Here is a 238240-nt window from a genome sequence, read left to right on the forward strand (position 1 = left end):
ATACCATATTGGCCACAGTGTGCTGTGCTGCAGTGGACTCAGGCCTGTCACTGACTCACCCAGTCATGCCACTGACCACCAGCACCTGGCAGTTGTCCAACAGGTCCAGGATGTTCTCCTTCTCATTCCAAGCAGGCAGCTTCTGTCTCTGCTGCAACATGGAGGTGAAGCGCCTGGATGACTGGCAGAGAAAGGAACAGTAAGAGGGGATTAGATGGAGAAAAAAGAACAGACATTCACATATCATCCTTAGGGAGTGAGCTTTTTCATGACTATGGATATGGCCTTGACTAGTAATGGACAGGACTGATGAGTCGCAAGTCTCCCATACCACCAATAGATGGAGCTAAATAGCATAAGACAGGCTGTTTACATGTCCCTCTTGTACTGTAGTAACAGCCCAGAATGAACTACGTTCTCTACTCTACCTGTTTTGTCCTGAACTCTCGACACAGTTTGGCGTTCTCCTTTTGCTGGCTCCCTGTCCTCTCTTCATGTCTCTTCACCATCTTCTTCCTCAGGTTGACATAGCTCTCGGTCTGAGGAACCACCACTCCTTCCTCATCCTCCTCCTCCTCCAAGTCTTCTGTGGCCTGCTGTATCCTGTGGCTGCTTGTTCTGTTAGTTGGGGCAGTGCTGCTGTTGGCGGTGCTGTTAGTTGGGGTAGTTCTGTTGATGTTCGTACTACTCTTGCTCTCCACATGTGATGCCGTGTTGCTCCTCCCACTCTTGCTCTTCGTCATGGCAACAGCAGCAGGGGGTGGAGCCACTACCACAGGGGGCAGGGAGCTGTATTTATGATGCGTGACTGACAGCAGCCCCTTCATGGTGGCCTCGTCCTCGCAGCAAGTGATCAGGGTGTAGACCACGGGCTCCCCCTCCTTCGCTGCAGCCAAGGCCTCCCCGAACAGATGCTCTGTGACACTCAGCCTGGCTGCGGCCCCTATGGTCTCATCGTTAGTGCTGAAGGCCACAACAGGGGCCTGGAAGGGGTAGCGGTTCCCTTTAGGGAAGCGGACCTCCAGCACGTACTCTGGAGAGGAGTAGCTGCTGAACCCAGGTTGGCTGGCTCCCACGGGGTCTTGAGGGCCCGAAGATGTTCCCTTGGTGGGCATCTGGTGCTTATACTTGCACTTAGCTCCAAACCTGCAGCCGGCACCCTTTAGGTAGAAGCTGCAGACGTCCCTAATTTGAACGGAGTTGTCGGTACGAGCAGACGCGTTCTGTTTTCCTCCTGCAATGTCAGCCAGGAAGTCGGGGTCCAAAGTGACAGTCCAAACGCTGTTGGCAATGCGCTCAGTGAAGCGGTCGCCGTAGATGGCGGTGAGGGCCAAGGCCTCCTCCTGTCTCTGGGTGAGGCACTCGTCCATGGGCGCCCCTTGGAGGCCATCGGGGGAGACAGCTTTGGGGCCGTAGCGCTCGGAGAAGACCTGGAGGAGCAGCTGTTCCATGGTGGCTCCCACCTCCCCAACACCTGCCTCCAGGGCCTGCTTGCTGCGCTCCCGGTCGAAACCATACCTACACACAACGCCGAGGGAGGGATGTTAGAAACGACACATCAAGACATGACACATTCATCAAAATGACTGGAAGCAACCCCCTTCCTAAACAATTTAAAAAGTGTCACTAAATATCCCACCCTGACATATCATTACAGCTGAGATGGGTACAGAAGGTTAAGTCTGAATCTAAGTGGTGTTGATACCTGCAGAGCTTTCCTATGGCAAACAGTCCTATGATTGGCTCGGGAGTGGGCCGCCGTTCATCCTCAGAGTCAGGATCAAAGACGGGGCTCTCTGCACTCTCAACAGGCTCATCATGGGTGTTCCAGAACTGCCCTTCCTCCCGGTAGTCCAGCTCATCATACTCCTCCTCTTCCTCATACTCCTCTTCTTCACTGAGAAAGGAAATTTGGGATAAGATCACGTGATGTTATTAGTCTATTCGGGTCAACAAGATGACACCTGATACATCCCAGTGCAACTAAACAAATCTCTACCGAGAAGAAAACACCATCCCTGAACACAAACCAATGACTCTAATATTATACAGTCCCCCAGTGTTCTAAAGGCACCCCAGTGTCCTAAAGGAGTGTTCTAAAGGCACCCCAGTGTTCTAAAGGAGTGTTCTAAAGGCACCCCAGTGTTCTGAAGGAGTGTTCTAAAGGCACCCCAGTGTTCTAAAGGCGCCCCAGTGTTCTAAAGGCACCCCAGTGTTCTAAAGGAGTGTTCTAAAGGAGTGTTCTAAAGGCACTCCAGTGGACAGTCTCTCACAGTATGTTTTGAGAACACTCACTCATATGGCTCGTCGTCGTAGTCCTGGGTCTGCAGCTCTCTCAGCAGCTCTTTCACCTGCTCCTGGTTCTCATTGGTCATGAAGATCTTCTGCATGGGCATGTTGCCCATCATCTCAGGCCTGAGGCGAGGCCTGTCTTCATCCAGCAGCCTAGGCCGAGGTCTCTCGCTAATTAGGGATTTGGGTAAACCCCTACCATTAACCTTTCCCCTACCCCTATCTCCGCCACCTCTACCCCTCCCTCCACCAGTGCTCCTTCCCCTTCCTCCTCTACCTCTGCTGCTACCCCCGCTGCCCCGGCTGCCCCCACCCCTTCCTCTGCCCGAGGTGGGCCTGTGGATAGAGAAAGAGAGATGAGAGAAATAAGTTAATTATTCAGGCTTATTCCACATTTCAAAGGATCAGAGCAAGCATGACTACTCTAGTAGCTAACTAATTATCTTAAGACAAATGCTCAGGATAAGAGCGTTGGCTAAATTACTCAAATGTAAATGTAATTACACTGTACCTGTTTGAGCGACTGGGTCCAAAATCAAGACTGAAATCATCACCGTCATCCCAGCCACCACTAGCTGCCTTTCCACCTCCTCCCCCACCTCCTCCTCCTCCCCCCCTCCCTCTTCCTCCTCCACCTCCTCTGGGCTTGTTAAATCGCCCTCCACCTCTGTTGGGCTGCCCCCTCCTTCTTCCACTCATTTCAAGTCTCTTTATGTAATCCAAAGTACAATCACACCTGAAGAGAACAAAAGCAGATAAATCAAGAGGTACATTATTAGTGCTGTGGTGTCAACCCTGCTCAGGGTTGGAAAGCATCTAGAGTTAAAATGTGTGTCTATTTCATGAATAAGGTCTACACAAAACTAAGTGCATAGTCACCACACATACCTTCAATGCAATGGCATTTGACACCTGCTTCTGACCTGTGCTGAATGAGAGGATGAGAGGAAGATACAGTTGTCGACAACTGTAGAGAGAGAGATGCAGTCTAATACCAGATGTAGTTTGCAACGAACCTTTGACTATTCAATAGCATAACACATTGCCAGATAACTATGTTATTATGCGCCGGACATACTTCTTGCATTACTGTAGCACTCGGTTGTTTTGCAGTTGTTGACTTCACTTCCTACTCTGGGCTTCAGTTTTTAGTTCAATGACACATACGGCGCCGGTGGCCATAATTATACAAGGCACGGTGACGGTGCCTTAAACGGGAGAACTGGGTAGCTAAAGTTGTACTTTCTGGCTGACAAAACACGTTTACATCGTGTTTAGTTCATAAACCGCAATGGGTTGTGGGCAAACGAGATAATTGAATAGAATGAATCAACAATACACTTAAGTCAGCTTGTACTGAAGATGGCTAGTCAGTAGCCATGCTAGCTACCGTTAACGTTAGCTAGCTAAATAGTTAGCCTAGCTACCGGCAGGTTGGTAGAAAACATTGTTTATTTCTTTATGGGCAAGAGGACATTTAGTGAAAGCTTTTGCTTAAAAAAAGGTACAATCTACGAACGGTCGAGGAAAAAAAACACATAAGAGAGACAAATAACAGTTTATTTAGCCAGAGACCGAAGAACATGTACAAACCTGACACAAAGCTGATCGGTCCACCGGCAAATTCAGCTTCTCTCTCATTGGTTAATGAATCAGAGGTCAAAGTTTCTTTTCCGTTGAAAGTTGTATAACTTTAGAGTTGCCATGGTAACATAACGTTTAGGGAAGTGCAGAGTGTAACAAAATCAGCTGGACCAGCACGAAAAAAAGAGTGTAAGATATAGTCATGTTTGAACGAGCAACACATCCCAAATGTGTAGACTGTCTTGACAGCCAGCTAAAGTTAGCAAGCCAGCTAATGACTCAACATTAAGTAAATTGTCAAAGCATCACAAAAATGTCAGGTAAGTTGCTAGCCAAGTAAAACTCCACGGTGTACTTGGCGGTCAGTTGATGTGAAGTACATCGTGGAGTTAGGTTTTACTGGCTAGTTAGCTATCTAGCTACCACAGGAGGTTGGTAGCACCTTAATCGGGGAGGATGGGATCGTGGTAATGGCTGTAGCAGAATAAGTGGAATGGTATCAAATACATCAACCACATGGTTTGATGCCATTCCATTCACTCTGTTCCTTATAATGTCATTATTAATTAATTAAGAGAAGAAATGAAAGGCCACAGAAAGCAAAGGTACAGACCAGACTTCACAGACCATCCTATGTATATCCTAAATATTGTACATTTTTGTGCTTTAGGCTAACTATTATCCTGTGTATCAGCTTATGTTTTGAACTACACTCATATATTTCATTTCAGAGGAACGCAGTTTGAAAGTATCCTATATTTTCCAGAATGGTGACAGATATGGGAAATCCTCATATCATATTGACAGAGTAACATTATATTTTTGATTTGAACTGTTAGAACCACATGTTATAACCAGCTACATTGTGGGATGTCATCACCAGAAGGTTAGTGCTGCAGGTCCACAGAGGAATTTGTGGTGAGGAGTGGCATAGGCAAACATGATTTCAGGGTGGGTACTCTGCTGTGAGTGGACAGTGCTCCCTCTATTCCATATGGAAGGCAGAGGGACTCTGGAGCATCCCTCTGGGGCAATGTATGAAGGGGACTTTAAAGACAACATGTACCACGGCACTGGGACATACAGATTCCCTGATGGGACCAAATATTGCAACAGCAAGAACAGGTAAACCCATGACTTTAGCATGTTCACTTTTTCCTGTCATATGTAGATATAGGCTAGTAGTGAATGTTAGGCTAGGCCTATGGCTAACTATAGCTCTATTTGTTGTTTTTGACTAGGTTGGAGGGTGATGGGAAGTTCACCGATTCTCTGGGACTTGTTTGGACTGGAGGCATTCACAACAAGGCAGCTCCTGGCTTGAAACTTAAACTCCACATGTACCCATGACATGATGTGAGATAACATAACTCTAATTCGTCATTTATTTCTTACATTTTATGAGCATTTATTGAATATACAGTTAGTCGGAAGTTTACATACACTTAGGTTGGAGTCATTAAACCTTGTTTTTCAACCACTCCACAAATTTCTTGTTAACAAACTATAGTTTTGTCAAGTCGGTTGGGACATCTACTTTGTGCATGACACCATACATTTTTCCAACAATTGTTAACAGACAGATTATTTCACTTAAAATTCACTGTATCACAATTTCAGTGGGTCAGATGTTTACATGCACTAAGTTGACTGTGCCTTTAAACAGCTTGGAAAATTCCAGAAACATGTCATGGCTTTAGAAGCTTTTGATATGCTAATTGACATCATTTGAGTCTATTGGAGGTGTACCTGTGGATGTATTTCAAGGCCTAGCTCCAATCTCAGTGCCTCTTTGCTTGACATCATGGGAAAATCAAAAGAAATCAGCCAAGACCTCAGGAAAACAAACAATATAAAGGCAATGCTTCCGAATACTAATTGAGTGTATGTAAACTTCTGACCCACTGAGAATGTGATGAAAGAAATAAAGCTGAAATAAATGATTCTCTCTACTATTATTCTGACATTTCACATTCTTAAAATAAAGTGGTGATCCTAACTGACTTAAGACAGGGAATTTTTACTAGGATTAAATGTCAGGAATTGTGAAAAACTGAGTTTAAATGTATTTGGCTAAGGTGTATATAAACTTCCAACTTCAACTGTACATAACACATATTCAAAATAACAAAGTTAGACTCCAGTGAGAGGGAGATTTTAAAGGCACCTAATAAAACGGCACATACAATGTCCTTGTTCTTTCCATAAAACTCCTGCAATGAGTCTCTTCATGGTCTCTTCAAGATTTCTGCCTGTAGCAAAGACTGAAGTAGTCAGTGAGTATATGACAGTGTGGTAAACTCCTCATGGTACCATGCAATGAATGAGATATTTCTCTTACTTTGAGTCACTCAGACAAAAGTCCTCAGTAGAGGTGATGAAACACAGTCAGTGTGTATGTGTAAGCCTCAGTTAACCAATGCTACAGTATATAGAACTTTTTCCACTACTGCAATCTTTTAATGATGCACTATGCATACATCTCTCCTCCATTTCCTGGTTGCTAAAATTCTAATAGATCGCCTAGTTTCAGTTTATGTGACAAAACAAGCAGTCATTGTGTGAAGAATCATTGTGCCTTCTAAACCGCTGTGAAATAACTTTTCCATAACCAAAAATATTGTATTTTCAGATGTTTGAAACTGGTGTACGAAACCAAAAGTAAAAGAAGCAAATACTAAACTTAAGAACGGGAAGCTTAGAAATAGTGCACACAGATCAGATCTACCACTTCTCAGACTTGCTTTCAGTGCGAATGACAGATCTATAACTCACATTTCTATGTGGATTTGGTCAGGTCGCCCAAAAAGTTATATATTGCAGCTTTAACTGTTTATAATCAGCATAGTAATCTACATCAGTGGAGGAATCCATCAATGAATGTTCTGTTTCTGGAATGCCAACAAGAATGTATTTTTACTCCCACCATTTACCATGACACAGTATAGTGTGTGGTAGAATGTATACCAGGGTACACAGTGTCTATGCTTAATGTCTGCATCTGGTGTTAACTTTGTTCGCCTAATTCAGTTATGTGACGAATTTCTCAATAACACATGTTTTGGTTATTTTTTATTTATTTATCCGTTATTTTACCAGGTAAGTTGACTGAGAACACATTCTCATTTACAGCAACGACCTGGGGAATAGTTACAGGGGAGAGGAGGGGGATGAATGAGCCAATTGTAAACTGGGGATTATTAGGTGACCGTGATGGTTTGAGGGCCAGATTGGGAATTTAGCCAGGACACCGGGGTTAACACCACTACTCTTACGATATGTGCCATGGGATCTTTTATTTCACCTTTATTTAACCAGGTAGGCAAGTTGAGAACAAGTTCTCATTTACAATTGCGACCTGGCCAAGATAAAGCAAAGCAGTTCGACACATATAACAACACAGAGTTACACATGGAGTAAAACAAACATACAGTCAATAATACAGTAGAAAAATAAGTCTATATACAATGTGAGCAAATGAGGTGAGATAAGCGAAGTATAGACAATAAATAGGCCATGGTGGCGAAGTAAATACAATATAGCAATTAAAACACTGGAATGGTAGATTTGACAGTAGATGAGTGTGCAAAGTAGAAATACTGGGGTGCAAAGGAGTGAAATAAATAAATACAGTAGGGGAAGAGGTAGTTGTTTGGGCTATTTATAGATGGGCTATGTACAGGTGCAGTGATCTGTGAGCTGCTCTGACAGCTGGTGCTTAAAGCTAGTGAGGGAGATAAGTGTTTCCAGTTTCAGAGATTTTTGTAGTTCGTTCCAGTCATTGGCAGCAGAGAAGTGGAAGGAGAGGTGGCCAAAGGGGGAATTGGCTTTGGGGGTGACAAGTGAGATATACTGTACCTGCTGGAGTGCGTGCTACGGGTGGGTGCTGCTATGGTGACCAGCGAGCAGAGATAAGGCGGGACATTACCTAGCAGGGTCTTGTAGATGACCTGGAGCCAGTGGATTTGGCGACGAGTATGAAGCGAGGGCCAGCCAATGAGAGCATACAGGTCGCAGTGGTGGGTAGTATATGGGGCTTTGGTGACAAAATGGATGGCAATGTGATAGACTGCATCCAATTTGTTGAGTACGGTGTTGGAGGCTATTTTGTAAATTACATCTCCGAAGTCAAGGATCGGTAAGATTAAGGTTATGTAAGTAAGTAAGGTTATGCCTATAAGTGTCTTCAGTAAATCATCAAACATCTGCTGAGAGAGCATAGATAACTTTGTTTCCTTTTATTTTGGAGTTTGGAGTTAAATTGTTTACCCCTCTGACAAAGCAAGCATAGGTCAGAGCAGCACTGCCCCTTGTCAATTTGCTGTTCCAGGCTATAGCCTAATGATATAAGGCAGGCTGGGCCTTTCTCAGAGAAAGAGGACTGGACATGACTTTGCCTACGCTTTAGTTCACGGATGTTGGTCCTTCCCCCTTTCAGCTAGCTTGGAGTGCCCGGGACTGTTAATATGGGTGTGGAGGGGAGGGCCGGGGGTGGTTTGTGTGGTTTGTGGTTGGAGGGGTGGGAGGTAGCATGGCACATGTACTGCATCACCCATCCATCGTATCAGATCGGAAGAGAACATACCCATACCTCCATACGCTTATCAGGGTGAGCGAGAACAGCACTCCACAAACACACAAAGAATGAGAACATTGTTCACAGGAAGGCCTTGATTTGTGGGAACAGTGTGACCTTCATTGAAACACGCATCTCTTGTTGAGTGTCTGAACTAGCTTTTCATCCCCAGTGGTCCTGTGCTGCAGCCTTCCAAGCACAAGGCAAGAACTTGTGACACTGGTAACAAGGCTATGTTACATAAGGAGGGGCAACACACACAACTCCCTGATTTCTTGGAAAACAACCAGCTAGCACATTTGATTCCTTGGAAGTTGTGGGAACGTATGTTTTTGGTTTCACACAATTGCATTTTATTGATATCCTGGAAATTGTAAATATCCCAGATCTTCCACGGCCTGCATACTCACCAGACATGTCACCCATAGAGCGTGTTTTGGATGCTCTGGATCGACGTGGACAACAGCATTTTCCAGTTCCTGCCAATATCCAGCAACTACGCACAGCCATTGAAGATGAGTGGGACAACATTCCACAGGCCACAATCAACAGCCTGATCAACTCCATGCGAAGGAGATGTGTCGCGTTGCATAATGCAAATGGTGGTCACACCAGATACTGACTGGTTGTCTAATCCATGCCTTTAACTTTTTTTTAAGGTACACTACATGACCAAAAGTATGTGGACACCACCTTGTCGAACATCTCATTCCAAAATCATGGGCATTAATATAGAGATGTTTCCCCTCTTTGCTGCTACAACAGCCTCCACTCTTCTGGGAAGGCTTTCCACTAGATGTTGGAAGATCTGCATTCCAATTCATCCCAAAGGTGTTCGATGGGGTTGAGGTCAGGGCTCTGTGCAAGCCAGTCAAGTTCTTCCACACCAATCTCGACAAACCATTTCTGTATGGACCTCGCTTTGTGCACGGGGGCATTGTCATGCTGAAACAGGAAAGGGCCTTTCCCAGACTTTTGCCACAAAGTTGGAAGCACAAGATTGTCTAGAATGTCATTGTATGCTGTAGCGTTAAGATTTCCCTTCACTGGAACTAAGGGGCCTAGCTCCAGGCCATTATTCCTACCTCCACCAAACTTTACAGTGGGCACTATGCATTTGGGCAGGTAGCGTTCTCCTGGCATCCGCCAAACCCAGATTCGTCTGTTGGACTGCCAGATGGGGAAGTGCGATTCATCACTGCAGAGAATGCGTTTCCACTGTTCCAGAGTCCAGCTTTACACCACTTCAGCCGATACTTGGCATTGAGCATGGCGATCTTAGGTTTGTGTGCGGCAGCTTGGCAATGGAAACCCATTTCATGAAGCTCCCGAACAGTTCTTGTGCTAACGTTGCTTCCAGTGCTTCCAGAGGCAATTTGGAACTTGGTAGTGTAGCAAACGTTTTCAGACGGTTATACACTTCAGCACTCGGCGGTTCTGTTTTGTGAACTTGTGTGGCCTACCCAGTGGCGATTTTTGCATGTAAGTCTTGGTGTGGCAAACAAACAAAAACAATTGGGGGATGCATGCCAGCAAAGCCACTACACAACACTAAACAATACATTAATTGCACTATAACGGTGACAAACGGTGCCCACAAACTGTTAGGGCCTACATAAGGCTGTCCCAACAGCAGATTACCACTGCTACACCTGGCGGAGCCTTGTCAGCGGAGCCTTGTCTTCCAGCATAACGGTTCATTCAGCCTCATTTACTGCCTTTAAAAAAAACATAGCTGATTTGGCTGACTTGCTTAAACCAATGTGGTTTCTACTGACAATTGAGATGTAGTTATGACATAAGGAGACGACAAGCGGATAAGAGGCAATCCGTAATTTTGATTAGGACATTAATGAGAGAGCTAGGACGGACGTAGTCAATATAACTATTTGTTCAGCACTTTTGAAATGTACAGCGACAGAATTCAGAACATGGGCCGTTCTTACAGTGTTCTCCCTGTACACCAAGTCAGAACCGCAGGATAAATAAAGGGGGCATATAAGTAGACAATGAAAGCTTTTTCAATATTTGATTATTACATTTTTCTTAAACAGGTTATAGGCTACATGTAAGAGGGGAAATATACCAAATTATTAGGGTGAGGCAGCTTCCTACACAACATACATACACTTAGTATTACTTTCTTAGCTACAGTATACACATCTCCCTGGCATATTACATCATTTATGCAGCAGTATACAATACATTTATGGTCTCACCTTGTGCTGTGCTCACTTGAACAGGAAGGTGGCGCGGCGATCCTTCGTGGGCAAATTTTGTCATCAAATTCTGGTATTCTCTGGATTTATGGTGCTTTCAAGACAACTGGAAACTAAGAAAAAAACGAGGTTGAATCATGATGACGTCAGTGATCTTCAGGTCGTAGCTCTAGAAAGAGGCCCGAGTTCCTGGCCTACAATTCTGAGTTTGATGACCGTTCAAAACGTATTTTCCCAGTTGGAGCTAGTTTTTTCCCAGAGTTCCCAGTTGTCTTGAAATCACTGAAGTCAGATATCCCAGTTCCGAGTTAACAGTTGTTTTGAGCTCAGCAGAAATCATGCAGGCTCGATTGACAGCGTGGCCAATGTTTATCATTTTAAGCTTGGAAAAGAGACCTTTAAACCCATAATAGAGACCACACACCCACTCCACGGAATAGCAGGCTATTCATGATGGCTTTGCAATGCTTACAGTTACCCACTGATTCCTTCCAAACCACTCATTGTTGAATTTGCGATTTCTAACTTGTTGTGTAATGTTTATATCCAATGGCCGATGAGCACCGATACGTTTTATCTATAATTTCTCTTCATTATTTCTCTTCATATGACAAGGATTAAAAAGAATTTGCCAGTAGATTGTCAACTTGATTCATGATGATGACTGATTTTGAAAGTATGATGTTGACATGATCAGTCCATGGATGGGTACTTCTAATGTAACTCTATGGAGCTCTACCCTTAGATTTGGAGGTGACGAAGTGTCCCCATGAGTGAAAGAACACTGAGCCAATCACGGTGCAACTAGAGAACATTACCAACCCCTGCGTATTTTTTGCCGGCTGCCCCACCACCACAGAAAGCACTGAGCTAGGCTGAAACACTTGTATTTTGGAGCTGCCTTACTCAAGAAAGCAAAAAAGAGACAATGTTTGTATGCAGCTTTATTAACTCAAAAATATTTATTTTTTACATTGTTTGCAAACTGATATGTGACACGTATTAATGCCAAAATAACATGCAATACAGGCAATTGATGTGTATTTTCTTGCTAAAAATGTTGGACTCAAAACAGGTGGCCGGGAAAGCTCTAGCAGGGCAGAAATGTTATGAACTGTCATGTTGGAAAGGTGGCATCCTATGACGGTGCCACATTGAGAGGCATTGAGCTCTTCAGTAAGGCCATTCTACTGCAAATGTTTGTCTATGGAGATTGCATGGCTTGGTGCTCGATTGTATAGACCTGTCAGCAACTGGTGTGGCTGAAATAGCCGAATCCACTATTTTGAAAGGGTGTCCACATACTTTTGTATATATAGTGTATCTGTGACCAACAGATGCATATCTGTTTTCCCAGTGATGTGACATCCATAGATCAGGGCAGCGTTTCTCAAACTCGGTCCTTGGGACCCTAAGGGGTGCACTTTTTGGTTTTTGTCCTACCACTACACAGCTGATTCAAATGATCAAAGCTTGATGATTAGTTGATTATTTGAATCAGCTGTGTAGTGCTAGGGCAAAAACCAAAACGTTCACCCCTTGGGGTCCCAAGGACCAAGTTTGGTAAACCCTGGATTAGGGCCTAATTAATTTATTTCAATTGACTGATTTTCCTATATGAACTGTAAACTCAGTAAAATCTTTGAAATTGTTTCATGTTGCATTTATATTTTTGTTCAACGTATATGCTTTTAAATAATATTCGTAAAACGTTCTCTGAACATTATTAAAAATGTATTGTGGTTTTTATGGAACGTTTTCTTAAAAACTTCTTATGGATAGGGGGCAGTATTCGGACGTTTGGATGAATGAGGTGCCCAAAGTAAACTGCCTGTTACTCAGGCCCAGAAGCTAAGATATGCATATAATTGGTAGTATTGGATAGAAAACACTCTAGTTTCCAAAACTGTTAAAATAATGTCTGTGAGTACAACAGAGCTGATATAGCAGGCGAAAACCCGAGGAGAATCCATCCGGGAATTTTTTTGTTGTTGAGCTCACCACTCATTATAATGGCTGTCTATGGGAATATCAATGGAATACCTCCCAGATTGCAGTTCCTAGGGCTTCCGGTAAATGTCAACAGTCTTTAGAAAGAGTTTCAGGCTTGTTTTTCTGAAAAATTAGCTAGAATTTGTAGTTTTACTAGGTGGCTCCCATTTTGGCTGTAGTGTTGTGGCGCGCGTCAGTGAGGGCGTGCACTTCGTTATTTATCTCCGGTAATGAACATACTATTCTCCGTCTTAAATTTGATCGTTTATTTAAATATTAGGGTACCTGAGGATTGATTAGAAACGTTGTTTGTGTAGGGGGTGCATACTGGTGGCAGAGAAGTCAGGCGCAGGAGAGCAAAAACTGACCACCGTACACAGAACAATAAATCAATGGGTAAACAAAACCCGGTACACACCAACATAACGTGTACAAGCACTACAATAAACAATTCCGGACAAGGACATGGGGGGAAACAGAGGGTTAAATGCACAACATGTAATGATGGAATTGAAACCGGATGTGTGGGAAGACAAGACAAAACAAATGGAAAATTAAAGGTGGATCAGCGATGGTTAGAAAACCGGTGACGTCGACCGCCAAACGCCGCCCGAACAAGGAGAGGGACTGACTTCGGCAGAAGTCGTGACAGTTTGACTTGTTTGGACAAAGTTTATTGGTAACTTTCGGGATTCATTTGTATGCATTTTGAACGAGGGAAACCGGTGGATTACTGAGTCAAGCGCGCCAACCAAACAGACTTTTTTGGGATGTAAAGAGGGACTTTATCGAACAAAAGGACCATTTGTTATGTAGCTGGGACCCTTGTGAGTGCAACCAGAGGAAGATCTTCAAAGGTAAGTGATTTATTTTATCGCTATTTCTGACTTTCGTGACGCCTCTGCTTGGTTGGAAAATGTTTTATGCTTTTGTATGCGGGGTGCTGTCCTCAGATAATCGCATGGTGTGCTTTCGCCGTAAAGCCTTTTTGAAATCTCACAAAGTGGCTGCTGCTAACAAGAAGTTAAGCTTTTAAACAATGTAAGACACTTGTGTTTTCATGAATGTTTAATATTACGAATTTTGTATTTAGAATTTCGCGCTCGACAATTTCACCAGATGTTGTCGTGGTGGGGCACTAGCGGCACACCTATCCCAAAGATTAACGTTCTCTGAACAATTTGAGAACATGACTTTAAATAAAACCATGAGGAAACCTGTAGGAAACGTTCTCAAATCAAATCAAACCTTATTTGCCACATGCACCGAATACAACTGTAACGGCTCTTGTTGGGAGAAGGAGACCTAGGCACAGCGTGGTAGGCGTACATCGATTTTTTATTGACGACACCAAGCAAAATAACAAAGACAAAAAACAAAAGTGCACAGTTATGTCAGGCAGAAACACTAAACAGAAAACAAGATCCCACAAAACCCAAAAGGAAAATGGCAACTTATATATGATCCCCAATCAGAGACAACGATAGACAGCTGCCTCTGATTGGGAACCACACTGGCCAAAAAAAAAAGGAATAGAAAACATAGACTTTCCCACCCATGTCACACCCTGACCTACCCAAACATAGAGAATAATAAGGATCTCTAAGGTCAGGGCGTGACAGCAACAAGTGTAGACTTTACCGTGAAACGCTTACTTACAATCCCTTAACCAACAGTGCAGTTATCTTGAAGTACTGAAATTCCCACAGAAGATAGGTGTTTCTTAACGTTCTCTGAACTATTTGAGAACATTCCCAATGTCAAACCAGTTGAAGAATGTTCCTAGAACATTACTAAAATAAAATTTGGGGGTAAAGTTTTTGGAAAACATTCTGTTAAAGTAATGAAATACCAAGCATTTTTTTGTTGTTGTCAAGTTCCTTAAATGTGCTGAGAATGTGCGAAAGCCACGCAACTATCCTGCATTCACTGAAAGTTGTGGGAAGGTTGTATGCACGACCTCACCAAGCTCTAAGAAACATATGGTTCTCAGAACGTTATGTGCTAGCTGGGCAGATTGGAATATTGGTGTCAACTCCTGGACAGTAGCACAGGAGCCATATTAATGTACTTGTATATCTGAAAGGACAGCTAAAGGATACATGTACTGTAAGAGACCAAATATGGATGTAAATGTATTCGTCCAAGATCACCCCTCATGTGGGCCTCCAACAAGTCACAGGCTCACTTGAATATGACCGAATGTGGAATGCATTGTTGCAATGGCCAAGAGTGGCATGTGCTCCTACCTTGGCATGGTGTTCTCTTCAGAGTAAGATAACATCAGCCAAGCGTGACCCACCATGAATTCAACATTCAGAGAAATGGGAGTGTGAGATCTGAGAAACTGTGCCCGCTGGCATCACATAGTCACAGTGACTCACATAACACTGACGAATAATAACCTTACCAGCTACAGTAGAAACGTTCACCCAACTAGCAAGACTGACACCAATGACACACTCATGATTTACACAACGTTGGGGAAATGGGAATCCTTGTGTGTGGGTATGAGTGACTCATAAACACATACACACAAACAAATATATGTGCAAATACACTACAACATCACATGCAGTAGGCCTACTCAATTGCAAGCATAACACACAACACACATTGAAGCACATCATGCATCATTGTTTCAAACAACAACATATACACAGTCTTTAAATAAACTTGGCCAAATAATTGTATGGAATTACAGAGCCATATCCTGACTACCTATTGCATGTCACTGTCCTGAGCAAACCAAATCTTGTCACAGCTCTGTTTTAGTTATCTTTCCTACAAAATGTGACTTTCAGGGTAAGAGGAAATCGAATCAGCTGTCCAATTTTCTCCTCATGAAGGACTGTCAAAAGCCCTCTAGCTCTATCCCTCTCTTTCTTCTCTCTCTCTCTCTCTCTCTCTCTCTCTCTCTCTGTTGGACCTCTCCCGCCATCATTCCACAAGGGCCCTTTTTGTGTGGAGGATCATCAGACTCATGGTTTAGAGCGACGGATCGCAGGCCAGTGTTCAGGAGGAGGACAGAAAATACTACACAACCCTGTTTGTTGACTAGGCAAGTGGGCACAGGAACCATGGAAAACGGCAAGTCAGATGGTAAATTCTGCTTCTATAACCAAGATGTCACCTACGTTACAGGTATCACCAATATGGTTGACGGTTCTGTTTTTCTGATTTGGCGGTAGTCACAAAGTTCAGAGAGAGGCTACAGTAAAACACTTGTTGATAAATATCTTTGGTGTGCTGTGAGTAACAATTATTGTTGTATGTCTTTTGAACTAGTTACTTGGCCAACTTAACAGTTTTTATGAAGCAAGTTGTTGATGGACAGTTATTGCAACAGTTGGTACCATATGGTTCTCAGAACATGCTATCTGGGTACTGACTCTTAAGTATGATACAACCATTGGAAAGACTTACATTTTACTTGTACATTGGTTGTCGTGAATTTTTATCACAGTGTTCTTCTTTCAGGAGCTTTGCAGTATTACTGCTCAGAATATGTCATTCCAGCACAAGCTCAAATGCATAATGCATGACAAGCAGACATTTAAAATGACCTTCGCGATGCTGCTCGTAGTTTGGACATTTGGTATTTGAACAGAAACAGACTCTTAATACAGTAGGGTATTTCCATTATGGCACAACTGTTTTATTGTCTTATTACACAGAGCCTTTTCTACCTTACCAATTTATGTAGAATTTCAGTGTTTGGGTAACTTGTAGTGGTTTTACTGGAACATGATTTACTGTGCATAGGCTGAATAGAGAGACGTTGTGTTGAACATCCCACATGACTACATTATTTGCCTTTGTCACAGTCTATTCTCATATGCATCCCCAAAGAATGGTTTGTGTCTGAGTAACTGAGGATGATCTCCATAGTGATGTGTGAGTGACAGGGAGCTACTGTAAGTCCATAATGATGTGTGATTAACTGATGTTCTTGACTCCTAGAACAAGACCAGGAAATGGAGGAGGCCAACCTGGAGATTGCTCAGGTAACCCGCTCTATAGTCACCCCCCTTGCAAGAGACACTGCTGCCTATGAGGAGTATGTAGGATCAACACTACATTGTATTGTTTGTATATGGGTGTATTTAATATTTGTGTGACTGCCCTTGTCTATCAGTATTGTGTTACTTGTTATGTTTTGTGTTTTCTGTGGACCCCAGGAAGAGTAGCTGCTGCTTCTGCAAAAGCTGATGGGGATCTGAATAAACACTGCCAGAGAAACAGAAATAGCTTTGACTATGGCCTGTCTCTAATCTTTATATGTACAGTACCAGTCAAAAGTTTGGACACACCTACTCATTCAAGAGTTTTTCTTTATTTTTACTATTTTCTATATGGTAGAATAATAGTGAAGACATCAAAACTATGAAATAACACATGTGGAATCATGTAGTAACCAAAGAAGTGTTATTTTATATTTGAGATTCATCAAATAGGCACCTTTTGCCTTGATGACAGCTTGCGCACTCTTGGCATTCTCTCAACCAGATTAATGAGGTAGTCACCTGGAATGCATTTTAATTAACAAGTGAACCTTGTTAAAAGTTAATTTGTGAAATGTCTTTCCTTTTTAATGTGTTTCAGCCAATCAGTTGTGTTGTGACAAGGTAGTGGTGGTATACAGAAGATAGCCCTAATTGGTAATAGACCAAGTCCATATTATGGCAATAACAGCTCAAATAAGCAAAGAGAAATGACAGTCCATCATTACTTTAACACGTGAAGGTCAGTCAATCTGGAAAATGACTTTAAGACATGAAGGTCTTAATTCCTCATAAAGCTGGTTGAGAGAATGCCAAGAGTGTACAAAGCTGACATCAAGGCAAAGGGTGTCTACTTTGAAGAACCTAAAATATATTTGGATTTGTTTAACACTTTTTTGGTTACTACATGATTCCATATGTGTCCTTTCATAGTTTTGATGTCTACACTATTATTCTACAATGTAGAAAATAGTAAAAATAAAGAAAAACCCTTGAATGAGTAGGTGAGTCCAAAATGTTGACTTGTACTATATATCAATGGACTAGTATACAGTATGTTCTAACACCGTGCTACATAGATATCAAATATCGTAACAGTACGGGAAAGCTGTAAAGTACAATACAATACACTGACAGTGTTGCATTGCTATTAGGTACAGTTGAAGTCGGAAGTTTACAAACACTTTATCTAAATACATTTAAACTCAGTTTTTCACAATTCCTGACATTTAATCCCAGTAAAGATTCCCTGTCTTAGGTCAGTTAGGATCACCACTTTATTTTAAGAATGTGAAATATTAGAATAATAGTAGAGAGAATGATTTATTTCAGGATTTATTTATTTCATCACGTTCAGCGTGGGTCATAAGTTTACATACACCCAATTAGTATTTGGTAGCATTGCCTTTAAATTGTTTAACTTGGGTCAAATGTTTCAGGTAGCCTTCCACAAGCTTCCCACAATAAGTTGGGGGAATTTTGGCCCATTCCTCCTGACAGAGCTTGCACACACTTTTTCAGTTCTGCCCACAAATTTTCTAAAGGATTGAGGTCAGGGCATTGTGATGGCCACTCCAATACCTTGACTTTGTTGTCCTTAAGCCATTTTGCCACAACTTTGGAAGTGTGCTTGGGGTCATTGTCCATTTGGAAGACCCATTTGCGACCAATCTTTAACTTCCTAACTGAGGTCTTGAGATGTTGCTTCGATATATCCACATAATTTTCATGCCTCATGATACCATCTTTTTTGTGAAGTGGACCAGACCCTCCTGCAGCAAAGCACCCTCACAACATGATGCTGCCACCCCCGTGCTTCACGGTTGGGATGGTGTTCTTCGGCTTGCAAGCCTCCACATTTTTCCTCCAAACATAACGATGGTCATTATGGCCAAACAGTTCTATTTTTGTTTCATCAGACCAGAGGACATTTCTCCAAAATGTATGATCTTTGTCCTCATGTGCAGCTACAAACCGTAGTCTGGCTTTTTTTATGGCAGTTTTGGGCTTCTTCCTTGCCTTTCAGGTTATGTCAATATAGGACTCGTTTTACTGTGGATATAGACACTTTTGTACCTGTTTCCTCCAGCATCTTCACAAGGTCCTTTGCTGTTGTTTTGGGATTGATTTGTACTTTTCGTACCAAAGTACATTCATCTCTAAGACACAGAACACGTCTCCTTCCTGAGCGGTATGACGGCTGCGTGGTCCCATGGTGTTTATGCTTGCGTACTATTGTTTGTACAGATGAACGTGGTACCTTCAGGCATTTGTAAATTGCTGTCAAGGATGAACCAGACTTGTGGAGGTCTACAATTTCTTTCCTGAGGTCTTGGCTGATTTCTTTTGATTTTTTCCCATGATGTCAAGCAAAGATGCACTGAGTTTGAAAGTAGGCCTTGAAATACATCCACATGTACACCTCCAATTGACTCAAATTATGTCAATTAGCCTATCAGAAGCTTCTAAAGCAATGACATCATTTTCTGGCATTTTCCAAGCAGTTTAAAGTCTTAGTGTATGTAAACTTCTGACCCACTGGAATTGTGATACAGTGAATAATAAGTGAAGTAATCTGTCTATAAACAATTGTTGGAAAAATTACTTGTGTCATGCACAAAGTAGATGTCCTAACCGACTTGCCAAAACTATAGTTTGTTAACAAGAACTTTGTGGAGTGGTTGAAAAACAAGTTTTAATGACTCCACCCTAAGTGTAAACTTCCGACTTCAACTGTATGTGTTATGTATGTACTGCTACGCAGTCTAAAGTAGTGAGCAGAGACAAGGTACTGTACACTTATAAGATCTGTACATCTGTAAAGAAGGGTAGCAGCCGTATTGAATCTGCAGCCTGATGACTTTCACATGATTGATCCACAGACTAGAAGAGAGGAGAGGAGAGTACATGAGAGGGGTGAAGGAGAGAGGAGGAGAGGAGTGAAGAGGAGATGAGAGGAGAGTAGATGAGTGGAAAGGAGAGGAGTGAAGAGGAGAGGAAAGGAGAGTAGAGGAGAGGCGCAAAGGGGGAGGAGTGAAGAGGACTAAAGTGGAGAGGAGAGAAGAGGAGAGAGGACGGAAGGAGAGGAACTGAGAGGGGCAGGCAGCAGCCTGAATCCCTGTCTGTTCACATGAGCTGATTCACTTATCTCTGCAGACTAAATTCAATAAATCTCCACATCCTAAGAACGGCCGCTACACTAGAGACAGAAAAAAGCTTGCCTCTAACGGGAGGTCAAAAAGGAGAAATTGGGACACTCTCCAAACAACAGCCCAATAATGAAGATAAAGAGAATAATGTGACTCAGTGGAGAGCCTTGTTGGAAACAAACCCTGTGCCAAAATTAGCTGTGACCTCGTTGACCTCTGAAAGGGTAACTGCTGGGCCACACATGGCTGCAGTGAGAGATTCACAGACACTACACTACAGGACAGGAAGCTGCTGCTGACGACTGCATGGGGAGAGCAGCGATCTCCAAGATGTTCAAATGACACAGAAATGTTCAAATAGGCTCACCGTCAGTCTCCGTTAACTCTCAACTCCCGTTTCTATTCTCCTTTTCTGTCCTGGTTCTCTGACATCTTATACCCCAGCACTCTCACCTTCACCCATCTTTTTTTCTCTCCTTTCCCCATCTTCCTTCTCTTAACCTTCCTTTTCCCCTCTATCTTTTCCTTGTCAAAACAGCTGCTCATTTCTCCAAGTAATTTATTCACCCCCACATACAGAACCAATGTAGTTACAGTGTGTTCTGAACATTCTGGAGACATTAGTAAGGTCACAAACAACCATCGATGTAGTAACTGTTGTTACATCCTAACCTCTGACCCCTAACCTCTGGTGTTCCAGCTGCAGGCCTTGGTGGTGGAGCTGCGTACGGGGCTGCAGGGAGTGTTACAGGATGTGTCTGTGCTGCAGCAGAGGGGCAGAGGTCTGGAGGAGAGGGCTCAGGGCCAGCAGAGCGAAGTGGATGACAGGATCATGGGAATCAGGAACTCCCTCAACACATTTAAGGTATCTGATATCTGATACGAAATATGTGGCTGTTTGTCATTCTTCTCATACTATCGAATCAAATGTTATTGGTCACACACATATTTAGCATATTTTATTGCGGGTGTGGCGAAACGCTTGTGAAGTCGTCTACAGTGGACTACAGTCAAACCAGTAACCGTCTCTAGCAATTCTAGCAGGATGCCTAAGTATTACAGTATGTTACTCTGTGGCACATGTATTGTGAACGTAGCTAGATATTGTAGTGATGGGATTGTGCTGTGTGTCGTGGTTGTGTTCAGGAGGACCTGAGCGGTGCTTTATCCCAGATCAAAGAGGTTACCAGCAGACAGAAAGAGCTACAGAAAGGCCTGGAGCTCCTCCAATCAGAGACCGGCAGAGAGATCCTGTCCGTTCAACAGAGGTACGTGACACTGACACACGTTACATTCATGAACATTCACAGACACACATTGCATCATCACCTGACGAGAACTCACCACTCTCTGTTACTTCCCCTTGGTTTTGTCAGGAAAAGCTCCAAAGGGGACTGCATTGGGGAGGGCCATGGGTGTCTCTCCAACCAGACAGAGCTCAATGTCATCCAGCATTACTTTGCCAGCCTGCCCAGCTGCTCTCCACAGATGAGCACAGCCTCCACACAGAGTGAGTTATGCCTCTGAGGGACAGACATTCATAACCGGTCCTGTATTTGTCAATGATTATACTGACTAGCTGGTCCTGTTCATTAAAGTCATTGAACGTACTTGCCTCAACTGACTCAAATACCTGGGGGCTGTATAGGGATGTTTACAGCACATGAAAGACAGTGGAATCGACTGGCAAATGCTTGTGTTTGCTCCATGTGTGTACTGTGTGGTGCAGCCTCTAACTCAGAGCAGGACGCAGCCAGTGGCCAGCCCCAGAGAGCTCAGTCTAAGTCTCCAGTGTGGAGAGAAAGGAAAGAGAGCCGAGACGATACGGATGCACAGAGCGTCCCAGAGAACGGTGAGTGACATCACCGATGACGTTACACACGTCAGTGACTTATTCCCTTGTTATTTTAGGGAGCCCTACGTTAAATTATTTAGCAGTCAATAGACAAATTCCCATTTAATACTGTAGGTCACAGCGGTGTAAAAAGTATGTGAGTGTGGTGCTTCTTTTTCACTTTGTGTGTGTGTGTTTGTGTGTGTTTGTGCGTCAGGTAAGAGGCAGGTTGCTGCCCTGGAGCTGTTGGAGTCAGAAAGGGTCTATGTGTCATACCTGTCTCTGCTGCTGAAAGCCAACATCACCTTCAACAGCTCAGAGGCCCTCCACACCAAAGACAAACGGTACTGTACCACTGATGGGTATTATTTACACATTTTACATAAGATCAGGTAGCAACACTGTCTGAACTGTTTTATTCAAGTTCAAAACAGCAGAGCCACCAGACCGGTTTTTCATATGTTCGAGCTTCATAAGAGCCAATTAACCTCTACGGGATCGCCACCCCCCCACGCGACGGTTGAGCTAACGTGCGCTAATGTAATTAGCATGAGTTTGTAAGTAACAAGAACATTTCCCAGGACATAGACATATCTGATATGGGCAGAAAGCTTAACTTCTTGTTAATCTAACTGCACCAATCTAACTGTCCAATTTACAGTAGCTATTACAGTGAAAGAATACCATGCTATTGTTTGAGGAGAGTGCACAGATATGAACTTGAAAATGTATCAATAAACCAATCAGGCACATTTGGGCAGACTTGATACAACATTTTGAATGGTTCATTGCAATGGTTCATTGGATCAGTCTAAATCTAATTTGTGTCTAAACTGGAATAATATATTGTGGCCATTCTCTTGCATTTCAAAGAAATCAGTATCTTTGTATTGTCTTTTACCAGATCTTATGTGTTATATTCTCCTACATTAATTTCACATTTCCACAAACTTCAAAATGTTTCCTTTCAAATGGTATCAAGAATATGCATATCCTCACTTCAGGTCCTGAGCTACAGGCAGTGCGATTTGGGTGTCATTTTAGGTGAAAATGGAAAAAAGCATTCGATCCTTAAGAGGTTTTAATAGTGCACTATGAATTCAGATTTGGGGGTTAGGGTTTAATAGTTCACTATGACTCATGAAAGCAGAGGAAGTTATAACTGTGTTCTCAACATTGACCTTGGTTCGGTTCATAAATATAACAAAGATTACCCTCGTCTTTGGCACACAGACAAGCACTCATTGACACAGGGGCTTAAACAGGAGATACCGATCTAATTACAGTCAGAAGGAGGACATTATAAAAGCGAGGAAAGGAAATTAATCTATTGAATAACACAGCCATTCAGGCAAGCAGAGGCTTTTTAAAGGACTCCACAGAGATCTGACTTAATGTAATCCCTGTTTATCTGGAGTTCACAGAGACATCTGAGCACTACATTTTCAACTTTCAGAGAGCTCTCCCCTAGTTACTGTATACTCAACCTTTTCCCTTTCCCTCATTAATAACCTCTGACCTTTGGAGTGTGTCTCTTCATCTGGTTAATCTCAATTAATACCAGTAAGAGCAATGAGTCATAACGTTTTTTTGGTGAAACTGTTGTCTTTCTGCTCACATACACTGAGGTGTGTGAGTTCATGTATTTGTTTGTAAGTATTGGGGGAGTGCCCGGTGGCAGGGAGTCTGTCACTCACAGTTCAACCATGAATACAACAAAAGATAAATTACTGCTACTATTAGCATGCTATGACTGTTACTAACACTGCTATTACAACAAAAACATTGGTCCATTTACCTCAGTAATCTGTCTACTAACACCATAATATTTGAATGCATCTTTCAATTCCATAATTTCAACTCTGTCCTCTCCTTTGTCTCTTTGTGTAGTAATCCATATCTTTTCCCCTCTCTTTCATCCATCCATTCTCATTCCCCACTTCTTTTTGTGCCTTTGTCAACCACCACCACTTCCTGGACTGTGTGTATTTCCACTCTGTTTTCCCACATCAATGTTGGCCTCTCTCCTTCTCAACACTCTCCGTTACCATAGAATATAACTGGCCTCCTGTCTTTTAAACTGCTCCCTAGATAGCTATATATTGCTCTGTTCTGTACCGCTCTCCTTGCAGTGTAATGTGATGTGTGTTATATCGATCTCCTCTTTCTCTCTCCAGGCCGTTCCCCAGTTCTCTACGCTTCCTCATCCAGCAACACCTGGAGCTTCTCCACACCCTGCAGGAGAGGGTCCTCAAGTGCCAGTGGCAGGGCATCATGGGAGATGTATTCATGAGGCTCACCAGCAAAGAGGTACAAACCTTTCATAGACACATATGACCCATGAAGTCATGGCTAGGGGCCCTGAGTTTTCCTAACCTGACCCGGAGAAACTCAGGGCTATAGTTATGGTGTCACAGGCTGCCTGCCAACTACACAACCCCTCACATAACTACATAACCCCTAACATACAGTATCCAGCCTATTAGGTGATAATTGTATTAGGACCAATGTGTGTTTAAGTGGGTGGGACTGATTGAAAGAGGGAAATTAGTTAAATGGTTGGATTAGGGGTTAGGGGCCCCAGATGAGACTCTCCAGGGGGAAGGCTGTGACTCAGTGCCTCTTCTCACCAGTCACATGTGGAGCACTTCAAATTTATCACAAGACCACATGTGATACTCGGGAGAGATGTGGGGATTTGGGGTGGGATATATTGTACTGCTCTGTTTATGTTCCTGGTCATTTCTCTGCCTGTCTAGACTCTAGACGGTAACACTATCTACTGAGTTTCAATGACTGACTGTCTGTTTGACTGTCTGTCTGTCTCTAATTCTCCATCTTGCCGGTCTTCTAGAGTGATTTCCTGGATTTCTACGTGTCGTATCTTAAGGAGCTGCCTGAATGTCTGTCTGTGGTCAGCATGTTGACCACCACCTCACTAAAAGCTGCCGGCCTGTTTGAGGTAAATTAGGAACACTGAACAACCAGGCAGTGTTGACCACAACCACCGCAGAGAGCTACCCGCACAGAGCTACCCGCAGAGTAGTCTCAATAGTGCAGTTATCCAGAAGGAAAGGGTTACTTCAGGAAATTGTTGAGTAAATCTCTTTCAATTAACAAAGAGCACATGACAAGTAGACCGGAGTGAAGTTTATTATGACTTAGTTTTATGACATTATACTCACACAGCCTTTATTACAGGATAACCTTTCTGGACAATTGATTTCACATGATTTCTGTGGCGACTTAAGTCAACTGACTGTCTCCTCTCTGATTGACTGTCTGATGTTCCAGGGTGACATCATGGGGGACGAGATACACCCCTCTCTCCACACTCTGCTCCTCCAGCCAGTACAGAGGATCCCTGAGTACCTTCTGCTGCTGCAGGTTAGGCTCTTTCCCCTCCATGACACTCTGATACATACATCCAGTACACCACCAACCCAACATAGGTATTTATAAAAGAGCGGACTTCACCATTAGAGTATCTTAAATCAGAGTGGTGATAATGTCTTGTGGGCAGACTACGTAAACTTAAATGGTACCGTAGATCTGTCTTTATACTATTGGGCACCGATAGCTAACGAGCAGCAACAGTTCTGGTGCTTAGGTTTTTCGTCACTGGTTATTTAGACAAATCACGATTTTACAGGAGTTAGCATTCAGCCCATAGACTTGCAAAGAGAGAGGGTGGTGGTCCTTGTTCCAGTTCTACTTCTCATTCTAGCAGCTCTTCATCTGTTATCTTAACATGCATGGACCCAGAACTTCATCAAACATCTCACCAATTACGCAAGACTTTAGTTCTGTGTTAACTGAGATTAGAGCGGTGACTGTATGAACTGGTTAGTGCTTGGTTCACATGAGTCCGTAGCGTCCCTGTGTGGTCTGGTTTGGTTTCAGACCCTGTTGAAGCAGACGGATGCAGAGCACCCTGACTACTACCTGCTGCTGCTGTGCATCCAGCAGTTCAGTGCCTTCACTGCCCAGTACGCCCACCTACTGCAGCACAACCAAGAGCTGCTCCTGCACAACCGCAAGGAGCTCAAGAGGTCAGCATCTGATCCAGGCTCAGATTTGGTGTTTTGGTAAGCGTGTGCACATGGGGAACAGGGTACAGATTAACGGGTCTGAGGACAGTGAACTGTGATGGTATATTTCAGACATTATGCTGTGAATGTGAACATGTAAAGAAGAAGCTCCTTACGGGGCTAAATATAGTTATTTTCTTGTTACAGGTCAACTATGAAGCAGTTCTTCAAAAACGTGGACTGTGGTAACGTTATGCAAGCCAATGAGATGGGTTCTCCTTACCCCAGCAGCAATGCAATACTGTAAGTTCGTTCTGACTACACTCAGACATTCATATTATCAGTCAGTCCTTCATGCACTAACTCCGTCTGTCCCACTGACAGCCTCCCCCTCTCCCCTCACAGAGAGCATGCCAACCAGGTGAAACGCAGCAAGCAGAGGCTCCTGGAGCAGATCCAGTCTAGACGCTTTCAAGACTGGGAGAGCGAGGCCCACCACTCTGACTCGGCCATCCCGTTTTTCTCCCCTGACACCGACCCTCGCCTCAAACCCCCATGCCTGCAGAGCATTCCTGAGATCGGGTCATCAGAGCGGCTGCCCAGCAAACGGCTGCCCCCAGGCTCAGCCATGGCCGATGCCCTGGGGGAGTTCCTTCTCCCTGGGGATGCCCCGGGCTTGGAGGGGCTGTATGAGGACACAAACTCATCTCTTCACAACATGTCCATGTTTGACCAATGCTCCAGCGCTTCCTCTGACTCTAGCATCGACATTGCCTTTGTGCGCTACCCCAAGAGCCACCAGGCCATCCGTGAGGTCTACAACAGGGGCAGCCGGGAGAGTGGGTACAAGCAGCTGCCTGGTCGGGGGTGCGTGTCTCCAGACGAGGCCGGAATGATGCGAGTTCACCACCACCGCCCCCTGCAGGCCGATCAGCGTAAGAGCAAGTCCCTGAACGGGTTGCAGCTGGACAGCACTGTGAGTGGGGATAGTGGCCCCGGACATCTCTCTGACCACCTCAGGGGGCACGGGGCCCACCAACACACCAAGCTGGAGAGGCAGTCCAGTAATAAATATCACCCACGCAGCAGTAAGAGCCAGAGCAGCAACAACAGCCCCATCAGCCCCCCGCAGCAAAAGGCAGAGCCAGAGAGACAGATAGGAGTCACTGAAGAGGATCTACATAACCACCACAACAAGGTGCGCATCAGGGAGTGGATGGATGAAGGCCACAGTTTTCAAGCAATGAGGTTGAGTTTATGAGGCCCCCTAAGGTTATTGTTTATTTTTTTTAGATGGAATTGAGGGCTGATCAGCCATAGACTAGAATGTGAGAGTACCTTGGCCTGCTGGGATGTTTGAGTGTTTCAGTTTGGGGGCCATTTGTGACTATGTAGTATATGTGTGATATTATTACAGACCACTGAGTGTATTTACAATTTACGTAGGACTCTGGGAGCCTACCCTGGGGGGAGGAGCCAAGATGGAAGGCTGAGAGGAATAACCACACCCCCTTCAGTGAGAGGAGCAGGAAACAGGAGAAGGGAGGATTCAGGAGCTCCTTCAAGAAGCTCTTCAAGAAAAAGTAATATATGCTGGAAATGCTGGCCAAAAACAGAACATTATTGGCAGTATCAAATTCAGAAAGCCAACATCCTACACTTTATTTGACAATGTCAGTAAAAAAAAAAAAAAGACTAACAAATCGTCCACTCACCACTAAACCAATTTCCATTTGGTGTTTACGTAGAAAAATGTATTTGCATGCCACAAATAAGGTTTGAAAGCTTTAATAGAATTTTTTGAAGTTTCGATAGAGACAATGTTCGTCTGACAGGTCGTGCTGTGAACATCTCTCCTCTTGTATCAAGGGCACTTTACAGCACCATTCATTTACAGGAGCTAGGAAGAAATAATACTTGTCAAATACATGCTGGAATTACTCCAGTAATGCTGTACAGTGTATCCAGTAGCAGTGCAGTAACCTCATATATATACTGTGTCCTCTAGGTCGGGGGGAGGAGAGAAAGACAAGGACAAAGAAAAGCCAGAAAGCCAGAACTCCAGTGAGGCAGGCAATACCCCAGGAGTCGTCCACCTAGGCATCGACCGTGGGACTGCTGTGTGAAGTGTGACTAGAACCGCACTACAAATTAAGTGGTCTGAGAAAGGCTTCAAATAGGTGCCTTGATAACGCACACACACTTCTAAGCAAAATGATAGGCTATATAGACACACATACACTGCAATGCAATATGAAACATGCTGGAAGAGCAAATCAGACTGACATACTCCTTTCCTATATAACTACTGTAAAAATACTGTATAGGTTAAGTATTTGTTTTTGAATTAGTATTAGTTTTTCCATTTTAGAGGTCTCCTCAATATCCATGGAGATAATATATTTTGTATAATACTGTATACTCATGAACTGCAATAATGTAGGTAAAGATCTATAATTTGCCATCAAGATGATTGGAATAAATATCTCCCCCTCAAACCAAAATAAAATGTTGATTTTTAATGTGAAGTTATTTTTTTAATTTTTATAAATGAAATTGTGACAAGACAATTAAACAACATAAGAAAAGTCCACGTTGTAATCAAGTCGCTATACCACATGTTAACCAACCAATAACGTATTTCTGAGAAACTCACAAATCATATTGCCTGCTTAGCAATTACTTCCCTTTGAAAAATATAGGTACTTATCTACAATGCTTGCAAACCATAAAATATGAAACAGATTCAACATTTCCATCATATTTCTGTATGACAGACAACAGCCTTCAGTTCCTTCTTTTAATGTGTTAACCAGTTTCATAAATCTGTTACACATTTGAAACAAAATATAGGCAATTATACAGTATGTAAAACCAACCGATTTTATTTTACAGTATATACATGTAATAATGTGCATTGCAATATGAAAATGATAATGCAGCATAAAGGAAGTTAGTTTGTCCATAATCATTACACATGTTTACTGTGTAAATTAAAACCAACATGAATTTTGTAGTGTTTTAACTCGTTTCCTTTTGTTCTAACACGAGGTAGAGACACCCAACAAATTTTGGCCATAAATTGAGAACACATTTTGGCATTACATAAAAACATGTAACATTCATATTTTTTTTAAACATCTTCACTGAGCCCTACAGTAAGGAATGTTTAGTTCTGGCCATTTGACTATAGTGTATATGATCGATATTGACATTGAGAATTACAACATGATGAAACCCTGGTGATTAAAACAACAGCATCACTGGAGCCTGTTTTGGTATTTCACCTTTGACATTTCACCCTCCACGATCTCAAAGTATTTCAAAACAAGTTCAGTGAGTGTTCAAGAATAACTTGACTTATCTAATGTAACCCCTGTGTCACAGCTTGTGAGAACATATGCATGTTTAAGTTTACACACACACATACAGTTACATACAACGTCACATTTCTTTTTTTAAATATCTTTTTGTGCAGATTTTAACACCAGTGATTCCACAGTATTAAAAAAAGCATACAACTAAGCTTAGAAGTAAGCCTGCAATTAAAACCATTTGAAATGAATGTTCACCTCATAGAGTTACAAGTGGAAGCTAAGAATGAAACTGTAGATCTCCCATTAGACATTTCTCAAAGCAAACCAGAAAGGAAGTTTCCACAAATTTGGCTGACGATGCGTGCAGAATGACATTACCAGTATAGTGGTACTTCCTTGCTGCTCAGACTTAGCCAAACCTCAGAGAGGGGGCTTCAAATCCTGTCCCTGATCACATGATCAAAAAACAGGAAGTCCTTTTTAGTGCTCAAACTGTCCCCCCCACCCCCGCACCACCCCTTAAAATCTTTATAACTGTACAGAATACCTATGCACACGTATCTACATGACCAGTCTTTAGTGTACAACCCCAGAGTAGCCAGGGTACCTTTCTGCAAAAAAATACTACATTTATATTTACAACAATTAAATACAGGTCAATTAAGCACTTGTGTGGTGTGAGCTGAGATGCTAGCAGTGGTTGAAATCATATAGAAGTCATCCAGGTGTTTGTTACCTGCCACAATAAATAAAGGTGTTAAAGGAAGTAAAAGGCCATTTGGAAGCGGACGCTTGAAGGATCTGTCTTCTGTGAAGCTAAAGCAGTAGTGTCTATAGTCTGTCTATAGTGTGTCTATAGTCTGTCTGTCTATAGTGTATCTATAGTCTGTCTGTCTATAGTCTGTCTGTCTATCTATATTGTGTCTGTCTGTGTCTATAGTGTCTGTCTGTTTATAGTCTGTATGTCTATAGTGTGTCTGTCTGTCTATAGTGTGTATGTGTGTCTGTCTGTCTATAGTATAGTGTGTCTGTCTGTCTATAGTATAGTGTGTCTGTCTGTCTATAGTAGTGTGTGTGTGTGTCTGTCTGTCTATAGTAGTGTGTGTGTATCTGTCTGTCTATAGTAGTGTGTGTGTGTATCTGTCTGTCTATAGTAGTGTGTGTGTGACTGTCTATAGTAGTGTGTGTGTGTCTGCTGATAGTGGGTGTGTGTGTCTGTCTATAGTGGGTGTGTCTGTCTGTCTCTAGCGCCTGTCTGTCTGTCTCTAGTGTCTGTCTGTCTGTCTGTCTCTAGTGTCTTTCTGTCTGACTCTAGTGTCTGTCTGTCTCTAGTGTCTGTCTGTCTCTAGTGTCTGTCTGTCTGTCTCTAGTGTCTGTCTGTCTGTCTGTCTGTATGTCTCTAGCGTCTGTCTGTCTGTCTCTAGTGTCTGTCTGTCTGTCTGTCTGCTCTGTCTGTCTCTAGCGTCTGTCTGTCTCTAGTGTCTGTCTGTCTCTAGTGTCTGTCTGTCTGTGTCTGTCTCTAGCGTCTGTCTGTTGTCTGTCTGTCTGTCTCTAGTGTCTGTCTGTATGTCTCTAGTGTCTGTCTGTCTGTCTCTAGTGTCTGTCTGTATGTCTCTAGTGTCTGTCTGTATGTCGTATGTCTCTAGTGTCTGTCTGTATGTCTCTAGTGTCTGTCTGTCTGTCTCTAGTGTCTGTCTGTCTGTCTAGTGTCTGTCTGTATGTCTCTAGTGTCTGTCTGTATGTCTCTAGTGTCTGTCTGTATGTCTCTAGTGTCTGTCTGTATGTCGTATGTCTCTAGTGTCTGTCTGTATGTCTCTAGTGTCTTTCTGTATGTCTCTAGTGTCTGTCTGTGTCTCTAGTGTCTGTCTGTGTCTCTAGTGTCTGTGTGTGTGTCTCTAGTGTCGGTGTCTCTAGTGTCGGTGTCTCTAGTGTCTGTGTCTCTAGTGTCGGTGTCTCTAGTGTCGGTGTCTCTAGTGTCGGTGTCTCTAGTGTCTGTGTCTGTAGTGTCTGTGTCTGTAGTGTCTGTGTCTCTAGCGTCGGTGTCTGTAGTGACTTGTGTTCCCAGGAGGCTGTGCGGTTTGATCAGTAGCTGTTCTCGTGTCCAGCCAGGATGTAGAGGTTGCTCGGTGCTGTGGGGTTGTCTGTCGGCCTGCTTTCCAGCACCACCACTCTGAAACACAGTGGGGGCAAGTTCAGCTCAGACTCACACTGTGGAAGTATATGGTCCTAGAGGGGACCAGGGGGTTAAGGATGTAAGCCTCACACACAGAAAATAAACATTTCACACCAACAGACCCCACACCCCCCAACACACACCAGATCCTACTTATAGCATACTCAAGCCCCATAGATTCCATCATGTGAATAGGGTCAACGTGCTGTAACAAAGTAGTTACTGACCCAAGAAAACAGAAAACCAACCCACACACTCATACAGGCAGAATGAAAACAAGGGTCCCCACAGGGGACATCCATAGATCAGAGAGTCTGTAGGCTAGACGAGACCTGGTGTGACCCAGTGAGAAGTGAGTATACCTGGGCAGACTGGCGGCTCCCTCCTGCCCTGAACTGTCGTGCTGAGAGTTTCTTCATTCACAAAATCAAACAAGCAATTAAGAGACAAGCAAGCATGCATACAACCAACAACTAACACAACCAACACCAAAGACTTCAGGCGATCAGGGTTCTATACTACTGAAGCAGGTCATTTGAAAACAAACTGGGCATCATGACGACATCCATGTTAATGTTATCGCCAATGTAAAAGTGAAATATCTAAAAGAGAAAAATGTCTAAAAAATATCATTGCGAGTGTAAAAGTGAAAGGGGTCAAAGTATGTAAGTCTATGTGTGTGTGTGTGTGTGTGTGTATGTGTGTGTGTCAGGTAAGGTGACCTTGAGCATCTTGGACCCTCTTACAGTACTCACCTGTCAGATCCCAGCAGTCTGAAGATCCGTGTGTTATCAGAGATCTCCTGGGTGATCTGGGGTGCCGACAGACAAAGTATCATTTAAGATCATATTGAAACACATACAACAGGATCATTGTTGTTATAAACAGGACCGGGACATGACAGAGGAAAGTCACCCTCTAGTGTACACAAACAAACCACTCCTCTCAGACAGCCACCCACCTACACGTCCTCCACTTACCTCATTGGTCTTGAAACTCCGCCCTTGCATACCATGCCTCCAAAACGCCAGAACGCTATCTTGGAGACACACTGCAAAGATGCGTGGATGTTACACTGACCACAAAAAGCACAGATACAAGCTGAGAAATGCTTCACATAAAAACATTCTTAGGACATCGAATTATCTTTCTGCGTAGAGACGTACACACAGATGGAAAAATATGTCTTCAGCACCACAGGACCCAGTCTTTGGTGTCTTTGGGTATAGTGCAGTCTATAGTACAGTGTGTGTCTATAGTATAGTGTGTCTGTCTATAGTATAGTGCAGTCTATAGTACAGTGTGTGTCTATAGTATAGTGTGTCTGCCTGTGTCTATAGTGTGTCTGCCTGTGTCTATAGTGTGTCTGCCTGTGTCTATAGTGTGTCTGCCTGTGTCTATAGTGTGTCTGCCTGTGTCTATAGTGTGTCTGCCTGTGTCTATAGTGTGTCTGCCTGTGTCTATAGTGTGTCTGCCTGTGTCTATAGTGTGTCTGCCTGTGTCTATAGTGTGTCTGCCTGTGTCTATAGTGTGTCTGCCTGTGTCTATAGTGTGTCTGCCTGTGTCTATAGTGTGTCTGCCTGTGTCTATAGTGTGTCTGCCTGTGTCTATAGTGTGTCTGCCTGTGTCTGTCTCTAGCGTCTGTCTGTCTGTCTGTCTGTCTCTAGCGTCTGTCTGTCTGTCTGTCTGTCTGTCTGTCTCTAGCGTCTGTCTGTCTGTCTGTCTGTAGCGTCTGTCTGTGTCTGTCTGTCTGTCTCTAGCGTCTGTCTGTCTGTCTCTAGCGTCTGTCTGTCTGTCTGTCTCTAGCGTCTGTCTGTCTGTCTGTCTGTCTGTCTCTAGCGTCTGTCTGTCTGTCTGTCTGTCGTCTGTCTGTCTGTCTGTCTGTCTCTAGCGTCTGTCTGTCTGTCTGTCTGTCTCTAGCGTCTGTCTGTCTGTCTGTCTCTAGCGTCTGTCTGTCTGTCTGTCTCTAGCGTCTAGAGAAGTGTGAATGCCGTGGTTATGGAAACGTACCTATCGCCTCGATCTGGAAGTTAAACGTCAGCTCAGCAGATAACTTCCTGCTGGACTTCAACCGTCCCTGGAGGTTCACGATCTTTATACACCCTGAGCAGAGAAAGTAGTTAATGGATTCATTTACTTATGCAGAAGCTGGAATTTCTCATTTGAGAATAAAATGATTATTTGGGTTAGTCAAGTTGTTGCCGGGAGGTAAAACTTACTGTCGAGACAAACTAATATGGTGTCCCTCTCCAACTGGGTGACGTGGATGACACACGTCTGGGGCGTATCTGAGGGGACAGAAAAACAACTCATTAGAAACAATCATCGCTCTAATGAAGACCATCATCGTCATTGCTGCGACGACCACCTTCCACTGACCAGCCTCTGTGAACCAGGAGGATGTTGAGTTGGGGTTGACCGTTCCGAAGCGGACCACTTGGCTGAGCTCGGTGCCCTTGCTGACGGCCACACAGATGAGCGGGTACTGCTGCTCTGGTACCACCAGCATCTCAAACACCTCCAGAGGACAGGGCAGGGGGAAGTCGATGTTCTACAGGAGAGACCAAAGGAGATAGATTTAGCATGCCGTTACACACCAGAAAGACAAGCAATGTTGGCACGCTACTTTAGCCAATCTAATAAGCTGCCTGAACAGGACTGCATTTGGTTATCCAAGCCAGATAGGGTCCATTATATCCCATTAGTCATCCTCAGTCAATCTGCCCCAGAATGACCTGAACTGACCCAAACACTGACTGACCTTGATGAGCATGAACTTCTGCATGGGCTCCACCCACTCCAGCAGAACCACACTGGACTGGAACGCTCCACACAGGTACTTGTGACCGCTGTATGGGTTCCTCACTGCACACAAACAAACACATTCAAGGTCTCTCACAATCGGTCTTTGAACTCCGAGCTATACTCTATCAATATGTCTTGTCCATTATTCTGAACTATCCTCAACTTCTCTTATTTAATTGTACCTGCAAGTCAAGAATGTTGATAATATATGCCATTTAGCAGACGCGTTTATCCAAAGCGACTTCTGGTAGTGTGTGCACAGATTCGTAAGGGTGATCCACCTTCCTGAGCACTCACCTACACAGCACTTTTGGCAACCTTTTGTGTCTGGAATCTTATTAGATACGGCAAACTTCCTACAAGGATCATAAGGGACAGAGCTCAGTTTTATATGTATCCCGATAAACACCCCAAGTTCAAACCCAAATGAATGAAAATACTTCACATATCCTACCGTGGAATCATCTTGTCCGGGAGTTTGTGTGTAGGAATGGCCATGGGTAACTTCTGCATTTGCCGGGCATGCTCGAACAGACCAGCTACGTTATGAGAGTAGAGCTGGGAGGCTTTTCCTGAAGCAATAACAAAAAATGATTTTCAACTGGAGTTCTAAAACCTTTAAAAAGGCAATTTATGACCCCAAAATAAAATGAAAGGTCTGCTTCCAAAACACATCTTACAGGGAAAGATGATATTTTTGGGGAAAGGGCAGACACCATTTAAACAGAGAAATCCCTGCCTCAATTTTCCAGAGTAAAAGTTTTATGGCAGAGAAATGTCAAAATGTCAGAGCAGCACATTACCCCTACTACTGCAAAACCATTCATAAATACAGAACAAACATCAAAGTAAGACACTATAGGTCCAAGATAGTCTTACCAGATATAGAGAGCAAGCAGTTGTTCATAACATAAAGCCAAGTGCACCGCCGGGGAAAGAGCTGGGGACAGAAGGAGATTGAGAGAGCCAATGAAGATTTGAATACAACATTCAGAATCCTCCATTGAGGAAAAAAAAGCATTGTGGGCAAGATGTTTCTTCAACCAGAAGAGAAGAGAAAAGAACAAACCTGCTCCATTGACGTCTCGTGCAGTTCATTCAGGTTCAAAGTGTAGATCCCCTCCTCAGCACCAAATATCAAATATTGGTCTGAAACAAAAGAGCCAATTAGTCGTGTTAACGGGATACTTCAGGATTTTGACAATGAAGCCCTTTATCTACTTTCCCAGACATAGATGAACTCGTGGATAAAAACATGTCTCTGCGTGCAGCTTAAAGGAAGTTCATGACGAGCATCAGCACAATTGCTAACTAGCGTTAGCGCAATGACTGGAAGCCCATGGTAACTACTAGCATGCTAGTAGATACTAGAGACTTCCAGTCATTGTGCTAATGTTACTTAGCATTGACTCGCAAAAGTACCTCTAACTTACTTCATACTGGATGCAGAAATAAAAACAGTCTCCATGAGTTGGTACCCATCTGACTCTGGGGAAGTAGATAAAGTACTTTGCCAAAATCCTGAAGTATCCCTTTAATCAAAATCATCATCATGGCAATGATTCATCCAATAAGTCATAACAATAAAGCTGTAAAAAGTGACACCCAAGTCACTGATAGGCTACGTTGTTTTCCCAGTGTCCTACCTCTGGTGTCTGGGTTGATCCAGGATGTGGCACAGTGGATTTTCAACGGGCAGCCGTTGAACACCTTGGAGAAACAGGCCCCCATCTGAGGAACAAGAACGATGGCGGTTGGATAGTTAGAGGGAAGCCAAACACAATAGTAATCTTTTCTTGAAATGTCTTGTTTTGAAATCTCCATTTTAGAGGTCAACACCATAGTTGACTTGGATTCATAATGTTTCAGTAAGTAGGCGTGTCTGTAAAGGCGGCATCATACTCACATGGACCTTGGGTGTGGGTGGGAGACCATTACTGATAGGCTTCTGAAAAGAGGGGGAGGAGATGCACAAAGAGAGACACAGATAAGGTCAATGATCACTGGTCCACATTCGATTTAGATAAATGGTTTACTGGCTTTAATAATAATCAGTATGGTGATGCCCGAGTGTGAAAGGAATGTATTGAAATGTCAGTGTTAATAAGGAGAGTGTGCGGGATCTGGTGGCATTACGGGAATGTCCTTCTTGTCTTTCCGTATGGGGACACAAGGGGGCATGGTGGACTGCCTCTCTGCAGCACTGTCCTTTTCTCCATTCTGGTGAGAGCTCAATCCATTACCTGCAGCAGGAGACATGAATATTACACTTACCTCGGTGAGTGTGTGCATGCCTCTGTGTGTGTGTGTGTGGTATTTCACACGCATGGGATTAAAGCGGCATTTACACAGGCAGTCTAATTCGGATCTTTAGCCCAATTATATGCAAAAGAGCAGTCTGAGGTCAAAAGACAAATGAGTGGAAAAAGCTCAGAATTGGGCTGCCTGAAGACAGTAGCTCAATGGTGTGAGTGTTCTACTGAGACGTATACACATATGCTAAAATCGAATTACTACTAGTCAGTATTAATGGAATATATTTGGTTAGGATTACAAGAGTAGGACATCTCTCAAACTAAATGATTCGATCATGCTAACACACTGAGCTGAGAGTTCCATTACATTTGGATTGATCATGGACAACATGTGATATCAACAATGGGAGAGAGGAGGCAGGAGATTGGTTACAGACAAAGTCACATGACTGCAGCAACACAACACTGCACTCAGAAAGTATTCAGAGCTCTTGACTTTTTCCACATTTTGTTACGTTACAGCCATATTCTAAAATGTATATAAAATTTTTAAAAATTCCCCTCATCAATCTACACAGAATACCCTATAATGACAAAGCAAAAACTCTATTTTTGTATTTTTTTTGTGCAAATTTGTAAAAATAAACGGAAAAATCACATTTACAGAAGTATTCAGACCCTTACTCAGTACTTTGTTGAAGCACGTTTGGCAGCGATTACAGCCTCGAGTCTTCTTGGGTATGACGCTACAAACTTGGCACACCTATATTTGGGGAGGTCTGTCAGGTTGGATGGAGAGTGTTGCTGCACAGATAATTTCAGGTCTCGCCAGAGATGTTCGATCGAGTTCAAGTCTGGGCTCTGGCTGGGCCACTCAAGGACATTCAGAGACTTGTCCCGAAGCCACTCCTGCGTTGTCTTGGCTGTGTGCTTTGGGTCGTTGTCCTGTTGGAAGGTGAATCTTCACCCGTCTGATGTCCTGAGCGCTCTGGAGCAGGTTTTCTTCAAGGATCTCTCTGTACTTTGCTCCGTTCATCTTTGCCTCGATCGTTATTAGTTTCCCAGTCCCTGCCACGGAAAAACATCCCCACAGCATGATGCTGCCACCACCATACTTCACCGTAGGGATGGTGCCAGGTTTCCTCCAGACGTGACGCTTGGCATTCAGGCTAAAGAGTTCAATCTTGCTTTCATGAGACCAGAGAATCTTGTTTCTCGTGGTCTGAAGCCTTTAGGTGCTTTTAGGCAAACTCGAAGCGGGCTGTTGTGTGCCTTTTACTGAGGAGTGGCTTCCGTCTGGCCACTCTGCCACAAAGGCCTGATTGGTGAACTGCTGCAGAAATTTAAGAACCTTCCAGAATGACAACCATCTCTACAGAGAAACTCTGGAGCTCTGTCAGAGTGACCATCGGGTTCTTGGTCACCACTCTGACCAAGGCCCTTCTCCCTTGATTGCTCAGTTTGACCGGTGGCCAGCTCTAGGTAGAGTCTTGGTGGTTCCACACTTCTTCCATTTAAGAATGATGGAGGCCACTGTGTCCTTGGGGTCCTTCAATGGTGCAGACATTTTTTGGTACCCTTCCCCAGATATGTGCCTCGACACAATCCTGTCTAGGAGCTCTATGGACATGGCTTGGTTTCTGCTCTGACATGCACTGTCAACTATGGGGCCTTTATATAGACAGGTGTGTGCCTTTACAAATCATGTCCAATCAATTGAATTTACCACAGGTGGACTCCAATCAAGTTGTAGAAACATCAAGGATGATCAATGTAAACAGGATGCAGCTGAGCTAAATTTCGAGTCTCATAGCAAAGGGTCTGAATACTTAAATAAGGTATATTTTTAACAAATTTGCAAACATTTCTAAAAACCTGTTTTCACTTTGTCATTATGGGGTATTGTGTGTAGCCTGCTGAGGATTTTTATTTAATTTAATACATTTAATACAGTCTGTAACGTAACAAAATGTGGAAAAGGACAAGGGGTCTGAATACTTTCCGAAGGAACTGTATACATCCACAGACAGAGAGACAGACAGACAGAGGAAAGGGGGAGGGAGGGAGAGAGAGAAGGTGCGAGACACTACAGACGCTGATTGATGGGACTAACAACCAATCAGGGAGGAGTGACGTCTACGGGGCTACCAATCGGCCGGCCTTACTCTCTTCTCCCTCCTCCTCCTCCTCCAACACATCTTCCAACTCCTCTTCCGTGTGTGGGGCATGAAGCCACTCCCAGAAATGCCTAAAGCTCCCAGCATCATTCCCCTCGGGCTCTGAGCCAGCCTGGCTCTGTGTACTCTCGTTACCTAGGCTACTGCGTCTGTGGGGGGGCAGGCGTGGGGGTGGAGGGCGGGGGGGTACATTTGAGGCGGGTCGGGCGGGGCTCTCGGGTACGGGGCAGCGCTTGATGGTCCCCCTCCGCCTACATCATCCTCTCCCTGGGACAGGCTCTCCTGGGGCGGACAGATAGATTTGGGCTGGAGGGAGAGTGGGAGAAAATGGAGAGAGGAGACACAGAGACAGAGTAAGAGAGACAAAGACAGCAGAAAGGTAGACAATCTCTAGAGGTTGATTAATGCTTGCCCTTTTATTCCTAATTTGTCAAGCTCTGCTGCCCATCTTACAAATGTAATGTCAATAGTTTGAATTAGCTTTGAGAGAAAATATTGATGTATGCAACACTGATTTTTGCTCGCGGGTCCTTTCCACTAAATAGTAGTCTTGGTTGTTTGATCGTGCTACCAAATGCTGCATGCTGTATGATATATGCTGGTGGTCCTACCTTGGGGGGAAGTGGGGGTGGGACTTTCGGCCTCATGATGGTACTGTGTTTGCTAGAGGGAAAGAGATTGAGGTAGGGTTAGTTTTGTAAGACAGTGACAAAATTCAGAAGGTTCCACATATTGACAGTTATAAAACAATGTTGTCACAATAAGTGTTAACACAGAATGACAGACTATCACTAACAACATGGTCTCCTATCACAACACAGTGTTAGACAACTAAGTAACACAACGTAGTTTTAGACAACAGGGCAGTTGTGGGTAAAGACAACAAAGGTCCGAAAACACCATAAGACAACTGACACACAAGATGTTAGCATTCCCTTGAACAGCAGATCCCAAAAGCCCAGTCAATGTAATGTGTATGTACAGTATGATCCAATCAGATACCACTCAATCATGACGGACATAGACATGGCATCAATCAGAGAACACTATCAGCCCCTCAATCACGACAGACACAGACAGGGCACCAATCAAAATGAGTCACAAGATCAACGTCACCGCGAGAGAACACGAACCAAGTAGCACTGGGTTAAACCAGAGGGTTGGGGATTGGATGGACCCCAAGACAACCATGTCAACAGTAAGGATACAAGCAGCGAGAACCCACATTGGATACAGACGGCAAACAGACGGTATGAACACACACTGAGATCAGCAAGCATGGAAGCAGGTGTCACAGAATGATGAACACACACAAAGAAACAGATAAGGAACGGCAGGGGTCAGGGGTTACGGCAAAGCACAGTCTGACCATAGAACCCAAACATGACAACAATCACATTCATTATCTCACAGATGGAAGACGATGCACAGTCAGCTAGACTGCTTAGAGGAAACAACATGAAACGTGTCAGAAACTTTTAGATAGTTCTGCTCTACTGCGTTAATGAACAAGACCCAAGTCTGAGTCCGAAGATCAAACTCCACTGTGGGAGGAAACAGGGATACTGGAGGCGCAGAGATGGACGGAGAGGTGTTTTTGGCCAGGCAGGGAGCACAGGAGGGCACTAAAGGCACAGCACGGGCGTGTAGTGGAATGCAGCATGAAGATGTGTGAATGAAACTGGAAGAGGTAGCCTCCTTCCTCCTCAGAGAGGGCGGATGGACTAAAACACGAGAAGGACTTACAGTTGAGTTTCATCATAATCAGTCTCTAAATGTGACCTGTGGAGATTGGGGGGACTCACAGCAAGGCAAAGAGTCCATATGACCCCTGAGGAGATGTAGATAGATTGGGGGGGGGCGATTCACTACAAGGCACAGAGGCCAAATGAAGCTGCTCTCCTCTTTCACCCACTGGGAGGAGACACTGAGACAAGGGGAAATTAACTCAACTACACGACTAGGGTAACATAATGACACTTAAACTACATAAAGGTACAGCATAACTAAAGAACTACATTGCTATATAATTAAACCAAATAGGAATATATGTCTTACTAAACCGTAATACTATATTTTGCTAATTTTACATGTAGGGCTGGGGGATTTCAATATAGACTATGTAACTAGATAAGGCTTATACTAAGTATTTAAGTCAGTGTATAAGTCATGCTTTGTTGAAGCTCACGGTGTCAGGTGATCTCACAGGGCAGCCTGCACTGACTAAGCATTGAACAACAATGGACACAACATAATCAAGCCATAACGCAGCAGTCAGAGCAGATACATTTAGCTTTACACTGATTGGCTGGATTAGTCCTGCGTTAACACTGATTGGCTGCTGGGGTGGGCGCGGTTAGGGCGCGTCAGCAAATCAAAAACCAGAGCAGTTGCAGGTGGAGCCCTGTGGGGCGTGGCCTAACTCACCTCTGCTTAAGCTCCTCCTCCACTGATTTGAGAAGACTCCTGTCAAGTAACGAGTGAAACGAACGAAGGAGAAGTTAAAAACTGCTACAGGGCAAAAACCCATGGAAACCGCAGAGAAGATTAATTCAGCGTACTTGAGTGTGATAGTGTGTAAGTTTCATCCCAGCTGAGATGACGTCATAACCCATTGAATATTTACCTTAGCCACTCAAAGTTGTACACTCACCTTGGATGTGTGAAGCTGCCAGGTCAGCTATGTGTAAGCAACAGTGTGTTTGTGTATGCACGTGGGTGTGCATGAGAGAAAATTTGAATATGAATCCTATGAGGCTGACCAGTGGGAGAAGGAATGTGGACATCAATTGTTCAGTAATCAGATAACAGAATAAGATTCAGAGTGCCTCAGATCTGGAAGGAGTGGCTTTTTCAAAACACACCATCTATCAATCCATCCCATCCTGCTATGGAGCAGATCATTCTAGGTTTAAGCAGCAGTGAGTCTGTCTATGTTATTACACCCCCCCTTACAGGGCACTTCTTCTGAGCTGAGTTCCAGGAAAGGTGTCATGAATAAATGATCAGACGCATCAGATGCCTTCCTCTCTACAGGAAGTCACCTCTCAGTACCACACCACCATCTGCTCGGGCTAATCTCTACACAGATAAAACAGGAGGACAGGAGCGGGGGAGGAAGGGAGAGCGGGGGAGGTGAGGACAAGAGAAGGTGAAGAAGAGAGGAGAGCTGGAGAGGCAAGGAGAAGAGATAAAGGAGAGATAGGGAGGAAAGACGATCAAGCTTAGGGAAGGGACAGGAAGAACAGAGGATGAAAGGTGGAGGAAGAGGAGTAGAGACCCAGAAAGAGTGACTTACTTGTTCCCTCCCACCAGGCTTGGAGATTCCTGTCCATAGTCCCGTTGAAGATCCTAAAAGGAGGCATATCACAATTACAGGACTGTTTCTGAAACACGACGACACAGAGTCAATGTGGAAAGGCACCATGGCTGAGGTTACCTACTTTACAGCATCAACTATATTAAGAGCTGAGACACATGCGTACACACAACACCTACAACCACTTAGAGATCGTGTGGAGAGAGACGAGGCTGAGTGTGGTGTAACCTCAATGACTCCCTGGTCACACTGGTGACACTAATGAACAGGCCATCCAGGACGTTACAGGACCTTGACTCCGTGAGAATAGCCTCAGGGGCTGGCAAGGCTGATGACACTATAGGTCAGAGGTCACCACTGCAGTGGTGCTTAGAGAAAAAACACTGAAATATGATAGTTTCTAATTATGAAAGATGTTTCTAATGTGCATGTGCGATATAAGTAAAGGGATATGTCAGCATTTTGCACTATGGAACACACACACACAGATGAGTATGTTATGTGAGTGATATGAATGGAAAATATACTGTATAGAGGTATCTCAGCAGAATTAGCTGCAACGGTATGGGCGAAGGGTGATGTGTGTGTGTGTGTGTTGCATCAATGTGATTGACTTTACTGAACAGTATAATTACGGGTAGGGTTGCACATTTTGGGACATATTCAGAGGTGGAAACTTTCCATGGGAATTAATGGGAATATATGGGAATTAACGCAAATGAATATTAATATTATTTAAATGTAGATGTTTTTTGCATTGGATATATTTACCATATCATATGGAGACAGAAACATAAATATTTTACCTTATAATAAGTAGACATAATTGCAAATGATTAAATCCTTCCAATAGAAATTTAAAAAACGAATTGACCATTAAATGAGTTGACTCTTCACATGGGATGATTTCACTGAACGACAAAAGAAAGGGAATATTGGATGATCCCCAATGATCCATCGCATCTCCCAAAAACGTTTTCGACATACATCTGTAAAATGATAGTATAGAAACTAAAGCTTTGGTTGTCTTCCTCTCAGACTTCCATGTCTTCTCCCTGGACCTCCTCAATGTCCACCTCTTGAACATCAGACTCTGAGGCCTCATCTTCACGCTCACTTTCCAATCTTGTTGAGGATGGCTTGTTGTCAGGCTCAAAAAGTCTCAAATTTGCCCGGATGGCCAACCAATATTTCAACCCTTGTATTAGTCAGCCTGTTGTGTGCTTCGGTGTGTGTGTGTTTCCAAACAAGGACCAGAGGTGGCTGATGTTGGTGGGATTTGGAGGATGATGGAGGCAATAGGGGAAAGAGCCTCAGATCCACAAAGTCCCTTCCACCAGGTGGCTGATATGTTGGCATGACTGCCATATTGCATCTCCATCCCAAAGCCCTTGCTTGGAAGTGTACTGTGCCAGACTGCCAAGAACCTTGCCCTCATCCAGGCCAAGGTGGCGAGACACGGTAGTGATGACACCATAGGCCTTGTTGATTTCTGCACCAGACAGGATGCTCTTGCCAGCATACTCGGGGTCCAACATGTACACTGCGGCGTGTGTGTGCATCAGGCAGAAGTCTTCATGCTTTTTGATGTATTTCAGAACTGCAGTTTCCTCTGCATGGAGCAACAGTGAGGTGGGCAGGGCAGTACGGATTTCTTCTCTTACATCTGCAAGCAGAGTCTGAACATCAGACAGGATGGCATTGTCTCCCTCAATCTGTGTAATGGCTACTGCTATAGGTTTCAGGAGTTTTAGGCTTACCACTCTCTCCCAAAATACATCATCCAGGAGAACCCTCTTGATGAAGCTGTCCATATCGGCAGACTGTGATATGGCCATTGCTTGGAGAGACACCTTCCCACCCCTGATGACACCACCCCAACGGGTATTGCTGGGTAGCTTCAATGTGGTGCTCTTATTCTTCTCACTTTGCTTGGTGAGGTAGATTGCTGCTATAACTTCATGACCCTTCACATACCTAACCATTTCCTTGGCTCTCTTGTAGATCGTATCCATTGTTTTCAGTGCCATAATGTCCTTGATGAGCAGATTCAATGCATGAGCAGCACAGCCAATGGGTGTGATGTAAAGGTAGGACTCCTCCACAGACCAAGCAGCCTTCATGTTTGCAGCATTGTCTGTCACCATTGCAAATACCTCCTGTGGTCCAAGGTCATTGATGACATCCTTCAGCTCATCTGCAATGCAGAGACCGGTGTGTCTGTTGTCCCTTGTATCTGTGCTCTTGTAGAATACTGGTTGAGAGGTGGAGATGATGTAGTTAATTATTCCTTGCCCACGAATATTCGACCACCCATCAGAGATGATTGCAATACAGTCTTCTTTCTTTATAATTTGCTTGACCTTCACTTGAACTCTGTTGAACTCTGCCTCCAGCAAAAGAGTAGATAAAGCATGTCTGGTTGGAGGGGTGTATGCTGGGCAAAGAACATTCAGAAATCTCTTCCAATACACATTGCCTGTGAGCATCAGAGGTGAACCAGTTGCATAAACAGCTCAAGCAAGACATTCATCAGCATTTCTCTGACTACGTTCCTCCATTGAGTCAAAAAAACATCTGATTCCAGGAGGACCATGAGCTGTTGCTATCGATAAGGTGTCGGATTCATCATTTTCACCTCAAATAGAAGTAGAGGGACTTTTGTCAGAGATTGCTTGTTGTGTGCGCTGAGGGAACTTTATGAACTTGGCCAGATGATTCTGCATCTTTGTTGCATTCTTCACATATGATTTGGCACAATATTTGCAAACGTACACAGCTTTTCCTTCTACATTAGCTGCAGTGAAATGTCTCCACACATCAGATAGTGCCGTGGCATTTTCCTGTAAAGATTATTTTAAAAATGAGTCAATAAAAACCAAAGACAATTCCATGTACAGATTAATAGTTAAGCAGTTAGATTAAACAACTCCTTTGTAAGATAAAAAAAATGATGTAATTAAACATATATGGAAACAGGTGAATCAACACTCCTCAGTTAGCAGGCTCAAGCAAGCTAAAACCCACATGGCAGCAAAAACTAACTAGCAGAAATTGTTAATAAGTTAGAAATGATTTAAAACACACTTTGCTGTAGGCTACTATTTACTAGTTAACAAAAAAATCATGTAATATATGTCATATAAAATATTTTCACCCCACCCAGTATTGTAATCCAAATTGACCAGAAAGCATGTAGTCATTGGCTCAGACAGTGTAGTAGTGGGCTCAATAGCATCTCATTAGTGTGCAAGATCTTGAGAATCAGATGTACATGTGATGGAAGAATGCACTGTTCATGCAGAGGGTTACAATTCTATTGAATTGGGGATAGTTTAACCAAAATATGCCACAAGACCTAGAATTGCCTTATGTGATTCCCACAAAAAGGTTCACTGTTATAACATAACGTTTTAGATGAATTTAAGCAAAATTTCCCAAATTCCAGGGCTCAACTTCCCATGGAAAATGTCCGGAAGAAATCTGGAAGTTTACCAGAAAGTTTCAGACCCTTTGCAACCCTAAATGCGGGTCCCTCAGATCAGAGGACATATCAATGTTGCCAGTATTCCCCCTTTCACAGCTAAGTGACAGACTGTGACTCCTACGGACCAACACACCGCAAACTGACAGCCATACTACATTAAGCCAAAGAGAGCTCAGCTAACATATTCTTACTGATGCTAACAAACTGACAGCCATACTACATTAAGCCAAAGAGAGCTCAGCTAACATATTCTTACTTATGCTAACAAACTGCCATATCCTGCTGCCTCAGTCACATCAACAAATCCCCCAGTATTCATATGAGGGAAAGAAATGAGGTCTAACGGGTTAAACCAGGGGTGTCAAACTCAAATACCCAGTGGGCCAAAATGTAAAACCTGAACAAAGTCACGGGCCAACATTGAACAAATTAACCTTTTAATATTGACCCAAACAAGTTTTGCTTTAACATTGAATATGGAACAAGCATCGCTTATTACCATACAATATATAATTTAATAGTGGAGACATGCAAAATCGAATTTCAAATGAAAAAACACATCAATGGCATTCATTTATTAAATAAATAAAATTTAAATAAAAATTGTATGCCTCTTTTCTATTTGCAGCCTTCTGATTTAAATACCAAAATAAACTTTTTCCACTGGCTAATAATTTTACAAATAAAATGATAATAAATCAATCAACCATTCAAGCCCATGCCTTGTAGCAAGAAAAAGTGCATAAAGAAAACGTTAATTATTGCACACTGGTCTAATCTGATGTGCCCAAGCCAGATACCTGGCATCTCTTCTTGGATGCTAGTTCATCAATGTCTGGGCTCAAGCTCTGAGCTGAAGAAATCCTCAGTATCGAGCGAAGATGTTCATCAGTCAGACGTCTCCTGTGAGTTGTTTTGGTCATCTTCATCGAGGAGAAAAGTTGCTCGCATAGATAAGTGCTGCCGAACATGGAGAGCATCTGAGCAGCTTGGGTGCGGAGCTGAGGCATTGTGTCAGGGATGAACCGTGGAAACTGTGCGGCGCCCACAGCATCATACTTTGACTTCAGCGTGTCGTTGCACTGGAGTTCAATCAGCTCCATTTGGATGTTGGTTGGTGCATTTTCCACATCAACTGCGAAGGGATTACTAAGCAGTTCAAACTTGCATTTCTGGGCATCGAAGTCGGCAAATCGCCGGCTAAACTCAGCGGCGAGAACACTGAGTTTTTCAGCAAACTGTGCGCATGGGAACACGGCGGTAGAGATCTGCGCTTTTATGGATTGGCAGCAGGGAAAATGGCAAGGGTTTCCTTGCAGCATCTGATTCTCCCACAGGCACAGTTTAGTTTTGAAGGCCCTCACTGCAGCGTACATGTCTGTGATGATGCGCCCCCGCCCCTGAAGCTGCAGGTTCAGCGCATCGAGATGGCTCGAGATGTCACAGAGAAAGGCCAGCTCACACAGGAACTTTTGCTCCCGGAGCTCTGCTGTATCCTTCCCTTTGGTTTCCAGGAATTGACATATTTCCTCACGCAGCTCGAAACATCTGTTCAGTACTTTTCCTCTGCTTAGCCATCTCACCTCTGTGTGATACGGCACGTCTGCGTATTCCGAACCACACTCCTCCAGAAAAGATTTAAACTGCCGGTGATTTAGACCTTTGGCTCTTATAAAGTTAACTACCTGTGTTACTGTGGTCATAACATGTTCCATCTTTAGGGCTTTGGCACACAGTGCTTCCTGATGTATGATGCAGTGGTAAACAGTTAGCTCACCTGCACAGTTCTCTTCCCGCATCTTCTCCCGAACCATGCCCACCAGTCCACTCTTTTTACCGCACATCGCTGGCGCACCATCTGTCGTTAATCCAACGAGTTTATCCCACGGCAGCTTTATTTCAGTTACACATTTGGAAACCTCCTCAAAGATTTCCTTTCCTGTGGTTGTGCCATGCATTGATTTGAATCCTAATAGCTCCTCCGTAACACACAGATTTGAGTCCACTCCACGGATGAAGACTGACAGCTGAGCAGTATCAGATGCGTCGCAGCTCTCATCCACAGCGAGGGAGAACGCAACAAAATCTTTTCCCTTTTCCATCAGCTGGTCATACAGATTGGTGGCAAGATCACATGTGCGATCAGCTACTGTGTTCCTGCTCAGGCTCACGTTTGAAAATGCTTGTTTTTTCTCTGGGCATACGAGGTCACAAACCTTCATCATGCACTTTTTCATGAACTCTCCCTCATTAAAGGGCCGGGCTGATTTTGCGATCTCTGCTGCCACTATATAACTAGCCTTTACAGCAGCCTCGCTTTGTGATGTGGCTTTTTTAAACATATTCTGTTGTGAAACCAAACTTCTTTTCATCTCCTCTACTTTCTGGCTCCTTTGAGTCATGTCCAGGTCCTTGTATTTGTCATGGTGTTTCGTTTCATAGTGTCGTCTAATGTTGTACTCCTTACTTACAGCCACGTTGACTCCACAAACAAGACAAACAGGTTTGTCTTTTACATATGTAAATAGATATTCTGCCTCCCACTTGTCCAGAAAGCTCCTGTTTTCTGCCTTTCTTTTCGCCATTTTTGGGAAGGGTTAGCTCGCTGACAGTTGTAGGGTCTATGTTGCTATGACTACTGTCACAGAGGAGAGAGCGTTTCTGGGTCCTGTCCTGATTGGCGCGCGAAAACAGCAGAGCATTATGGGATTCGTAGTATTAGTGGTGAATGCGCTGTATAATACCGGCGGGCCAGCTCTAGTAGTAATTTGGTATTGTCTCGCGGGCCAGAGTTTGACACCCATGAGTTAAACTGTGACTGTGGAGTCCGTGGTCTGAGTCAGCAGTAATATTTGGCAGAAGGAGACAGGGGGGACTGGTAATGGAAACGTAGGGCTTGATCTGTTCCTGCTCTAATAGGCCATGGCCTCAGGGGTCCAAGTCAGTCACACAGGTTTTCCCTATGAGGAGGTTCATCCATCTCTCTGCTGTACAGAGACATCCCTCTCCCTACAGTACAGTTGTGGCCAAAAGTTGAGAATGACACAAATATTAATTTCCACAACGTTTGCTGCTTCAGTGTCTTTAGATATTTTTGTCAGATGTTACTATGGAATACTGAAGTATAATAACAAGCATTTCATAAGTGTCAAAGGCTTTTATTGACAATTACATGAAGTTGATACAAAGAGTCAATATTTGCAGTGTTGACCCTTCTTTTTCAAGACCTCTGCAATCTGCCCTGGCATGCTGTCAGTTAACTTCTGGGCCACATCCTGACTGATGGCAGCCCATTCTTGCATAATTATTGCTTGGAGTTTGTGGGTTTTTGTTTGTCCACCGCCTCTTGAGGATTGACCACAAATTCTCAATGGGATTAAGGTCTGGGGAGTTTCCTGGTCAGGGACCAAAATATCAATGTTTTCTTCCCCGAGCCACTTAGTTATCACTTTTGCCTTATGGCAAGGTGCTCCATCATGCTGGAAAAAGCATTGTTCGTCACCAAACTGTTCCTGGATGGTTGGGAGAATTTGCTCTCGGAGGATGTGTTGGTACCATTCTTTATTCATGGTTGTGTTCTTTGGCAAAATTGTGAGTGAGCCCACTCCCTTGGCTGAGAAGCAACCCCACACATGAATGGTCTCAGGATACTTTACTGTTGGCATGGCACAGGACTGATGGTAGCGCTCACCTTGTCTTCTCCGGACAAGCTATTTTCCGGATGCCCCAAACAATCGGAAAGGAGATTCATCAGAGAAAAAGACTTTACCCCAGTTCTTAGCAGTCTAATCCCTGTACCTTTTGCAGAATATCAGTCTGTCCCTGATGTTTTTCGTGGAGAGAAGTGGCTTCTTTGCTGCCCTTCTTGACACCAGACCATCCTCCAAAAGTCTTCACCTCACTGTGCGTGCAGATGCACTCACACCTGCCTGCTGCCATTCCTGAGCAAGCTCTGTACTGGTGTTGCCCCGATCCCGCAGCTGAATCAACTGTAAGTAACAGTCCAGCAAGCACCAGCACCATCTTGGGCGCCCCGAAGCCTTCTTCACAACAATTGAACCGCTCTCCTTGAAGTTCTTGATGATCCGATAAATGGTTGATTTAGGTGCAATATCTGGCAGCAATATCCTTGCCTGTGAAGCCCTTTTTGTGCAAAGCAATGATGACGGCACGTGTTTCCTTGCAGGTAACCAAGGATGACAGAGGAAGAGCAATGATGCCTCTCTCTCTATACAGTTTTTCCTCCATCCGACTCCCTCTATACAGTTTTCCCCCATCCCTCCATTCCTCTCTCCATACAGTTTTCCCCATCCCTCCATTCCTCTCTCCATACAGTTTTCCCCATCCCTCCATTCCTCTCCCTCTATGCAGTTTTCCCCATCCCTCCATTCCTCTCCCTCCATACAGTTTTCCCCATCCCTCTATTCCTCTCCCTCCATACAGTTTTCCCCATCCCTCCATTCCTCTCCCTCCATACAGTTTTCCCCCATCCCTCCATTCCTCTCCCTCTATGCAGTTTTCCCCATTCCTCTCCCTCTATACAGTTTTCCCCATCCCTCCATTCCTCTCCCTCTATACAGTTTTCCCCATCCCTCCATTCCTCTCCCTCTATGCAGTTTTCCCCATTCCTCTCCCTCTATACAGTTTTCCCCATCCCTCCATTCCTCTCCCTCTATACAGTTTTCCCCATCCCTCCATTCCTCTCCCTCTATACAGTTTTCCCCATCCCTCCATTCCTCTCCCTCCATACAGTTTTCCCCATCCCTCCATTCCTCTCCCTCTATACAGTTTTCCCCATCCCTCCATTCCTCTCCCTCCATACAGTTTTCCCCCATCCCTCCATTCCTCTCCCTCTATGCAGTTTTCCCCATTCCTCTCCCTCTATACAGTTTTCCCCATCCCTCCATTCCTCTCCCTCTATACAGTTTTCCCCATCCCTCCATTCCTCTCCCTCTATACAGTTTTCCCCATCCCTCCATTCCTCTCCCTCTATACAGTTTTCCCCATCCCTCCATTCCTCTCCCTCCATACAGTTTTCCCCATCCCTCCATTCCTCTCCCTCCATACAGTTTTCCCCCATCCCTCCATTCCTCTCCCTCTATGCAGTTTCCCCCATTCCTCTCCCTCTATACAGTTTTCCCCATCCCTCCATTCCTCTCCCTCTATACAGTTTTCCCCATCCCTCCATTCCTCTCCCTCTATACAGTTTTCCCCATCCCTCCATTCCTCTCCCTCTATACAGTTTTCCCCATCCCTCCACTTCTCTCCCTCTATACAGTTTTTCCCCGATCCCTCCATTCCTCCCTCATTAGTTTTTCCCCATCCCTCTACAGTTTTTCCCCTATCCATCTATACAGTTTTTCCCCATCCCTCTCCCTCTATACATTTTTCCTCCATCCCTCTCCCTCTATACATTTTTCCTCCATCCCTCTCCCTCTATACAGTTTTCCCCATCCCTCCATCCCTCTCCCTCTATACAGTTTTTCCCCCATCCCTCCATTCCTCTCCCTCTATACAGTTTTTCCCTCATCCCTCCATTCCTCTCCCTCTATACAGTTTTTCCCTCATCCCTCCCCCTCTATACAGTTTTTCCCTCATCCCCCATCCCTCTCCCTCTATACATTTTTCCTCCATCCCTCTCCCTCTATACAGTTTTCCCCATCCCTCCATTCCTCTCCCTCTATACAGTTTTTCCCTCATCCCTCCATTCCTCTCCCTCTATACAGTTTTTCCCTCATCCCTCCCCCTCTATAGTTTTTCCCTCATCCCCCATCCCTCTCCCTCTATACATTTTTCCTCCATCCCTCTCCCTCTATACAGTTTTCCCCATCCCTCCATTCCTCTCCCTCTATACAGTTTTTCCCCCATCCCTCCATTCCTCTCCCTCTATACAGTTTTTCCCTCATCCCTCCCCCTCTATACAGTTTTTCCCCCTTCCCTCCATCCCCCTATACAGTTTTTCCCCATCCCTCTATACAGTTTTCCCCATCCCTCCATACAGTTTTTCCCCCATCCCTCCATACAGTTTTTCCCCCATCCCTCCATACAGTTTTTCCCCCATCCCTCCATTCCTCCCTCATTAGTTTTTCCCCCATCCCTCCATACACTTTTTCCCCCATCCCTCCATTCCTCTCCCTCTATACAGTTTTTCCCCCATCCCTCCATTCCTCTCCCTCTATACAGTTTTTCCCCCTTCCCTCCATCCCCCTATACAGTTTTTCCCCATCCCTCTATACAGTTTTTCCCCCATCCCTCCATACAGTTTTTCCCCCATCCCTCCATACAGTTTTTCCCCATCCCTCCATACAGTTTTTCCCCCATCCCTCCATTCCTCCCTCATTAGTTTTTCCCCATCCCTCCATACACTTTTTCCCCCATCCCTCCATTCCTCTTCCTCTATACACTTTTTCCACCATCCCTCCATTCCTCTTCCTCTATACAGTTTTTCCCCCATCCCCCATTCCTCTCTCTCTATAAATGTTTTCCTCCATCCCCCCATTCCTCTCCCTCTAAACAATTTCCCCCATCCCTCTCTCTCAAGAGCCTTAGATATGCTGGTGAGGTCTAACAGGTTGTGTGGTTGAAGACCATCCAGTTCAAATAACAACCAACATAAGACCAGAATAACAACAGAAACAACAAATGAGGTGAAGACAGCTTCACAGACACAAATTAACAAACAGTTACTGACATCCATCAAACTTAGACACTCAAAAGAACCACGAAAGAGACAAGGCAAACTGAAAGAGGACATTTAAGCGTTAAGAAGAAGAGAGACGACCCAGAAGAAGAAATGGAGAGATGCGGGAAAATACCAGATTAGATCTCGCCGTGTAGTACAGCTCTTCTGCACAGTCCAAAAAAGGGTCAGAGTCGGGCTGTTCAACAGGCAGAGTGAGAAAGACCCGTTAATTCAAAGTTAATGCCATCCAATCAGAGAAAGGGATTAAAGCAGGGGAGAGGATGGATAAGAGAGGTAGGGAGTGAGGGATGAGAGTGAGGGGAGAGAAGAGGGCTGGCCATGCATGCCATATGAACCCTGCACTGAAACCTCAGCCAGGGGCGCATTCAGACAAATTTAGGAGAAAAAAGGACAGGGAATATGATACACTGGGACATTTATAATATGGAAGACTTGAGATCAGAAATGCATTAATTGGGATTTAAACTTCAGCAGAGTCTCAGCTAATGGGGCCTATCTATGTTTCTTTTTCCTATTACGGCACCGACACACAGGGTTCAGCCACAGTTGTATCAGGGGGACACTGTAGGACCAGGCTACTCACCAGCTCATGATGGGGCTCTGTCTCCTTCCTCAACGGGGGGTCAAACTTCACCTGGCCAACTAGGGAGAGAAAGAGTGAGCAATAGAGAGAGAGAGCGAAAGCAATAGAGAGAGAGAAAGCAATAGAGAAGAGAGCGAAAGCAAGAGAGAGAGAGAGAAAGCAAGAGAGAGAGAGAAAGCAAGAGAGAGAGAGTGAGAGAAGTTTAACTGTACAGCTGCAGGTAGAGATAGATGAGTGAGTGTGTTGAGGTACTTTAACAGAGGAGTGTGTGTGTGTGTGTGTGTGTGTGTGTGTGTGTGTGCTCCTTCACTGCATGGTTTGAGGAGCCGTTCATCTGTGGAAGCTGAAAAGAGTAGATTATACTCATGCCAACGTTAATCCTGACAGACAGAGGTTCACTAAACTGTGATTACCATGAACTCACAAAGAAATGAATGTGTCAGTCACTCCACACCACAGATTAAGCACACTGCCAATAACCACAGACTGATAAAACTGAATCCACCACAGCCACACAGAGTCAGCCTAGTCCTGGACTAAAAAGCACATTCAACGGTGATTCTCCACTAAGCATGCTTTGTAGTCCAGGAGTCGGCTCAATCTGGGTCCGGGAAACTGGTCCAGTCACACAGACACTTACAGGTGATCTCAGACAGCGTCTTCCCTTCCCTGGTGCTCCTGCTGGTGGAGCGAATCCGATGGGGAACAGACACAGGAGACTGTCAGGAAGAAAACAGAATAGAAGACCTAAATATCCAAGACACATACATTACATACAGTTGAAGTCGGAAGTTTATATACACTTAGGTTGGAGTCATTAAAACGCGTTCTTCAACCACTCCACAAATTTCTTGTCAAAAACTGTAGTTTTGACAAGTTGGTTAGGACATCTACTTTGTGCATGACACAAGTAATTTTTCCAACAATTGTCTACAGATATATTATTTCACTTATAATTCACTGTATTACAATTCCAGTAGGTCAGACGTTTACATACACTAAGTTGACTGTGCCTTTAAACAGCTTGGAAAATTCCAGAAAATGATGACATGGCTTTAGTAGCTTCTGATAGGCTAATTGACATCATTTGAGTCAATTGGAGGTGTACTTGTGGATGCATTTCAAGGCCTACCTTCAAACGCAGTGCCTCTTTGCTTGACATCATTTGAGTCAATTGGAGGTGTACCTGTGGATGTATTTCAAGGCCTAACTTCAAACTCAGTGCCTCTTTGCTTGACATCATGGGAAAATCAAAAGAAATCAGCCAAGACCACAGGGAAAAAATTGTAGACCTCCACAAGTCTGGCTCAAGTCTGTGAGCAATTTCCAAACACCTGAAGTTACCACATTCATCTGTACAAACAAAGGTACACAAGTATTAACACCATGGGACCACGCAGCCGTCATACCTCTCAGGAAGGAGACGCGTTCTGTCTCCTAGAGATGAACGTACTTTGGTGCGAAAAGTTCAAATCAATCCCAGAACAACAGCAAAGGACCTTGTGAAGATGCTGGAGGAAACATTTTCAAAAGTATCTATATCCACAGTAAAACAAGTCCTATATCAACAACCTGAAAGGCCGCTCAGCAAGGAAGAAGCCACGGCTCCAAAACTGCCATAAAAAAGCCAGACTACAGTTTGTAGCTGCACATGGGGACAAAGATCGTACATTTTGAGGAAATGTCCTCTGGTCTGATGAAACAAAAATAGAACTGTTTGGCAATAATGACCATCGTTATGTTTAGAGGAAACAAGGGGAGGCTTGCAAGCCGAAGAAAACCATCCCAACCGTGAAGCAACCAGGTGTGCTTTGCTGCAGGAGGGACTGGTGCACTTCAAAATAAATGGCATCATGAGGAGGAAAATGATGTGGATATATTGAAGCAACATCTCAAGACATCAGTCAGAAAGTTAAAGCTTGGTCGCAAATGGGTCTTCCAAATGGACAATGACCCCAAGCATACTTCCAAAGTTGTGGCAAAATGGCTTTAAGGACAACAAAATCAAGGTACTGGAGTGGCCATCACAACGCCCTGACCTCAATCCAATAGAAAATGTGTGGGCAGAACTGAAAGAGTGTGTGCGAGCAAGGAGGCCTACAAACCTGACTCAGTTACACCAGCTCTGTCAGGAGGAATGGGCCAAAATTCACCCAACTTACTGTGGGAAGCTTGTGGAAGGCTACCTGAAACGTTTGACCCAAGTTAAACAATTTAAAGGCAATGCTACCAAATACTAATTGAGTGTATGTAAACTTCTGACCCACTGGGAATGTGATGACAGAAATCAAATCTGAAAGAAATCATTCTCTCTACTATTATTCTGACAATTCACATTCTAAAAAATAAAGTGGTGATCCTAACTGACCTTAGACAGGGAATTTTTACTCTGATTAAATATCAGGAATTGTGAAAAACTGAGTTTGAATATATTTGGCTACGGTATATGTAAACTTCCAACTTCAACTGTACATATACACACATCATCATCACGCACACATAACCCAACTCATAATGCTTAAAATTACAATAATGCTTAAATTAGTGTCATTCCTCAGTCCAATAACTGTACAGTAGTACTCTTAAATCCTGTGCAAACTTCATCATCTAACAAAAACATAATTCAACCTCTCTCTGAGGGAAAAGGATAGTGCTGAGCATCCAAGAGAATCTCCTGTCACTAAGATGTGTATATTTGAAGGGACTGATACTGTTCTGATCTCTGACCCATGAGTCAGAGAAAATTAGAACAATGGCCCAGTCAGTCACAACAACCTCTCCGCCTCCACGGCAGCAACAGAACACAGCAAAGACAGACCACACTGCAAACAGGCAATTAAACCATGGCAACGCAAGGCAGCAGGAGATGTCTCAACAAAAACAAAAGATGCAGATCAAGGAGCTCAAATTCACACATCATCCATTGACTTTGGTGGAAGTTTCCTTTACCAGTCTTCTTGTGAGATCAAACGCATACTGATATATGCACACTACATATAGATAGAACCCCGCAGCTCAACCTCACCTCAGCATACCTAACAAGTTCTAATTACTATATGCATGTTCATGCACTACACCCACCTTTGGCCTAGCACATAGCCAGACAAATCACACGCCTGTTAAGATTAGCTTTAACAAACCAATGTACAAAAACAATAGAAGGAATGTTTGAGCTGGGAGTAACTTATTCTCATTTTAACTGCATGTAGCCAGCAGCATACCACCCTGCGCCAGCAGTAGCATACCACCCTGCGCCAGCAGCAGCATGCCACCCTGCGCCAGCAGCATACCACCCTGCGCCAGTAGCATACCACCCTGCGCCAGCAGCATACCACCCTGCGCCAGCAGCATACCACCCTGCGCCAGCAGTAGCATACCACCCTGCGCCAGCAGCAGCATACCACCCTGCGCCAGCAGCAGCATACCACCCTGCGCCAGCAGCAGCATGCCACCCTGCGCCAGCAGCATGCCACCCTCCGCCAGCAGCATACCACCCTGCGCCAGCAGCATGCCACCCTGCGCCAGCAGCATGCCACCCTGCACCAGCAGGAGCATACCACCCTGCACCAGCAGCATACCACCATGCGCCTGCAGCAGCATACCACCCTGCGCCAGCAGCAGCATACCACCCTGCGCCAGCAGGAGCATACCACCCTGCACCAGCAGCATACCACCCTGCACCAGCAGGTGTATACCACCCTGCGCCAGCAGGAGCATACCACCCTGCGCCAGCAGGAGCATACCACCCTGCGCCAGCAGCATGCCACCCTGCGCCAGCAGCATACCACCCTGCGCCAGCAGGAGCATGCCCAGCAGCTACCACCCTGCCAGCAGCAGCATACCACCCTGCGCCAGCAGCAGCATGCCACCCTGCGCCAGCAGCATGCCACCCTCCGCCAGCAGCATACCACCCTGCGCCAGCCAGCCAGCGCCAGCAGCATGCCACCCTGCACCAGCAGGAGCATACCACCCTGCACCAGCAGCATACCACCCTGCACCAGCAGGTGCATACCACCCTGCGCCAGCAGGAGCATACCACCCTGCGCCAGCAGGAGCATACCACCCTGCGCCAGCAGCATGCCACCCTGCGCCAGCAGCATACCACCCCCTGCGCCAGCAGGAGCATACCATCCTGCGCCAGCAGCATACCACCCTGCGCCAGCAGCATACCACCCTGCGCCAGCAGCATGCCACCTTGCGCCAGCAGCATGCCACCCTGCGCCAGCAGAATACCACCCTGCGCCAGCAGCAGCAGCATACCACCCTGCGCCACCCCTGCGCCCAGCAGCAGCATACCACCATGCGCCAGCAGCACCACCCTGCGCCGCCAGCAGCATACCACCCTGCGCCAGCAGCAGCATACCACCCTGCGCCAGCAGCATACCACCCTGCGCCAGCAGCAGCAAACCACCCTGCGCCAGCAGCATACCACCCTGCGCCAGCAGCATACCACCCTGCGCCAGCAGTAGCATTCCACCCTGTGCCAGCAGCAGCATACCACCCTGCGCCAGCAGCAGCATACCACCCTGCGCCAGCAGCAGCATACCACCCTGCGCCAGCAGCAGCATACCACCCTGCGCCAGCAGCAGCATGCCACCCTGCGCCAGCAGCATGCCACCCTCCGCCAGCAGCATGCCACCCTGCGCCAGCAGCATGCCACCCTGCACCAGCAGGAGCATACCACCCTGCACCAGCAGCATACCACCCTGCACCAGCAGGTGCATACCACCCTGCGCCAGCAGGAGCATACCACCCTGCGCCAGCAGGAGCATACCACCCTGCGCCAGCAGCATGCCACCCTGCGCCAGCAGCATACCACCCTGCGCCAGCAGGAGCATACCACCCTGCGCCAGCAGCATACCACCCTGCGCCAGCAGCATACCACCTTGCGCCAGCAGCATGCCACCTTGCGCCAGCAGCATGCCACCCTGCGCCAGCAGCATGCCACCCTGCGCCAGCAGAATACCTTCCTGCGCCAGCAGCAGCAGCATACCACCCTGCGCCAGCAGCAGCAGCATACCACCATGCGCCAGCAGCATACCACCCTGCGCCGCCAGCAGCATACCACCCTGCGCCAGCAGCAGCAAACCACCCTGCGCCAGCAGCATACCACCCTGCGCCAGCAGCAGCATACCACCTTGCGCCAGCACCCTGCAGCATACCACCCTGCCCAGCAGCATACCACAGCAGCATACCACCCTGCGCCAGCAGCAGCATACCACCATGCGCCTGCAGCAGCATACCACCCTGCGCCAGCAGCAGCATGCCACCCTGCACCAGCAGGAGCATACCACCCTGCACCAGCAGCATACCACCCTGCACCAGCAGGTGCATACCACCCTGCGCCAGCAGGAGCATACCACCCTGCGCCAGCAGCATGCCACCCTGCGCCAGCAGCATACCACCCTGCGCCAGCAGGAGCATACCACCCTGCGCCAGCAGCATACCACCCTGCGCCAGCAGCAGCATACCACCCTGCGCCAGCAGCAGCATGCCACCCTGCGCCAGCAGCATGCCACCCTCCGCCAGCAGCATACCACCCTGCGCCAGCAGCATGCCACCCTGCGCCAGCAGCATGCCACCCTGCACCAGCAGGAGCATACCACCCTGCACCAGCAGCATACCACCCTGCACCAGCAGGTGCATACCACCCTGCGCCAGCAGGAGCATACCACCCTGCGCCAGCAGGAGCATACCACCCTGCGCCAGCAGCATGCCACCCTGCGCCAGCAGCATACCACCCTGCGCCAGCAGGAGCATACCATCCTGCGCCAGCAGCATACCACCCTGCGCCAGCAGCATACCACCCTGCGCCAGCAGCATACCACCATGCGCCAGCAGCATGCCACCCTGCGCCAGCAGAATACCACCCTGCGCCAGCAGCAGCAGCATACCACCCTGCGCCAGCAGCATACCACCCTGCGCCAGCAGCAGCATACCACCATGCGCCAGCAGCATACCACCCTGCGCCCGCCAGCAGCATACCACCCTGCGCCAGCAGCAGCATACCACCCTGCGCCGCCAGCAGCATACCACCCTGCGCCAGCAGCAGCAAACCACCCTGCGCCAGCAACATACCACCCTGCGCCAGCAGCATACCACCCTGCGCCAGCAGTAGCATTCCACCCTGTGCCAGCAGCAGCATACCACCCTGCGCCAGCAGCAGCATACCACCCTGCGCCAGCAGCAGCATACCACCCTGCGCCAGCAGCAGCATGCCACCCTGCGCCAGCAGCATGCAGCCAGCAGCCACCCTGCGCCAGCAGCATGCCACCCTGCACCAGCAGGAGCATACCACCCTGCACCAGCAGCATACCACCCTGCACCAGCAGGTGCATACCACCCTGCGCCAGCAGGAGCATACCACCCTGCGCCAGCAGGAGCATACCACCCTGCGCCAGCAGCATGCCACCCTGCGCCAGCAGCATACCAGCCACCCTGCGCCAGCAGGAGCATACCACCCTGCGCCAGCAGCATACCACCCTGCGCCAGCAGCATACCACCTTGCGCCAGCAGCATGCCACCTTGCGCCAGCAGCATGCCACCCTGCGCCAGCAGCATGCCACCCTGCGCCAGCAGAATACCTTCCTGCGCCAGCAGCAGCAGCATACCACCCTGCGCCAGCAGCAGCAGCATACCACCATGCGCCAGCAGCATACCACCCTGCCACAGCATACCACCCTGCGCCAGCAGCAGCAAACCACCCTGCGCCAGCAGCATACCACCCTGCGCCAGCAGCAGCATACCACCTTGCGCCAGCAGCATACCACAGCAGCATACCACCCTGTGCCAGCAGCATACCACAGCAGCATACCACCCTGCGCCAGCAGCAGCATACCACCATGCGCCTGCAGCAGCATACCACCCTGCGCCAGCAGCAGCATACCACCCTGCGCCAGCAGCAGCATACCACCGTGCGCCAGCAGCATACCACAGCAGCATACCACCCTGCGCCAGCAGCATACCACAGCAGCATACCACCCTGTGCCAGCAGCATACCACAGCAGCATACCACCCTGCGCCAGCAGCATACCACAGCAGCATACCACCCTGCGCCAGCAGCATACCACAGCATCATACCACCCTGCGCCAGCAGCAGCATACCACCCTGCGCCAGCAGCATACCACAGCAGCATACCACCCTGCGCCAGCAGCAGCATACCACCCTGCGCCATCAGCAGCATACCACACTGCGCCAGCAGCAGCATACCACACTGCGCCAGCAGCAGCATACCACTGTTGGCTTGCTTCTGAAGCCAAGCAGAGTTAGTCCCTGGATGGGAGACCAGACGCTGCTGGAAGTGGTGTTGGAGGGCCAGAAGGAGGCACTCTTTCCCCAGTGCAGTGATTGGGGACATTTCCCCTGTGTAGGGTGCTATATTTTGGATGGGACGTTAAATGGGTGTCCTGACTCTCTGTGTTCACTAAAGATCTCATGGCACTTATTGTAAGAGTAGGTGTGTTAACCCTGGTGTCCTGGCTAAATTCCCCAATCTAGCCCTCATACTGTCTCCAGTTTACAATCGGCTCATTCCTCTCCCCTGTAACTATTTCCCAGGTCGTTGCTGTAAATGAGAATGTGTTCTCAGTCAACTTACCTGGTAAAATAAAAAAAATTGCCTATTCACGCCTCTAAAACACAATCTTCAAAATCCCACATGCAGATAGATTGAACAAAGTAAGTAACACCAACTCCATGAGCAGGGTTCATTGACAAGGTCCAGTCTACCTGAGCACACACAGATTGGTGTTAGTTAGTGCTCTGTTACTACAGGTACTGATCACCAAGGTACTGGTGCAGTTCTAATGCAGGCCACACTGGTACCTTCTTGCGGATGGCAAAGCGAGGAGCTCGCCGAGCACCAGGGGTGATGGGAAGGAAGTGGCCCCTATACTTAAACTGAGGAAGGAGCAGAGAGAGGGATAATGGAAGAGAGAGAAAATATGTAGAACTCGGACAGTAAAGAGATCAGAACGATGGTAAGACCAATGAGGAGAGGTGACAGTCTTCATCCTGCCATTTGATTGGATAAACCTGGAGCTGTAAAGGTTGGGGTGGTGACTGTACCTCTGGTTCAGGGTCGTCATCATCAAAGTCATTGTATGTGGTGTGGTCTGGGTTGTTGGCTTTGTCCAGCAGCTCGATGGCCAGGGTTCGACTGAGAGGCTGTGACACAAATGGGTGCTGTGGACACAGGAAGAGGATGTGAGGTCACAGCCTACAGGATGGCCATTGCATTTCCACTTCTCTAAACTGGTAATCAATGATTGTCTGGTTAACATGTTTTCTTGACAGACACTGAAATCTAGTGTTTCCATTTAGACTGGGGGTACCTGTAATAGTTTCTCTGCTGTTGGCCTCTTCTTGGGATTTTTCGTCAGGGACAATTTGACAAAATGATGGAAATTATTTCCCCTTTCATAGGAGGAGACAGAACAAACAGATACATGTTAGAGCATTTATGATTGTAATATGAATTGAAAAATCAGGGGTTGGAACCTAAATTATTTTCTAATTGTTTCATTCTGAACAGAATCACAATTTTTGGGGGTTCCGTTCCACTGTTCCGACCAGCAAAATAAAGTTGGAACCCCCAAAAAGTTAGGGTTTATATTGTTCCTTTCTGGTCCTTTTGTAACCTGTGAAATCCAACAGTTTACATTTAGCTCATTAAATGACTTCACCAATCAGCGCACATAGAGCAGGCAAGCTGGTTGTTAACATGCGTTATGGACAGACAAGTGTAGTCTTTGGCGCAAGAAGTGGCTAAAATTTAGCAGGTGGGGAGAGAGCGAGAGGTTTGAGGAGGAGGCTTGAAGCACTGGGAATTAGAGATTGATATGGGAGTGAAAATGTATTAATATGTGGGCAATGCTTGTCCCGACTGTAGGTCTAAGCCTCTCTGGATAAGAGCATATTCTAAATGACCTAAATGTATATCGATTAAGGCTGGAGGATGAGGACAGAGACCCCAGCAGGATGGTCTGCACATAACAGCATCAGCATAAATCTGTAGCCTCCAGCTGAGCACTGCCCATATATGAACAGTGGCAGTACTGCATAAATCTGTAGCCTCCAGCTGAGCACTGCCCATATATTAACAGTGGCAGTACTGCATAAATCTGTAGCCTCCAGCTGAGCACTGCCCATATATGAACAGTGGCAGTACTGCATAAATCTGTAGCCTCAAGCTGAGCACTGCCCATATATGAACAGCGGCAGTACTGCATAAGTCAGATTAGGGAGGGGCTACAGTAGCCTATGCTTCAGAGAGGGGAGGGGCTACAGTAGCCTATGCTTCAGAGTGGGGAGGGGCTACAGTAGCCTATGCTTCAGAGAGGGTAGGGGCTACAGTAGCCTATGCTTCAGATTGGGGAGGGGCTACAGTAGCCTATGCTTCAGAGAGGGTAGGGGCTACAGTAGCCTATGCTTCAGAGAGGGTAGGGGCTACAGTAGCCTATGCTTCAGAGAGGGGAGGGGCTACAGTAGCCTATGCTTCAGAGAGGGGAGGGGCTACAGTAGCCTATGCTTCAGATTGGGGAGGGGCTACAGTAGCCTATGCTTCAGTGAGAGAAGGGGCTACAGTAGCCTATGCTTCAGAGAGGGGAAGGGCTACAGTAGCCTATGCTTCAGAGAGGGTAGGGGCTACAGTAGCCTATGCTTCAGAGAGGGGAGGGGCTACAGTAGCCTATGCTTCAGAGAGGGAAGGGGCTACAGTAGCCTATGCTTCAGAGAGGGGAGGGGCTACAGTAGCCTATGCTTCAGAGAGGGTAGGGGCTACAGTATCCTATGCTTCAGAGAGGGGAGGGGCTACAGTAGCCTATGCTTCAGAGAGGGGAGGGGCTACAGTAGCCTATGCTTCAGAGAGGGTAGGGGCTACAGTAGCCTATGCTTCAGAGAGGGGAGGGGCTACAGTAGCCTATGCTTCAGAGAGGGGAGGGGCTACAGTAACCTATGCTTCAGAGAGGGGAGGGGCTACAGTAGCCTATGCTTCAGAGAGGGTAGGGGCTACAGTAGCCTATGCTTCAGAGAGGGTAGGGGCTACAGTAGCCTAAACATGCACATACACTGACAAAAATAGATTTTTTATTTCCCTCTTCACAGCAGAAGGATTGGGCTTGACGGTAAAGTGAGTAGAGCAGGTATACTGCTTGAGGCTGCTTGTCCCACTCTCCAGTTGATAGCCTATTTGTTTAAACAGCAGCATTTCTTACAAGACATGTATTACTGGATCAAGGTGCGAGATTGAGCCGACAGAAGGGGGAAATCTACAATTTATTTTGTATTTATTTTTATTAAGTAAACTATATTTGGCCAAGCCAACAGAGTTGGTGTTTTTACAAAATGCTCCACAAATGACATATTTATACCCAAAAAACTATTCCTGTACTGCCCGTTCCTGTAGGCTGTTGATCCTGTCCTGTCCTGAACTTCACAGAACTTCACTCCTGACAGAATCCCGCAAGACCCTCCGGAGTCTTGTTCCTGTGTCAAACTCTACTTGGCATCTTCAGACATGCATTATCTGAATTAGAGTCACAGATTTATACATGTGGCTTCTATGGAGGAACTTTGAATGTCCTTTGAGCTAGCTAGCTAACAAGATTGTGTGTGCAGAGTGGCACCAGAATTAATAAAACATCTTGCCTTCTTGAAGTTTATAAATCCAATGTGAACCGTGATAACTAGGCCTATAGCAGGAACCCAGTTCCTGAAGAGCTACCCTGTAGGTTTTCAATCCAGCCCCAGTTGTAACTAACCTGGTTCAGCTTATCAACCAGCTAATTATTAGAATCAGGTGTGATAGATTAGGGTTGGAGTGAAAACCTACAGGACAGTAGCTCTCCTGGAACAGGGTTGGAGAGCCCAGGCCTATAATATCCTTAATATCTAGCATTGAAAAAGTTCATTCATTCTTCTCTAGTTAATAAAGAAAATCTCTCTCCCTATCTTCTGAGTTGCGATTGGAATGTCAGTACAGTAGCCTATGCTTCAGAGGGGGGGGCTAGGGGCCTACACATCAGAGGGGGGCCTAGCACATCAGAGGGGGGGGGCTACAGTAGCCTAAACATGCACATACACTGACAAACATTTTCAGCTTGCAGGCAGACACTGGAATATGTTTCTGAGTGACAGAGTGAGGACTTTGCATAGGCGCTTTGTTGCATTTTTTTGTGGGACTAGAAAAATGCCTGGAACGTAAAAGAACGTTCCCATGTGTCTCAGTTGGTAGAGCATGGAGTTGTGGGTTCGATTCCCACGGGGGACCAGTACGGGGGGGGAAGCATGAAAATGTATGCATGCACTACGATAAGTTGCTATGGATAAGAGCTTCTGCTAAATGACTAAAATGTAAATTAACCAGTTCCCAGCATTTGAAATAATGGTTCCATTCCAGTACTGATCACTTTCGTTCCGTTCCTTGAAAATGTTTGTTCTTTTCCGGTTTTCGGTTCTGTTCCCTGAACAGTTTCCAATCCCTGCTATTCACAGAGTAGAACATGAACCCTTACCACTTCCCTTTGTCTTTCAATTTGGGCGGCTGGAAATTACTCTTTGTCATCAAGAAAAGGGCCCTGGAAAGTATGAAAATAGACTTGGTTGGTAGAACAAAAAGTACAAGAAATATCCAGCATCACATCACATTGTCAAGGCTTCATTCACACATCCCCCAGCACACATACTACCTCATGGGGTGCAGGTCAAACATAGGAGGCTGCAGCTCGGCCAGCTCAATGGCAGTGATGCCCACGGCCCAGATATCACACAGCTGGTTGTAGCCTCCCTTCCTCTCCACTGCTGCCACCTCTGGAGCCATCCTGAAAGGAGGGAGAGGAAAAAAAAATAGGGATCAAAAAATAAAAGAGTACTTAACATCAGTCATGTTAAGTGGAGTCATGTTAAATGATTGTGAGTCAATAATTCCAGCCATAACACTAATCATAACACTGTCCAGAGCAATATGAATGGCCTGTCACATCCTAAGATCAATAAGTCAATTAACCACACCATCATGTCAGAGCCCACCCAGTGTGACACCAAAGGGAGGGACCAGGGGTGAAGCTCACCAGTATGGAGTTCCAATGAAGGACTTCCTCTTAGCCAGCGTGGCAGTGATCTGTGCTGATACACCAAAGTCAGCTAAGGAGAAAGAGGGGAAATTGAGAGAAAATTAGCAAAAGATAAGAGGTATTGTGAGATCTTATTATAATACAGTAGGTAACTTAGGCTGTGTTTAGACAGGCTCTAGCCAGATCTGATTTGAAAAGATCTGATGTGATTGGCCAAAAGACCAATTAGTGGCAAAAAAATATCTGAATTGGGCTGCCTGTGTGAACGCAGCCTAAGTAGTCAAGGTGAGGCTTTGGGAACTGATATCTGGTTGAAGGGAAAGCAATGGTTTTCAAAGACCTTACCTAATTTCACATAGCCGTTGTCTGTCAATAGAATATTTGCTCCCTATGAGAAAAAGTTATAGGGTCAGGCAAAAAATAACCACACCAAACAAGGTTTGAAAGTCAATCGTCTCTACTTGAAAGCACGCTTATTGCCATCATTGACATGGCATTACCTTAATGTCTCTGTGCATTTTGCCTTTGTTGTGGAGATAGTACAAACCCTGTAAGGAAGGGAGAAAACAACATATCACTAATTCTTAGTCAATCTGACCCGTAGATTCACACGTCAGCAGGGAAACAAAAAGGTACCTGGAGGGTTTCCCGTGACATATACGCAATCTGAGACTCGGACAGAGGCCCAGTCACTGGACAGGAGGGAGGAAGAGGGCAGAGTTTAAGAGCAAGGCAAAGTATCTGAAGCATTTCATACACACGTTTGAGATCAACACCAGATGTTTGACTTACGAGTGCTATTTACTGTGCTGGCTGGCTGGCTATGACAGCTTAAGTGGGAGAGTGGAAAGAGTGTGGATATTGATTGTAACAAGCTTTCATCTATTGTGCTTTATGGTCTGTTTTTAGATGAAAACACAGCTATTCTATTAGGGTGACTGTGAGCATGGGTGAATGCATAGGTCACCACAGTGTGAGTGACTTTGTGAATGTGGGAACGGGTGTGTGCTTGAAGAGACTATGTGCGCACGTGTGTGTGTGTGTGTGTGTGTGTACTACCATGATAAATATCCTGCAGAGATCCTCCTCCGCAGTACTCCATGCTGATCCATAATTTATCTCTCCTGAAGGAGAAGGGACAGACCACAAGATAGCAAGACTGATGCTGTGAGTCGTGCTGTCCCAATCAGACAAGTCTCGATTAGACCAAAGACGGACATTTTAGCTGTACTTTAAATTTTGCCCCATCCAAAACGACAACATAGTCAATATCATGCCTGAAATAGCTGTATCATTTGAGTCCAACTTCAGAGAGTTGTAATACTGTCTATCCATACCGGATCTATCAGTATGCCAGTCTTACCGGAGATAGCTGCCGAAGTAGGCCACGATGTTGGAGTGTTTGCAGTCCTTCATCACAATGATCTCCTGCTGCACCACCTCAAAGTCCTCACCTGTTAATCAAACAGTCAGTCATCCGATCAGTTACATGTTCAGGCCACAAAGCACTAGCCTGGTGGCTAGATCATGTTCAGGCCATAAAGCACTAGCCTGGTAGCTAGATCATGTTTAGGCCATAAAGCACTAGCCTGGTGGCTAGATCATGTTCAGGCCATAAAGCACTAGCCCGGTAGCTAGATCATGTTCAGGCCATAAAGCACTAGCCCGGTAGCTAGATCATGTTTAGGCCATAAAGCACTAGCCCAGTGGCTAGATCATGTTTAGGCCATAAAGCACTAGCCTGGTGGCTAGATCATGTTCAGGCCATAAAGCACTAGCCCGGTGGCTAGATCATGTTCAGGCCATAAAGCACTAGCCCGGTAGCTAGATCATGTTTAGGCCATAAAGCACTAGCCCGGTAGCTAGATCATGTTTAGGCCATAAAGCACTAGCCCGGTAGCTAGATCATGTTTAGGCCATAAAGCACTAGCCCAGTGGCTAGATCATGGTTTAGGCCATAAAGCACTAGCCCGGTGTCTAGATCATGTTTAGGCCATAAAGCACTAGCCCGGTGTCTAGATCATGTTTAGGCCATAAAGCACTAGCCCGGTGTCCTAGATCATGTTTAGGCCATAAAGCACTAGCCCGGTGTCCTAGATCATGTTTCGGCCATAAAGCACTAGCCCGGTGTCCTAGATCATGGTTAGGCCATAAAGCACTAGCCCGGTGGCTAGATCATGGTTTGCCATAAAGCACTAGCCCGGTGGCTAGATCTGTTTGTGCTTTAGCCACATCCACGTGACATGTTGTTGTCATGCCATACAACGATAGAGAAGTTAGCTTAAGCATAAACAGACACGGCTACCAGGCCAATACAGCAATGCATTTGTCGCAAGACACAGACACCAAGACATCTTTTCAAATTCAAGCAGATGGTAACCATGATAGAACTTGTTTTGATCATCATTAGGCTGTGCGCAAGTGGAGGCTGTACAGGAAATATATTGATGCAGAAATTGAAAGCAGCGCTAACTGCATCAAATCCAGCTATTTTAGAACACCTTCAAACACTGGGATGTGTCTGAAAGAGCCCAGGCTTATATGAAATGACAGCACACCTCAGCATGGATAAAATAGCTAAAAAGACAATAATTTCAGTGGCGTGCCAGCTTAAAAATATATCTTATTCAAATGTAAAAGTGACTGTTTCAGTTGCTTCATCTATACTGTAAAAGTGAAATCAGTGAGACACTTGCATCCATCCACACAGAACAATCTCTGACAGATTGCTTTTGACAACATTAAGAATGGCTGTGGGTGAATATTGTAGGCTTAGCATACATAGGCTTACATAGTCCATGGATCAAGATGACCTTTGCACCCTTCGAGCTCTGACACCGAGGTGAAGGTCTACCGTCTGATGGATACCCTGGCTGTGGCTTTCAGGTTTTATCTGGGTGTCGAGCCCCTCAGATATATGACTGTCGAAGCAAATTAGTGCCCTTCCTGACCCATACCGCGAAAGCAAATCTCTGTTACTATGGTAATGAGTCTGACCCAAGGCCCCGGCAGCTATATTGACAGGAAGTGTAGAAACACAGTGGACAAAAAGCATACAGCTGCAATCGTTCACGTAAGCCTTAAAAACAAGTTATGCATAAAGGTTCATCCCTTTCCAGTCACTAAAACCTGCTATGAATTCATGTGGGTCAATGGCCAAATGATTCATCCTTGCACAACTACCTATATCCTGCTAGCGCCCTGAGCAGGGATAGAGCCACACAGCTTGCTAAGTGCTATCACTGTCACTGGGACATGGTAGGCTAGGCTATATCATCCAGCTACACCGGTGTTTACACCTGGACGCTGCAGCATGACAGCTTGATTCTGCGTCAAAGATGGCCCTGATGGGTGACTGTTCTCCTCACGCAGTGGCGTGTATTCATGGATGCCAAGGGAAGTCAGGGTTCCCCCCCATAAAATAGACCAGAAAGAAATAACCAAAAATTAATCTCGTCTCAGTGTTTCATAATTTTCCTTCAATTCGCAAGAGGCTGAATTGTATCTCACAGGAGAAAGCATCCGAACGGGCGAAACCGCACTAGTCTCCTTACGTGTAGACCATCTACATCTGCATTCGGAAAGTATTCAGACCCCTACACTTTTTCCACATTGTGTTACGTTACAGGCTTATTCTAAAATATATAAAATTGTGTTTTTTCCTCATAAATCTAGACAATAACCCACAAAGAAATAAAAAATGTTTTTATTTTGTGCAAATTTATAAAGAATACAAAACTGAAATATTACATTTACTTAAGTATTCAGAACCTTTACCCAGTACTTCTTTGAAGCACGTTTGGCAGCGATTACAGCCTCGAGTCTTCTTGGGTATGACGCTACAAGCTTGACACACCTGTATTTGGAGAGTTTCTCCCATTCTTCTCTGCAGATCCTCTCCAGCTCTGTCAGCTTGGATGGGGAGTGTCGCAGCACAGCTATTGTCAGGTCTCTCCAGAGATGTTCGATCGGGTTCAAGTCCTGGCTCTGGCAGGGCCACTCAAGTACATTGAAACTTATCCCGAAGCCACGCCTGCATTGTCTTGGCTGTGTGCTTAAGGTCATTGCCCAGTCTGAATCTTGGTTTCATGAGACCAGAGAATCTTGTTTCTCATGGTCTGAGAGTCATTTAGGTGCCTTTTAGCAAACTCATGTGCCTTTTACGGAGTGGCTTCTGTCTGGCCACTCTACCATAAAGGCCTGATTGGTGGAGTGCTGCAGGGAAGGTTCTCCCATAACCACAGAGGAACTCTGACCAAGGCCCTTCTCCCTCGATTGCTTAGTTTGGCCGATTGGCCAGCTCTAGGAATTTAAGAATGATGGAGGCCACTGTATTCTTGCAGACCTGTGTTCCCACTGTGTTCCCACTGGCCACTGTGTTCTTCCCTTCCCCAGAAGGGTACCAAAACATAATCCTGACTCGGAGGTCTACGGACAATTCCTTCAACCTCATGGATTGGTTTTTGCTCTGACATGCACAGTCAACTGTGGGACCTTATAAAGACAGGTGTGTGTCTCTTCAAATCATGTTCAATCATTTGAATTTACCACAGGTAGAGGATCAATGGAAACAGGGTGCACCTGGGCTCAACTTCGAGTCTCATAGCAACGGGTCTGAAAACTTATGTAAATAAGTTATGTAACTTATGTAAATCTGTTTTTTATACATTGGCAAACATTTCTAAAAACCTGTTAATGCTTTGTCATTATGGGGTAGTGTGTGTAGATTGATCAATTCAATACATTTTAGAATAAGGCTGTAACGTAATAAAATGTGGAAAAAGTGAAGGGGTCTGAATACTTTCCGAATGCACTGTGTCTGTATGACACTGACCTCCCTTGACAAAAAAAAGTATTAACTTCTTCCGGATCAGTGGGACGCTACCGTTTCGACAATTTCCGGTGAGCGCCAACATCAAATTAAATTGCGATAAATATTAAACTTTCATGAAATCACAAGTGAATTACATCAAAATAAAGCTTAACTTGTTGTTAATCCAGACGCTGTTTCAGATTTCAAAAGGGGTTTACGGCGAAAGCAAACCATGCGATTATCTGAGGACAGCGCCCAGCACACAAATGCATAACAAATCATTTTCAACCAGGGAGTTGCGACACGAAAGTCAGAAATAGCTATATAATGTATGCCTTACCTTTGAAGATCGTCTTCTGTTGGCACTCCAATAGGTCCCAGTTACATTACACATGCTCCTTTTGGTCGATCAAGTCCTTCTTTATATCCATAAAAACTCAGTTTAGCTGGCGCGCTTCATTCAATAATCCACTCAGTTTCCCTCCTTCAAAATGCATACAAAATGAATCCCAAACGCTACCAGTAAACTTATCCAAACAAGTCAATCAATGTTTATAATCAAACCTTAGGTACCCTAATACGCAAATAAATGCTCAAATTTAAGCCAAAAAATCGTTATTGTCTTTACCGGAGAAAAATACCAAAGAACGCGCTTTCATTCACGAGCTTGAAAACACTACAGCCAAAATGGGAGCCACCTAGAAAAACTACAATTTCTGGCAAATTTGTCTAAAAACCAGCCTGAAACTCTTTCTAAAGACTGTTGACATCTAGTGGAAGCCCTAGGAACTGCAATCGGGCACGATTTCGCCCTATTATCAAAGTGCCAGCCATTGAAATCAGTGGTAGGGTGAAAAAAAGTTTTGGGGGATGGTTTGTCCTCGGGGTTACGCCTGCCATTTCAGTTCTGTTATACTTACAGACATTATTTTAACAGTTGTAGAAACCTTAGAGTATTTTCTATCCAAATCTAATCTAATTATATATCCTAGCTTCTGGGCCTGAGTAGCAGGCAGTTTACTATGGGCACGCTTTTCATCCAGACGTCAAAATACCGCCCCCTACCCCAAATAAGTAAAAAAAAAAAAAAAAATGGCAATCAGTGTTGAGCTAAACTGAGCGAGCTCAACTGTGAATGGTCTTGGTGCACCAAAAAAATACATTTCAAAGGAAGCCAGCTTGGCTTTGGCATCCCTCCTATCAAATCCCATTGAGAGCATATGTCATTGACAGAAAAACTGGAATTGTTGCATCTTGTTGTGTTGTTGTCTTCCTAGCCAGCTAGCTAAAATTGTCCCTTTCCTAATTAGCCATGGATGGAGATAGGGATTTGGACTTGTGGTTTTACTTAATTCTCCATACTGGCCAATGAATATAATGGAGATTCTGCTCCTACCATTGATTCATACGTTGTTGTGGCCCTGGCCTGAGAGGATGGAAGTTCAATATGTAGCTAGAAGTAGAAGGCTAATACTAACTAGGTAACATTGCCCATGAATGGAAGTTAGGCTAGCATGCAAGAATTTTAGCCACGTAGCCTAGAATAACAACAACTAAAAGTGGGTACTGTATGACAGAGTCATAGACTGTTTCGTCAATATGAAAGAGAGGCGGATGGCATTGGAGTTTCTCTACAAGTAGGGTGAGTTAACATGTTTTTCTACTTGCACTAACAACACACAGAGACATCTTTAGCTTACGTTGATTGGACTAACTTGTTTTTGGTATCTTATAGTTGTCACTAAATAAGACTAAGCAGAGCTGATTTGATGATGTTGAAATGTTGAAGTGTAAATGGTGCTACAATAGTGGAGGCAGCTCCTGTTATCTTTGTGACTTGCGGTAACTCTCTGTGGTTCTAAATCAATAGTTGTTTAGTGATGGAAACATTCACTTGTTTGACCATGCTGTAGGTAAAGTAACTGTCTGTTACTGTACATGAAATATGTTTTGTGGACTTCACTGGACAGAGGTTGCTATCCGGTTTTGTGATAAAACAAAGGTGTGGTTGAATTTATTCTGCCACTGTGTCTTCTTATTGTCTCTGCCTTTAGGACTATATAGGCATATGGACTAACACGTTACAGAGCAAACAAAGCAATTATCACAACACATGGGATGTCATTTGGCTTTGGGGGGAGGGGGCTTTGTTTCCCCAGTGATTTTACCCACGCACCGCTACGGTCCTCACGTCACCTCTCAAGGATAACGAACGGCAACACAAAAGGGAAAATAAGGGCAAATCATAGGCTACAGCGCAGAGGCACAGGAAGGATTGTGGGCCGAATCCTGAATGACATCCAAGCGCAGTTTACAAACTTTTGCTTCAATCAGAATTTATGTGTCAATAAGGTATTGACATGAAAATTGTGAGTTGTGTACGGAGAACTCTTAGGACTCAACCCTGGGAGACGTCAGCTAAATCTGAAGATGAAGTAAACACAGTGCTGTGTTTTAAGGCTTCCATTGTTGTCCTTTAGTGCCTGCTGAAAACGACTGGCACACCGGTGCAATGGCTTATCAAATCAAGCTCAAGGTTTTTGCCATACATTCACTATGTAAACCCATACACCCTGAAGCTACAGTGCCTTTGGAAAGTACTCAGACCCCTTGACTATTTTTCACATTTTGTGGTATATGGTCTGATATACCACGGCTGTCAGCCAATCAGCATTCAGGGCTCGGACCACCCGGTTTATAATCCATAGTAGCCTATTCACTGTAAGGATTCAAATAGATCTTTATCACACACACACACACACACACACATGTTTGTTATTCAATGACCCAGGCTTTAAGACAGTCAATCCTGACATGTTCTGATGGGTGTGCCAGTCCAAACTGCGAAACATATCATTTCCTGATGGTTGCATAGGGACTGTATTGTGTTTCATTAGTCTGATTCCATTAGCAGTTTGATTGCAGAATGCTGCTGCTGGTAGTAGACCCTGGGTAATACAGGTCCTGCCTCCTGACGAAGTAGTCAAAACAAAAAGTCAAACTTTCTTCGAAATAAAAAGTTGTGGTAGCAGCGTTTGTTGGATCATGGAGCATGTAAGGAGTTGCATTTGTAGGGTGGATGTAAAAAACACCCCATTTCATCTGCTTATTCCAGCTTACTGTTTGAGAACTGTCTGAAGTCAAAGCTAAAATACCTTTTCTCAAAGCCAAGCAACTCAGTTGTCAACAGAAGGAAAGTTTGAGGAAAACCTTGAAGCATGTAAGCAAAAGCACAAGTCTGAAGCATGACATTTCCATATCTCCTAAAGCCAGACTCCATAAGCGTGTCCTGTAGTCATCACTTTGTGTATAGATCTCAAAGCCGGGGAATAACACATACAAGAGGGTAGCGCGCACGCACACACACACACACACACACCCACCCCACCTACTTAGAAGCACAGACATTTGAAAACACAAACACCACACACACACACAAACACACACCCCACCTACTTAGAAGCACAGACATTTGAAAACACACACACACACACGCACAAGCAATAGGGAACAGAGACAATGGAAAGAATGTGATAAGTACAGGGCTTCGAACACACTTAAGAGAAATCTAAAAATAAAGTGCTTGTTCGAGTGAACAATAACACATTCCTCTGACTGTGGCCACTGCATTTCCATGGAGCGTGCGTCCACATGGGCCTTTCTATAGGACAATCAGCCTGACAGCTAGCCTAGCGACACAACACACAGAGAGAGAGAGAGAAATAACAAACCCCAGATAAATCGTTCCCCTCTGTTAAAGTTAATACATGAACAACATTGTGAATGTGTGTAAGAGAAAGCAAAAAGAGGGATCATCTCCTCCCGTTATGTTATAGGTGCTATTGAAAACTGCTGGCTGTCAGCTCTTTTACCCACATTTAGGTTATGGCTCTAGGTTTTCCCACGTGGCAAGACAACTACACATGCCGCACAACAATACAGTCAGCAATGAGATATCCTCCAACCGTTTGAGGGCAGGTGAGCGGGAGTTTCCATACAGGTTTTAAAGGGAGAGGTGAGCATTTTACATGCAAGTCATTTAGCAGACTTATAGTTAGTGCATTCATCTTAAGATTGCTAGGTGAGACAACCACGTTTCACAGCCATAGTAAGTGCACTTTTCCTCAAAGTCGCTTACAGCAAAGTCAGAGCTAATAACCCATGTGGTGGTCAGACAGGCTGCACAAACTGTATGAAACAGCACAGACTGCTAGGGCGGCAGGTAGCCTAGCGGTAAGAGCGTTGGGCCAGTACCCAGAAGGGCGCCGGTTTGAATCCCTGAGCCAACAAGGTGAAAAATCTGCCGAGGTGCCCTTGAGCAAGGCACTTAACCCCAATTGCTCCTGTAAGTCTGCTAAATGAATAATATGTCAAGTTAAAATATCTCAGATGGGAAGCAATGATGCAGTGTGGGGAAGGGAAAACTGGTGTGCATGCAGCTTTAGCATATTCAACACTTCCCCAATGCATTCTGTAGGCCTGAGACGTTTTCACTCGCTACTTTCTAAACTACTGGCTCAAATTATACAAAAACTGTGCTGCATCACTTTAAATATATAAAGAAATATGAAGGGTTGGAGCGCAACCAATGTATGATAGGTACCAGATAAGACATTGGGAAGCATTCCATTTCTTCCCACATTGCTTTAATTGGCATTGAAATGAATTTGTAAAATGCTGAAACATGGGGAATGGTCTGTTCATTTCGGACATGGCCATCGTCTTGTCTCCGTCTTCACAATTTAACAGTCTAATGAACACCTTTTATGCTTTTCTCTCTCATCAGTCAGGATTTCAGTCTGGATTCTTTGTTCACAGTACGTTTTTTATTTGATTTTTTATTTCACATTTATTTAACCAGGTAGGCTAGTTGAGAACAAGTTCTCATTTACAACTGTGACCTGGCCAAGATAAAGCATAGCAGTGTGAACAAACAACAACACAGAGTTACACATGGAGTAAACAATAAAACAAGTCAATAACACAGTAGAAAAAAAAGAGAGTCTATATACATTGTGTGCAAAAGACATGAGGAGGTAGGCGAATAATTACAATTTAGCAGATTAACACTGGAGTGATAAATGATCAGATGGTCATGTACAGGTAGAGATATTGGTGTGCAAAAGGGCAGAAAAGTAAATAAATAAAAACAGTATGGGGATGAGGTAGGTAAATTGGGTGGGCTATGTACAGCTGCAGCGATCGGTTAGCTGCTCAGATAGCAGATGTTTAAAGTTGGTGAGGGAGATAAAAGTCTCCAACTTCAGCGATTTTTGCAATTCGTTCCAGTCACAGGCAGCAGAGAACTGGAACGAAAGGCGGCCAAATGAGGTGTTGGCTTTAGGGATGATCAGTGGGATACACCTGCAGGAGCGCGTGCTACGGGTGGGTGTTGCCATCATGACCAGTGAACTGAGATAAGGCGGAGCTTTACCTAGCATGGACTTGTAGATGACCTGGAGCCAGTGGGTCTGACATTGAATTCATGAATTAGATGGAACTATAAACATTTTGTTTGTTTCTGCTTTTGATTTATGAGCATATGGCTTACGTGACATGGTCACCCTGGGAGCGATTACAGTTATGGAGCTGCTTGATACGAACTGCGCCGCCTCAGGCCTGCAGAATGCAGACACATTAGGACATCCCTAACAAACACATTAGGACAACCCTAACACCCTGAACAACCCTAACAGACACATTAGGACAACCCTAACACCCTGAACAACCCTAACAGACACATTAGGACACCCCTGACACATTAGGACATCCCTAACAACCCTAACAGACACATTAGGACACCCCTGACACATTAGGACACCCCTAACAACCCTAACAGACACATTAGGACACCCCTGACACATTAGGACACCCCTAACACCCCTAACAGACACATTAGGACACCCCTGACACATTAGGACACCCTAACAGACACATTAGGACACCCCTGACACATTAGGACACCCCTAACAGACACATTAGGACAACCCTAACAACCCTAACAGACACATTAGGACACCCCTAACAGACACATTAGGACAACCCTAACAGACACATTAGGACACCCCTAACAGACACATGAGGGCACCCCTAACAGACACATTAGGACAACCCTAACAGACACATTAGGACAACCCCCTAACAGACACATTAGGACACCCCCAACATCCCTAACAGACACATTAGGACACCCTAACAACCCTAACAGACACATTAGGACACCCCTAACAGACACATTAGGACACCCTAACATCCCTAACAGACACATTAGGACACCCCTAACCACCCTAACAGACACATTAGGACACCCTAACCACCCTAACAGACACATTAGGACACCCCTAACAACCCTAACAGACACATTAGGACAACCCTAACACCCCTAACAACCCTAACAGACACATTAGGACAACCCTAACACCCCTAACAACCCTAACAGACACATTAGGACACCCTGACACATTAGGACACCCCTAACACCCCTAACAACCATAACAGACACATTAGGACACCCCTGACACATTAGGACACCCCTAACAACCCTAACAGACACATTAGGACACCCCTAACAACCCTAACAGACACATTAGGACACCCCTAACAGACACATTAGGACACCCCTAACAACCCTAACAGACACATTAGGAGGAAAAACACATTAATATCCTTCAGATTAAATTCATAGCAACTGTATTGAAAAACTGAGTGAACAGCTTTCGTCAGGTTAGACCAGGGTTTCCCAAAGTCGCTCCTGCAGCCCCCTCCCCAGGGCAAAAAGCAAAACGTGCACGCCTTGGTGTCTCCAGGACTGTTTGGGAAACCCTGGGTTAGATGTACATCAAGGGACAAGGCCTACAGACAATAGAGGCACAGTTTTAGTCTAAAAGTACCTTGGTACAGTAGACAGACTAGGCTGCTCCCTGAACAATCGTCAGCTGCATCTCTTAAGAGGATGCCATCAAAATACGAGATTTCCTCCACTTGAACTGAAAAACTGACAAGGATGCCACCTTGTAAATTTAGCCTAATCTTCTTTGTGATGCAAGAAATTGTTAATGTGCGCAACAAAATGATATTCACAGTGTGCAGGAAAAATAAAGACCTCCAGCTGTAGTGGTAAAGATATGCATGTGTACTGCATACCTGGGCACAGAAACACACATTTAGGTGGCAGCTTGGTAGCGTCTGTGGTTGTTTGCAGATAGAACATTCTATGGAGGAGGAAGCGGAAACTGGGACACTGCGTGTGCTGCATGTTATTTTGTTTGGCTCGCAAGCTGTGCTCCAGACTTTGGGAATGATTGGAATGTAGCCTAGCAACACGCATTCACTTCCATTAAAGGGCTCTGAAAATTACACTCAAACTCAAATTAGACAGAAAATAAACACTTTAGGAGGAGAGACAAGGGGTTTGAATGATGATGCTCATAAATCACAAGCAGAAACAAACTAGCTGTTTATAGTTCCATCTAAATCATTAAAATCAGTGTACTGTGAACCAACATCTATGCAGAAATCATGACTGATAAGAGAGAACCATAAAAAGGCATTAATTGGACTGTTAAATTGTGAAGACGGTGACAAGACGATGGCATGTCCCGAATACCCATACTAGTGTACTACATACTTAAAATGCATACTATGTACTCATCGTTGCATTCTATTTAGCACGTACTGTTTAGGAAAAAGTATGCAGTATGCCACGGCCGCAATGCAGGATAGGCTCCTGATTGGCTGAATAGGTGGGGCAGGGCCGAGTGCGGGTGGATTTTTCCAAATTCAAAAGACATGCATCGCATTAACCAGCCTGATAATAGCTCATTTCCAATGTAATTAATTTCTCTAAACTCTGAATAGGAATGGAGTTCTAGGCCTGCTCAGGTTGGTTATAGGCAGACTATCACGTTCTACCTAATGGAGTTCTAGGCCTGCTCAGGTTGGTTGTAGGCAGACTATCACAGTCTACCTAATGGAGTGCTAGGCCTGCTCAGTTTGGTTATAGGCAGACTATCACATTCTACGTAATGGAGTTCTAGGCCTGCTCAGGTTGGTTGTAGGCAGACTATCACAGTCTACCTAATGGAGTGCTAGGCCTGCTCAGGTTGGTTATAGGCAGACTATCACATTCTACCTAATGGAGTTCTAGGCCTGCTCAGGTTGGTTATAGGCAGACTATCAAATTCTACCTAATGGAGTTCTAGGCCTGCTCAGGTTGGTTATAGGCAGACTATCAAATTCTACCTAATGGAGTTCTAGGCCTGCTCAGGTTGGTTATAGGCAGACTATCACATTCTACCTAATGGAGTTCTAGGCCTGCTCAGGTTGGTTATAGGCAGACTATCACATTCTACCTAATGGAGTTCTAGGCCTGCTCAGGTTGGTTATAGGCAGACTATCAAATTCTACCTAATGGAGTTCTAGGCCTGCTCAGGTTGGTTATAGGCAGACTATTACATTCAACCTAATGGAGTTCTATACCTACTCAGGTTGGTTATAGGCAGACTACCACATTCTACCTATACTATAGTAGACCATACAGCCCATCTATCCTATTTAAAAAGGACTGAAGACAGAAACAGATCATTTGTTTAATTTCAACAAATGTATCAGTAAAAACCTAAATGTTGTAACATATAGAAATCAAAACAGTACATACCAAAACTTTTCAAAATGTTCAAATGAAAAGGATGTGGACAGTCAGGTGCGTCGCAAATTCAGCTGAAAAACAGCTCCTATCTCAAGGCCATCAGACTGTTAAACAGCCACCACTAACATTGAGTGGCTGCTGCCAACACACTGACTCAACTCCAGCTACTTTAATAATGGGAATCGATGGAAATTGATGTAAAATACATCACTAGCCACTTTAAACAATGCTACTTAATATAATGTTTACATACCCTACATTACTCATCTCATATGTATATGTATATACTGTACTCTATATCATCTACTGCATCTTTATGTAATACATGTATCACTAGCCACTTTAAACTATGCCACTTTGTTTACATACCCTACATTACTCATCTCATATGTATATACTGTACTCGATACCATCTACTGCATCTTGCCTATGCCGTTCTGTACCATCACTCATTCATATATCTTTATGTACATATTCTTTATCGCTTTACACTTGTGTGTATAAGGTAGTAGTTTTGGAATTGTTAGGTTAGATTACTCGTTGCTTATTACTGCATTGTCGGAACTAGAAGCACAAGCATTTCGCTACACTCGCATTAACATCTGCTAACCATGTGTATGTGACAAATAAATTTGATTTGATTTGGGGGACAATTCAGAACCGCTGGAGAGCAACATAATAAACTGAAGCACTGATCACTGGGAAAGAGATCAGAATGACTGCTATGGCTTGATCCATACATTAAATAGGTTGCCTAGCCTACAGAAGAGATGAGTATAACATCCTGGCATTTAAACCACTCCATTTCCAAAATGTCACATACTATTAAACATTCTATTTTTGCATACTGCGTCCTGCATGACTGCGTTGATTTCGGTACCACATCACCATATCTAATTGATCTGCTGTTGTGAAAGCCGAATTAGTATGACATCCGGCCATTTAAAAAATACTTGATTTTCGAAATGTCACATACTATTAAACTTGATTTTTTTCACATTCTCAGTCGGCCTACTATTTAGGATGCAATTATGGGTATTCGGACACGGCCTTGTCTTTCTAAGTGATAATTCGATTCAGCTGTTGGGGACAGAGGACGATTAACAAAATAAACATTTGATTATGTCTGCAACAGAAGGCAAGAGACTGCCTAGTGTCAAATGGGTTTGTAAAAGACTGGAGAAAACTTGGGAAATGGTGGATGAGAGGGATAAGAGAGGAGAGAAAGGAGGAGGGAAAAAGGGACAAAGGGGAGGAAAGGAGGAGGAGGAGGGAGAGGGAAACAGTGATGACACATGGTAGAGAGAAAAAAAAAAGAGTTTACCAGGTTCCAGCTTAATAACTTTAATGGCAGCCAGTTCCCCGGTGTTGACATTACGGGCCTGGAGGAGAGAGAGAGAGAGAGAGCATTTATTAGCCAGCTGTCTGTAGGAGGGAACATACTGGAGTTTAGAGAGGACTGGCCTCTGTCAGACCAACACTGTGTTTAAGCCTGAGAGAGTGTAGGCTAGAACAGTTAGTTGGCTGCTACTGTAGGATAACATTGCTTAACTGCTAACTGGCATGGCCTCACGGGTCGCGCAGTGGTTAAGGGTGCTGTACTGCAGCGGCAGCTGTGCCACCAGAGACCCTGGGTTTGCGCCCAGGCTCTGTCGTAACCGGCCGTGACCGGGAGGTCCGTGGGGCGACGCACTTGGCCTAGCGTCGTCCAGGTTAGGGAGGGCTTGGTCGGTAGGGATGTCCTTGTCTCATCACGCACCAGTGTGTGGCGGGCCGGTCGCAGTGCGCGCTAACCAAGGTTGCCAGGTGCACGGTGTTTCCTCCGACACATTGGTGTGGCTGGCTTCCGGGTTGGATGTGCGCTGTGTTAAGAAGCAGTGCGGTTGGGTTGTGTTTCGGAGGACGCATGACTTTCAACCTTCGTCTCTCCTGAGCCCGTACGGGAGTTGTAGCGATGAGACAAGATAGTAGCTACTAAAACAATTGGATACCACGAAATTGGGGAGAAAAAGGGGTAAAATTAAAAATAAATAAAAATTTGCTAACTGGCCTTACAGGCTAATAATAATAATAATAATAATACTGAACTTATTGATGGAATATTTGCAAAGAGATTCATAAACAAATACGTTTGATGGATATTACTGAAGATGGCTGATTCACCTTTGAAAAGCAAATAATACATTGTGCATCATTATGATGGTGTGTAACGGTTCGGTACGTACTGTGATTCTTGGGGTCAATGTTCACTTTTCAGTACAGCGGGGAAATTAAATTCCAGGCACAATGCACAATGTTCCTGGTATTGTCTGTTGTGACAGGACTGGTATGTTGGGCCTCAAGGTTCCACTCTGATGCTGTGTTTGTAACCATGTGGGAGGTGGGAATTTACCAGTTGTAAAGTCAGAATTCGTTGAGAAACGGGGATTGGCTAATGGCCAACAAGCGGTGTCAACCATAAATTAAAAGTACAGCAATGATGCTTGTAAACAAATTTGAGTTCAAAAACCACATTAATAGATTGCTTTTTATAAAGAATGTTTTGTGGTTGCATTTAACTGCAGTAAATGCTGTTCTAGAGGCCATTTACTTAGCAGGTGAAGTCAGAGGTCACCATGTTGGAGAAGTGGGTGCTCAGGATGAAAGGTGAATTTCCCACTAGTAATCACTACCATTCAAGAGGATTTTTCATATGTGGTAAATTCCCACTTGGTTATGAACACATCATGACACTGCCTCCTTCAGCCCAGATGCGCACTTGTGACTCTCAAAAGGGCCATGTCTGTACCACCATACGTACATCTCCCACTCCAGGTTAATGTGATGATGGGATGTCACTTAGCACAAAACAGGATGCATTGACCAATTCATTTAAAACCTGGGCTTTGGTTTGCTTATATAGAGCTGGCACTGCCAGTTTGCTTATATAGAGCTGGCACTACCGGTTTGCTTATATAGAGCTGGCACTACCGGTTTGCTTATATAGAGCTGGCACTACCGGTTTGCTTATATAGAGCTGGCACTACCGGTTTGCTTATATAGAGCTGGCACTACCGGTTTGCTTATATAGAGCTGGCACTACCGGTTTGCTGACATGGGTGCAAGAGGGAAGTTCGTAATGTCTGCAGCTATAAACTAAAGTATAAAATATAAAACACAGCCTACCTATCACTCTTCTAATTTCTTTGGCTCGGTTATAAATCAGCAGCCAAGTACTGCTTGAATACAGAGGGAAGCAATGTTGTGTTGTTTGTCTCTGTGTTTCAGTCTTGCTCTGCCATAAATGGTGCAACATACTGGAGTCGTTGGCAGCTGCATAGGCTTGAGCTTGGTGACATACTGTTAGCGTTTTATCCACAACTTTGTCCATCGCCGTTGTAATCTACTGGGAAGCCAGAATGTTCCCAAACTAAATCAAATTAAATGTTATTGGTCACATACACATGGTTAGCAGATGTTAATACGAGTGTAGCTTGTGCCTCCAGTTTCGAAAGTGCAGTAATATCTAACAAGTCATCTAACAATTCCACAACAACTACCTAATACACACAAATCTAAGTAAAGGAATGGAATAAAATTATGTACATATAAATATATGGATGAGCGATAACCGAGCGGCATAGGCAAGATGCAATAGATGGTATAGAGTACAGTATATACATACGAGATGAGGAATGCAAGATATGTAAACATTATTAAAGTGGTATCCAATTGATAATTGAAGTCTTGTCTCATCGCTGCAACTCCCGTACGGACTCGGGAGAGGCGAAGGTCAAGAGCCATGCGTCCTCCGAAACACAACCAAGCCGTACTGCTTCTTGACACAATGCCCACTTAACCTGGAAGCCAGCCACACCAATGTGTCGGAGGAAACACCGTACATCTGGCGACCGTGTCAGCGTGCACTGCGCCCGGACCGCCACAGGTGTCACTGGTGCGCGATGGGACAACAACATGCCTGCCGGCCAAAGCCTCCCCTGACCCGGACAACGCTGGGCCAATTGTGTGCCGCACCATGGGTCTCCTGGTCGCAGGCGGCCCTCGACAGAGTCAGGACTCGAACCCAGAATCTCTAGCAGCACAGCTAGCACTGCGAAGCAGTGCCTTAGTCCCCTGTACCACTCGGGAGGCTAAAGTGGCATTATTAAAGTGACTAGTGATCCATTTATTAAAGTGGCCAATGATTTAGAGTCTGTATGTAGGCAGCACCCTCTCTATGTTAGTGATGGCTGTTTAACAGTCTGATGGCCTTGACATAGAAGCTGTTTTCCAGTCTCTCGGTCCAAGCTTTGATGTACCTGTACTGACCTCACCTTCTGGATGATAGCGGGGTGAACAGGCAGTGGCTCGGGTGGTTGTTGTCCTTGATGATATTTTTGGCCTTCCTGCAATATCGGGTGCTGTCGGTGTCCTGGAGGGCAGGTAGTTTGCCCCCAGTGATGAGTTGTGCAGACTGCACCACCCTCTGGAGAGTCTTGTGGTTGTGGGCAGAGCAGTTGCCGTACCAGGCGGTGATACAGCCCGACAGGATGTTCTCATCTGTAAAAGTTTGTGAGGGTTTTAGGTGACAAGCCAAATTTATTCAGCCTCCTGAGGTTGAAGAGGCGCTGTTGCGTCTTTCTCACCAGACTGTCTGTGTGGGTGGCCCATTCCAGGTTATCCATGACGTGTACGCAGAGGAACTTAAAACTTTCCACCTTCTCCACTGCTGTCCCGTTGATGTGGATAGGGGGGTGCACCCTCTGTTGTTTCCTGAAGTCCATGATCATCTCCTATGTTTTGTTGACATTGAGTGAGACCTGACACCACACTCCGAGTGCCCTCACCTCCTCCATGTAGGCTGTGTCTAGAGATTTAAACAATGATTGAGGATCTTCCAATTCTGGTTAATCGACGACACCATTCGCAATCGTAAAGAACTAGTTCCTGGTTGTGCCTCACAAAAAGACAGCTTGAAATGCGGCAATTATTACAAAGTGCGCAAAGGCTCTTGTTGTTTTAACAGAATAGTCAGAAATGTTTTTTTCCAGCACAGATTTACCTAAGAGGCACAGGCCTACAACGCAACGTAGACATAGCCTATAGGCTTAGTGTGAAACACACGCACACGCAAAAGAAATATATATATATATATTTTCAGCAAACTTAACATGGGCAAATATTTGTATGAACATAACAAAATACAACTGTGACATGTGACTAACAGAAATGGAATAATGTGTCCCTGAACAAAGGGGGGGTCAAAATCAAAAGTCAGTATCTGGTGTGGCCACCAGCTGCATTAAGTACTGCAGTGCATCTCCTCCTCATGGACTGCACCAGATTTGCCAGTTCTTGCTGTGAGATGTTACCCCACTCTTCCAACAAGGCACCTGCAAGTTTCTGAGGGGGGAATGGCCCTAGCCCTCACCCTCTGATCCAACAGGTCCCAGAGGTGCTCAATGGTATTGAGATCCGGGCTCTTCGCTGGCCATGGCAGAACACTAACATTCCTGTCTTGCAGGAATTCCTGCAAAGAACGAGCAGTATGGCTGGTGGCATTGTCATGCTGGAGGGTCATGTCAGGATGAGCCTGCAGGAAGGGTACCACATGAGGGAGGAGGACGTCTTCCCTGTAACGCACAGCGTTGAGACTGCCTGCAATGACAACAAACTCAGTCCGATGATGCTGTGACACACTGCCCCAGACCATGACGGATCCTCCACCTCCAAATCGATCCCGCTCCAGAGTACAGGCCTCGGCGTAACACTCATTCCTTCAACAATAAACGCAAATCCGACCATCACCCCTGGTGAGACAAAACCGCGACTCGTCAGTGAAGAGCACTTTTTGCCAGTCCTGTCTGGTCCAGCGACGGTGGGTTTGTGCCCATAGGCGACGTTGTTGCAGGTGATGTAAGGCAGGTCCTCACCAGACAACAGGCCTACAAGCCCTCAGTCCAGCCTCTCTCAGCCTATTGCGGACAGTCTGACCACTGATGGAGGGATTGTGCGTTCCTGGTGTAACTTGGGCAGTTGTTGTTGCCATCCTGTACCTGTCCCACAGGTGTGATGTTCGGGTGTACTTATCCTGTGCAGGTGTTGTTACACGTGATCTGCCACTGCGAAGACAATCAGCTGTCCGTCCTGACTCCCTGTAGCGCTGTCTTAGGCTTCTCACAGTACGGACATTGTAATTTATTGCCCTGGCCACATCAGTCCTCAATCCTCCTTGCAGCATGCCCAAGGCATGTTCATGCAGATGAGCCAGGGACGACCCTGGGCATCCTTCTTTTGATGTTTTTCAGAGTCAACAGAAAGGCCTCTTTAGTGTCCTAAGTTTTCAGAACTGTGACCTTAATTGCATACAGTCTTTAATCTGTTAGTGTCTTAACGACCGTTCCGCAGGTTTATTTATTGTTTATGGTTCATTGATCAAGCATGGGAAACAGTGTTTGAATCCTTTACAATGAAGATCTGTGAAGTTATTTGGATTTTTACGAATTATCTTTGAAAGACAGGATCCTGAAAAAGGGATGTTTCCTTTTTTTGCTGAGTTTATATACATTTTTTTATCTATTCATTAGGGTTCACAGCGTGGACCGAACCGAGGTCTCCATACCGAAAGGTTGTGTAAGAATAAACATACTGTTACACCCCTAGTGGCAGTTAACACTTTGCATCTTGAAAGTCTAATATTTTGAAAACTTGACTGCTGACATGCAAAACATTTTGAACATTTTGCGACTGTATCAGCAGTGGACTAATGAAAACAAAGTTCCCTTTAATCTGTGAGCAGTTAACAATTCAAACAGTAGCTTATTGCACTCCAACCATCAGACCGTGGGAATGAAACATAAGATAAATAAACCCTCATGACGATGGAAACGGACTGTTCATCCATATATTTATATATTCTTATTCCATCCCTTTACTTCGATGTGTGTATTAGGTAGTTGTTGTAGAATTGTTAAATTACTTGTTAGATATTGCTGCACTTGTCACACCCTGACCATAGTTTACTTTGTATATTTCTATGTTTTGGTTGGTCAGGGTGTGAGCTGAGTGGGCATTCTATGTTTCATGTCTCACTCTCCCCTCCCCACCAGTCTCCTCACTCTCCCCTCTCCACCAGTCTCCTCACTCTCCCCTCTCCACCAGTCTCCTCACTCTCCCCTCTCCACCAGTCTCCTCACTCTCCCTCTCCACCAGTCTCCTCACTCTCCCCTCTCCACCAGTCTCCTCACTCTCCCCTCTCCACCAGTCTCCTCACTCCACCAGTCTCCTCACTCTCCCCTCTCCACCAGTCTCCTCACTCTCCCCTCTCCACCAGTCTCCTCACTCCACCAGTCTCCTCACTCTCCCCTCTCCACCAGTCTCCTCACTCTCCCCTCTCCACCAGTCTCCTCACTCCACCAGTCTCCTCCCTCTCCTTCCTGCACTAGTCTCCTCACACTCCCCTCGTCTCCTCACTCTCCCCTCTCCACCAGTCTCCCCTCTCCACCAGTCTCCCCTCTCCACCAGTCTCCCCTCTCCACCAGTCTCCCCTCTCCACCAGTCTCCTCACTCTCCACCAGTCTCCTCACTCTCCACCAGTCTCCTCACTCTCCACCAGTCTCCTCACTCTCCACCAGTCCCCTCACTCACCCCTCCCCACCAGTCTCCTCACTCTCCCCTCCCCACCAGTCTCCTCACTCTCCCCTCTCCACCAGTCTCCTCACTCTCCCCTCTCCACCAGTCTCCACTCTCCCCTCCCCACCGTCTCCTCATTCCTCATTCCACCAGTCTCCTCACTCTCCTCATTCCACCAGTCTCCTCATTCCACCAGTCTCCTCACTCTCCTCATTCCACCAGTCTCCTCACTCTCCCTCCCCACCAGTCTCCTCACTGTCCCCTCTCCACCAGTCTCCTCACTGTCCCCTCCACCAGTCTCCTCACTCTCCTCACTCCACCAGTCTCCTCACTCCACCAGTCTCCTCACTCTCCTCACTCCACCAGTCTCCTCACTCTCCCCTCCCCACCAGTCTCCTCACTCTCCCCATTCCACCAGTCTCCTCACTCTCCCCTCTCCACCAGTCTCCTCACTGTCCCCTCTCCACCAGTCTCCTCATCCACCAGTCTCCTCACTCTCCCCTCTCCACCAGTCTCCTCACTCTCCCCTCTCCACCAGTCTCCTCACTCCACCAGTCTCCCTCTCCCCTCCAGTCTCCTCACTCTCCCCTCTCCACCAGTCTCCTCACTCCACCAGTCTCCTCCCTCTCCTTCCTCCACTAGTCTCCTCACACTCCCCCAGTCTCCTCACTCTCCTCTCCACCAGTCTCCCCCTCCACCAGTCTCCCCTCCCACCAGTCTCCTCACTCCCCTCACTCCACCAGTCTCCTCACTCCACCAGTCTCCTCACTCTCCTCACTCCACCAGTCTCCTCACTCTCCCCTCCCCACCAGTCTCCTCACTCTCCCCACTCTCCTCATTCCACTAGTCTCCTCATTCCACCAGTCTCCTCACTCTCCTCATTCCACCAGTCTCCTCCCTCTCCCCTCCCCACCAGTCTCCTCACTGTCCCCTCTCCACCAGTCTCCTCACTGTCCCCTCCACCAGTCTCCTCACTCTCCTCACTCCACCAGTCTCCTCACTCTCCTCACTCCACCAGTCTCCTCACTCCCCTCACTCCACCAGTCTCCTCACCCACCAGTCTCCTCACTCTCCTCACTCCACCAGTCTCCTCACTCTCCCCTCCCCACCAGTCTCCTCACTCTCCCCTCCCCACCAGTCTCCTCACTCTCCCCTCTCCACCAGTCTCCTCACTGTCCCCTCTCCACCAGTCTCCTCACTGTCCCCTCTCCACTAGTCTCCTCACTGTCCCCTCTCCACCAGTCTCCTCACTGTCCCCTCTCCACCAGTCTCCTCACTGTCCCCTCTCCACCAGTCTCCTCACTGTCCCCTCTCCACCAGTCTCCTCACTGTCCCCTCTCCACCAGTCTCCTCACTGTCCCCTCTCTGTCCCCTCTCCACCAGTCTTCCCTCGCTCTCCCCTCTTCCCTCGCTCTCCCCTCTTCCCTCGCTCTCCCCTCTTCCCTCTCTCTCCCCTCTTGATCCTCTGATGTTGTACATATCCTCTCAGGATAGCTCCAGAAGGCCAGCACGTATCCAGATCAAGTCTTATGAGACCTCACACAGGGACTGGAAGCTGATTCCACTGCAAGCGGACTCCTGTACATATTACTCCTCCTTAACAGTGTTCACTTCACTCTACTCATTACTGAGTGCGTGATTGGGCAAGCAGTAAACCCTATCAGCGTTCTGCTAACCTCGCATGGGAACACTGAGCAAGTCAATCGCAGGGTCAGAGGTCAGCCAGCACGATCACTGGGGGGCAGCATTAAAATATCATTTGCATCCTGCATACATGGCAATCTCCCAGCAGCAGAGGAGAGAACAGCCTGAGCACCCAGGAATACTGATCAGTGGACTAATTACAGAAAAGTAAGTTGCAAAGCCAAAGCCTGAACTGCATGATATATAATGATACATCGACTTCTTCAGTTTTAATGAACCAGCACGATCAAAACCCACCGTCTAGGCTATATTATAATTGTATGATACACTGCCCGTATGAATGAAAATAATATGTGACAGACTTCTTTTTATTTTATGGCAGTATGATTTCAAAAACATTATAAATAAGCATAATGAGGATGCAGTGAAAAACTGTGCCCCACACACACACACACACACACACACCCTAGGTGGGGCTCACAGCACGATGGCTCAGATCTGGGCCAGACGAGAGATTAGGAATGGAACAACCAACCACGGGTACCGAGCTCCTAGAAACCCTATTTTCACTTACAAATAACACATATTTGATCTATAATGAATAGCCTAACTACTTCCTGTTCTTAAATGAGCACTATAACCATAAATAAAGTTAACCTCGGCCTAATGGTCATTGTCAGACAAGGGAAAAGACACTGACTTGTGCAAGATCTGTTTCTAGAAATATGCACAGTATTAGTGGGCTAGTGATGAGAAATAGTGGTGGAATAATATATGAAAAGCATGAATGTGGTCTCAGAATGCTGGGTGGAATAACTGCGTTTAAAGGACGCATCTCCTCCACAGAGCTCTGGCTTTCACAGGAGGAGTCAGTTCTCTCTGCTCATCCTTTCTTTCATTACAGAATCAACTCCTTAGTTGAGTGAGGCGTCACCATCACCCACACCAGCACTGGTCATTTACTTGAAATCCTGGTACATAAACCATTTATTTTACAGAGCGCTTACTTTGGAAGTGAAAAAGCACTGATTGACTTTGCCTTTGCTGATTCATGCCTCCCCCTCCCATTGGTACACCCACAGTTGCTGTCCAGCCAAGGAACTCAGAGCAAATTTCTCAATCTTTTTATTTTATTTAAAGAAATCAGAGTAGGCTACATCATATAATATCTACAAGAAATGAAAGTCTGACAGTTGTTGACAGGCTGTCCCTCTCAATATTACATTATCTGGGTCTCCATGATTTACAGTAAGAAGCTACATCTCACAAGTATTTAATATTCATGACTGAAACCCTAAAGCCTCTACCGATGAGAGACACTTCTGGAAAAGACACCTGTACACACGAGTCAGGGTTCAGGAACTCAGTCAAGCACAGCCCTAAAGTAGCCAGTAACAGCAGTGATAAGAATGACAATCATGGTGTCTGTAAAAGACGTGATCTGATTGAACCTGAGAGACAGACTAAATGAGATATGATAGCTAGATGTAGTCTACAGACTAGAGCCAGATGAAACAACAAGTCTGGGCACAGACCCACAATTCTAATTCTATGGATGGAACACCCCATCTGGGCACAGATCGACCTCCCAGACTACACAGACAGAATAGCCCATGTCAAACTGGAGAGAACTTCTATAGCTGGAACATCCAGACAGATGGGTAATACCCAGTCTGAAGCCAAAAAGAACTCCCAGTCTACTAGGAGCAGATAAGACCGTGTGGGAGACAGGATGAAGATTGACATCCACAGACGCCATGTGACATTATATACACCCTCCCATACAGGCCCTTGTTTTGAGCTACAGCCGGTCATGGAGCATCTGCCTTATTAGCTTCACCAGCCCTCAATTTCAGACTGAGACACTGAGGGCTCACTGAGCAATATGAACAAAGCCCTTTTCTCTATACGAACACTGCCCTATACAACTCCACCGTCCCAGAATAGTTGGCAGGCTGACTTAAAAGGCTTCAGTTCCGATGTCACCAGTGAGAAAGGGAATGACAGAAAGAGAAGCAGAGAGGAGAGAGAGAGAGAGAGAGAGAGAGAGAGAGAGAGAGAGAGAGAGAGAGGCCTAGAGAGACAGAGAGAGGGGCCTAGAGAGAGAGAGAGAGAGAGAGAGGCCTAGAGAGAGAGGCCTAGAGAGAGAGAGAGAGGCCGAGAGAGAGAGAGAAACAGAGAAACAGAGAGAGAGAGAGAGAGAGAGAGAAACAGACAGAGGACAAGGCAGAAAGAGAAAAACAAAGACAAATAGGAAAAAAAGAAGTACTTCAGCAGACAAGGGACTGACAAGTGCCTGATGACTCACGACAAGTGTAAATGGTCCCAAGGCCATAATACGTCATCTGTATAATCAATGGTTAGACGCCATCTTCTATCATGAGAGAACCTCACCTTAGTCGACTCAGACGGTGGCCAAATAGCAAGCTAGGTCTACTCTAGGCCACATATCATTGACCAGGTTTACATGCGCACAGTATTCCGGATAGTAGCTCATATTCTGCTTAAGGTCTTATTCGGGATAAGCTGTTTACATGTACTTTTGATATCCCGCTCACGAGTATCCCTGAATGTAGCCATGAATAAATATCATTTTCCTAATTAAAATGGAAAAAAATATGCACCTAAGACAAACTGAAGTCTTATCAGAAACGTGTTTCATAGTTCTCTCAGCTTTTCATTTCCTTAAAACCAGTCACACCGATGACATTTTGAAGGGATTAATCTTTCCTCTGTTTCGAAATAGAATGTGAGAATTTCTGGAGAGCACTACTTTAGTCTTCTAGGGCAGCAAGTTATGACAGAAGAGATTCTGCGTGTATCAGAAAAATAAATGATGGCATTATTATGGTGGATTGAACTGCGCAGGCAGTGTGATATGCAAAAATACCCATGAAAGTCAGAGGAAAGCTCAAAAAATGGTCAAAGACTCCAGTCACCCAAGTCAGACTTTTCCCTGCTACCGCACGGCAAGTGGTACCGGAGTGCCAAGTCTAGGCCCAGAAGGCTCCTTAACAGCTTCTACCCCCAAGCTATAAGACTGCTGAACAACTAATCAAAGAGCCACTGTACTATTACATTGACAACACCCCCGTTGTTTTTGCACTGCTGCTACTCGCTGTTTATTATCTATGCATAGTCACTTCACCCCTACCTTTACCCCTCCCTACAAATTACCTCTAACCTGTGCCCCCACACATTGACTCGGTACCGGTACCCCCTGTATATAGCCTCGTTATTGTTATTTTATTGTTGCTTTTTACTTTAGTTTATTTAGTAAATGTTTTCTTAACTCTTGAACTGCATTGTTGGTTAAGGGCTTGTAAGCATTTCACAGTAAGATCTACTACACCTGTTGTATTCAGCATTTCACTGTAAGGTCTACTACACCTGTTGTATTCAGCATTTCACTGTAAGGTCTACTACACCTGTTGTATTCAGCATTTCACGGTAAGGTCTACTACACCTGTTGTATTCAGCATTTCACTGTAAGGTCTACTACACCTGTTGTATTCAGCATTTCACTGTAAGGTCTACTACACCTGTTGTATTCAGCATTTCACGGTAAGGTCTACTACACCTGTTGTATTCAGCATTTCACGGTAAGGTCTACTACACCTGTTGTATTCAGCATTTCACTGTAAGGTCTACTACACCTGTTGTATTCAGCATTTCACTGTAAGGTCTACTACACCTGTTGTATTCAGCATTTCACGGTAAGGTCTACTACACCTGTTGTATTCAGCATTTCACGGTAAGGTCTACTACACCTGTTGTATTCAGCATTTCACTGTAAGGTCTACTACACCTGTTGTATTCAGCATTTCACGGTAAGGTCTACTACACCTGTTGTATTCAGCATTTCACTGTAAGGTCTACTACACCTGTTGTATTCAGCATTTCACTGTAAGGTCTACTACACCTGTTGTATTCAGCATTTCACGGTAAGGTCTACTACACCTGTTGTATTCAGCATTTCACTGTAAGGTCTACTACACCTGTTGTATTCAGCATTTCACGGTAAGGTCTACTACACCTGTTGTATTCAGCATTTCACGGTAAGGTCTACTACACCTGTTGTATTCAGCATTTCACGGTAAGGTCTACTACACCTGTTGTATTTAGCATTTCACTGTAAGGTCTACTACACCTGTTGTATTCAGCATTTCACGGTAAGGTCTACTACACCTGTTGTATTCAGCATTTCACGGTAAGGTCTACTACACCTGTTGTATTCAGCATTTCACGGTAAGGTCTACTACACCTGTTGTATTCAGCATTTCACGGTAAGGTCTACTACACCTGTTGTATTCAGCATTTCACTGTAAGGTCTACTACACCTGTTGTATTCAGCATTTCACGGTAAGGTCTACTACACCTGTTGTATTCAGCATTTCACGGTAAGGTCTACTACACCTGTTGTATTCAGCATTTCACGGTAAGGTTTACTACACCTGTTGTATTCGGCGTTGATTTGAAAAGCATCAGTAAACGGGATAAGATGTTTACATGCCACAGTATTGGTACAAACTTTTTCAGGTTATTGTAAAATGGGATATGATGTTTATATGAGTTAACTCAAAAACAGAATGCTTGAGCATCCCGAATTATAACGGGATATTGGTGTGCATGTAAACATGGTCACTGAGGCGGAGATAGAGGGCTCTAGACACACAGAACACTGATGTAGGCTACAGAAGACCATATGTCCTTCCTCAGCAGTGGGGTCTATTCTAAATATAGGAGGTGGCAGGAGAGCGTTACAACGGACTAGCTGCGATTGGGGACCAGCTCCAGGACTGCAGTATTCATGAGGTACAATATTGCAATATATGAGGTGCAATATTCATGAGGCCTGTGGAGAACAGGGACATCATGGTATGGAAAAAGGAGCACAATGTGTGGAAAAGCGGGGATGCGGTACATGGAAAACTAGGAACTTTGTGCAAGGAAAACCATCTACTTACAATATGGAATAGGAGTGAAGGAAAGAAAGCATCAGGCATACACTCCAGGCAGAGTGATCTGTGTGTGGGTTACAGCGTAGGTCTAGTCCTAGCTGGACAGCCAGAGAACTGACAGAGGCTAAAGAGGAGGCCCATGTTGGCAGGCTAGCTAACCGACAGCCTAGACCTAAATCTTTAGATCCCATGAGCATGAATGACAAACTTGATATATCCATGCAAGCTCACATGTTATGACAAAGTTATGTACAATGAGCAAAAATATAAACACAACATGTCAAGTGTTGGTCCCATATGGGCGGCAGGGTAGCCTAGTGGTTAGAGCGTTGGACTAGTAACCGGAAGGTTGCAAGTTCAAATCCCCGAGCTGACAAGGTAGAAATCTGTCGTTCTGCCCCTGAACAGGCAGTTAACCCACTGTTCCTAGGCCGTCATTGAAAATAAGAATTTGTTCTTAACTGACTTGCCTAGTAAAATAAAAAATAAATAAATATTTCGTGAGCTGAAATAAAAGATCCCAGAAAAGCACAAAAAGCTTATTTTGCTCAAATGTTGTTCACATCCCTGTTAGTGAGCATTTCTCCTTTGCCAAGAAAATCCATCCACCTGACAGGTGTGGCATATTAAGAAGCTGATTAAACAGCATAATCATTACACAGGTTCACCTTGTGCTGGGGAAAATAAAAGGCTAATAAAATGTGCAGTTGTCAAACGGATGTCTCAAGTTGAGGGAGCATGCTGACTGCAGGAATGTCCACCAGAGCAGTTGCCAGAGAATTTAATGTTAATTTCTCTACCATAAGCCACCTACAACTTCATTTAAGAGAATTTGGCAGTACGCCCAACCGGCCTCACAACCACAGACCACATGTAAGCACGCCAGCCCAGGACCTCCACAACCAGCTTCTGGATGAGGGTGCTGTGAAGTATTTCTGCCAGTAACAAAGCCCTTTTGTGGGGAAAAACTCATTCTGGATGGCTGGGTCCCAGTGGGTGGGCCTGGCTGCCAAGTGGGTAGACCTTTGCCCTCCCATGGCTGCCTCCCTGCCCAGTCATGTGAAATCCATAGATTAGGGCCTATTGAATTTCTTTAAATAGACTGATTTCTTAATATGAATTGTCACTCAATAAAATCTTTTAAATTGTTGCATTTATATTTTGTTCATTATAGTTTTATAAACATATGTCAATATCCAAAAGCAAATGAGTCCTCATTAACAAAAAATAAATGCAAGAAAGGTTTTTTCTGTTTAAGACAGCACATTTTACAAACATATTTCCTACTTTGCAAACACAAGTGGTCAAATATGTTTGTGAATATGACATTTGACTCCACAGATGGCACTCAGCATTAAGAAGATGGATTGGGGGTAAGGACACCCTGAGATTGGAAGGCTGGAGGTTTGATCCCTGACTACAAAATGTGACCTGATGCCCCTCTGCTTGGCACTCAGCATTAAGAAGATGGATTGGGGGTAAGGACTTACAACAGACTAGCGTTATCTGGAGGAGGGCCACAGCAAAATAAAACAATCAATAATTAGTGGCCAGCTTGAGAGCATCCAGAAGTGTGCTTGCCAAATCTTCCATGGCACGGCATACCCTGGATACAAGGATAATGGGTGCACTACACTGATCGTTGCCCTCACTTCATGAGCAAAGAGAACCTATGGCTGGACTTCGCAGTGTCCCAAGTCCCCCTTCAGAGACTGTTACACTTGTCCTTGGCAGGCAGGTTAAGGCAGGTCACCCGTAGTACACACATGCTCTCTATTCCACAGGCCAGGACTGAATGATACAGTCACCCATACCTTAGAATTGCTACTTCACTCTGTTTGAGTGTCCACTTAAATCAACTCTTCGAGTATCTCCTAAAAGTAAACGTGAAATGTGTTTTACTTGTATTCTAACTTAAAGGTTCTATTATCTCTTCAAATGCTATATCCATGTATGCATGTATGCATGTACAGTGGGGCAAAAAAGTATTTAGTCAGCCACCAATTGTGCAAGTTCTCCCACTTAAAAATATGAGAGAGGCCTGTAATTTTCATCATAGGTACACTTCAACTATGACAGACAAAATGAGAAAAGAAAATCCAGAAAATCACATTGTGGGATTTTTAATGAATTTATTTGCAAATTATGGTGGAAAATAAGTATTTGGTCACCTACAAACAAGCAAGATTTCTGGCTCTCACAGACCACTCTTTAAGAGGCTCCTCTGTCCTCCACTCGTTACCTGTATTAATTTTATTTTACTAGGCAAGTCAGTTAAGAACAAATTCTTATTTTCAATGACGGCCTAGGAACAGTGGGTTAACTGCCTTGTTCAGGGGCAGAACGACAAATTTGTTCCTTGTCAGCTCAGGGATTTGAACTTGCAACCTTCTGGTTACTAGTCCAACGCTCTAACCACTAGGCTACCCTGCCGCCCCAATAATGGCACCTGTTTGAACTTGTTATCAGTATAAAAGACACCTGTCCACAACCTCAAACAGTTACACTCCAAACTCCACTATGGCCAAGACCAAAGAGCTGTCAAAGGACAGAAAAAAGGAATAGAAGATGGGAAAGGAAGCCAAGAAAGGAGGAAAGAAAAAGAGTACAGGACATTAGGGAAAGGGAACAAGGAAACGTGGAAAGAAAGCTAGGAAAATAAGAAAGGATCTAGAAAAGGAAGCTAGGGAAGGAGGAAGGGTAGACGGGAAAGACAGAAAAGGAAGTTAGGAAAGGAAGAAAGGAAGCTAGGAAAGGATAGGTAGAAAGGGAGCTAAAAAATAAAATGAGGGGAGGACAGCAAGGAAAGGGAGAAATGGCTATTATAAAAGGAAAAGAGGAAAGAAAGCTAGGATATTAGGAAAGGGATCTAGAAAAGGAAGCTAGTGAAGGAAAGGGAGCAAGAAAAGGAAATAATTAGAAAAGGATAGGAGAAAAGAGCTAGGAAAGCAAGAGAGTAAAAAGGGAGAAAGGAAAGCAAGCTAGGAAAGGAGGAAATGATTATAGAAAAGGAGGAAAGGAAGCTAGGACACCAAACAGATGCATTTCTAAAAGTAAAATTGCAATATTCATTTTTATCTTATTTCTATGAGAATTGAGGATTTCCTCATCTGGATTCCGTATATAAAATTGTCACAAACTGATCAGTAAAACATATGTGAGGCCACACAAATGGGAGTCAGCTCACAAATGTAATGCAAGTCACAAATATATATGACACAGGTCACAAATGTAATTTGTGAAGTCACAAATGTTGTCATACTCACAAAAACATATTTGACCACTTGTGTTTGAAAAGTAAGAAATATGTTTGTAAAATATGCTGTGTTGATCCATAAAAAAAACCTGTCTTGCATTTATTTGCTAATCATTTGTTTTTGTTAAATTATGACTCATTCACTTTTGGATCATGACATATGGTTGTGAAACTATACTGAACAAAATCATAAAACGCTACAATTATAAAGATTTTACTGAGTTGCTGTTCATAAGGAAATCAGTCAATTTAAATAAATGCATTAGGCCATAATCAATGGATTTCACATTACTGGGAAAACAGATATGCCTCTGGTGGTCACAGATACCTTTAAAAAAAGTAGGGGCATGGATATTTATAAAAATAGAAATAAATACAAATTTGAACAGTCTATCTGGTGTGAACACCATTTGCCTCATGCAGCATGACACATCTCCTTCACATAGAGTTGATCAGGCTGTTGATTGTGGCCTGTGGAATGGTGTCCCACTCCTCTTCAATGGCTGTGCGAAGTTGCTGGATATTGGCGGGAACTGGAGCACACTGTCGTACACGTCAATACAGAGCATCCAAAACATGCTCAATGGTGACATGTCGTGAGTATGCAGGCCATGGAGCAACTGGGACATGTCTGTGAGTATGCAGGCCATGTAACAACTGGGACATGTCTGTGAGTATGCAGGCCATGGAACAACTGGGACATGTCTGTGAGTATACAGGCCATGGAAGATCTGGGACATGTCTGTGAGTATGCAGGCCATGGAAGATCTAGGACATGTCTGTGAGTATATACAGGCCATGTAACAACTGGGACATGTCTGTGAGTATGCAGGCCATGGAACAACTGGGACATGTCTGTCTGAGTATGCAGGCCATGGAGCAACTGGGACATGTCTGTGAGTATGCAGGCCATGTAACAACTGGGACATGTCTGTGAGTATGCAGGCCATGGAACAACTGGGACATGTCTGTGAGTATGCAGGCCATGGAACAACTGGGACATGTCTGTGAGTATACAGGCCATGGAAGATCTGGGACATGTCTGTGAGTATGCAGGCCATGGAAGATCTAGGACATGTCTGTGAGTATGCAGGCCATGTAACAACTGGGACATGTCTGTGAGTATGCAGGCCATGGAACAACTGGGACATGTCTGTGAGTATGCAGGCCATGGAACAACTGGGACATGTCTGTGAGTATGCAGGCCATGGAGGATCTGGGACATGTCTGTGAGTATGCAGGCCATGGAAGATCTGGGACATGTCTGTGAGTATGCAGGCCATGTAACAACTGGGACATGTCTGTGAGTATGCAGGCCATGGAACAACTGGGACATGTCTGTGAATATGCAATATGCAGGCCATGGAAGATCTGGGACATGTCTGTGAGTATGCAGGCCATGGAAGATCTGGGACATGTCTGTGAGTATGCAGGCCATGGAACAACTGGGACATGTCAGTGAGTATGCAGGCCATGGAAGATCTGGGACATGTCTGAGTATGCAGGCCATGGAGGATCTGGGACATGTCTGTGAGTATGCAGGCCATGGAAGATCTGGGACATTTCTGTGAGTATGCAGGCCATGGAAGATCTGGGACATGTCTGTGAGTATGCAGGCCATGTAACAACTGGGACATGTCTGTGAGTATGCAGGCCATGTAACAACTGGGACATGTCTGTGAGTATGCAGGCCATGGAACAACTGGGACATGTCTGTGAATATGCAGGCCATGGAAGATCTGGGACATGTCTGTGAGTATGCAGGCCATGGAACAACTGGGACATGTCTGTGAGTATGCAGGCCATGGGACAACTGGGACATGTCTGTGAGTATGCAGGCCATGTAACAACTGGGACATGTCTGTGAGTATGCAGGCCATGTAACAACTGGGACATGTCTGTGAGTATGCAGGCCATGGAACAACTGGGACATGTCTGTGAGTATGCAGGCCATGGAACAACTGGGACATGTCTGTGAATATGCAGGCCATGGAAGATCTGGGACATGTCTGTGAGTATGCAGGCCATGGAAGATCTGGGACATGTCTGTGAGTATGCAGGCCATGGAACAATTGGGACATGTCTGTGAGTATGCAGGCCATGTAACAACTGGGACATGTCTGTGAGTATGCAGGCCATGGAACAACTGGGACATGTCTGTGAGTATGCAGGCCATGGAACAACTGGGACATGTCGGTGAGTATGCAGGCCATGGAAGATCTGGGACATGTCTGAGTATGCAGGCCATGGAACAACTGGGACATGTTCAGCTCCTAGGAATGGTGTACTATCCTTGCGACATTATCAGGCTGAAACGTGGTGATGGAGGAGGATGAATGGCACAACAATGGGCCTCAGGATCTCGTCATGGTATCGCTGTACATTCAATTTGCCATCAATAAAATGTAGTTGTCTTCGTTGTCCGTAGCTTACGCCTGCCCATACCATAACCCCACCACCATGGGGCACTCTGTTCACAACGTTGACATCAGCAAACCGCTTGCCCACACAAAGCCATACAGGCCGTCTGCCCGATACAGTTGAAACCGGGATTCAACCGTGAAGAGCACAGCGTACCAGTGGCCATTGAAGGTGAGCATTTGCCCACTGAAGTCAGTTAAAACACCGAATTGCAGTCAGGTCAAGACCCTGGTGAGGACGACGAGCACGCAGATGAGCTTCCCTTAGACGGTTTCTGCAGACATTCTTCAGTTGTGCAAACCAACAGTTTCATCATTCTCTAAATATTTGAGAAATAAGCTTTTGGTGCGCATGGAAAATATCTGAGATCTTTACTTGATATGTTGCAATTATATTTTTGTTCAGAGTATATGAGCATATTTACAGACCGTGATTATTTGAAAGTTGTATTCTGTATTTTTACAACACCTCCTTTGTTTGTGACTCACAACATATATTTACAACATTTCAGTAGAAATCTCCACAGATTGGCTCCCACTTCCCAGCTTTACACCTTGACGCCAGGAGGGACAAGCACCCCTCTAGTGAAGGCAGAGTGAAAACACAGAAATTAACTTTAGTCTGTGGGTCATCTTTAATCAAAGCTACGTGGCAAACATAGGCCAAATCTTCCAGCACATCAGAGGCCTGTCACTGGTGGCTAATTTGTCCCTTGAGGACACAGACACACATAAGGCCTATAGGTTATACAAGCCCTGTGTGGACTGTGGCTCTCCATTACAGAATTCCCATTGAGAGGTTGACGACACCACCACCCTACTGTCGGCTGGAGAGAGGTTGACACCACCCTACGGTCAGCTGGACAGGCATGTAGTAGTAGGCCTAGCAAAATTATTGGATTAAAATCCATTTATATTAACATTTTAGTCATTTAGCAAACACAGACCAACATATCCAGACCAACATGGGTTAAGTGCCTTGCTCAAGGGCACACTGATAGATTTTTCACCTAGTTGGCTTGTAGATTTCAAACTAGCGACCTTTCGGTTACTGGCCCAACACTCTTAACCGCCAGGCTACCTGTCACTTCGCTCCTTTGTCTCCCCATCCCTCTTCCCAAGGCTTAAATTATTACATCTCTTATGATTCTGGGCACCATTGGACTAAGAGCCATTATGCCCAGCATCTGAGCTCATTCCGTATAGGGTTCAAACCCGGGCAGCAGGTTTGGCTCCCTCTTTCAGCCCAGGCAGCCAGCATTAAAATCCAGGCTTATCCTGGGAAAACTGGGTCACTGAACTTTCCCCCTATCCCTCGCTCTCTCACTGCTTCTGAGCCAGGCCATAGAAACATAAACCGACCGACCACACAACCCACAGTCAGTCATTGGTCATTTTATTAGGATCCCCATTAGCTTTTGCAAAAGCAGTAGCTACTCTTCCTGGGGTCCACATAAAACATGACCTAATACAGAACATTAATAGACAAGAACAGCTCAAGGACAGAACTACATCAATTAAAATATACATGTAAAAAAAGGCACATGTAGCCTAGATATCAATACAGACACGCAAACTATCTAGGTCAAATAGGAGAGAGGAGTTGTGCCATGAGGTGTTGATCTGTATTTTTAAACCAGGTTTGCTGTTCATTTGAGTAATACGAGATGGAATGTAGTTCAATGAAATAATGGCTCTATATAATAGTGTACGCTTTCTTAAATTTGTTCAGGATTTGGGAACAGTGAAAAGACCCCTGGTGGCATGTGGGTGGGGGGGGCAGAGCTGTGTGTAAATTGACTATGCAAACCATTTGGGATTGAACATGTTTTTTATGAAAAGAGGTGACGCAGTCAGTCTCTCCTCAACTCTTAGCTAAGAGAGACTGGCATGTATAGTATTTATATCATCCCTCAGATTACAATGAAGAGCAAGATGTGCCGCTCTGTTCTGGGCCAGCTGCAGATTAGCTAGCTCTTTCCTTGCAGCACTCAACCACACGACTGAACAATAATCAAGATAAAACAAAAATGGTCCTAAAAACCTAAAATGAGCTAAATAATAAACATAGCCCAAATGGAAATAAATAAAAAGGGCCCAACAATTGCACTTTTAACTTAGTGAATCACAATTGCACTTAGAATACATACAAATGTACGCACGCATTACTGTAAGTCGGTTTGGATAAAAGCGTCTGCTACATTACATATTATAACATAGGCCTAGACCCTGCAAAAAACAAGGGCGTATGCGGCAGGTGGGGAGTGAGCTGTGTGTGAGCGTGAGAGAATTGGTTCCAGTTTCTCTCCTTAATGCTTTAGGCCAAATACCGGCATCCCAGACCAGCAGCTAGCTAGACCAGTGGAATAAGCTAGTGGATGGCCAGAAGAATAAAACAGAGCCAAGCTCTGTGGCTAATAAGGAGATGCTGTACTCCTGAAGAAGCCTAGCCATGCTTTATTAAAGTAAGGCTAGTAGACTGACAACATAGGACAAACGAACTCACCCCCAATCAGAGAGCTCAGAGACTTTCTGACAACATAGGACAAATGAACTGACCCCCAATCAGAGTGCTCAGATACTTTCTGACAACATAGGACAAACGAACTCACCCCCAATCAGAGAGCTCAGAGACTTTCTGACAACATAGGACAAACGAACTCACCCCCAATCAGAGTGCTCAGAGACTTTCTGACAACATAGGACAAAGGACGAACTCACCCCCAATCAGAGAGCTCAGAGACTTTCTGACAACATAGGACAAAGGACGAACTCACCCCCAATCAGAGAGCTCAGAGACTTTCTGACAACATAGGACAAAGGACGAACTCACCCCCAATCAGAGAGCTCAGAGACTTTCTGACAACATAGGACAAAGGACGAACTCACCCCCAATCAGAGAGCTCAGAGACTTTCTGACAACACCTAACTTCATGATTAATAGCCTTACCAAAACCCCCTCTTCACAGTGTGTGCTGTGAAGGTTCATAACCAACACTTCACATGTAGACACTATGTTAGAACACAGTGCTGTGAAGGTTCATAACCAACACTTCACATGTAGACACTATGTTAGAACACAGTGCTGTGAAGGTTCATAACCAACACTTCACATGTAGACACTATGTTAGAACACAGTGCTGTGAAGGTTTATAACCAACACTTCACATGTAGACACTATGTTAGAACACAGTGCTGTGAAGGTTTATAACCAACACTTCACATGTAGACACTATGTTAGAACACAGTGCTGTGAAGGTTCATAACCAACACTTCACATGTAGACACTATGTTAGAACACAGTGCTGTGAAGGTTTATAACCAACACTTCACATGTAGACACTATGTTAGAACACAGTGCTGTGAAGGTTCATAACCAACACTTCACATGTAGACACTATGTTAGAACACAGTGCTGTGAAGGTTCATAACCAACACTTCACATGTAGACACTATGTTAGAACACAGTGCTGTGAAGGTTTATAACCAACACTTCACATGTAGACACTATGTTAGAACACAGTGCTGTGAAGGTTCATAACCAACACTTCACATGTAGACACTATGTTAGAACACAGTGCTGTGAAGGTTCATAACCAACACTTCACATGTAGACACTATGTTAGAACACAGTGCTGTGAAGGTTCATAACCAACACTTCACATGTAGACACTATGTTAGAACACAGTGCTGTGAAGGTTCATAACCAACACTTCACATGTAGACACTATGTTAGAACACAGTGCTGTGAAGGTTTATAACCAACACTTCACATGTAGACACTATGTTAGAACACAGTGTGTGAAGAGGTACAGCGCTCAGAAAATAAGGAAATGCTAAACTCCTGAGGAAGCCAAAGAAACCAATCCCCTGCTGCGTTTCTCATCTGCTTACCCTGCCACTCACAGACAACAGGCCTACATAACCTGCTGCGTTTCTCATCTGCTTACCCTGCCACTCACAGACAACAGGCCTACATAACCTGCTGCGTTTCTCATCTGCGTACCCTGCCACTCACAGACAACAGGCCTACATAACCTTCTGCGTTTCTCATCTGCGTACCCTGCCACTCACAGACAACAGGCCTACATAACCTGCTCAGAACTATACTGAACAAAAAAATATCAAATCTCAGTACCTAATGGCAGTCAGGCTACCTCTGGCGAGCACATGGAGGGCTGTGCGGCCCCCAAAGAAATGCCACCCCACACCATGACTGACCCACCGCAAACAACCCGTCATGCTGGAGGATGTTGCAGGCAGCAGAACGTTCTCCACGGCGTCTCCAGACTCTGTCACGGCTGTCACGTGCTCAGTGTGAACCTGCTTTCATCTGTGAAGAGCACAGGGCGCCAGTGGCGAATTTGCCAATCTTGGTGTTCTCTGGCAAATGCCAAACGTCCTGCACGGTGTTGGGCTGTAAGCACAACCCCCACCTGTGGACATCAGGCCCTCATACCACCCTCATGGAGTCTGTTTCTGACCGTTTGAGCAGACACTTGCACATTTGTGGCCTGCTGGAGGTCATTTTGCAGGGCTCTGGCAGTGCTCCTCCTGCTCCTCCTTGCACAAAGGCGGAGGTAGCGGTCCTGCTGCTGGGTTGTTGCCCTCCTACGGCCTCTTCCACGTCTCCTGATGTACTGGCCTGTCTCCTGGTAGCGCCTCCATGCTCTGAACACTACACTGACAGACACAGCAAACCTTCTTGCCACAGCTTGCATTGATGTCCCATCCTGGATGAGCTGCACCATCCTGGATAGGCTGCACTACCTGAGCCACTTGTGTGGGTTGTAGACTCCGTCTCATGCTACCACTATAGTGAAAGCACCGGCAGCATTCAAAAGTGACCAAAACATCAGCCAGGAAGCATAGGAACTGAGAAGTGGTCTGTGGTTATCACCTGCAGAACCACTCCTTTATTGGGGGCGTCTTGCTAATTGCCTATAATGTCCATCTATTCCATTTGCACAACAGCATGTGAAATTTGTCAATCAGTGTTGCTTCCTAAGTGGACAGTTTGATTTCATAGAAGTGTGATTGACTTGGAGTTACATTGTGTTGTTTAAGTGTTCCCTTTATTTTTTGAGCAGTGCATTTGTATGAACATAAGATTCAACAACTGAGTCATAAACTGAACAAGTTCCACAGACATGTGACTAACATAAATTGAATAATGTGTCCCTGAATGAAAGGGGGGTCAAAATGAAAAGTAACAGTCAGTATCTGGTGTGGCCACCAGCTGCATCAAGTACTGCAGTGCATCTCCTCCTCCTCATGAACTGCACCAGATTTGCCAGATCTTGCTGTGAGATGTCACCCCACTCTTCCACCAAAGCACCTGCAAGTTCACAAACATTTCTGGGGGGAATGGCCCTCATCCCCCGATCCAACAGGTCCCAGACATGATCAATGGGATTGAGATCCCATGGCAGAACACTGACATTCCTGTCTTGCAGGAAATCACGCACAGAACAAGCAGTATGGCTGGTGGTATTGTTATGCTGGAGGGTCATGTGAGGATGAGCCTGCAGGAAGGGTACCACATGAGGGAAGAGGATGTCTTCCCTGTAACGCACAGCGTTGAGATTGCCTGGAATGACAACAAGCTCAGTCCGATGATGCTGTGACACACTGCCACAGACCATGATGGACCCTCCACCTCCAAATCGATCCCGCTCCAGAGTATGGGCCTCGGAGTAACACTCATTCCTTCAATGATAAACGCGAATCCGACCATCAGCCCTGGTGAGACAAAACTGCGACTCGTCAGTGAAGAGCACTTTTTGCCAGTCCTCTCTGGGTTTGTGCCCATAGGCGACGATGTTGCCGGTGATTTCTGGTGAGGACCTGCCTAACAACAGGCCTACAAGCTCTCAGTCCAGCCTCTCTCAGCCTATTGCGGACAGTCTGACCACTGATGGAGGGATTGTGCGTTCCTGGTGTAACTCTGGCAGTTGTTGTTGCCATCCTGTACCTGTCCCGCAGGTGTAATGTTTGGATGTACTGATCCTGTGCAGATGCTGTTACACGTGGTCTGCCACTGCGAGGACGATCAGCTGTCCATCTTGTCTCCCTGTAGCGCTGTCTTAGGCGTCTCACAGTACGGACATTGTTATTTATTGCCCTGGCCACATCTGCAGTCCTCATGCCTCCTTGCAGCATGTCTAAGGCACGTTCACGCAGATGAGCAGGAACCCTGGGCATCTTTCTTTTGGAATTTTCAGAGTCAGTAGAAAGGCCTCTTTAGTGTCCTCAGTTTTCATAATTCATAATTTTGGCAAAAGGAGAAATGCTCACCAGCAGGGATGTAAACAAATTTGTGCCAAAAAATGGCGGGAAAAACAATTCCTGGGATTTTTTTATTTCAGCTCATGAAACCAACACTTTACATGTTGCGTTCATATTTTTGTTCAGTATAAAATGATTTAGACATTAAAGTCCCGCTTCCAATACAAACAACAAATATCCTCACTGAACTTCTGACCTCCCGAAACAAAAAGCATGGGACAAGGGCAGTAAAAGACAGCGGTCAAGTGTGATTACTGCCTCATTATTCAAATACAGGAATGCTGTTGTAATGTGGAGTAACCTATTCCTTGGAATAAACACTCATTAATGCATGTTTTATAACATCTTAACCAATGGCATTGATAGTGACACGCAGGAGACATCATTTAAAAAGAGAAGCACAGCTATCTCACAGACACAGCTGACATAACAACAGTGATGCACTGTAGCCCACAACAAACACATTCTTATTGGGACGGGCAGATATCACCACCCCGCCACGCCTTCTGATTCTCTCCCCATTATACTGGTGTAATCTGCACAGTTAGCAAATTATGATATGACAAGCATAGTGGCGAACAATACGGAGGCTGTATGAGGGACTTCATTTCCTTAGGGTAGAAGAAATGCTTAGTGTGTGAAAACACAGGGTAAACACTGTAGGCTGTTACAGTACATTACACTGATTCAATAGGTAGAAGGAGCCTCCCTGAAGATAAACAAAGTTGGGGCTTGTGTCCAACAGTTTTAATAAGGAAACTAGAGGAAAACAGAACATTCCCGGCCCAAACAGGATGGCCACTGCAGACGGTTCTGCACGGTCCGATTGTGAACACATCCAGCTGAAGGTCTGACCAGGCTTTCTCCTCTACCTCTTCCTTTACAGGATCAGTCTTAAACAATGGGTCACACACACACACAGGAAGTCAGGACCACTGCATTCCAGACCATGCCTGCCCAGCTGTGCCACTCACATTTTACATTAATTCACAATGACCACGGTGAAAATGATTCCATTCCTGAAAGCATAGTGCGGCAAATGTCCTTAAGCTAAACATTTCAGGATGTGGGCTACATTTGATACGGTCATCTTCTACATATCTTATATTCTGTATAGTTAATGGTTACTGTCTAAACAAATACTTTGAAGTCTTCATATTGTAGGCCTTCAAATTCCTCTTTATCCAATGAATTGCCATCCTATACTCTAAATAATTTGACAAACAACTAACTGCATGGTAAAAAGATTGTTAAGTCACCTACTCTGGATGAAGTCAAGGTTACACTAAGCAGGCATAATCAAATCTGTGTTGTTTGAATGTTAGTGAATTTTGAATGGTCGCCACTGCCTCCCACAATACAATTCCACAATATTGTGGTTAATATATAACAACAAGTAGGAGGACTGAAAGGTTTATTTGTGGTGCACTTGCAACAAAGGAAAAACTAGCTAGCAGATTATAAACGGGCTAATGTGATGCTCCATTAGCCGTTGAAGGTTAGGTACTGTTTGGCGTAGCACAGAGAATTTGACCAACCTTAACTTGGCGATACTTCCTCAATTCCCAACTTGGAAGACAACCAACGTCTTTTAAATGTCCAGGTCTAGTTGCAAGGGGCTCGTTTAAATTTAGAAAACGCCCCATTATCAAAATTAAAATCATGTTATGCTGCATGAAGTAATCCAACGATGTGTATGCCGTCATCTTGTCTATTTAAAATCTTCTTTCATTGATCGAGACAGGTGAATGTAATGGACAGATTTCAAGAGACAGGATTTAAAGGAAAGTCTAGCCAGAACACTTTACGACTAAGCATGCAGGACAAATTTGTTGAGGCCACCGGAACAATGGAATTTGATAGCACATCGGGAGAAGATGAGAGCACAGACTCAGATGAAGGAAGGATGGTGGAATATTAAATCTGATGTCGGTGGAATTAAGGAACAATTGACCTCTGTTCAAAAGAACAGTTAAAGAAGCAAAAGTTGGGATGGGAAGAAATATGCCTAGTGTGAAGAATACCTCATATCTGGTGGGAGTCCAGTTTCTGGGACAATTGGGGCCCAAATTGTGAAATCCATTGGAAGTATCCAAGATGATGGTGGGGAGAGGTGTGGGTAAAGTGGAGTCGGTGAGTCACGAGGAGTGGGCTGGTCTTGACTTTTTGTGTTTCTGCTGAACACGGGCGAATGACCAGACATTAAATGACCATGCTGCATTGTGCTTTGAGCTAAGGAGAAGAGCACCTGTCAATGGAGTCATTGCTGGAGTCTCGGAAGAAGTGGTCATCGAGGAGCTGAAGAGTATTCCTGGAGTGGTTGATGCACGGAGGATGAATCGTTGGGTCAGTGGCAAGGAAAAGAAGAGCTTGTCTATTCTTGTGGTTTTTATGTGGAGTCCCTCCCCACCACAGTGAAGCTGGGTTGTGTACTTTCTTATAAGAGCTTTTACTTCCAGGCCGTTGCAGTCTAAACGGTGTAACATTTTTGGACACGTAGAGAGTGTCTACAGGCGGAGGAAGCCCAGATGCAGAAGTTGTGGAAAAAGGTGATGGTGAATGTTATGAAGAAGCAGTGAAGTGTTACAACTGTGGTGGAAAGCATGTAGGTACATCTTTGGAGTGCCCGACAAGGACAAAACAGAATGAGGTTGCCAAAGTCAGGGTCGTCTAGTGCATTTCATTTACAGAAGCCGTCAAAAGGGTGGACGGAACAAAAGGTACTCTTGAGGACTCCATGGTGTTGTCAAGTCCTTAAATGCAGGCTGCAGAGTTGGCTTCCCTCCAGGAGGATGCAGGGATGTTACGTGTAAAGAAGGTGGACTTTGTGATTTGTATGACAATGGTGATCAATGGCACGGCTAAAGTGTAGGGGAGGTCCAGGAAGATGGACAATATTGTGGATGCGGCTGAGCGGTTCCTTGGAATAAAAGTTCTCAGGGAAGGAGTTATACGAGGCACTGTCATGAGCAGTGATACCCTAAGGCCCCAGAGCTTGGGGAGGGAGCTATGGAAGAAATGAGGTAGTACTAGGATATAGGTTTTGTTAAACTCCACAGAAGAAGACATACGGCCCTTTGGGGTGGACACCCACCTGTCTCAATCAATGAGAGAATATTTGAAATAGTCAAGATGGCGGCGTACACGTGGTTGGATTACTGCATGGAGCAAAACATTTTATTTACTTTAAAACTAGACATGGATGTTTAGAAGACATTGCTTTTCTTCCAAGTCGGTAATTGAGGAAGTATTGACAAGTTAAGATTGGTCAAATTCTCTGTGCTACCCCAGTGGTATCAAATAATGCCCATCTGCCAGCTGGAACAGAGTAATGGTCTGAATAGCTAGAAGATTAAGATCACTTTAGGTACAACCGAAATTGTACTCCCGCTTTTAACCAAACCCCTGCGAAAGACACACATACACAGGTTTTGGAGGAGTGGCTGGGCTGCCACTGGGCATCATGGAAGCTATTGTTTAGAGTGGTTAAGTGCCTTGCTCAAGGGTCAAACATCAGGAAATGGCATCTAGGATTTGATAACAGCAACCTTCTGGTTACCAGCTCACTGCCGCAAGATTTTTTCCTGTCGGACCCGGGATTCGAACTGGCAACTCTTCGGTTGCTGCAAACAACTACGCTACCTGCCGCCCCTAACAACTTAACACAATTAACTCTATTGCAGGGTCCCAAAACAGCAAAACTGTATAATTGAGTTCCTTAAATAATATCCAATGTAAATGTTTTTAGGGCTAAAATCTAATTAAACTTGAATAGTCATTGCTTTCCCTTGCTGACCGACTGCGCCGGGCCTTGTCTGTTGTGTGGAACCAGACTGAATCCTTCGGGGATATTCTACCACGCCATAAATAGGACAATAACAAACAGGAACGCAACATTGTAACAAAGTCACCCAATGACCAAGGGTGACGGACTGCGTAATTATGTTTATCAAAACAGAACATGAGAGGGATTAGGCTATCTGTTAAGTATTTCGCGATATGATATTCTGGCCAGGTGCCTTCCACGGCTCCAAGCAAAGGTATTCACCAGCACTTGAGCGACAGGTTTTAGTGTAAAAAGAACAACAACAAAAAACGAGTATGCTTTCTAGTGTATCATTGGGTCAATTGGAATACCCTGCGTCGTTACAATGTAATGCGCGTGTTTTATTGTAATGTAACAACGTATCAAAATAGCAGAGCAATTAACAACATGCTACTATTGCTGCAGTTACCTTGTAGACATCTCCGTATGTGCCACTTCCTATCCGCTGAATTAGCTCGAAATCCTCCTGCGGATTGCGCCTGGATAGGTCAACGCTGGAATTCATCTTTAGAACTCCGATTTATGGTTCCCGAATGGTATGGTTGAACGAGACCAATATATCAAATCGAAAAAAAACTTACAGCGTCAGAAAATAACAGCAAGCCTCCACCAAAACTTCAACATGGCTTCCAATGCGCAATGGGCATGCGCATCAATGTGTAGTTTTAAATTCTCTATATAAAAAAAAAGCAGACTGGGAGAAAGTGTGCAGCAGCTTACACCGGTGTCAGATGGCTGGCTGACAATAAAGACCAAGTGAGAGATAAAGATTGAATGAAACAGGCTCTGGCCCCAAGAAAATGATATGGGACCCAAACGACTTGGCTTCTATAACAATAAAACGTTGGAGTAGGCTATGTGGTTAACCCTTTAGCCTCAGTTATTTCTCACTGCCTTTATGGCAGAACGTTTAACAAAGATTTAGACAGGAGACCTATAAGATCTGTACACAAAACTGTTTGGCTTTTAATTCACAGTTGCATTTTTCTGAGCCCCCATGATAGTGTATTTAAAGGTATTGTTCAACAGCATTGCCAAGTCAATCACTACTCCTATGCTCAATTGATGATTGATAATAGCAAAGTTTATACATTGGTTTTGGTGACAAGAGGCCTGGAGTGAAGGGTTGATGAGCAGGGATGTTAATTAGCATTAGTCCACTACAGGGTAATGCCATTCATTCCTTGGTGGTGTGTGTATGTGTGTGCGTACAGGCTGTGTTGTCACTATACTGGTCTCATGTTGCAGCAGAGACAGTGCTCAGTCACGTGTTGGGTTAGGGAAGGGTGGGGTGAACTTACTAAATTAATCATTTGACCAAATATTTAGGAATAGGGCATCATTTTATGGAGTCTATGAAAGAAGAAACCACATGGACAAAGTGTCCAAGTCAAACAAATGTGTATAGGAGGTTTCATGATGTTTGTATCTAAACCAAAGTAGGTTATTTTTCAAGATTGTTCTATACATCCTTTGGGGTCTCTATAAGCTTCAATATTAGGTCCTTAACGTGCATCCTTGTAGCTGTGTGAGCTAATATAGTAAAAATGTTTACGTTGGTGTAAATTAAGCCAATGGCCATGGGGAAAGTTGAGCCAATGGTTGAGCCAATGACAAGTTGAGAAAATTGAAATGTTTTCTTCCCAGGTGTAATACAAGGCATTATTGCTGGGATATATAGTATCAACAGGGCCTGGCCTATGTTAAACGTGTTTTAAAGGGTACAGTGTTTATTAGATGTTAAGCCTGTGTTAAAAGATGCTTAAAAGTATTAAAAGACAGAAAAGGGATTGTGTTTTGGAAAGAAAGATAGACATGGTTTTAAAAAGGTAGTATTAATATTTCATTCAGTACAGAAATGTGTAGGTGGGTTAACTTACCTTGTCCCGCGGCTCAACTTACTCCATACCCAGGGTAAGTTGTGCCAAGAGACCACTTTTTTTGGACAAGCTATGTTTTCAAAACTGTGATGTTTACATGAATTCTAATTATTTCCAGGGATACATAACATCCTGAAATATATGTAGCTGTCGTTCGTAATTAGTCATATTACAGGCAGTGCCTAGTGAGTCTCCACGCCACTTGTAAAGTCTTCCATTTTTTTTAAATAAAAAGTAAATAAATTAGATTTTTTCCCTACTGATCTACAGAAGCTACTCAATATTTTCAAAGTGAAAGAAAATCATAGACCATTTTCCAAATGAGTTACGAAATAAAAACGAAGATGTCTTGATTGTGTAAGTCTCCACCCCACTGAGGTAATACTTGGTGGAAGCACATTTGGCAGCCATTGCAGTTGTGAATCATTCTTAATAAGATTCTACCAACTTTGCACAACTCTTAGGAAAACATCATGTTTATCCACTGTTTTTGTCAAAATTGCTCAAGTTCAGTAAATTTGGTTGGGAATCATTAATGGACAGCAAAATTCAAACCTTGTCACTGATTTTCAAGCAGAATTAAGTCAGGACTGAGACTGGACCATTCAGGAACACCTATTGGAAAGCCATTCTGGTGTCTTTCGCATGAACATATGTGTAATAAAAATAATAATACTCTGTCCCAGGGTTGGGTTTTCAGAAGATTAAGACAAGGTTCTCTAACTTTTCTTATCTGGGCTTTGCTCCTTTCATATTATTTTGATCCGGACAAACTCGCCAGTCCCTGCCGTTGACAAGCATACTCATAGCATGATGCTGCCACCATAAATACTTGAAAATGCAGAGGATCAACAACATTGCCTTCACTCCACATTACTGGCCTGCATGACAAAAAGAAAAGAAGGAAGTCTGTTAAAAATTCACTCCAAATCATCCATTAGGTTTGCGACAAGAACTTTAAGTAATATGGAAAGACAACACAGCAAAGAAATTAACTTTTTGGCCTAAATTTAAAACTACAGGTTTGAGTCATATCCAATGCAACGCAACCCTCTGTATTTTCAAGTATTGTGGTGGCATCATGCTATGGGTTTGCTTGTCACCAGCAGGAACTGGGGAGTTTAAGGTTCAAATTAAATAAGAAAGGAGCAAAGCCCAGGTAAAAAGTTAGAGGAACACCCAGTCTGTCTTCTGAAAACCTTACCCTGGGATAGTTACATTTTTCAGCTGGACTAGTAACCACCATAAAGTGGTTAGAGCGTTGGACTAGTAACTGGAAGGTTGCCAGTTCATATCCCCGAGCTGACAAGGTACAAATCTGTCATTCTGCCCCTGAACAGGCAGTTAACCCACTGTTCCTAGGCCGTCATTGAAAATAAGAATTTGTTCTTAACTGACTTGCCTAGTTAAATAAAGGTTAAAACATTTTTTTTTACAAATAAAATAAAAATTACACAAATGGTAATGTCAAAGACACACCATAATGTCTTTTCAAAAGGTGTATAAAAAATGTGAAGACTGTGCAAGGGTTGTGTAGACTTTCACTAGGCAGTGTAGATAATGACCACATAATATTACCAATACTGACCTCTATAGTGGCGCTCAATAAGTTCTTATACTTAGAAAGTATTGTAAATATAGAGGTCAGACAGCCATGTTGATACACAGAAGAGTGAGAGAATGTCTGTGTGGGTTGTCACTACTTATCAAAGCCATAAAGTCATAAACCCGCCTACAATTTATATTCTTAAAATTTGATTTGAAACCTAACCCTAACCTTAACACTGCTAACCTTATTCCTAACCTTAAATTATGAACAAAAAGCCCATTTTGACTTAGTGGCTGTGGTAACTAGCGGGAGCCTCTATCTAGCCAACTTGGTCTTGTAATGAAGTGCTATGCAAGAATTATGACAGACCACGCAGGTGTCAACTGCTCCAATTGGAACATAGGCTACTGTAGCTATTGTGTTACAAGTATTTATACAATGGGTGGGTCTAATCCTGAATTCTGATTGGTTAAAACCGCATTCCAGCCGGTGTCTATTCAAGTTACCACCGGCCAAATCTATGACATTAAAATGCCTATTTACTCTGTTCCATCTGACTGCACAATCCCATGTCTCATCAGACAAGCAATTTATAAATTTGATCTCCACTCTAAAAAGCATCTAGACATTATCTCACATTTCTTTTAGACTAACATTACTTTTCAACAGCTGAGATTTGTATACACCTTGCTGTCTGTATCTCCGACATAGCAACAATGTTTCAATATTCAAATTCGATCTCCACCTGTCCCATAGTAATGAACGTGTCGGGAGTCAGTACGAGACACAGACAGGAAACGTTTCTCAACCAGTCAAAATCATGAATCAGCTGGCATCATTTTTATGGAGATATACAAAGAATGTCAATAGAAAAAAGGTCAACCGAAAGGAAATGAAGCTGGTTTACAGTCTTTCCAGCGACAGTTTGAAGTGATTTTGTTAGCTGTGTTGTTGGCTAGTTCCTCTGAACAACAGTGTTCTGATGAGTGAGCACATTTTCTATGCCAGGCGAAAACGAGCCTCATTAGCTCATTGTTATGGATGTACCCAAATAAATGTCTCTAGAAAACAGCTTAAACAAATGCAGCTACTTTGCTGTTATTCTGGCTGCCAGTATGGCAATCGAACGTTTAGAACGAATGGCGTCCATAGATACAGAACAAAAATAATAAATGACTGGGTCGTGTCTCTGGCAACCGAACCGATAGAACGAACGAACGACCAGCCGGCTTGGGTTTCAAGGACTAAATCTTGAGGAAGAATGAAATAGTATGAATAAATTCATCAAAATAATGTTTTTAATGAAACTACAGTGCCTTTGGAAAGTATTCAGACCCCTTGACTTTTTCCACAGTTTGTTATGTTACAGCCCTATTCTAAATTTAATAAATTATATTTTTTTCGCCTCATCAATCTACACACAATACCCCATAATGACAAAACAAAAACAGGCTTTTAGAAATGTTTGTTAATTTATTACAAATATAAAACTGAAATATCACATTTACATAAGTATTCTGACCCTTTACTCAATACTTTGTTGAAGCACATTGGCAAAGATTACAGCCTCGAGTCTTCTTGGGTATGACGCTACAAGCTTGGCACGTCATTATTTGGGGAGTTTATCCCATTCTTCTCTGCAGATCCTCTCAAGCTCTGTCAGGTTGGATGGGGAGTGTTGCTGCACAGCTATTTTCAGATCTCTCCAGAGATGTTCACAAGTGGTGCAGTGGTCTAAGGCACTGCATCTCAGTGCTAGAGGTGTCACTACAGACCCTGGTTCAATGCCAGGCTGTATCACAACTGGCCGTGACTGGGAGTCCCATAGGGAGGAGCACAATTGGCCGAGTGTCCCCAGGTTAGGGTATGGCTGGGGTAGGCCGTCAGTGTAAATAAGAATTTGTTCTTAACTGACTTGCCTAGTTAAATAAATAAAACATGTTTGATCGGGTTCAAGTCCGAGCTCTGGCTGGGCCACTCAAGGACATTCCGAGACTTGCCCCGAAGCCACTCCTATGTTGTCTTGGCTGTGTCCTTAGGGTTGTTGTCTTGTTGGAAGGTGAACCTTCGCCCCCAGTCTGAGGTCCTGAGCGCTCTGGAGAAGGTTTTCATCAAGGATCTCTCTCTGTAGTTTGCTCCGTTCATCTTTCCCTCGATCCTGACTAGTCTCCCAGTCCCTGCCGCTGAAAAACAGCCTGATGCTCCAACCACCATGCTTAAACGTAGGGATGGTGCCAGGTTTCCCCCAGACGTGATGCTTGGTATTCAGGCAAAATAGTTCAATCTTGGTTTCATCAGACAAGAGAATCTTGTTTCTCATGGTCAGAGTCTTTAGGTGCCTTTTGGCAAACTCCAAGCGGGCTATTCTGTGCCTTTTACTGAGGAGTGGCATTCATCTTACCATAAAGGCCTGATTGGTGGAGTGCTGCAGAGATTGTTGTACTTCTTGAAGGTTCTCCAATCTCCACAGAGGAACTTTAGAGCTCTGTCAGAGTGACCATCAGGTTCTTGGTCACCTCCCTGCCCAAGGCCCTTCTCACCGGATTGCTCAGTTTGGGCAGGTGGCTATCTCTAGGAAGAGTCGTGGTGGTTCCAAACATCTTCCATTTAAGAATGATGGAGGCCACTGTGTTCTTGGGGACCTTCAATGCTGCAGAAATGTTTTGGTAACCTTCCCAGATCTGTGCCTCGACACAATCCTGTCTCGGAGCTCTACGGACAATTCCTTCAACCTCATGGCTTGGCTTTTGCTCTGACATGCAGGTGTGTGCCTTTCCAAATCATGCCGCCCCAGAATTAGTGTAACTACTTCGAACTTAGTAAGCCTCCATCTTCCTTTCAATGAAAGCAAGTCTGCGTCGTCTAACACGGTGGGAAGCTCCACCAATAGGGCATCAGGACGCAAGTAGACTTGATCCTTGACCTCCGCAGTCCGGATCCTTCCATCTGCACCTGGTATCGTCTTCACTATCCATCCAATGGGCCATGAAGCTCGTGGTAGCTAAGGATCCACTATCATGGCTACTTTCAGTGGCGATTTTAGCATGTCAATCTTGGTGGGGCAAAAAAAAATTTATGTGGGATGCATGACAGCAAAGCCACCACACAACACAACATTAAACAATACATTAACTGCACTATAACGGTGACAAACGGTGCACACAAACTGTTAGGGCCTACATACTGTAAAGCTGTCCCAACAGCAGAGTCCCAACATCCGTCCCAACACCTTACCACTGCTCCACCTGGCATCAGCGGAGCCTTGTCTGGCAGCGAAACAGTTCATTCAGCCTCATTTACTGCTTTAAAATAACATAGCTGATGTAGCTGACTTGCTTAAACAAATGGGGTTTCTACTGACAATTGAGATGTACAAACTATGGCGTAAGGGGACGACAAGGGGATAAGAGGCAATCTGTAATTTCGATTAAGACATTAATGAGCGAGCTAGGACTGATGTTGTCAATATAACTATTTGTTCAGCACTTTTGAAATGTACAACGACAGAATTCAGAACATGGGCCATTTTTACAGTGTTCTCCCTGTACACCAAGTCAGAACTGTAGAATAAATAAAGGGGGCATATAAGCAGAAAATATTTGATGATTACAAATTAAATCAACGTTTATTTGTCACGTGCGCCGAATACAACAGTGAAATGCTTACTTACAGGCTCTAACCAATAGTGCAAAAAAGGTATTAGGTGAACAATAGGGAGGTAAAGAAATAAAACAACAGTAAAAAGACAGGCTATATACTGTACCCCAATGCAAATTAATTACTTAAAAATCATACAATGTGATTTTCTGGATTTTTGTTTTAGATTCCGCCTCTCACAGTTGAAGTGTACCTATGATAAAAAATTACAGACCTCTACATGCTTTGTAAGTAGGAAAACCTGCAAAATTGGCAGTGTATTAAATACTTGTTCTCCCCACTGTACATGTAGATATGGTTAAAGTGACTATGCATATATGATGAACAGAGAGTAGCAATAGCGTAAAAGAGGGGGTTGGCGGGTGGGACACAATGCAGATAGCCCAGTTAGCCAATGTGCGGGAGCACTGGTTGGTCGGCCAAATTGAGGTAGTATGTACATGTATAGCTAAAGTGACTATGCATATATGATAAACAGAGAGTAGCAGCAGCTTAAAAAAGAGGGGGGGGGGACAATACAAATAGTCCGGGTAGCCATTTGATTACCTGTTCAGGAGCCTGATGGCTTGAGGGAAAAACTGTTGAAAAGCCTTTTTTGACCTAGACTTGGCACTCCGGTACCACTTGCCATGCGGTAGTAGAGAGAACAGTCTAAGACTGGGGTGGCTGGGGTCTTTGACCATTTTTAGGGGCTTCCTCTGACACCGCCTGGTGTAGAGGTCCTGGATGGCAGGCAGCTTAGCCCCAGTGATGTACTGGGCCGTACGCACTACCCTCTGTGCAACCAGTCAGGATGCTCTCGATGTTGCAGCTGTAGAACCTTTTGAGGATCCCAGGACCCATGTCAAATCTTTTTAGTTTCCTGAGGGGGAATAGGCTTTGTAGTGCCCTCTTCACGACTGTCTTGGTGTGTTTGGACCATTCTAGTTTGATGTTGATGTGGACACCGAGGAACTTGAAGCTCTCAACCTGCTCCACTACAGCCCCGTCGATGAGAATGGGGGTGTGCTCGGTCCTCCTTTTCCTGTAGTCCACAATCATCTCCTTAGTCTTGGTTACATTTCTCTAAAACAGGTTATAGGCTACATGTGCACCACCAAGTCAGAACAGTAGGGGAAATTAAGAGGTGAAAATAGACCAAATTATTAGGGTGAGGCACATGGGCTACTAACAGCTTACTACACAATATACACTTAGTATTACTTTCTTAGCTACAGTATACATATCTCCCTGGCATATTACATCATTTATGCAGCAGTATACAAGACATTTATGGACTCACCTTGTGCTGTGCTCACTTGAACAGTAAGGTGACGTGGCGGTCCTTCGTGGGCAAATTTTGTTATCAAACTTTGTTGTCAAAGTCTGGCATTCTCTGGATTGATGGTGCTTTCAAGACAACTGGGAACTTGAAAAAAAAATCAAGGTTGAATCATGATGATGTCAGTGATCTTCTGGTCGTAGCTATAGAAAGAGACCCGAGTTCCCGATTTACAATTCAGAGTTGGATGAAAGTTCAAAACGTATTTTCGAAGTCGTAGCTCGTAGCTCGAGATCCCAGCTGTCTTAAACTCACAGTTAGCCACTGATTCCTTCCAAACCACTCATTGTTGAATTTCCAACTTGTTGTGGAATGTTTATGTCCAATGGCCAATGAGCACCGATACGTTTTTATCTATAATTTCTCTTCATTATTTCTCTTCATTGTTTCTCTTCATATGACAAGGATTAAAAAGGATTTGCCAGTAGATTGTTGACTTGGTTCATGATGATGACTGCTAGCTAAGATTTTGAAAGTTTGATGTTGACATGATCAGTCCAATCAAAGCTACTGCAGATTTAATGTGATGAGGTAATTTTATCTGTGGTCAATGAACATGAGGCTTCTTGGGTGGGCACTTCTAATGTAACTATATTGCAGCACCCAAGGGGCTTGAATTTTCGAAATCTCCATATTTTCTGCTGTCTTGCCACACTGCCACAGAAAGCACTGAGCTAGGCTGAAACACCTACATTTTGGAGCTCCCTTACTCTAGAAAACCATGTTTGTATGCGGCTTTATTAACTCAATGATATATTTTTTCCCATTGTTTGCAAACTGATATGTGACAAGTATTAAAGACAAAATAACATGCAAAACAGGCAAGACCCCCTCAAAAAATTATGGGTCGCCACTGGCCACTTTATACAAATGTTGGTAACCCATTGTAAAAAAGTGATAATGCCCTTGAAGCCGGTGATTGGAGGATATATTGGCACAACATGGACTCGGGCCTAACACCCGTGCCAATATATCCTCAAAACACCGGCTTCTCAGGCATTATCACTTAATTAAAGAGCACCCTTGTTCTCAATTCCACCCTGTGGTGACAAGGCAGAGTAGCCTACTATGCAGTCTGAGTTGGGAAGAGGAATAGCCTTGTGTAGGACTGTCTGTCACTGAGGCTGCTTGCCAACACACCCCATAAATGCTTTTACGTTTTTTCATTAGTTTATTATCATTTATTTATGCAAGTCTACAAATGCAAGGAAAGCTTTGATTTTATGTGAACGTCTGCCTGCCTCACTGAACCAAACAGAAGAATAAATATCCTCTCATTTTATACCTAATAGCTGGAGTGGTTTATTTCCGCTGAATACTCTGGAGCAGGAATCCAGCCTTTAATTTCATGGATGGTTGTTCAACAGTAGGGAAGAGATTAACCGTGCACCTATGTCAACACACCCGTGAGAAAAAAAGTTGGAGGGGTAAAAAGGTGAAAGTCAAACTCAGTCAGTATTGATTAAAGACAGACAGCTAAGAACGCTTTATTGAAGCTTCACTTCTATTGATGTACTTGCTCTTACTTTACAGAAGGCCTTTGATACATCGGGCTCTGCTGAGTGCATAGGAACAAATCAACTGTGTTAATGAATCTTCATAAGTGCACCATGTTCTGAGATGTCCATGTCCCCGTATCTGCTAATGAAGCAGACTAGGAGGGGAAGGGAGCCTTCTCTGCACAATGTCTCTGACCATGTTGCAGCATCATGTTAATCATTAGCCTAAATAGACTATTTTAATGCACTGTGTTGAAGTGTTTGTTCTGTTTCAACTATGATATCACTAAAGAAATGATGAAAAACACATCTACGTTATGATAATGACAAGAAACGTTGTTGCTATTAAAAATAATTATAATATATTTATATTATAATAAGTAGTAGTGGTGTTATCATGACTCTCGTGCCACAGGGACTTTTATTAGTAGCGACGCGCTGCTGCGCTGACAGAATTATTGACATTTCATCGCGCGCTCTGTGCGCAGCACCTGTTTTAATCCCGCAAGACTGGAAATCCGAAGCACAGCACACAGAGAGTCGGCCGCGCACAGGTTACAGATATACACACACCTCATCCCACATTTATAGGATATACTGAAGTCAGGGAGTCGACGAAGTGGGAGAGCAGGAACACGAGTCAGGTTATTCTTGTGCCTGCACCCAGCCGGAGATGCCAGGACTTTACAGCCTTTTCGGCATCATGTAGGACAGGATGAAGCCCTGCACACCCGTGTTGATTAGGAGGAGTGAAGTGGACGGAGTGACAGATGCTTCCTTGACCAACTCTTCAAATGTTGATGACCGAAGGATGGAGAAACAGACCTTGGTGACAGCTATCAGTTTGTCCATGAGCCTGGCGTCACTGGTGCTTCTCATCACCGCTATCATGACTGACCACTGGTACGAGACGGACACCACACGGCACAGGCAGAACTGCGACCAGTTCGGTCCGGACGCCAACGAACACAAGAACCGGTTGATGCCCATCTATCACCTGCCCCTGATGGACAGCAGCAATCCTCGGAGGAACCAGGCGCTGCTCCGGGCGATCCACGTCGGGAGTAGAGAGGAGCTCCTGGAAAATTGGAGGTCCATTTTGGGAATGGGAATTTTAGAAACGGAATGCGGGCGCCCCATTTTCTCCACTTACTCTGGACTTTGGAGGAAATGTTATTATCTAGGAAAGGACAAGGACATCGACAACCTCATATCCAAGGGTAAGAGATGCGGTGGGGAATTTGACCCGGGGCCCAGTGCGGTGCAGTGAAACCGCATCCCTTGGAGATATTATTTAATATCCGACCCAATATACAGGCCTATAACTTTCCTGAAAGAAATAGTAGGCCTTTTTGTAAATGCATGCAATGCTGTTCAATGGTCATTTCAATTAATGATATATCCATTGATCCTTGAAAAAAACTCATGAGTTTAGTAGGCTACAACTGACTTAAACCCATTATAACCCAAAATGTAGTTGTTTTTGTTGTAATTTCAGTGTTTGTAAACAAACGATGTATAGCTTCAAAACATGTTTTAAACTATCATGTTGTCCTCTGAGATTCTGTGTGGGTCTAGCCCATCTGTAAGCCATGGTTGTGTATATTTGTGTCCATAACAAATCTATTAATTTGGATAACCACTATGGCCGAGGTGTGAAATCCATAGATTAGGGCCTTATTTCAATTGACTGATTTGCATGGTTGCATGCGTGGTGGAGTGCGTCCACCATACAGACCTCAGAGAAGCTCTCTGAATGATCAGTTTCAGACTGCATCTGTCAGAAATCAAGGTCATTACATTTGACCTGACACCAAAGCCATTCTAGGAAGTGTTGGATGTGTTCAATATACATTATATTTCTATGATCCATATCATTTGCATGAGGATAGAACGTGATATCAATATGAATATATGTGAATAAATTAATGGGTGCCTTCTGTACATAACATGCTGTGAACTCAATCAATTGGAAACTTGCTCAAAAGCTCGAAATCGTGGAGTTGAGTTTGGTCAGCTAGGATTCTCAAATAAAAAATGAGTATACCAATTAATATAGTGACAATGGAAATGTCAGTAGGCCAACTTTTTGTAATATTGGTATATAGTTTGCGGAAGGGGAGCAGTTCAGATCCCTGCCATACTTAATGCCACAATTCTACTGAATTACAGTTAATATAAGGAAATCAGTCAATTGAAATAAGGCCCTAATCTATGGATTTCACATGACTGGGCAAAGGTGCAGCCATGGGTGGGCCTGGGAGGGCACAAACCCTCACCACTTGGGAGCCAGGCCCAGCCAATCAGAAATAGCTTTCTCACAAAGGGATATATTACAGACAGAAATACCCCTAATTTTCATCAGCAGTCCGGGTAGCTGTCTCAGACGTTCCCACAGGTGAAGAAGCCTGATGTGGAGGTCCTGGGCAGGCGTGGTTACACGTGATCTGCGGTTGTGAGTCTGGTTGGACGTACTGCCAAATTCAATAAAATTATGTTGGAGGCAGCGTATGATAAAGAAAATAGCATTCAATTCTCTGGCAATAGCTCAGGTGGACTATCTTGCAGTCAGCAAGTCAATAGCACTTTTTCTCAAAACTTGAGACATTGGCGGCATTGTGTTGTGTTACAAAAGCTGCAAATTTTTTTGTGACCTTTTATTGTCCCCAGCACAAGGTGAACCTGTTTAATGATCATGCTGTTTAATCAGCTTCTTGATTTGCCACACCTGTCAGGTGGATGGATTATCTTGGCAAAGATGAAATGCTCACTAACAGGGATGTAAACAAATGTATACACAAAATTTGAGAGAAAAAAGCTTTTTGTGCCTATGGAACATTTCTAGGATCAGTTATTTCAGATCATGTCAAATGAGACCAACACTTTACATGTTGCGTTTATATTGTTGTTCAGTACACATCACTCCAAAACATGTTAGTTATCAGAGATGTAGTAGACCTATTTGGGTTGGTGTGGCATTTCCACGTTTGGCTTTTACTAGTCTAGAGGAAGTAAAATCTGCCATCTTGTGGGTAAAATTCTAACTTACAGCCTCTAAAACCCTATTATGAAGTCTGTTCACATGACATGTAGGTCTGAATATCAAAGTAAACCTTATCGTGTACGTGACTATACCATAGCAACTAATTATATAGAGTTGGGATGCTAGAATAAATCATGGCATTAAAGTGAAAGTAGACCCCCTTGGGCTTTATAAAGTCTAGAAACAGGGGAGTCTACTTAATAAATGAGTACAGCTTTTCTCAAGACAACTGTCCTTGAGAAACACTTGCCCTTTTCTATATTTTGGCCTTAACCTGATACACATTATGTTCACACAAGTTATTGTCTCTGTGCAGGTATAGCCCAGCGATGCACCATCATCAAGTACCATTTCTCCCAGCCCATACGGCTCCGCAACATCCCTCTCAACCTGACCCGCACCATCCAGCAGGACGAGTGGCACCTCTTACGTAAGATCCTTTTCACATTATGAAGGAGGTTCCCTGATGGGCCTGATTCATTCAGACATCCTATTACTCTCCCACGATCTTCCATTCAAAAGGAGGGCATATATAATTTACATTTACTTCCCGATGTCAGACCTGCGGCGGATCACAGCAGGGTTTCTAGGCATGGCGGCAGCCGTTCTGTTGTGTGGCTGCATCGTGGCGTCTGTCAGCTTCGCCTGGGAGAAGTCTCTCACTCAGCACGTCTCTGGGTTGCTCTTTCTCATGGCAGGTACTGTTACCCCCCCCAAAAAAAATCACCTGATTGTGATAGTCCGTTTTCTTAAACAACTGATTTTTCTTGCACATTCTCCTACTCTCTTTGTGGTCCCTCTTCCTTCTTAGGGATCTTCAGCACCATCTCCCTGTGTACCTACGCGGCCAACGTGTCCTACGACCTGGCCAGGGTCCCTCCCTTCATCTACGGGCTGCCTGCTGACGTGGAGCATGGCTACAGCTGGTCCAGCTTCTGTGCCTGGCTCAGTCTGGGGCTGACGGTGACATCTGGATGCCTGTGCACCACCTTCCCCATCCTCAGCTGTAGCAGCAGCAAGGGTGCCCCCAACGCGGGTGTCTGATACACACCTTGCTGCGTTTGATATACACTTTGCTGTGTGTTACACACACACTGAGCTACAGCAAGGGCTTGTAGGAAGAAAGAGTCTAATATGTCTGTGTCCGACACACCCCTTTACTGTGTCGGACACACCTCTTACTGCATCTTTCACATCAACAGCCTGCTGACCAAGCCCATCCCCAGACATCTGTCTGACACTGCTGCAGCCGGCACCTGGGACTAACATTGACTCCTATGTTTTCAGGGTGAAAACCCTTCTGAGTGCTTCTACTAGACCCTGCATCTAAATCTAGGTTACCTCCATGGAGCAAAACATCCTGGAATTGTGGAAGTATTGAACCATCAATGTTGGCTTCACCCCTGCATTCAGGCTTTGTCTGGGGCCTTCATGCAATTATGTCTGTGATTCAGCCTACTGCTACATTTCCATATTTCCTATGTGTGATCAGAATTCAGTGTCATGCAAATAACTGTCAAATCACTGGTGGGAAAACAGAGGCCTTGACGTGTCATCAAAAATGATAGAAAGTTATTTGAAAGGAAGACAACTATAGAAAAGAAGATTGAATTTCTAGAAAGATGTGGCTCAAACTGACTAGATGTGGCTCAACCCCCCCCCCATCAATGGTTATCAATGGTTATCAACCCCTGATCCTCCCAGTGGAACCTAAGCGGAGTGTATTTACCTTAGTCTCAGTGGATGTATTCTGTCATCTAATCGCAGACAGTGTATAATTGTTGGATGTGAGTCGTGGTCTGATTGGGTAAAAAGAGCTGCAGAATTTCACACTCCTGAGAAGTGAAACTCAAGAACTATGCATTATTTCCTTCCACCATTAACAAAGTAATTGGAAATATAGAATAAAAGTAGTAACACATTTGGGTTTGCCATTCTATGACATTTAAGCATTTCTCTTCATTTTGTGGTAGTACAGTACATGTCGGTAAAATTCTAACCATGCCAAATTGATACAGTGATGTTCTGTGTTTCACAGGTGGTATTGTCTTTGAAGTGTGTGTGAATGTCTCTTGAATCCAGTGTATCCATCTCCTAAAAGTCTCACTCGGGCTCCACTATGCAGGGGTTGAGTGTGTGTATACAGTGAGGTCCACTGAGTGTGGTAGTAGCAGTCAGAATCTTGACATACTTGTGAATAAGAGCATCTATAGCTCCCAGGCTCACTCTGTGGTAGCTTAGGGTCTGCAGTGAGGGGAAAAGGCTTGGGGTATGGGAGGGATCCACATCCCCTCCTAATCCCACCCCAGTCCCCTCTCCCTGGGTGTGTGAGGTTACTGGTCTGGGGGTCATGCTTTTCTTCAGCAGGCAGGAGAGCTGGGGACTAAGCAGCAAAACCAGGGTCCCACCCACACGGAGAACTCTGAAAAAACATGATTAATATAAATCAATCAATAAGCAATTCCTTTCTCAACTTTTGCTGTATCCTGAATGTTTATTTGAGCAATTATGAAATTGGGATACGTGATACTACAGTTAGCTAAATACAATACCTTTCCATCTCTCTCACAATCACTGGAAGAGAGGCAGCCATGTCAGTCTTGGTGCCAAACTTCTTCCCAAAAGGGACGTCACAGACAACGACATCCACACTACAGGAAGGCAGTGGAATCTCTTCACAGAAAGGAGGAAAACGAGGAGGAATGAATTAAATCAGGAAATCATGCAGAATAATTTACTGCATTGTGGGTAAACAAATACCATAATACCTACAGTATATCAGGGACAACTGCTACATGTATTAAAACACCTAATTTGATCTACAGTACATACGTCAGAATTAACCACATTTCTATGAAGTCATACATGACAAATGGTCATAAACAGCATACTTCACAATAACTCATGTGTAGTGGATTGGCATTCCTACCCTTAGATGATGCCTGCAGCAGCTGCACCCTATCCCCAAACTTTGCAAACTCCACATTCTGATCAGCTTTCACCAACTGAGACTCATCAATGTCCAGACCCAGGAAAAAGGCATCCTGTTTAGAGAAAAAAACACTATGAATTTCTGAACAAAACAACATATAAGTGGAATTATACAAATGTAATGGAATTAAAAAAGGTTCAGCATGTTTACAACATTTTTCTGACAATTACATCCCTTAACTACATCCACATCAAAAATCTAACACAAGCATCCCACATGACATAAAATTAAAATGGGATCAATATAAAAGGTTCCCTCAGAAGACTCACCTGATATTCATGTGCAGCTTCCAGTAGAATAGTTCCCACTCCACACATCGGGTCTATCACACAAGAGCCAGGCTGGTAGAGAGAGGAGAGAATACATTCAGAACACACTAGGCCAAGCGACGGTGTGAGAAGACAACAAAATAGTTGGCCCTTTTGATGTTAGCACAGAACCTCAGAACACAACCAAACATCAAAGAGAGGAAGATGAGACCAAACACGTGAGCTGGAGAGAGGAACTCCTTCCATGCCATGAGGTAGCTACAGTACCTTGATGTCTGACAGAGAGGCCATGGCCCAGGCTATAGTGGATCTCAGCCCAGTAGTCTTCATATAACTCCGGTTGGCTAAAGGAAGCCTGGCGAGAAAGAGGGAAGCATACACTATTAGACATAGTCAACTAGAAGAGATATCCAGAAGGAAATAGACATTGAATACAGTTGTCGACACAGAGGGCAAGAACAGGTTCTGATCATGTCACCAACCTGAGGAGAGGTATCCCGAGGACACAGTGGTCATCACTCATATACACATTCACCTACAGAGGAAACACATGATATACAGTGCATTCGGAAAGTATTCTGACCCCTTGACTTTTTCCACATTTTGTTACGTTACAGCCTTATTCTAAATTGATTCAATTAATTACCTTCACACAATACCCCACAATGACAAAGCGAAAACAGGTTTTTAGACATTTTTTGCAAATTTATCAAAACAAAAACCTATTTATATAAGTATTCAGACCTTTAGCTATGAGACTTGAAATTGAGCCCAGGTGCATCCTGTTTCCATTGATCATCCTTGAGATGTTTCTACAACTTGATTGGAGTCCACCTGTGGTAAATTCAATTGATCGAACAACGATTTCAAAAGGGCACAAACCTGTCTATATAAGGTCCCACAGTTGACAGTGCATGTCAGAGCAAAAACCAAGCAATGAGGTCGAAGGAATTGTCCATAGAGCACTGAGACAGGATTCTGTCGAGGCACGGATCTGGGGAAGGGTACCAAAACATTTCTGCAGTATTGAAGGTCCCCAAGAACATAGTGGCTCCATCATTCTTAAATGGAAGTAGTTTGGAACCACCAAGACTCTTCCTAGAGCTGGCCGCCCGGCCAAACTGAGCAATCGGGGGAGAAGGTCCCTGGTCAGGGAGGTGACCAAGAACCCTGATGGTCACTTTGAAAGAGCTACAGAGTTTCTCTATGGCGATGGGAGAAACTTACAGAAGGACAACAATCTCTGCAGCAGTTCACCAATCAGGCCTTTGTGGCAGAGTGGCCAGATGGAAGCCACTCCTCAGTAAAAGGTACACGACAGCCTGCTTGAAGTTTGCCAAAAGGCACCTAAAGACTCTCAGACCATGAGAAACAAGATTGTCCAGTCTGATGAAATCAAGATTGAACTCTTTGGCCTGAATGCCAAGCGTCACACCTGGAGGAAACCTGGCACCATCCCTACGGTGAAGCATGGTGGTGGCAGCATCATGCTGTTGGGATGTATTTCAGGGGCAGGGACTGGGAGACTAGTCCGGATACGGAGCAAACTACAGAGAGATCCTTAATGAAAACCTGATCCAGAGCGCTCAGGACCTCAGACTGGAGTGAATGTTCACCTCAAGCAGCACGACACGATCTCCTTCACGATCTCCTTCGCATATTGTTGATTGTGGTCTGTGGAATTTTGTCCCACTCCTCTTCAATAGCTGTGCAAAGTTGCTGGATATTGGCGGGAACTGGAACACGCTGTCGTACTTGTTGAGCATCCCCCAGGGCATCCCAAAACATGCTCAATGGGTGATATGTCTGGTGAGTATGCAGGCCATGGAAGAAAATCTAATTTTATTTGTCTCAGGCGCCAAATACAACACCTTACCGTGAAATGCTTACTTACAAGCCATTAACCAACAATGCAGTTAAGAAAATAGAGTTAAGAACATATTTACTGGGATATTTTCAGCTTCCAGGAATTGTGTACAGATCCTTGTGTACAGACATGGGAATATGCATTATCATGATGACACATGAGGTGATGGTGGCAGATGAATGGCACGACAATGAGACTCAGGATCTCATCATGGAATCTCTGTGCATTCAAATTGCCATCGACAATTATTTATTGTCCATAGCTTATGCCTGTCCATACCATAACCCCACGGCTACCATTGGGCACTCTGTTCACACCGTTGACATCAGCAAACAGCTCCATACAGGTGGTCTGTGGTTGTAAACCCGGTTGGAAGTACTGCCAAACTCTAAAATGACACTGGAGGCAGCTTACGGCAGAGAAACGAACATTCAATTCCAACTTTGCGTTTATTTTTGTTCAGTGTATAAACAGTATAGTCAACATGCCTGACTGCATAATATTTAAACTTTGACACCTGGCATGGTCAGACAAAGAAATATGAGAATCTCCTCACAGGTTGTGGTAATCATCCAATTATGGTTATGGCAAAATTAATATAACCTCCAGATGACCTTCATGTTAGGTTGATGACCATGTACGGTTAACATTACCTCCATGTTAGGGTGATGACCATGTACGGTTAACATTACCTCCATGTTAGGGTAATGACCATGTACGGTTAACATTACCTCCATGTTAGGGTAATGACCATGTACGGTTAACATTACCTCCATGTTAGGGTAATGACCATGTACGGTTAACATTACCTCCATGTTAGGTAATGACCACGTACGGTTAACATTACCTCCATGTTAGGGTAATGACCACGTACGGTTAACATTACCTCCATGTTAGGGTAATGACCACGTACGGTTAACATTACCTCCATGTTAGGGTGATGACCACGTACGGTTAACATTACCTCCATGTTAGGGTGATGACCACGTACGGTTAACATTACCTCCATGGTAGGGTGATGACCACGTACGGTTAACATTACCTCCATGGTAGGGTGATGACCACGTACGGTTAACATTACCTCCATGGTAGGGTGATGACCACGTACGGTTAACATTACCTCCATGGTAGGGTGATGACCACGTACGGTTAACATTACCTCCATGGTAGGGTGATGACCACGTACGGTTAACATTACCTCCATGGTAGGGTGATGACCACGTACGGTTAACATTACCTCCATGGTAGGGTGATGACCACGTACGGTTAACATTACCTCCATGGTAGGGTGATGACCACGTACGGTTAACATTACCTCCATGGTAGGGTGATGACCACGTACGGTTAACATTACCTCCATGGTAGGGTGATGACCACGTACGGTTAACATTACCTCCATGGTAGGGTGATGACCACGTACGGTTAACATTACCTCCATGGTAGGGTGATGACCACGTACGGTTAACATTACCTCCATGGTAGGGTGATGACCACGTACGGTTAACATTACCTCCATGGTAGGGTGATGACCACGTACGGTTAACATTACCTCCATGGTAGGGTGATGACCACGTACGGTTAACATTACCTCCATGGTAGGGTGATGACCATGTACGGTTAACATTACCTCCATGGTAGGGTGATGACCATGTACGGTTAACATTACCTCCATGGTAGGGTGATGACCATGTACGGTTAACATTACCTCCATGGTAGGGTGATGACCATGTACGGTTAACATTACCTCCATGGTAGGGTGATGACCATGTATGGTTAACATTACCTCCATGGTAGGGTGATGACCATGTACGGTTAACATTACCTCCATGGTAGGGTGATGACCATGTACGGTTAACATTACCTCCATGTTAGGTAATGACCATGTACGGTTAACATTACCTCCATGTTAGGGTAATGACCACGTACGGTTAACATTACCTCCATGTTAGGGTAATGACCACGTACGGTTAACATTACCTCCATGTTAGGGTAATGACCACGTACGGTTAACATTACCTCCATGTTAGGGTAATGACCACGTACGGTTAACATTACCTCCATGTTAGGGTAATGACCACGTACGGTTAACATTACCTCCATGTTAGGGTGATGACCACGTGGTTAACATTACCTCCATGTTAGGTGATGACCACGTGGTTAACATTACCTCCATGGTAGGGTGATGACCACGTTTAACATTACCTCCATGGTAGGGTGATGACCACGTACGGTTAACATTACCTCCATGGTAGGGTGATGACCACGTACGGTTAACATTACCTCCATGGTAGGGTGATGACCACGTACGGTTAACATTACCTCCATGGTAGGGTGATGACCACGTACGGTTAACATTACCTCCATGGTAGGGTGATGACCACGTACGGTTAACATTACCTCCATGGTAGGGTGATGACCACGTACGGTTAACATTACCTCCATGGTAGGGTGATGACCACGTTTAACATTACCTCCATGGTAGGGTGATGACCACGTGGTTAACATTACCTCCATGGTAGGGTGATGACCACGTGCGGTTAACATTACCTCCATGGTAGGGTGATGACCACGTACGGTTAACATTACCTCCATGGTAGGGTGATGACCACGTACGGTTAACATTACCTCCATGGTAGGGTGATGACCACGTACGGTTAACATTACCTCCATGGTAGGGTGATGACCACGTACGGTTAACATTACCTCCATGGTAGGGTGATGACCATGTACGGTTAACATTACCTCCATGGTAGGGTGATGACCATGTACGGTTAACATTACCTCAATGGTAGGGTGATGACCATGTACGGTTAACATTACCTCAATGGTAGGGTGATGACCATGTACGGTTAACATTACCTCAATGGTAGGGTGATGACCATGTATGGTTAACATTACCTCCATGGTAGGGTGATGACCATGTATGGTTAACATTACCTCCATGGTAGGGTGATGACCATGTATGGTTAACATTACCTCCATGGTAGGGTGATGGCCATGTATGGTTAACATTACCTCCATGGTAGGGTGATGACCATGTATGGTTAACATTACCTCCATGGTAGGGTGATGACCATGTATGGTTAACATTACCTCCATGGTAGGGTGATGACCATGTATGGTTAACATTACCTCCATGGTAGGGTGATGACCATGTATGGTTAACATTACCTCCATGGTAGGGTGATGACCATGTATGGTTAACATTACCTCCATGGTAGGGTGATGACCATGTATGGTTAACATTACCTCCATGGTAGGGTGATGACCATGTATGGTTAACATTACCTCCATGGTAGGGTGATGACCATGTATGGTTAACATTACCTCCATGGTAGGGTGATGACCATGTATGGTTAACATTACCTCCATGGTAGGGTGATGACCATGTATGGTTAACATTACCTCCATGGCAGGGTGATGACCATGTATGGTTAACATTACCTCCATGGCAGGGTGATGACCATGTATGGTTAACATTACCTCCATGGTAGGGTGATGACCATGTATGGTTAACATTACCTCCATGGTAGGGTGATGACCATGTATGGTTAACATTACCTCCATGGTAGGGTGATGGCCATGTATGGTTAACATTACCTCCATGGTAGGGTGATGACCATGTATGGTTAACATTACCTCCATGGTAGGGTGATGACCATGTATGGTTAACATTACCTCCATGGTAGGGTGATGACCATGTATGGTTCATATTACCTCCAGATCTGGTTTCCTCAGGTCCACTCTCCAGCCCAGCTGTCTGCTCGCCGCAGTTCCAATGATCCTACTCAGATCCTAGACAGACACCATCACAAACAGGACAAAGTCAAATCCTCCTCTATCACCTCATAAAAAAAACACAACCTGAAACCTACCAGACTAAACACCTGTTCTTATATGCATTTTGCTTCATAGGTTGAAGTTCCATTAAGAAGCAAAGATGTGACAAATAACCTTCTCTCCTCCAAAGTGCATACCTGGGGAGAGAAAAGTCTGGACAGGGCCCCACTGCACCGACAGTTCACTCTGAAAGACACTGTGGATGTCTTTCTGTCACAGCTGCCTTCTATACGGTTCTCTTCATCTTTGTCCCCTGCAACACAGTTTACACTTCCAGAGTCTTCTGTTGATGAAATGTGATCCTTGCTTAGTCCTAATTCTCGTCTCTCCCCCCCTAGTCCCAGCTTCTGTGTTCCATTTGGTCCGTTACAAGTTGACCCCTCAACACCACTCTCTTCCTCCATCTTCCTCTTCCTCCCTGGTAGGGCCAGGCTCAAGGTACAGTCGCTTCTCATCATCAGGTCTCTCTGCAGGCATCTCCATGACAACACAGCTCTGGTCCAGTCACTTCCATCACCCATGAGCCTTGACTGGATACCAGATGGTGTTTTAGCTGAGTGTGACAGAAAAATAACGACAGTAAAAATATAAAGTCCTGTGCAAACCATTTAATTGCAGCTTCATACTTTTAATCAGGGAGGATAAATATTCAAACAGAATATTTGGTAGGCTTACCTGTAGGGGCCGAGAGTCGCTTTAGAAGTAGAAACAGCCTCTCTGCAGATTTCAGCTCCCTCACTTGCTTTATTTCAAAAGAGGTGGTGAAGAACACTTTTCCAGGGATGTGATCCACCTAAACAATACACATTATTTAGTGCAAACTAAGAATTCCCTAACATATAACCATGTCAACAACATGAATTTAACAGTTGTTAATAAGAAAAGATTAATAGAGAGCCAGGATGTACGACTGGCTTTTTTCCAAGCAGCCAACCTATGCAATATGCATGCGCAGTCAGCGGCCTGGCTTCCGGCTAGTTAAGAGGAAGACCATTTTATATAAACGGTATTACTTTATTGGCTAGTGTTTCATATAAATTCATTGCACATTATTACTAAGGTTAGCTACACGAATACTGTAGCCTGGAACTAACTTATGTCTTGACTACTCACATCTTTGGCTGCAAGTTTGGTCTTCACCTCCTGAATCAGGAAAGGCTCCATGCCGTTCCCTGCGGTGCAATAGAACTTTAGAGCAGCACGCTGACAATTTGAGTCGTTCATACTGTCGAGTTTAGAAATGCTAAGCTATAAAAGTAAAACTCGAAATCTCCATGCCAGTACCTACGTGGGCTGCCATGTTGTTTTGTTTACACGGAAACGGAAATACCGAAGAGGCAACTGGTTATTTCCGCGATGACCAGCAGAGGTTGCTTTAGCACTACAAAAGAGCATCAATAACACAACTGACAATTGCTAGTTACCACAATCACAAAGTCTTAAACCCCGCCTATTTCTAAAATGTATCAAAGTTGTTTTAAACCTAACCTTAACCACACTGTTAACCTTATGCCCAACACTAACCTTAGATTAAGATCAAAAAGCAAATTTGTGTTTTCATAATTTTTTTTACGATATAGCCAACTTTGACTGTGGCTGTGGTAACTAGTGATAACCCTGAGAGTTGGGTTATAAAAGTGAATAATGCCATGTAAGGAAATAGCACTTTACGAATGTTTCTGTGTATCATCCTTTGAATGTGCCAGACTTGCTTATACATTTTCATGTAGATTTGCATGATCACATAGAAGGCATCCAAATAAAATGCATCAATACTTAAATGGATGTTTGGGAGAGTGTTGTAAGTTGAGCCATTTTTTACATTCAGTATGACTCCGTCAAGGGAAATATAGTATTATATCTACATAGATTTCCGGATGTATTGTATTCCTGGAAATAAAAATGACAGTTTACAAAACATAGCTTGTGAAGAAATGTTTTTTAAAGTATCTTGGTACATCTTACCTTGTATTTGGGGTCAGTTGAAAAGGACTGGGTAAGTTGAGAGCCCTACACTTTTCTGTACTGTATTAAATATTACCTTTTGAAAACCATGTATCTTTCCAAAACACAATTCATCACAATCATTTTTGTTGTTATATTTTAATCATTTTCTTAATCATCATTTTTTAACACAGGTGTAACACCTAAAAACATTTGTGTACTGTTTTAAACACTTCGCATAGGCCAGGCCCTGGTGTTACCTTATATCCCCGCGATAATTTCTTGCTTTAGAAAACACTTACATTGGCTAAACTTACCCTGTAGCCATTGACTCAATTTACCCCAAGGTACATTTTTGACCTATATTAGCCCCTGCAGTTACAAGGATGCACTTTCATGCTCGGGTTTAGGACTTCATGTTGAAGCTAATAGAGACCCCAACGGATGTATAGAACAATCTTAAAATGATCTACTTCGGTTTAGATACAAGAATCATGAAAACTCTAACACAATAAATGCAAATCTGTTTTTTGGACCTAACTTGTTACCACTTTTTCCATGTGGTTTCTTCCTTTACAGACTCCATGAAATGACGACCTCTTCCTAAATATTTGGTCAAATTATAAATGTTGTGTATGGTTTCCTAGAAACAAGGGTTGGCTCAACTAACCTTTTGGCTCAACTTACCCAACTCTTCCCTAAACAGGCTTCCATAATGTCTCTGGCATCGAAAGCAATGATTATTTGGGGGAACTTTCTCTTCATCTTTTCAACTCTCAATCACCATGAATCTCCCTCTGTGACCGTCTTTACTACAGCACAGAATGTTCCACTGACATTCGAGACCAGGTGTTCTGACATGCTGAGAAGACATGTGCATACTTGCATATTAAAGTGTTGTCATCTCTCTGAAATGTGTTTGTTTTGTTTAAATATCTAGGCCTACTTCCATAGTTCTGACGTGCATTAGATTGAATGAACACAACATTAGATTGAATCAACACAAAAAAATTATCATTTTGTGTCTTACAATAGAATGACCCTTGTTGCAAAAAATTCCTCAACCCTGATAGAAAGCGCTTCCCTGTAATTTAAGGGCTAATAACACCGTAACATTGTATAACATTATTGTAAGATTAACATTTGACAGAATTAGTTACAATTCGGTCAAAGTTAATGACTGAGAGATAGACCTATTATTTTCTTCAAAATGTCTGACAAAGGCCAGCCTTGGACATCCAACTTGACACAACTGTGGGAAGCATTGGAGTCAACATGGGCCAGCATCCCTGTGGAACGACACCTCGTGAGACTGTTCTGACAGGGTGAAGATGTTCTTAATGTTTTGTACACTCCATGTAAATTAATAACGCCATTTAGCAGACACTTTTATCCAAAGCAACTTTCAGTGATGCATGCATTTTACCTACAGGTGGGTCCAGCGGGAATCAAACCCACAAACCTTGGTGTTGCAAGTGCCATGCTTTATCTACTGAGTAACACAGGACCACCATGTAACAATGGGTTATCATATTGTTGTCGTTGAATGGAAACAATCTTTTTTTTCAGAATCACTGCAGCAGATTGTTCTAATAACAAATCTCTAATAATCGTGGCATGAAGTCATGTTCTTTTGAACATGTTCTATTTGAATTTGACATCTAGGCCTACATCTCTGCATGTTTCTCCTGCTAGTTAATTCTTTTTAAATTCTAATTTCAGACTCTTCATCAGTGCGATATATTAGATGTATCCATGTAGAAACTAGACATTAATACTGTTTCATGAGCTGCCATTTGAAATAATTAGCTTCACTCTTCTGGTTAAATGCTACATTGTTTAAAATGGTGGACCAGCCTTAGAACTGGCATGATCTATCGCTCTGCATTAACTTGTTTTTATTTTCTACGCCCCATAAAACATAGAAGGGAACGGGGAGTACAGAGGACTAACTGGGAGAGTAGCTATAAGGAAACAACAGGGCAATCATACAACTTCATCGCCACGTCTAATTACTGCATATTAGCTGTAAAATCTTTATGCACTGTTAGGGGTAAATAAACTCTGAGTGAGATGTCTTCACTATAATGACATTGTTTGACTGATTAATTAATCCGCCATTTTGATAAGCAGAGTTAATCTCTTTGGGGCCTGTATTGTATGTCTGACTGGACACCAAGGGCCATACAAACCAATTAAATGTTATTTCGCTCTGAGCCTCATTCTCCAACATTACACTTCATCAAGCTATCTCAGTGTCTATCCCGTCCCTACTAACCACGTCCTAACCCGCCCTTTACAAGCTGTAATGTAGCCTCAGAGACTGGCTGAGACAAGACACGCAACTCAGTCTCTCCCTCTCTCTCTCTCTCTCTCTGTATCTGACCATGTTTGAGTGTGTTAATACTGGGTTGCACTCCCCCCCACCCCTTTTGCCCTCAGAACAGCCTCAATTTGTCAGGGCATAGACTCTACAAGGTGTCCCAATAGGAATGCTGGCCCATGTTGACTCCTACGCTTCCCACAGTTGTGGCAAGTTGGCTGGATGTCCTTTGGGTGGTGGACCATTCTTGATAAATACGGGAAACTGTTGAGTGTGAAAAACCCAGCAGTGCTGCAGTTCTTGACATAAACTGGTGTGCCTGGCACCTACTACCATACCCTGTTCAAATGCACTTCAATATGTTGTATTGCCCATTCACCCTCTGAATGGCACACATACACAATCCATGTCTCAATTGTCTCAAGGCATAAAAATCCTCATTCAACCTGTCTCCCCCCCTTTATCTACACTGATTGAAGTGGATTTAACAGGTGACATCAATAAGGGATCATAGGTTGCACCTGGATTCACCTGGTCAGTCTATGTCATGGAAAGAGCAGGTGTTCTTAGTGTTTTGTATAATAGTGTACATTCCAACTATGACCATAGAAGAGAAAACAATGTGATTTATATTGTGCTTACTGAATGAAGTTAAAAGTCAAATCAAATCAAATCAAATGTATTTATATAGCCCTTCGTACATCAGCTGATATCTCAAAGTGCTGTACAGAAACCCAGCCTAAAACCCCAAACAGCAAGCAATGCAGGTGTAGAAGCACGGTGGCTAGGAAAAACTCCCTAGAAAGGCCAAAACCTAGGCAGAAACCTAGAGAGGAACCAGGCTACAGTGCCTTGCGAAAGTATTCGGCCCCCTTGAACTTTGCGACCTTTTGCCACATTTCAGGCTTCAAACATAAAGATATAAAACTGTATTTTTTTGTGAAGAATCAACAACAAGTGGGACACAATCATGAAGTGGAACGACATTTATTGGATATTTCAAACTTTTTTAACAAATCAAAAACTGAAAAATTGGGCGTGCAAAATTATTCAGCCCCCTTAAGTTAATACTTTGTAGCGCCACCTTTTGCTGCGATTACAGCTGTAAGTCGCTTGGGGTATGTCTCTATCAGTTTTGCACATCGAGAGACTGACATTTTTTCCCATTCCTCCTTGCAAAACAGCTCGAGCTCAGTGAGGTTGGATGGAGAGCATTTGCGAACAGCAGTTTTCAGTTCTTTCCACAGATTCTCGATTGGATTCAGGTCTGGACTTTGACTTGGCCATTCTAACACCTGGATATGTTTATTTTTTGAACCATTCCATTGTAGATTTTGCTTTATGTTTTGGATCATTGTCTCGTTGGAAGACAAATCTCCGTCCCAGTCTCAGGTCTTTTGCAGACTCCATCAGGTTTTCTTCCAGAATGGTCCTGTATTTGGCTCCATCCATCTTCCCATCAATTTTAACCATCTTCCCTGTCCCTGCTGAAGAAAAGCAGGCCCAAACCATGATGCTGCCACCACCATGTTTGACAGTGGGGATGGTGTGTTCAGGGTGATGAGCTGTGTTGCTTTTACGCCAAACATAACGTTTTGCATTGTTGCCAAAAAGTTCAATTTTGGTTTCATCTGACCAGAGCACCTTCTTCCACATGTTTGGGTGTGTCTCCCTGGTGGCTTGTGGCAAACTTTAAACGACACTTTTTATGGATATCTTTAAGAAATGGCTTTCTTCTTGCCTCTCTTCCATAAAGGCCAGATTTGTGCAATATACGACTGATTGTTGTCCTATGGACAGAGTCTCCCACCTCAGCTGTAGATCTCTGCAGTTCATCCAGAGTGATCATGGGCCTCTTGGCTGCATCTCTGATCAGTCTTCTCCTTGTATGAGCTGAAAGTTTAGAGGGACGGCCAGGTCTTGGTAGATTTGCAGTGGTCTGATACTCCTTCCATTTCAATATTATCGCTTGCACAGTGCTCCTTGGGATGTTTAAAGCTTGGGAAATCTTTTTGTATCCAAATCCGGCTTTAAACTTCTTCACAACAGTATCTCGGACCTGCCTGGTGTGTTCCTTGTTCTTCATGATGCTCTCTGCGCTTTTAACGGACCTCTGAGACTATCACAGTGCAGGTGCATTTATACGGAGACTTGATTACACACAGGTGGATTGTATTTATCATCATTAGTCATTTAGGTCAACATTGGATCATTCAGAGATCCTCACTGAACTTCTGGAGAGAGTTTGCTGCACTGAAAGTAAAGGGGCTGAATAATTTTGCACGCCCAATTTTTCAGTTTTTGATTTGTTAAAAAAGTTTGAAATATCCAATAAATGTCGTTCCACTTCATGATTGTGTCCCACTTGTTGTTGATTCTTCACAAAAAAATACAGTTTTATATCTTTATGTTTGAAGCCTGAAATGTGGCAAAAGGTCGCAAAGTTCAAGGGGGCCGAATACTTTCGCAAGGCACTGTATGTGGGGTGGCCAGTCCTCTTCTGGCGGTGCCAGGTGGAGATTATAACAGAACATGGCCAAGATGTTCAAATGTTCATAAATGACCAGCATGGTCGAATAATAATAAGGCAGAACAGTTGAAACTGGAGCAGCAGCACGGCCAGGTGGACTGGGGACAGCAAGGAGTCATCATGTCAGGTAGTCCTGGGGCATGGTCCTAGGGCTCAGGTCCTCCGAGAGAGAGAAAGAAAGAGAGAATTAGAGAGAGCACGTGGGGTGGCCAGTCCTCTTCTGGCTGTGCCGGGTGGAGATTATAACAGAACATGGCCAAGATGTTCAAATGTTCATAAATGACCAGCATGGTCGAATAATAATAAGGCAGAACAGTTGAAACTGGAGCAGCAGCACGGCCAGGTGGACTGGGGACAGCAAGGAGTCATCATGTCAGGTAGTCCTGGGGCATGGTCCTAGGGCTCAGGTCCTCCGAGAGAGAGAAAGAAAGAGAGAAAGTGAGAATTAGAGAGAGCACAGCTAGCAGCTAGCATTCAGACCAGCCTTACTGATTCAACCTTAGTCATTAACTACATAAGTGGTCTGCAGCCAGCTTTGATCCACCACAGTGTAAAAACACAACCCAATTATCTTCCTTTCATTACACTGAACAGTAATGGGATACAAAATAAAATAATACTATAAGCGACAAATTTGTGAAATGTATGGGCATTATTAATGCTGTAATTCCCTTATTCCTTAGTTTGCGGGTACATTTTCTGAAATGTTAAAAATCTCTTGAACTGTCGAGCAGTACAGTATATCCGCAAAACAACGTGCATATTGACTCAGTGGGTGATTTACATTCAAAGTGGGGGCCTTAAGAGGCGAAATCAGTTGAAATGGCAGTAAATGGCTAGGTGTGAGTGTACCCAGAATCTGGGTAATGACTGAGCACATTCATTGTTAAGGTGAGTGACTCATGTTGATTACAGGGTCTGAGCCAATTTCCATGCTCGGCTTCCTGCTAAGCGGCTCTGTTCAGCATTTGTATTGCACTGCCTCCCCACTTCATGTTCACATGGAAATGAGACCTTTCACTTTGGTGTAGGAACCGAGAGAGAGAGAGAGAGAGAGAGAGAGAGAGAAGACTGCGAAGACGTGACAGCGATGCACAATACCAGAAGGATTTGGGAAGGGAGTGTTTGCAGAGAGACCAGACACAATGAACCATGTGCGGCTGTTCATGTTTGTATAACAGGTTGCTGTAATGTCACTATTGTCATCCAGAGTGATGGTATCATTGCTACTGCTCTGATCGTACCCTCTGATCTAGTGTCTACCATCTTGAAGTTCCTTACTCTAGTATTGCTCTGGCCTTTGCAGATTCAGATTGCTGTCATTACTACCACTGCAAACGTGGTGTAATATAGACAATTCCCATAAACTTGATGAGTCACCATTTATAGTTTGTTCTGATGGAAATGATCCAACTGACTCGATTATGTAGATGTGTAAAAATTATATTGTATAATAATAAACTACATGTATCAATCTGACTCCATTACTATGTGAATGCTATAGGCCCATACTCACGTCCTGTGGGTATAGCCAAGATTGCGAGCCTTGCGTCACCACTCATAATAATACTATAAAATGCACGTGTCTAGGTTTACCTTTATGCAATTATTAGAGGCTAAGGAACAAAGCGCTAATATATTGCAATCAATGTCCTAGCATTAAATAATTGAATTCACCTTAGCTCCAGTGGAGGCTCCTCAGAGAAGGAAGGGGAGGATTATGAGTGATTATGACAACTTCCAGAATAAGTCCTCCAACCTATCAGAGCTCTTGCAGCTTGAACTGACATACTGAAAGCATAAGCTACAGCTAGCTAGCACTGCAGTGCACAAAGTGTGGTGAGTAGTTGACTCAAAGAGAGAGAAAGACAATAGTTGAACAGTTTTGTACAAATTAATTTATTCCAAAATGAAGGAGAAGCAAGAGAGAGAGAGAGAGATAGAGAGAGATTTCATATTTTTTTTCAGTTTCAGTTACACTTATTTAGCTAGCAAATGCAGCTGGCTAGTTTAGCCTACTTAAACACCCTGCTCAAACAAAGGAATGCTATGTTAGCTAGCTGGCTATAACTATCCAACTCAACACTGGAACACTTTCAAGTCAAGGTAAGCTTTTGGTTTGACTAATTTATTACCACCAGAGCCCGCCTGTGTAAGTGCTAAACTGCTTAATGACTGTACACTGTAATGTTACTGCATGATTGTAGCGGGTTTACTAATGCACTAGTTCTATTAGCTATGTTGACTATGACGTTACTTTAGCTAATATGGTGACAATGGTGTAGGCTGTGTGTAGCGGTTATGATATGGTTTGGCTTGGAAAGGTTTTTTCACTTGGTCACATACAGCTGATGTGTTGTCCATTGAAGTCCACAAGCGAAGGGAAAAGGTGAGAGGAAGAGAGCGCATAGATGCAAGAAGGAATACAATGTGGCTGCTATGAAAGTGAACTGTGTTTACATGTGATCTCAGGTGAATTTCTTTTTGCATATTCTGTTGAAAAAAACGTTTCTTAAATGTAAGCAAACGGAACAAAACGTGCATAACCATACCTGAACATGTCCAATAGAAAATCTTGTTTGCAACTGTTGGAGTAATTATTACACTCGTCATCAGCTAGATGCAGGCAAGAGTGTGCAAGGCGGTATTGAATGTTTTTTTTAAAGTAGTGCACTGAGCCTTTAACAGTCCTTTATTAGCGGAATGATATAGCTGTCTGCAGCGCCCAAAAACAATGACAATTTCTCTCAACCAGTGGCATATGGGCTTTTTAGGGAAACACTGATGTTGCCCTTTGATAAGCGGTGCCTACTTTATCAAAGGCAGGGGCGCAAAATACTTCACTTGTCCATTCCCAGCACGCCTCTCCAGGGTGCTGTTGGAGAGACTCATCTCTGCAGCGCTCCACCAACGTTCTGTCAAAAAAATAAACTAACATCATGTAGTAGATATAGGATATGGTAGAAAGAGTATGTGGCCTTTTCTGTAGCCTACAGGCTGGGAAATAAAATATATGACAATGTAATGAGCTGGACACTTTTAACATCATGCAGGTTTCTCCGATCAAATAGCCTAATCTAGATGGTGCCCAATCAAATAAAAAAATTGCTGTCATGTTAACAAACAACATATTCTAACAACAGGACAGTTCAAAGTAAAATGGACAATATGGAATGGACAATCACCATTGTTGTCCAGGAGTTTCACCCCATTGTAGTGATCAGTGGTTTCAAGTTTGTAGCCTATCTGTCAATTTTTGACAAGCTGATCATAGCGAAAAATACAATTCTTCTGCATTTCCCGCTGTGTAGCCTAAACATATTTCAAATAGGCTCACGATAACTCCTGATAAAGATGGGTAGCTGATACTCAGAGCTTCAATAGCCAAATTGATTAGTCACAGGAATCAGGCCTAGTAAAGCCAATGGCCTGTTTTACAAATGGTGGGCCTACCACATGGTGGCAGAATGTCGAGGACCGGCTCTGAATCCAGCCACTATTTATCGTTGAACTCAACGGGTTTTGTCTGGCTAATATCCTACAGAAACAGGCTGCAATATTCAAGGTAAATTAAATCAAATTATATCCAACTATAGAGACTCCCCTTGTCTCCTGAAGTCCTTATTTTTCGTGTGCAAATGTTTTCACCATGACCTGTATATCCAGGTTACGGGCCCGACTGTTTTCTATACTGAGTATTGACAACCCAGACAGTCTTTCCTGAGACATTGTGCATTATATTGTCTATTGCGCTGCACACAATTTAAACTTAGTCTTGAATGATGCATGCCAAGACATACCAGAGATAAGGGACTGTTGATGTTATTATATATTTTATCCACAAAGTAGTGCATTGGACCTTTAATATTATTGTATTAGTGGACCATTATAGCCGTCTGCAGCGCTGGCAAAATGTTTTTCCAGCACCCAATATTTAGTTTTGAACTGGGTACCAGCAGAAAAGTGGTTAAATTCCTGCAGTGTTAACACCACATAAACAAATGTCCTCCTCCATAAAGGTTGCAATGTATCCCTTGGTAAGGTTCGAGGCCAGGAGGAGCAGGCCCGAACCTCACCAACAAACCTGGTGTGCTTCCAAACAAGCCTTACACAACAATTAGTCACTTATCACCAGGGATCCAGGAGGTAATTAAGGCACAATTATCATGCAATTAAAAGGTAATTTGATACGGCAAGACATCAGAGATCTAGTGGATGGGATTTAATAACACTGGGGGAGGAACATTAGCCCCTGCTCAAGTCTGTTCTCTTGATTGTGATGGATCTGAGCCTCTGCTGTGGTCTGATGTCTGTCGCATACAAAACCCTTATTATGTGACAGTTTGGCAGCCTTCTCCAGTAATGGGCTTAGACCCGACAACCAGGGCCTCCCTTGAGTAATGATGGAAGGAAAATGTGCTCCAACTTCAAAGCAAGGCAAAATCAACAAAATACCGAAATATTCTTTCTTCAACGAGAATGTTCTGTCTCTTTTTGCCTGTATGAAAAATAGATTTGCTGTCATGTTTTTATACTGTTTAAAGCCCACAAAGTCTTCTGCCTTTCGCACAAATGTTCAATGTCTTCAGATGGCTCCAAAATAATAACCTTGTAATGTCTCTTTGTGTACTTACCCTTCAGCAAGAAAAACACTGAGCCAAAATGACCCAAACCATCAAAAGACAATAACATTTGAGAGAGAGAGAGAGCTGTTTGGTGTGTATTTAACCACCATTGTTTCTGAAATGTCATAGCAATGATAAAAACGCCATTCCTACTGTTGCTGCTCTTCTCACTATGAGAGATTGCTTATAGTTTCCTAGAATATACCCTCGGCTAGACCTTTTACTGTAATGTGACCTTGTCACGTCTTGATTCTCGACCACTACCTCCGGAGGTCGAGCACGACACTCACTCGACAGTTGCCCCCCTCCAAGCAGGGCAGTGTAAACAGAATTGTCTCATTGAGCACAACACTCCCATAATAAAAACAAAAGGCAACAGTAAACATGTCGTTCCCCACAAATGATGCAGAGTGCACCAATGATGACATATAGCCGATATTAAACCGTTTACAATGTAAAATTCCCTCCAGAAATGAACCCAATAACATATTGATAAAAAAGCTATATCTTTAGGGCCTGTACATGGTCCATATGATCAGGCAGTTGTGCTATTTCAGCAGTAAACATGATCACCTGTCTGATGCAGCATGGTAGCTACATGGCTGAAGCATGATCACCTGTCTGATGCAGCATGGTAGCTACATGGCTGAAGCATGATCACCTGTCTGATGCAGCATGGTAGCTACATGGCTGAAGCATGATCACCTGTCTGATGCAGCATGTTAGCTACATGGCTGAAGCATGATCAGCTGTCTGTTGCAGAATTGTGGCTACATCGCTGAAGCATGATCACCTGTCTGATGCAGCATGGTAGCTACATGGCTGAAGCATGATCAGCTGTCTGTTGCAGCATGGTAGCTACATGGCTGAAGCATGATCACCTGTCTGTTGCAGAATTGTGGCTACATGGCTGAAGCATGATCACCTGTCTGATGCAGCATGGTAACTACATGGCTGAAGCATGATCACCTGTCTGTTGCAGCATGGTAGCTACATGGCAGAAGCATGATCACCTGTCTGTTGCAGAATTGTGGCTACATGGCTGAAGCACAGGGTTGCTTTTCTGCATTGTTTACCACAATGGGCTAATCATTAGCAAGATCACATACTCTAAATATGATCATGTTGCTTGTTTAATGTCCTTAAACTCCCCCTGGCACTAAAAAAAATAATGTGATTTTTTTGTGTGTGTTTATAATAGAGGCCTGCTGTTTATGCATTCCAATGGCCGACAAGATTCCCACAGTTACTTATTTGATATTCATGTCAGACACTCAAGATTGTAAACAAAAATGAATACATTATACATCACTGACAAGCTGGGATCCCACTCTTTTCAATAATTGCAATCAAAACTGTTGTATTTTCCCGAGATTATATTTAGGAATGTTGCATAGTGACTGGGTTTATTAGAACCATAGACAGATTAGAACACATTTATTTCTGTGCATCAATCAGCTGTGTGAGGAGTTGCGGCTCTCTTGCCAACAACAGTTGATATTCAGTTTATAAATAAAGGACATAGCTCATGAACAGCTTCGGAAGTTTATCTGGTTTTTTACCTCTTAAAGATCCAGCCCTTTTTTCTCCCAATTTTCGCCTGAAATGACCTACCCAAATCTAACTGCCTGTAGCTCAGGACCTGAAGCAAGGATATGCATATTCTTGATACCATTTGAAAGGAAACACTTTGAAGATTGTGGAAATGTTAAATTGTTGTAGGAGAATATAACACATTAGATCTGGTAAAAGATAATTCAAAGAAAAAAACATGCATTTTTTTGTATGTTTTTGTACCATCATCTTTGAAATGCAAGAGAAAGGACATAATGTATTATGCCAGCCCAGGCGCAACATGTGCCTACTTGATTTATTAATACATTTTAAAGATCATAACTGCGCACTCTCCTAGCAAGGTAATAGCAAGGTATTAGCAATAGCAAGGTATTCTTTCCCTGTAATAGCTACTGTGAGTTGGACAGTGCAGTTAGATTACCCCCCCTCATGAAAAATCGAAATTTAACAAAATAACACTCATTTTCAATAAAGAGGGGAGGGGGGGGGTAATGATCCTCAGCACAAGGTCGTCCCTTACTGCCTTACTGAGGCGGAGCTCATTCGAGATTGAGGGCAAATCTGGTTGATAACGCGTCAGACAGCAGGAAGATTGTGAAGGATTAAATACAAATATTGGACTACATTTTTTCTTCTTCTGTTATGGAGTTTGAAAATGCACTGCATATGGTGGGCCATATGACAACTTGATTAAGTGGCCCACCAGGCCCGGTGAGCTCAGCAGATGTTGCCGGGCCAGCAGGCAGCTCTTAATGTCGAGTCCTGCAGTCTCTAGCTAATCCATTCCCTGTATTCCATGTCATGTGCCAAAAACAAAACGCCACCTGCTGGAGAAGATAGATTTTTGGCCCAGTTAGCCCTCTCGCTTCGCCTCTTCCTCTCTTGTGTGACTCACAAATGTACCTTCATTACTATAGCTCCCGCCTTGGGACAATCAGAGTAATTGTGTAAGTACCGGATCTCCATGGCAAGACGCATAATTCACTCAAATGATGTCAAAATCGGGTCAGTGGACGGACAAACGGAGAACCATCCACTGTCCCCTCTCCGATTTCATTGTGGGGGACAATAATACACTGTAATAGCAGAGCAATGTTTTTGAAACCGCTGAAATATATGTGCATTTTCCTAATATTAGAAACTTCGTTTTATTGAGTTTTTACCTGAAAGTAAGAGCCAGTTACTCTGAAATGGACGCTGTAGCTTTAAGGGAATCTCAACACACCATCATTTTATTTAAAAGAAAACAGGCAGGAATGCAAGTAGCAACTCGCCAGTGAATTTACAACTTTTTAAGTCACACTGTTTCCCATGTAATGATTTGCATGCTATTGATGAAATTAAGCTTAATTTGTTCTAAGGTAAATTGTTCAGCTAACTAACTAGCTAGCTAACTTAGCTAGTACGTTAGTATGTGAGGAGGATGCAGACATTTTGTTTACCAAGCTCTGTATAATATGAATGACACTGTATGATAACTGTACTGTATTTTTACATTCGTATGAGGGGTACATTTTTACAATGCTGATGTTACTTGAGGAATCAAATGTTATTAGCTAGCTAATGTTAGCTATAGCTTGCTAGCTGCTGTACCACATTGGCTGTGTTATTGTCTTCAAACTAAATTAGTGTATGGGCAATTAAATAAACAATTTAGATGTCTGTACATGCTTGTGAATTGTTGCATTATTCAAGAGTGTAATATGGTTTTGTTGCATTAAGCAAGAGCGTAATATGGTAGATGAAAAGTTGCTCGCATAGCTGGTTGAATAGTTTACACGCTTAAAAGGCTCGTTACATTTTGACAGGAAAATGGTCCAATTCACACACTTATCAAGAGAACATCCCTGGTCATCTCCACATAAAACTGCTGAACAATGGTTGAGTATTGGTTTAGCATACACTAACACTGGAATGGATAGTTTGACTGCATTCACTATGAAAACTGAAGTCATGGTAAAATAAAACACATTACACGAGTACATGACTCAAAGTCCTTGTCCCATTTTATAAAGTTAAAGACGGTTAATGTGTTGGAAGCCCTTGGACCATTTTAGAAAGTTAAAGACGGGAAATGTGTTGGCAGCCCTTGTCCCATTTTAGAAAGTTAAAGAAGGGAAATGTGTTGGCAGCCCTTGGCCCATTTTATAGAATAAAATGCTCAATGGTTGCTCGACCTTGCAGTATTCAGTAGGGGGAGCTCTCGTTTTTCCCCATGCCCTAGTTTCTCTCCCTGTTGTCTTGGATTTAGTGCTGCAGTGTAGAAAATCGGGCCACTGTCTGCCATATTAGCTGGCTGCTGGATACAACGGTAAGGAACACACTCCCCGGTAAATGCCTTACAGTAAGGGAAGTGCCCAAAGCTAAACGAACGCAGTTGATATGTGAAGTGTTGTTCGATTATTTGTAACGTTTTTTTATGGCATGGTTATTCATACTGAGAGAATGGCGATATGATGAAATCAACAACTTCCTTTCTGTGCACTACGTGATCCTGTTCATAATTATTTGTATTGAATGTTTAAAAAAAAACGTTTTTAAAGCTTTTACAATGTTTTAGCACGTAACCAATTGCTTTATAAAGAGACACATACACATCATCTCACCACTTACACTAGGCTAAGGATTAGAATGAATTTAGGCTACTCTATAAGGAGAACAGTTGTTTACATGGCATGTACAGAGTCATAACTAACCAAAGGTTAACCTGAGGTTAATGAATAATTCTAGACTGAAACTGAAAGTGTGTCTCAAATGTATACTTTATGAACTGTGTAATAAACACTGTATGATAAACACTCAACTGTGTTTAAGCTTTCTTCTCTATGTCTTCCACAGGCTTTTTTCTCATCGTGCATTTACATCAACAACACACTCGCCTGCCCACCACCAGATATCCTGACGTTCATCATGGGGCAGTTGTTGGCCTCAGAACAGGAGCAGTCGGAGGCTCAGGTTGCTGTTGGCTCTCTGCTCTACTCCGCCATGTTGGAGGCCGGTGCTCTGCCTGATGTTGCCGTCGACCACTATCTGCTAGCTAATCCAGAGAGCCTGGACTCCAGGACCCACCTACAGGACCACCTCCGCCAACTGCAGGGGCACGTAGGTAACCGGGCGCCCACCTACCTGAAGGAGCTGATCAGCCGCCTGGTCGCTTTCTCTGACGAGCCCAAGGTTGCAGGCCTGGTGGGCTTGGTGGTCTCCATGGTGATGGAGACGGCATACGCCTCGTCCAGGGGGTCAGTGAGGTCAAGGGGTTGCCAAGTCGAGGAACGGCGAGCGGAGCTCCAGGACATAATGGAGGAATACCTCAAGCGCTGCCGGATGCACTTGAAGGATGAGCAGAAGCTGAGAGAAGACACCCAGCGTCTGGAGGGCCAGCTGAGCTACTTGCTGACCCAGCTGAAGAACACCATACTCAGGGAAGGCCCCAGCTCCAAGGCCCTGAAGCACTGGGCCAGCGGCGCCGCCTTTCACACGCAGATGCTGCTGCACCTGACCAGGCTAGATCAGAGAGGAGACCCGCTGGTCGTCCAGGCTGCAATGGAGCAGTACCAAGAGGACTTTAGAGAGATTCTACCTGCGTACAGATGCTACAAAGCCAGTACGGTGACTGTGATAAAGTGTAGGGGAGGGCTGCAGACCGGGGAGGATCCTCTGACTGAGGGGAGTGTGACTGGGTTCACTGTGGTGGATAAAGAGTTAGGGAAGAGTGTGAGTGTACCCCTACCTGAGGACGCTACCCCTGGCATTGTCCTGATCACTTCAGATATGTGTGCTCAAGCCTATTTAGAGCGACTGTTCTCTCCACAAGGCCCCATAGCAGAGCTGGAGAGGTACTTTCTCAACAGCAGAGAGAGTCTACGCATGAAGTTGATGGTACAAGAACCAACGGACCCCAACGAGAGGCTGAGCATAGTGGAAACAGAACCCCTAGACAGAAGATAGCACATGTTCATGTTGACTTTCATACAGGCAAAGGCAAGATGCAAAATCCACAGAACTGAACGAACACTCTTGACTAAATGTGCATTTATTGTATTGTATGTATGATCAAATGTTGAATAATAATCTGGTTTATTCAATGCTAATGTTCTCCTATGACTTTCTGAGAAAATATATTATAAAAGCACATGAATAATTCCTTCCCACGCAAATCAATTGTTATAATGCGAGAAACTAATTGTACAGACACAAATGGCAAAAGTAGCACAGTTCACAGTACTTAATTGTCTATGCTATTGAAAAGGATGCTTGAGTGCAGTTTGCAGGTTTGAATTGATTTCTTTGTGCTTTGTGGAAGTGGTTCTTTCTTACTTTGTCCTCACATTCAGTTCAATAACCTTTTCTACAGCTTTGTAGAGTGCTCGGAAGCAACAGCTGATTCTTTGAAAATAAACTCTTAATGGTTTTGCTGCTGCCATGGCTGAATGTAATGTAGGAATGTGTCAAACTTTATCGAGGCCTGTCAAATTGAATGACATTTGAGTCACACTTCATTGCTACAATTACAAGTCAAAGTGAGCGACGGAGCTGCTCTCCTAATGCTACGTGATTAGTACTCTGCACTTCTACACTTTCTAAAGCGCTCTCTTTTATTCTCGATCTCCATCCCTTTCTCTTTCTCTTTTCTCTCCTCCCTGCCTCTCTCTGTCACGTAGCATTAGCTATCCATGTGAGGTGGGCCTGTGAGCCAACACTACCAGAGGAACAGTTGGGCTCTGCGATGTCACTCTGTGCAGACCTGCCACCTTTAACACCCTACTCTGACATCTCAGCCACTCTTACTGTAACTCAAATCCTCCTTTTCAGAGTTAGTTACTTAGAGGGGGGAGGGAAGCTACCGGACTTTTAAACTTAGCACCCAGCAGAGATACCCTGTGGTGTCACATGTAATGTATAATGTTTCTGAAAGGCCAAAGGGTGTGTTTTTGTCATTATAGATAGTCACGCTCCACTGCAGTAGCTATGTCTTCTCTTAGTGTTAGCAGACAGTGGTGTGTGTAGTGTTATCCATCTATCCTCGGGGTATTCACACACACACACACACACACCCCTGCTGGATGCTTATCCCTTAGCTTAGCATTCTTACCCCCCCCCATGGTAATGAGAAAGCCTGGACCCAATCGAACATCTCTGGAGAGACCTGAAAATTGCTGGTCTCCCTAGGCAGACTGGTTGCCTCCTACATTAACAATGTTCCGACATACACGTGTACACAGAAACAAGAATCGGTTGGTTTAGTTGGAAATTGATGTGCAGGAAAACCATCCAGAGCCGTTTCCATTTGTGCCCTGGTATAAACACCGTTGTACAGACAGTGTACAACAGTGTGGACAGAGTGACTCATTCCAGGCACAGCCACACAACCTTTGGCATACAACCATGACTTATTCAACATTTTGTTGTGTTACAGCCTGAATTCAAAATTGATTAAATATTCTCACCCATCTACACACAATACCCCGGTGAAAACATGTTTTTAGACATTTTTGCAAATCTTTTGATAATGAAGTACAGAAATATCTCATTTACATAAGTATTCACACCTCAGTTAATACTTTGTAGAAGCACCTTTGGCAGCGATTACACTTGTGACTATTTCAGTGTAAGTCTCTAAGAGCTTTCCACACCTGGATTGCACAATATTTGCCCATCATTCTTCCTCTCTGGCAAATGAGTTAGGAAGGACACCTGTATCTTTGTAGTTATTGGCTGTATAGATACAGCATCCAAAGGGTAATAAATAACATCACCATGCTCAAAGGGATATTTTTTTTAGCCTTCTACCAATAGTTGCCTTCTTTGCGAGGCATTGGAAAACCTCCCTGGTCTTGTGGTTGAATCTATGTTTGAAATTCACTGCTTGAATGAGGGACCTTACAGATCATTGCATGTGCGGGATACAGAGATGAGGTATTCATTCAATGTTAAACACTATTATTGCACACAGAGTAAGTCTGTGCAACTTATGTGACTTGTTAAGCAAATGTTTACTCCTGAACTTATTTAGGCTTGTCATAACAAAGGGGTTGAATACTTATTGACTCAAGACATTTAAGCTTTTCCATTTTTCAATCATTTGTAAAAAAAAAAAGAAAGAATCTAAAGCATAATTCCACTTTGACATTATGAGATATTGTGTGTAGGCCAGAGACAAAAAAAATTCAGGCTGTAACACAACAAAATGTGGAAAAATTCAAGGGGTGAAAATACATTCTGATGGCTCTGTAGATGTTTTAGAAAGGTTGTAAGTGGCTTTGCCATAGGTTCACAAGATCACATCCCTCACTCTAGCACCCCAGACAGATAGCTTCTCAAACAGATGCATTTAAAAACAGTTTATTAACATGCGTTGTTGAGTACACCTTCCTTCCTGACTTGGTCTGGTCCTTCACTTTATGACACAGGACACATAGATCTCTGTCCTAGATGTGCTGTCTTAATCATTTTAGTGCCGGCTATGGCTGTTATTTTCAGGGCTGACAATGCAGCCTGTCGGAGGACTGTTTGATGTTTGATCTTTTGTCTCTGGAATGAAAGTGATATTAAAGTATTATTTTTCCCTGCTGGGGGGATAGTTCATGTTGCAGATTAAACAATAAAAGGATGAGATATCTTCAGAGATCATGATGCATGATATTTATTCATCTAGAATGGGAATGGAGGTATGTACAGTGCATTCAGAAAGTATTCAGACCCCTTGACTTTTTCCACATTTTATTATGTTACAGCCTTATTCTAAAATTGATTAAAAAAAAATAATTCTCACTCATCAATCTGCACACAATATCCCATAATAACAAAGCAAAAACAGCTTTTTAGAAGTGATTACAGCCTCGAGTCTTGAGTTTGACGCTACAAGTTTGGCACACCTGTATTTGGGGAGTTTCTCCCATTCTTCTCTGCAAATCCTCTCAAGCTCTGTCAGGTTGAATGGGGAGCATCACTGCACAGCTATTTTCAGGTCTCTCCAGAGATGTTCGATTGGGTCCAGGCTTTAGCTGCGCCACTCAAGGACATTCAGAGACTTGTCCTGAAGACACTCCTACGTTGTCTTGGCTGTGTGCTTAGGGTTGTTGTCCTGTTGGAAGGGGAACCTTCACCCCAGTCTGAGGTCCTGAGTGCTCTGGAGCAGGTTTTCATCAAGGATCACTCTGTACTTTGCTCCGTTCATCTTTCCCTCGATCTTGACTCTCCCAGTTCCTGCCGCTGAAAAACATCCACACAGTATGTTGCTGCCACCATCATGCTTCACCGTAGGGATGGTATTGGCCAGGTGATGAGCGGTGCCTGGTTTCCTCCAGACGTGATGCTTGGCATTCAGGCCAAAGAGTTCAATCTTGGTTTCATCAGACCAGAGAATCTTGTGTCTCATGGTCTGCGAGTCCTTTAGGTGCCTTTTGGCAAACTCCAAGCGGGCTGTCATGTGCATTTTACTGAGGAGTGGCTTCCGTCTGGCCAGTCTACCATAAAGGCCTGATTGGTGGAGTGCTGTAGAGATGGTTGTCCTTCTGGAAGGTTCTCCCATCACAACAGAGGTACTCTGGAGCTCTGTTAGAGTGACCATTGGGTCCTTTGTCACCTCCCTGAACAAGGCCCTTCTTCCCCAATTGCTCAGTTTGGCCAGGCAGCCAGCTCTAGGAAGACTCTTGGTGGTTCCAAACTTCTTCCATTTAAGAATGATGGAGGCCGCTGTGTTTTTGGGGACCTTCAATGCTGCAGACATTTTTTGGTACCCTTCCCCAGATCTGTGCCTCGACTCAATTCTGTCTCGGAGCTCTACGGACAACTTCTTCAACCTCATGGCTTGGTTTTTGCTCTGACATGCACTGTCAACTGTGGGACCTTATATAGACAGCTGTGTGCCTTTCCAAATCTTGTCCAATAAATGGAATTTACCTCAGGTGGACTCCGATCAAGTTGTAGAAACATCTCAAGGACGACCAATGGAAACAGGATGCTGAGTCTCGAGTCTCATAGCAAAGAATCCTAATACTTATGTAAGTTATTGCTGTTTCATATATCTTATAAATTAGCAAACATTTAAAAAAAAATGTCATTATGGGGTATTGTGTGTAGATTGATGAGGAAAAACATGTATTTCATCCATTTTAGAATAAGGCTGAGAGAGAGGACTGTGTGGGAATACGCACCTGTGTATTCTAGGTGTGTTTGTGTCATTCAGTAGTGCTCTTCATTCCATACATTTTCTTTAACAGGGTCATTATTCATCAAGAAGGGAGCTTGTAAGCCTGAAATCAGGCAGGTCAGAGCACCACACCACATGTATCACACTATCTTAATCAGGATAAATGGGATGAATTTATATCTAATCTCCCATAACAGATTTGCCAATCTGTGAAGATGTGTCATGTGCTGCAAATCTAATGAGATCAGTGCGGATAATCAATTAACAGATCATATAAACCATGAAGATGGTATATGATGAGAGATTTGCAAGTATTACAATACTTTTGTAAAATAGTGGAGCAGAGGGTCAGGTAGTGACAGATAACGACTAGAAATAAATGGAAAGGCAAGCAGAAATAACCTCCCAAAACGATACGTGTTTATGTTTTTAAAAGTTCTACAGATGTTCAGTCTTTTTTTTATCTCTTTCACCCTCTAAGGTCTCATGGCCAGTCAGCTCTGTAGAGGCTAAAGTAATGACTGTGTGATGTTTACTAATGCAGTGTCTGGGTTAGTCCTTGGTCTTGAAGCTTCTCCAGAGCAGTGCTCTTCTTTTATTAACACCATTCATCTCTTCTTCTCTTCATTAACCTCATGCCTTCCTCTTTTCTCTGTGGTGTTGTTGTGGTCAATGACCAAGGCCTCACACACACACACACACACACACAGCGGGTGACACTAGCTTTGCAAGTCTTACCAGCGCCCTAACATGAGGGCCATGATGCTCTGTTGTTGTGGTAACATGTCTGCGATCCAGAGAGGTTGAAAATAACAAAGGTTAAGACAACGTAATAATTCCATGCGAAACGCTCGAAAATGAACAAATTCATTGGACTAGCGCCGTTGCGGTTTAGTATTGAAAACGTAACCAGCGGTGGGGAAATCAAGTAATAAAGTGTCTGTATTATTCCAACCTCAGTGTGGAAATATATATATGTAAAACACAGATATATCACATTTTTGACTGCACTGGGCCTTTAATGAGATCGACAGCACGCTATTATTTTTCCACAATGCAAACTCCAAATACTTGAATGTTGAGAGCCCTCATCAAACATATACTCAAACATTGAGAGCCTTTATCATACAAAAACAACCTTCACTCTGCTTTTCTAATCATGTATACCCAGAATTGGCGGTCGGTGCCGTTTAAGATGAGGGAGGACGATTATTTATATTGGAGCGTGGCCTTATTTTTATTACATCATATTGAATGACTCTCATTATATTCTATTCACCCAGCTCAATGTAACATTTCTAGGTTTAGGCTACTACGTGATACTCAAACTTCCCCATTACCCAACATGAGGTTGCTACATCCCAGTCTATGAATGAAAGTTTAAGATGAAGTTTGAGTAATCGAGGTGACAGACATTGACACATTCAATACCACCTTGCACATTCTTGCCTGCATCTAGCTGATCTAGGGTGTAATCATTAATCCAACAGTTGGTATGTTTATCCACGTTTCGTTCCATTAGCTTCTGTATGAAGAAACATTTTTCAACAGAATTGGCAGAATTAATACACCCTGATCACACGCAAACACAGTACACTTTCATAGCATCCACATACAAACAGCATGATCCCTTTGATCGTTGTATAATTTCTTCTCGCATCTACACGCTCTCCTCCTTTTACCTTTTTCCTTCGTTTGTGTACTTCAGTGCACAACACATCAGCTGTCTGTGACCAGGCGAAAAAAACACTTCCAAGCGAAACCTTCATATCATAACTGCTACACACAGCCTACAACGTTGCCACCATATTATAACGTCATAGTCAACATAGCTACTAGAACTGACGTGTAAGTAAACCCGCTACAATCATGCAGTACAGTGTACAGCCAGCAATTAGTTTAGCAGTTACCCTGGCTGTCCCCAGTGGCAATAAATTAATACAACCAAAAGCTTACCTTGACTTGGAAGTGTTCTAGCCTTGGATAGCCATAGCCAGCTAGCTAACATTGCATCCCTCTCTGTTTGAGCCTGGTGTTTGAGTAGGCTAAACTAGTTAACTGCATTCACTAGCTAACTAAGTAAAAGTGGGGGAAAAAATACAAAATATAGCTCTCTTTCTCTCTCTCTCTCTCTCTCTCTCTCTCTCTCTCACTTCTCCTTAATTTTTAAAACATGTATTTGTTCAAAACTGTTCAACTATTGTCTTTCTCTTTGAGTCAATTACTCACCACATTTTATGCACTGCAGTGCTAGCTAGCTGTAGCTTATGCTTTCAGTACTAGATTCATTCTCTGATCCTTTGATTGGGTGGACAACATGTCAGTTCATGCTGCAAGAGCTCTGATACGTTGGAGGACATCCTCCGGAAGTTGTCATAATTACTGTGTAAGTCTTTGGGGGTGAGAACCATGAGCCTCCTAGGTTTTGTATTGAAGTCAATGTACCCAGAGGAGAACAGAAACTAGCTGACCTGCGTCTACACCTTGGTGCTACCCTACAGAGTGCTGTTGAGGCTACTGTAGAACTTTATTGCAAAACAGTGTGTTTTAATCAATTATTTGATGACATGAATATATTTATTTAAAAAGGATAACTTTTTAAATGTTTAGCTATTTGAATTTTTCTGAAATTCACCCTTCCTCTCCTGGGGAGCCTCCACTGATACCCAGAGTAACATTTAAGGAAAATAATTCATAGCGACTACAGCATTGCCATTTTATCTGCACCAGCATTGGGTATTTTCTCTGCAGTGGACACCTGCTACTACAACTGTACCAGGTTCATACTAATGTACCTCCCTATCTCCCCTCCTCTCAGTCTCCCCTCCGGCTCTGTGTTCACTGTCACTCATTACATTCCTTTAATCTCTCTCTCTCTCTCTCTCTCTCTCTCTCTCTCTCTCTCTCTCTCTCTCTCTCTCATAGAGACAATTTACCCTCCAGTGACACTATGGGTTATGGGTAACTGTGGTGATACATATGGTAGTATATTTTACTGTATGACCCTCTCTTTCTCTCTCCCTCTCTCTCCCTCTATTTCTCTGTCTACATTCATTTCCATGTAAATTGGGTGTCAAATAAAAGCTAAGAGTCTTTTTTATTTTTTATTGACATGTATACATTTATTTTTTATATACAAGTACCATATCCATTCCACTTATTTTTTATATACAAGTACCATATCCATCCCACTTATTTTTTATATACAAGTACCATATCCATCCCACTTATTTTTTATATACAAGTACCATATCCATCCCACTTATTTTTTATATACAAGTACCATATCCATTCCACTTATTTTTTATATACAGGTACCATATCCATCCCACTTATTTTTTATATACAGGTACCATATCCATTCCACTTATTTTTTATATACAGGTACCATATCCATCCCACTTATTTTTTATATACAAGTACCATATCCATTCCACTTATTTTTTATATACAGGTACCATATCCATCCCACTTATTTTTTATATACAAGTACCATATCCATCCCACTTATTTTTTATATACAAGTACCATATCCATCCCACTTATTTTTTATATACAAGTACCATATCCATTCCACTTATTTTTTATATACAAGTACCATATCCATCCCACTTATTTTTTATATACAGGTACCATATCCATCCCACTTATTTTTTATATACAAGTACCATATCCATTCCACTTATTTTTTATATACAAGTACCATATCCATCCCACTTATTTTTTATATACAAGTACCATATCCATTCCACTTATTTTTTATATACAAGTACCATATCCATCCCACTTATTTTTTTCAAAATGTATAAACACAAACAAACTGAAACAACACCAACACAACCCCACACCTGATACACACTACAACATGCACAAACCTGTCCACGAATACACAAAAACACACAGCAGCATCCCCTTTCAATACACACTTACATATCAAATTCAAACACAATTACTGTATATCTGTTAGGAAATGTCACACTCCTCTAGATGGTCAATGTAAGGTTTCCAGATTTTGTCAAACTTGTATTTTTTTTGCTGAATTTGAATAAATACACAATCTAATAGAATGTAACTATACTGAACAAAAATGTAAACGCAGCATGCAACAATTTCTAAGATTTTACTGAGTTTACAGTTCATATGAGGAAATCAATCAGTTGAAATTAATTGATTAGGCCCTAATCTATGGATTTCACATGACTGGGAATTCAGATATGCATCTGTTGGTCACAGATACCTTTTAAAAAATGGGCCTCACAATGGGCCTCAGGATCTCGTCACGGTATTTCTGTGCCTGCCCATACCATAACCCCAATACCACCATGGGCACTCTCTTCACAACGTTGACATCAGCAAACCGCTTGCCCACATGAAGCCATACACGTGGTCTGCGGTTGTGAGGCCGGTTGGAGGCGCCAACAGTGAAGAGGCGACTCCGGGATGCTGGCCTTCTAGGCAGAGGTCCTCTGTCCAGTCTCAACGTCAACAGTGAAGAGGCGACTCCGGGATGCTGGCCTTCTAGGCAGAGGTCCTCTGTCCAGTCTCAACGTCAACAGTGAAGAGGCGACTCCGGGATGCTGGCCTTCTAGGCAGAGGTCCTCTGTCCAGTGTCTGTGTTATTTTGCCCATCTTAATCTTTTCTTTTTATTGGCCAGTCTGAGATATGGCTTTTTCTTTGCAACTCTGCCTAGAAGGCCAGTATCCCGGAGTTGGCCTCTTCACTGTTGATGTACTATTTAATGAAGCTTCCAGATGAGGACTTGTGAGGCATCTGTTTCTCAAACTAGACACTCTAATGCACTTGTCCTCTTGCTCAGTTGTGCACCGGGGCCTCCCACTCCTCTTTCTATTCTGGTTAGAGCCAGTTTAAGCTGTTCTGTGAAGGGAGTTGTACACAGTGTTGTACGAGATCTTCCGTTTCTTGGCAATATCTCGCATGGAATAGCCTTCATTTCTCAGAACAAGAATAGACTGACGAGTTTCAGAAGAAAGTTCTTTGTTTCTGGCCATTTTGAGCCTGTAATCAAACCCACAAATGCTGATGCTCTAGATATTCAAATTGTGTAAATAAGGCCAGTTTATTGCTTCTTTAATCAGAACAACTGTTTTCAGCTGTGCTAACATAATTGCAAAAGGGTTTTCTAATGAGCAATTAGCCTTTTAAAATGATAAACTTCGATTAGCTAACACAACATGCCATTGGAACACAGGAGTGATGGCTGCTGATAATGGGCCTCTGTACGCCTATGCACATACTGTATTCCATAAAAAATCTGCCGTTTCCAGCTACAATAGTCATTTACAACATTAACAATGTCTACACTGTGTTTCGGATCAATTTGATGTTATTTTAATGGACAAAAACAAGGACATTTCTAAGTGGCCCCAAACTTTTGAACGGTAGTGTGTGTATATATATATATATATATATGTGTGTTTTTTTTCTCCACTTTATAGTGTTCGGATTAGGGGAAGGGTTAGCTAAGAGGGTTAAGGGAAGGGTTAGCTAACATGCTAAGTAGCTGCATGATATCTCAAAAGTAGTTAAAAAGTTGCTAATGATCTAAAATGCTAAAGTTGTCCATGATGAGATTTGAACTTGCAACATTGGGTTGCGTTATACACCCACCCACCCTGACCAACCATACTACTTTGGTTTTTGCTGTAAGGAACCATCTGTCTTTTGTAACCATAACAAACATAACATATCATACTAATTTTGCGTCCCAGATTTATGTTTACTTTGTTATGTCTAATTTATGAGACTAGACTGGGCTGAAACACAACAAAATGTGGAAAAAGTCAAGGGGTGTGAAAACTTTCTGAAGGCACTGTAGACTATGTCAATATTGACCAACAGAAAATACACTCTTCCCTATCTTGTAGGCCTATCCAGTATCAAAGGCTTTTTGGTGTTTTGTATCAGATGGTTATTTCCATTCATCAAATGGCCGCTGCACAATTTGGATGGATTTATTGATTGATCAATTTTATTTGTCAGTTAAAAAAATGCATATACAAAGTACAACCATTTTTTAAAGGGATTTCACAATAACAGCTGGATTTATTTCCATTATGCTTCCTATTTTCTTTTACATAAATACATGTACAATTCCATAGATACAGACACATTACAGAGAAACAGACAAAACAATGCTTGACCTCCAGGTGAGTATGAGGGGGGAGTTTAAGGACAATTGTTACAAGCTTGTTTTGGCTGGTCTGTAGCTTATTCTTTAGATGTTTGGGGCTACTGAACTATGATGTGCAGGCATAATCAAAGTGACACTGGACTATCGTACTTGCCACAGCATGAGTGCAACTTTGGTTTTAGAATTGGGGGGGGACATAACTTGACGAGGGGTCCTCCCATTTTTGGGGTCATCTAAAGCTCCTTTCCTGCATTTCTACACAATCTAATATGACCCATGGCCCTTCTAGCCATCTCTATTTAGAACAACAAAAAGTCAGCAAAAATGCCCACAGTCATCAAGCTAGGTAAGAGATCATTATTAAATGTATTTAAGTTATTGATAAGACTGAACTAGATCCATGATAATTAATGAGGTAAGAGATGATTAAATATGTTTAAGTGATTGATAAGACTGAACTAGATCCATGATCATTAATGAGGTAAGTGATGATTAAATATGTTTAAGTGATTGATAAGACTGAACTAGATCCATGATAATTAATGAGGTAAGAGATCATTATTAAATGTATTTAAGTTATTGATAATACTGAACTAGATCCATGATAATTAATGAGGTAAGAGATGATTAAATATGTTTAAGTGATTGATAAGACTGAACTAGATCCATGATCATTAATGAGGTAAGAGAAGATTAAATATGTTTAAGTGATTGATAAGACTGAACCAGATCCATGATAATTAATGAGGTAAGAGATCATTATTAAATGTATTTAAGTGATTGATAAGACTGAACTAGATCCATGATAATTAATGAGGTAAGAGATTATTAAATATGTTTAAGTGACTGATAAGACTGAACTAGATCCATGATAATTAATGAGGTAAGAGATGATTAAATATGTTTAAGTGATTGATATGACTGAACTAGATCCATGATAATTAATGAGGTAAGAGATGATTAAATATGTTTAAGTTATTGATATGACTGAACTAGATCCATGATAATTAATGAGGTAAGAGATGATTAAATATGTTTAAGTGATTGATAAGACTGAACTAGATCCATGATAATTAATGAGGTAAGAGATCATTATTAAATGTATTTAAGTTATTGATAAGACTGAACTAGATCCATGATAATTAATGAGGTAAGAGATGATTAAATATTTTAAAGTGATTGATAAGACTGAACTAGATCCATGATAATTAATGAGGTAAGAGATGATTAAATATGTTAAAGTGATTGATAAGACTGAACTAGATCCATGATAATTCAATAATCATTGTTGTGTTGCACCTTTAACCAATAGCTTAACAAATGAACAACTCTTACAAATAAAGTACAAAGACATAACTTTTGATTGTCTTTATTAAGACATGCTCTAAATCAAATTTCAGCCAGCCAGCCAGCCCACCCAGCCAGCCCGCCCAGCCAGCCCGAGCCACCTGCACGCCCAGCCAGCCCGCCCAGCCAGCCCGCCGCCTGCACGCCCAGCCAGCCCGCCGAGCCAGCCTGCACGCCCAGCCAGCCCGCCCAGCCAGCCAGCCCGCCCAGCCAGCCCGCCCAGCCAGCCCGCCTGCCTGCAGCCAGCCCGCCCAGCCAGCCCTCCCAGCCAGCCAGCCCGAGCCGCCTGCACGCCCAGCCAGCCAGCCAGCCCGCCCAGCCAGCCCGCCCAGCCAGCCAGCCGCCTGCACGCCCAGCCAGCCCGCCCAGCCAGCCCACCCAGCCAGCCCGCCCAGCCAGCCCGAGCCGCCTGCACGCCAGCCAGCCCACCCAGCCAGCCCGCCCGAGCTGCCTGCACGCCCAGCCAGCCCGCCCGCCCAGCCAGCCTGAGCCGCCTGCACACCCGACCTCCACCACTCTAGTAAATAACTCTTTTTTTTATGTCTCAAGGGAAAGGTTTGAAAACAAGAGTTTAATAAAAACACACTTAAACCTACACATTAACACACAGAAACAGTACATCCTCCACATAATTCATATCATAGGCTTAATATTACTTTAGAGCTCCTTTGACTCGCACATAATATAGCTGGGTCACTTCGTCCTGCCCCTAGGGGTCCACGACCCTGCAGCGCCCCAACCCAAAACACCCCACTCAGCTTTAGGATATTAGTGAAACATTCATTATTGGTTTCAGGTGTGTTAGGCCAAGGCCAGGCTGAGATAAAAGAAAATACTCTTTGCCAGAATTCAGCCAGCCTTCACAAGACCATAACATATGCAAATATGCCCCCTTTTGTGTTTTACACCTCCAGCAGAATAATACATTTCTGAGTGCATGATATTCAGTTTCCCTGGCATATAGTACGTTCTATGGATGGTCTTAAACTGCAGTAATTTAAGTCTGAGATTATATGAACATGACTGGGCATTCTAACACATCTGTATCCATTCATCATCATCGATTGTGTCTCCGAGGTCTTCCTCACACTTTTGTTTTACATGTTTTGCTTGCTTGTCCAGTGTTTGCTGCACAGAGAGAAAAAAGTGTTGTGTATGCAAAAGTTCACCTCTGCGCTGTCACAGACTGGTCTTCCCTGGCTGACTGACCCTGATGAGACCCCTTTCACCATCTGATCCTGTTCAGATGAGGCATGACAAAGAACTATCTTGGTGTACATTTATACATTATATTATCCAAGAATAGAATCAATGGTTCAATGATTGAAATGACCATTATTCCCAGATACTGAAAATGGCGCCGACAGAGATGGTAGCCTCACTTTGAGTTCTTAGGAAACTAGGCAGTATTTAGTTTTTTATGTATTATTTTTTGCATTGTTACCCCAGAAAATCTTAAGTCTTATTTATTGCTTGCTGTTTGGGGTTTTAGGCTGGGTTTCTGTACAGCACTTTGAGATATCAGCTGATGTACGAAGGGCTATATAAATAAATTAGATTTGATTTGATTTATTACATACAGCAGGGAAGAACTATTGGATATAAGAGCAACGTCAACTTACCAACATTACGACCAGGAATACGACTTTCCCTATGCGGATCCTCTGTTCGGACCACCACCCAGGACAATGGATCTAATCCCAGTAGCCGACCCAAAACAACGACTCCGCAGAAGGGGCAGATGGATCGGCCTCCTGGTCAGGCTCCGTAGATGTGCACATCACTCACCGCTCTTGGGTATACTACTCATGTACCAATGTCCAGTCTCTTGACAACAAGGTAGACAAAATTCGAGCAAGGGTTGCCTTCCAGAGAGACATCAGAGGTGTAACATTCTCTGTTTCACAGAAACATGGCTCTCTCGGATATGCTGTCGGAATGGTTTCAGCCACCGGGCTTATCCATGCATCGTGTCGACAGAGATAAACACCACTCTGGGAAGAGGAATGGCGGGGGTGTATGCTTCATGATTAACAACTCATTGTGTAATCATAACAACATACAGGAACTCAAGTCCATCTGCTCACCCGACCTAGAATTCTTTACAATCAAATGCCAGCCATTTTACCTGCAAAGAGAATTCTCATCAGTTATAGTCACAGCTATGTACATTCCCCCTCAAGCAAACACCAAGATAGCCCTCAATGAACTTCACTGGACTCTATGTAAACTTGAAACTATATATCCGGAGGCTGCATTTATTGTAGCTGGGAATTTTAACAAAGCAAATTTGAGAACAAGGCTACCTAAATTCTATCAGCATATTGATTGCACGACACGCAGGGCTAATACTCTTGACCGCTGCTACTCTATCTTCCGCGATGCATACAAAGCCCTCCCCCGCCCTCCCTTTGGCAAATCCAATCACGATGTCATCTTGCTCGTACCGTTTCATAGGCAGAAACTCAAACAGGATGTACCAGAGACAAGAACCATTAACGCTGGTCTGACCAATCAGAAGCCACTCTTCAAGATTGTTTTGGTCACGCGGACTGGAATATGTTCCAGTCAGCCTCAGAGAACAACATTGACCTATATGTTGACTTGGTGAGTGCATTTATAAAGAAGTGAATTGGAGATGTTGTACCCACTGTGACTATTAAAACATACCCTAACCAGAAACTGTGGATGGATGGCAGCATTCGTGCAAAACTGAAAGCACGATCCACCGCATTTAACCATGGAAAGAGGTCTGGAAATATGGCTGAATATAAACAGTGTAGTTATTCCCTCCTCAAGGCAATCAAACAAGCGAAATGCTGGTACAGGGACAAGGTGGAGTCGCAATTCAACGACTCAGACATGAGACGTATGTGGCAGGGCTTTACAGGAAATCACATACTACAGAAACATAAACCACCATGTCACGAACACCGACATCACGCTTCCAGACAAACTAAACACCTTCTTTGCTCGCTTTGAGGATAACACAGTGCCACCATCCCGGCTAACTAACAAAGACTGCCACCCCCCCCCTTCTCCATGGCTGACGTGAGTAAAACATTTAAACATTTTAACCCTCGCTAGGCTGCTGGCCCAGACGGCATCCCTAGACGCGTCCTCAGAGCATGCGTAGACCAGCTGGCTGGTGTGTTTACATACATATTCAATCACTCCCTATCCCAGTCTGTTGTCCCCACATGCTTCAAGATGGCTACCATTGTTCCTGTTCCTGAAGGCAGTTAACTGAACTAAATGGCAACCACCCTGTAGCAATCACTTCTGTCATCATGAAGTGCTTTGAGAGGCTAGTCAAGGATCATATCACCACCACCTTACCAGCCACCCTAGACCCACTTCAGTTTGCATACCGCCCCAACAGGTCCACAGATGACACAATCGCCATCACACTGCACACTGCCCTATCCCATCTGGACAAAAATATTACCTTTGTAAGAATGCTGTTCATTGACTACAGCTCAACACCATAGTACCCTCCACGCTCATCATCAAGCTGGAAGACCTGGGTCTCAACCCTGCCCTGTGCAACCGGGTCCTGGACTTTCTGACGGGTTGCCCCCATGTGGTGAAGGTAGGAAACAACATCTCCACTTTGCTGACCCTCAACACTGGAGCCCCACAAGTGTGTGTGCTCAGCCCTCTCCTGTACTCCCTGTTCACCCATGGCAGTGTGGCCATGCACGCCTCCTACTCAATCATCAAGTTTACAGACAACATAACAGTAGTGGGCTTGATCACCAACAACGACGAGACAGCCTACAGGAAGGAGGTGAGGGCACTCGGAGTGTGGTGTCAGGAAAACAACCTCTCACTCAACATCAACAAAACAAAGGAGATGATCGTGGACTTCAGGAAACAGCAGAGGGAGCACCCCCCTATCCACATTGAAGGGACAGCAGTGGAGAAAGTGGAAAGTTTGAAGTTCCTGGGCCTTATACATCACAGACAAACTGAAATGGTCCACCCACACAGACAGTGTGGTGAAGAAGGTGCAATAGCGCCTGACAAACTTTTTCATATGCACAATCGAGAGCATCCTGTCGGGCTGTATCACAGCCTGGTACGACAACTGCACCACCCTCAACCACAAGGCTCTCCAGAGGGTGGTGTGGTCTGCACAACGCATCACCGGGGGCAAACTACCTGCCCTCTGTGACACTTACACCACCCCTTGTCACAGGAAAGTCAAAAAAAGATCATCAAGGACAAAAACCACTCAGGCCACTGCCTGTTCATACTGCTATCATCTAGAAGGCGAGGTCAGTACAGGTGCAGAGGTCAGTACAGAGATTGAAAAACAGCTTCTATCTCAAGGCCAGACTGCAAGACAGCAACCAGTAACTCAGAGAGGCTGCTGCCTACATTGAGACCCAATCACTGGACACTTTAATAAATGAATCACTAGTCACTACTTTAAATAATGCCACTTTAATAATGTTTACATATCTTACATTATTTTTATCACGTGTATATACTGTATTTTATACCATCTATCGCACCTTGCCTATGCCACTTGGCCATTGCTCATCCATATACTTATATGTACATATTCTCATTCACCCCTTTAGATTTGTGTGTATTAGGTAGTTGTTGGGGAATTGTTTTATTACTTGTTAGATATTAATGCACTGTCGGAACTAGAAGCATTTCGCTACACTCGCATTAACATCTGCTAACCATGTGTATGTGACCAATAAAATTTGATTTGATTTGAGATACCAGACTGTACCCATCAACTCAAGATGGAACTTTGTATCTATTCACGGATTCTTACAATAAACTACAAAATTCCCCTGAGCTCCATAGACTGGTCTTCCGTTGCTGTCTGACCTTGCAGGGACACCTGTCACCATCTGATCCTGCTAAGACATGATGAGCATAGTGTTGTGTACTGACTGTGCATCATGGCAGTGAAGCCTGCAGAGCAGTTTATACCGTGTCAGTGTGAATATAGGGAATTAGCTAGTGAAACTGACAGATCAATAACGTTACAGTGCTATACTGATGAGTAAAATTTCACATTGCGCTGAAAAAAATGTCTAAATATCGGTCTTGAATTGTTCGGCCACTGGTTTCATCATTTGATTAAGGTCTAGTGTGATTGACACACTGGAATTGTGATACAGTGAATAATAAGTGAAATAATCTGTCTGTAAACATTTGTTGTAAAAATGACTTGTGTCATGCACAAAGTAGATGCACAAAGTAGATGCCAAAACTATAGTTTTTAACAAGAACTTTGTGGAGTGGTTGAAAAACTAGTTTTAATGACTCCAACCTAAGTGTGTGTAAACTTCCGACTGTATCAGTCCTTTAAAGAGTAGCTAGTTTTGCTCTGCTTGCTTTTACAGCTCTGAGAAAAAGTGCAACCAACACAGACAGCTGCTGCCTCTGTTCATCTCTCCAGTGCTGGTTCTATACACCAGCCTTTCATAAGCTTTACTTGCACACAGCCTGTCCGCGCACTCAGTGGTGCCTGTACGGTCCTAAATCCAGCCGGCTATTTCCAGAATGTGTGTGTGTGGGGGACGGGGTCCCCCCTATCCCCAGTGAAGGTTGTGCCCCTGTGCCAGAGTGTTTAGGGTGTCTATAGATAGGTTTCCATCCAATTGGCTACAGATTTTCATGCAACTATTCTAAAATCTGCATAAAAACAATGTGCGCATTTCCTCACCAAAGTTGGGTTTCCATCAAGTTGAGCTGATAAAAGCCTATGCGTAAATATGTAGTGCACATAAAAATAACTTTTGCGGTTGAATCACAATTTTTTTGTAACTGTATTGCAGCGGTATGTTTTATAGTATCATAACTGCTCATTACTGAACTGTAGAAGCTGTATGATGTATAGCTCTCTGTCCTGATGTTCTGCCTGATAACCTAGCTGTGTAGAGTCGCTGGTCTATATCCAGTCAACTGCAGCTTATACGCTGCTTTATGATAGAATCCCACTGATACAGCTATGGGACGAGGACGCTAAATCATCCTACATCATCATCATCTCACATCCAGAGAGCAATCTGCCATCCCAAAAAGGCAAGGCCAGTGACCTGGAAAAGATTGGAGCATCCTGGCACTGAATAGGAGATTGTGCATTGGTAGTAAGAGAGACAGTCAGTCAGTCACACACTGGCCATACAGAGGGGAATGATCATGTACTCTACAGCACTCTTTTCCCAGCAACATATTGCTCTCTCTGGCTGCACTACAATAGACTAGGTCCGTCCCCAATGTTCAACATTATTCCAGCATTTACAGAAGATAATGGAGCCAATAACAGCATTACAAAAAAGTATTAACACACCATATATAAAAACGAAGCTCTTAACAAACTTTGACTGCAACATTGTAGATCTGACATGATCTATTATCATTACTGTTTAGATGCCTATGGTGACACACCATGTATGATTCTACTACTACCTGACATTCACGGGCTGGGGCTTTGTGGCTTTTGTGGCTCAGAGAGTACAGCACTAGCCTCTGCACCGCAGGATGAAAGGATCCAACCTCTCCTGATAAACCATCAGTATTCTCTGTTTTAATGTGTGTCCACCTGCTGAGGCATTGAGCCGTCCTTGGCCTTTCCCAGAAGCAGTATTTCAGGGTGTCTCAGTCTTAGAGTTGTGGTCAGCAAACTGGCAGTGGGGGAGAAAGACCCATTTAAAGAGTCTAACAGCACCAGCAGAGAGAGACGTGACCCGCTTACTCAAATCCGGCCTGGCTTTCTCAGCAATGTTTGGAATTTCCATCACACACATGCCATTTGGTCCGAGGGTCTTGAGATATGAGGGACTAGTAAACAGTCTCCACTTGGCTATAGGGGCTGGCCAGTGACACGACAATCTGTCTTAGGGGGGGGAACTGTCATCCTTTTCTGGGATTGAACTATTTACTAACTACATTTTACACACATAAGAACAAACTGATACAATACTAGAAGTGAAAGAAACTGTCACTCATGGAAGTTGAAACACAACTTGAAACAGAAGTTGGAGCAGAACTTAATTTGTCACATTTCCTGTATAACCCCTGGATCGATTATTTTTCCACTGACTAACTGGTTCTTTTGTATTTCTGATTTCTGATGGGGCATGTTTTTATTTCCCAGAAATTACATTTATTTTGACATGTCAAACAGACGTCTTTGCTTCCTGTAGATAAAAGCCTGGGCGTCCTTTGAACGCCTGTCTGGAAATGAAAAGTGACAGCCGAGCGAGATCAGACAGCCGAGCACCCCTTACACAAATGAACAGGGGAAGGAACACCGAATGAATACAACAGTAAATACTTCAGAAACATGTTTGAAATGGGGACAATGAAAAATGACACTATTCATCAAGTTGACAGCATCAAGTTCTCTTGTGTGACAAACTGAATAGAACACTTTTCATTTTGCTGAGATTTTTGAACTCGTTCTGTGTAATGTGCATTCACACCTGTTTTCTGAAAGGGCTTCTTTCCTCGAACACGTCTCAGAAAGGGGAGTTAAAGGCTGCAGTACCAATAAGGTGTAACTCTTAACACTCAAATAAGATTATATGACAGAATATCTTCTTTCTCATAGCCACCTAGCTATACAAATAAAGTATTTATTAAAAAATACAAACAATCAATGTGTCACTCACCTTCAGTCGTTCTGACACTCACAAGAAGCATGCAGTTTGAAGTGTGATAGAAAAGATCCGCAGAAAGGGAAAATATAGCTTCTACACAAATGAAATATTACTGTAACCTGCAAATGGTGTATTACAGTATCCTGCAAGACTTGTGTATATAGATAATGTAGACATTGTTGAAAGGATCACATTAGTTATATTCTTTTTTCCTTTTCCAACATAACAACATTAAAATGGAACTGTCCGTTAATGAGATATGTAAATCATTCCAAATAATGAATGCTCTTCCCATCTTAGACATAAAACAAAATGGTATATTAAAGAAAACAAGATTGAGAGGGAGAGAGGGAGAAAGAGGGAGATGGAGAGAGGGAGAGAGAAGATGGAGGGAGGGAGGAGAGATAGAATGAGGGAGGGAGGGCGATAAGGTCCCTCTCTCTACTGCAGTAATTAACAGTATTCTGGGAGAGGCAAAGTGTGACGCCCAATTTCACACTCCGGTTGCTTAACAGTTCTGTCGTTGAGTGGCTCTGTCCCAGACTTCCCTGCAGTAAACCCTCTCCACTTTAAAAAAAAAAACCTTAATTCAGCTGAGGAAAAGGTTTAAACACAACACAAACACACACACACACACACACACACACACACACACACACACACACACACACACACACACACACACACACACACACACACACACACACACACACACACACACACACACACACACACACACACACACACACACACACACACACACACACACACACACACACACACATTCAACTACATCTTCCATCGAATCAGATGGCTTATTCATTACAAAACCATTTGATGTTGCCAATTATTTTAATGCTTATTTCTTTGGGCAGACTTAGTTAGGAAATGCCAACAACGAACAGTGAGCAATTGTATTCATGCATAAAAAAACTGAAGAAAATTAAAAAGTTAGTGTGGGAGAGGAGGAAAAATGATTGTTATTGATCAATAATGACAAACCTCCTGGCATTGACAACTGAGATGGAAAGCTACTGAGGATGGTAGGTGACACTATAGCCACTCCTATCTGTCATATTTTTAATCTGAGCCTAGAGGAAAGTCTTTGTCCTCAGGCCTGGAGTGAAGCCAAAGTAATTCCGCTACCCAAGAGTTGTCAAGAGGCCTTTACTGGTTCTAACAGCATATGCTTGTTGCCAGCTCTGAGCAAACTTTTGGAAAAAAATGTGTTTGACCAAATACAATGCTATTTCTCTGTAAACAAATTAACAACAGACTTTCAGCATGCTTATAGAGAAGGTCACTCAACATGTACTGACTGACACAAATGACGATGATGATGATTGGTTGAAAGAGATAATAAGAATATTGTGGGAGCTGTACTGTTAGATTTCAGTGCAGCCTTTGATATTATTGACCAAAAACTGTTTTTGAGAAAACGTATGTGTTATGGCTTTTTAACCTCTGCCATATCATGGATTCAGAACCATATATCTAATAGAACTCAGAGGGTTTTCTTGAATGGAAGCTTCTCTAATGTCAAACATGTAAAGTGTGGTGTACCGCAGGGCAGCTCTCTAGGCCTTCTACTCTTTTATATTTTTCCTAATTACCGGCCACTGGCATTAAACAAAGCATGTGTGTCCATGTATGCTGATGATTCAACCATATACGCATCAGCAACCACAGCTGGTGAAGTCGCTGAAACCCTTAACAAAGAGTTGCAGTCTGTTTTGGAATGGGTGGCCAGTAATAAACTGGTCCTGAACATCTCTAAGACTAACAGCATTGTATTTGGTACAAATCATTCCTTAAATTCTAGACCTCAGCTGAATCTGGCAATGAATGGTGTGGCTGTTGAACAAGTTGAGGAGGCTAAATTACTTGGTGTTACCTTAGATTGTAAACTGTCATGGTCAAACCATATAGATTCAATGGTTGTAAAGATGGAGAGAGGTCTAGTCGTAATAAAGAGATGCTCTGCTTTTTTGACACCACACTCCAAAAAGCAAGTTCTGCAGGCTCTAGTTTTGTCTAATCTTGATTATTGTCCAGTCGTGTGGTCCAATGCTGCAAGAAAAGACCTAGTTAAGCTGCAGCGGACCCAGCAGAGCGGCACGTTTTGCTCTTAATTGTAATCAGAGGGCTAATATAAATACTATGCATGGCAGTCTCTCTTGGCTAAGAGTTGAGGAGAGACTGACTGCATCACTTCTTCTTTTTAAAAGAAACTTTAATGTGTTGAAAATCCCAAATGGTTTGCATAGTCAACTTACACAGCTCAGACACACACACACTTATCCCACCAGCCATGCCACCCGGGGTCTTTTCACAGCAAACCTGGTTTCAAAAAACAGATAAAGCAACACCTCGTGGCACAATGCCTCTCCCCTATTTGACCTAGATAGTTTGTTTGTATGCATTGATATGTAGGCTAGATGTGCCTTTAAAATTTTTTTTTGTAGTTCTGTCCTTGAGCTGTTCTTGTCTATTGATGTTCTGATATTGTATGTCATTCTGTAATGGGGATCCTAATAAAATACCAAATACACACACACACAACACACACACACACACACACACACACACACACACACACACACACACACACACACACACACTTTTGAACATTGCACAACCTGCAACGTGACACTTCATTCCAGGTGCTTTTGTGTTTTAATGCAAGAGTGAAGAATGTCATGGATGAGTACATGTTGTGATTCCATTAGCTACAATTAGGCAGCATTAATGCGACTCCTTTTTCTGATGCATTTCAACCGAATGAAGTGCACAAAAAAAATTGTAAATTAGGGAACCAAGCTCGGGCGAGGGCAACAAGTCCAAATATATACAACATTCAAACCTCCGTGAACATCAACGAATAGGATACTGCTTATTATATACAGACATGTTATCATTCATGCACAGTTCAAGGCAGAGTATTACGCCCAATTTCACACTCCGGTTGCTTAACAGTTGAGTGGCTCTTTCCCAGACTTCCCAGTAGTAAACCCTCTCAACCTTTTAAAAAACACTCCGCTCCACATGCAGACCCACAAAACAAGTCCAGTCGGTGGTCTTTGAAACAGGGTATCCCAAACTTTATTTTCTGTGTCAGAAGTGTACCATGTAGAGTAATCACAGTTAGTGTACTTCTTCTTATTAGTTGGTGTGCAACACAAAGAAAAAAACACAGACATGAACAAAAATAAGACAAAATCATGATATTCTATCAATTATAATCAATAAGACAAAACAAACAGCAAACTTAACCCTGTAAGAGAGACAGCAAGAACATGACAGATCGACAGGGTGAGCTTGAGAGAAAGTTAAAATTAGAGAGAGAGATATTAGAACCCTGAAAACTACAGGTCCATCTGGGTGGCGGGTGGGTGGTGCTAATCAGATGACACACATCAAGTACAGACAGACACTCAACAGGGACAGAGACAGATAGGCATGTACAGTACCAGCCTGCCAGCGAGACAGAGAGGCAGACACATACCAGGTAGACAAGACAAGACAGACAGACAGACAGACAGACAGACAGACAGACAGACAGACAGACAGACAGACAGACAGACAGACAGACACAGACAGACAGACAGACAGACAGACAGACAGACAGACAGACAGACAGACAGACAGACAGACAGACAGACAGACAGACAGACAGACAGACAGACAGACAGACAGACAGACAGACAGACAGACATCTTGAGACAAAGAATGAAACCATCCCGAAGAAATTACACTTCTCAGGTATCAAAGACAAAACACTGCTCAGCACAGCAGGAACAGAGAGAGAGAGCAAAACAAGCACTTAAGCAAACTACTTCTCCAAAAAGGCAATATTTGTCATTCTTGAGTTTAGTCAGGGTTTTAAAATAAATATGTAGAATTCTCTAAGATATGTGGAGGTATCAGACCTCTCTCTGTTAACACTATACAGTATATACATATGATCTCTTCATGACAAAATAGCTTTTGGTGTACATAGTTCTCTTACACTGTCAAATAACACAACCAGCCATGTCATTATTAGCAAGCAGTGTCTTTTGTACAAATTCCCATGCAACTTCCTTAAGATACATACCTCTTTAAGTTCTCACCCTCCTTCAACAACAGCAGATATTGCCTTTTTTAATCGAATGTGCAATATTTAACTTCAAATAAAACATTCTAGTACATGAGGGTGTGTGTGGGGGGGGGAGCTGGTCAGCTCACAACCCACGTGACATGGAGATGCAGGGAACCGAGCTCGGGTGAGAGACCCGAAGCCCTATTATGTCCAAGTCCCCACTGGGATATAGTGGATGGGAGACCCGTTTAACCAACTGCCCCAATCCCCTTCCACACGGAGGTGAAGCCACACATACTGGAGACAAATGGGGCAGCCAGTCGAGAACAGCCCAGGCAATTGGTAAAGTTGGGAACCAAGCTCGGGTGAGGGTGGGGACACAACAAGTCCAAATCTATACAACATTCAAACCTCCATCAACATCAACGAATGGGATACTGCTTATTATATACAGACATGTTATCATTCATGCACATTGTGAACAAGTAGCACATTAACATTCCAAAATATGGACATGGGGGGGTAAGAGGATACAGAGAGATGCTGCGCTGCACAGTCACGGTGTAGACACACACCAGAGCGACACATGCTGGGCAGGAGAAGTCCTTGTGCTTCACTGCACCAGTACACAATGTATGGTATGGCTGTACTTCACATGTTATTTCTTCTTCTTCTTCTTTCTCCTCTTCCTCCTCTTTTCATTTGTAGTTGGATAACTTGATATTAGGGTTTGAGGTCTTTTTAAGTATTTAATTGTCATAGTAATGTTTCCAGGTCAGCGAAATGTAATATAATCCCGCAACAGCAGGGTCACCATCAGCATATAAGCACTGTCATCCTGTTCATTACAAACTCGGGAACCAGTGCAATGTTTTTCCTTCACATCGAAACATCCCACCCCACTCCATACAAAAAAACATATAGAGCTACTCTAGAGCTTGACGCCACCACCTTCATAATTAACCAACAGCTACTGTAATAGAAACCCCCACACCCCACCATAGTAGAATGAACCTTAAAAACTCCTACCACAGTTGGTCATTCGTGAACAAGTTCACTTTAGACCAGGTAAGCAAGGGGACACGCAGGCATTAACCCATCCCCATGAAATGTGAATGCTTTTATACAAATTTGTCATTAGAAATGTTCTGTTTTGGTTAAACAACAGCAAGACTTTTAGTACCGCAGAGGGATCTTTTTGGTGTTGTTAAGAAATGTCAGTGTGTTAGAAAACCCACTACTATTCTGGCTAAGCTGTTACTGGAGTTTCCATTAGAAATAGTTCCCTTTGGCAAAAGAGGAGTAAACTGCACTTGACTTCCATATTCAGTGCCTCGGGAAAGTATTCAGACCCCTTGACCTTTTCCACATTTTGTTATGTTACAGCCTTACTATAAAATAATTTTAAAAAAAAATCCTCATCAATCTACTCACAATACCCTATAATGACAAAGCAAAAACAGGTTTTTGGAATTTTTTGCAACTTTATTGAAACTAAAAAATGGAAATACCTTATTCAGACCCTTTGCTATGAGACTTGAAATTGAACTCAGGTGCATCCTGTCTCCATTGATCATCCTTGATGTTTCTACAACTTGATTGGAGTCCACCTGTAGTAAATTCAATTGATTGGACATGATTTGGAAAGGTCTATATTCTCCCAGAGTTGACAGGGTATGGCAGAGCAAAAACCAAGCCAAGAGGTTGAAGGAATTGTCCATAGACCGCCGAGACAGGATTGTGTCGAGCCACAGATCTGGGGAAGGGTACCAAAACATGTCTGCAGGTCTCCATTCTCCCCATTCTTAAATAGAAGAAGTTTGGATCCACCAAGGCTCTTCCTAGAGCTGGTCGCCCAGCAAAACTGAGCAGTCGGGGGAGAGGGGCCTGGGTCAGGGAGGTGACCAAAAACCCAATGGTCACTCTGACAGAACTCCAGAGATCCTTTGTGGAGATGGGAGCACTCCACCAATCAGGACTTTATGGTAGATTGGCTAGACGGAAGCCACTCCTCAATAAAAGGCACGACAGCCCACTTGAAGTTTGCCAAAAGGCACCTAAAGGACTCTCAAACCACGAGAAACAAGATTATCTGGTCTGATGAAGCCAAGATTTAACTCTTTGGCCTGAATGCCAAGCGAAACGTCTGGGGAAAACCTGGCACCATCCCTACAGTGAAGTATTGTGGGACTGGGATACTAGTAAGGAATGAGGGAAAGATGAATGGAACAAATTACAGAGATATCCTTGATGAAAATCTGCTTAAGAGTGTTCAGGACCTCAGACTGGGTCTGCAGACTTATGTAGATGTGATATTTCATATATTTTTTAAATTGCATTCGCAAAAATGTAATTAAAAACAACATTGTTTTCTTTGTCAATATGGGGTATTGTGTGTAGATTTATGAGGAAAAAAACGATTTAATCCATTTTAGAATAAGCCTGTAACGTATCAAAATGTGGAAAAAGTCAAGGGGTCTGAATACTTTCTAAACGCACTGTAAGTACTTTAATCTAGAACCTTCTCGGGGCTGCAAATTCTGTGGTGAGAAATGACAAAAAAATACAAAATCTTGCTATGTTTATAATTTTCTAAACCAAACTACAACTCTATGATTACTTCTACTTCATTATCACGCTACACATCAAGTATAAAACAAACTCAGTAGGAAACTCAGGGTATTCATCATACCTTTAACATAAAAAATTTATTGAAGGTGTAAATATTGTGGACTGCCTTCATCTTCCACATATGAATTGATCTGTTTGTCTAAACTGGACGTGTCGTTTTGAATGTAAACCCTTATATGTCGAGACTGCCAGTAAGGTGGATTTAAATGATTGCATCATTAAGACAAAAGCTTTTTACCTCTGAAAAGAGAAAATACCCAGCCAATGTATTTCTCACCAGCTTCACTTTGAACTTCTGTAAAATGTCTCTATAGGGCTACTGCATTATAGAAACAGTTTAATCTACACTTCTGTCCACCATTACAATTGATGTTTTTATGTTCAAGATATTGTTTGATGGAATATAAATGAAGATGTGCAGCTCAGTGGAGAGAGAAGAGCGTGTGGGTTAAGTGTTGAGGGCAGGTTTAGGATAGGGGAGGGTTAAGTGTTGAGGGCAGGTTTAGGATAGGGTGGGTTAAGTGTTGAGGGCAGGTTTAGGATAGGGGAGGGTTAAGTGTTGAGGGCAGGTTTAGAATAGGGGTGGGTTATGTTGAGGGCAGGTTTAGTTGGGTTAAGTTGAGGGCAGGTTTAGGATAGGGAGGGTTAAGTGTTGAGGGCAGGTTTAGGATAGGGGAGGGTTAAGTGTTGAGGGCAGGTTTAGGATAGGGGGGTTAAGTGTTGAGGGCAGGTTTAGGATAGGGGAGGGTTAAGTGTTGAGGGCAGGTTTAGGATAGGGGTGGGTTAAGTGTTGAGGGCAGGTTTAGGATAGGGGTGGGTTAAGTGTTGAGGGCAGGTTTAGGATAGGGGTGGGTTAAGTGTTGAGGGCAGGTTTAGGATAGGGAGGGTTAAGTGTTGAGGGCAGGTTTAGGATAGGGGAGGGTTAAGTGTTGAGGGCAGGTTTAGGATAGGGGAGGGTTAAGTGTTGAGGGCAGGTTTAGGATAGGGGAGGGTTAAGTGTTGAGGGCAGGTTTAGGATAGGGGTGGGTTAAGTGTTGAGGGCAGGTTTAGGATAGGGGTGGGTTAAGTGTTGAGGGCAGGTTTAGGATAGGGGTGTTAAGTGTTGAGGGCAGGTTTAGGATAGGGGAGGGTTAAGTGTTGAGGGCAGGTTTAGGATAGGGGAGGGTTGGGTGTTGAGGGCAGGTTTAGGATAGGGGAGGGTTAAGTGTTGAGGGCAGGTTTAGGATAGGGGAGGGTTAAGTGTTGAGGGCAGGTTTAGGATAGGGGTGGGTTAAGTGTTGAGGGCAGGTTTAGGATAGGGGAGGGTTAAGTGTTGAGGGCAGGTTTAGGATTAAGTGTTGAGGGCAGGTTTAGGATAGGGAGGGTTACGTTGAGGGCAGGTTTAGGATAGGGGAGGGTTAAGTGTTGAGGGCAGGTTTAGGATAGGGGAGGGTTAAGTGTTGAGGGCAGGTTTAGGATAGGGGAGGGTTAAGTGTTGAGGGCAGGTTTAGGATAGGGGTGAGTTAAGTGTTGAGGGCAGGTTTAGGATAGGGGAGGGTTAAGAGGGCAGGTTTAGGATAGGGGTGGGTTAAGTGTTGAGGGCAGGTTTAGGATAGGGGGGTTAAGTGTTGAGGGCAGGTTTAGGATAGGGGTGGGTTAAGTGTTGAGGGCAGGTTTAGGATAGGGGAGGGTTAAGTGTTGAGGGCAGGTTTAGGATAGGGGCGAGTTAAGTTGAGGTTTAGGATAGGGGAGGGTTAAGTTGAGGGCAGGTTTAGGATAGGGGTGGGTTAAGTGTTGAGGGCAGGTTTAGGATAGGGGAGGGTTAAGTGTTGAGGGCAGGTTTAGGATAGGGGTGGGTTAAGTGTTGAGGGCAGGTTTAGGATAGGGGAGGGTTAAGTGTTGAGGGCAGGTTTAGGATAGGATTAAGTGTTGAGGGGGTTTAGGGTTAAGTGTTGAGGGCAGGTTTAGGATAGGGGAGGGTTAAGTGTTGAGGTCAGGTTTAGGATAGGGGTGGGTTAAGTGTTGAGGGCAGGTTTAGGATAGGGGTGGGTTAAGTGTTGAGGGCATAGGGGTTTAGGTTAGGGGGTTTAGGATAGGGGAGGGTTAAGTGTTGAGGGCAGGTTTAGGATAGGGGAGGGTTAAGTGTTGAGGGCAGGTTTAGGATAGGGGAGGGTTAAGTGTTGAGGGCAGGTTTAGGATAGGGGTGGGTTAAGTGTTGAGGGCAGGTTTAGGATAGGGGAGGGTTAAGTGTTGAGGGCAGGTTTAGGATAGGGGAGGGTTAAGGTTGAGGGCAGGTTTAGGATAGGGGTGGGTTAAGTGTTGAGGGCAGGTTTAGGATAGGGGTGGTTAAGTTTGAGGAGGTTTAGGATAGGGGTTACGTGTTGAGGGCAGGTTTAGGATAGGGGCGAGGTTTGAGGAGGTTTAGGATAGGGGTGAGTTAAGTGTTGAGGGCAGGTTTAGGATAGGGGTGAGTTAAGTGTTGAGGGCAGGTTTAGGATAGGGGAGGGTTAAGTGTTGAGGGGATAGGTTTAGGATAGGGGTGGTGTTGAGGGCAGGTTTAGGATAGGGGTTAAGTGGGGGCAGGTTTAGGATAGGGGTGGGTTTAGGATAGGGGTGGGTTTAGGATAGGGGTGGGTTTAGGATAGGGGGGTTTAGGATAGGGGTGGGTTTAGGATAGGGGTGGGTTTAGTGTTGGGGCAGGTTTAGGATAGGGGTGGGTTTAGGATAGGGGTGGGTTTAGGATAGGGGTGGGTTTAGGATAGGGGTGGGTTTAGGATAGGGGTGGGTTTAGGATAGGGGTGGGTTTAGGATAGGGGTGGGTTTAGGATAGGGGTGGGTTTAGGATAGGGATGGGGTTAGGATAGGGGTGGGTTTAGGATAGGGGTGGGTTTAGGATAGGGGTGGGTTTAGGATAGGGGTGGGTTTAGGATAGGGGTGGGTTAGGATAGGGGTGGGTTTAGGATAGGGGTGGGTTTAGGATAGGGGTGGGTTTAGGATAGGGGTGGGTTTAGGATAGGGGTGGGTTTAGGATAGGGGTGGGTTTAGGATAGGGGTGGGGTTAGGATAGGGGTGGGTTTAGGATAGGGGTGGGTTTAGGATAAGGGTGGGTTTAGGATAGGGGTGGCTTTAGGATAGGGGTGGGTTTAGGATAGGGGCGGGTTTAGGATAGGGGCGGGTTTCTGTTTAGGATAGGGTTAAAGTTTCTGGTTAGGGTTAGTGGTTAAGAATTGGCTGTAGAGCCCACAGAGGATTGAGACTGATAGAAAGACCAGTCAGGGAGGAACATAGACAAACATATGGATAAGAAGAGCCAATTGGGGAAGCTGCTGAAAGGTGTGTGGCCAATGGATAGAGCTTATACAGTATGGCTTCACTGCATTCTATTGCAATTTGAATCAAGTATGGTAGTGATGACAATCCCATTGACTAAACTGGAAAAGCCATCTTGGGCTAGTTATAAAAAGTATAATTTAAGTTGACAACGAGTTATCTAAAAGTTAAAATGGTAATGCTGGCCATTCAAAAACAATACGGCCTTAAAGGTTCAATTATACTAAACTCCATGATTTTTCACCTTTTACATAACTACATCTGCGGCAAGATAAATAACAGAGGAACCGTAATCAGATTTTCTACTGGGGATCAAACCGAGGATCAGAAGGTGGTGGGCAGCTCTTGCAGCCAGGCCCTAACTGAGATTTATTAAGACTCACATACAGAGGAGAGACCTTCTTTAAAAGTAGCTGTTACTCCCAACCACTACGTTTGTTAACAGCTGAATCATTTTTGGGGGATGTTCATGCATATACATATCAATAATGATGGTCAGGGGAATTAAAGGATTTCACTCAGATGTCTAGTGTTTAGTTTGAAACGAGCATCAGACGTGGACGATGCTGTTTCTGGAAGGTTGCTGAGTAGTAAGAGATATACTAAACAGCTTCCCCTTCAGGATGCACACACCCACACACCCACACACACACACGCACCCACCCACCCACACACACACACACACGCACCCACAAACACACCCACCCACACACACACACGCACCCACAAACACACACGCACCCACCCACCCACACACACACGCACCCACAAACACACACGCACCCACCCACACACCCACCCACACACACACGCACCCACACACACACACGCACCACCCACCCACCCACCCACCCACCCACCCACCCACCCACCCACACACCCACACACACGCACCCACAAACACACCCACCCACAAACACACACCCACACACGCACCCACAAACACACACGCACCCACAAACACACACCCACAAACACACACCCACACACCCACAAACACACATGCACATGCACCCACAAACACACACACACCCACAAACACACACGCACCCACAAACACACATGCACATGCACACAAACACACACGCACACACACACACACACACACACACACACACACACACACACACACACACACACACACACACACACACACACACTCAACTGCCATTTTACTGACTTCAGAGGGGTGTCTGTCCTAGCCTTGACAGGCCTCTCCTCGCCTTAACAACCAGTTTCATCCATTAAGCACTAGACCATGGGGACAGAGGAGGGGGGGCATATCTTTAACTTCTTAAAAGGGGGATAGGGGGAAAGGAGGGTTTATTAATGACAAGAGGAAAATGTTTTTCACCAATGCTGTTGCCTCCTTCTTGTCTCTGGTTAGCTCTTCTTGGGCCTTCTTAAGTCTGATGCTGTTTAGAAGGCCTTGAAGTGGCAGTAGACCTCCAGCGAGGAGAACAGAATGTACAGCAGCCACAGGCTGACAAACAGCATGGTGGTCAGTATCTTGGGAGTCCGCGGACCTCCCAGCTCGCCGCCGATCGAAGGTCGCCTCCGGTACATCAGCACCCCCACGCAGATGAAGGCGAAGATGGTGAAGAGAGTGACGGAGAAGGCCAGGCTCCCCGGGTCTACCTTGAAGTCGTTGCCCTTGGAGTTGTGGTAGATGGCAGCGATGGACCAGGCCACGCCGATGCCCAGGAACACATTGACCGCGTTGCTACCCGTCACGTTGCCGATGGATGCGTCAGCATACTGGTCCTGGATGGCTGCCACCTTACTGGCAAAGGTGTCTGGGGAATGGGGAGAAGGGGAGAAGGGGAGGAGGGGAGGAGGGGTGAAGGGGAGAAGGGGAGGAGGGGAGAAGGGGAGGAGGGGAGGAGAATGGAGGACAGAGGTTAGTGTTGTATGTTGCGTGTGATTCAATAGGGATTGGGAAAAGGTTATTGGATGGGAGGAATGAATGTTGATGAGGTATGGGGAAGGGGAGATGGGGAGGAGGGGAGGAATGAATGTTGATGAGGTATGGGGAAGGGGAGATGGGGAGGAGGGGAGGAATGAATGTTGATGAGGTATGGGGAAGGGGAAGGGGATGTGGGTGACAAACAAAACAAAAAACCTAAATGTTAATTCACAGACTAGAGAACCCTGAACAGCATTGTTTCATAAAACATTGTTTAATGAATTGTCTGGAGACTATAAATCAGGGAGCAAAGTTGGCACCATTGCTGTGACAGGACCTCCATTTCAGCAGAACTATTCTGTCTGTGTCTTTCTCCCAGACCCAGTTCAATACCTGATGCAAGCACAATCCTATTTATAAATGGCCGTCTCTGTGACTGGATTTAACTAGTCTGCTCTAGGAATAACAGCAACCCAGCAGGAAGAGACCATCCACTCTCTGGAGTGGAGATGTGTATGCTAAGTTGTTACCTTGCCAGGAGCAAATGCTTCCATAGAGAATCAGGGCAACTAGCCTAATTTTGAAGATGTCTTTCATTGGCAAGTGACAAAGCACTCTGTTTTATTCCCCTTTCTGTCCCTCAATCCTTCCTCACTTCCTTTGTGCATCCCCCCTCTCCTTTTCCTGGCACCTTCAGCAGAGAAAGGACTTGGTCTTTCAGTTCTGGCCAAATGGGCAGGGGAAACAGGCTGAAAATAAGAGAAGTGGGGGAAGGAGATGGGGAGGGAGGTAAGGGGAGGAGAGAAGAGAAGAGGCAGCACATAGATGAGAGAGAGAAAGAGAGAGAAAGAGAGACGGAGAGGGAGGGAGATAGAACGAGAGAGAGAGAGAGAGAGAGAGAGAGAGAGAGAGAGAGAGAGGGAGAGCGAAAGAGAGGGAGAGCAAGAGAGAGAGACAGAGACAGAAAGAGAGAGAGAGACAGAGGGAGAGAGAGAGACCGAGAGCGAGAGAGAGAGAGACAGAGGGAGAGAGAGACAGAGAGAGAGGCAGGGGAGAAAGAGAGAGAGAGAGAGACAGAGGGAGAGAGAGGGGGAGAGAGAGAGACAGAGGGAGAGAGAGAGACCGAGAGCGAGAGAGAGAGAGACAGAGGGAGAGAGAGACAGAGAGAGAGACAGGGGAGAAAGAGAGAGAGAGAGAGACAGAGGGAGAGAGAGGGGGAGAGAGAGAGACAGAGGGAGAGAGAGAGAGAGAGAGAGACAGAGAGAGACAGAGAGAGACAGAGACAGACAGAGGGAGAGAGAGGTAGAGAGAGAGACAGAGAGAGAGAGACAGGGAGAGGGAGAGAGAGGGAGAGAGGGGTAGAGAGACAGAGAGAGAGAGACAGAGGGAGAGGGAGAGAGAGAGAGAGAGAGGGAGAGAGACAGAGAGAGAAGAGTAGAAGAGTGTATTACAAGGTTGAGACATACTGTTCCTCAGGGTGACTCCATTCACTAAACTGGCACCAGGCTCTGCCAGCTGGACATGATAGCATGGTCATTGGCACCGGGTGGCACTATTCAATGGGAATCTAGCTCTGGTGACTTCAACATGGCACAGGACAAGCACTGACATGGGCATACGAGTGTGGACATTGGACTCAGTAGCTGTTTTTGCTTCACAAAAAGGCTTAGACTGAAGAAACACACAGACAGACATACAGACATACAGACAGACAGACAGACAGACAGACACCAAAATAATCCATATCTGCTCCAGTGACTCTGGATAGTACTCTCAGGGACTCACCCCTTGATCCCCAGCCTGCCAACTGGCCACTCTGGCATTGTACTGAGCTGCAAAACCGCTGGACCAAGACCAGGAAGAAATATAATTGAAAAACATAAAGTGTATAAGTTAAACTACAGGTAACTGCCAAAATAAACAAAACTCCAACACAAAGTGTCTTAATAGGGCGTTGGGCCACCCAGAACAGCTTCAATGCGCCTTGTTATAGGTTCTACAAGTGTCTGGAACTCTATTGGAGGGATGCGACACCTTTCTTCCACAAGAAATTCCATCATTTGGTGTTTTGTTGCTGGTGGTAGAAACGCTGTCGCAGTCGCCACTCCAGAATCTCGTATACGTTGGGTTGAGATGTGGTGACTGAGACGGCCATGGCATATTGTTTACATAGTTTTCATGCTCATCAAACTATTCAGTGACCACTTGTGCCCTGTGGATGGGGGCTTTTACCATCCTATGGGGGCAGAGCCTTGGTAGCCAAAGTAATGGCTTTCCCAGCATATTTATACATGACCCTAAGCATTATGGGATGTTAATTGCTTAATTAACTCAAGAACCACATCTGTGCGGAAGCAGTTACTTTCAATACACTTTGTAGCCGTCATTTACATGTGTTTCCTTTGTCTTTCTGTCTCTCTGACTCTCTCAATCAATGTAATGGTTAAATAAGAGCAATCATTTCTTCAGGCTTTGTACGGCAGGCTGGACAAAAGGCTCTCTCTCTGATAACACAGGGTGGTTGGATCCACTGAGCAGAATGCAGAGGGAGGACAAAAGCAGGACGGACAGAGAGACAGGGGAGTGGCTAAATGCTGATGTAGAACAGACAGGGGCTGCCTCATCTGCACGGATCATCTCAGCTTCACTGAGAAGGAAGGGAAGGAGGGATGGAGGGAAGGAGGGATGGAGGGAAGGGAGGAAACCGAGGGGGTGTGTGGTGTGGTGTCTCACAGTTCTCCACAAGACAAAACAGAGTATCTATAAGAGAGACATGCACGCAAACACACGCATGCACACACACACACTTCAGTCCTCTTGGTGGCTGTGATTGTGTAAGGATAGAGAACAGTGTATGTGGGTAGATATAATGTCTCTGTGTGACCGTGTGTGTGTGTGGGTGTGTAATCAGCACAGTGTGTGTGTACGATTGGCAGATATCCCACCTGTTGTCCTTCTCATTGATCCTCTCTCCCCCACTGTGTGAGAGCATATTCAATCTCCTCTGCCCTATCAAGAGCCTGGTGTCAAACCTGGGTCATCTCTACCTCCAAGAAAATAGTTTTTCTCAAGCAGACAGCAGAAAAAGGCAAAAGCTCATCCGTAAGACAACAGCTTGACTGTTAATCACTTCCTGGCTGTGACATCACACAGTCACAGTGGAGACTGTTGTCTTTGACAAGCCCTACAATCACCAGCCATTTAACTGCCACAGATCTGCTGCTCTCTCCGGCCCTATTAATATGCAGCAACAGCCTCTCTCTGCCGCAGCTGCTGCTAGTGGCTATATCGGTTTCTACAGCGATTAGGCCTTCACCTCCTTGTGCGTCTCTGCTGTCCCTTCTTGACAAGGCCAGGAGGAAGCGATGCTGATGATGTCACATCCGGTGTGCTGGGAGTATTCTCACAAAAATCAATGCTCTCACAATATCCATTTGTAGTCAGAAACATAGAATTAGTAACTGAATAGGAACTTTGGTCAGGAAGAACAGTAGAGCGCTTCTCCTGCTCTCTTTCTCTAGATGTGTTCGGACTGACTGACTGTGCGCCCCATAAACTATCCAAGCCTACATGATAAATCTCTCGCTCACGCCTACAGATGGACATCTTACAGGGATCAACCATTATATCAACCATTACATCAACCATTAGCTGTTTGCCTAGTAAGGTCTTATAGAGGAGCAGTCCATAACACTGAAAATAATGACAGTAGGTCCGTGGTACTAACGGGACATGTTTAAAAGTCCTTCTACAGTTGTCAGACCTTAATTTGATCACCCTGTTGCAATGCAGGAAATGTACAGCTTGTAGTGTATTTGAGGTTTAAAAAGGTTTCTCAAGCTTGTAATTTCCACTTTAAAATGTCAGACTTGATTTCCACTTAAGAAAAATGTAGCAACCCTTACAGAAATGTCCATTCATTATAATCCACATAATAATTCACATTTCCTGTTGCTGCAGGATTATTTTCCTGCTGTAGCAATCTGGCTCAAATGAATATCTTACATCTGTACCTGCACTGAGAAAAAACAGGGAGAGACTTTCATTAAATACCCTGTCGTTCTCCATAACACCTACAAAGTGTATCAACCTAGCACAGCAAGACCTCCAACACAGAGGTGGAGGTGGAAATTGGCCAACAGCTGGACCAATATTTATATCTGATGCTTTCTGAGGAAAGCCTTGACAGAAGAGGCTCATCCTGTTAACATATTTAGATGTGTTTGTGTGTGTATGCGTGTTTTTGTATGTGTGTATGTGTGTGAGTCCGGGAGGGCAGTGGGCCAGCAGTCTGCCAGCAGCATGCCTGGTAAGTGTTGTTCACCACTCTCCCAACAGTGTTATTTATCACACTTACACTAGCAAAGCCACATGTGGGATAGAAAACACCCTTGAGACTAAGTACTAATGTCCTTTGTTGTGTTCCGTATACAAGGCTCACACAGAGATTTACATATTCCACTCAGTGTGCTCTCGACTATCATCAAAAAGTCACAAACCAACGCAGGCACGCACTCACACACACACACACACACACACACACACACACACACACACACACACACACACACACACACACACACACACACACACACACACACAGGGGTGCTTTTCAACTGAGCATTGGGCAATACTACCTTTGCTTGGGCTGCTCATGGTCTTCTCCGGCTGACTGTCCATGATAAACGAGGCTCATTGTGCCGTGTGGCTGCGGTGTGCCGCTATATTGACTATAATTAGAGTGGGGTGGGAGGTGTGTTGTTACATTGCCTATAAATAGAGTGGGGTGGGAGGTGTGTTGTTATATTGACTATAATTACAGTGGGGCGGGAGGTGTGTTGTTATATTGACTATAATTACAGTGGGGGGCGGGAGGTGTGTTGTTATATTGACTATAATTACAGTGGGGTGGGAGGTGTGTTGTTATATTGACTATAATTACAGTGGGGTGGGAGGTGTGTTGTTATATTGACTATAATTACAGTGGGGCGGAGGTGTGTTGTTATATTGACTATAATTACAGTGGGGTGGGAGGTGTGTTGTTATATTGACTATAATTACAGTGGGGTGGGAGGTGTGTTGTTATATTGACTATAATTACAGTGGGGTGGGAGGTGTGTTGTTATATTGACTATAATTACAGTGGGGCAGGAGGTGTGTTGTTATATTGACTATAATTACAGTGGGGCAGGATGTGTGTTGTTATATTGACTATAATTACAGTGGGGCGGGAGGTGTGTTGTTATATTGACTATAATTACAGTGGGGTGGGAGGTGTGTTGTTATATTGACTATAATTACAGTGGGGCGGGAGGTGTGTTGTTATATTGACTATAATTACAGTGGGGCGGAACGTGTGTTGTTATATTGCCTATAATTACAGTGGGGCAGGATGTGTGTTGTTATATTGACTATAATTAGAGTGGGGCGGGAGGTGTGTTGTTATATTGACTATAATTACAGTGGGGTGGGAGGTGTGTTGTTATATTGACTATAATTACAGTGGGGTGGGAGGTGTGTTGTTATATTGACTATAATTACAGTGGGGTGGGAGGTGTGTTGTTATATTGACTATAATTACAGTGGGGCGGGAGGTGTATTTATATTGACTATTGTGGGGCTGTGTTGTTATATTGACTATAATTAGAGTGGGGGGGGAGTGTGTTGTTATATTGACTATAATTAGAGAAGGGAGGGAGGTGTGTTGTTATATTGACTATAATTACAGTGGGGCGGGAGGTGTGTTGTTATATTGACTATAATTACAGTGGGTGGGAGGTGTGTTGTTATATTGACTATAATTACAGTGGGCGGGAGGTGTGTTGTTATATTGACTATAATTACAGTGGGGTGGGAGGTGTGTTGTTATATTGACTATAATTACAGTGGGGGTGTTTTGTTATGGAGGTGTGTTGTTATATTGACTATAAATACAGTGGGGTTTGGAGGTGTGTTTGTTATATTGACTATAATTACAGTGGGGGAGGAGGTGTGTTGTTATATTGACTATAATTACAGTGGGTTGGGAGGTGTGTTGTTATATTGACTATAATTACAGTGGGGCAGGAGGTGTGTTGTTATATTGACTATAAATAGAGTGGGGTGGGAGGTGTTTGTTATATTGACTATAATTACAGTGGGGCGGAGGTGTGTTGTTATATTGACTATAATTACAGTGGGACAGGATGTGTGTTGTTATATTGACTATAATTACAGTGGGGTGGGAGGTGTGTTGTTATATTGACTATAATTAGAGTGGGGTGGGAGGTGTTGTTATATTGACTATAATTGTTATATTGACTATAATTACAGTGGGATGGGAGGTGTGTTGTTATATTGACTATAATTACATTGGGGTGGGAGGTGTGTTGTTATATTGACTATAATTACAGTGGGGCGGGAGGTGTGTTGTTATATTGACTATAATTAGAGTAGGGAGGGAGGTGTGTTGTTATATTGACTATAATTACAGTGGGGTGGGAGAGGTGTTATTATATTGACTATAAATAGAGTGGGGCGGGAGGTGTGTTGTTATATTGACTATAATTACAGTGGGGTGGGAGGTGTGTTGTTATATTGACTATAATTACAGTGGGGTGGGAGGTGTGTTGTTATATTGACTATAATTACAGTGGGGTGGGAGGTGTGTTGTTATATTGACTATAATTACAGTGGGACTATAATTACAGGAGGTGTGTTGTTATATTGACTATAATTACAGTGGGGTGGGAGGTGTGTTGTTATATTGACTATAATTACAGTGGGGTGGGAGGTGTGTTGTTATATTGACTATAATTACAGTGGGGGGGGAGGTGTGTTGTTATATTGACTATAATTACAGTGGGGTGGGAGGTGTGTTGTTATATTGACTATAATTACAGTGGGGCAGGAGGTGTGTTGTTATATTGACTATAATTAGAGTGGGGTGGGAGGTGTTTTGTTATATTGACTATAATTACAGTGGGGCGGAGGTGTGTTGTTATATTGACTATAATTACAGTGGGGTGGGAGGTGTGTTGTTATATTGACTATAATTACAGTGGGGTGGGAGGTGTGTTGTTATATTGACTATAATTACAGTGGGGTGGGAGGTGTGTTGTTATATTGACTATAATTACAGTGGGGTGGGAGGTGTGTTGTTATATTGACTATAATTACAGTGGGGTGGGAGGTGTGTTGTTATATTGACTATAATTACAGTGGGGTGGGAGGTGTGTTGTTATATTGACTATAATTACAGTGGGGGGGAGGTGTGTATTTATATTGACTGTAAATAGAGTGGGGCGGGAGGTGTGTTGTTATATTGACTATAATTAGAGTAGGGAGGGAGGTGTGTTGTTATATTGACTATAATTACAGTGGGGCGGGAGGTGTGTTGTTATATTGACTATAATTATATTGACTAGTAGGGGGGAGGTGTGTTGTTATATTGACTATAATTACAGTGGGGCGGGGAGGTGTGTTGTTATATTGACTATAATTACAGTGGGGTGGGAGGTGTGTTGTTATATTGACTATAATTACAGTGGGGTGGGAGGTGTGTTGTTATATTGACTATAAATACAGTGGGGTGGGAGGTGTGTTGTTATATTGACTATAATTACAGTGGGGTGGGAGGTGTGTTGTTATATTGACTATAATTACAGTGGGGCGGGAGGTGTGTTGTTATATTGACTATAATTACAGTGGGGTGGGAGGTGTGTTGTTATATTGACTATAATTACAGTGGGGTGGGAGGTGTGTTGTTATATTGACTATAATTACAGTGGGGTGGGAGGTGTGTTGTTATATTGACTATAATTACAGTGGGGTGGGATGTGTGTTGTTATATTGACTATAATTACAGTGGGGTGGGAGGTGTGTTGTTATATTGACTATAATTACAGTGGGGTGGGAGGTGTGTTGTTATATTGACTATAATTACAGTGGGGCGGGAGGTGTGTTGTTATATTGACTATAATTACAGTGGGTTGGGAGGTGTGTTGTTATATTGACTATAATTACAGTGGGGCAGGAGGTGTGTTGTTATATTGACTATAAATAGAGTGGGGTGGGAGGTGTGTTGTTATATTGACTATAATTACAGTGGGAGGTGTTTTGTTATATTGACTATAATTACAGTGGGGCGGAGGTGTGTTGTTATATTGACTATAATTACATTGGGGTGGGAGGTGTGTTGTTATATTGACTATAATTACAGTGGGGTGGGAGGTGTGTTGTTATATTGACTATAAATAGAGTGGGGGGGAGGTGTGTTGTTATATTGACTATAATTACAGTGGGGTGGGAGGTGTGTTGTTATATTGACTATAATTACAGTGGGGTGGTTATATTGACTAGTGTGTTGTTATATTGACTATAATTACAGTGGGGCGGGAGGTGTGTTGTTATATTGACTATAATTACAGTGGGGTGGGAGGTGTGTTGTTATATTGACTATAATTACAGTGGGGTGGGAGGTGTGTTGTTATATGACTATAATTACAGTGGGGTGGGAGGTGTGTTGTTATATTGACTATAATTACAGTGGGGCGGAGGTGTGTTGTTATATTGACTATAATTACAGTGGGGTGGGAGGTGTGTTGTTATATTGACTATAATTACAGTGGGGTGGGAGGTGTGTTGTTATATTGACTATAATTACAGTGGGGCGGGAGGTGTGTTGTTATATTGACTATAATTACAGTGGGGTGGGAGGTGTGTTGTTATATTGACTATAATTACAGTGGGGCGGGAGGTGTGTTGTTATATTGACTATAATTACAGTGGGGCAGGAGGTGTGTTGTTATATTGACTATAATTACAGTGGGGCAGGAGTGTGTTGTTATATTGACTATAATTACAGTGGGGCGGGAGGTGTGTTGTTATATTGACTATAATTACAGTGGGGTGGGAGGTGTGTTGTTATATTGACTATAATTACAGTGGGGTGGGAGGTGTGTTGTTATATTGACTATAATTACAGTGGGGTGGGGGGAGGTGTGTTGTTATATTGACTATAATTACAGTGGGGCGGAGGTGTGTTGTTATATTGACTATAATTACAGTGGGGGAGGATGTGTGTTGTTATATTGACTATAATTACAGTGGGGCGGGAGGTGTGTTGTTATATTGACTATAATTAGAGTGGGGTGGGAGGTGTGTTGTTATATTGACTATAATTACAGTGGGGCGGGAGGTGTGTTGTTATATTGACTATAATTACAGTGGGGGCGGGAGGTGTGTTGTTATATTGACTATAATTACAGTGGGGCGGGAGGTGTGTTGTTATATTGACTATAATTACAGTGGGGTGGGAGGTGTGTTGTTATATTGACTATAATTACAGTGGGGCGGGAGGTGTGTTTTATATTGACTATAAATAGAGTGGGGCGGAGGTGTGTTGTTATATTGACTATAATTAGAGTAGGGAGGGAGGTGTGTTGTTATATTGACTATAATTACAGTGGGGTGGGAGGTGTGTTGTTATATTGACTATAATTACAGTGGGGTGGGAGGTGTGTTGTTATATTGACTATAATTACAGTGGGGTGGGAGGTGTGTTGTTATATTGACTATAATTACAGTGGGGTGGGAGGTGTGTTGTTATATTGACTATAATTACAGTGGGGTGGGAGGTGTGTTGTTATATTGACTATAATTACAGTGGGGTGGGAGGTGTGTTGTTATATTGACTATAATTACAGTGGGGTGGGAGGTGTGTTGTTATATTGACTATAATTACAGTGGGGCGGGGTGTGGTGTGTTGTTATATTGACTATAATTACAGTGGGGCGGGAGGTGTGTTTTATATTGACTATAAATAGAGTGGGGCGGGAGGTGTGTTGTTATATTGACTATAATTAGAGTAGGGAGGGAGGTGTGTTGTTATATTGACTATAATTACAGTGGGGCGGGAGGTGTGTTGTTATATTGACTATAATTACAGTGGGGCAGGAGTGTGTTGTTATATTGACTATAATTACAGTGGGGGCGGGAGGTGTGTTGTTATATTGACTATAATTACAGTGGGGTGGGAGGTGTGTTGTTATATTGACTATAATTACAGTGGGTGGGAGGTGTGTTGTTATATTGACTATAATTACATTGGGGTGGGAGGTGTGTTGTTATATTGACTATAATTACAGTGGGGCGGGAGGTGTGTATTTATATTGACTGCAAATAGAGTGGGGCGGGAGGTGTGTTGTTATATTGACTATAATTAGAGAAGGGAGGGAGGTGTGTTGTTATATTGACTATAATTACAGTGGGGCAGGATGTGTGTTGTTATATTGACTATAATTACAGTGGGGCGGGAGGTGTGTTGTTATATTGACTATAATTAGAGTGGGGTGGGAGGAGTGTTGTTATATTGACTATAATTACATTGGGGTGGGAGGTGTGTTGTTATATTGACTATAATTACATTGGGGTGGGAGGTGTGTTGTTATATTGACTATAATTAGAGTAGGGAGGGAGGTGTGTTGTTATATTGACTATAATTACAGTGGGGCGGGAGGTGTGTTGTTATATTGACTATAATTACAGTGGGGCGGAACGTGTGTTGTTATATTGCCTATAATTACAGTGGGGCAGGATGTGTGTTGTTATATTGACTATAATTACAGTGGGGCGGGAGGTGTGTTGTTATATTGACTATAATTAGAGTGGGGTGGGAGGTGTGTTGTTATATTGACTATAATTACAGTGGGGTGGGAGGTGTGTTGTTATATTGACTATAATTACAGTGGGGCGGGAGGTGTGTTTTATATTGACTGTAAATAGAGTGGGGCGGGAGGTGTGTTGTTATATTGACTATAATTAGAGTGGGAGGGAGGTGTGTTGTTATATTGACTATAATTACAGTGGGGTGGGAGGTGTGTTTGTTATATTGACTATAATTAGAGTAGGGGGGAGGTGTGTTGTTATATTGACTATAATTACAGTGGGGTGGGAGGTGTGTTGTTATATTGACTATAATTACAGTGGGGTGGGAGGTGTGTTGTTATATTGACTATAATTACAGTGGGGTGGGAGGTGTGTTGTTATATTGACTATAATTACAGTGGGGGGGAGGTGTGTTGTTATATTGACTATAATTACAGTGGGGTGGGAGGTGTGTTGTTATATTGACTATAATTACAGTGGGGCGGGAGGTGTGTAATTATGTTATATTGACTATAATTACAGTGGGGCGGGAGGTGTGTTGTTATATTGACTATAATTACAGTGGGGAGGGAGGTGTGTTGTTATATTGACTATAATTACAGTGGGGCGGGAGGTGTTTTGTTATATTGACTATAATTAGAGTAGGGAGGGAGGTGTGTTGTTATATTGACTATAATTACAGTGGGGCGGGAGGTGTGTTGTTATATTGACTATAATTACAGTGGGGTGGGAGGTGTGTTGTTATATTGACTATAATTAGAGTGGGGTGGGAGGAGTGTTGTTATATTGACTATAATTACATTGGGGTGGGAGGTGTGTTGTTATATTGACTATAATTACATTGGGGTGGGAGGTGTGTTGTTATATTGACTATAATTAGAGTAGGGCGGGAGGTGTGTTGTTATATTGACTATAATTACAGTGGGGCGGGAGGTGTTTTGTTATATTGACTATAATTACAGTGGGGAGGGGAGGTGTGTTGTTATATTGACTATAATTACAGTGGGGCGGGAGGTGTGTTGTTATATTGACTATAATTACAGTGGGGTGGGAGGTGTGTTGTTATATTGACTATAATTACAGTGGGGCGGGAGGTGTGTTGTTATATTGACTATAATTACAGTGGGGTGGGAGGTGTGTTGTTATATTGACTATAATTACAGTGGGGCGGGAGGTGTGTTGTTATATTGACTATAATTACAGTGGGGCGGGAGGTGTGTTGTTATATTGACTATAATTACAGTGGGGCGGAGGTGTGTTTTATATTGACTATAATTAGAGTGGGGTGGGAGGTGTGTTGTTATATTGACTATAATTAGAGTGGGAGGGAGGTGTGTTGTTATATTGACTATAATTACAGTGGGGTGGGAGGTGTGTTGTTATATTGACTATAATTACAGTGGGGTGGGAGGTGTGTTGTTATATTGACTATAATTACAGTGGGGGGGAGGTGTGTTGTTATATTGACTATAATTACAGTGGGGTGGGAGGTGTGTTGTTATATTGACTATAATTACAGTGGGGTGGGAGGTGTGTTGTTATATTGACTATAATTACAGTGGGGCGGGAGGTGTGTTGTTATATTGACTATAATTACAGTGGGGCGGGAGGTGTGTTGTTATATTGACTATAAATTACAGTGGGGGGGAGGTGTGTTGTTATATTGACTATAATTACAGTGGGGCGGGAGGTGTGTTGTTATATTGACTATAATTACAGTGGGGTGGGAGGTGTGTTGTTATATTGACTATAATTACAGTGGGGCGGGAGGTGTGTTGTTATATTGACTATAATTACAGTGGGGCGGAGGTGTGTTGTTATATTGACTATAATTACAGTGGGGCAGGGAGGTGTGTTGTTATATTGACTATAATTACAGTGGGGCGGGAGGTGTGTTGTTATATTGACTATAATTACAGTGGGGTGGGAGGTGTGTTGTTATATTGACTATAATTACAGTGGGGTGGGAGGTGTGTTGTTATATTGACTATAATTACAGTGGGGCGGGAGGTGTGTTGTTATATTGACTATAATTACAGTGGGGTGGGAGGTGTGTTGTTATATTGACTATAATTAGAGTAGGGAGGGAGGTGTGTTGTTATATTGACTATAATTACAGTGGGGCGGGAGGTGTTTTGTTATATTGACTATAATTAGAGTAGGGAGGGAGGTGTGTTGTTATATTGACTATAATTACAGTGGGGCGGGAGGTGTGTTGTTATATTGACTATAATTACAGTGGGGTGGGAGGTGTGTTGTTATATTGACTATAATTACAGTATAATTACAGGGGGGGAGGTGTGTTGTTATATTGACTATAATTACAGTGGGGTGGGAGGTGTGTTGTTATATTGACTATAATTACAGTGGGGTGGGAGGTGTGTTGTTATATTGACTATAATTACAGTGGGGCGGGAGGTGTGTTGTTATATTGACTATAATTACAGTGGGGTGGGAGGTGTGTATTTATATTGACTATAATTAGAGTGGGGTGGGAGGTGTGTTGTTATATTGACTATAATTACAGTAGGGAGGGAGGTGTGTTGTTATATTGACTATAATTACAGTGGGGTGGGAGGTGTGTTGTTATATTGACTATAATTACAGTGGGGTGGGAGGTGTGTTGTTATATTGACTATAATTACAGTGGGGCGGGAGGTGTGTTGTTATATTGACTATAATTACAGTGGGGCGGGAGGTGTGTTGTTATATTGACTATAATTACAGTGGGGTGGGAGGTGTGTTGTTATATTGAATATAAATAGAGTGGGTTGGGAGGTGTGTTGTTATATTGACTATAATTACAGTGGGGTGGGAGGTGTGTTGTTATATTGACTATAATTACAGTGGGGCGGGAGGTGTGTTGTTATATTGACTATAATTACAGTGGGAGGGAGGTGTGTTGTTATATTGACTATAATTACAGTGGGGCAGGGATGTGTGTTGTTATATTGACTATAATTACAGTGGGGCGGGAGGTGTGTTGTTATATTGACTATAATTACAGTGGGGTGGGAGGTGTGTTGTTATATTGACTATAATTACAGTGGGGTGGGAGGTGTGTTGTTATATTGACTATAATTACAGTGGGGTGGGAGGTGTGTTGTTATATTGACTATAATTACAGTGGGGAGGGAGGTGTGTTGTTATATTGACTATAATTACAGTGGGGCGGGAGGTGTGTTGTTATATTGACTATAATTACAGTGGGGCGGAGGTGTGTTGTTATATTGACTATAATTACAGTGGGGCAGGAGGTGTGTTGTTATATTGACTATAATTACAGTGGGGCGGGAGGTGTGTTGTTATATTGACTATAATTAGAGTGGGGTGGGAGGTGTGTTGTTATATTGACTATAATTACAGTGGGGTGGGAGGTGTGTTGTTATATTGACTATAATTACAGTGGGGCGGGAGGTGTGTTGTTATATTGACTGTAAATAGAGTGGGGGGAGGAGGTGTGTTGTTATATTGACTATAATTAGAGTGGAGGGAGGTGTGTTGTTATATTGACTATAATTACAGTGGGGCGGGAGGTGTGTTTGTTATATTGACTATAATTAGAGTAGGGGGGAGGTGTGTTGTTATATTGACTATAATTACAGTGGGGTGGGAGGTGTGTTGTTATATTGACTATAATTACAGTGGGGTGGGAGGTGTGTTGTTATATTGACTATAATTACAGTGGGGTGGGAGGTGTGTTGTTATATTGACTATAATTACAGTGGGGTGGGAGGTGTGTTGTTATATTGACTATAATTACAGTTGTGTTGTTATATTGACTATAATTACAGTGGGGGGAGGGAGGTGTGTTGTTATATTGACTATAATTACAGTGGGGCGGGAGGTGTGTTGTTATATTGACTATAATTAGAGTGGGAGGGAGGTGTGTTGTTATATTGACTATAATTACAGTGGGGCGGGAGGTGTGTTGTTATATTGACTATAATTAGAGTAGGGAGGGAGGTGTGTTGTTATATTGACTATAATTACAGTGGGGGGGGAGGTGTGTTGTTATATTGACTATAATTACAGTGGGGTGGGAGGTGTGTTGTTATATTGACTATAATTACAGTGGGGGGGGAGGTGTGTTGTTATTGTTATATTGACTATAATTACAGTGGGGTGGGAGGTGTGTTGTTATATTGACTATAATTACAGTGGGGTGGGAGGTGTGTTGTTATATTGACTATAATTACAGTGGGGTGGGAGGTGTGTTGTTATATTGACTATAATTACAGTGGGGCGGGAGGTGTGTTGTTATATTGACTATAATTACAGTAGGGAGGGAGGTGTTGTTATATTGACTATAATTACAGTGGGGCGGAGGTGTGTTGTTATATTGACTATAATTACAGTGGGGTGGGAGGTGTGTTGTTATATTGACTATAATTACAGTGGGGCGGGAGGTGTGTTGTTATATTGACTATAATTACAGTGGGGCGGAGGTGTGTTGTTATATTGACTATAATTACAGTGGGGCGGGAGGTGTGTTGTTATATTGACTATAATTACAGTGGGGTGGGAGGTGTGTTGTTATATTGACTATAATTACAGTGGGGCGGGAGGTGTGTTGTTATATTGACTATAATTACAGTGGGGTGGGAGGTGTGTTGTTATATTGACTATAATTACAGTGGGGTGGGAGGTGTGTTGTTATATTGTTGTATAATTACAGTGGGGTGGGAGGTGTGTTGTTATATTGACTATAATTACAGTGGGGTGGGAGGTGTGTTGTTATATTGACTATAATTACAGTGGGGTGGGAGGTGTGTTGTTATATTGACTATAATTACAGTGGGGTGGGAGGTGTGTTGTTATATTGACTATAATTACAGTGGGGTGGGAGGTGTGTTGTTATATTGACTATAATTACAGTGGGGCGGGAGGTGTGTTGTTATATTGACTATAATTACAGTGGGGAGGTGGGAGGTGTGTTGTTATATTGACTATAATTACAGTGGGGCAGGATGTGTGTTGTTATATTGACTATAATTACAGTGGGGCGGGAGGTGTGTTGTTATATTGACTATAATTACAGTGGGGTGGGAGGTGTGTTGTTATATTGACTATAATTACAGTGGGGTGGGAGGTGTGTTGTTATATTGACTATAATTACAGTGGGGCGGGAACGTGTTGTTATATTGACTATAATTACAGTGGGGCAGGAGGTGTGTTGTTATATTGACTATAATTACAGTGGGGCGGGAGGTGTGTTGTTATATTGACTATAATTACAGTGGGGTGGGAGGAGTGTTGTTATATTGACTATAATTACAGTGGGGTGGAGGTGTGTTGTTATATTGACTATAATTACAGTGGGGTGGGAGGTGTGTTGTTATATTGACTATAATTACAGTGGGGTGGGAGGTGTGTTGTTATATTGACTATAATTAGAGAAGGGGGGAGGTGTGTTGTTATATTGACTATAATTACAGTGGGGCGGGAGGTGTGTTGTTATATTGACTATAATTAGAGTAGGGAGGGAGGTGTGTTGTTATATTGACTATAATTACAGTGGGGCGGGAGGTGTGTTGTTATATTGACTATAATTACAGTGGGGTGGGAGGTGTGTTGTTATATTGACTATAATTACAGTGGGGGGGAGGTGTGTTGTTATATTGACTATAATTACAGTGGGGTGGGAGGTGTGTTGTTATATTGACTATAATTACAGTGGGGTGGGAGGTGTGTTGTTATATTGACTATAATTACAGTGGGGGCGGGAGGTGTGTTGTTATATTGACTATAATTACAGTGGGGCGGGAGGTGTGTTTTATATTGACTATAAATAGAGTGGGGTGGGAGGTGTGTTGTTATATTGACTATAATTACAGTAGGGGGGAGGTGTGTTGTTATATTGACTATAATTACAGTGGGGTGGGAGGTGTGTTGTTATATTGACTATAATTACAGTGGGGTTGGAGGTGTGTTGTTATATTGACTATAATTACAGTGGGGTGGGAGGTGTGTTGTTATATTGACTATAATTACAGTGGGGCGGGAGGTGTGTTGTTATATTGACTATAATTACAGTGGGGTGGGAGGTGTGTTGTTATATTGACTATAATTACAGTGGGGTGGGAGGTGTGTTGTTATATTGACTATAATTACAGTGGGGTTTGAGGTGTGTTGTTATATTGACTATAATTACAGTGGGGGTGTGTTGGGAGGTGTGTTGTTATATTGACTATAATTACAGTGGGGTGGGAGGTGTTGTTATATTGACTATAATTACAGGGGGCGGGAGGTGTGTTGTTATATTGACTATAATTACAGTGGGGTGGGAGGTGTGTTGTTATATTGACTATAATTACAGTGGGGTGGGAGGTGTGTTGTTATATTGACTATAATTACAGTGGGGTGGGAGGTGTGTTGTTATATTGACTATAATTACAGTGGGGCGGGAGGTGTGTTGTTATATTGACTATAATTACAGTGGGGCGGGAGGTGTGTTGTTATATTGACTATAATTACAGTGGGGCGGAACGTGTGTTGTTATATTGCCTATAATTACAGTGGGGCAGGATGTGTGTTGTTATATTGACTATAATTACAGTGGGGCGGGAGGTGTGTTGTTATATTGACTATAATTACAGTGGGGTGGGAGGAGTGTTGTTATATTGACTATAATTACAGTGGGTGGGAGGTGTGTTGTTATATTGACTATAATTACATTGGGGTGGGAGGTGTGTTGTTATATTGACTATAATTACAGTGGGGCGGGAGGTGTGTATTTATATTGACTGCAAATAGAGTGGGGCGGGAGGTGTGTTGTTATATTGACTATAATTAGAGAAGGGAGGGAGGTGTGTTGTTATATTGACTATAATTACAGTGGGGCAGGAGGTGTTTTGTTATATTGACTATAATTAGAGTAGGGAGGGAGGTGTGTTATATTGACTATAATTACAGTGGGGTGGGAGGTGTGTTGTTATATTGACTATAATTACAGTGGGGTTATGGAGGTGTGTTGTTATATTGACTATAATTACAGTGGGGACTATAATTACAGGAGGTGTGTTGTTATATTGACTATAATTACAGTGGGGTGGGAGGTGTGTTGTTATATTGACTATAATTACAGTGGGGTGGGAGGTGTGTTGTTATATTGACTATAATTACAGTGGGGCGGGAGGTGTGTTGTTATATTGACTATAATTACAGTGGGGTTGGAGGTGTGTTGTTATATTGACTATAAATAGAGTGGGGCGGGAGGTGTGTTGTTATATTGACTATAATTAGAGTAGGGAGGGAGGTGTGTTGTTATATTGACTATAATTACAGTGGGGTGGGAGGTGTGTTGTTATATTGACTATAAATAGAGTGGGGTTGGAGGTGTGTTGTTATATTGACTATAATTACAGTGGGGTGGGAGGTGTGTTGTTATATTGACTATAATTACAGTGGGGTGGGAGGTGTGTTGTTATATTGACTATAATTACAGTGGGGTGGGAGGTGTGTTGTTATATTGACTATAATTACAGTGGGGCGGGAGGTGTGTTGTTATATTGACTATAATTACAGTGGGGGGGAGGTGTGTTGTTATATTGACTATAATTACAGTGGGGCGGGAGGTGTGTTGTTATATTGACTATAATTACAGTGGGGTGGGAGGTGTGTTGTTATATTGACTATAATTACAGTGGGGCGGGAGGTGTGTTGTTATATTGACTATAATTACAGTGGGGTGGGAGGTGTGTTGTTATATTGAATATAAATAGAGTGGGTTGGGAGGTGTGTTGTTATATTGACTATAATTACAGTGGGGCAGGAGGTGTGTTGTTATATTGACTATAATTAGAGTGGGGCGGGAGGTGTTTTGTTATATTGACTATAATTACAGTGGGGCGGAACGTGTGTTGTTATATTGCCTATAATTACAGTGGGGCAGGATGTGTGTTGTTATATTGACTATAATTACAGTGGGGCGGGAGGTGTGTTGTTATATTGACTATAATTAGAGTGGGGTGGGAGGAGTGTTGTTATATTGACTATAATTACAGTGGGGTGGGAGGTGTGTTGTTATATTGACTATAATTACAGTGGGGCGGGAGTTGTGTTGTTATATTGACTATAATTACAGTGGGGCGGGTGGTGTGTTGTTATATTGACTATAATTACAGTGGGGCAGGAGGTGTGTTGTTATATTGACTATAATTACAGTGGGGCGGAGGTGTGTTGTTATATTGACTATAATTACAGTGGGGTGGGAGGTGTGTTGTTATATTGACTATAATTACAGTGGGGCGGGAGGTGTGTTGTTATATTGACTATAATTACAGTGGGGTGGGAGGTGTGTTGTTATATTGACTATAATTACAGTGGGGTGGGAGGTGTGTTGTTATATTGACTATAATTACAGTGGGGTGGGAGGTGTGTTGTTATATTGACTATAATTACAGTGGGGGCGGGAGGTGTGTTGTTATATTGACTATAATTACAGTGGGGGGAGGAGTGTGTTTTATATTGACTATAAATACAGTGGGGCGGGAGGTGTGTTGTTATATTGACTATAATTAGAGTAGGGAGGGAGGTGTGTTGTTATATTGACTATAATTACAGTGGGGTGGGAGGTGTTTTGTTATATTGACTATAATTAGAGTAGGGAGGGAGGTGTGTTGTTATATTGACTATAATTACAGTGGGGTGGGAGGTGTGTTGTTATATTGACTATAATTACAGTGGGGTGGGAGGTGTGTTGTTATATTGACTATAATTACAGTGGGGTTGGAGGTGTGTTGTTATATTGACTATAAATAGAGTGGGGTGGGAAGTGTGTTGTTATATTGACTATAATTACAGTGGGGTGGGAGGTGTGTTGTTATATTGACTATAATTACAGTGGGGTTGGAGGTGTGTTGTTATATTGACTATAAATAGAGTGGGGCGGGAGGTGTGTTGTTATATTGACTATAATTAGAGTAGGGAGGGAGGTGTGTTGTTATATTGACTATAATTACAGTGGGGTGGGAGGTGTGTTGTTATATTGACTATAATTACAGTGGGGCGGGAGGTGTGTTGTTATATTGACTATAATTACAGTGGGGTGGGAGGTGTGTTGTTATATTGACTATAATTACAGTGGGGTGGGAGGTGTGTTGTTATATTGACTATAATTACAGTGGGGTGGGAGGTGTGTTGTTATATTGACTATAATTACAGTGGGGCGGAGGTGTGTTGTTATATTGACTATAATATTACAGTGGGGTGGGAGGTGTGTTGTTATATTGACTATAATTACAGTGGGGTTGGAGGTGTGTTGTTATATTGACTATAAATAGAGTGGGAGGGAGGTGTGTTGTTATATTGACTATAATTACAGTGGGGGGAGGTGTGTTGTTATATTGACTATAATTACAGTGGGGTGGGAGGTGTGTTGTTATATTGACTATAATTACAGTGTGGCGGGAGGTGTGTTGTTATATTGACTATAATTACAGTGGGGTGGGAGGTGTGTTGTTATATTGACTATAATTACAGTGGGGTGGGAGGTGTGTTGTTATATTGACTATAATTACAGTGGGGGGAGGTGTGTTGTTATATTGACTATAAATAGAGTGGGGTGGGAGGTGTGTTTGTTATATTGACTATAATTACAGTGGGGCGGGGAGTGTGTTGTTATATTGACTATAATTACAGTGGGACAGGATGTGTGTTGTTATATTGACTATAATTACAGTGGGGCGGGGAGGTGTGTTGTTATATTGACTATAATTACAGTGGGGGGGGAGGTGTGTTGTTATATTGACTATAATTACAGTGGGGTGGGAGGTGTGTTGTTATATTGACTATAATTACAGTGGGGCGGGAGTGTGTTGTTATATTGACTATAATTACAGTGGGGCGGGAGGTGTGTTGTTATATTGACTAAATTACAGTGGGGCAGGATGTGTGTTGTTATATTGACTATAATTACAGTGGGGCGGGAGGTGTGTTGTTATATTGACTATAATTACAGTGGGGTGGGAGGTGTGTTGTTATATTGACTATAATTACAGTGGGGCGGAACGTGTGTTGTTATATTGACTATAATTACAGTGGGGTGGGAGGTGTGTTGTTATATTGACTATAATTACAGTGGGGTGGGAGGTGTGTTGTTATATTGACTATAATTACAGTGGGGTGGGAGGTGTGTTGTTATATTGACTATAATTACAGTGGGGCGGGAGGTGTGTTGTTATATTGACTATAATTACAGTGGGGCGGGAGGTGTGTATTTATATTGACTGTAAATAGAGTGGGGCGGGAGGTGTGTTGTTATATTGACTATAATTAGAGTAGGGAGGGAGGTGTGTTGTTATATTAACTATAATTACAGTGGGGTGGGAGGTGTGTTGTTATATTGACTATAATTAGAGTAGGGAGGGAGGTGTGTTGTTATATTGACTATAATTACAGTGGGGCGGGAGGTGTGTTGTTATATTGACTATAATTACAGTGGGGTGGGAGGTGTGTTGTTATATTGACTATAATTACAGTGGGGCGGGAGGTGTGTTGTTATATTGACTATAATTACAGTGGGGTGGGAGGTGTGTTGTTATATTGACTATAATTACAGTGGGGTGGGAGGTGTGTTGTTATATTGACTATAATTACAGTGGGGTTGGAGGTGTGTTGTTATATTGACTATAAATTACAGTGGGGTGGAGGTGTGTTGTTATATTGACTATAATTACAGTGGGGCGGGAGGTGTGTTGTTATATTGACTATAATTACAGTGGGGTGGGAGGTGTGTTGTTATATTGACTATAATTACAGTGGGGCGGGAGGTGTGTTGTTATATTGACTATAATTACAGTGGGGTGGGAGGTGTGTTGTTATATTGACTATAATTACAGTGGGGTGGGAGGTGTGTTGTTATATTGACTATAATTACAGTGGGGTGGGAGGTGTGTTGTTATATTGACTATAAATAGAGTGGGTTTGGGAGGTGTGTTGTTATATTGACTATAATTACAGTGGGGCAGGAGGTGTGTTGTTATATTGACTATAATTACAGTGGGGTGGGAGGTGTTTTGTTATATTGACTATAATTACAGTGGGGGGGAGGTGTGTTGTTATATTGACTATAATTACAGTGGGGTGGGAGGTGTGTTGTTATATTGACTATAATTACAGTGGGGTGGGAGGTGTGTTGTTATATTGACTATAATTACAGTGGGGCGGGAGGTGTGTTGTTATATTGACTATAATTACAGTGGGGCGGGAGGTGTGTTGTTATATTGACTATAATTACAGTGGGGGGAGGATGTGTGTTGTTATATTGACTATAATTACAGTGGGGCGGGAGGTGTGTTGTTATATTGACTATAATTACAGTGGGGTGGGAGGTGTGTTGTTATATTGACTATAATTACAGTGGGGCGGAACGTGTGTTGTTATATTGACTATAATTACAGTGGGGTGGGAGGTGTGTTGTTATATTGACTATAATTACAGTGGGGTGGGAGGTGTGTTGTTATATTGACTATAATTACAGTGGGGTGGGAGGTGTGTTGTTATATTGACTATAATTACAGTGGGGCGGGAGGTGTGTATTTATATTGACTGTAAATTGAGTGGGGCGGGAGGTGTGTTGTTATATTGACTATAATTAGAGAAGGGAGGGAGGTGTGTTGTTATATTGACTATAATTACAGTGGGGCGGGAGGTGTTTTGTTATATTGACTATAATTAGAGTAGGGAGGGAGGTGTGTTGTTATATTGACTATAATTACAGTGGGGTGGGAGGTGTGTTGTTATATTGACTATAATTAGAGTGGGGTGGGAGGTGTGTTGTTATATTGACTATAATTACAGTGGGGTGGGAGGTGTGTTGTTATATTGACTATAATTACAGTGGGGTGGGAGGTGTGTTGTTATATTGACTATAATTACAGTGGGGTGGGAGGTGTGTTGTTATATTGACTATAATTACAGTGGGGCGGGAGGTGTTGTTATATTGACTATAATTACAGTGGGGTGGGAGGTGTGTTGTTATATTGACTATAATTACAGTGGGGTGGGAGGTGTGTTGTTATATTGACTATAATTACAGTGGGGGGGAGGTGTGTTGTTATATTGACTATAATTACAGTGGGGTGGGAGGTGTGTTGTTATATTGACTATAATTACAGTGGGGCGGGAGGTGTGTTGTTATATTGACTATAATTACAGTGGGGCGGAGGTGTGTTGTTATATTGACTATAATTACAGTGGGGCAGGATGTGTGTTGTTATATTGACTATAATTACAGTGGGGCAGGATGTGTGTTGTTATATTGTGTGTTGTTATATTGACTATAATTACAGTGGGGTGGGAGGTGTGTTGTTATATTGACTATAATTACAGTGGGGTGGAGGTGTGTTGTTATATTGACTATAATTACAGTGGGGCGGGAGGTGTGTTGTTATATTGACTATAATTAGTGGGGCGGGAGGTGTGTTGTTATATTGACTATAATTAGAGAAGGGAGGGAGGTGTGTTGTTATATTGACTATAATTACAGTGGGGCGGGAGGTGTGTTGTTATATTGACTATAATTAGAGTAGGGAGGGAGGTGTGTTGTTATATTGACTATAATTACAGTGGGGCGGGAGGTGTGTTGTTATATTGACTATAATTACAGTGGGGTGGGAGGTGTGTTGTTATATTGACTATAATTACAGTGGGGCGGGGAGGTGTGTTGTTATATTGACTATAATTACAGTGGGGTGGGAGGTGTGTTGTTATATTGACTATAATTACAGTGGGGTGGGAGGTGTGTTGTTATATTGACTATAATTACAGTGGGGTGGAGGTGTGTTGTTATATTGACTATAAATACAGTGGGGCGGGAGGTGTGTTGTTATATTGACTATAATTACAGTGGGGTGGGAGGTGTGTTGTTATATTGACTATAATTAGAGTGGGGAGGGAGGTGTGTTGTTATATTGACTATAATTACAGTGGGGACTGGGAGGTGTGTTGTTATATTGACTATAATTACAGTGGGGCGGAACGTGTGTTGTTATATTGCCTATAATTACAGTGGGGCGGAACGTGTGTTGTTATATTGACTATAATTACAGTGGGGCGGGAGGAGTGTTGTTATATTGCCTATAATTACAGTGGGACAGGATGTGTGTTGTTATATTGACTATAATTACAGTGGGGCGGGAGGTGTGTTGTTATATTGACTATAATTAGAGTGGGGTGGGAGGAGTGTTGTTATATTGACTATAATTACAGTGGGTTGGGAGGTGTGTTGTTAAATTGACTATAATTACATTGGGGTGGGAGGTGTGTTGTTATATTGACTATAATTACAGTGGGGCGGAGGTGTGTTGTTATATTGACTATAATTACAGTGGGGTGGGAGGTGTGTTGTTATATTGACTATAATTACAGTGGGGCGGGAGGTGTGTTGTTATATTGACTATAATTACAGTGGGGCGGGAGGTGTGTTGTTATATTGACTATAATTACAGTGGGGTGGGAGGTGTGTTGTTATATTGACTATAATTACAGTGGGGGCAGGGAGGTGTGTTGTTATATTGACTATAATTACAGTGGGGTGGGAGGTGTGTTGTTATATTGACTATAATTACAGTGGGGTGGGAGGTGTGTTGTTATATTGACTATAATTACAGTGGGGTGGGAGGTGTGTTGTTATATTGACTATAATTACAGTGGGGTGGGAGGTGTGTTGTTATATTGACTATAATTACAGTGGGGCGGGAGGTGTGTATTTATATTGACTATAAATAGAGTGGGGCGGGAGGTGTGTTGTTATATTGACTATAATTAGAGAAGGGAGGGAGGTGTGTTGTTATATTGACTATAATTACAGTGGGGCGGGAGGTGTTTGTTATATTGACTATAATTACAGTGGGGGTGTGGAGGTGTGTTTGTTATATTGACTATAATTACAGTGGGGTGGGAGGTGTGTTGTTATATTGACTATAATTACAGTGGGGTGGGAGGTGTGTTGTTATATTGACTATAATTACAGTGGGGTGGGAGGTGTGTTGTTATATTGACTATAATTACAGTGGGGCGGGAGGTGTGTTGTTATATTGACTATAATTACAGTGGGGCGGAGGTGTGTTGTTATATTGACTATAATTACAGTGGGGTGGAGGTGTGTTGTTATATTGACTATAATTACAGTGGGGCGGGAGGTGTGTTGTTATATTGACTATAATTACAGTGGGGTGGGAGGTGTGTTGTTATATTGACTATAATTACAGTGGGGTGGGAGGTGTGTTGTTATATTGACTATAATTACAGTGGGGTGGGAGGTGTGTTGTTATATTGACTATAATTACAGTGGGGTGGGAGGTGTGTTGTTATATTGACTATAATTACAGTGGGGTGGGAGGTGTGTTGTTATATTGACTATAATTACAGTGGGGCGGGAGGTGTGTTGTTATATTGACTATAATTAGAGTGGGGTGGGAGGTGTGTTGTTATATTGACTATAATTACAGTGGGGCGGGACGTGTGTTGTTATATTGCCTATAATTACAGTGGGGCGGAGGTGTGTTGTTATATTGACTATAATTACAGTGGGGCGGGAGGTGTGTTGTTATATTGACTATAATTACAGTGGGAGGGAGGTGTGTTGTTATATTGACTATAATTACAGTGGGGTGGGAGGTGTGTTTGTTATATTGACTATAATTACAGTAGGGAGGGAGGTGTGTTGTTATATTGACTATAATTACAGTGGGGTGGGAGGTGTGTTGTTATATTGACTATAATTACAGTGGGGTGGGAGGTGTGTTGTTATATTGACTATAATTACAGTGGGGCGGAGGTGTGTTGTTATATTGACTATAATTACAGTGGGGTGGGAGGTGTGTTGTTATATTGACTATAATTACAGTGGGGTGGAGGTGTGTTGTTATATTGACTATAATTACAGTGGGGTTGGAGGTGTGTTGTTATATTGACTATAATTACAGTGGGGTGGGAGGTGTGTTGTTATATTGACTATAATTACAGTGGGGCGGGAGGTGTGTTGTTATATTGACTATAATTACAGTGGGGTGGGAGGTGTGTTGTTATATTGACTATAATTACAGTGGGGCGGAGGTGTGTTGTTATATTGACTATAATTACAGTGGGGTGGGAGGTGTGTTGTTATATTGACTATAATTACAGTGGGGTGGGAGGTGTGTTGTTATATTGACTATAATTACAGTGGGGTGGGAGGTGTGTTGTTATATTGACTATAATTAGAGTGGGTTTGGGAGGTGTGTTGTTATATTGACTATAATTACAGTGGGGTGGGAGGTGTGTTGTTATATTGACTATAATTACAGTGGGGTTGGAGGTGTGTTGTTATATTGACTATAATTACAGTGGGGTGGGAGGTGTGTTGTTATATTGACTATAATTACAGTGGGGGCGGGAGGTGTGTTGTTATATTGACTATAATTACAGTGGGGTGGGAGGTGTGTTGTTATATTGACTATAATTACAGTGGGGTGGGAGGTGTGTTGTTATATTGACTATAATTACAGTGGGGTGGGAGGTGTGTTGTTATATTGACTATAATTACAGTGGGGTGGGAGGTGTGTTGTTATATTGACTATAATTACAGTGGGGTGGGAGGTGTGTTGTTATATTGACTATAATTACAGTGGGGTTTGGGAGGTGTGTTGTTATATTGACTATAATTACAGTGGGGCAGGAGGTGTGTTGTTATATTGACTATAATTAGAGTGGGGTGGGAGGTGTTTTGTTATATTGACTATAATTACAGTGGGGCGGAGGTGTGTTGTTATATTGACTATAATTACAGTGGGGTGGGGATGTGTGTTGTTATATTGACTATAATTACAGTGGGGCGGAGGTGTGTTGTTATATTGACTATAATTACAGTGGGGTGGGAGGTGTGTTGTTATATTGACTATAATTACAGTGGGGTGGGAGGTGTGTTGTTATATTGACTATAATTACAGTGGGGTGCGGGAGGTGTGTTGTTATATTGACTATAATTACAGTGGGGCGGAGGTGTGTTGTTATATTGACTATAATTACAGTGGGGCAGGAGGTGTGTTGTTATATTGACTATAATTACAGTGGGGCGGGAGGTGTGTTGTTATATTGACTATAATTACAGTGGGGTGGGAGGTGTGTTGTTATATTGACTATAATTACAGTGGGGCGGGAGGTGTGTTGTTATATTGACTATAATTACAGTGGGGTGGGAGGTGTGTTGTTATATTGACTATAATTACAGTGGGGTGGGAGGTGTGTTGTTATATTGACTATAATTACAGTGGGGTGGGAGGTGTGTTGTTATATTGACTATAATTACAGTGGGGTGGGAGGTGTGTTGTTATATTGACTATAATTACAGTGGGGCGGGAGGTGTGTTTTATATTGACTATAATTAGAGTGGGGCGGGAGGTGTGTTGTTATATTGACTATAATTAGAGTAGGGAGGGAGGTGTGTTGTTATATTGACTATAATTACAGTGGGGTGGGAGGTGTTTTGTTATATTGACTATAATTAGAGTAGGGAGGAGGTGTGTTGTTATATTGACTATAATTACAGTGGGGTGGGAGGTGTGTTGTTATATTGCCTATAATTACAGTGGGGCGGAACGTGTGTTGTTATATTGACTATAATTACAGTGGGGCGGGAGGAGTGTATTTATATTGACTGTAAATAGAGTGGGGCGGGAGGTGTGTTGTTATATTGACTATAATTACAGTGGGGTGGGAGGTGTGTTGTTATATTGACTATAATTACAGTGGGGTTGGAGGTGTGTTGTTATATTGACTATAAATAGAGTGGGGTGGGAAGTGTGTTGTTATATTGACTATAATTACAGTGGGGTGGGAGGTGTGTTGTTATATTGACTATAATTACAGTGGGGTTGGAGGTGTGTTGTTATATTGACTATAATTACAGTGGGGCAGGAGGTGTGTTGTTATATTGACTATAAATAGAGTGGGGTGGGAGGTGTTTTGTTATATTGACTATAATTACAGTGGGGCGGGAGGTGTGTTGTTATATTGACTATAATTACAGTGGGGTGGGAGGTGTGTTGTTATATTGACTATAATTACAGTGGGGTGGGAGGTGTGTTGTTATATTGACTATAATTACAGTGGGGTGGGAGTTGTGTTGTTATATTGACTATAATTACAGTGGGGTGGGAGGTGTGTTGTTATATTGACAAAATTACAGTGGGGCAGGATGTGTGTTGTTATATTGACTATAATTACAGTGGGGCGGGAGGTGTGTTGTTATATTGACTATAATTACAGTGGGGTGGGAGGTGTGTTGTTATATTGACTATAATTACAGTGGGGCGGAGGTGTGTTGTTATATTGACTATAATTACAGTGGGGTGGGAGGTGTGTTGTTATATTGACTATAATTACAGTGGGGTGGGAGGTGTGTTGTTATATTGACTATAATTACAGTGGGGTGGGAGGTGTGTTGTTATATTGACTATAATTACAGTGGGGTGGGAGGTGTGTTGTTATATTGACTATAATTACAGTGGGGCGGGAGGTGTGTTGTTATATTGACTATAATTACAGTGGGGAGGGAGGTGTGTTGTTATATTGACTATAATTACAGTGGGGTGGGAGGTGTTTTGTTATATTGACTATAATTAGAGTAGGGAGGGAGGTGTGTTGTTATATTGACTATAATTACAGTGGGGTGGGAGGTGTGTTGTTATATTGACTATAATTACAGTGGGGTGGGAGGTGTGTTGTTATATTGACTATAATTACAGTGGGGCGGGAGGTGTGTTGTTATATTGACTATAATTACAGTGGGGTGGGAGGTGTGTTGTTATATTGACTATAATTACAGTGGGGTGGGAGGTGTGTTGTTATATTGACTATAATTACAGTGGGGCGGGAGTTGTGTTGTTATATTGACTATAATTACAGTGGGGCTGGAGGTGTGTTGTTATATTGACAAAATTACAGTGGGGCAGGATGTGTGTTGTTATATTGACTATAATTACAGTGGGGCGGGAGGTGTGTTGTTATATTGACTATACTTACAGTGGGGTGGGAGGTGTGTTGTTATATTGACTATAATTACAGTGGGGCGGGAGGTGTGTTGTTATATTGACTATAATTACAGTGGGGCGGAACGTGTGTTGTTATATTGCCTATAATTACAGTGGGGCAGGATGTGTGTTGTTATATTGACTAAAATTACAGTGGGGCAGGATGTGTGTTGTTATATTGACTATAATTACAGTGGGGTGGGAGGTGTGTTGTTATATTGACTATAATTACAGTGGGGTGGGAGGTGTGTTGTTATATTGACTATAATTACAGTGGGGCGGGAGGTGTGTTTTATATTGACTGCAAATAGAGTGGGGCGGGAGGTGTGTTGTTATATTGACTATAATTAGAGAAGGGAGGGAGGTGTGTTGTTATATTGACTATAATTACAGTGGGGCGGGAGGTGTTTTGTTATATTGACTATAATTAGAGTAGGGAGGGAGGTGTGTTGTTATATTGACTATAATTACAGTGGGGCGGGAGGTGTGTTGTTATATTGACTATAATTACAGTGGGGTGGGAGGTGTGTTGTTATATTGACTATAATTACAGTGGGGCGGGAGGTGTGTTGTTATATTGACTATAATTACAGTGGGGTGGGAGGTGTGTTGTTATATTGACTATAATTACAGTGGGGTGGGAGGTGTGTTGTTATATTGACTATAATTACAGTGGGGGCGGGAGGTGTGTTGTTATATTGACTATAAATACAGTGGGGCGGGAGGTGTGTATTTATATTGACTATAAATAGAGTGGGGTGGGAGGTGTGTTGTTATATTGACTATAATTAGAGTAGGGAGGGAGGTGTGTTGTTATATTGACTATAATTACAGTGGGGTGGGAGGTGTGTTGTTATATTGACTATAATTACAGTGGGGTTGGAGGTGTGTTGTTATATTGACTATAATTACAGTGGGGTGGGAGGTGTTTTGTTATATTGACTATAATTACAGTGGGGCGGAAGGTGTGTTGTTATATTGACTATAATTACAGTGGGACAGGATGTGTGTTGTTATATTGACTATAATTACAGTGGGGCGGGAGGTGTGTTGTTATATTGACTATAATTACAGTGGGGGGGAGGTGTGTTGTTATATTGACTATAATTACAGTGGGGTGGGAGGTGTGTTGTTATATTGACTATAATTACAGTGGGGTGGGAGGTGTGTTGTTATATTGACTATAATTAGAGTGGGGCGGGAGGAGTGTTGTTATATTGACTATAATTAGAGTAGGGAGGGAGGTGTGTTGTTATATTGACTATAATTACAGTGGGGCGGGAGGTGTGTTGTTATATTGACTATAATTACAGTGGGGCGGGAGGTGTGTTGTTATATTGACTATAATTACAGTGGGGTGGGAGGTGTGTTGTTATATTGACTATAATTACAGTGGGGTGGGAGGTGTGTTGTTATATTGACTATAATTACAGTGGGGTGGGAGGTGTGTTGTTATATTGACTATAATTACAGTGGGGCGGGAGGTGTGTTGTTATATTGACTATAATTACAGTGGGGCGGGAGGTGTGTTGTTATATTGACTATAATTACATTGGGGTGGGAGGTGTGTTGTTATATTGACTATAATTACAGTGGGGCGGGAGGTGTGTATTTATATTGACTGTAAATAGAGTGGGCGGGAGGTGTGTTGTTATATTGACTATAATTAGAGAAGGGAGGGAGGTGTGTTGTTATATTGACTATAATTACAGTGGGGCGGGAGGTGTTTTGTTATATTGACTATAATTAGAGTAGGGAGGGAGGTGTGTTGTTATATTGACTTTAATTACAGTGGGGCGGGAGGTGTGTTGTTATATTGACTATAATTACAGTGGGGCGGGAGGTGTGTTGTTATATTGACTATAATTACAGTGGGGTGGGAGGTGTGTTGTTATATTGACTATAATTACAGTGGGGCGGGAGGTGTGTTGTTATATTGACTATAATTACAGTGGGGCGGGAACGTGTGTTGTTATATTGACTATAATTACAGTGGGGCAGGAGGTGTGTTGTTATATTGACTATAATTACAGTGGGGCGGGAGGTGTGTTGTTATATTGACTATAATTACAGTGGGGTGGGAGGTGTGTTGTTATATTGACTATAATTAGAGTAGGGAGGGAGGTGTGTTGTTATATTGACTATAATTACAGTGGGGCGGGAGGTGTGTTGTTATATTGACTATAATTACAGTGGGGCGGGAGGTGTGTTGTTATATTGACTATAATTACAGTGGGGTGGGAGGTGTGTTGTTATATTGACTATAATTACAGTGGGGCGGGAGGTGTGTTGTTATATTGACTATAATTACAGTGGGGCGGGAGGTGTGTTGTTATATTGACTATAATTACAGTGGGGCGGGAGGTGTGTTGTTATATTGACTATAATTACAGTGGGGTGGGAGGTGTGTTGTTATATTGACTATAATTACAGTGGGGCGGGAGGTGTGTATTTATATTGACTGTAAATAGAGTGGGGCGGGAGGTGTGTTGTTATATTGACTATAATTAGAGAAGGGAGGGAGGTGTGTTGTTATATTGACTATAATTACAGTGGGGCGGGAGGTGTTTTGTTATATTGACTATAATTAGAGTAGGGAGGGAGGTGTGTTGTTATATTGACTATAATTACAGTGGGGCGGGAGGTGTGTTGTTATATTGACTATAATTACAGTGGGGTGGGAGGTGTGTTGTTATATTGACTATAATTACAGTGGGGTGGGAGGTGTGTTGTTATATTGACTATAATTACAGTGGGGCGGGAGGTGTGTTGTTATATTGACTATAATTACAGTGGGGCGGAGGTGTGTTGTTATATTGACTATAATTACAGTGGGGCAGGAGTGTGTTGTTATATTGACTATAATTACAGTGGGGCGGGAGGTGTGTTGTTATATTGACTATAATTACAGTGGGGTGGGAGGTGTGTTGTTATATTGACTATAATTACAGTGGGGGGGAGGTGTGTTGTTATATTGACTATAATTACAGTGGGGCGGGAGGTGTGTTGTTATATTGACTATAATTACAGTGGGGCGGGAGGTGTGTTGTTATATTGACTATAAATTACAGTGGGGGGGGAGGTGTGTATTTATATTGACTGTAAATAGAGTGGGGTGGGAGGTGTGTTGTTATATTGACTATAATTAGAGTAGGGAGGGAGGTGTGTTGTTATATTGACTATAATTACAGTGGGGTGGGAGGTGTGTTGTTATATTGACTATAATTACAGTGGGGTTGGAGGTGTGTTGTTATATTGACTATAATTACAGTGGGGCGGGAGGTGTTTTGTTATATTGACTATAATTACAGTGGGGCGGAACGTGTGTTGTTATATTGCCTATAATTACAGTGGGGCAGGATGTGTGTTGTTATATTGACTATAATTACAGTGGGGCGGGAGGTGTGTTGTTATATTGACTATAATTAGAGTGGGGTGGGAGGAGTGTTGTTATATTGACTATAATTACAGTGGGGTGGGAGGTGTGTTGTTATATTGACTATAATTACATTGGGGTGGGAGGTGTGTTGTTATATTGACTATAATTACAGTGGGGTGGGAGGTGTGTTGTTATATTGACTATAATTAGAGTAGGGAGGGAGGTGTGTTGTTATATTGACTATAATTACAGTGGGGTGGGAGGTGTGTTGTTATATTGACTATAATTACAGTGGGGTGGGAGGTGTGTTGTTATATTGACTATAATTACAGTGGGGTGGGAGGTGTGTTGTTATATTGACTATAATTACAGTGGGGTGGGAGGTGTGTTGTTATATTGACTATAATTACAGTGGGGTGGGAGGTGTGTTGTTATATTGACTATAATTACAGTGGGGCGGAGGTGTTTTGTTATATTGACTATAATTAGAGTAGGGAGGGAGGTGTGTTGTTATATTGACTATAATTACAGTGGGGCGGGAGGTGTGTTGTTATATTGACTATAATTACAGTGGGGTGGGAGGTGTGTTGTTATATTGACTATAATTACAGTGGGGTGGGAGGTGTGTTGTTATATTGACTATAATTACAGTGGGGTGGGAGGTGTGTTGTTATATTGACTATAATTACAGTGGGGCGGGAGGTGTGTTGTTATATTGACTATAATTACAGTGGGGTGGGAGGTGTGTTTTGTTATATTGACTATAATTACAGTGGGGTGGGAGGTGTGTTGTTATATTGACTATAATTAGAGTGGGGTGGGAGGTGTGTTGTTATATTGACTATAATTACAGTGGGGTGGGAGGTGTGTTGTTATATTGACTATAAATAGAGTGGGGTGGGAGGTGTGTTGTTATATTGACTATAAATAGAGTGGGGCGGGAGGTGTGTTGTTATATTGACTATAAATAGAGTGGGGCGGGAGGTGTGTTGTTATATTGACTATAATTACAGTGGGGTGGGAGGTGTGTTGTTATATTGACTATAAATAGAGTGGGGCGGGAGGTGTGTTGTTATATTGACTATAATTACAGTGGGGTGGGAGGTGTGTTGTTATATTGACTATAATTACAGTGGGGTGGGAGGTGTGTTGTTATATTGACTATAAATAGAGTGGGGTGGGAGGTGTGTTGTTATATTGACTATAATTACAGTGGGACGGGAGGTGTGTTGTTATATTGACTATAATTACAGTGGGGCGGGAGGTGTGTTGTTATATTGACTATAATTACAGTGGGGTGGGAGGTGTTTTGTTATATTGACTATAATTACATTGGGGTGGGAGGTGTTTTGTTATATTGACTATAATTACAGTGGGGTGGGAGGTGTTTTGTTATATTGACTATAATTACAGTGGGGCGGGAGGTGTGTTGTTAAATTGACTATAATTACAGTGGGGCGGGGGTGTTGTTATATTGACTTTAATTAGAGTGGGGTGGGAGGTGTGTTGTCCTTTTACGCAGCACAACAGCACAGCGCTTTGGCGGCTAATGCTAGCTAAACCCCCTCGTTCTATTGTTTACACTCGTGTGTAGTGTCATGTATCACACTCATGCCACTGAACACTAAAGGGTGGAACACAAAACACACCTGAGCCCCATGAACAATTACTCCAGGCTAATTAACATGGGTGGCGGAGCAGCGCAGTGATGTGTGTGTGTGTATGTGTGTTTGTGTGAGCACGGGGAGACAGTGTTAAAATGTGTTTAGGAGGCAACTACATACACCTGGGAGTACACCATACAGTCATGTGTGTACTCTGAAAGTTACAGACACACAGTTACAGACACAGACAATGACTATTGACTGCTTGTATTATTTCTCTACACCTTTTTGTTCCCAGTCCTTATTGCTAGTGAAATGGGGTTAACGGTACTAGTGAGGGTTAAAGTAGTGCAGAGCGGTGAACCCAGCCCTGAGACCTGAGTAAGTTACAGTGCATGGCTGGTCAGCAGGTATGTGAAGCGGCTCAGTGTCTACTACATGGACTGGGTGCTAATTAGCTAAGTACTGTAACAGGCCCAGTTGAAAGCTATCGAGCTATGTGTGTGTGTGTGTGTGCTCTGTACATAGTGTGAAACTCATGGAGAAACATGCAGTCACACCCAGGCTGCTGCTACAGTCCAAACTGCAAAGAGCAGTGTGTGTGTGTGTGTGACTCCACATCTGAATCACTGCCCTTGTTCTGCCTCTAAAGACACTCATCTTCTGGTACCTCACCACTAACCCTTCTGGTACCTCACCACTAACCCTTCTGGTACCTCACCACTAACACTTCTGGTACCTCACCACTAACCCTTCTTGTACCCCATCACTAACCCTTCTGGTACCCCACCACTAACCCTTCTGGTACCCCACCACTAACCCTTCTGGTACCTCACCACTAACCCTTCTGGTACCTCACCACTAACCCTTCTGGTACCTCACCACTAACCCTTCTGGTACCTCACCACTAACCCTTCTGGTACCTCACCACTAACCCTTCTGGTACCTCACCACTAACCCTTCTGGTACCTCACCACTAACCCTTCTGGTACCTCACCACTAACCCTTCTGGTACCTCACCACTAACCCTTCTTGTACCCCACCACTAACCCTTCTGGTACCCCACCACTAACCCTTCTGGTACCCACCACTAACCCTTCTTGTACCCCATCACTAACCCTTCTGGTACCCCACCACTAACCCTTCTGGTACCTCACCACTAACCCTTCTTGTACCCCATCACTAACCCTTCTGGTACCCCACCACTAACCCTTCTGGTACCTCACCACTAACCCTTCTGGTACCTCACCACTAACCCTTCTGGTACCTCACCACTAACCCTTCTGGTACCTCACCACTAACCCTTCTGGTACCCCACCACTAACCCTTCTGGTACCCCACCACTAACCCTTCTTGTACCCCATCACTAACCCTTCTGGTACCTCACCACTAACCCTTCTGGTACCTCACCACTAACACTTCTGGTACCTCACCACTAACCCTTCTGGTACCTCACCACTAACCCTTCTGGTACCTCACCACTAACCCTTCTTGTACCCCATCACTAACCCTTCTGGTACCCCACCACTAACCCTTCTGGTACCCCACCACTAACCCTTCTGGTACCTCACCACTAACCCTTCTGGTACCTCACCACTAACCCTTCTGGTACCTCACCACTAACCCTTCTTGTACCCCATCACTAACCCTTCTGGTACCCCACCACTAACCCTTCTGGTACCCCACCACTAACCCTTCTGGTACCCCACCACTAACCCTTCTGGTACCCCACCCTTAACACATACACACTTAGTCTTAATTTTCATCACAGCACTGTGCAGTTTATACCAAGGTAGCTGTGAGGGGTTGAGCTGCTCTAACATGTGTATATAGACTCTTGTTCAACCCTCTCACTTGTATACAGATATGTTTAGCTGCTCAGGAATAGAGCATCAGCAAATGACTAAAATGTCATGTACACATGTAAACACGATCTAGCATGGGTATAAGCAGTGTAAATGGAAAATGGAAGAGGTAATCACTGAACACACTTGAAGTGTTAGGAGAGAGTAAATCCAGAGGACATGTTTAGGAAAAGCGTTACCACAATCATCACATACTGTAGTAGTACATCTGATGTCCTCCGTAAAAGGAATGCTACCATGACTATTACACAGCAAGTAAACGCAGCGTAAACACCAGTGTGAGTATATAATATTACCTGGCACAGAGGTCCCCAGCGCAACGAACACCACGGCGGTGACAGAGTCCTTGAGGCCCACAGTGCAGCCGAAGTGGGAGGCCAGGTCCCCGATGAAGGCTGTAAGCAGGCCGATCATGCAGATGGACACCACGAAGCAGGCCCAGCCATTCCAGTAGTCTGTTGGGGGCACGAACGCAAACAAAACCTTCCAGAAGACGGTGAGGAAGTGCATGACGTAGTCGAAGCAGGACGGCAGCTTCTCCTCGCTGCATTCTTCATCCTCGTCATCCTCACCTGGCCGAGAGAGAGAGGGGAGAGGGGGATAAGGAGAAAGATCTGGGATCTGAAAGGGTGAGATTATGATGAGTTTATGAAAAAGAAAGAATGATATTCCTCAAACATTTACTGAAAACCAGACTTGAATTAACTTCCAATATTTTGTGAAATAAGGGAGCAAAGTGATGTGATTTGTGATGATGGTTTGCCTCTCATAACATCGGAGCTCGTTTGTCAGAGTGTAATCACGGCATGAGGTCTCAGACTGGAGCCAATCCCCTCCAACAGGTACACATAATCTGTGTGTGTGTCCCCACAGTATTCCTGATTATCAACATACTTCAGATCCCCATTAGCTTTTGCAGAAGCAGCAGCTACTCTTACTGGGGTCCACAGAAAACACAAAACATAACAAGTAACAAGACACCGATACACTGATAGACAAAGATGTAAAATAAATGTAAAATCAACCACTGTTACGGATACAGTTATCCTGTGTGTGTGTGTGTGTATCCTGTGTGTGTGTTTCTTTTCTCTCCTTCTCCCCTCACAGGTGAAAATCATCACTCCCCAATCAGTCAACAATCAATCATCAATCAGAAGACACACCTCCTCCTATTTCCTACCCTATCACAGTTCCTTCCCCATGGTTTAAAACCCCATCATTTGTTTGCTCTAGAGCTCAATCTCTCTGTAAATGCCATGTATGTAGATCTCTGTGTTTCACTCTCTTTGTGTCTTAACCTCTCTTTTGTTTGAGCACCTCCAAATCACTTTGTCATCACCTGTGAGTATTGTTTTTGGTTATGGTGTTTGTTTGTTGCTGGTGGGAAAAGGGGGAACCAAGACAAGTCGCCCATGGGCATACACTACCCGTAGGTGAACTTTGTTAAATACACTAGTTAGAACTGGGCGGACCACCCACTATTTTTGGTTAGTTAGCTGTTGTTAAAGTAGGCTAGTCTAGCTTAGGGGTGTTTTTGTATATTGTTTCATTCCTTGGGTCCAGCTCAGCCCCTTTTCCTGCTCCCCCCCCATTACCGTGTGTTTTCCAATAAACCCTGAGTTTGACGGTATAATTTCAATTGTCCTGGTTATTTCGTTCACACTGTTACTTTGTCACAATTATAATTTGCATGAGTTATGTTACGGGTCTCATTACCATCCCCCCTAGACTGTCGGGCCAAAAGGGATTCGTAACAACCACATACAAACAATACAAAAAATAAATAGTTATGGCTGTGTGGGTAGTGTGTGTGTGTGGTCTGTAGTTTGTAGTGTACGGGCCTAACTACTGTATGTCTACCAAAGCCCTAGGCTTACTGACAGCATGTCAGCCATTCACATCAGACTGTCCTCTAGACACATTGGCACAGCTGTAGATAAACACAAACACACACTCATACAGAAACACACATCTTTCTAGACATACAATATTCATCTGGCATTTGACTATCGTTATTGCATCGTTAAATGGCCTGAACCACAATCTCAAGAGACCAAATTAGACATTTGGACATGTTCACATAGTGATGCATTGTAAAAGGGCAGACACGTTGCACAACGCCAATCATCTCGGAAATGTCAAGAGCAATTTTCCGTTCCGTTTTTAACAAGGTAAGTGCAAGACACAAAAAAATGCCTAGCACACACACACAACACACACACACACACACACACACACACACACAATCCCTGACATAACCCCTTACACTCATCTCCTTATTCTCTTTCTCCCATGATCTCCTTTATTCCTGTCTGCAGCTGGAGAAGAGAATGTGTTTTCTCCACCCTGACCCCTCTCTACCACCCTGTCTCCATCCCCTTTATCCCACAAACCTGGGGTTACCTTTGAATCTCCCACTAGGACAGTCCCAAACCCATCATAACCAATTTAACAACACACCTCCCGCCTCTACCTGTACCCTCACCTCCACCTCTACCCCCACCTCTACCCCCACCTCTACCCCCACCTCTACCACCACCTCTACCACCACCCTCTACCACCACCTCTACCACCACCTCTACCCTTATCTTCCACCTGTACCCCTAACTCCACCACTACCACTACCTCCACCTGTACCCCCACATCTCCACCTCCACATGTACCCCCACCTCTACCTCCACCTCTATCTCCACCTGTACCCCCACCTCTACCTCTACCTCTACCTCCACCTCTACCTCTACCTCTACCTCCACCTCCACCTCCACCTCCACCTCCACCTCCACCTCCACCTCCACCTCCACCTCCACCTCCACCTCCACCTGTAGCTCCACCTCTACCTGTAGCTCCACCTCTACCTGTAGCTCCACCTCTACCTCCACCTCTACCTCTACCTCTACCTCTACCTCCACCTCCACCTCCACCTCCACCTCCACCTCCACCTCCACCTCCACCTCCACCTCCACCTCCACCTCTACCTGTAGCTCCACCTCTACCTGTAGCTCCACCTCTACCTCCACCTGTACCCCCACCTCTACCTCTACCTCTACCTCTACCTCTACCTCCCCACCTCTACCTCTACCTCTACCTCTACCTCTACCTCTACCTCTACCTCTACCTCCACCTGTACCACCCCCTCCACCCATACCTCAATCTCTACCTCAATCTCTAACTCAATCTCTACCTCAATCTCTACCTCAATCTCTACCTCAATCTCTACCTCAATCTCTACCTCAATCTCTACCTCAATCTCTACCTCAATCTCTACCTCAATCTCTACCTCTACCTCTACCTCTACCTCTACCTCTACCTCTACCTCTACCTCTACCTCAATCTCTACCTCAATCTCTACCTCAATCTCTACCTCAATCTCTACCTCAATCTCTACCTCAATCTCTACCTCCACCTGTACCACCCCCTCTACCCGTACCTCCACCTGTACCACCCCCTCTACCCGTACCTCCACCTGTACCACCCCCTCTACCCGTACCTCCACCTGTACCACCCCCTCTACCCGTACCTCCACCTCTACCTCCACCTCTACCTCCATCTCCACCTCCATCTCCACCTCTACCTGTACCCCCACCTCTACCTCTACCTGTACCCCCACCTCTACCTCTACCTGTACCCCCACCTCTACCTCTTCCTGTACCCCCACCTCTACCTCTACCTGTACCCCACCTCTACCTCTACCTGTACCCCCACCTCTACCTCTACCTGTACCCCCACCTCTACCTCTACCCCACCTCTACCTCTACCCCCACCTCTACCTCTACCTGTACCCCCACCTCTACCTCCTACCTCTACCCCCCACCTCTACCTCTACCTCTACCCCCACCTCTACCTCTACCTCTACCCCCCACCTCTACCTCTACCTCTACCCCCACCTCTACCTCTACCTCTACCCCCACCTCTACCTCTACCTCTACCCCCACCTCTACCCCCACCTCTACCTCTACCTCTACCTCTACCTGTACCCCCACCTCTACCTGTACCCTACCTCTACCCCCACCTCTACCTCTACCTGTACCCCCCACCTCTACCTGTACCCTACCTCTACCTCTACCTGTACCCCCACCTCTACCTCTACCTGTACCTCCACCTCTACCTCTACCTGTACCCCCACCTCCACCTCTACCTCTACCTGTACCCCCACCTCCACCTCTACCTCTACCTGTACCCCCACCTCCACCTCTACCTCTACCTCTACCTGTACCCCCACCTCTACCTCTACCTGTACCCCCACCTCCACCTCTACCTCTACCTGTACCCCCACCTCCACCTCCACCTCTACCTCTACCTCTACCTCAATCTCTACCTCAATCTCTACCTCAATCTCTACCTCAATCTCTACCTCAATCTCTACCTCAATCTCTACCTCAATCTCTACCTCAATCTCTACCTCAATCTCTACCTCAATCTCTACCTCAATCTCTACCTCCACCTGTACCACCCCCTCTACCCGTACCTCCACCTGTACCACCCCCTCTACCCGTACCTCCACCTGTACCACCCCCTCTACCCGTACCTCCACCTGTACCACCCCCTCTACCCGTACCTCCACCTCTACCTCCATCTCCACCCCCACCTCTACCTCTACCTGTACCCCCACCTCTACCTCTACCTGTACCCCCACCTCTACCTCTACCTGTACCCCCACCTCTACCTCTACCTGTACCCCCACCTCTACCTCTACCTGTACCCCCACCTCTACCTCTACCTGTACCCTACCTCTACCTGTACCCCCACCTCTACCTCTACCCCCCCACCTCTACCTCTACCTGTACCCCCACCTCTACCTGTACCCCCACCTCTACCTCTACCTGTACCCCCACCTCTACCTCTACCTGTACCCCCACCTCTACCTCTACCTCTACCCCCACCTCTACCCCCACCTCTACCTCTACCTCTACCCCCACCTCTACCTCTACCTCTACCCCCACCTCTACCTCTACCTGTACCTCTACCTCTACCTGTACCTCTACCTCTACCTGTACCCCCACCTCTACCTGTACCCTACCTCTACCTCCACCTCTACCCCCACCTCTACCTCTACCTCTACCCCCACCTCTACCTCTACCTGTACCTCTACCTCTACCTGTACCCCCACCTCTACCTGTACCCTACCTCTACCTCTACCTGTACCCCCACCTCTACCTCTACCTGTACCTCCACCTCTACCTCCACCTGTACCCCCACCTCCACCTGTACCGCCACCTCTACCTAAATCTCTACCTCCACCTGTACCACCCCCTCCACCCGTACCTCCACCTGTACCGCCACCTCTACCTAAATCTCTACCTCCACCCGTACCTCCACTTGTACCCCCACCTCTACCTAAATCTCTACCTCCACCTGTACCCCCACCTCTACCTAAATCTCTACCTCCACCTGTACCCCCACCTCTTCCTCCACCCGTACCTACCTCCACCTCTACCTCCACCTCCACCTCTACCTCCACCTCCACCTCCACCTCCACCTCTACCTCTACCTCTACCTCTACCTCTACCTCTACCTCTACCTCTACCTCCACCTGTACCCCCACCTCCACCTCTACCTCTACCTCTACCTGTACCCCCACCTCTACCTCTACCTGTACCCCCACCTCTACCTCTACCTGTACCCCCACCTCTACCTCTACCTGTACCCCCACCTCTACCTCTACCTGTACCCCCACCTCTACCTCTACCTGTACCCCCACCTCTACCTCTACCTGTACCCCCACCTCCACCTCCACCTCTACCTCTACCTGTACCTCCACCTCTACCTCTACCTCTACCTCAATCTCTACCTCAATCTCTACCTCAATCTCTACCTCAATCTCTACCTCAATCTCTACCTCAATCTCTACCTCCACCTGTACCACCCCCTCTACCCGTACCTCCACCTGTACCACCCCCTCTACCCGTACCTCCACCTCTACCTCCACCTCTACCTCCATCTCCACCTCCATCTCCACCTCTACCTGTACCCCCACCTCTACCTCTACCTGTACCCCCACCTCTACCTCTACCTGTACCCCCACCTCTACCTCTACCTGTACCCCCACCTCTACCTCTACCTGTACCCCCACCTCTACCTGTACCCTACCTCTACCTCCACCTCTACCCCCACCTCTACCTCTACCTCTACCCCCACCTCTACCTCTACCTGTACCTCTACCTCTACCTGTACCCCCACCTCTACCTCTACCTGTACCCCCACCTCTACCTCTACCTGTACCCCCACCTCTACCTCTACCTGTACCCCCACCTCTACCTCTACCTGTACCCCCACCTCTACCTCTACCCCCACCTCTACCTCTACCCCCACCTCTACCTCTACCTGTACCCCCACCTCTACCTGTACCCCCACCTCTACCTCTACCTGTACCCCCACCTCTACCTCTACCTGTACCCCCACCTCTACCTCTACCTGTACCCCCACCTCTACCTCTACCTGTACCTCTACCTCTACCTGTACCTCTACCTCTACCTGTACCCCTACCTCTACCTGTACCCCCACCTCTACCTGTACCCTACCTCTACCTCCACCTCTACCCCCACCTCTACCTCTACCTCTACCCCCACCTCTACCTCTACCTGTACCTCTACCTCTACCTGTACCCCCACCTCTACCTCTACCTGTACCTCTACCTCTACCTGTACCCCCACCTCTACCTGTACCCTACCTCTACCTCTACCTGTACCCCCACCTCTACCTCTACCTGTACCCCCACCTCTACCTCTACCTGTACCCCCACCTCCACCTCTACCTCTACCTGTACCCCCACCTCTACCTCTACCTGTACCCCCACCTCTACCTCTACCTGTACCCCCACCTCCACCTCTACCTCTACCTGTACCCCCACCTCCACCTCTACCTCTACCTCTACCTGTACCCCCACCTCTACCTCTACCTGTACCTGTACCCCCACCTCCACCTCCACCTCTACCTCTACCTGTACCTCTACCTCTACCTGTACCTCCACCTCTACCTCTACCTGTACCTCCACCTCTACCTGTACCCCCACCTCTACCTCTACCTGTACCCCCACCTCCACCTCTACCTCTACCTGTACCCCCACCTCCACCTCTACCTCTACCTGTACCTCTACCTCTACCTGTACCCCCACCTCTACCTCTACCTGTACACCCACCTGTACCCCCACCTCCTCTACCTCTACCTCTACCTCTACCTCTACCTGTACCTCTACCTGTACACCTACCTCTACCTGTACCCCCACCTCTACCTCATCTTCACCTGTACCCCACCCTCTACCTACACCTGTACCCCACCTTCACCTGTACCCTCACCTCTACCTCTACCTGTACCCTCACCTCTACCTCTACCTGTACCCTCACCTGTACCCTCACCTCTACCCCTATCTTCTACCTCTACCCCTATCTTCTACCTCTACCCCTATCTTCTACCTCTACCCCTATCTTCTACCTCTACCCCTATCTTCTACCTCTACCCCTATCTTCTACCTCTACCCCTATCTTCTACCTCTACCCCTATCTTCTACCTCTACCCCTATCTTCTACCTCTACCCCTATCTTCTACCTCTACCCCTATCTTCTACCTCTACCCCTATCTTCTACCTCTACCCCCATCTTCTACCTCTACCCCTATCTTCTACCTCTACCCCTATCTTCTACCTCTACCCCTATCTTCTACCTCTACCCCTATCTTCTACCTCTACCCCTATCTTCTACCTCTACCCCTATCTTCTACCCCTATCTTCTACCCCTATCTTCTACCCCTATCTTCTACCCCTATCTTCTACCCCTATCTTCTACCCCTATCTTCTACCCCTATCTTCTACCCCTATCTTCTACCCCTATCTTCTACCCCTATCTTCTACCCCTATCTTCTACCCCTATCTTCTACCCCTATCTTCTACCCCTATCTTCTACCCCTATCTTCTACCCCTATCTTCTACCCCTATCTTCTACCCCTATCTTCTACCCCTATCTTCTACCCCTATCTTCTACCCCTATCTTCTACCCCTATCTTCTACCCCTATCTTCTACCCCTATCTTCTACCCCTATCTTCTACCCCTATCTTCTACCCCTATCTTCTACCCCTATCTTCTACCCCTATCTTCTACCCCTATCTTCTACCCCTATCTTCTACCCCTATCTTCTACCCCTATCTTCTACCCCTATCTTCTACCCCTATCTTCTACCCCTATCTTCTACCCCTATCTTCTACCCCTATCTTCTACCCCTATCTTCTACCCCTATCTTCTACCCCTATCTTCTACCCCTATCTTCTACCCCTATCTTCTACCCCTATCTTCTACCCCTATCTTCTACCCCTATCTTCTACCCCTATCTTCTACCCCTATCTTCTACCCCTATCTTCTACCCCTATCTTCTACCCCTATCTTCTACCCCTATCTTCTACCCCTATCTTCTACCCCTATCTTCTACCCCTATCTTCTACCCCTATCTTCTACCCCTATCTTCTACCCCTATCTTCTACCCCTATCTTCTACCCCTATCTTCTACCCCTATCTTCTACTACCCCTATCTTCTACCCCTATCTTCTACCCCTATCTTCTACCCCTATCTTCTACCCCTATCTTCTACCCCTATCTTCTACCCCTATCTTCTACCCCTATCTTCTACCCCTATCTTCTACCCCTATCTTCTACCCCTATCTTCTACCCCTATCTTCTACCCCTATCTTCTACCCCTATCTTCTACCCCTATCTTCTACCCCTATCTTCTACCCCTATCTTCTACCCCTATCTTCTACCCCTATCTTCTACCCCTATCTTCTACCCCTATCTTCTACCCCTATCTTCTACCCCTATCTTCTACCCCTATCTTCTACCCCTATCTTCTACCCCTATCTTCTACCCCTATCTTCTACCTCTATCTTCTACCTCTATCTTCTACCTCTATCTTCTACCTCTATCTTCTACCTCTATCTTCTACCTCTATCTTCTACCTCTATCTTCTACCTCTATCTTCTACCTCTATCTTCTACCTCTATCTTCTACCTCTATCTTCTACCTCTATCTTCTACCTCTATCTTCTACCTCTATCTTCTACCTCTATCTTCTACCTCTATCTTCTACCTCTATCTTCTACCTCTATCTTCTACCTCTATCTTCTACCTCTATCTTCTACCTCTATCTTCTACCTCTATCTTCTACCTCTATCTTCTACCTCTATCTTCTACCTCTATCTTCTACCTCTATCTTCTACCTCTATCTTCTACCTCTATCTTCTACCTCTATCTTCTACCTCTATCTTCTACCTCTATCTTCTACCTCTATCTTCTACCTCTATCTTCTACCTCTATCTTCTACCTCTATCTTCTACCTCTATCTTCTACCTCTATCTTCTACCTCTATCTTCTACCTCTATCTTCTACCTCTATCTTCTACCTCTATCTTCTACCTCTATCTTCTACCTCTATCTTCTACCTCTATCTTCTACCTCTATCTTCTACCTCTATCTTCTACCTCTATCTTCTACCTCTATCTTCTACCTCTATCTTCTACCTCTTCTATCTTCTACCTCTATCTTCTACCTCTATCTTCTACCTCTATCTTCTACCTCTATCTTCTACCTCTATCTTCTACCTCTTCTACCTCTATCTTCTACCTCTACCCCTATCTTCTACCTCTACCCCTATCTTCTACCTCTACCCCTATCTTCTACCTCTACCCCTATCTTCTACCTCTACCCCTATCTTCTACCTCGTCCTGTACCTCCACCTTAACAGCACTATCAACAAAGCAGGTCCTACAGGCCCTAGTTTCTACCTTCACAACACTATCAACAAGGCAGGTCCTACAGGCCCTAGTTTCTACCTTCACAACACTATCAACAAGGCAGGTCCTACAGGCCCTAGTTTCTACCTTCACAACACTATCAACAAGGCAGGTCCTACAGGCCCTAGTTTCTACCTTCACAACACTATCAACAAGGAAGGTCCTACAGGCCCTAGTTTCTACCTTCACAACACTATCAACAAGGAAGGTCCTACAGGCCCTAGTTTCTACCTTCTTAACAGCACTATCAACAAGGCAGGTCCTACAGGCCCTGGTTTTGTCGCACCTTGACTACTGTTCAGTTGTGTGGTCATGTGCCACAAAACAGGACTTTGGAAAATTGCAATTGGCTCAGAACAGAGCAGCACGGCTGGCCTTTGGATGAACACAGAGTTAATATTAATACTATGCATGTCAATCTCTCCTGGCTCAAAGTGGAGGAGAGGTTGACTTCATCACTACTTGTATTTATGAGAGGTATTGACTTGTTGAATGCACCGAGCTGTTTGTCTAAACTACTGGCACACAGCTCGAACACCCATGCATACCCCACAAGACATGCCACAAGAGGTCTACACAGTCCCCAAGTCCAGAACAGACTATGGGAGGCGCACGGTACTACATAGAGCCATGATTACATAGAACTCTATTCCACATCAAGTAACTGACGCAAGCAGTAAAATTAGATTAAAAAAAGATAAAAAAACATCTTATGGAACAGCGGGACTGTGAAGCAATACAAACAGGCACAGATACAAGCATACACACACACATGATAACATACAGTATGCACTATACACACACACACACACATGGATTTAGTACTGTAGATATGTGTTAGTGGAGGAGTAGGGGTCTGAGGGCACACAGTGTGTTGTAGATATGTGGTTAGTGGTGTAGGGGTCTGAGGGCACACAGTGTGTTGTAGATATGTGGTTAGTGGTGGAGTAGGGGTCTGGTGGCACACAGCGTGTTGTAGATATGTGTTAGTGGTGGAGTAGGGGTCTGGTGGCACACAGTGTGTTGTAGATATGTGGTTAGTGGTGGAGTAGGGGTCTGAGGGCACACAGTGTGTTGTAGATATGTGTTAGTGGTGGAGTAGGGGTCTGGTGGCACACAGTGTGTTGTAGATATGTGGTAGTGGTGGAGTAGGGGTCTGGTGGCACACAGTGTGTTGTAGATATGTGTTAGTGGTGGAGTAGGGGTCTGAGGGCACACAGTGTGTTGTAGATATGTGTTAGTGGAGGAGTAGGGGTCTGGTGGCACACAGTGTGTTGTAGATATGTGTTAGTGGAGGAGTAGGGGTCTGAGGGCACACAGTGTGTTGTAGATATGTGTTAGTGGAGGAGTAGGGGTCTGGTGGCACACAGTGTGTTGTAGATATGTGGTTAGTGGTGGAGTAGGGGTCTGAGGGCACACAGCGTGTTGTAGATATGTGTTAGTGGTGGAGTAGGGGTCTGAGGGCACACAGTGTGTTGTAGATATGTGTTAGTGGTGGAGTAGGGGTCTGGTGGCACACAGTGTGTTGTAGATATGTGTTAGTGGTGGAGTAGGGGTCTGGTGGCACACAGTGTGTTGTAGATATGTGTTAGTGGTGGAGTAGGGGTCTGGTGGCACACAGTGTGTTGTAGATATGTGTTAGTGGAGGAGTAGGGGTCTGAGGGCACACAGTGTGTTGTAGATATGTGGTAGTGGTGGAGTAGGGGTCTGGTGGCACACAGTGTGTTGTAGATATGTGTTAGTGGTGGAGTAGGGGTCTGGTGGCACACAGTGTGTTGTAGATATGTGGTAGTGGTGGAGTAGGGGCCTGAGGGCCCACAGTGTGTTGTAGATATGTGGTAGTGGTGGAGTAGGGGTCTGAGGGCACACAGTGTGTTGTAGATATGTGGTAGTGGTGGAGTAGGGGCCTGAGGGCCCATAGTGTGTTGTAGATGTGGTAGTGGTGGAGTAGGGGCCTGAGGGCACACAGTGTGTTGTAGATATGTGGTAGTGGTGGAGTAGGGGCCTGAGGGCCCACAGTGTGTTGTAGATATGTGTTAGTGGTGGAGTAGGGGTCTGAGGGCACACAGTGTGTTGTAGATATGTGGTAGTGGTGGAGTAGGGGTCTGAGGGCACACAGCGTGTTGTAGATATGTGTTAGTGGTGGAGTAGGGGTCTGAGGGCACACAGTGTGTTGTAGATATGTGGTAGTGGTGGAGTAGGGGTCTGAGGGCACACAGTGTGTTGTAGATATGTGGTAGTGGTGGAGTAGGGGTCTGAGGGCACACAGTGTGTTGTAGATATGTGGTAGTGGTGGAGTAGGGGTCTGAGGGCACACAGTGTGTTGTAGATATGTGGTAGTGGTGGAGTAGGGGCCTGAGGGCCCATAGTGTGTTGTAGATATGTGGTAGTGGTGGAGTAGGGGCCTGAGGGCCCACAGTGTGTTGTAGATATGTGTTAGTGGTGGAGTAGGGGTCTGAGGGCACACAGTGTGTTGTAGATATGTGGTAGTGGTGGAGTAGGGGCCTGAGGGCCCATAGTGTGTTGTAGATATGTGGTAGTGGTGGAGTAGGGGCCTGAGGGCACACAGTGTGTTGTAGATATGTGGTAGTGGTGGAGTAGGGGCCTGAGGGCCCACAGTGTGTTGTAGATATGTGTTAGTGGTGGAGTAGGGGTCTGAGGGCACACAGTGTGTTGTAGATATGTGGTAGTGGTGGAGTAGGGGCCTGAGGGCCCACAGTGTGTTGTAGATATGTGTTAGTGGTGGAGTAGGGGTCTGAGGACACACAGTGTGTTGTAGATATGTGGTAGTGGTGGAGTAGGGGTCTGGTGGCACACAGTGTGTTGTGAAATCTGTGAATGTATTGTAATTTTTTTTAAATGGTTTAAACTGCATTAATTTTGCTGGACCACAGGAAGAGTAGCTGCTGCCTTGACAGCAGCTAACGGGGATCCATAATAAATACACATACAAATGGAGGAGGCCTGTGGTGACATTTCCCAGCAGAGTCGTGTCAGAGGTGGATGCGTCATGCCAGAAGATATTTCCCCAGCTGTCTGGCCAAGGAGAATATCACCTCTGATGTTGATGAAAATCTGTGGCCAGACCAAAACAACAGACATGACTGATTTTGTTTTCTCAATGGAGTATTTAATTCTTTACTTATGATTTAGATTTGACAGTTTCTTTATTTCTTCCGTACAATTGATCTAACATACAGTACAGTAGTATAAATAGGACTCTTTTTCTTCCTTTGCATATACAAAATATATTTACTGTGTGTGCTTACAGTATGCTGTTTGACATGTATAAATATATGTACTGTATGTGTGCTTACAGTATGCTGTTTGACATGTATTGAGTCATGTTGAAATATAAAACTAACATTTTTACATTTATGTTCCTTTCTTGTTTGAGTAAACACAAACAACATACAGTATAACATCTTAGTCTTTACAATGAAAGGTTCCGATAGCAGTGTTTTGAATATGTCCCATTAGTGTGATCTCGGTTGTCACTAAAGTAGGTTATTTTGATGTGTGTGTGTGTCTCATTTGTATACAGAGTTTCATTTTGAGCAGGGAGTACATGCTTTTGATTACTGTGTTTCATTTTGCAAGATGTTTGAGGAAATTGGCTAACTGTTTTATGTTGAGTTTAGAGTTTTGAGATGAAGTTGAGATGTAGTTTCAGCAAATTTGTGTTAACAATTGGGGAAAACTGTAAGCATGTTCGAAAAGCACACACACACACTCACCCAATATGACAGTATGAGTTTAAGTGCCTTTCTCACACTCTCTCCACCTCTCTGTAGGGCCCTGTACAATCCCTATAAAATCCCTATAAAAATTGAGAAGGTGGACAGAATCACGGAATCCAGACATTAAAACGGAATTCAACGATATTGAAAAATGTATTGAACTGAATAAGAAATCAACTAAATGCTTCATGTGAAACAGATTGTATAGTTGCTGGCAATGTATTTCTCAACCCTGTCTTTTTCTCTTAATATTTTAGTCTCTTTCAGCCTTCATTTTATCTCCATTCATTATTTTCTATACACAAGTGTCTCACTCTTTCACTCTCCATCTTTGGACACGGTCTATCTGACTGACTCGCTGTCCCTCTTCTCTGTTCTAATCCTCCCTATCTGGGTTGCTGTTTTTGTTAGCAGCTGTCCTGTTGCGCCCCAGACCCTGGGGCTGAAGGCAGTGTCTTCTCTGTTCTAATCCTCCCTATCTGGGTTGCTGTTTTTGTTAGCAGCTGTCCTGTTGCGCCACAGACCCTGGGGCTGAAGGCAGTGTCTTCTCTGTTCTAATCCTCCCTATCTGGGTTGCTGTTTTTGTTAGCAGCTGTCCTGTTGCGCCCCAGACCCTGGGGTGAAGGCAGTGTCTTCTCTGTTCTAATGCTCCCTATCTGGGTTGCTGTTTTTGTTAGCAACTGTTCTGTTGCGCCCCAGACCCTGGGGCTGAAGGCAGTGTCTTCTCTGTTCTAATGCTCCCTATCTGGGTTGCTGTTTTTGTTAGCAGCTGTTCTGTTGCGCCCCAGACCCTGGGGTGAAGGCAGTGTCTTCTCTGTTCTAATGCTCCCTATCTGGGTTGCTGTTTTTGTTAGCAGCTGTTCTGTTGCGCCCCAGACCCTGGGGCTGAAGGCAGTGTCTTCTCTGTTCTAATGCTCCCTATCTGGGTTGCTGTTTTTGTTAGCAGCTGTTCTGTTGCGCCACAGACCCTGGGGCTGAAGGCAGTGTCTTCTCTGTTCTAATACTCCCTATCTGGGTTGCTGTTTTTGTTAGCAGCTGTCCTGTTGCGCCACAGACCCTGGGGCTGAAGGCAGTGCCTACACTGTAAGACTCCCTCACCTAATCATCCAACATCCCCAGTTCACTATGACTCTTATCACGCCAGGCTGGGGACTCTTAGATTCTAAAATGTGCATAACAACTGTGTGTATAGGTTTGTAATAATGTGTGAGTATTCATAATATGTGTTTACCCTCCACTACACCACGGACGCATATTGAGAGCGAGGCTACACACAGTTCAGGTACATAATCAATTTCCATCACAATCTGTGCGTATCCAAAAGGCTTCTCTAGTGTATTCTAATGAGAGGAGAGAGACTGAATGTATCACCATTGATTGGCGAAGCACCATGCGTTAACAGGCTGATAGACTTGTGTTAGCAGGGTGATGGGAAACCTTCTCAGTGGAACAACTCCTCTCATTGAGCAGTCCCCAAACAACTCCCAGGCACTCCCAGAGATCCAATACAGAGAAAAGGGAAAAACCCTCCAGAAGATTCTATGTTTAGGGAGAAATTCCCAGGAGGTTGGTCTTTTGTTGCGAGCTGGCAGACGCAGAGGTGTTGGTGAGGTTTATCCGCTGTTTATCCACTGAGCATGCCCGTGCTCTCCCCTCTGATAGACGAGGGGGCGGATGGAGGCTCTTCTCTGATAGGCTGTTCAGGTAATCGCGGAACAGGGTAGGTGAGGATAAGGGTTGGTCAGTGTTAAACTCTCTCAGGTGGTTAGGAAGAGCTCCAGTCCAGAGTTTGGGTGGACAGTGGAACTAAAAAGCAGGGGAACACAATGCATTTCTACATTGTAGAATAATAGTGGAGACATCAAAACTATGAAATAACACATATGGAACCAAAATATGTTATATTTGAGATGCTTCAAAGTAGCCACCCTTTGCCTTGATGACAGCTTTGTACATTCTTGGCATTCTCTCTTAACAGGTGTGCCTTGCTAAAAGTTAATTTGTGGAATTTCTTTCCTTAATGCGTTTGAGCCAATCAGTTGATATACCTATTTGATAAAAGACCAAGTCCATATTATGGCAAGAACAGCTTAAATACGCAAAGAGAAATGATAGTCCATTATTACTTTAAGACATGAAGGTCAGCCAATACGAAACATTTCACGAAGTTTGAAAGTTTCTTCAAGTGCAGTCATAAAAACCATCAAGCGCTATGATGAAACTGGATTTCATGAGGACCGCCACAGGAAAGGAAGACCCAGAGTTACCTCTGCTGCAGAGGATAAGTTCATTAGATTTACCAACCTCAGAAATAGCAGCCCAAATAAATGCTTCACGGAGTTCAAGAAACAGACATCTCAACATCAACTGTTCAGAGGAAACTGTGTGAATCAGGCCTTCATGGTCAAATTGCTGCAAAGAAACTACTACTAAAGGACACCAATAATAAGAAGATACTTGCTTGGGCCAAGAAACACGAGCAATGAACATTAGACCGGTGGAAATCTGTCCTTTGGTCTGATGAGTCCAAATTTGAGATTATTGGTTCCAACTGCTGTGTCTTTGTGAGATGCAGAGTAGGTGAACAGATGATCTACGCATGTGTGGTTCCCACCGTGAAGCATAGAGGAGGAGGTGTGATGGTGTGGGGGTGCTTTGCATTCTGCAGCGATCCGCCATCCCTTCTGGTTTGTGCTTAGTGGGACTATCATTTGTTTTTTAACAGGACAATGACCCAACACACCTCCAGGCCGTGTAAAGGATATTTGACCAAGAAGGAGAGTGATGGAGTGAATGCCTCCACAATCACCCGACCTCAACCCAATTGAGATGGTTTGGGATTGGTTGGAATGCAGAGTGAAGGAAAAGCAGCCAACAAGTGCTCAGCATATGTGGGAACTCCTTCAAGACGGTTGGGAAAGCATTACAGGTGAAGCTGGTTGAGAGAATGCCAAGATTGTGCAGAGCTGTCATCAAGGCGAAGGGTGGCTACTTTGAAGAATCTCAAATATATTTGATTTGTTTAACACTTTTTGGTTACTACATGACTCCATATGTGTTATTTTATAGTTTTGATGTCTTCACTATTATTCTACATTGTAGAAAATAGTTTTTAAAAAATGAAGCAAAACCCCTGAATGAGTCCAAACTTTTGAATGGTACTGTATGTGAGAATGCTGTTCATTGACTACAGCTCAGCGTTCAACAACATAGTGCCCTCCAAACTCATCACTAAGCTCAGGACTGTGGGACTGAACACTTCTCTCTGCAAATGGATCCTAGATTTCCTGACGGGCCGCACCCAGGTGGTAAGAGTAGGCAACAACACCTCCGCCACTCTGACCGTCAACACAGGGGCCCCTCAGCGGTGCGTGCTTAGTACCCTCCTGTATTCCCTGTTCACCCACGACTATGTGGCCGCGCACAACTCCAACACCATCACTAAGTTTGCTGACGACACGACAGTGGTAGGCCTGATCACTGACGACGATGCAACGGCCTATAGGGAGGAAGTTAGTGACCTGGCAGTGTGGTGCCAGGACAACAACCTTTCCATCAACATCAGCAATACAAAGGAGCTGATCATGGACTAGATTTGGCATGGGCCCTCAAATCCTCAAAAAGTGCTACAGCTGCACCATTGAGAGCATCTTGACTGGCTGCATCACGCTTGGTATGGTAATTGCTTGGCATCTGACGACCGCAAGGCGCTACAGAGGGTAGAGCGTACGACACAATACATCACCGGGGCCTATCTCCCTGCCATCCAGGACCTCGACATCAGGCGATGTCAGAGGAAGGCCCAAAAAATGTCAAAGACTCCAGCCACCCAAGTCATAGCATATTCTCTCTGCTATTGCTACTGTTTGCTATATGTCCTGTTGCCTAGTCACTTTACCCCTACCTATATGTACATATCTACCTCAATTACCTCGTACCCCTGCTCATCAACCCGGCACTGGTACAAGTTATCATTACTCATTGTGTACTTATTCCTTGTGTTATTATCTTTATATTATTTTTCTCTCTGCATTGTGGGGAAGGGCCCGTAAGTATGCAATTCACTGTACAAAGCATGTGACAAATACAATTTTAACTAACGGCAGATGAACTAAAAAGCAGAACAGTCAGAGGAACTACAGAAAGAAGATGGTCATTTTAGGGAGCTAATGAGTGTGCTGAAAGGAGTCTGCTGAAGAGAGCATGGCTGCCAGATGAGGGTCCTTACTGAGATTGTGTTACTTGTGTAGAGGTCAGAGGAGACGCATAAATACAGCCCATCTCCCTAGCCGGCTAGAGAAGTGCCTGCTGAAAAAGGAGCATTAGGATGATAAAGAAGGCCCTCATCCAGTTGACAAGGTAGAGGAGAGAGAAGCTTGGGGGGGGGGAGGAGAGAGAGACTGAGAGAGAGACTGAGAGAGAGAGACTGAGAGACTGAGAGAGAGAGACTGAGAGACTGAGAGACTGAGAGAGAGAGACTGAGAGACTGAGAGAGAGAGACTGAGAGACTGAGAGAGAGACTGAGAGAGAGAGACTGAGACTGAGAGAGAGAGACTGAGACTGAGAGAGAGAGACTGAGAGACTGAGAGAGAGAGACTGAGAGACTGAGAGAGAGAGACTGAGAGAGAGAGACTGAGACTGAGAGAGAGAGACTGAGACTGAGAGAGAGAGACAGAGAGAGAGAGAGAGACTGAGAGACTGAGAGAGAGAGACTGAGAGACTGAGAGAGAGAGACTGAGAGACTGAGAGAGAGAGACTGAGAGACTGAGAGAGAGAGACAGAGAGAGAGACTGAGAGAGAGAGACAGAGAGAGAGACTGAGAGAGAGAGACTGAGAGAGAGAGACTGAGAGAGAGAGACTGAGAGAGAGAGACTGAGAGAGAGAGACTGAGAGAGAGAGACTGAGAGAGAGAGACTGAGAGAGAGAGACTGAGAGAGAGAGACTGAGAGAGAGAGACTGAGAGACTGAGAGAGAGAGACTGAGAGACTGAGAGAGAGACTGAGAGACTGAGAGAGAGAGACTGAGAGAGAGAGAGAGACTGAGAGACTGAGAGAGAGAGACTGAGAGACTGAGAGAGAGACTGAGAGACTGAGAGAGAGAGACTGAGAGAGAGAGACTGAGAGAGAGAGACTGAGAGAGAGAGACTGAGAGAGAGACTGAGAGAGAGAGACTGAGAGAGAGAGACTGAGAGAGAGAGACTGAGAGAGAGAGACTGAGAGACTGAGAGAGAGAGACTGAGAGAGAGAGACTGAGAGACTGAGAGAGAGAGACTGAGAGACTGAGAGAGAGAGACTGAGAGACTGAGAGAGAGAGAGACTGAGAGACTGAGAGAGAGAGACTGAGAGACTGAGAGAGAGAGACTGAGAGACTGAGAGAGAGAGACTGAGAGACTGAGAGAGACTGAGAGACTGAGAGAGAGAGAGACTGAGAGAGAGAGAGAGACTGAGAGACTGAGAGAGAGAGACTGAGAGACTGAGAGACTGAGAGAGAGAGACTGAGAGAGAGAGACTGAGAGACAGAGAGAGAGACAGAGAGAGAGACAGAGAGAGAGACAGAGAGAGAGACTGAGAGAGAGAGACTGAGAGAGAGAGACTGAGAGAGAGAGACTGAGAGAGAGAGACTGAGAGAGAGAGACTGAGAGAGAGAGACTGAGAGAGACTGAGAGAGAGAGACTGAGAGAGAGAGACTGAGAGAGAGAGACTGAGAGACTGAGAGAGAGAGACTGAGAGACTGAGAGAGAGAGACTGAGAGACTGAGAGAGAGAGACTGAGAGACTGAGAGAGAGACTGAGAGAGAGAGAGAGAGACTGAGAGACTGAGAGAGAGAGACTGAGAGACTGAGAGAGAGACTGAGAGACAGAGAGAGAGACTGAGAGAGAGAGACTGAGAGAGAGAGACTGAGAGAGAGAGACTGAGAGAGAGAGACTGAGAGAGAGAGACTGAGAGACTGAGAGAGAGAGACTGAGAGAGAGAGACTGAGAGACTGAGAGAGAGAGACTGAGAGAGAGACTGAGAGACTGAGAGAGAGAGACTGAGAGACTGAGAGAGAGAGACTGAGAGACTGAGAGAGAGAGACTGAGAGACTGAGAGAGAGAGACTGAGAGACTGAGAGAGAGACTGAGAGACTGAGAGAGAGAGACTGAGAGAGAGAGAGAGAGACTGAGAGACTGAGAGAGAGAGACTGAGAGACTGAGAGAGAGAGACTGAGAGAGAGAGACTGAGAGAGAGAGACTGAGAGAGACTGAGAGAGAGAGACTGAGAGAGAGAGACTGAGAGACTGAGAGAGAGAGACTGAGAGACTGAGAGAGAGAGACTGAGAGACTGAGAGAGAGAGACTGAGAGAGAGAGAGAGAGACTGAGAGACTGAGAGAGAGAGACTGAGAGACTGAGAGAGAGAGACTGAGAGAGAGAGACTGAGAGAGAGAGACTGAGAGAGAGAGACTGAGAGAGAGAGACTGAGAGAGAGAGACTGAGAGAGAGAGACTGAGAGAGAGAGAGACTGAGAGAGAGAGACTGAGAGAGAGACTGAGAGAGAGAGACTGAGAGAGAGAGACTGAGAGAGAGAGACTGAGAGAGAGAGACTGAGAGACTGAGAGAGAGAGACTGAGAGACTGAGAGAGAGAGACTGAGAGACTGAGAGAGAGAGACTGAGAGACTGAGAGAGAGAGACTGAGAGACTGAGAGAGAGAGACTGAGAGACTGAGAGAGAGAGACTGAGAGACTGAGAGAGAGAGACTGAGAGACTGAGAGAGAGAGACTGAGAGACTGAGAGAGAGAGACTGAGAGACTGAGAGAGAGAGACTGAGAGACTGAGAGAGAGAGACTGAGAGACTGAGAGAGAGAGACTGAGAGACTGAGAGAGAGAGACTGAGAGACTGAGAGAGAGAGACTGAGAGACTGAGAGACAGAGAGAGACTGAGAGAGAGAGACTGAGAGAGAGAGACTGAGAGAGAGAGACTGAGAGAGAGAGACTGAGAGAGAGAGACTGAGAGAGAGAGACTGAGAGAGAGAGACTGAGAGAGAGACTGAGAGAGAGAGACTGAGAGACAGAGAGAGACTGAGAGAGAGAGACTGAGAGACTGAGAGAGAGACTGAGAGAGAGAGACTGAGAGAGAGAGACTGAGAGACTGAGAGAGAGACTGAGAGACTGAGACTGAGAGAGACTGAGAGACTGAGAGAGAGAGACTGAGAGACTGAGAGACTGAGAGAGAGAGACTGAGAGACTGAGAGACTCTTTATTGGGTCTGGGGCCCACCACACAATAAATGCTCATACAAAACCACAGTTACACATCAATTAAAAACACAACTCCAATTCCTCCTCCACAGTAACTACACACAACAGCCTCTGTATACCCCATATACTCAAAAACAGATCGATATTGTTGATAAGTTTGTAATAGGCAAACTCATTCCTTAGTCTCGCTGCCAACATTCCCTCCAGCATTCCCACCACATCCACAGACCCCTGTCCCCGAATGCTGTTCTTTCGGGTCTTCCATATCGCTAATTTTGCTGCCCCTAACACAAAATTAAGCAACACAACTACACCCTTTTGACTGAACCCGTACTTTGGCCCAAATATATACAGTTGGGAAGAGAAAACCTCTCCCAACGTTGAGAACCAATCAGTGATCAGTTCAATCATCCCAACCAACCTGGGACACAATAAAAACAGATGTGCCAGAGATTCAGACCCAGCACAGAATGGACACCCCTCCCCAACAGTAGGATCCAGGTGTACCAGATGCATATTGGTGGCTATAGCTCCATGTATTATCCTCCATTGGAGGTCAGCTGTCCTCTTATCAATAGGCAGTTTATATAATGATCGCCAACAGCCTTTTGGAGAGGCACCTGGACCAAGCACATCCGCCCACCTCGTCGATTTTACCCCTTCCAGGGAAGAGGCATGGGACACCTTTACACATATTCTGTACATGGCCTTCTTTCCCACCTCCTTGAACTCCCCCAGCTCCGGGGTATCGAAGGAAAGCAGCGTCCCCACGTCCTCTTCAAATGCCCCCATCGCAGCACTAACAATCAGTGCAGGGAACACATAATCCAGACCCTCCTTCCACCGATCAGAATTGGAAGTGTCAGTCACATACTGCAGATGAAGCACTGGCAAGGAATCGCAGACCTCATCGACGACCTTCCTCAGTAGACGAGATGATCGGATCCCCGCTCTTTCTCCCAGCTCCTCCAATCTGCTCCTGCTCTGCATCAGATGACCCAGCTTGGTACACCCCACGCCTAACAGGCATGAACGTAGGCTAGCTGAACCCAGAACACGGGACTGGATGGCAGTGTTGTGAAAAAGAGGCTCTTCAAAAGCCACATCCCTGGTGGCGTGCAGGCCTTACGGGACTTGACAAAGACTCTCCAAGCCTGCATAACAGACTCATAAAATGGAGTCAGGCCAGTCAAATCACCCCCTCCAGCTTTAAGAGGAAAAGATGCTTGTCGAAGCCCAAACTGCCCGCTCTCCTCATCAATATGTAGGCTGTTTCGACCCAGCTAGAACAGTCTCTGTACAACAATCTCTGGGCTGCTTGGAGCCTGAAAGCCGTGATCCTAGAGGAAATGTCCACCAGGCCTTGCCCACCCTCGTGCAGTGGCAGGTACAGGGCTGCAGCTTTAATCCAGTGTTGCCCAGACCAGAAGAAATTGACAAGGGTCCTCTGAAGCTCTTGTATCAGACCCTTTGGTGGCTGTAAAATCATTAGTCTGTGCCACAGGGTAGAAGCAGCAAGATTATTAGCTACCAGGACCCGTCCCCTATAAGACAGCTGGGGCAACACCCATTTCCACCTTGACAGTCTGGCACACACTTTCTCCACTACACCCTCCCAGTTCTTTTTTGAAAGACATCGGAGCCTAGAAAAACCCCCAAAGTCTTCATTCCATCTCTGCCCCACTGAAGCCCCCCTGGTAACCATGGAGTAGACCCCATCTGAAGCTGACCTGCCCACAGCGCTTCACTCTTTCCCCAATTGACTTTAGCTGAGGAGGCCCCCTCATACACCTTTAAAGCGTTTGAGAGAACCTTAACATCCTCACCCCCTGTAATAAAAACTATCACGTCATCTGCATACGCAGACAGTGCTATCGTGGGACCCTTCGTTACACCTGGCACAAAGAAACCAGTAAGCTTCGCTCTTAAAAAACAAAGCATTGGTTCAATCGCCAGACTATATAACTGCCCTGAAATTGGGCATCCCTGCCTGATGCCCCTTTCGACAGGGATGGGGCAACTTAAACCACCACCCACCTTCACCATACACGAGGCTCCAGCATACAGTAAATTCACCCAAGACAGAAAAACATCCCCAAACCCAAAGGCTTTCATTATTTTAAACAAGTACTGGTGGTCCACACGATCAAAAGCCTTCTCCTGATCCAACGAAAGTAAACCCACATTTACATCAGACAGTTTACAAATGTCTAAAACATCTCTTATCAGAAACAAGTTGTCAACAATAGAGCGATCAGGTACACAGTAGGACTGGTCCTTGTGGATCAACAACCCCAGAAACTCTTTCAACCTGTTTGAGAGACATTTAGAAACAATTTTATATTCTGCGCACAGCAGAGCAACAGGTCTCCAATTTTTTATGAGAGCCAAATCCCCCTTTTTTGGCAACAGTGAAAGCACTGCACGTTGACAGGAAGAGAACCCTCATGAAAAGATTCACACATCACTTCATAAAAGTCCTCCCCAATAGACCCCCAAAAGTGCTTATAAAACTCAGATGGTAACCCATCGATGCCAGGGGCTCGGCCTGTTGAGAGCTGCATAACTGCTGTGGACAGCTCCTGCAGTGTAATGTCAGTGTGCAATGCGACTCTCTGCTCAGGTCCCAATTGAGGAAGACCATGTAACAACTGTTCAGTACACAGAGAGTCACAATCCTCCGCCTTATAAAGGGACGAGTAGAAATCCACGGCATGTTGACGCATTTCAATATCATTCGTGGTCACCTTCCCATTAGGGAGACGAAGGCAGACCATCTGTTTACGTTGAAATATCGACTTTCCTAGGTTAAAAAAAAGCACTAGGAGCATCCATATCCTTGAGGGAAGCGAAACGAGACCTAATCAAGGCACCCTTCACTCTTTCATGCAGAAACGACCTCAGTTCATGTCTCTTGTCCTGTAAGTTCATGACTAGTCCAGGGTCATTCTGAGTGAGCAGCTTCAATTCAATAGATTTGATGTCCTGTTCAAGGGCCTTGATAGTCTCTTTAAATTCAGTTTGAGACAGAGCAGTATACTGTTGACAAAAAACTCGTATTTGGGCCTTCCCAACCTCCCACCATTGTCTCAAGGACTCAAAATTCCCTTTTATACCCCTCCATTTTTCCCAAAACAACAAAAACCTGTCACAAAACATGACATCATGTAACAATTTAACATTAAAATACCAGTAAGGTCGCCGAAATGACATTACCTGTTTCAACGCCGGGTGTTTGCAACCCAACGGGACAACCTTAATTGAACTGGCGAACTTCCCAAAGCGCAATAACTCGCGCTCCAATAGCTCATTAGGAATAAACGGTGGTACATTTGAAATCGTTACCCTTGTTGACGGAGAAAAAGCGGCGTAACTTGAATAAACATTCCTTTAAGAAGTACACCATGCTCAACCATCCGATCAACTAGACACTCTTCTTTAAGAAATACCACCCAGCTTTATTCATCCGGGATGCATACGCAATATTCTCATAGCCTACCTTCTCTCCTACGGCGACCAGAAACTCCTCCACCGTGACAGCAGCTTCAGTAACACACCTAAAGCCATGCCGAAGTGACAGGGACGGCATCCCCATTCGGGCTGCCATCCCCGCCAAAATCAGGGTAATTTCGATACGAAAACAAAATACTTAATTCTACCACAACAAAAATAATAACGTTAATCATGCATCAACAAAAAAAAAAAATGCCACCAAGAAATAGCAAACCGAAAGAAACACACGCACACTCCACAACACACGCACTCCTTCACTCAAACAATTCCCAGCATGCACCAATCACTCCCAGCATGCAGAGAGAGAGA

At 44.1% G+C, this 238240-nt stretch overlaps 7 protein-coding genes and 2 long non-coding RNA genes across 19 annotated transcripts in view; 4 read left to right on the forward strand and 5 right to left on the reverse strand.

Moving 5' to 3' along the window:
* Positions 1-2552, reverse strand: part of LOC112253149 (DEAH (Asp-Glu-Ala-Asp/His) box polypeptide 57) — a 15571-nt gene extending 13019 nt beyond the window's left edge. The window contains exons 1-4 of the mRNA XM_042323644.1: positions 2296-2552; positions 1706-1897; positions 429-1518; positions 60-181 (exon numbers count right to left, since the gene is read on the reverse strand). Of these exons, the coding sequence (XP_042179578.1) occupies positions 60-181; positions 429-1518; positions 1706-1897; positions 2296-2408 (1517 nt within the window). The 5' untranslated portion in view covers positions 2409-2552. The remainder of the gene's footprint in view (positions 1-59; positions 182-428; positions 1519-1705; positions 1898-2295) is intronic.
* Positions 2553-2899: 347 nt separating this feature from the next.
* On the reverse strand, positions 2900-3948 carry LOC112253150. Its single transcript, XR_002953946.2, has 3 exons — positions 3886-3948; positions 3181-3259; positions 2900-3028 (listed from the first exon to the last, which is right to left on the reverse strand). It is a non-coding gene; the product is annotated as an uncharacterized LOC112253150 (long non-coding RNA).
* A 10855-nt stretch (positions 3949-14803) lies between these two features.
* LOC112253151 (rho guanine nucleotide exchange factor 33) lies at positions 14804-29494 on the forward strand. Of its 4 annotated transcripts, none has more exons than XM_024425125.2 (15): positions 14804-15807; positions 16627-16670; positions 20517-20681; positions 20963-21084; positions 21193-21326; positions 21546-21668; positions 21868-21994; positions 23828-23960; positions 24505-24612; positions 24945-25037; positions 25554-25702; positions 25889-25984; positions 26066-26879; positions 27128-27264; positions 27690-29494. In XM_024425125.2, the coding sequence occupies exons 1-15, from the start codon at positions 15507-15509 to the stop codon at positions 27805-27807; spliced, it is 2664 nt and encodes an 887-aa protein (XP_024280893.1). In that variant the 5' UTR covers positions 14804-15506; the 3' UTR covers positions 27808-29494. The 4 variants fall into 4 exon arrangements, with proteins under 4 accessions (XP_024280893.1, XP_024280891.1, XP_024280892.1 ...); XM_024425123.2 differs by having other exon boundaries at positions 14807-15807; positions 25554-25738; XM_024425124.2 differs by having other exon boundaries at positions 14811-15807; positions 25554-25738; positions 26087-26879.
* A 1435-nt stretch (positions 29495-30929) lies between these two features.
* LOC112253152 (mitogen-activated protein kinase kinase kinase kinase 3) lies at positions 30930-108675 on the reverse strand. Its single transcript, XM_024425136.2, is given in 34 exon segments — positions 30930-31168; positions 31927-31982; positions 32152-32222; positions 33182-33274; positions 33391-33459; positions 33551-33722; positions 33933-34036; positions 34274-34332; positions 34431-34548; positions 34856-34916; positions 35046-35125; positions 35623-35707; positions 35883-35924; positions 36113-36219; positions 38544-38658; positions 38661-38714; positions 39020-39071; positions 40836-40874; positions 41707-41759; positions 52030-52092; positions 52501-52559; positions 53141-53219; positions 60569-60685; positions 60835-60916; positions 64015-64077; positions 64189-64320; positions 64570-64642; positions 64918-64960; positions 65073-65120; positions 65209-65264; positions 65632-65696; positions 65936-66026; positions 79357-79414; positions 108448-108675. Coding segments are annotated over 34 exon segments (2643 nt in total). The 5' UTR covers positions 108544-108675; the 3' UTR covers positions 30930-31080.
* A 9739-nt stretch (positions 108676-118414) lies between these two features.
* Positions 118415-122648, forward strand: LOC112253155 (transmembrane protein 178A-like). Its single transcript, XM_042323645.1, has 4 exons — positions 118415-119164; positions 121304-121417; positions 121548-121685; positions 121799-122648. The coding sequence occupies exons 1-4, from the start codon at positions 118660-118662 to the stop codon at positions 122029-122031; spliced, it is 990 nt and encodes a 329-aa protein (XP_042179579.1). The 5' UTR covers positions 118415-118659; the 3' UTR covers positions 122032-122648.
* Positions 122649-122908: 260 nt separating this feature from the next.
* thumpd2 (THUMP domain containing 2) lies at positions 122909-131302 on the reverse strand. Its single transcript, XM_024425138.2, has 10 exons — positions 131069-131302; positions 130631-130748; positions 130093-130508; positions 129833-129910; positions 124731-124783; positions 124516-124603; positions 124249-124320; positions 123917-124031; positions 123540-123660; positions 122909-123409 (listed from the first exon to the last, which is right to left on the reverse strand). Exons 1-10 carry the CDS (start codon positions 131177-131179, stop codon positions 123091-123093), a joined length of 1491 nt encoding a protein of 496 aa, XP_024280906.1. The 5' UTR covers positions 131180-131302; the 3' UTR covers positions 122909-123090.
* A 13863-nt stretch (positions 131303-145165) lies between these two features.
* LOC112253156 lies at positions 145166-147363 on the forward strand. Its single transcript, XM_024425139.1, has 2 exons — positions 145166-145263; positions 145791-147363. The coding sequence occupies exon 2, from the start codon at positions 145863-145865 to the stop codon at positions 146898-146900; it is 1038 nt and encodes a 345-aa protein (XP_024280907.1). The 5' UTR covers positions 145166-145263; positions 145791-145862; the 3' UTR covers positions 146901-147363.
* A 26473-nt stretch (positions 147364-173836) lies between these two features.
* Positions 173837-175439, forward strand: LOC121846698. Of its 6 annotated transcripts, none has more exons than XR_006083652.1 (7): positions 173837-174028; positions 174062-174271; positions 174329-174468; positions 174499-174533; positions 174698-174837; positions 174891-174960; positions 175348-175439. It is a non-coding gene; the product is annotated as an uncharacterized LOC121846698 (long non-coding RNA). The 6 variants fall into 6 exon arrangements; XR_006083649.1 differs by lacking the exon at positions 174499-174533 and adding an exon at positions 174567-174636; XR_006083654.1 differs by lacking the exon at positions 174499-174533 and adding an exon at positions 174567-174636 and having other exon boundaries at positions 174733-174837.
* A 1896-nt stretch (positions 175440-177335) lies between these two features.
* The window catches only part of slc8a1b (solute carrier family 8 member 1b), a 122173-nt gene continuing 61268 nt past the window's right edge, over positions 177336-238240 (reverse strand). For all 3 annotated transcript variants that reach the window (XM_042323646.1, XM_042323648.1, XM_042323647.1), the window contains 2 exons: positions 213970-214245; positions 177336-178054 (listed from right to left, as the gene is read on the reverse strand). In XM_042323646.1, coding sequence (XP_042179580.1) covers positions 177678-178054; positions 213970-214245 — 653 coding nt within the window. In that variant the 3' untranslated portion in view covers positions 177336-177677. The remainder of the gene's footprint in view (positions 178055-213969; positions 214246-238240) is intronic.

The sequence above is a fragment of the Oncorhynchus tshawytscha genome, linkage group LG06, assembly GCF_018296145.1.
Source record: "Oncorhynchus tshawytscha isolate Ot180627B linkage group LG06, Otsh_v2.0, whole genome shotgun sequence".
Taxonomy (NCBI): domain Eukaryota; kingdom Metazoa; phylum Chordata; class Actinopteri; order Salmoniformes; family Salmonidae; genus Oncorhynchus; species Oncorhynchus tshawytscha.

Bases quoted from the DNA above. Each gene is read 5' to 3' on its own strand.
- LOC112253151 (XM_024425123.2), top strand. From the start codon at position 15,507: ATGAAGGACTGTCAAAAGCCCTCTAGCTCTATCCCTCTCTTTCTTCTC. The intron at 20,682-20,962 runs GTATCTGATATC...GGTTGTGTTCAG, and splicing joins ACTCCCTCAACACATTTAAG to GAGGACCTGAGCGGTGCTTT. The intron at 26,880-27,127 runs GTGCGCATCAGG...CAATTTACGTAG, and splicing joins TACATAACCACCACAACAAG to GACTCTGGGAGCCTACCCTG.
- LOC112253155 (XM_042323645.1), top strand. From the start codon at position 118,660: ATGAAGCCCTGCACACCCGTGTTGATTAGGAGGAGTGAAGTGGACGGA. The intron at 121,418-121,547 runs GTAAGATCCTTT...TCCCGATGTCAG, and splicing joins GGACGAGTGGCACCTCTTAC to ACCTGCGGCGGATCACAGCA. The intron at 121,686-121,798 runs GTACTGTTACCC...CTTCCTTCTTAG, and splicing joins GTTGCTCTTTCTCATGGCAG to GGATCTTCAGCACCATCTCC.
- thumpd2 (XM_024425138.2), bottom strand. From the start codon at position 131,179: ATGAACGACTCAAATTGTCAGCGTGCTGCTCTAAAGTTCTATTGCACC. The intron at 124,321-124,515 runs GTACTGTAGCTA...TCTCTCTACCAG, and splicing joins CCTCTCTGTCAGACATCAAG to CCTGGCTCTTGTGTGATAGA. The intron at 124,032-124,248 runs GTGAGTCTTCTG...TTCTCTAAACAG, and splicing joins AAGCTGCACATGAATATCAG to GATGCCTTTTTCCTGGGTCT.
- LOC112253156 (XM_024425139.1), top strand. From the start codon at position 145,863: ATGGGGCAGTTGTTGGCCTCAGAACAGGAGCAGTCGGAGGCTCAGGTT.